We start from the raw sequence: 287,006 nt of genomic DNA on the forward strand, positions 1-287,006 counted from the left end.
GCAGTTGCAAACTACAGTGTGATGCAGTCTAGTCATCTCATCTCTTGCTTAGCTGCACAGTCATTGCCCACTTCCTGTTCCCAGCACTTTATAGAAGAGAACTGGTACATCTGAATGTTTTGCAGTAGCAGGAATTGTCTTGGGGGATGAGCAGCTGGTTTTGAAACTTGAAAAACTCTGCACACAAGCGATTGGCCTGGCTGGAAAAGCAGTGCAGTTTGGAACCTTGGATATTTTACAAGAGCAAGTGTAGAGTCCTACACCTGGAGAGCAATGACTACAGGTACCAGTGCGGGTTAGGGGCTGAGCTGCTGGTGAGGAGCTCTGCAGAGAACCTCAGTGTCCTGGTGGGCAACAGGTTGGCCATGAGCCAGCAGCACACCTTTGTGGCCCAGAAAGCCAAAGGTATCCTGGGGTGCATTAAGAAATGTGCGGCCAGCAGGTTGAGGGAGGCGATCCTCTGCTCTGGTGAAGCCGCATCTGGAGTGCTGTGTCCATTTCTGGGCTCCTCAGTTCGAGAAAGTCAGAGAGTTACTGGGGAGAGAGTCCAGCAGAAGGCCACAAAGATGACTGGGGTCCTGGATCATCTCCCTTATGAGACAAGATTGAGAAACCTTGGACTGTTCAGTCTGGAGAAGAGAAGCTGAAAGGAGATCATATCAGTGATTACAAATACTTAAAGGGCAGAAGTCAAGTGAATGGGGCCATGAGCAAAAGTCCTATACCAACAAGAGGAAGTACTTCTCTACCTTGAGTGTGACAGAGCACTTGAACAGGCTGCCTGAAGAGGTTGTGGAGTCTCCTTCTCTGGAAATACTCAAAACTCGCCTGGATGCTTTCCTGTGCAACCTGCTCAAGGGAGCTTCTGTAGCAGTGAGTTGGACTCAGTGAACTCCAGAGGTCTCTTCCAACCTTTACTATTCCTAATGGCCTAGAAAGGTCAGAATTTGCACATATGGTACAATGTTCTGAGGCAAAGTAGTGAAGCAGATTGCAAACAAGTTCTAAGGGGATATACAGAGCAAATCAGAGAAATGAGTGGAGGAATGATGTCAGTATAAGAGGCAGGGAGAAAGCACAGTTTGGAAGAAGTAAAGTAGTGAAAGGTATTAAAAAAAGGCATTGAAAAATGGCTAGGACTCATAAAAGCAGCAGAAGAAAAGATGAAGAATGAAATGGGAAAGGCAATATACAGAAAGAAAGAAAAAGATAGAGGCATAAACAAATGACTGAAAGTCTTTAGAAATACATGGAAAGGAAAAGCAAACAACAAAGTGAGTGCAAAGGGAACAGAAAAGAAGTGAAAAGGAGGAGTATATTACTGAGGAGATCTGATACTGTGTGCAGCTTTGTGCTTTCCATCTCTTTCTTTGCATCTCACTGCATGCTGGGGACATAACACCACGTGATAAGCCTCTCTTGGACTCTTATTCTTAGCTCCAGTGATTTAAAGGAATACCCCCTGGGTGGGGATTCCTGTTACAAATCAAGGAAATCTTCTTACTCTAATTAAAACTCTTCCTCACGCAGAAAGCTGGCTCTGTACCTGAACAAATACTCACTACCTGTAGGCAACATAAAACTCATTCATTTCTTATTCATTTGCTGTATCTCTGCAAGCTAGCTCAGCTCTGAATAAGGGATCTCTAAATCCTAGCAAGAAGCCTGCACACTCCAGTGTCCAAGTCCTGACACCACCAAATTCAAAAGGAACTACACACAGCACTACAGCCATGGATCTCCAGTGTTAATGCTGTTTTACAGCTAAGGATGACTTGGCTTTGCAGTCAGGAGATGTTTTTAGGAGCCTCCCGCCAAACTAGTTGGGCAGCTTTGAGAGAAGTGCTGTTAGCACATTGCTAGATATAGGTTTCCTGGTCTTCAGCAGGAAACTGCAGGATGACATTTGCATGAAATTACAACGTGCTGCCTTTATCAACAATTGGCTAGAGACCGAATTTTCCCACAAGAGAGTGGAAGAAATTTGTAATAGAGTATACACAGGAAGGTGCTCCAGAGCTCAGCTGTTGTGTTCCTCATTTAACCTCTTTGGGCAAGAAGGTAAACATTATTTTTTTACTCAAAAATAACTTGTCTTTTTTTTTTTTTTTTTGGCAGATCCAGGTCAGCCTAAAAGTTGATAAAGTAAACTTCATGTTTACAGATGGCGCAAAGGGGGAGGTACTTTCACAGGCTGGACAATGCAAAACACACTGCTAAAATTTGGGTGGTCTTCAGGGAGGTGGTCTTCTCTAGGGTGAAGCTGGGAATTTAGGAACACAGGCCCAAAGCTATGGATCCAAAGATGCCTGCCTAAATTCCTCAGACTTTTGACTGAAATTTCCCTAGGTCTTCTCTGCCTGCTTGGAGAGCTACAACTGCCACAGAGTGAGCAGCTTATATCACATGCAGATGCTTTTCTTCCTACATCTCCAGAAGGGTCAAAGGGCTGTTTTAGAACAGCCCAACTCTAAAAAAATGGGCTTTATGAAAAGCAATGATGCAGATCATCTGGGTAATTAGTATTAACCAAGAACTAATAGAAACAGGTTAATTTTACTTCTTCACTCGGGTTTCCATGGCACAAGGAAAAGCCTTGAAATGTTCACTAGACAAGAGAGGGCATGCACCTCTTTGGTTGCGTGCTTGGGTGTTTCCTCTGCACCCTGGTTTCTGCTGCCAGGATTGTTTATGTTCTTAACAATAGGAAGGGTGGAGTATTCTTCAAATTTTGTTTTGGTAATGAGGATGCTTCACTATCAACATATTTGCTCCTGGCTTTGGCAGTGGTGTTCAAAAATTTGCTGAGAAGTTTATGTAACTACACATTGGCATAACAAATAGCTTGCTACTGTATGGCCAGTATACATCCCTGCCTGTTCAAGTAGGAGTAATCAGCCTAGAAAGAAGCAGAAAAGATACATCCTGGAGGTACTGATGCAAAATAATAGAACCAGTCAGGAAAAGCCCTTTCCTGTATAAAACCAGCAGCATGAGGGGCTAAGTTGCTTGGGAGATGGACTTAGCAACATTTCTCTTGTAAAGATATTTTGCACTGAAATGTATTGGGTTTTAACTTAAAGCACATTGCTTTAGAAATGCCTTGTGTTGCACGGGGAAAATCATAATTTCTGTGTTAAAGGAAATTTCATTTTTCTTATGTGTTGTGTCCCTTTAACTCCAAAATGCCACAGAAACACTTCAAGAAGTTTTCGTATGAGTGGTCATGAAAAATAAGAAATTAACTTCTACCACCTATAGATTTTTCATGTCAGGGCCCTGTATTATCTGTCACATTCTCCTTTTCAAGGACAGACACATATCATTTCTGCCAATTCTCTCTTTCTTTGCTTACGAGAAATAAATGTACATTAAGGCACTTAAATGAGAAGAGTAAGTATGCAATCGGAATTAGCATGCAGTATCAGGGAAAACAGGTTCCTTCTTGCTTTCCCTTTCTACATATAGAATTGCCTTACAAACCAGGCTACCACTCTTCCAGCATCCACATCTTATTGACTGCCTCCTCCCTCTGACTGTATAATGTAACATACTACATCTATTAATTAAAGTGGCTTTAAGTGCAGCTTCTCATTCTTCGAGAAATTTTGCCTTGATTTCACCTTTAGCCTAAAACAAGCTCTACAGAGAGAGCAAAGCATGAATAGCTATAGAAAAGGAGCATTTTTCACTTCACAGAGCCATGGAAACAATTTGTTATCTTTACAAGGCTTCTGGTATAGAGTGGTTTCTCCAGAAAGAGGCTCTTTTCCTGGGTAGCTCCTTGCTCACATATAACAACACTCCAGACTGTGTTAACAGATACTGAGCCATCATGCAAAATATTCCCTTCATCAGCCATAAAACCACAGCCCTGCCTGCTGCCTCTGCACAATTGCTAATGTTCTGTGCAAACAGTATGTCTGGGGCAGAACAACAGCTGTGATCTTCCTGGAACACTTCTTTTGATCTTATATTTTCTCTCCTTCCCACTCCAAGATCTTTTAAAAGTACCATTTCCATTTGTTGTTCAACATCTAGATGTTCTCCAAGCTACTCTGTCCATGTGGTGGCTCCTAAACTTTCACCAACAAATGATTACAGAGATCATAAGCATGGCTTAACGATGTGGAATCATACCTACACATACTCCCTCCCCAAATATCCATTAAGAAAGTTCACTAAATCCTTTGGTTCCCTAGTAAAAACGTTCCTTCTCCAGCCCACGCCCCTTCTCTCTCCACTGTTGCTTTGCATTTCTGGGGCAGCCCTGTAAATAGCTCACATGAAGCCATGGAATTGGGAGTAGTGGCTGTACCTGGATATCACTCTGAAGACAGTCTGATGCTTTTTCTAAAGGCATGGACACCTCTGTATGCCAGATGTTTGCATTTAAAACCTGCTTCCAGCTCTTATGCTCTCTCTTTTTTGTGCTTGGTGGTTGGTTCTTTCCCTGTGGGTTGGGGTGGAGGTGCCTCCCTTCTGATGAGGAAGTTCATTAGCTCCTGTTGTCTCCCCGATGCTTTCTGAGGTCTGGACACACCTACAACATGCATACTGACCTACATTCATAGTAAACAACTTCTCAGATCCATTTTAGATCTTTCAACAGCTAAAGGTGGAGCAAAACAAACTTTAACACGAAATAAGTGCTGAGTTTTGTTTTCAGAAGGTTGTGAATAATAGCTAACAAGGGTGGAAGAAAAGAGAAATGATTACTGCAACGTGTCTTTCTTGTGGTAAGATGACTGCCCATTTATGTCAGCCCTTCATATGAAGTACTACTGGACTTCAAGGTGAAACAAGTGTCTTAGAATGAAACACATGAACTTTTTATTTCAAGATAGGTAAAAGGAAAGAAATGCCTGCACTCACCACATATCAGCCCCTTCATATATTCAGCAACTTGACTTTCCTGTCAATCTATCTTAGGCTAAGCCTTTTTTCTTGGGGGCTGAGTTAATTCCCATTGTCTGGCACTTGCTGCAAGCTAAGCTGCTTACACAGACAACTTGCTGCACTTCAGTCATAGCAACTTTTTACATCCTGGTAACTTTTTGTGCCTGAGCCCCTGCTTCTCATGAAAGTTCCTGCCTGTCTCATACCTGAATGAGATGCACAGTGTGCTCTTCATCTTTGCAGTCCATGCAGGACACTGAGTAGTTCTTGTCCTAAAATAGGCTGAAAGCTAGAGCCACCATGATCTGAGCACTTTCTTTCCACACTGTGCTATGTATTTTCCCCTAAATAAAATATCTTTCTGGAACACAGGCCATAGTTACTTATGTCTGCAAACAGCCAAGAGCATATGCTTTGTTTTTCTTACATTTGTTCTGGTGTGCTGTCCAGAACATCCCTTGTTTGATGCTAAAATTGACATGGTTTTTTTTAATGGTATCATATTTTGAAAAAAGCTTGAGTACTTCACTGCTAACCACACAAGAGCTTTACAGTTATTTCCCTAAAGAACTGATAAGGGCTTCTTAAAAGCCCATTTTTTTTTCAGATTACATTCTTCATGAAAAGACCAAGCTAAAACTTCATCCCAAATTCTTCTTACTGGAGTGGATTTAATGATCCACAGGAAAGGCATCAGACTGTTGTATTTCCAGTACAAGAGAAAAGAATGAGACAGATCTTGTCCTACCATTGAACAGGAAGCTTGCAGGCTTTCTGGGGCTGCTGAGCTATTGCTCTGTTGGGAAATTACGATTGCTTATACATTCTGACTCAGGGGTTCCTATCAAATCAATGAGGAGACATGAAGTATACTGCAAACTGTTCATGTTTCCACAGGCACCATAGCTGTTTACATTCCTTCTTCATACATGAAAATAATTACTAGCAATTTTATTTTAATAAACCTCTTGTTTGAATCCTTCGCACCACAGCTCAGATTTCCAGATGTAGTTAGATGCCTGGGTAGTTTCTGTCACCCTGGTCTATCACTAATCATGTTACAAGAGGAAAGAGTTGATATGATGACATACGTTAAACTAGTTTGTAGAAGGAAATCCACAGCTGACAGTAAGAACAAGTAAGTTGGACCACAGGAAACTCTCTTTTGGAAGAAATCAGATACATTGTGTGATAAGATGGAAAAACAATTCTAAGGAATTCCCATATGGTATGAGTATTGGGGCCCCTTTCCAGATCCTGCAGTATCCACGTGAACTGACAGATGTGTGCAAAACTGGCTATTTCAAACTCAGAATTCAGCACATTTCTATTATTTAGCAACCAACTGTGGGATAATTTAGGGCAGAGAGATATTTCGCAGTGTGACACAGCTAAGCAATCAACCGATTCATATTTTTTCCTTTCCCTTTTTGCTCCCAGTAAGCTGCAGGCTTCACAATGGACTCCATTTCTAGAATGATTACTGAGTTTAGCCTTGATCTCTACAATAAAGTCAACAGAACCACAGAATGCCAAAACATTGTCTTCTCTCCAATGAGCATCTCTACCTCCCTGGGCCTAATCCTTTTAGGGGCACGAAACAACACAGCCACTCAGATAGAAAATGTAAGTACTGCTGAAACGTTCTGAGATGCTTCCACACAGCTTGCTGTTTCCCCAGTGGCGACGCTGGGCTTTGCAGCACAACATGTGCACTTAGGAAACAAGGATAAACACAAGCTCAGCTGCTGCCTTGAGAACAGTGTTTGGTGTGCTGTGATATCCCTGCTCCTTTATCACTTGTGACATCCAAATGATACAAAACATCTCACCTACAGAGCACACAGGGCCTGGGGGTACAGGGAGGGCATGCAGAAGTCTGTTCCTCTGGTCACTACACCTTTTACTCCCTGCAGCATAAGCTGCATGTTCTGAGATCTTTATTTCTTTTCTTATTTGTTTCTGAGAGCAATAACCGACCAATACTCCTAAGGTACATGTAGCATAAGACAGTAGCCAGCTCCAGCTGTATCCTGGTAGATCTTCATCCATCATGTTACAATACTGCCATAGGTCAGCTGCTGCCAAGGGAGATGCATTCTCCTTATGCAGTTCTGAGGGACTCTTGCTTAGTTTAGGAAAGCAAAGGAGATCAAGCACTCTCAAAAAAAGAGCTTAATTGTTTGTATGCTTCAACAATATCACTATGGAGAAGCATTCCAAAATTTTTCAGTGAGATATCTGCACGTTGGAAACAAGGTTCAATTTCCATCAAGAGCACTATGACTTTGATACGTTTCCTGAGCTGATACAATTATTAAGAATGATTGCATAAAGCTAGTTTTGATGCTTGCAAGCAAAATATTTTTGCCTCTTTGCCTGAAGCAACTTTTCATTTTGAAATTTAAGGCAACTATAGCAATAAAAATACAAATCAAATACAAAAAATATTGAGGTACTGGAAAGTAGCATTTTGGGGGACTAAAAGTTTTTCTTGGTTCACTAATATAGGAATGTGAATTTGAATATGGATATTGGACAAATTCAATTCTGACCTTCCAGTCTGAGTGCAGCTGAGAAAGTATGAAGGGAAAATACACAAAGAGAGCTTATAGGCAGGAGGAGAACCTTTTTACCAACTTTTTACAGTCTGATAGTGGTGGAACAAGGGGGAATGGCTTCAAGCTAAAAGAGAGGAAACTTAGGTGAGATGTTAGGCATATATTCTTCACACAGAGGGTGGTGAGGCACTGGCACAGGCTTCCAGAGAAGCTGTGGTGCTCCATCCCTAGATGCTCCAGGCCAGGTTGGATGGGGCCCTGGGCAGCCCGAGCTGGTGGTGGCAGCCCTGCCTACAGCACTGGGTTGGGACTGGGTGGGCTTTGAGGTCCCTTCCAACCCAAACCTTTCTATGACATCTTTAATAAATCTACATCATTTATCCAGTAAATCCAGTAAATCTTTCAAACAAGGAGAACGCCTTTATCCCAGTTAAAGAGTTTGACCTCTTCAACTGCAGGTTCTCCATGTCACCAATGCTGCAGGAACTACAAGCCTTGAATCTGAACTTGAAGGTGCAGTCCCAGAAAACAAGTCTGAACTAAGCCAGGAAAGAGAATCTTCCTCCTCTCTGGTATGTCTTCCGTAGTACAAGAGCCTTTCTTTCACTCCACCATAGCCTTCTAGTTGTAAAACACCACAGTCTGCCACTGGAGGGAGTCAAGATCCCATGCACAACGTCTGCCTGGTCCACTGTGCCTCATAGAAGGTGTTATCTTGTTATCGGCCAAGTCTTCCATACAGTCAAGTCCGAAGCCCACACCAGAAGGAAGATCAGGCAACAAAGGCTACAAAGCTTAGATTAACTGAATTTAAATATAATTACAATGGGAGCTAGCCCTACATTGCAATCTAACGAGGATGCAAATTAACAACCAAAGCTGTACTGAGGAACCTTTGTAACTGGTGTATTTGAAATATTCCTAGTGTAACACAGATGGGAATCTTAACCACGAAGCATTCCATGCACTGCTTTTACAACTACAAAACCTTGGTAAAGACTACGTTTTAAGCCTGGCTAACAACCTCTTTATCCAACAAGGATTTGAACCGAATCAGGTAAGAGAACTGTACCTTGTAACCTCTGTGGCACTGACCCCCAGCTTTCCAGTAAGCATATGCACCGCTCTTGTCCCTTCATGTGTATTTTTGAGTTTTGGAGGTGCTTCTTGGAGTCGTATCTCTTGCGGTTGCTGGGAAAGAGACACAAGTATCAGCTTTAATTATTTATGTTTTTTTTTTTTTAAAAAAAACAAAACAAAAAAAAAAACCTTTCACTTTTGACATGTCTACATTCAGCCAGAAGTGTGGTTATAGCAAAAAATGGCCTATTCAAGCTGTCTGCAAGCTGCCTCTGGGATCTCTCTCTATTAACAGCTTTGTATTGCTGTTTTTTTCCTCTTTTGTTTTATTCAGTCAAGACCACCCTCATAATTTCTGAAACATTTCTGAATTATTGACTTCACTGTAAAGAGAATAAGCTCTGAACAAGTTTGGCTAATCCACAATCTTTATTCTGCTTTACAGAAGTATCTAACGTGCAGTAAGGAACTATACAGAGCAGCCCTTGAAACACTGGACTTTCAAAGGGCTCTTGAAGCAAGCAGGCTAAAAATTAATGATTGGGTTGAAAGCGAGACACAAGGTAAAACAAAGCAGAACTGTAGCTGTGCTATCTTCTCCCTCTTCCAGTGCTCCTTCAAAAAGAATTCAGCATACGATAAGCCTTGTTCATGTTTCTCGGATTCTTATGCCTTTCAAAGATTGCTTTTCCCATTCATTCCTTACAGTCATCTATCAGCTAAACTATTTTGTTGTTGCACACGGCCATACTCCTACCCACACACCTAGCAAGATGGCTGCAACAGTACCTTTAAGGGTTAATTAGATTAATTGCTTTTGTAAATAGCCAACGCTGCAGGTACGGGAAAGTGGGGGATGGAAGTTATGAGCTTCACAGTGGGTCTGGGAACAGCATAGCAGAGAGAGCAGACACCTCAGGACCTGGTCATACACAGAGCAATGTTAACTAAGACGAGTGATGTGCCCTCTAGCGAAATTCACTATTACAAGTAACAACCAACCAGCTCTTGCCCTTTACAGGCACATAGGGGTCATTGGCTTTTTCCCTGATTAAACTGAACATGAAATATGCCACTTCAATTTTGTCAGAGCTGCAACATCAGCAGGGTGAAAATCTTATAAATTTTCCATGTGAACTTAAGCCAGAACTTAGTGAGGGATGGATGAATAGATTTGAAGGCTCCTGATTTCTTAGTGGTCATATCCTGACCAAACCTATCCTTGGCTGACAGAGCAGCTTGTGACTAACTTGGGAAAGAGCTGAAACCACCATTGCTGTGTGCCTGTTTAAAGCCTCTGCACTTGGGAAATCCTACCTCAACCTCTGTACAGGAAAAAAACTGTAAAGGGACAGACGCCCTCATGTAAACTGAAACAGAGGATTAATGGTGCTGCCCTTTTCACTGTGGACAGGTGCCACCTGGCACATTCATTTTGCCGCTGTTGGCTAATTTGATGACCCTGTGCCCCTTCCTCTCCCAAACAGGCCAGTACTAGGTAACGTGCTGAGAAATTTGCCATTTCTTTACTTGTATTGTCCCTGTTCTGTGAAGAAACAAAGAGTTGAATTTCTATTGTACTTCAAAGCTAAGTTCACAAACAAGTAACTGAGTCTCAATCCAGAGTCTTAATAACAACTAATAAATACCTCTGTTTTCCAAAATTTCCTCCAGGTAAAATCAAGGAACTTTTTGCTCCAGGAGTGATTGACTCACACGCCATTCTGGTGCTGGTGAATGTGATCTACTTCAAAGCATCCTGGGAACACAAGTTTGAGGAGAAAAATACAGTACAGAGAGATTTTAAACTGAATCAGGTATATATGCATTCTTTAAGTCTTAGCATGATTTACCCTAGAATAAACATAATACAGAAATGCAAAACTGGGGGCTTTCAGCTGTGCTGTGAGAAAGGCATGGGTGTGCTGGGAACTAAACCTTTTCCTCCTGTTGGGTAGAGATAGCAGGAAAGCTTTCCCAAGAAAACCATAATCCTTACTGGAAAGGAAATGTGCAAGTCTCAGAAGCTGCAACAACTCAGCATTTTGTTTCAGTAGCTGGCAAACCCAAAGCATTAGCCCTGATCAGCACTTTTGAACCTAACAGTCACTAAGGGCAGTTGTCATGGATAGAAGCCAACTGCAAAGATCTAATTTCACACAGGCCCTATGGGGCCATCCTGGATTTTGTGCATCCCATACATTTTAGCATGAGCTTTGCAACAGATGGGTTAAGCCAAACCAACCAAAAAATGAAGCCAGATATTAACAAGCCACATGCATGAAAATGGAATTTCAAACAGGAAAAATCCTCACAGAGTATTTTGGTTTATTTCTATTATCTGCAATGCTTAAAATATATATTTTTTAATGTTTTAATTTTGATTGCTTTTTCCCACCATACTTATAAAATTGAAGTTCTCACTGCTTAACCAAGATACAGTCAACATAGCTGCAAAAAGTTCTTTAACCACCACATTAATCCAAGCTCTGTACAGCTTAAGTCTAACAAATATCCTCAAAAAAGATGATCTAAACCATTTTATTTCATTTAATACAGTTTTGTCTTCATTCCATATGCTTTGCCTACGTTACATTAAAGAATGAAACCACCAAATAAAATGAACCCACAAAGAATACAGATTTAGCTCTGATCTGAAGTTGAAGAGCTCTGTATAGGAAAAACTGACTTCTAAGTGTTTCTTATCTATCAAAAGAAAAGGTCAGAATGACATATGTTGCTAGTTATAGGGTTGTATGACAATTATTTAAGAAACAGGTAAGAAAGTGTAATTTTGGTCTCTTCAGTTTTTGACTTGAAATATGTCTTTGAATATGAACACTGAAAATGGACTATATGTAGGAACATTCGGAGCACTGCTGCAGTCGCAGAAACCAGATTGGAAGAAGCTGCATATACTTTTTTTCATGCACTTATTAATGCTGTTCTCTACTAAAATTCTTGGGCTGATTTAGCAAGTAAGAAGTTAGCTAACAGTGAAATGAATCTTGAGCACCTACACAAGATTTGAACAAAATTACCACAAAGCAAAGCGAGGATTAGATGACCTAGAAGAACATGCCTGAGATAGAGTGGTTATCATTTTGCTCTTACTCTCTCTATTGCTTCCTGCCTGAAACATCTACCTGATAAATGACAACCTGATTACTGCAGTCCTACTATTACTTTATTCCATTCCAAACCAGAGAATGCAAATTTCATCAGCACCAGTTTGTTTGGCTGCAGAGTAATGCCATTAAACCATTTCACTATCTGATTAGTTGCAGGGAAATTCGTTTTATTTTGTCCCCCAGAGAATTATCCTCTTTACACGTGAATGGCAAAACTTATGTGCTATGTCTCACTGTATGAGCAACAAAATAAAGAAAAATATTTAGCTTCATAACAATTACTGCTGACACTGCACCTGAAGTTTAAACATTAAGGACTGTATTGCTTATGTGATCATTCCAATTTCTTTTAAATAGAATGAGAGAAAGCCAGTGCAGATGATGTATCAGAAAGGCACGTTTAAATTAGGCTATATTGAGGAGCTGGGAACTCAAGTGCTTGAACTCCCTTATGCTCAGAAGTCGCTGAGCATGATCATCCTGCTGCCAGGAGACACAGCAGATGGATCTACCACTGGGCTGGAACAGGTAAGGCTCAGGACTGTGGCTACGACAGACTGAAAGCTGGTTGTCTGAGTTGAAGCTGGGCAAAAAATCTAAACTTGTTAATTCCCCCATCTTCTAGACTGAAAGCACAATGACCTATGAGAATTTAATGCTGTGGTTCTCTTCTGAACACATGTTTGAGACAACGGTAGAGGTGTACCTGCCCCGATTCAAGCTTGAAGACACCTTTAACCTCAATGAGGTACTAAAAGCAATGGGAATGACCGACATCTTCACTGAATCCAAAGCTGATCTTTCTGCACTGTCATCTGGGGAATCCCTGGTGTTGTCAAACATTGTCCATAAGGCTTATGTGGAAGTCAATGAGGAGGGCACTACAGCAGCAGCTGCTACAGGAGCTACCATTGTGAGGAGATCCCTCCCCCTCATAGAGGTGTTTATGGCTGACCATCCTTTCTTATTCTTTATTAGGCACAACCCCACTAATGCCATTCTTTTCTTTGGTAAATTCTGCTCACCTTAAAAATCAGGGCCATCTTCTAGCATTGAGATAAAAACCTGGATGAGAAGCACAAATACTATTTTTCCCCCTACGCCTTCATAATCCTATGAATGATTGTAGACCAAAGTAATCATTGCAACCAATTTAGCATAGAACCATCAATTGAACACCCTCCTGTTATGAGGCCTCCTTGAAAGGCAAATATTGATCTGAATCCAAAACAGGAGTACACTTTCCTTTAACCTGACCGGATATCAGGAACATTTTGTTTCCTCAAGGCGTACATACACTCCTGTATAGCCTACAGTTCTCTAGCATAGCCATGTAATGTAGTACACTATTTGCCTGGCAAAGGTGGAATTTGTGTGCTGCTACTTGAGGAGAACTGTTTGTAACAATTTTCAGTAACTGTCAGTAAAACTGGAGTATTTTTATTTTCTATGGAGTTTCTGACTTCCTGCCAGGTGGGTCTAGCAGAAAGGGGCTTTGGAGATGCTTTATACTTACACATACTCTATTTGTGGCAAATCCTTTGCACAGTGGAGATCTCACTTTAATAACTCTCTTTCCAGTAGCAGCAGTCATCAAGCAAGCAGAAAATAATTATTTACAGCAAACTCATGTATTCACTGACAACTGTACAACTTCCCCCACTCCCCCCCATGACGTATGCTGGATCTATCCTTGTGCTATATAAAAAGTTTGTGCTAGAAGCAGCTTTGGTTTCATTTGTTTATTTAGATATAAGCCTGCATCTGCAGTACCATCTCATTCATCAACTGGAAGATGGATAGAATATGACATGTACCCCTTTCACAAACTCTTGATTTTTTTCCACAAGTTTTGTTCTCAGTGCTCAGTTTTGAGTGCTGTTTTTTTTTTTGTTTTTTTTTTTTTTTTGTTTGTTTGTTTTTTCATGGTAGCAACAGTAGGAACACTCAATATTATGCCTCATGAACACGCCTAGTAAGAGAGTTGATTACAACAGCAATGGAGTATGTGGGAAGGCAAGATTTTGACCCTCTTTTTACAGGACTTCTTGGCATTCATTTTTGAAAAATAAACCCACCCTTAAAGAATCACAGCATGGTTGATGTTGCAAGGGACCTCAGGAGGACATCTTGCCTAACTCACCTGCTCAGGTAGAGTTACCTACAGCACATTGCCCAGGACCACATCCAGAGGACTTCTGAAAATCTCCAAGCACAGAGACTTCACAACCTCTCTGGACAGCCTTTTCTATGTTCCCATAATTTTGAACACCACCAAAGAGAACTTTGTATTCATAATGTCTGCAGGAATGGGATGTGAAAGCATTTCTTTCTAAAGATTAATTACTTACATAGTGGAGAAATCGGTTTTCTTCCTTGAGTTCTGCTTTCTGGTGAAGCTTAATGATCTGAGATGTATTTATACAGGTACACATGTCTCTCCAGTCCTGAGGAATGAAAAAAAAAGTTTTGAGAAGGGCAATGTAAGCAATAGAAATCAGTCAAACATTACATGGAAAAATGCTTTTGTCTGTGAAACAATCAGAGAAAAACAGAATTAGCAGCTGACTGATAGACATAACTGCTAAGCTGCTGGTTTAACATGAGCAATATCTCCTTCATGGAGTTCTATGTGAGGTTTAACTAACATTTGCAACTTGTGCTTTGTGACCTACAGAAAGACAAGTATACATTAGCCATTACTCATATAATTGAGTGTAAAGCACCATAAAGTAATTAGCAATTAGCACAGTTTATGTACCAAAAGTTACCTGGGGCTCTTTGGATAAGAAAGTCTAGGCATGAAGTTCAAGCAAGAACAGGCAGGAGTAGGATAACAATATTCAAAGAACTTGCTCTTATTGTCTGATCTGAAGGCACTGTACAGCATAAGCAGTACTTCTCCAAATTGTGACCATGTTTCCATTCTGAAGGCTGACAGCACAGACTGCCTACTAAGCTACTTTTTATTACCTCCAGGTGTCATTAGTTGGTATTTACATATCCTGGGGAAGTTCTGAGTACCACAACTTCAAACATCAATCCTACTTCTGCAACAACAGGAATAGAGATTTCTGTGATGGAGAGTTGAATAATGCAATGTATTGCTCCAGTTATTGGAGGAGATGGCTCTAGATGATATATCTAGAGTGAAATTAAGACACAAAGACAAATGTTGTTCAGCTAGTTTATTACAAATTCTAAGCAGTTAAGGAATGTGGGAAAGATGGCAAAGTTAGCAACAATAAAGGTAGGAATTCTAACAGACTGGCTATAGAGGAGGAATAGTCACCACTATGGACCTAGCAGTGTACCTCAATTGGCCTGCAGGCCAGTCAGAGACATCTCACTGATCTGCACAGCTGCAGTTCAATGGAGAACTTTCTGTGTTCTACCACTGAACTCCTCAGGTTTTATCCTCTTCATTCTGCTCTCATGCACCTCCAGTTGCTCAGAACCAATGGCACATTCACCTCCTCCGGGTGAGCAGCTGTTGATTGTGTAGTAATCACACAGCTGCCACCTGGCAGGCTGTTGGGCATGTGTACTGACTTAATGGAAGGGAACTTTCAAGGACATCTAGTCCACCTCCCTTCCACTGAACAGGTACCTACAGTTAGATCAAGTTATTCAGAGCCCCATTCAGCCTCCTCAGTGTCTAGGGGAAAGGGCTTCTACTACATCTCAGAGCAGCATGTTCCAGTGCCTCACAATCCTAACTGTAAAGGAGTTTTTCTTTATATCCAAGCCAAATATCCATTCTTTTAGTTTGAAGTTATTTCCTCTTGCCCTCTTACAACAGACCTTACTAAAGAATCCATCTCCTTCCTTCTGGGAGCTCCCTTTAGATACTGAAAGGCTCTTCTCTGGTCACCAAACTAAGTAGCACCAGCTCTCAGCCCATCCTCATAAAATAAGCATTTGTACAATCAACAAATACACAATTAGCAGAGTACCATGGCTAGGTGAATATTTTACAGATCATATAACTTGAAGGATCATCACAGTGGAAAGAGAAAGTAAATGAAAACGCTCACCTGTCTCCTAGGATTGCAGAAACACTCCAAAGGGAGAAATTTCCAGAAAGAACCATTCCTCACTGGCAGTCAGCCTTAAATGGGGTCTAGGAGAGGTGCAGCCAGGCTCTACCCCTTCTGGTCACACAGCTGAATTGCCTTCACCTGTGCTCCTGCAGCTGACTCAGTGCTCGCTTCAGGTGCTCAATCAGTGGTTCAAGCTGTGATTCAACAGTTCCCATACTGCATTCCATCCCTTGAATTATTTTTGTGGCCCTCTGCTGGACTCGCTCCAACAGGTCCACAACTCCTCAGTATTGAGGAGTCCGCATCTAGATGCAGTACTGCAGGTGAGGCCTCACCAGCACAGAGCAAAGGGCAGGATTACCTGCCTTGCCGTGCTGCTTTTGAGGCAGCCCAGGATATGGATGGCTTTCTGGGCTGCTGGAGCACGCTACTGACTCATGTCTGGATGCCATCTGACAGTACCCCTAAATCCTTTCTCTTGATCAAGTACACTCATTTTCAAATAGCATTATAATCACTTCTAGAGGGCACTACATTACTGTATTCATAGGGTTTCTGAAAAACAGATTCAGAAATCAGATATTCTAACTGTATTTTTCCACGTATACGTATCGGAGAACTTGTGAAAAACATGTTTAATATATAGAACTACAGATAAATTCAGAAAGGAGAAGCAACACTCAAAGTAAGGATGTGGCAATCCTAAATAGGATGTAAGCTGGCTTGAAGCATATACCTCCAAAAAGCCATCTGAAAGAAAATTTCTCATTTACCATGCATGTGCAAGTTTCCAAATTCTGCAGGTATTTTATTTTCTCCTTTTCAAATTCCCTTGCAGATGGCATTTTGCTTTGCTTGCTCTGAACTGTGTTGATGTGAGCAGTGAGGTGCTTTTCCCAATCTAAAATGCAAGAATAAGACTGAAGCACAGGCCTCTGCAGAACATGTAGTGAATGCATTCAAAGCACACCAAGCACAAGCTCTTCAAATACTGCTCCCTGAAAATGCCATCAGAGCAGACTTCGTGCTTTTGAGTGGGAGTGGTACATAACTTCTGTAGTGGAGAAATCACGTGGCTCGGGGGGTGAAAGGCCTATCTTCAGTGAATTCCATATTCTTACTGCAACAAGAATATGATGAGCCTGCATCTTGCAGTACTGTCAGACTCTAGGTTTTAGCATAAGATCAGTGGAAAAATATATATACAAATATAACCCTTGCTTCTGAAGCTCTGCCCTAATTGGGATAATTGCAAATTAATGAAAAAAATGGGAAATTCAAAGACTGATGATAACTCAGCAGTTAAACAACTAGGACATCTAGTAGGTGAGTTCTGGCTTCCAGTCTCTGCTGCTAGGATTATTCTTGTTTTAATGTTTAAGAGAAAACAAGTGTTCAGATATGGGTGAATATCCTGGCAATAATGACAGAGAACTATTCTGCTCTATAGCTTTCTGATAGCATGAATCTTGCCTTAATTCCCTAGTCTTCTCTTAGTACCATGTCCCCTAACTCCTGTTGTCTAAATTAAGCAATCACTGTGTGACATCTACATCAGAACTTAGCTCCATTACACTCAATGTAATCAGTTGCTGGTCTTCTGTGGAAAATGTACTACTGTGCCCTGAGCAGTGCTGAGCACAGCACCTGTTTGCCTAAAACTAACACAGAACTCAGAACACAACCAGCCTCAAGACACTCAACAGAAGGAATGTTATAAAAAAAGCAGGTTCTGCTCCTGAAGGAAGCATAATAGCCTCCAGAGCTGGAAGACAAGAAGATGTGCACTGGTAGTGTGTGGTGCTCATTTCTTTGTTCATGAATGATGATGAATGGGCATGATTCTGGAAGACACACCCAGAGGCCTCTGTTGTATTCCCCATGCCTCCAGCCTGGGCAACTCCTCCTTGCTGTCTTTTTGACTTGTTTTATGCAAGCCATCCATCCAGAGGTGCAGAGGGAAAACGACCATGGAGTTCAAGAACAGCCTCATCAGCCCCGTACACATTTCAAACCCAGGGCAAAACATCACAGCCTCAGGCTCACTGCACAGCTCTTCTGAAAACTGCGATGAAGGGCTAGGGGTTCGAGGAAAAATGTGCTGTAATTATCAGTGCAGCTCCATCATCTGTTCTAGGAGCATCAAGGCTTCCTGAAGAAAACATTATCAGAACAGACACAAATTATTCAGTGGAAGGCAGAAGTGCCCCTCTGAATGCTCTGAGTCAGATGCTTATTTTGTGAATTTTTCTGTTTCCCTCTTCCTGTTATGCTTCCTGCAGATACTTGGCACATCCTAGACATGATTCAGCAGTGTATGCTCATGAGATGCAGCCACATCTACAGAGTGCCTCCTCCTTGAGAGGAAAAAATATTTGTTTTAGAGGGTAAAACCAGAATAGCTAGGATAGTACCTCCTCCTCTGTTGTGGGACAAGAGAAGCTAGGCTCCTGGTAACCTATCTGTCAGCCCTTCATTTCTCTATGCATGCCCTCTCCTCAGAAAAACCTGTGAAGGGAACTTGACTCTGCAGCAGTGGTTTCCACTTAAGTCAGAGCAGAACATGACCCTCCATCAGCAAAGAAGCAGTCAGAGCCAGCTCAGCCCAGCAGAAGACAGCTTATTCAGCCCTCATTCTCCCTGGGGTAGCATCAGGACTAATAGCAGATCTGGAATAGGAGCAGAACACATTGTAGTGATGCACAAAGGCTGTGAGACCTCATGGGAATGGTCTCCACATTTCATGCTTGCAGAAATACCAGGATGGAGGAAGCCGAATTTTCTGCTCCAGTGAATGACCTTACCCAACAGCAGGAAGGGGTTTGGTAATTCCTTTCTCTTAGAAGGCAAAATGAGATAAATGGCCAGGCAGATATCTTAGAACTGCGGACAGGATATGAAATTGCCACCTCCACCTCAGGAGGCAGTGGGAGGCCTTCCCACATTATAGTTTGGCTAAGACTTCAAAATGCAATTTGCTGGTCTCTCTGTTGCTTGTTTTTATACATTGTACTTCATATTTTATGCAATATGCAAAGGGAAAAAGTTTTTACACAATCTACTTCAAGTACGTTGGAAAGTCATATTCTTCATAAAGAATGAAACAAAAGAGGCAGGCAGCAGCTACAAGGCTCAAAGTTTACCTTTCCAAACATACTCGTGGGACACTTGCAGCATCCATGAAGCTCCTGTGCAACCTTGATGCCTTCTCTATGTGTTCTTTCCTATGATCACATAGATTTACACTGCATTTACACTGCAGGTGCTTCATCTTCATGAGGCACTTGGCACAGGCAGTCCAGGAACCGAGAGCTCCACTGGGAAGATGAGATGAAACCTAAAGAATAAAACAGTTGGGAGGGACGTTCAGAGATCACTTTGTCCAACTGCCTGACAGCTTCAAGGCTAACCAAAACTTAAAACGTATTAATGGGGGCACTGACAGACACGGGACATCAATCACCTCTGTAGGAAGCCCGTTCCAGTGTTTGACCACTCTCACAGTAAAGAAATTTTCTCTAATGTCTAGTCTAAAAGTGTGTGATAACATGGAACTGCAGCATGAAGCAAAGCTAAATGGCAGCCCTTGCCATGGCTCATATGGTCCAATGCCTCTGAGAGGGGCGATCATTCTTCCCTTGTCTCCTTCCCTTTGTGTTGCTCTGTTCTTTTTTTCCCTTACATTGACACTATTACTTGGTAATGAGAAATTAACTGGGACATAAAGAGAAAAAAATCTGGTAAACATACTGATGACCTCGTCCCATAAACTACCTTCCAGCTGTGGATAAGTGGTTTAAAGACACAGCAAAGAAGTTGCAGAAAAGAAAGGACCACATCTAATTTAGTTGCAACCAACATCCAGCATTCAGAGACTCATGAGAAATACCTTTTAATTTATTGATTTATATTGTTTTAAGAAAAAAAATCCTTTGATGACTCACCCTGCTTTTTCTATTACTCTCAGTTGGGAAGAAAGTAACCGCTGGATACATACATACATACTGCTATTTCAGAACTGCAGACTTGAAGAGCTTTCCCAAGTGCTGAGATATGCAGGAAAAAAACTGTAAATTACAGTGCGAGGCATTTAATTTTGATTGCTAAATAAAGAAGACTCATGACAGTCTATGACTATGACTTGCAGGGCTGCAATTTCAGATGAAATACAGCCTGAATTAGGAGAGTTACTGCCAGAGGCAAAGTTAGCACATCAATTAGTTGGTAGAAGAAGGCAACACCAAACACAGGCTGTGAATTGTTCTGACAAACAGAGTATGTAAAAAATAGCCATGTGTGTTTTTCAGTGAATACCACTGTATATGTCTGGTTTGAGTCAAATATGTATTAGAACAAAACAAACAGTGAAATAAATAGTGCTAGCATATATTAGCTTGTATAATATGACATCCATTTTTCAGACAAATCTTCAAAGAAAGCAAAATTTATAGTATGTATGATAAGGACAAGAACTGTAAAATATCATCTTGAAGAGTGCCAGTTTGATAACAGGAAAAGGAATTCAGCATGTGAATGAAGGAGCAAGTGTGACTGAAACAAATGTCACTCAGCTTACTACAGCAGAAGCAATCATTTATGATCCTAGATTTTTTAAACTTGCTTCAGGGATATCTAGGTAATCTCAAAAACAGGAACAAAATACAAACACAAGGAAAAATCCTACTTTCTCTTCACATAATCTTTTTTTTTCTAGCTGCATTCTTAGTTAAAAACAACAACCAAGAGTTTAAACAATGTTTAAATGTTTACTGCTGGCTTTATAACATCAAACTGAGTTGTTGCTGGAGATGACCAGCCATCAAGGTGCGTAACGGACTGCTAGATGTGCTTGGCCTCCTCTTACCCCAGGTTGCTGTGCAAACACAATACACATTGCCATACAAGCTACTATGAGCTCTGAAGGGCAGCTTAGACATTAATTCTACTCTGCGCCAGACACAATGACTATCTGAGTGGTTTATAACAAGGTGCTGGTTGACTTCAAAGTGGTTCCAAGTCAACCACTGCCAACTGCCTAAGACTGTATGTGCAACAGAGCTGATCATCTCCAGCACAACAAATAACATGGGAGCAAAAAGCATCCGAAATTCTGTAAATTAGGCTGTTCTGGCCACACCTTGGTTCATTAAAGGACTTTGAGAGATGCCAGAATAGCCTCTGCTCAATGTGATGCAGATGGACAAGCTATGGCATGAACGGGTCCAAGGCATAAGAAAACATCACCCTCAAGCACTACACAGGAGCTGCTGATGAACCACAGGAAATGAAAGGTGAAAGTCTGAACAGATAAATGTTGGAAAGAGCTGCATTTCTACTGCTTACTGTGTCCTTGATTATGCCAACAGTAAGGAGGAATGGCAAACCCCATGAATTGGTTTAGGAACAGCTTCACAATGGACTTCCTGACAGAGGAAAAGGGCAGCAGAGTCCTTGCTGACCTCTTTCTGGGACAAACACAGATCTGGAACAGAGTTCAACCAATTTGTCTTGCTTGCATTCATGACTCTTGAATTTCAAGAGGTGCCTCTGATTTCCCCTGGCCTAACACCCTATCTAAAATTACAAAACCACGTTGTGTGTGCTGAGGACTGTGCAAAACTGTTGTGGTGATTGTGCTATTGCAGAGGTAGAGTACATAAAGAAGGCAAACATACTGAATGAGAGAACATATCAAAAACACCTTCATGTCCTCTTCTAGAGGAGACAGTAAAGCAAAATGTTTATTGAGAAAATCTTGGATGTTAGTCCAAGAGATGAAAACACTATTCATATGTGCAGGGCTAGCTGTGTTTTACAGGTGCATGCTCCATAGATGCCCACAGAGGACAAGGACATTGAAACCAAGCATAAAAAGGACTGTGGGTACCCAGGAAAGTTCTTCAAGGAAGCCTTGAAGGCATGTTTGAGTACCCACCTGACTTGTAGCTGAGACCCTGATGTAAACATGTGAAAATGGGAGCATAAGAAAAGACACTACACACTGTAACAAAACTTAAGCTCTCGGGCAGGAAAAATTTGACAAGATAAAGTAAAAGCTATTGAAAAAGAAACATTAAACAAGATAGGAGGAAAGCTGCTTATTATCTGTAGATTTTCCTACCCCTCATGTAACTCCTGTAACATCGACAGATAAAAAAATACTCATTCTGAGTGTAGAAACTGAAAGCCACTCCAGTTATCATGGTCTGCACATGCATACGTGGCTAAATTTCAGCAACACAAAACACACTTCTTGGGATAAAGGAGCACCCTTTCACCTTTACCAGTGGGTACCACAACCACTGCGTATTGTCTGCCTCAATGTACAAAAATTGGGGATTTTATTATTCATTCCCTTGGCCTTTACAGAAGCCGGATTTTCTTCTTTAGTGCTCATCAAGGGTATTATTCAATAAAGAGTAATAGCTTTTTAGAATTGTGTTATATTTGATATTGTGCATTATGATTGTCTAACAGACCATGAATGTTCCTTCAGACAGATTTGGTAGTTTATTTACCTGCCATAGTAAAATAGGAGGTACAGAAGATCTATGGGAATAGCTTGTGCATGTACAATGGGCCTTGTTGTCACGACCTATGAAGAATGAAAATCAAAACCTGACCACCAACCATCCCTTGAATTCCACTAGGCTGTTCAGCATTCACTTCTGAATATCTGAATACTCTGGGCTCTGCCTTCACAAGGCAACAAACACTTTCAGACTGTTCCCCAAATCTCTTCCTCTTCCCCATCCACACTGAGTTCTCTAATTCATCCCAACACCTCTGCTCTGAAGTCTCAACAAAATGTGCATTCTCCTCTCACATGTATGCAGCACAGCCTTTGGCTTACATCAGATATAGTCAAACTTTCATTGAAAAGCTTCCATCTTGCCTAGGTGCAGAAACAGATGGAGCTGAGCTTTTAACAAGTACTAACTATAAGCTTCTCCAGTCCTCAAACTCTTTTGGCAGACCAAAACATTTTTCAGAATGATTTTATTCTTTAAAAAAACCCATAAAGCTTTGTTTTTATTACATGGAAAGCAATGTATTACAAAATCCTCTGAATAGAATGACCATCCTGCAGCTGGCTCTGCTTGGAACTGCATTATTTTCTCTACATTCACGAGAAGCATCCTTATGTTTCTCTGCATACTGTAGTGAGAGATCACATATATATCACACTTTTCCCCCATCCATCTTGGGAGCAGTGCTACAGTAAATTCTGTAATTACAGTGCCCCAGAGATGAGAAGAAACTAAACAGCTGGAAAGGAGATACAGTCTTAAAAAGAAGAATGGTTTCCAGGGATTGATGGACTTTCTTGCACTCCTTGGTAATATGGGATTACTCTTGACTCAGCTTTAGCAGTGGGTGCTCATTAAATGGCGAATGGTGATGGGTCTTCTTGTTCTCCAATCACGCCTAATTTTCTCGTAATATTTTGGGATCCTTAGATTCATCTGACTGGGAGAATCCCTTGATCTGATTTTTTTTTTTTTTTTTTTAAATCTGATTTTAGAGCTAAGTTTATTTGAAGCATATTATGTTTATTCTTTTTTTTTTAGAGTATTTTTTTTAATTTATTTTTATGTGTGTGTATTCATTATTTGTTTGGCTCTAACTATCGATATGGCTCAATCAAATTAAAGTTTAAATTCTGAAGAGCACATGTAGAGACATGTTAGACTTAAACTTGGTACATTGATACAAGAAAAGCCTGAATAATTACATTCTTCTATGAGGTTTTACTTCACAAAATAAAATTTGGCTTTCTCCAAAGAGAGTACCAGTCTAATGTTGGCCTACTCAGTGGTTTCAAGCACAATGAATCAAAAGGCAATGACAAGGGTAGTAACTCAAAGGATGACTCTTAGAAAGCTAACAGGGGGAGTGTCCGAAAGGGTACTGTATATATCACCAAGGACTCAGAGAATCTGTTTAGGTTCAACTGGCAAGCTGGATTATTACACGCCTCTTTGATGTTTTTCTGTAAGTACTTCTCCAAATAAAATATAACTTCTAAGTTGTATTCTTGAATAGGGAAAAAAAAAAAAGCCACCAAGAAAACCCCACAGAAATATTATGTGAACTTAAAGGAAAAAAAGGGCTGCTTTCTATTTTATGATGTCGGCCCATGACATCAGAGGCAGATGGTGGTGGTATGGCAGTAGAGGCTGAACCTTCCCACCAGCATCCCATTACATGTTGTTGCTGTGTGACAGATGGGAACAGAGGGGCAAGTCTGACAGAATGGTGTCTGACATGGAAGTGCAACTGAAGCAAAGTGTGTCACTGAATTCCTCCTTGTGGAAAAAATGGCATCCATTGACATTCATCAATGCTTGTTGAATGTTTATGGAGACCAAAAAGTGGATTTGAGTACAGTGAGGCAATGGGTGGTGTATTTCAGCAGTGGCAACAGCCACAGTGGTTCGTCTCCACTGGTACAGACTTTTACCAGCAGGAAATGCAGATTCTTGTGCGCTGTTGGCAAAAATGCATAGCTAATTGTGGTGGCTGTATTGAAAAATAATGTTTTGTGGCTGAGAATCTGCTCAAGGAAATTAAGTTATTGTACTTATAATAATAATATTGAATACGCTCTATGTATCTATTGTAGTTTCCATGAAAATAAATAGGAGGCATTACTTTCCATATATAAGACAGATATGTAAAAAATATTTTTGGAAGAAAAAATTTCTGATTTGTCAGTCTCACTCCCTGGAGAACACAGGTGAGGTACAGTAGGATGATTCACAGAGCCTGTGGTTCTACAGTTGTTAGCACCAGGAACCTCTCAGGTCATGTAGTAAGTCTGCTCCAAACTCTGGATATGCTATTACTCCAACTTAAACTGTTTTAGAAAGGGGAGGGCAGTATTCAGCTTTCTTGGTCACAGATTCAAGAAAGAGAAGGACTACAGATTTCAACAAATTCCCCTAAGTCATGACATTAAATTGCATGTACAAGATCTTCACCTGGCTGATCTAATCACAGTGCTTTACAGTGCATCAAGCAATTTAGCCAAACTCTATATTTATGGTATATATATGCTTGTTTTTTGTTTTTGTTTTTGTTTTTGTTTTTGTTTTTGTCAACAAAGAAATGGAATCAGCTGAGATTAAATGTCAAAAAATGAGAATACAGAGAAGAAGCCCACTAAAGCTATACTTTGGCATCTAAGCAACTGGGTAGATTTACAAAGAAATTCACTCTCATTTTTCCTATAAATTACAGAAAAGCAATTGTACAAAGAAGCAGTTTGAAACAAACTAAGACTATTGTGAGGTGATTACATTTGATTTAAATATCCAGAGTATGGACCAGAGTAGACATAGAAGAAATGAAATGTATTTATATTGTCTCAGAAATCACCCACAGTTCTCTGGATGGCTATAGGGAAACTCATCCAGTCCACACTGTATTTGTCATACTGAAGCACAGGTGAAACTGTCTATTTCCTAAAGGGCAAATACAACATAGTGTTTTTATAAAGAGCCAGTACCTTTCTGAAGGAAAGTAAACATGCATTTGGGTAACAATGGGTCAGTCTTTAGAATATTTCTAGTGATCACAGAATTTTTAGGCTTTACATTATTGTTTCAGCATCACAGAAACAGCAATGAACAAGCAGCTTCTGGGCTACAGAAAGTGCTTTTCATTACAAGTGCATTACATATCAACACTGCACAGTTCTATTTCTGTTTGTTTCAGACAACACTGATTTCAGGATGGGCTCCATCAGTGCAGCAAATGCTGAATTTTGTTTCGATGTATTCAATGAGCTGAAAGTCCAGCACACAAATGAGAACATCTTGTATTCCCCCCTGAGCATCATTGCAGCCTTGGCCATGGTCTATATGGGAGCAAGAGGCAACACTGAGTATCAGATGGAGAAAGTAAGTTATGCAAATGAATACAAGCTCATTTTGATCCTTGTCACTAGTACAAGTTATCCATGAATATCTTTGAGACTTTCTCCACTTGAGTGGTCAGCCACTGTACATTTGCCACTGGATTTGAACTTGGCTAGAAGAAGGACTTTGAACCATGAAGTTTAGATCAGAAGCTAACTTTTCAGTTATCACTGCTTTTCACTATGAAGGGTAACAGTAGTTTCTACTAAGGAGATCTCTGCTTCAGCTTATATTATCTCACAAACCTGACTCCTTCCAGATAAAATGAACAAACTGTCACGTATAAAAGATGAAACACTCAGAAATCATGTGAACTAATTGGAAGATCCTATCAAAAAATGTTCAGAGTAGAACATGCAGTAAAAAAATGAATTTCAAGCTCACATGAAACTTCTCAGTTCAGCCATTGATTATTTCAAACCCAGAATTTGAACACAAAATCTAGTGACTCTCAGTGGACTTCACACACTTCATCTCTTCTTCTGCTACTTCCATTTGCAGGCTCTTCACTTTGACAGCATTGCAGGACTTGGAGGAAGCAGCCAGACAAAGGTACAGAAACCTAAGGTACATTTATTTTTCTCTCACACACATTTTTTTCCCTGAGAACAGAACTTAAAACTCTTCTGACTGTGCTTCAAATAGGTCCAGCTCCTTCCCAAACCCTAGATAATGTTCTCAACCCAGGATATCCAAGTGGAAAACTCAAATTTGTTAAATCAAAAAACAACAACAACAAACAAACACAAAAAGAAGGCAGGTTACACATGTTGCACCAGAAAAATTGGTAGGATATTTGAAGGACATTTTGAGCACCAGGACACCTTCCTAGATTGATAAGAGCTTGCATTCTTGTAGGGCTTGCTGGAGGATCACACACGAACCATCTGTGTGCTTTTCTCAATGGTCACTTGATACATTTGGAAAGATAACACTATTCTGGGAGCCATGCTCCCAGACCTGTCCTCATCCACTTGGGTTCTCCAAGCACAATGTGGGGCTTGTAAAAGACAAGGAGATTTTTCCTTTTCCCTTTCCCTTTCCCTTTCCCTTTCCCTTTCCCTTTCCCTTTCCCTTTCCCTTTCCCTTTCCCTTTCCCTTTCCCTTTCCCTTTCCCTTTCCCCCTTTCCCTTTCCCTTTCCCCCTTTCCCTCTCGCTTTCTATCTCCCTTTCCCACTTCCCTCTTTCCTTTCCATTTTCTCCTCTCCTCTCCTCTCCTCTCCTCTCCTCTCCTCTCCTCTCCTCTCCTCTCCTCTCCTCTCCTCTCCTCTCCTCTCCTCTCCTCTCCTCTCCTCTCCTCTCCTCTCCTCTCCTCTCCTCTCCTCTCCTCTCCTCTCCTCTCCTCTCCTCTCCTCTCCTCTCCTCTCCTCTCCTCTCTTTTCCATTCCATTCTTTTTACTAGAGCATTTAGTGGATTATGTAGAACAATTCACAAAATGCAGTCAGACAAATCACTCACATTTTCTGTTTCTTATCATCAAGACTGAGTGTCAGCAAATGCTATCATTTGTACGTAATTAATTGTGTATAGAACATCTCTCCCATGGAGCTTTTAGACTCTAATGTATTTTGTTTGCTAATGTCTGAATAGTGTGTGTTTTCCTATGTGATTTGTACCTTATAAATAGTTGTCTTTCTAGTAAAATAAGCTAACATTGATACCCTTTTTCCTTCTCTTCACCAACCTAGTGTGGCAAATCTGTGAACATGCACATATTGTTTAAAGAACTCCTCTCTGATATCACCACATCAAAAGCCAATTATTCACTCCGCATTGCCAATAGACTCTATGCCGAAAAGTCACGTCCTGTCCTACCGGTGAGTTGTACATCAGAGTGATTTCTTGCTAAATCTTGTATAAACACATAATCCAGGAATACTGCCCAGAGATTCTGTTAATCCAACTCTCCTCAGTGTGGACTTCCACAGCTTTTTGCAGCAGCTGTGACAATAGCCTTCAGAGAAAGCATTTCAAGGGAAAAGACGGTACTATTCAAAAATCAATGGAGTAATGAACAAAATTAGATTTCAGTACGTTTCTTCACTTGAAAACCTCAAAAACAATCTTTGAAAGTGTCTAAATCTTTCATTTGACATTCTCAAAATAAAACATACAAATATTCTAAATCAAATACACGTTATCTTTGAAAAAAAAGAAAACTGCTTCAAAAGAAAGAATTTTACTATAACAAAACACTCGCTAATGGATCTGAAGCCGTTTTTGGATTTGTCTTCAAGAAAATATTTCAGCATTTCTGCTAGATAATCTTACCTGGTAAAGTAATAAAAATCTTAAAAATCTTAAAATGTCGTGCATAGGAATAATTTTGCTGGCCCAGTTTTAACCCTATTGTCCAGGAAATAAGCAATGAAAACAGCATGACCATAGCATAGTTATAAAAATCATGGAACAATTTAACTGTATTTTGTTTCACCTTCACAGTCTTTTTAAAAACTGATTTGGTGGCTACAACTGCTGTCTTTACAGACTTACCTGAAATGTGTGAAGAAACTGTACAGAGCAGGTCTGGAAACAGTGAACTTCAAAACAGCATCAGACCAAGCCAGACAGCTCATTAACTCCTGGGTGGAAAAGCAGACAGAAGGTAAGCTCTGAGGAGAGTTTACAATATATTTCCTCGTTGCTACTTTACTTGAACAACTTCTGAAAAGACTATTCCTCTCATCTCCATTAATGGATATTTCCTGTGGAAACGCTTTCTTCTTACAGGACAGATCAAAGATCTGCTTGTACCGAGCTCTGTCGATCTTGATACAACGCTGGTCCTTGTTAATGCCGTTTACTTCAAAGGGATGTGGAAGACAGCATTTAATGCAGAAGATACTCGAGAAATGCCCTTCAGTGTAACAAAGGTAGAGGATGCAGTCACTGCTTCTGGACAGGACAGAAAGCCATCAGGGCTATTACATACACCATTCTACAGTCATTGGCCCATGGTTCTATTGGGGCCCTTGCTGGCAGGGCATGGGGCTGAGCCCAGGGCGGGCTAGCAAAAGCTGTGTCAGACCAAGCATCCAAGCACATCTGAAGACAAGAGATTAAAATGGAGACACAGCTTGAGGATCCAGTCCAGTTCCTCTTGAAGGGCTTGCACATTTGCCTGCTTCAAGAGAAACTGCCCCCTGCTCACACTGTCTTGTGCTTATTTTGCAGCAAGAAAGCAAACCTGTGCAAATGATGTGTCTGAACAATACCTTTAATGTGGCCACGCTGCCTGCAGAGAAAATGAAGATCCTGGAGCTCCCTTACGCCAGCGGAGAGCTGAGCATGTTGGTGCTGTTGCCTGATGAGGTTTCTGGCCTGGAGCGGGTACGGCCCTGGCGGGGGAAGGCCACTAGTTCTGAGCTGAATGGGAGCTGGCTGCCTTCAGACCTTAGGCTGTCCTCTCACCCCCTGGCTGTGCTGTGCTGCCCAGGCAGGAGAGCACAACAGTGGCTCAGGTGCTTTCAGGTGCTCAGGCAGAAGTTGGCCTCTAAGGAGAGCCTTGACCTTGATGTTATTAAATAACAGTAATAAGTGTAGCTAACAAAAAGAAAGGTAAAGGAGTCTAGGGCTGCTGTAATGTTATAAAAAGGCATGTATAGACAACTTTTTTCATTGAGAGGCAGTTACATCTGGCCTCTTACAAAAACTCTTCAGCAAGTGTTACTAGAAATGATGAGGTTCAATAATCCCTAATGATATTATTGACAATATTCTCATCAAGTATTTTAAATAAGCTGCTCTCAGAATATTGAAGTAGATGCAGAAATGTTTGTGTTTGTTTGGTACTATCCACTGTATATAAATTTCCATGGCATGTTTTTTGCAATCTCTCACCAGCTGGCCAATCCGCTACGTAGTGAAGTTGCCATACCGTTTGGTATGACACATGAAGTTATTTGTACTGATGGGGATGTGTCAGGTGGAACTGAATAAAGGGGCATTGACAGAGGAAATACTAGAGAAACAAATGGTAAAATAAAGAGATGTTGATAGGATGTACTTTGGGAAACTTTCTGATTTTTTTTGAATAATAATCTTGATTAAAATGAGCGATGAAAAGAAGTTGCATTCTCATTACAGGCAATTTATTCTGTGCCTCTCTTTTCAGATTGAGAAGACAATTAGCTTTGAAAAACTCACAGAATGGACCAATCCCAATATGATGGAGAAGAGGAGAATGAAAGTGTACCTGCCCCGTATGAAGATTGAGGAAAAATATAACCTCACATCTGTCTTAATGGCTTTGGGAATGACTGACCTGTTCAGCCGTTCAGCCAATCTGACTGGCATTTCTTCAGCAGAGAGCTTGAAAATATCCCAGGCTGTGCATGGGGCCTTCATGGAACTCAGTGAAGAGGGCACTGAGATGGCAGGCTCCACAGGGGTGATAGAACACATCAAGCATTTCTCTGAATTAGAAGAGCTTAGGGCTGACCACCCATTCCTCTTCTTGATCAAACACAACCCAACCAACACCATTGTCTACTTTGGCAGATACTGGTCCCCTTAAGAGAGAAAGAGCTAGCAATAATACACGCCTTCCCCTCTGAAACAAAATTCCTTTACCATAGTGTTATAGCATAATCTTATCTCTTCCATAGAAAAGACATACCCACAGGAGAGGAGACAGCACCAAGAACACTTACTCCTTCCCTTCTTGTACTGGTTTCAGAATGGTTTGATATGAGAAAAGACTGAGCCAACAAGATGCTGAGAATGAAGATATCTATCAGCCATGAAGGTGATGAGTGATTTTCACCCAAGGAATAAATAGTAGGAATGACCTTAAGTCCTTGAGAGCCCATTACATAGAAAGCAACGATCCTTCCTTATTCCATTCCCTGGTAATATACTGCTGACAAACCCATGTTACCATTCTTGAAACACGGGCTTTGAGATCTCCAGTCTAGAGGGGATGTTTGTGGAAGAGTTTCTGGTGTGTAGGTTATTGATTCGTGATGATATCGATTTTATTTTTTTTATTGGGTAACTGCACAATGGTATACATGTTCACTATCACTGGAGTTGTCCTATCACCATAAATTCCTCACCTAATTCTGAATTTCTTGTAGAGGTTCTTCAAAGTACTGAAGAGTCTGCCATCCACTTTAGGGAAGGGAAATTGATCTAGTTTTGCATAGGTACAGTTATGCCTTTTCTCAGAGTGGAGATTCAAAGCCTGAACCCAGGAGATCCAGACAGTTCTTATGATCCAGAACTCAGTGAGATCCACTGGGCAAAAGAACTGTCTAAATTTTTGTTTAAATCTTTGGAAGACACTTCAAATTTGAGGACATTCTGATACACCTTTTTGGTGAAAAATTCTGAAAATGTTGGAAAATACTTCTTCTAAGAAATAAATTAGAATCCTAATTTTTTCTGTCTTCTCTTCCTATGTATAGATTGTCAAATGCAAATATGGATCCACTGGCTCAATATTATATTCTGTTTCCATTCTAATCACCCATTACTGATTTAGATGCATACAATTGATTTTGTTTTGGTTAACACAATAAAGGAAAACCACAAACGCTTTTCATGTGAATTATATTAGCTTTCTGAACCACACTCTGAAAAATATCCTTATGTTTTAACAACTGTGAGTAAAATGTGATTTAGCACAAAAATGTATTCTTAGAATGAATAAAGCATGCAGATATGAAGTTTTTCAGGCATTTATGACATTTTTAGGAGTATCTGTTTTCAAGAACTTCACCAAAGACCTACAACCAGCTTGATTCTTCTCTGTATTCAGATGACAAGTATCACAATAGAATACAAGGTTATTCCCATGCATTTTTCTGTGTCGTTCCAACAGGTATTAAAGATGACCTGGCCATTTTTCTGGTAAATTTTTCAAGGAACAACTATTCTAACACTTTTACCCTTTTATAAAGAATCACAGATTCATAGGGGCTGGAAGAGGCCTCAGGGGACCATTTAGTCCAACTCCAGATGATGTCATCATTTTAAATGATGAAATAATCTGAAAATCATATAACTTGAAAGGCATAAAAAAGGTTAAATAGATCAACAGCTACAAGGCAAAGCATTTCCCTATCCAGAGTCTTGAGAGGAGGAACTCTGATGTTAACATTGCCTATTTCCACATTAGTGTTACCACTTCAGTGTCAATGATAAAAGGTGATCTGAAGAGTAGAAACAGCTGGTGCTACTGATCTGACATCCACATTTTTTTGTATATTATGAGGATACTCATGATACAGACACAGCTGTTTTTCAATGGTAAAAACAAATATTTTACCAAGTGTGCTATTTTACCGAGTGTGCTTTATTTTTTGCCTTTAGAAATGAAGTAGTGATAAAAACAGTTCCAAGATAAGAGAAATATCAGCATCTCAAAGTTTACCATCAGTAGCATATATACCTTTTGCATTTCTTATGTCCATAGAATCACAGAATCATAGAATCATAGAGTTGCTCAGATTGGAAAAGATCAAGTCCAAACTAACCATACTACCCCAACTCTAACAACCCTCTGCTAACTCAGAAGCAGTCTGCTAAATTTAAAAACCAGTACATTTAAACAATATAAAGACTTCAGAAAGATTACATTTGCATTTACCTTTCTATGATTATCAGACTGGAAAGTGCTTGAAATACAAAGATATGCCTCAATGATCTTAAAAACAGCAGAGGTCAAAATGGAGAAATGGGAAAAAAAGTGAAGGCTTCTTGCTTACAAGCAAATATAAAGCTTTCCCATTCTCGAAAGGGAAAACAAGACAGGAAAGAGTGGAAATTCAGCAATACTGAACAAAAATTGTAACAAAATACTGATGGCCGAGCCCCAGCCACTGCTTAACAGGCAGGGGGCAGAACATACAAAGGACAGGATAAAAGTGTTCTCCATGAAGGGGGTGGCAGGCCTGGTGGGAAGATGAACAAAATAAATACATTTTTAAAACCTTCCTGTGTCTCCAGGCATTTTTGCTCTAGCCTACCAAAGACTATTGGCATTTTTATTTTCTGGAGTATTAAGATCCTGTTTCTTTGACAGATGACTGTGCAGCAACTGACAGAAGATTTAGTGGGTAAGTCATGGGGGATAAAAGGTCCAGCATAGACCAAAGCAAAAACATAATGTTGTGATGGGTGATCAATTGGCTGATAGGTTGGGCACAAAGGATTATAGTTACTGGGGTTACATCAGGCTGGCAGGCAGTCATTAGTGGGGTTCTGCAGGCTCAATTTCAGGGCCAGTTCTCTTCAATGCTTTCATCAATGACTTGGATATGGGACTTGAGGCATACTAAGCAAGTTCATGGATGACACAAATTGGGAAGTGCCATTGACTCCCTTGTGAGTAAAGAGGCCTTACAGAGAGATGACAAATCAGAGAGCTCAGAAATCTCCAGCCACATGAAATTTAACAAAAGTAGGTCCATATTCTGCACCTGGGATGGGGCAGCCTTGGCTGTGTGTATAGACTGGAGGACAAGACACTGAGAGCAGTCCTACCCAAAAGGATCTGGAGATTGTGACTGACAGCAAGCTGCATCTGAGCCAGCGGTGTGCCCTGGCAGCCCCAAGGACCAACCGTACCCAGGGGTGCACCAGGCCCAGAACTGCCACCAGGCAAGGGGAGGTGTTGTCCCACTGTGCTCTGTGCTGTGCAGCTGCTCCTCTGGCACTGGGTGCAGGTTGGGTACCACAATGTAAGAAAGACATAAAACTACTAGAGAGCATCCAAAGAAGGCTTCAAAGATGGTGAAGAGTCTGGAGGGCAAGACGTGTTGAGGTCCCTGGGTTTGCTCAGCCCAGAGCAGAGGAGCTGAGGGGAGTAGAGGAACAGTGCTGAGCTCTGCTTTCTGGTGACACTGACAGGACCTGAGGGAACGGCATGGAGCTGTGTCATGGGAGGGTCAGGTTGGGGGTCACGAAGAGAGTGATCAGGCTCTGGAACAGACTTCCCAGGGCACTGGGCATGGTCCCAAGCTGCCTGAGTTGAAGGAACATTTGGAAAATGCTCTCAGATGTAGGGTTTGAATTTTGGGTGCTGCTGTGTGGAGCCAGGAGTTGGATTTGATGATCCTTATGGGACCCTTCCAACTAAGGATGTTCTGTGTACTTTTCTATGTGTTAGCCACTCAGACGTCTTTCTGAATGTGCCTCTAGTGAATGAACACTGGAGTAATCATCTCTGTCAACACTGAGATACACATCTCTGTCACCACCTGTGTCACCACCTGAGACAGGCTAAGGCAGCAGTGCAGGAACGATGTCAATCTCTTCAGAATGGCACAGCACTGCTGCAGAAAGGTGTCTGATACACTGTGAGCCTCTGTCTGAAAAAGCTTGACCAGACACTGATTTTCTTTGGACTAAGGAAGCAACAGAACCCCACAGAACAACTGAGTGGGAAATCACCACTGATAGTTATTGCATCAAGTTCTGCAACAGCAACTAAGAAATCACTGGTGTGGGCAGGACAAACGCTAAATGATCAATAAGCTTGTTGCTACCAGAGAAACAGTGGAAACATAAATAAGAACAAAATCTCTAGTTGTGCAAATGTTTTTGTGATAGAATGAGCTGACCTGGACTACATATTCTTTTGGAAAGGATCAGATGTCAAAGAGCCTGTTAGTTTAGGGCCAGGACCACAGTGAAATACCTGGAAAAGCAAATAGCAGTTAAGTCTTAGCTGACCTCTTTCTTGGGACAAGCATTGTCAAAAAAAGGACATGTCACAACAACACATCCTTTTGTGTTTGTGCAGCATTGCACAGCTATGCTGGACAGCATAACAGCATAATCCATCAGCTATCCCAGAAAGCATTTCACCTACAGGAAGGGTTGCCTAATCTTGCTTGACTTCACAACAGATCTAAACTTGATAAGTAGACTACCCAAGAACGCTAATACTCTGATGATTAGCACTGATGACTGACCACGATCCAAATTTTCATTTATTGTGGACTGATTTTTAAATTCTGCAACTCACTTTAGATTAACCATTCATTTGACAGAAAGAATAAGTCCAACAGCAATAGCAGGGATGTGTATTAACTTCTTCTGGAGGAATCTGCTGCCCCTTTTCTATCTCAAAACAAAAATATTCCTCTCAGCGCTGAGTATATTTAACTCAGAGATATTTTGAAAGCCATATAATTACTAACAGCATTAGTGCTCTAAATTCGCTGTTATGACAAAATTGTAGTATCTTTGTAGATCCTGAGCTGTAGGCTGTCTGTGATGACCCAAGCACATGATTCAGGAAAATGGTACACAAATGCCCATGGGGCTCTTCTACAGCAAGCTGTAACATGCTGCTAGAGAGTTTGATAGTAAAAAGATTTAAGGCATGCTTACAAGGTAGAAGTGACACAGTACTACTTGTTGGATAATCCTTTGACTTTTGAGCTGTCAAGTACACAACAATGGACCGCTGCACTGTGTTAAAGACTGAACAGAAAACAGCCTTAAGCAAGAAAGGGAGAAGGGGCAGCAGCCACAGAAACATCTTGCAGTGTGGGGAGTGCTCTAAATTGTGTGATTAAAGATATTCACCATGAACAGACACATTCAGTCAGTTGATATGTCTTTCCACCAGCACAGATATCATCTTCAGCAAAATGGAACTCACAGCAGTCATAATTTAAGTACTGTTCAAGCAAGAGAATAGCTCACTCCCTTCATAACAGATTTGATGTAATTGGCTACCAATATGAGTTAAGGCCAAACGATCCTTACTCAAAAGTATTGCTGTTGCATAGCAATGTCTGTACCAGACTGGACTGGCTTATAGATGGTACCATGTAACATATTAGTTGTACCTAAATGTATCAGACAGACAGAGGTCTTCATTATTAGTATTGCTCTAGGATGTTCAGCTGAACAAGACTAACTATTAGGCAGAAAGGTATTGGCTATTCAGAGGCTTTCCACTTGCACAGAAAACTAGAAGGATTTTCTCCAGAAAGCATAATTTGTTCTAGACAATTTCAGAGGCATTTTGTCTATTGACTTTGGAGTTCTATTTTAAAATCACAGCATACTCAGAGGTCAAAGTAGTTTGTTTGCTGCCCATTCTTTTATTTCAAAGGATTTATGAGATTGCTTTATGCTTGCTATTGTATATTATGACTGTCCTGCAGACCATGAATGTTTCACCTGATGTGACATGAAGTTACTTGTGGGCAATCTGTAAAAATGTTCTTTGAATGTACAAAAGACACATTTTGAAACTCACATGTGACGCTGTGACTTGTTTGAAAAGAGCAACTTGAAACAACATTCTAAATTGTAGCAGTGAGTTTGAATGCTTTCCTTGTAGCTTCTGACTCCAGTCTGAATATCCTAATATCTGAATTTAAAAAGCAACAGAAGTCTCTTCTTTGCTCAATCTCTTTTGCCACAATACATCTTTCTTCAGTTCCATTTTTTTTTTAAATACAAACGCTCTGAATATTGCTTTCAAAATTAATTTGTATTTATACAATATGCTTATTGATAGTTTTCTACTGACAATCTGCACAGACCATGTTGGCACACAAGTTCCCCGAGTCAGACTGCTCTAGTAATGCTAGACTGCTCTACAAAATGCTTTATGTTTTGCAATTCAGGTTTAAGTGGCACCAGGCACAAGAACTAGACAATTACATACAAGTTTTCACTATAGGTGTTCCTATTCATTGCAGTGGAGTTGGACTCAACGGTCTTCAAGAGCCCCTTAACTAAAATGATTCTTCAATTCTGTGAATTTATGAAAAGTTGCAGTAAGTACAGGGTGGGCACAGAGCAGCAAGCAGTCCTGCATGTACTGCATTTTTATATTCTCAGAATGGTGACTGCTAGAGGGATCTGGAGTGTCAGTACTCGTTATGTCAGTACTCGTTATAGAGAAAAGAAAAAAAAAAAGAAAATTAACTTAGAATTCCTTAGAGACATTGTGCATAACTTAATATCACACTTTTTTTTTGCTTTGTTTTCACTATCTATGCCACAGCATTTGCTTCTGTACTCGAATCATACTTAGTACTCAAATTTCAATGAACAGCTTTTATATTTTTGTTTCAGTCTTTTCAGTATGCTCCATCCTTTTCTCCAAGGTGCCACATGATATCCTTCATTTCATTTAGGGATTTCTTTCTTTCTTTCTTTCCCTCTTTCATTCTCTCTTTCTTTACCTTTTCCTTTCTCTCTTACTTCTTTTTGCCTTGCCTTGCCTTGCCTTGCCTTGCCTTGCCTTGCCTTCCCTCTCCTCTCCTCTCCTCTCCTCTCCTCTCCTCTCCTCTCCTCTCCTCTCCTCTCCTCTCCTCTCTCCTCTCCTCTCCTCTCCTCTCCTCTCCTCTCCTCTCCTCTCCTCTCCTCTCCTCTCCTCTCCTCTCCTCTCCTCTCCTCTCCTCTCCTCTCCTCTCCTCTCCCTTCCTCTCTTTCTTTCTTTCTTTCTTTCTTTCTTTCTTTCTTTCTTTCTTTCTTTCTTTCTTTCTTTCTTTCTTTCTTTCTTTCTTTCTTTCTTTCTTTCTTTCTTTCTTCCTTTCTTTCTTCCTTTCTTTCTTTCTTTCTCTTTCTTTCTTTCTTTCTTTCTTTCTTTCTTTCTTTCTTTCTTTCTTTCTTTCTTTCTTTCTTTCTTTCTTTCTTTCTTTCTTTCTTTCTTTCCTTCTTTCTTTCTTTCTTTCTTTCTTTCTTTCTTTCTTTCTTTCTTTCTTTCTTTCTTTCTTTCTTTCTTTCTTTTTCTTCCTTCCTTCTTTCTTTCCTTCTTTCTTTCTTTCTTTCTTTCTTTCTTTCTTTCTTTCTTTCTTTCTTTCTTTCTTTCTTTCTTTCTTTCTTTCTTTCTTTCTTTCTTTCTTTCTTTCTTTCTTTCTTTCTTTCTTTCTTTCTTTCTTTCTTTCTTTCTTTCTTTCTTTCTTTCTTTCTTTCTCTCCCTCTTTCCCTCTTTCCCTCTTTCCCTCTTTCCTTCTTTCTTTCCCTCTTTCTTTCTTTCCCTCTTTCTTTCTTTCCCTCTTTCTTTCTTTCCCTCTTTTTTTTTCTTTTTTCTTTTTTGGTACCTAATGAACCTCAACCAAGTAAAAGTTTGTTTCTGACATTGAGTTCCATCCATCATTTGGTTTGGTAAACACAGAACAGGCAGCCTGGGGCGTGTCATGACATTACACAGGATATATTTCAAGGAGTTCTACAAGGCTGTACCACGTACAGCTGAGAAGCTGTACTCTTATCATCACACGTGAAGCTGATAAGGTAAGCATTTCTTTTGGTTATGATTGATGTTCTAAACCTTTTTTTTTTTTTTTTAATCATCATAAAACTTACAAAAATGTTGATGGAATTTCATGTTTGTGGTTTGTGATCAAAAACAGTTTCAAAACAAACAATTAAAGGATGACTTGTTAAAAAATCTATTCTCACCTTCACATGTGTGTTCTGCATTACTGTACTGTTTCACAGCTTGCCAGGTATGAAGTCAAAGTATTTGTATGAAGTAAAGCTTAGTAAATCACAGATGTGATTCAATTAAGAGAGAGATGGAACACATGAATGTACTGGTTCCACACAATGAAACATTTGGCAGAATATCTTGGATTTACCCTGCACTTGGAAAATTCTGCCCTAGGAAGATTCTCTCTGCTTGTGACAAAATGGGAAGATACGAACAGTATAAACACCTTACTGCTGCACTTGGCTTTACAACACTGTTGTCTATTCTATGTTGTCTTCTTTACTAAAGAGGTTTTTTTTCCTTCACTGTTAGATAAAATGCTATGTGCTGAAACTTCAGGGAAAATTTCACAAGAATGTCAGAAAAAAAGGCAGAAAAAAATGTTTAAATACTGAAGATGTGAAGTATCTGCAAATGAAACAAGACTAAACAATTGCTGTTTTATTAAAAGGTGGATTTTATGAAAAAGGTGCCAATAAAATTAAAGAACAATTTTTGAAAAGTGAGGTATAATTAAGTCAACCCAGAATGGAACACGTACTAGTTAATAGACATTTGTCATAAAGCAGATGAGTTTGGTAAATCATTATCTCTTTCTACCACTGTGCTTCCATTCCCCTAATCTATTTTTAAGAAGAAAGTAATGATGAGGTTTGAGACCTCTGATAAAGTGGTTGGTATAAGAATCCAGCTTCCATTTACATGCAGGTAGAGTAAATCCAGTAAAAACTCGTGGCATTTTTCCACACCTACCGACTTTAAATTGTCAGTAACTGCTGTTTGGATCACAGAGGGCTGATCTATTAACAGGCCTTAAAAGTGATGTTAAAAACTATAGTAAAGAGTCTGGTCTGCAGCCTCAGATGAATGAAGGCTTAGAACAAACCTGTGTATGTTTTCTTTTCTGTACAAGATGAGAAATGATTGTCAATAAGCTTCTTTCAAGGCAAGTCTTCAACACAGTACACATGTACAGAGGATAACTCAAATTTCAAATAAAACAGTCACCAGCCTACACACAACTGGTAGCTATACAGGATTTTGATTGCTCACAAATCCAAGAACATATCTGCCATTTAAATCCACACTTATCTGCCTTTTAAATCCACACTACTGAATTCTACTTACTGAAAATAAGCTGTGCACTGTGTACAAAAGTTCAAGTGCACTGACTTCCTTGCAATACAACTAATATATTTTAATGTTTGCTTTAGACAACACCGATTTCAGAATGGATTCCATCAGTGTAACAAATACAAAATTTTGTTTCGATGTTTTCAACGAGATGAAAGTCCATCATGTCAATGAGAACATCTTGTATTCCCCTCTGAGCATCCTTACAGCCCTGGCCATGGTCTATTTGGGGGCAAGAGGTAACACTGAATCTCAGATGAAGAAGGTGAGTTACTTACACTGGTGTAACGTGGACAGTGGACTCTAGTTCTGCTTGTTATTCCTTCTAAGTAATAACACATTGTCTACTCATGAGGCTCTCACATGTTTTAATTCACCGGATGGATCATAGTCAGGGGATTGTATTATTTTTTTCTAAATTCTGACATCTTCTACATAATCTATTTTTTCTATATTTTTTATTTTTTGTATTAAAAAGATAAAACCCTGGGAAAAAAGGAAGAGAGAGAACATTATTCGCACTGCATAATACACAAATAAGTTAACTTACAGATGCTCACTGAAAAAAATATAATCTAAGAAATAGGGCTATTTCCAATTTCTTTGACATGAAGTATGCACCGGCTGCAAGCTCACTTGCGGCCTTTTAGTTCATCTAATCTAGCATTTGTTGTGGGCTTTTTTTTTTGTTTCTGTTTTTGAGCTAACAGCTCTACTCCAAACATCACATGTAAATTTTAAATGTACAACATTTTTGGTCATGCTTGTGTTTTTTTCTCACTGGCATTTTCTCTTGCAGGCTCTTCATTTTGATAGCATTACAGGAGCTGGAAGCACCACTGACTCTCAGGTAAAGACATAACTTCTCTCCTTTTGTTCCTATGTTCTCCTCAGGACAAAACTAGAACTATTCTGCCTCTGTTCCAAGCAGTTTCAGACTGTCAAAAGTGATGGTAATGCTCTAAAACCAAGCAGATCTGTGGAGGGAGGAAAAGTGGGTCTAACTCATGCTTGTTGAAAGCCAGGGAAACTGACTCAGAGATAGGTTTTTTTATCTGCTTAATGCATCATCATCAACCCAGGTCTGTGGGTAAATTCCACTATGGCCTGTTATTGATGGGGACAGTCCTTTGGGTCTGATTTGGTAGATAAGGAGAAGCTAATCTGATATATCATCTTGTTTCCCTGTCATCACCTCAGTGTGGCTCTTCTGAATACATCCACAATTTGTTCAAGGACTTTCTCTCAGAAATTACCAGGCCAAATGCTACATACTCACTCGAGATTGCTGACAAACTCTACGTTGACAAAACATTTGCAGTTCTTCCGGTGAGTTGAAGTGTGTCTTAACCTTACTGAGATTGCCCACTGGGCTCGCCAGGGACTCAGCACTTCTGTGAGCCACAGTGGGAATTGGTTTGGGCCACAGAATGAGTCCAAACCTTTCTGTGGCTCTCAGGAGGAGGCCAGGCAATAGCATAAGAGCTCTGGAGATACTCAAGACCCATCTGGATGCTTTCCTGTGCAACCTATTGTAGGGAACCCCTGCAGGGGGTTTGAATTGATGATCTACAGAGATCCCTTCCAGCCCCTAAGATTCTGTGACTCTGCAATACATGCCCATGCAGCAATTGCTACAGGGAGCAATCAGAATTGCTGTTCATTCATTAAAAAAAGGTCTTCTAATGAAAAAGGTGATTTGTAAGGGAAGAAAATGACTTGAAAGCGTGAGACTGAAACTGACTAAAATATTTTGTTCATCTTTTTTAAAGCTACACATAAAATATCTCACTTCAAGAAAGTTTTAGTTTTGAAATAAAAAAATAGGAATGTAAGAATACAGAATTCAAAAGAAAAGGTGGGCATGAAGATGAGGAAATGAGTATTGTCTGTCTTCAATAATGTTTGCCCAACAGAAGGTTTTATGGTAAAATGAAGAAACTATTTCAAAATTTTAACTTGGAATCCTGTTTGAAGACAAAAGTGACAAATCTAAATATGTGAAGTGTCCTTGTCCAGCTTTAAGATTCAGTTACAGCAAGAGAACTGTTGGACTTGTTCAAGAGTAGGGATAGAAGTTTCTTTTAACCATCATTCTCCATTTCATTAATTTTGCATTTCACATTCTTCTATTTTAAAGTTCTTAACAGTCAAACAATTCGTCTGCTTACAGGAATACTTAAATTGTGCAAGGAAGTTCTATACAGGAGGAGTGGAAGAAGTTAACTTCAGAACAGCTGCTGAAGAAGCAAGGCAGCTCATAAACTCCTGGGTGGAAAAAGAGACAAATGGTAAGAACTAAAAAATAACTGACATTTATTCCTATCGACCATAATCTATACCCTTGTCTTCCTCTCTTCAAAATGTCTAGAAAAGGCAGACCAAGGAACAGCACTTGATTATTGCCGTGAAAGCAATCTCCCACAGAACTCACCATGCCCTCCATTGCAGACATTCATGCAAACCAGACAGGCTATGCCTAGTCACTCACTGCTTTGCTTCCTTTTCACAGGACAGATCAAAGATTTGCTTGTATCAAGCTCCATTGATTTTGGTACAATGATGGTCTTTATTAACACCGTTTACTTCAAAGGGATATGGAAGACAGCATTTAATACAGAAGACACTCAGGAAATGCCCTTCAGAATGACAAAGGTAGGGACATGGGCACTGCAAGTGGGAAATTTCAAGAAAAATTGCTCCCTGCTCACATTGCCTCATGCTTCTGTTTCGCAGCAAGAAAGCAAACCTGTGCAAATGATGTGTCTGAACAATACCTTTAATGTGGCCACGCTGCCTGCAGAGAAAATGAAGATCCTGGAGCTCCCTTACGCCAGCGGAGAGCTGAGCATGTTGGTGCTGTTGCCTGATGAGGTTTCTGGCCTGGAGCGGGTACGGCCCTGGCGGGGGAAGGCCACTAGTTCTGAGCTGAATGGGAGCTGGCTGCCTTCAGACCTTAGGCTGTCCTCTCACCCCCTGGCTGTGCTGTGCTGCCCAGGCAGGAGAGCACAACAGTGGCCCAGGTGCTTCCAGGTGCTCAGGCAGAGGTTGGCCTCTAAGGAGAGCCTTGGCCTCGATGTTATTAAATAAAGAGCACAGCTAACAAAAAACAAAGGGCTGCTGCAGTCCTGCAGGAGGGGATGTTGGTATATGCAGTTATCTCCATCAGGTACTAGAGACACATATGTTAGCAGGATTTTTTTTTTCCTTTGAAGACATTTCAATTTCCATAGATCAAGTAATGTTCACACACTATTATCAAGTCACAGGGACCAATTATTCTGTTGATGACCATTAATAGATTTTTTTCACAAGAGTCACCCCTACAAATAATTAAATTCAATTTTTTTTTTTTTTTTTTTTTGTAAATACGAGGGATATTTTAAAAGATCTTTTCTCATTGAATTAGAAAAAATAGGAAAAATATAAGAAGTACAGAAAACAAACAGCATTGCTGAAAAGTTAGCTGCAAACATCTGCAAATATCTGCAAATGAGCACAAATTTGATTTGACATCATCAAAACCTGATTTTTCAGAAGGGCATCTGATCTGTTGGAAAAATTTTCAGATGACAAAGTTTTGGAGAACTTCATCAAGACAGATGATATGTAGGCTATAGTCAGGAGGAAGCATAAAGGATAAACAACTAGATTTACGCTTGTGTCACTTCTGTTGTGCACACAAATAAATGAAAAAAATAGTAACAAGTGGTATTAATACACTTGTTATGGCCACTGTGTTCTTGCCTTCTGTATTTCATTCTTTCCCTCTCTTTGCAGATTGAGAAAACAATTAACTTTGAAAAACTCAGAGAGTGGACTAGTACCAATGCAATGGAAAAGAAGAGCATGAAAGTGTACCTGCCCCGCATGAAGATTGAGGAAAAATATAACCTCACATCTATATTAATGGCCTTGGGAATGACTGACCTGTTCAGCCGTTCAGCCAACCTGACTGGCATCTCTTCAGTAGATAACCTGATGATCTCTGATGCTGTCCATGGGGCGTTCATGGAAGTCAATGAAGAGGGCACTGAGGCGGCAGGTGCAACAGGGGCAATTGGAAACATCAAGCATTCCCTTGAGTTAGAAGAGTTCAGGGCTGACCACCCATTCCTCTTCTTGATCAGATTCAACCCAACCAATGTTATTCTATTCTTTGGTAGATATTGGTCTCCCTAAAGAGAGAAAGAGCTTGAAATAATGCTTACCTTCCCCTCAGAAATCAAACCTCTTTACTGTAGTATTGTAACATAATTTCAATGCAATATTTCATCCAAGTGGAAAGCCTTCAATATCTAGGGAGATATTCTTAAAGAAGCATGTGAAATTTCAGATCTTTATGTGCAGGAATTTATTCTCAGCTTACATTCAGGATTCATATCTAAGGTGTATATGTTTCCAATATGCTTGAATAACTTGGGAAACAAGGCCAGTGCTTTGTTTTTTTGTGAAGTCCTGTCATTGTTATTGAGAATGTGGTTTCTCTATAAGAGTTCTCTGAAATGAACACAGCTTTCAGGAAAATCCTGGTCCTTTCCATTGAATTGGCTGGGCAATCATTCTTGGCAATCATCCTTATCATGCCTGGACAATTTGCAGATGAAATTTTTAACTTCAGCAGACCATTTGTCTTATTTGGACTTATTTGTGCTGCAAATACTTTAAGGCTGTGTAACTTTTTTTCTGAGGGAGCATACAGAAAGTCTACCATTTCTCCTTAAATCATCTCCAAACAAAACATCTTCCTGATTGATATTATTTCCCATTTTCATCCCAGTGATATATCACTGATTTTGTGAATGCTAATTAATGGTCTTTCTATTTATTCTAATAAAAGCTTCGCAAACAAAACATGTCATTATCTATTCTGGGTTACTGTACTACACAACCTGAAAAATATGATATAGTGGGTAATAATTATTGACAGAAGTGATTAAGCTGGAAAATGGATTCTATTTTCACAACCAGAATGTACCCATAGATGAGTCACTAAATATTTTAAGACTTTTTTTGTAACTGGGTTTAATCAAGGTTAAACCCTATAGCTCCTATTCTTAAATTGAGCTTCTCACAATACAGCATATCAAATAACAAAATTATTTGAATTTACAACATTTGCAGAGAACTTTTACAGAAATCCTCTAAGGGTCCTCAGTAAATACATCAATGTGATGCACACAAGATAGAACTTTAAAAATATGAGAGAAGTATTAAAAGGCAGACTGCTTCAGCTTTCCCATGCTGACAAGAATCACATGAAGAAATCTTTCCATTGCCTAATGTGACATTCCTCTAGAGACGTTATCTGCTATTTCACAGTCTTTAGAGGAAAAGCTCTTTAGGTTATATTTTATCCAATTATAATGGTTACCGGTGTTAATAACAGAGTTTTTTGCTGGGATACACATGCAGAATTGCAAATTACAGTATTAATACTGAAAAAATACTGATACTTCAGTACTTCAGAGCTGCCTCAAACATGTGCCATGTCAGCACTAACTATAACTTGAAATGATGACGTTAGCAGCAGTGAAACACATTTCATACCCATTACAAATGGAAGAAATGCAATTACTGGTCTTCCCAAGAGGGTCACAAAGGATTAGCTACAGTTTGCACAAGGATTCAAGCGAAAAAGAAGTATTTCAAGAACTATGAAATTTCAAGTTTTTGACAAGCAGTCAATAAAGTTTTGCTACAAACTAAAACCAAACAAGCTAACAAATGGCAAAGGAAAAAAGGCAGGACTGGTAAAATATTGTCCTGAGCAGCAGAGTGTGTAAGGTTACTAAGCAGTTACATGGAACTGAAATACACAGGTATGTCACTCCGCACTTTCTAGGTACAATAACAGTAAAAGTATCCACATTGGAAGTATTTAATACATAGCGTGAACTAAAAAAAGCAACTATCCAATTGTTTGATCTTTTCAAAGCAAAAGATGAAGAGAATCAAGGCAGAAATGATGAATTCCCAAAACTATACACAAGAGGGTATCCAAGGCACAGAGTCCACCTAATGTCTTAACTGGGAAATGGAAGCATTTGACTTGTTTTAAAAAGGCCATTAAGTGTCACTAAGGATAAAAAATGATTTTTATCGACTTTCAGAAAGAGCAGGGCACTACAAAAGTGCCTCTGAGCTCTGAAGCCCAGCATGGGATAAGAGAAATGAATCCCAAGTCCAGGTATTGTCCAGTAGTCTTTTTTGTTCCCTGATACCATGACTGAAGTTGTTATGTGAAGACATTGCCTTCTGTCTCTTCACTTCACCTCATATCGTCTCAGTACTGTGTGCTTAGAGATGCAGCGCTTCTACTGGTCCATGGAATGAAAACAGCCAGGTGCAATCACACTCTTTTGAATGCCTCATGAGAAATGCTCTCTGAACTAAGTGTACCTTTCCTTCTCACATCATCTGTAGAAGGAACCATCACAGAATCATTTGGAGACCATCTGAGTCTATTCTGCACTTCTCTGCACGTTTGGCTATCTTCTTCTAAGCAAACCATATCTATGGCTGAAGTTACAAGACTCCACATGTGGTGTCATAGTCATCAGAGGAAGAGCAGTCAAGAGAATATCCTGGTTCAGAGCTACTCTGGGCTCTCAAAAGTTACCTGGAAAAGCACAGCATGTTGAACTAGACTTTGGTGGTTTTTTTCCAACCTTTATGATTCTATGAAATATTGATTGGATGTGGAGCAGTTTATTTGCTGTTTCCTGTGGCTCATGATCTAAGATTCTTCAGTCTGGAAAATAAACTGCAAAGATGACTGTTGAGGAGCAGCAAGTGTCAGTCTGCTCAGCAAGGGAAGGACACCGAGGGCCACAAGTGACAGTAGGGCTAGAAGGGCCCGATAAGGGATTAAGTGCTACATTTCCCAATACTATAGCCATAGATCAGTGGTTCCCAACCAAATATGTAGCGGTGAGGTAGGCCAAAGATCAAACCAGAAGGTTAAACCCATGTATACAGCCCCAGAATGGCAACAGCTGATGATGCCTCTGGCACATTCTTTATCTTGAAGAAAAACAGCATGGATCCATATAAACATTAATATATATAATATATATCTATATATATAATAATATATAATATATATCTCCAGGCCCACTCACATATAAATTCTTGCTCAACAGTAGAGATAATCAACAGTGTTGCTTACTTCTATGAATGTCCTGGCAAAACATGTAGACCACAATGCCAGTGAACCTCTGTATGGATGGGATCTATGCAATCTGCCATGACTAAAGCTCTGTCCAAAATTACACAACTTAGGGTGTTCAGCTTCTGATGGGATGTGAAATTATCTGTGCTATATCCTTTTCCCTTCTTGTGTCAGCTCCAGTAAACTGTATTTTAACCAATACCTTACAGTTTCTGAGTGTCTTCTTTACTGTATCCAAAGGTTATCTTATGCATTAAAGGGTCCTCCAGTACAATGAGATTCTTGGCCTGATGCAGGCAAGGAAAGTACCTTGGGCAAGGGTCACAATCAAGATACTTAGTTTAATGCTTCTCCCAACTGATGGGATGCTAAAATCTTACATGATTTTAAAAGGAAACTGGACAAAACTGTGGAAGAGATATCCACTGACAAATAATAAATACATAGAAAATAAAATCAGCTATAGAAGTCATGAAAAAGGAAATAGTGTTAGAACTCTGAGGGCAAGAGTAAGCCCTAATAGGGGCTTAATAGCCTTAATAGCAATGACAAGCCTCACTGGAGGAGCTCTCCCATATATGTTGTTCTCATGGGCCCAGGAATCTGTACTGGAAATTGGCACAGTTTGGGTATCAGGGGTGATCTTTATAGACAAAGCCCTCAACTGTCCTGGGTCAGCTGCAGGTGTCTCTATAATGGATGAAAACAACTCACTGTGCACCAGATTTAATTAGAAAATGTAGCAGCACTGCAGTGTCGCAAATGTAATTAAGAAAAGGTGGTATCTGCTAGGGACAGAGGACATGCAAGTAGACCCAAAAAACAAAAAATTTAGAAACACAAAAAGGGGACATATGAGAGGTATATTTGGAGAAACAAAATAGAAGAGATATTTGGAAGTAGATGTTGGGAGCACAGACAAAGACACACTCCTGGGAGGAGGTGCTCCATGCCAGAGGACATATGTCTAAGGCACTGCAGCCATGGGCAACCAACACAGGCCAGAGTCACCCTGGTAGGACTGCATTCTGCAGGAAGCTAACACTGGAGTAGGGACAGCCCTGAAGAACTGCAGCCCAGAGAGCACACTAGAGCAGAGGAATCTAGTAAGCAGCAACCACTGGCAGACAGAAACATTTATATAGATTATATATATAGGCAGGCTATTACATATAATATTACATATTATATATATAGGCAGGCTATTATATATATAGGCAGGCTATTACACTGCCTACTGCATCACTGAAAGGACTGGGAAGAAGAGAGTGCAACAAGGAATCTGAAACTAGGAGGAAGGGAATGAGAAGCGATGAACTGAAGCTGGGGAAAAGGGGGATTAAAGATTTAAGTGTCTATTCCACAGTTTGCTGCATTGTTTTTTGTCAATTCCTGAATCAGCAGTTTTTACGTTAATCAGCAACAAATTACGTAACACTCCCCAAGTCAAGACTGTTACCTACAACAGAAGTTCAGTTCAGCTGAACCTTAGTCTTTTGGTCCCTCCTTAAGGAATGCTGTATGTGTGTCTCTCTCCAGGCCCACTCACAATTGACCTCAGACCCAAAGTTCTACTGAATCTCCAGTACCACCTCTTTTGCCCCTAAGTAGATAACAAAGCCCTGAGTGCTTTGCTTTAAGTGCCATTACCAACCACACCTGGAGCCTTTACCCACCCCTATGGACCCACATCCTCTATTGAAGCTCTGCCCTGAACCTTCACTTCTTTCCTGTGCTATGTTAGATGTACTAGCATGATGTGTACTATCATGGTGTGTACTAGTCTCCAGTTCAAACACAGCTGTGTCCATACCTGGCCAAGGACTCCTACTGTGACCTGAGTTGTGCCCTGCTGCTAAGGACCTGCTGGGTGATTGCTGGACCAGAACCTAATCTTGACCTAAGAAATGATTTCTTGGCTTGACTATGGAAGTGCCCTGTGATATGATACTGCCTTGTGATTTGGACTCCTGTTTGCAGCTGTGCAAATCCCTAAGGACCCCAGTCTCTGGCCACCCAGAACCTTGTCACTACCGAACTTCCTGAGGGACTGGCCTTGCTCTGGGTTCTGATCTCTGGACAGTACTCACCCTTTATTCAGCCAGGCTCCTGATTAAGCCCCTTTCTACCCTGCCAGGCTCTCCTCTGCATCCCTAGCAGGGCTCCTCACAACAGTGCGACCCCCCCTTACTCAGGTCAGGGCCACTTGTGCCATGTTCCTTTCCTTTCTTCTGTTCATGCCTTGGCTTTAGAGCAGCGCTCTAAAGTAAGCCTCTCCCGAGCCCAGGTCTCTGTAAGGGGGAAGGATGCACTTTGCTCAGAAGGATGGGAGGATGATTCTGAGCTCTGAAGGCACTCACCTCCCATGAGGTATCCCATACGCAGGATCACAATTCAGCCTGCTAGAATATCATCAACTCCTGCTGGAGTGAGGCCATAGCAAGACCAGCATCCACCTCCCCACAGCCCTGTCCTGCCCAGATATTGGGCCTGCTGATCTCAGCTCGCTTCCCAGCTTGACCTCAGCCCTGCCCTGTCTCTACGGTCCCACCTGGTCAGCAAGTTTTTGGTAGTGCGCAAGCTGCAAGGGTGGTCTTTATGAAAAGAAACTTCCATATGTCAGATCAAAGCCAGTTTCACACAGCTCCCAAAAGGACCTGCCGCTGGACAGAGTTAAGCCATGAGTGACACTGGTTGCACCTCCGTAAGAGCAGATTGAAGAAGGAGGAAAACTGCAGCAGCCACTGGGAGAGGGAGTGAGAAAATGGAGAGAGAAACAATCCTGCAGACCATAAGGTCAGTGCAGAAGGAGGGCTATTGGCATCTAGCTAATTTTCCACCCACACGTCTACTGCCTCAGTCTACGTCTCTCCTGTCTTGTTACAAGAATAATTTGGGAGATCATATTGAAGGCCTTAATAAAATCAAGGCATATGATATCCTCTGCTTTGCCTTTGTTTCTAGAATAAGCCATTCATTATAGAAGATGAAAATGCTGGTCAGCAGAGATTTGTCCTTCATAAATCCTTTTCTTATCACCTTAATTCCTTCATATGCCTTGAGACACCCAAGGAAGGCTTTCTGTAGCAGTCCTCACTGGAATACAATTAATTGTACATCAATTAGTGATCTACATAATAGTTGGCATGAGAAAATGTGCCTGTGCTAAGCCAAGCATAGAGATAGGGTTCCAGTCCTGTTCTGCATGGCACATATGCCTGAGCAGCAGGATAATCTCTGCATTCCTATTGGAAGGCAGAGGCCTGTAGGCAGCTCCCACTTGGCATGGTGATTGTACCACCTGTATCCTCATCTGTACTCTGAAGTGAAGCATCATGTTTTCATTCAAATATCCCTTTGTTTGACAGCAGAAATGAACAGAAATGTTTTTTTTTTCCTAAGAAAATCCTGCAAGATCTCTGAAGAACAAAATGTCAGTGAATTTCTAGCTCTATGGATGAGACTTGCATCACATGTCATGCCTTGACTGGAGGTCTGCCCAATACTGAACAGCTTGGGGTTCCCCAAGGGAATGTAAGATTACTGATACTACTCTCTCTTTATGTTAGCTACAATAAGCGGTACATTAAGCAATAGATCTAAGTGCCTTTCTTACAAGCATCATAGTGAACAAATGCACTTTTCAATAACTACAGAGAACTGTAATCTCTTGGGTTCTCCTCCTTCCCCTTTCTGAAAATGTGTCCTTTTTTTTCAGATTAGAAACCTTCCTCAACCACTCCGACTATTCTTTGGACGTTGTTGTGTTCTTCCTCCTAAATAGGCTTTATTATTTTCCTAAGTGAAAGGCTTTGCATGTAGGTGAGGCTACAACTCATTCAGTAACAATGAGAAAGACTGTCAGATTTTGGGGAAAATTCTCCCACCCAACCTTTTGCTAGCCAGTAGGATGTAATCATTGAATGTCATGCCATGAAGACAACACCAATGTCAGATCAAATATCTACAGAAGTTTTAAGAAATCATCGTCTGCACAATGAAGGCTAAATCAAATCAAAATGAATGCGAGGTCTGGTAAGAGACCTAATGAGAATTAAGAACAAAGACAAATAGTTTTTCACAGTCTTGTCATAGTCTGTCAAAAACCAAGGCAGCACAGCAGGCAACAATATTATTCTCTTCAGAATGGCACAGCACTGCTGCAGAAAGATACCAGGTGGACTATGAACTCACATCCAAAGGAGCTTGACCAGTCACCTGATTTTCTTCAGACAGGGGAAACAACACAATCCCACAAAACAGGTGAGAGGGGAACCACCACTAATGGCTACAGCACCAAGGTATGCAATGGCAAACCATTAGACATTCACCTGAGCAAAATGGTTTCTCTCTCCATGAATGGTTGCTTCTTCCCCTCACAAAAAGGTAATTTCCACGCTCACAATGTGCAACAAAGACAAACAGAGAACAGTTAATGTTCTCCTTCCTAATGTCAAAATTGTAGTAGCAAAGAGGAGAACAAAATCTAAAGTTCTGAGTAGGTTTTAGTGATTGGATAAGAGGCTTTGACCTGTGAGCTCACCTGGACTTCATATCCTTTTGTATAAAAGTGCTTTTATTATTTTCAGGTCTCTGAGACTGTTGGTTTAGGGATAGGCCCACAATGAAATACCTGGCAGAAGAAAGAGCAGGAGAGCCCTAGCTGACCTTCTCTTTGGACAAGCATTGTCAAACAATCTGTGACAAAACTATTTGTACTGCTTTGCACAGCTGTGCTGGGCAGGGCAATCCATTACCATCTATCTCAGGTAGTCTTCCAACTGCAAGAAGATTGCAGCTTACTCTCTCTAGACCCCAGGTCCAACCATACCAATGCAGGTATGCTGACAGTGCTATGCTGACAGCCTGTTCTATTCAAGATATCATTTGTTCATGGACAATTCCTGTTGCTTATGCCTGGACTTCCATTGAAAAAGAGAGTAGTATATTTTTTGTATCTGACAGAGAAGCAGAAATTCTCATCCTCCACACCTCATGTTGTTTTAAACCACAGACTACTTCTTGGAGAGAAAAAATGGCTTTTATAAGACTCCCAGAACAAAGCTCTGCAAGTCAAATGCATACAAAACTGTTCTGTAGGTCTGGAATCAGGATACTGTGGAAGTCAAAAAGAGCAGCTTTAAAAAAACATTTGGAATCATTCTCATTCTATATTTGCAGCACAATAGTATGACAGTGATAACTGACATAACTGCATTGATTTCCTTGATATTTTTTAGCTCTTAAAGTACACAATGTTAGTGAAAAGCTGGACACATGACTCAGGTCTTACAGGTATGTAGTCCAGAAGTTCACTACCACAATTTGAAGTGTAAATCCACTACAACTTCCTTGAGCTACAGAAATGAAATGGAGACCCAGAAATGAAACGGGGACCCAGAAATGAAATGGGATACAAAAGAGGGAATGTGGCATTCAGTGCTCTGGCTCCCCGGTACACCCAACCACTTGGTGAGAAACAGCCTGTTGTTACTCACTACTCTTAGGACAGATTAAGGTGAATTGTTAATAAAAGCATTTCTTCATAACATCCAAAGGAGGACATACACTAAATTATATTTTTATTCATTAATTATACATGCTTAATTGTATATGGCATGGTTGCTTTGGAAAAACTTTGTCCTTACTGACCATATCTGCTCTTTGCTAAGACAATTTCAGCCATGGTAGATACCTTCCCCCTTTTCCGTAGCATTAAGACAGAAGTTACTGTGGATCCTGTCTGACAAGTCAGACTTGATACCTTCAAGTATCTGGAAGTGTAATTTTCATGCTGGATGTCATTTCCAGAACCTCCCTATCTGGTAAGCAGTTCCCTGCCTTAGTAAGAGCCAAAACGGTCTCTCTTTTCCTTGTTATTTCACCAGGATATTGCAGTGTGACAGGACTAGCTGAACACTGTCACTCTGCAAATTCCAATTATATATCTGGAATATCTATACACAAACTATTAGTGTTTGATTGACACCAGGTGATGGAAAAGTGCATCTGAGAAGACTCATTCCCAATCTCCTTTCTCCTTCAGCAGACTAATATATGTCTCATAGATAGAAATAACATTTACTGAGTAGCACATCAATCATCATAAAAAGTAGGCAAAACAGCAGAAGTGATTAAAAACAAAATGAAACAAAAAAATCAGCCGTGTTGTAGATATAGAGCAAAAAATATCATTTGCACTACCATCTCGTCTTGCTCAAGTCCTCAAACTCAGCAAGGAGAATGTAGATTTCTAGTATATTTATTTTCACAAAAGAAAGGAGAGAAACAAAAAGAAAATGGCACTGACCAAACTTCAACTAGTGGGATAGGAAAGTAATTCTTCTGCTTAACAGAGATTGCAGCAATCTCTTTGTATGTCCTGAAGAATTATGTTGTACTTTTTTCCCCTATTTTTAAATCAAACAGAGGTCAGAATGCTTTCTTTACTTTTTGTCAATTCTATTATTTCAATACAGAACAATAGCTTCTATAACTGAAATATATTTGCTATTGTATATTATGATTGTCCCTCGAACCATGAACACTCCTCCAGCTGAATTTCACAATTCCTCTGTCATCTGCCAGGCCATTAAGTTATTCATGGAAGATCTTTGAGGAACATTGCAAGTTTGTACCATAAACACATTTGGAATTATTATTTTGCTTTGTATGGAGCTGTTTTGCAGTTTCCTTAGAATAAAAGTTTGTTATAAAGCATTTATATCCCTCAAAAGATGTATTTAAATATTCCAACTATAGAAAGTTTGTATCTGCTCTTCACTCTCATCTCAACTGGTTTCTTCATGTGCATGTTTCTTTGTTTCCTCTATTTTGTAAAGAAAATAATAGGTCAAGTCTTGTTCTCACCTATCTCCTGTCTAGCATGGCTCAGATCCACGTTGTACAAACAACAAGAGTCAACTGAAACAGACTTCAAGTCTGTTTCAACAACCATAGTAATGAACAGACTAACTAATAATCGCTAATTATGTTTTCCATCTCTAAGGTTCCCACATTTTTCTGTTTAAGATCCTGTTACCTGGTTGTGACTGAAGCTCAGCGGAACATGAGCAGTATTTCCCAGTCTTCTCTCTCATCCAACAGTCCTGATGGATTAGCAGAACTGCCAGAAAACACTTTGTTACCCAGAATTAAAAACTAATATTTACTCTCCCTTCAATCCAAAATGGATGTTTGGAAAATAAAATCTGGCCCAATCCCATTAAATGATTTCTATGCATCAAAGGTCAAACTTCTGGAAGGAACCTGTGGGTGGGTCCCAATTCAGGCTATATATTCCCCAGGGCTCAGCCAGTCTCTGTACATACAGCTGGAAAGCTGTATTGCCTTTAGTGCTCAAGCTCAAAAGGTAAGCAACTCTCTAGAATTACCTTCTCTCTATACTAGTTCTTGCTTGTGCCTAAACTTAAAAAAAATGAACAAGTATTGTGTTATGTATTCTATCTTTAGGGGTGAAATACCTGCATGATACCGGCTATGAAAACTTCTCACCTGTGTATGCATCCTGCACTATTTTATTATGTATAAAAGCTGTGTGTTTGTTTTCAGGAGGCTTATTCTTTATGCTTAAAATGTTTTGAATTTCAGAACATCTTATCCTGTCATTCACTACCTGATATTCTTTGCGGTTTGCTTGATTAACCTCCAGTCCTACAGAGTGCACCAAGAGCAGAGAGGTTCTGAAAAACTTCTGGCTTTCACAGGTTATATAACACAAGAAAGCAACTAGATTCATGCTGATCCCAAAAAGCTGTGCTTTATATAAGCACACTGTTCAGTTCAGATCTTTATAACAGAAACAGACAGAACAAGTATAAAGCTTCTATTGGTCTATGTCATGAACAAGAATTCATTCAACAGCTCTGTTTTATAGTAGACATTGCTGTTTTATCATATCTCCATTTCTCTTCTGTCTGAATGTCATCCATAAAATTTAAATCCTCAGAAAGTTTATACTACAGTACACATACACATCTTTGAGAAAAGCAAGCCATACCTGAAAGTGCAATAGGGCAAAATATGAATTACACGCATGTCTTTTTCCTAGACTTCATGATCTCATACAAATTACATTCCTTATCTATTCTTCCATCATTAAAACAAAGGTAAAAATACTTTTGAAGATCTACTTTTGATAGTAAGTAGTATGCAATGAAGAAATATTTTTCTGTGCTTACTTATTTTTAGGAAATAAAATGAGAAATTCGACAAGGTTCTGCTTTCTTATATATCTGTCCAAACCCAGAGTAAGTCTACTGGAATTTGCTCTTTGAATTTCCAGCTTTGCAAGCCTACTGGATTGTATTTTCTTGTTTTGATCAGAGGTACTGAAATGTACCAATGAATTCTAGCTTTCACTGATTGAAAATATGCAGAGGAAACTGTTGTTTGGCTGCTTTTAAATGGTAAAGAGAAATCACACATAGACCTAAGGCTTCTGAGACAGTTTGCTACCCAAAAGGAACTGAATGCAAATGCATAAAGAAATAAATTCATGAATATGGTTTTGAGCACGGATGAGAGGTGGGTATAGCAACAGACACAATACCACAGAATACTTTAAAACTACTTGCTTACATTTAATTGCCTAAAACCTGCTCATATTTTACAGTTGTAATCTACTATAGAGTACCCTGCATGGCACTATGTACAGCATTCCATCCTTACATTTTCATTATTCTGCTCTTTGCTCTAGACAACTCAGAGTTCACCATGGGCTCCATCGGTGCAGTAAGCATGGAATTCTGTTTTGATGTATTCAAGGAACTCAAAGTCCACCATGCCAATGAGAACATCTTCTACTCCCCCTTCACCATCATTTCAGCTCTGGCCATGGTCTACCTAGGTGCAAAAGACAGCACCAGGACCCAGATAAATAAGGTGAGCCTATAGTTCAACGTTAAAACCTTTGTTCTCCTCAATGGAGCCATAGCACTTAATTATGCAATGATGTCCCTTGGAAACTGCATAGCTCAGAGGCTGACAAATCTGGAACCAGAGTTATCTAAAACTGTGGCCACCTCCAGCTCCCAGAGTGTTACACAAATGCACTAGCCAGAAATCTTGAAACTGGATTGCCTAACTTCTTTTTGTCATAACTGTTATTTCAGCTACTATTATTTTCAATTGCAGGTTGTTCGCTTTGATAAACTTCCAGGATTTGGAGACAGTATTGAAGCTCAGGTACAGAAATAATTTCACCTCCTTCCCCATGTCCCTTTCCTCTGGAAGCAAAATCCAGCAGATGAAGCAATCTTTTAGCAGTTCCAAGCCCTTTCTGATGAGCAGCTAGTGCTCTGCATTCAGCAGTTGGGAGAACACTTTGTACATAAGAACAGAGAAAGAAAGGAGGTAGCAGGGGATTCAGAACAAAAAGATGAAACTCAGGACAAAAATACTAGGTGAATGAGGAAACTTGTGGATATTTGTATGCTTAAGCAAGACAGGTAGATGATTCTGGATAAATGGTTCTGCTTGGAAAAGAAGGAAAGCCTGCCTGATCTGCTGGAGCTAGGTCATATCAGCAGGCAGTCAGGAGTTCCCTAGAGAAAAGTATGAGGGAATTACAGAAGAAAAATAGCACAAAATTGTATACATTAGAAAAGGACCACATGAGTATAGTTATTAGCAGTAAGACAGAAAGGACAAACAATATCTAACTACTTTACTCTATTCATACACTACGAAAAGCCTACTAAGTAATAAAACTAGAATAACATCATCTTTCTTTCTCTTTGTATTCAGTGTGGAACATCTGTAAATGTCCACTCTTCACTCAGAGACATACTCAACCAAATCACCAAACCAAATGATGTTTATTCATTCAGCCTTGCCAGTAGACTTTATGCTGAAGAGACATACCCAATCCTGCCGGTAAGTTGCTCTAAAATCTGATCTATTTCCACACCAAAGCTCTACCATTCTGTAATGCAAAAACAGGCAGAGGTTTATGTTCCACTAACAAAATTTCTTTTTTTGCTGTTTTTGCATATGGAAGAGAGGACAAAACTTTTCTCGAACACAGTCCTGAACCTCTACAGTTTTCAGATAATACATGGCTTGCTAAAAGAATGTCAGATCTTACAATAACGCAATACAGCTAAAGCATATTACACTACTTAATGCACTATGCGACATAGCGTATAGTAATGCAGTGTAAAATAGCATTTTACACTACTATATTATTTATATCTGTTAATTTCAGTCTTGCAATTCACATTTGCAAAATGCTTTGAAATTCATATCTGAAAGCTGAATACTCTTGCTTTACAGGAATACTTGCAATGTGTGAAGGAACTGTATAGCGGAGGCTTGGAATCTATCAACTTTCAAACAGCTGCAGATCAAGCCAGAGGGCTCATCAATTCCTGGGTAGAAAGTCAGACAAATGGTAAGGGCAAGCCACCATATTTTCCCTTCTGTCACCATATTTGGCCAGCCTAGAAGAGCACTTAATTCACAGGAGGAAAATATAAAATCTCTCCTTTTCTTGCTGCTCTTGGATAACAGATCACTTCCCAGATATAGAACTATCAATCAACTTCTTTTTTTTTTTCCTTCAGACAATCTCCCTTTAAGATGACTATTTGCAAGAGATTTGCAGGAATGTAATACTTCCAGTCCTGCTGAAAAGGATAGCATTAGAACATGCTTTGTACATAGTGACAATTGGTTAATTCTAATACTGAGAACCTGGATATACAGCTCAGACAGTGTGCTTTGTGTTCAGGCTTCACAGAGTTGTTGTGTGTCTGTTAAGCAGGGCATACAGTTATTAGGCACTTGAAAAATCTTAATGGATAAAGGGCAGTGGAAAGCCAGAGTTAAGGAATTGTAAAACTACAGTTTTGATTTTTGCCCTAATGCCTCTCTGAGTGGTTCCTCCATTTTTCTACTTCCTTCCTCATCTCCTCACAACATTCCTTTCCTTCATGCTTGAAACACAGATGAAAGACTAAATTCTAACTGAGATGAAAACATCCACAACCACACAACCTCTCGTGTGGAGTCACGTTCTGAAGGCAAAAACAAGGCCATGTAACTTATGTATGTAAGCTACGTGCAAGCTATGTGTTTGACAGGACTATGTGAGGAGCATACTACATGCATGAGGACTGCAGAATGAACAGGAGCAAAGTTTTGGAAGAAAACAGAGTAAAATTCTGTTTCTCTCTTTTGTTACATTTTTTACATAGACCTCAAATTTCCACTTTGGTTAGAAGTAAGTCATATTTATGTTTCTTGGTACTGTTTTGGTTGGAGACCACTCTGGGATAAGAGAGATTCTGGTGGTTCTTCCCCTTATCACAAAATATACAGGTTTAGTCTTTCTGTAACACATAATCTCTTTGTCCTTTATCTTTTGTTGTGATTCCTTATAGAGAGAGAAACAAGAGTTATTGACAATAGAAGCAAGAAAATCAGTATTAGAAGAACAAGATTATAGTTGCAAAAACAAACCAGTGTCCTTGCCCCTACATCCTCTTCTCCATAACTTGTACACTCTCTATCTACCTTTTGCTTGCCAATGTGATATACAACTCTCTTTTTCTATTCATTTTTAAAGGAATGATCAAAAATGTCCTTCAGCCAAGCTCTGTGGATTCTCAAACTGCAATGGTCCTGGTTAATGCCATTGTCTTCAAAGGACTGTGGGAGAAAGCATTTAAGGATGAAGACACGCAAGCAGTACCTTTCAGAGTGACTGAGGTATATGGGCATACCTTAAAGATGTAATCTAGAATTCATGAAGAGTGTAGACCTGTTGTTACATAAACACTACATTAGCGTATCTGCTCATTTGTCTGCATCTCTTTCAGACACTATGTTAAAACCAGGGAGTTTTCTTTATTTCTCTCTTCACGCTATTGCTGACATTGCAAAGCTCCTGAGAAATAACTTGAGATTCCCACTTTTCCTAAGAAAGCCTTCCTGAATGAGAGCCATCAGTCATCTTAACCATAACTAGACATTTCTGCAATCTAAGAACAATCTTTGTTAAAACTATATTCTCTCTTTTTTCTTTTTTTTTTGTTCTACAGCAAGAAAGCAAACCTGTGCAGATGATGCACCAGATTGGTTTATTTAAAGTGGCATCAATGGCTTCTGAGAAAATGAAGATCCTGGAGCTTCCTTTTGCCAGTGGAACAATGAGCATGTGGGTGCTGTTGCCTGATGAAGTCTCAGGCCTTGAGCAGGTATGGCCCTAGAAGTTGGCTTCAGAAAATTAAAAACACACTGAAATTTAGTTGTTGCAAAGCTCTTTTCAACACAGTTATTATAAAACATTTAACCAGCACAAATTTCATTGTGATTCAATATGTGATTGTTGCATAGAAGTGTAGAGTTGTCCCAGTGGGTCCTGCAATAGCCTATGCTGAGCATGGCTTGCTTAAGGAACTGCTTTGAGGGTGAAATGTTTGACACAGTAGACAAGATGATTCTCACCTAAGCAGCTGTTACTGCAGAGGCTTGAACTCTAAAGGTCTTATGTCTCCATTCCTGTGCTCTGAGGAGCATCTTGGAGAGTTCATATTAGGTTTACTGGTTCTAATAATTGTCTCATTTGGTGGTGCTCAATGTGCTTCCTTCATGCCTTCATAAATTAACTAAAAACTGGATGTGGTTAAAGCCATTTCAGAAATAACATGTACATAATGTACAGCTGTTGATATGAACAGAACACAGGCATAGCATATTGTAATTAGGACTGTAGTTATTCTGAATAGGAAATGCAATGTAATAAATGAGAATTCACTGAAATGTTTGATCTAAATTATAAAGATGAAGAAGCATTTCATCACAGCTAAATTTCCATCACATCCTGACAGACAGGCATTTGAAAGATTATGTACGGCTCTAGGAAAAAAAGTATTTAGGAAAACTAGTACATTTTGATTAGAAAGTCTGAAAAGGAGGAGCTTGATCAAGGAGAATCAGTATGTTTGAGGAAAAAAAAGTTTGGATAAAGGTGGTAAGAGAGAATATATTGAGATGGTGTTTCTACAAACTGCCATGGCCAGATTTGTGTAAGAGACATTCAGTAAATTAGCAAGGAAAGAAATATTAGCACGTACAAAGAAACATTAGTAATACCAAAAGAAACCAATTATTCCAGATGCCAATGCCGTGATAGGGTTAAGAGATTCCCACCCCTCTAGTGGTCACCAGTGCAACCAGTCACTTTGCTAATTTACATCTTCTTTGTTTTAAGTGGCAGATATAGCTTTGAACTGGTACAGTGTAAGTAAGATGGAAGCATACTTGCCAGCTAAAAATCTAATTTTTAAAAACTCAAATTCTCTTAAAATATCAGTTCCCAGTATAGTAACAGCTGATAGTTAAAGTATCAGTAATTAGCTACCATTAACAACTGGCTCCTGAGAGATCTTAAATGTAGAGACAGCTTTAAACTCACAGCACAGAGTGATTTTTAGAATATATTTCCCCAAGCAAAGAATATAAACAGGAAGGAGCTTTAAGGGATTAGCCATCTCATTATTATTATTATTTAAAGAAATGGCAGTAAGCCTATAAAAGGAAAAGAAAATAAGACTGAGCAGAGAAGAAAGAGTTATGGTATGCTTTTCTCTTCTAGCAAAATTGATCTGTATACGCCTAGGAAAAAGCAATGACAAGAGTAATCAGTTTAAAAGATGTACACAAGAAAACATACGATAGTAACTAGTACTGCATTGCCATGAAGGAAGTTGTCGCCATCCCATAGATCTCATTCTCATTTCCTTGCAGCTCGAGACTACAATCAGCTTTGAAAAAATGACTGAATGGTTCAGTTCTAATGTTATGGAAGAGAGGAAGATCAAAGTGTACTTGCCTCGCATGAAGATTGAGGAAAAATATAACCTCACATCTGTCTTAATGGCTATGGGAATGACCGACCTGTTCAGCTCTTCAGCCAATCTGTCCGGCATCTCCTCAGCAGGGAGCCTGAAGATATCTCAAGCTGTCCATGCAGCATACGCAGAAATCTATGAAGCAGGCAGAGAGGTGGTAGGCTCAGCAGAGGCTGGAGTGGATGCTGCAAGCGTCTCTGAAGAATTTAGGGTTGACCATCCATTCCTCTACTGTATCAAGTACAACCCAACCAACACCATCCTCTTCTTTGGCAGATGTATTTCCCCTTAAAAGGAAGAAAGTTGAAAGAGCCTGTTCCTTTCAGCAAGACCCAGAGCACTGTAGTATCAGGGGTCAAAACAGAAGCATGTTCTTTGTTACATCCAGACTTTATAAAAGTTAGGGCTTTTTCTAGAAAAAAAAAAAAAATCAGAAAGAAGTTACACTATAAGAACAGGTGCACTTCACCTTTTCTTTACGCAAAGAGTAATACTGTTAACTCATGGATGAAGGGCTAAGGGAATGAAAATTAGACTTACAGTACTGAGTCATCACACTGAAAAATGCAACCTGATACATCAGCAGAAGGCTTATGGGGAAAAAATGCAGCCTTCCAATTAAGCCAGGTATCTGTATGACCAAGCTCCTCCACAATTAGTCACTCAAAATCTCTCAGACTAAACTGTCAACTGTCACCAACCATTCCTATGCTGACAAGGCAATTGCTTTTTCTCTGTGTTCCTGATACTACAAGGCTCTTCCTCACTTCCTAAAGATGCATTATAAAAATCTTATAATTCACATTTCTCCCTAAACTTTGGCTCAATCATTATGACCAAATATGGTATGTTACTATTCAAATTGTTTTCCTTGTATTCATATGTAATGGGTCTTGCGAATGTTCTCTTTTGTTCCTTTAATCATAATAAAAACATGTTTAAGCAAACACATTTCACTTGTAGTATTTTAAGTACAGCAAGGTTGTGCAGCGGGGAAAGAATGTCATGCAGAGGAATAAGCATGGACACACAGGCTAGCAGCAACTGCAGAACAAGTACTAATGGGTGAGAAGTTCAACAAGAGTCCCCCACAGCAACTTAATCTAATAATCTAGTGGTCTATGTCAGCTGAAAGAGCATAGCGAGGGAAGAAATTGGTTCTCCTTTCTAAGCACCACCTGGTACATCTGAACCAGTGCATCCAATTTGCTGCTTCCCTGGTCCCGGCTGGGGTGATGGGACAGATTTTGGCTTCGACTGAGATACCCAGAGGTCTGTCTCAGCTCACACTTCCTCAAGAACAGCTCACTGCCGACAGAAGAAAATTTAAAACTTATGGCTAGTGGTGACAGCAGTCAGTTGTCCCATCTGTGATCCACCAGGGCTGGCATGCTGGAATGAAGAGGCTTTGGTGGCACGTAACTGCTAGTCAGCACCACTGACATGGGCAGGGGAAGAAATGAGTGTAGTGTAAATCGCTGTCTCAAAGCCGCTTCTCCTCTGTGCCTGTACCATGTTAAGGCTCTTCTACAGAAGCTGGGTTTGTTCAAGAAAGCTTCTGTTTCTCCCACCTGCTGCTTGTACCTTCACAGGGACAGAGTGAGAAGGGTCCAGCCATGGCTGGAAGGGGCTGACTTTCAAATTTTCCTGGTTTCCTTTTTGCTGCTGCAGCTGCAGAAGAAAGGGTTCGGAAGCCAAGATTAAGATGAGATGAGGATGCCTAACCCATATTGGAACACTTGCACTGACACCTCAGGCTAATGGGATGGGACAACAGCTGGACTGTGGCTCACCCACAAGCTACAGAGCCTGATCTGTATTACCAGATTAGGAAGAGCAGAAGAACACGTATTAATAACAAGAGGTTTTCTGTGCTTCTCTACCAAAAGGTGCAGCCCATGAAGAGCCCACAGTGCAGCAGTGGATGAGGCCTGAAGGAGGCTGCAGCACATGCAGAGTCCTTGCAGGAGCAGCACACAGTGAAGCAGGAGGGCTGGGGGAACTGCCACCCCTGGGAACCTTTGTGAAACAGTGCATCCTGAATGGTGGACTCTGTGGAAAAGGAAAAGAAAGAAAACAGACCCGTGATGAACTGTCACACAAACTGCAGAGTGACAGAGGAGGGCTTGGGGCAGTGCGCTTACTGCAAGGAGTGGTGCTCCTTCCTCACAGCAGCGCAAACAGCTTGGCACCACTGCTGGGTGGTCTGTGGTGATGTTTTTTTCCAGTTTCACCACATTGCATTTTGCTTGTTCTACTTGTTTTAGCTCTCCCCCTCCACAAGATAACACATACCTTGGCAGTAGCTAGGGTCATAACTTACAGTTAGCAAACAGGATCTTGCAAAAGAAGGAAGATAACATGACACCACCTTCTCTGGTGTATAAATAGTTCAAATACTTTCCTTCACTTTCTTGTAAATTAGTCAATAGCTGGTCAGGAGATAACAAACAGGGAAACTTATTACAAGAGAGATAATGATGTTTAATATTGTCTCAGACCTTCTGTTGGTCTGAGCATGGAAATGGAGTACTCAAAATCCTCAGGACATTTACTTTTCACCTGATTTATTCCCAAACTGAACTATTTCTAGGCCATTGGAGTTCTTATCAATTAAATTATACTTATCCCCACAGAAAAGATGCCAAAAAAAGTGTATCTGTTTGTGTATGTGTAGATGGATTCAGTTCTGACACCTGATTTCTGCTGCACTCTGCCTCTACAGCAACACGCAAATATTCTAGTCTCCAGGAACCACTTCCTTAAGCAACTGTACTGTGTGTCCATTCCTCATACATAAATGAGAAAAGAGCATGAATTCTCAGCCCCATATTTTCAAAGTCTCAAAACTTTGGAACTGTTTTGGGATGTGGCAAACCACACATCCACCAAGGAATGGAAACCAGAGTCCTCTGATCTCAAACACATAAATATTCATCTAGCAGTCAAAACAGTCAATAGCCTTCCATATCTGAGGAGCTGCAGAGCTTCTCTAATAACCAGCACAGGGACAGCAGGCCTGGAGGTAGCCCCAGGGCCAGTGACACATATCTGACCTCCATCACCCAGCAATGTTGCCATCCCCACAGAAGTGAAGTAATCAGCACTGCACCTATGGCTCTCTGCTATCTCATGCCTTTTTATCTTCAGCATCACTTTCAGCACAATTAAAAGAGAAGGCTCAGACTCACAGCTTTAGAACTCATCGTAAGAGGCTTTGATTGCTCTGCCACCACACCCCATATAGACCCGTAGTATATCACGTATGCAAAGAAGCACAGTGGATTAGTGAATTGCACAGAGACAAAACCACACCTATTTGTCTGCCTACTGTCTTACACCAGCAGGAAGGTAATTCATGTAATGAATTTCTATAAAGATGAGAGAATACGGCCCTTGGGTCCTACAGCTTGTTCTAGTCCTAGTTCTTCAAATAGATAAGAATGTAAGTAAAACTACTCACTTGAGCAAACGCAGCGATTTGCAGGAATTGATATTCTGAAGTTCAGGTCATTAGAGTGATTTGGCTGGAAAGGGCATCTGAAAATCACCTGGTCCAGCACCTTGTTCAAAGCAGAGCTACCTTCACAGCCATATCAAATAGCTCAGGACCTTGCCTAGTCAAGTGCTGCCTATTTGTATGGTTGGAGAACCCACAGCCTGCTGATTAATTTGATTTTAAACATAAATTCAAATGTCACTGGTGTAGCAGTAGTGAAAGCCATTCAACTGGCTTTACTTTCTCTTACCAAATGAGAATTAGCTGCAGGTGAGAATAAGCCCTGCCAGTTCTTTGTTTTGTCTCCCACAACCCACAAAGCTCTCATTGTCTGTCCTCACTTTTAATACTTTTGAACCAACATCTACAGATTATCTCTGTAAATCCCAAGCAGTGCCTAGTCACTGTGTGAACAACAAATTCCTACATTTAACAATATTTTAGAGCAACGGCCAGATAATATGTAGCTGCACACTGCACATTTTTATACCCAATAGCATAATTTATACTTCGGCTCCATGTTGCTGCCATGTGGATAACAGTGTGCAATCATTTGTACCTGGCCTCCTTTCCTAACTAGTATATTCTTAAATGTCGCAAGATAAAGACTCTAATTTCATATAGTCTAACCGCCTTGTGACATGAGCAAACACAATTTCATGGCACTCCTAAGGAAAAAAGGATCCCAAACCAATTTTGAGCTTTTACATATTTTTTCAACCCACAGAGCTACTTTTGTTAAATGTTAGCAATAGCAACCCACGGTCTGAAATCAATGCAATGAACTTCTACCGTGGGTACCATACTGACAACAGGAATGGTGCAAGTCCTCACACTGGAAGGCTGACTCCTTAGTCACATAGGTAAAATTTAGAAATTGTGCTCTGATAAGAGGTCAGTATAGGAGAGGGAAAATAATGAGGTGCCAGATGAACGCACCTTCCTGTAAGGAAGGCAGAGAGATGGGAATTAAAGATGGACAAGGGATGCTGTGGAGGTACCATTAACTTTCACAGGGCTGTAAGAGCAGCTCTCTTCCTTACTGATTCTCTGCTGCCTCATTTCTTGTGGGCACAGTTTGTTACTCTCCAGTAACGCCCCTTCTCCAAGCTGTTACCTATTCCCATCCTCATCATGTCCTCCTTTTTGCTCCCTGTCCTTCAGCAGTCTACCTGCTTCTTAAGGCAGTGAAGTTAGAAGAGCAGAGCTGGGGTCAAGCTCTGTCTCTACGAGGGTAAATGCCAGGGAGATAAAGGTTTAGAGTGGGAGGACAGCCTTTTTCCTGTGTTGCTCAACTACTTAGTCCAAGCTGCATTTCAGCTTCGTCTGCAGAAGATGGGGGATAGAGGGTGATCAATGTCATTGCTCCAGCCACAAAGCAAGGGCTCTGTCTCTCCTTACATGCAATCTGCTAGCTTTCCTTAGTCAAATGTTTCCCTCTGTGCTGCAGAGTCCACGTTAAAGAGGCCTTGTCTACAGCTAGGTCTATGTTCCCAGAGAAACAATTAGCAACTGCAAAATCAGGAGGTACTAAGAAAGCCTCTGAAGGCTTTCCAGATCCAGGGGTCTGGAAAATGAAGGGGGATTGACAAGAAGAAAGAAGAGTCTAGAGCAGTTTAAGGGAGCAATGCCACTAGTTTTAAGCAACACATCTGGTGTTTAGCTTTAATCTTTGAAAGAGAAAGAAGTCTGAAGGTGCACCAGCCTAAAATAAAGCCTTAAAAGTCTGCACATAGCTGAATCCCAACTGGAAAGAACAGCTTCAAAGAGCTTGGAAGTGCTGAGATGAAGAAGAGCATGTGATCATTAGAAGATTTCAAAAGAAGGTCCTCAGCACAAAATCCAGAAAGTTCACCTTTCTGTGGGACAAAAGATGCATCCCTCACAAAGGCTGGAGGAACAAAATCTTTGTATCTCATTTTGCCTGAGAGCAGAAGGGAATACAAGATCATCTTGTTTCACTTGGTGTACACCACATCATTAATTTCTATTTGGTCACTGCTATGCAGAACTTGCTAACTTGAATTGTGTAAAAAGCACACCTGGTCTCAAGAGACTGAGATGCTTAATGCAACAGGTAGAGTGTAAGACACGGAAGGATGAAAAAAATCTTGCAATGATGAAGGCATGATAAGAGATGTTCAAATGATACTAACAAATGACACTCTATCTTGTCCAAGATTTTTGTCAATATGAAGGGAAAATTCTATTCCAAGCTCCCTTTAAAGGGTTACTGTGTTCCAGGACAAAGACTTGCTGCATGCACAGGTGCCCTTACATAGCTCAGATCAGTCCCATCCTACAATGTGTGAAAATAGAGATACGAATAAGGGGCCAAGCAGATGTGTAAATAGCAAAGATTGCCAGTATGTGTTCACAAATGAGTTTTTGAACATTTCACTGCTGAAACTTCTGAAAATATCAACTGCCTTATGAAACTCTGGTTATTCCACCACACAGGAGTATTTGTGGTCAAGCTGCATGAAGAAATAGCAAGTGTTTAAACTAATTTCCCAAAAGAGAGCCTTTCCTCTACATGCTGCTCTTGCACATCCATGCGTGACTCCTGCTCAGGAGCAGGAATTGGTTTTCTGATTCAGCAGTTGTGTAGCTGATGTAGTTACACCCTTTGAGAGATTTCTTCAGAAAAATGACATGCTTAGGCTAAAGTGCATGCAATCCACACATACACCATTACTCGCAACGGAGTACTGCGCAGCATGAAATTCAAGCTATTCTTCATATTTTTGGTTTTAACTGCTACCTTGGTTACTTAAAAAATGCCCAACATCTGATTCATTCAAAGGAAAACTGCACACCGGTAGATGTGAGAACAGCATGCATGTTAATTTCCATATAAACTTATCTCTTTTCAGATATCGAGATCATTGCTTCCCCAGAAGTGTTGCACTGGTCATCAGAACAGAATATCTCAGGAGAAACACTGCCTTTACTAATTACAGCATCTAAGCTAAAGCACACAGTGGTTATAGTACAGTATGACAAATTATGCCAGTGCTCAATTCATGTGCCAAATCTCACCACGCCTTTGCTTTCGGCAGGTGTGGAGCAAAATGCCTCAGTAATATTTAGACAGGAACACCACCACACCTCTTAACAGCTCACAAAGTCTAAATGCTATTGGAGTATGTCAGCAAAGATTGCTTGGCAAGGGAAGGCTTGCGAATGTACATGTAATACGTACACATTAGATATCTATCTACACTGTTTCAAAATAAAGACGCATGTGTTCTCACTCAAAGCTTTGAAGGGAAATAAGCTACTCAAAGAAGTAAATTCTTTTGAACTTTAAAAGCTATTTGAAACTTCACGATGATACAAATTTATCCCAGATAAAAATCTCTTGGGACATAAATCAAAATCTGTTACAATTGTTCCAGCAGAGACCCATACACCATCGTACACTTTAATTTACAAGGTCAGGACAAGCTCTTGCTGCATTCTGTGACAAAAGGGTTCCTTCTCACACCAAAGTCCATGTACTCACTCCAAGCACATGATCACTGATCACCATTACCACCACCTCAGTCTCTGTGCTCCTATTCCCTGTACTGTTCTGGCCCTTGAGAATTACAGGACTGTTATGAAACTAAATGTTAAGCTGCCCTCCCACAGGATTCCAGTATTCTCAGGTTTCAAAACCCTTGTCTTCCCCACCCCTCTTATCTCCTGAAGTCCTTATAATGGTTTGGGACATTTAAAATCCTTTCATGTTTAAAACTTACTGCCCTGTTCTGGCTGAGCCAAAAACATGCGTAGAAAGCTGTTTGCTGAATACCTACAGCACAGGTTGGCAGCATTCCTACACAAAAACCATACATGGCATGTTGTATTCTAAAATACTATGTGAGAGCAGAAGCTATGAAATCTTTCTCTCAAAACCCCTAAGTACTTTTAGATCACTTCACAAACGATCTATGTGGACGTCAAGTATTTAGCCTATTCCTGATCCCAGGTACCAACAAACAGCAACATACTGTGTAAGAAAGTTGTATTGGCTTGTGCTAAGTTGCAAGGAAACTGAAGGAAAACAAAATGTGCTTATATAGCTGAGATCTGGCCGGGGTGCCTGATGTGCTGCCAATATTTGTCCTGCCGAAATGGAAATATGAATGACCACAGTGAATGAGCCACAGGCTTACTTCCCACAGGAAGGATACTACCAATACAAACGTAAGTCTTTGAGCATGTTGGAGTGTTGACTTAGTATAGAGTGGGAGTGAGGGAACCACCGCTCCTGAGTCAGCCTCAGCACCGCCCATTGAACTCTGTATCTTCTAGTGCTGGTAACTTCACAGGATGCTGGAAAATGTTATCATCATCACACTGATTTACTGTATATATCTCCCTTTTAGGCGAGAACAATTTTAGCTACTCTGTATGTTTTTTTTTTTCCCCACTAGTAACCAGCCATGCTATTCAAAAGGCATTTTTAAAAGGCAACTTTAAGACCTTGTACAAACACCATCCTCTCATTCATTCAAATCCCACATTTGTGCATATATGGAACAGCTCAGTCACTTCTTGTAACAGAGTAAGCACTATGACTAGTTAGCAAATTAAATTCATCCCTGCTTTAAAAACAGAAAATCCAAGTCGCTGCTCCAAGGGATGAAGTTTATTTAGTGAATCTATCATTTGTTCTACAACACAGTTAAATTTGCAAAGATGACTCAAATCATTTAAAGCTTTGGAAATCATTTAAGGCCAATGTAAACAGATTACAACTTTCCCAGGCGCAATGGAAGCAATTAATTCTGCAATGAACACCTCTCCTACACTACTGTGCTCTCTGGAAAACTTAACAGATGCATCTAATTATAACCCACACTGAAACATGGTGTTTCTGTGTAGCTACAATTTCAAAACAGCCGGAAGGCAGGGAAGAGCCATCCTGTTAAAGCTATGAGGCTGTTTCCCTATAGGAAAGCATCTTTAGCAAAGCTCTGAGTTCCCAAGTCACATTGATGCAGAAAGTTCACCACTGGCAAGGTGCCCTTTGCGTGAGCAACCTCTTCTGCCATATAAAACATTTGGCAGATAATCCCATAGCTCAGTCCTTAACACAAGAGACTGTGCCAGCCACTCCTCTACAGAATAAGCCCACGTGCAGATTCATAGACCTCAGGGCAGAGGAAAGGTTTCAGAAAGCAGTTTGCACTGAGAAGATAGACCTTGGGGTGAGTCTTTCTCAATATTGAGGAGGAATCCCTCAAAGACAAGCAGCTCTTATCCAGGTGTTCAAGGTGATATTTTCAACAGAGCAAGGAGGTAAAGAATGAAATAAGGGGCAGAGTTACATAGGATTTTTCAGTCAGAGGTGAGAGCTGAGATGGACAGGACAATGGAGGTAAGGACAGTGTGACTGTGAGGAGAATTAGCAACGGAAATGCTTCAGTAGCCAAGGCAAGAAGAAAAAGAGTATTCAATAGAATATCAGTTTCTGGAGAAAGTAAAGAACACATCTCTGAAATGCTACAAAGGGCAAACAGTTGCTTTCAACTTAGAATAGGGAAACTGAGGCAGCAGAAAAAAAAACAAACAAGTCTAATCTGAAACCCACATCAGGTTCTAGTGTTGCTGCAGCGATAAGAAAAGTGTCTGATAAGTGTTTCTCAACCTTTGTTATCTCACAATGAAAATGCTTCCCTGCTTATACAGTTTTAGAATCCTCCAAGATTAACAAAATCCACTTTACTAAAATAGAAGCCCACCAGAAATGACCAACTTTTTATCAGCAGGAAACAGACAATACAAAAACTCACAAATATGATGTCACTGTCCTTTCTCTGTTCTTCGGAAACTGTTTCTATTAGAGGAATCATAAGTAGGTCAGCTACTGCATTTTTTTGGCCTCCAAATTGCAAAAGAAATGTTGTTTCAAGCAGTGATAGTTCAAGTTGTTACTAGCCTGTTGCCACAAAAACATTTATAGAAATATTTCTGCAGTCAGTTTTGTAAGGTTCTTGTATGGTATTACCCTCACCGTCACTTCACATCCTACTCTGAGATGATTCAGTTCTTCCATAGGGATGTGGCCTTTAGGGCAAAATAAATTGCAAAGTCATGAGTCATAAGAACCTTTGAAGAACAGGTCAGGCAGACTATAAATTCAGCCTACCCACCATCTGAACTGCAGAAACCTTGGACAGACCCAGAGCAGCAGTCTTCCTCCCTGCACAAAATAAGGTACTGTAATTATTTCTAGAGATTGTTTATTTCATGTACTCTTGGGTGATGTTAACAAATGCATAGAAAAAAAGGCAGAAGAAATCTGAATAGAAAAGAACAAATACTTGAGGAAGAATTTTACTAAGATGGCACAGGTAAGGTCTAGAAGAAGCAAGTCTGAGAAATATGCAGCAAGAGCAACTTATTCTATGTAATTCTCACTGGCAGACATGTATATCATAGCAGAATAAGAACCACTGTGTTTGCTTAACTTAGATCATTTGTTCCTGTGCTCTTCAGTTCTCATGTACATCAAGACACAGTCAGTACATCTTTATGGCCATTCTGTATAAACCAGAATAGCTCTTATTACATACCTAAGGCTCTCAGCTTCAACTGCAATGCAAAGAACAAAGAACAGCATTTGTGTTCTACTGAGTAAGGAAATTTTGTTTTGCAGAACTGGGAAGCTAGCACCCTAAGACAGAGTTTCAGGAAATTTTTGAAAGTTAAAAATGGAATTCAGGATATTTCTTACCACACAGTAGTTAGAGACTGCTTGCCTAGTGCTTCAATATTTTCTTGTATCCTAAAGGAATAGAGTATTTGTTCACTACATGAGCACCAAAAGGCTCTTGCACCAGTAGTCATAAGAAACAATCTCTCAGCGTCTTCTAGCCCATGTACCAGTGAGTAACATTATCATATGTCACTCGAAGATACTGTAAAGAACAGTGCAATAAATGTCCTGATGAACAAATACAAAATGGAATAGGAGGCTGCTTTTTCTGCATCATTTGAGTTTGATTAGTGTCGTTGGTGAAATGGGCTATGCTACACTTAATATGACCTTTTAGTAGCTAATACTCCTCATTTTTCATAGAGACACCTCTCTTCTTTTTTTTCTTTCTCTCTTTCTTTCTGTAAGATCCTTACCATATCATGATATTGCTTACATAGAATTCACCATATAGTTAAAAATTGCATGCTTTTTCTTTTAGTACAACACTGTAATCACGTTATGTTGATGAATTTTCATTTGTTCCTCTTGGCTGTCCCTTGCACGGATACCTGTCTTTCCAAGTGAACTTCTGCTGATCCAAGGAGAGTTCACTCATACACTACAAACAACACACATAGTTGGCAGAAATGAATACCGTACCAGTGCTGACAGGTCAGAATGCTTTCATTCAGTTTCCTGAAGTCAGAGGAGAGCTGAGGAAAATACTGGCACAGTCTAGATTTTGCCTTTGGACATACACTGCCATGTGACTCTCAGTCATTCAAAGGATCACTGTGCTGCACTGTCAATCTTCCACAGTCAGTAAGTGTTGAAAATACTTCTAGAAAGCCTACAAATCATAAAAGAAACTTCAAATACTGAAAGGAAGCCTGCAGACATATGGTAAACACAACTAATTCTTAGCTAATAACATCTTTCGTCCCTTTCTGTGCAGGTTCAGAACAATGGAAGCTTTAAATAAAGCAAACACAAGCTTTGCTCTTGACTTATTCAAACATGAGTGTCAGGAAGATGACAATGAGAACATCTTGTTCTCCCCTTTCAGTATTTCATCTGCCCTCGCTACTGTCTATTTGGGAGCCAGAGGCAACACTGCAGATCAGATGGCAAAGGTGAGTCTGAGAAGAGTTGATCTCTTAGGGTAACATTCTCTCTGAAAGAAATTGACCATGATGCATCAACGGAAAACCATATACAGGTCAAAAGACATAGCCTCCACTAGCTTCTGCAAACACCAAATGGGAGCAGTGGCACTAGTCACTGCAGACACTCTCTCCTTTTAAATCTCACTGGAAGAAAGAAGGGTTCTTTATCCCAAAGCTCAATAATTGAGCACTCACCAGTGAGAGAGAAACTTGGATTCTCCACCTGCCTTGCCCCAGAAAATTCTCATTTTCTGTCTCATCTCTTTGGAAATGGCCCTATGCAGAAAGACCCTTTGCTATATCTCTAGTCAGTTTCGGGCTTTGCTAACATAAATCTACAAACTCACGAGGTCAGAGAAGAAAAAGGGCGATAATACAACCCCTTCTTTTGAGTATGTATTTTACAGGAAAAATGACCTACTGAAGTTCCTAAACTCTATTAGTGCAAAGTTCACAGCTTCAACAGGCAACACTGAGAACAGTCCCAATGCAAACATGGTTACCTAGCCTGTACTGCAGGAGAACTGGTGAACTGGCATCTGCTAAGGCAGGAAGCTGCACCGCCTGCTAAAGCAGCAATCCAACTATTGAGCTACAGGACAAATGAGGACCAGCAGGGTCACAAAGAAAGGAGAGATCTTCTGTCAGGAAGAAGGGAAAACAAAACAAAACAAAAGGCTTCTGAAAAAATGTTCCAAGGTTAGATGTACAGTTTTGTAGCCTGGGTAAGGTGCACATGCCCAGAGGAAGGCATGTAGGGTATGAATCTGCTCCCAGTGTTTTCTGACACGTAGTGGGCTCTCCGTTCACACCTATGCTTCGGTAGTTTCCACCTGGAAATAACTGGCCCTTCCCAGGTATAATCCTGTGAGTACAAGGGCCAACTTGAAGCAGGCAAATTCCTCTAGAAATACCAGATAAATGAGAGTTCTGCTTGCAACCCTCATCTAAGTATGCTCAAGACATCTTGTACACAGGGGTTCAAAAGTAAAATCTGGTGTTGTCTTTTCATCACCAGACCTATGACATCACTGAAAGTTTTCACTGAAACAGCAAATTTTCTGTTACTGCATTGATTACTGCAATTTCCACTATAGGTACTCTACTTCAATGAAGCTGAAGGAGCCAGAAACGTCACCACAACTATAAGAATGCAAGTCTATTCCAGAACAGACGAGCGCCTATCAAATCGCCGTGCCTGTTTCCAGAAGGTAGATCACCAAGTCCAATGATCACGTAATGGTCATGGTAACACATTCCCTCGCTTTTATTTTGTCTCTCTGCTTGCCTTCCTTAAATGCAGTATACACAACTATTTGGTATAGCATCCTGTGATACCTTCATCTTATGCAATATTTGAGACATGTTTCCCATTTTTAGGTAGAATTGCAAAATTTAACCTCAAATTTGTGAAATTTGAAATGTAATGATGGGGCTATTCTCTATCAATGATCTTTATCTTTTCCCTTCAGCTTTGAGGAGAGGTTTCTTTCTCTCTTTTTTTTCTCTTTCTTCTTTCTTTTTTTTCCTCTTTCCTTCATTCTTCCTTCTCTTTTTCTCTTTCAATCTTTCCTTCATTCTTTTCTTCTTTCTTTCTTTCCTTTTAACTATCACTGTTCAATAGCTAGTTATTTAGCAACATGTTCTTTGAACAGGCATGGTCCCTATCTCAGAACAAATCAAAACAATACTACTCTCCCACACATTTGATTGCAGCATCAACACAACAGCAACAAATAAAACAACTACAGAAGTATCTTTTACAGGCTACCTGTGCTTGATATATTTCAGAAATTAGTTTCTATTTCATTCGTAAGTTTAGTAAATAACCTGGCATGTTGGAACTTCCTAAGGCAGACTTTGCAATAAATCTTAAAGAAATGGAAACTATCGTATTCCTGAGATATTTCTTTGACAGACTGGCAGGCATCTTTTTTCAAAATAGACTTCATTTAAGTGAGCAGAAAATTTGGAAATCACACTCTGAGTGAGTAAAGCCATTTTTGCTCACTGACAATGCAGCCACTGTGGTAAAAAGTTCCTCTCCCTACTCTTTCCCATCAGTCTTTTTTCTTTCTGTGGGTAAATCATTTCCCTGAAGTCCATCCACAAAACCCCTGTGGCAGCAAGTTCTGATAAATGGGAACTTGGGTCTACAGCCACGGTGGGAAGAGTAATTTTGGGGACTACATCAACAACCCATTTACACTGCATGAACAGGAGATGGATTGTTTCTCATGAGTAATGCTTGTCTGAACTGTAAGAACTATGGAGCACGTTAGGCAGTGAAAAGAAACTGTTCTAACAGCTTAGAAATTTAGATGGCTGTTCATGCCTCTGATTCTCTTGTAGTAACAAGGTGAATACAACACAGGTCCAGTTTTTTAGTTCAATAATTCACAGCTTCATTTCCTCAAGCTGGTTTGACAGTTTGAGTCTGCATTCGTTTAATCCTGTTACTTAAATATGAAGAATTTATTGCAATTACTGCAACAAAAAGCATCTGCAAAATATGACTATTTAGAGGAAGGTTAAAAAAGTTAGGGGAAAACTTACCACATAATTAACTTTTATAAATCTTACCAGGAGTCACACAGCCAAGTCTTCATATATAGTTTAGCAATTACATTCTGTCTCTCTCTTTGATGTACTTGCTTTTGCAACCTCCATTTAGAATCCCTCAAACATTCTACACAGTTTAAGCTCTTACTACTTGCACTCCAGGGCTCTTACAGAGTCTATAGCATTGTGAAACTTTTAGTAAACTCACGTCAATCTTTTTATATCTGAGTTATTACACATCTTGCACTGCAGTACAGTCAACACCACCTGAATAGCAATAGTTTACATAGAGCTGCACGAGGAACGAATTTAGAAATTTTGAAATGCATAACCCTTATTTCCTTGTCTCCAAGACAGAAATAGGCAAATCAGGTAATATCCATGCTGGGTTTAAAGCACTCAACTTGGAAATCAACCAACCCACTAAAAATTACCTGCTCAGAAGTGTCAACCAGTTATATGGAGAAAAGTCGCTGCCTTTCAGTAAGGTACGTAGGCCATTTATTCATGTTATACTGCGTCAAAGTATAAAGTCAAACTTTATGATCTACCTATGACAACAAACAATAATAATTTATACACCTTCAAATATTTTCATTACATCTGCAAATTGTGTTATTATCTCTCACACGCATACTTCCTGTGAGGTTCTTCTTCAGAATTTAGATATCATGATTTTACTTTTCTAGGAGGTGTATTTAATTTGTGTGATTCACAGTTGTGGCTAGGCAAAAACATTTAAATTATGCATTTCCAAATTAAAAAAGTACTGTGTTCTTCTGACAAAATGCTGTAGCCTATATAATTTTTATTCGTTCTCTCCACTTGGCTATAGTTATTTATTGGCATTTACGTGGCAGGCAACAAACATAAGACAGATGTCTCTCTTCCACTGCAGGAATACTTACAGTTAGCCAAGAAATACTACAGTGCAGAACCACAATCAGTTGACTTTGTGGGAGCAGCAAATGAAATCAGAAGAGAGATCAATTCCAGGGTTGAACACCAGACTGAAGGTAAGCTCAACCATCTCCTCTCCCAGTTCTGAAGGAAGCAATTTTAGTCATGAAAAAATTCTCTGTGCCCAAAGGGCCTAAGGCAGGTAAACAATTTAACTCAGAAAGGGAAATCAGAACAATTTTGCTGAAGTAATCATCTGCTGGAAAGCCCTTAGTAAAATTATCTTTCTCCATTTGAATGGGAAAGGAATGTGGTTTTCTCTATAAAAACAATGTTGTCGTGTATTTGTGAATAATCTCAAGCTAGAAGCATGCCAATTCAACACTTCCAATTTCCTTATTTCTTCATTAACTATGCCAACATTTACTCTGAAACAGTAAAGGTGCACAAATATGTAAATGTTCTTTGGTTTTCTGTAGGTAAAATAAAAAGTCTGCTGCCTCCTGGATCCATAGATTCACTCACCAGGCTAGTCCTGGTAAATGCACTGTACTTCAAAGGAAACTGGGCAACAAAGTTTGACGCTGAAGAAACCAGGCAAAGGCCTTTCAGAATAAATACGGTATGGTAACATACTGCCTTATATACCAGACTGCAGGTTGAAAAAACAGTGAAAAAGATGGAGGAGATAAATTCCTGCCATTCTTTAAATCCACACTGCACTAAAATTAGAATATTTAAAACATATGTTATATCCATAACACATCCATAGCACATCTTCAGTACAAAGATTGCACACACATGCTAGCACCCAAGGCACAAATAAAATTAACATAAGCCAGCTTGAAACAAACTTCCACACACCTCTTAAAGCAGGAAAACATAGATGTATATAAAACTGTATGAACGAGTTCTATATATTTTCATTTTTAACCATACAATGAATCAGAGTGGAACAGAGCTTCCAGTAAATATGTGTCATCCTAGCTGGCTAAGATAGCCTTTTTAGCCTCCAAGTGCATTCCCAGAAGAGAGGGGCCCTCTGTAGATCCTACAGCTTCTCTAAGAGCCACAGGGATGTACCTCCCCCACGCTATTCAATGTAGTCTTTTACTTTTCTGGGTATAAATAGCAAGCTTTTCATTTGATTTGTTGCAGCATACAACTAAACCAGTGCCAATGATGCACCTGGCTGATAAATTTAATTGGACCTACGTAGAATCAGTCCAGACTGATGTTCTTGAACTTCCATATGTCAATAACGACCTCAGTATGTTCATCCTGCTGCCACGGGATATCACTGGCCTACAAAAGGTAAAGGGTAACTGTAAGCTCAAATTGTGTGAGAAACAAGAATGTTTTCATGCATATCCATGGTAAAACATTAGGTTACAGCCTTATTTCTAGGAAGGAAGGTTTCCTTGAAGAAGGCTCAAGGAAAAACAAACCTCAAACTTGCTCAAATGTTATGAAATTGAACCTCTTGAATGTTTTGTTTAGTTTTCTTTTTAGCTCCTGGCAGGTGGCACTTCTGTGCTTTCTAATGTTGATCAGTGCTGGAAATAAGTAGCCCAAACCCAACAAGACTGGCTCTAACTCTAGCTGAAGAACAATGAGGACAGAAAGACAGTTCTGCTGACTGTCTGTACTGACTCAGATGGATATTATTACAATTAAAAAGAAAAGCACAACCTAGACACCCTGCATTACTTTCTATGATGTTCAGAGCTAATATACATGCACACTGCCACCTTCTGTAAACACACTGAACCTGACTTCAGATAGTAAACTATTGTGAAATTCTCATTTATATTAGTGGGTGCTTTGTAGAAAAAAAAGTTATTTTCACTAAATTCTAAGACATACAGAAAACAGAAATGTGAGCACCAAGTCAAATAGACTGCTGTTACTTGACGGTGATGTTGTTTTACAAATATTTAACCCCTCTACATTTCCTGATGATTACTGAGAACAGTTCAAATGCTGCACTGGCATACAGTAGAGCAAAATATTCCTTCCTAGTAGGAAATATTTCAGAGTTGGCAATTCACTAATGGTTTTTGTACTTGAAAAGTACCATTTTTCTCTACAAAAAAAGGTACAAAATTTTCGTAGCTTGAAAAGTTCTTAAATAAAAATACAGAAGAAATAACCCTTAGGGATCAGTTTTTTGAACACTGTGTAACTTTTCTGGTTCTCTTTTCAATTAACTGCAGCTAATAAATGAATTGACTTTTGAAAAATTGTCTGCATGGACCAGCCCAGAATTAATGGAGAAAATGAAAATGGAAGTGTATCTGCCCAAGTTCACAATAGAAGAGAAATATGACCTGAAATCTACTTTGAGAAAGATGGGGATAGAAGACGCTTTCACAGAAGGTCAAGCTGATTTCAGGGGAATGTCAGAGAATGCTGACCTGTTTCTGTCACAAGTTTTTCACAAATGTTATGTGGAAGTCAATGAAGAAGGCACAGAGGCAGCAGCTGCCAGTTCAGCATCTCTAGCATCACGAAGCCTTGGTGCTGCAGTTTTTTTTGTAGCAGATCACCCTTTTCTCTTCATTATTAGACACAACAAGACCAAGTGCATCCTTTTCTTTGGAAGGTTCTGCTCCCCCTAGAAAATCAACTGTTAATAAACAAGCCCTTACAACAACGATGTACACATGTATGCCACGAAGAGCACCTCAACAGACTGTGAACTTTACCATAATTTTCCTGTACTATTGACAATCTCTGCTAGAAGAGAGCTCATATTAAAAATAACAAGAATTCAAGCCTCTGATTCATTTTCCTTTATAAACATATTATACAGCACTACAAAACACCAAACTGCACACTGAACAACATGGATGTGTCTTTTCAGTGCTTTCCAAACCAGAACTGCTACAATGCAGAACAGACAAGGCTGATCTAAAACAGTACTTCCCGATACAATTCCTTTTGCACATAAGAAGAAAAGAAGCAGGAGAAACTCATTCCTGTATAAAGTTGTCACATCTCTTCAAAACTAACTGTCCCAGGCCACCTCTACCACAGCCTTTTCAGTTTTAAATCAGCTTCACAACATAGCATGGCTGGTAATGAAACAAAGCTGCAAAATCCTCTGTGTTGCTGGTACTGTCGGTTTGCTCTTGCACACAAAGGAGCTAACACATGTACTTTCTAATCTCTGACCCTCATAAATTGGCAAATACCAAACAATGCAGAACCAGAGTTAAATAAAACACATACCTTGAAATGCTCTCTTTTGTCCTAACCTTTAATTCATTCAACACTGTTGCAGCCCAGCACTGCTTTACACTCCTTTGCCACTTATTTTGATGCTTGAAGGCAAGACCAACTGGGAGAATCAAATCTGTAATGTTAACTCCCCAAGTGCTGTCTGAAAGACTGCATGCAAATTCTTCCCTACATATTCACTGCTTTCACAGCTCTTACTCCTAAGGAGGGGGAATTCCCAATCAGTCATGCACATCTAAGAACACAAGTGTTGATTCTACTTCTCTGAATTCAGAATGGTGAGAAAAGGACCTGGCCTCTTCACAGCACTTGCACACATTGACAGCATCTCACTATAAACATCCCTTCCCAAGAAGGTAGGATACCTTTTTTCTGGCAGAGAGAGGAGTGTTGACTGATGGTGGGTCTTTTCTGTATTATTCCATGTGGCCAGGCTCCTTTTGGCTCTGCTTTCCCAAATGAGAAGGAACATAGGGAGAGTGTTGCGAAGCAAATGCTCTATTGTATCCTCACAAAGCTTCACAAGCACTGCCTTCTGCCTCAGCTGTGAAACATATCACAGGATCTCTATGCTCAGAGGCGTTTCTGACATGTCCTGCTTCACCTAACAGAATGGCTTCATGTCCCAAAGGAAAAGTCACTCAAGGACTACCTGATATTTCTCAGGAATAAAGACACAAAAGTCATGTCTGGGAGGCCAACGAGAAACAAAACCCCAACAGTGCGCAACCAAACTCAGAAACAAATGTCATCCACCTTTTCTATTTTAAGCGTAGTTGCAAAGATGAAAGAATGAATGTCCTGTTGGCAATGCTGGATCATTACCAAAGGCCAATGGCAACCAAATTAGAGGGTGAATCTTGCATTGAGGAAAAACATTTTCTCATGGTAAGTAGCACACACTGGGGCAGACTGCCTAGAAAAATTGAGGATTTCCCATTCAGGAAAGGGCTGTAGCTGACCTAATTTACCTGTGGGCCTGCTCCAGGCATGCACTGGACTATAAACCAGCTTCTGTCTTTTTTCTGTCAACATCCATTCTACCTTAGCACCTCAGTTTCTCATCCTCTCTGGCACCTGTGCAGCTTGACTTACAGGGGCACTTAGCTTGCTTGCTTGCTCTCAGCTTATTTCTTTAGGATTTGGAATCTCTCTAGCTTGGCCTTTCCCTCCGATCAATCATTCAGTGGACTTTTCTTCTACCCTGAATTTTTTTAATAACCTTTCTCATTGTACTAACGTCACCACTTGTTTAATTTCTGACATTTCTTCACTGCCTTGCATAACACTGATTTCTATGACTTTTCAGAAGACTTGACCCACACTGTTCCTGTAATCAGACTTACAGCAAAATGCTTGGCAAACCATAGTTTCCTTCCCTCCCTCTTCTTTCCTTCCCTATCCCTTAGACTCTTACAGATGTTGCCACTACCTTCCCCTTCTCCTACCCACCCAAGAGCAGCCCTGCTGTTTTCTGGGACAGCAGAGTGACAACTATCGTATTTATCCCTGCTGTATTTTTTTCACTCCTTCCTTGCTCAAGTTCTGCCAGTGGGGCTGCTTCAGTTCTTGCCTTCCTCCATGGCATACAAGTACTGTGCACTCAGTATTTTGCAGTTTTTCTCTGAAGTGTTTCCCAGCTATTCCCAGCAATTAGATTCTTTCACCAACACAAGAAGCAAGGTGTTCAGCCTTACATCTTCAATGGCTTTGCCTCTGCCTGTGCTCCCAATGATCTTCACTCTGAAGCTTGACTCTCAGAGCCTAATTCAGTCTGTAAGCTCTTGACATTTTACGCCGATGCATCTTATTCATAGAATCATAGAATGGCTTGGGTTAGAAGGAACCTCAAAGATCATCTATTTCCAAGCCTCCTGCCAACGACTAAATCAGGCATTAGATCAGGCTACCCAGGGTCCCATCCAACCTGGCCCTGAACATCTCCAGGGATGGGGCATCATAGCTTCTCTGGGCAGCCTGTTCCAGCATCTCACCACCTTCTCAGTGAAAACTTTCCCCAACATCTAATCTAAGTCTACCTTCTTTTAGTTTAAAACCATTCCCCCTCGTACTATCACTATCTACCCATGCAAAAAGTTGATTTCCCTCCTTATTTATAAGCTTCTTTTAGGTACTTGAAGGCTGCTATCAGGTCTCCCCTGATCCTTCACTTCTTCAGACTGAGGAATCCCAGCTTCTGCAGCCAATCTTCATAGAAGAGGTCTTCCAGTTCTCTAATCTTCACGACCCTGCTCTGGACTCGTTCCAAAAGGTCCACATATTTCCAGTGCTAGGGCCTCATGCCTGGACACAGCACTTCAGATGGGGCCTCATGAGGGCAGAATATAGGGGGACAATCACCTCCGTCTCCCTCCTGGCCACCCTTCTTTTGATGCAGCCCAGGATACTGTTGGCTTTTCAGGCTGCAAGAGCACACTGCTGGCTCCTGTTAAGTTCTTCATCTGCCAGGATCCTTAAGTCCTTCTCAGTAGGGCTACTCTCAATGAGTTCTTATCCTAGTACGAATACACATCTGGGATTGCTTCAGTACAAGTGCAACACCTAACACTTGGCCTTTGTGAACCTCCTTATGTTCACATGGACCCAATCCTCAAGACTGTCCAGGTCTCTATTAAAAAACAAAGAGTCATGGCTTCACAAGGCTGGAAAGTTGGACCAGTCCTACAATACCTGCTTAAATTCAGAAACCAAAACCATGCATTCTGGTTCATCTAGTAATCATTTTACTATATTTATTTACTTTAAACAACAGGCCAGTTGTCTTCACAACACCAGAAGATCATTGAAATGAACGAGTGAATTGTTTTGCTGTCCTCCTAGTGACAATTGTGGTGTAACAGTTAAAATGAGATTATGATCCACTTTGTTCCTTTGAAATGCCTAAAACAAAAATGTAACAAGATGAACAAGGAACTACAACGTAACAAGATCAATAAGGAAGACAAAACTGTATGAGATGGTTTTGGGATTCATTAGAGAGAAGCTTTGAGTAGGCGGGAACAGAGTTGACATCGGAGAGAAGGAAAGGGAAGTGCAAACTACTATATTTCTAAATTTATTCACTGCTTAACACGCAGACACAAAACCTGACAGGACAAGACTCAGGTCTTCTCTCTCACGGGATCACAGGTAAGCATTTAAACCAATTTAAATAACTTTTCTGATGTTTTTAAATGGTTATCTATAGCCTGCATGACAGTGGAAGTAAAACGTACCAGGGTTATACTGCAGTCATTTCTTATATATGCTTTTCTAGATGTCATGCCTTACAGAAAATGAATGTGTGAACTAAGGAAAACAGTTGGGAGCATAACTGATCACAAGAAGGAAAATCTTGTCAGGACAGTAGTTGTCTTACTAACTAAAATATTCAGTTTGATAAAGGAGTCTCATACTTCAGGTGTATGAATACATGATCAGGACAGGGACTCAGAGGAGTAGAGTAAGATAGATTTCTATCCTGATGCTCATTTGGTCAGGTTCTCCAAGGAGAGAATGTCACTCTATGGTACAGATTTGGTATAGACTCGATAACGACTGCCTGAAAAACTAAAGTGGTTTGATAGCCAAAAACTTGATGAATATCTGTAGACTTCAGAGACAGACCTGCAATTTCTGCAGTGCCATTCAATAAATATGAATCTTTCTTTACATAATAATAACAACAATAACAACAATATTTTCCAGTCTCTCTATCAGAAAACACCATAAGAAGGTACTACTGAACAGGTAAGTTAAAGTTTGGAATGCTCATAGCTTACACACATAGATATTTGCCATTTTCTGAGGAAAATAAAATTGCCAGAATGTAAAGAAGAGACTGTAGTTAGACTCTGTGAATAAAATGGTAACACTCCAAAAGCAAATAACAACTTTGTCATACATTATATTGTCTGAAATAGGTTGCTAGCCAGAAAAATTCCATAAGCCCAAGAGTTACACCTAAATACATTCTCAGTATTAGCTCCTAATTCTATCTAGATCCAAAATGAGGTAGTAAAAATCTCAGATGTCCCATGTATGAAAATTATCTAAACTTCCCTGGGAACATTACTTTGATAATGAGTTAGGAATGAAAATGAACAAAATATGCAGCTTACAAATCTACACAATTTTGAAAACCAAAGGCAGAAAGAAACATGAATAAAAGGGCAGATCTATAAAAGAGGACACATCTATAATGATCGGAAATTATGAGATGGATAACAAAAACCTAAAAGGAATTGCTGCTCCCAGCAGGTGGCACATGTATGTACATGTAAGTGTATGTGCAGAACATACAGCTAGGCTATTAGTTTCAAAAGGTACCTATGCACTGCATTGCAAATGTAACATCTCTCACTAATATGCACTGCACACATCATTTTAGACACTCAAATACTACAGTTCTGTCTGTTGCCTCTTTCCAGGCTGTAGCAATGGAACAGGTTTCAGCATCAATTGGCAACTTTACAGTTGATCTTTTCAACAAGCTGAATGAGACCAGTAGGGACAAAAACATTTTCTTTTCCCCTTGGAGTATATCATCTGCTCTCGCCCTGACATACCTGGCTGCAAAAGGCAATACAGCAAGAGAGATGGCAAAGGTAAGTAGCTCCCTGAAGCTATGATGCTCAACACTACCCAGTAATTGCTATTGGGATGCCCTGTGCCATTGTCATAGGGAAAAACTACATTTGGGTTTGCACAAATGCATTGCCATTGCTGATTGCAATGGCTGTGGAAGGGAGTTCAGCCTTGTAATGCGCAGACAAAAGTACTGTGATGATGCTTACAGAGGGAAGCAACACTATTCCTTGTTACTGTATGGGATTTACATGTACTACAGCTCCAGTGTCCCCCCAGTTAGATCAGAAGATAGCACAGTGAGTTACCATATGGAGACAAACAAGACAACCATTTTATCTCTATTAGGTTTTAGGTCGTGCAAATTCTTTCATGCCAACTTCTTACCTCTGGAAACTCTATTTGCAGGTTCTTCATTTCGCTAAAGGTGTGGAAGCTGAAAGCTCTTCTGTGGCCAGACCTTCTCGGGGGAGACCAAAAAGAAGAAGAATGGTATCTGTTAGACCTGAAATCACAAGATAAGAATTAAAATGTCTGGAAACAGTTTTAAGAGTCCACTATTTCTTGTTCACAGCTCTCTTTATATTTAAAGTATAAAACCCACTATTACTTTGCAACACATCCAATTTCAGTTCCTTTCACTCATTCAGACTCAAAAGTATAGAAGCACAAGTCACTGAGATAGTCTGGAAGGTCTGCAATATGGTGAATCAGTTAATCAGGTCATAAATGGAGCCCTGCAAACTGCAGCAGTGGCAAATTTGGAAAGATAAAAAGTAAGAGAGAGGAACAGAAATTCCACCCCAACATCTATCCCTTAGCGTGTTTCAAAAACTTCATGCAAAAAAATGCAACTGGTAAATGTACAGTTTCTCTTTCCAAGGACCCTGAGCATGAGCAAGCTGAAAACATCCACTCTGGATTCAAAGAGCTCCTGACAGCCTTCAACAAACCCAGAAACACCTACTCACTGAGAAGTGCCAACCGTATCTATGTGGAAAAAACCTATCCATTGCTGCCTGTAAGTTGAATGGTTTTATTTCAAAGAGGATTAAGAAAAATTGCCAAAAAAAAAAAAAGTTTTGCACTGTATTCATTGTATTCACTTGTTATTAATAGAACAGTTTTGAAGCTGTCCATAAATGCCACAGATGACGAGTCTTGGTTTCCAGATAAACTTCACTAGAAAATACCATTTGGGCTTCTCCCAGTTTATAAGAACGCATTTGGCTGTAATGCAGGACCCCTTTTCATGCAGTACAGCTTTATCACTAGGAATCTCAATACATACAATTGAAAATGAGATATTGAAATAAGCACATCCAGGGGATGTGCACAGTCTTCTTTCCTTCGCCAAATAAAAGTGGGAATGACAGAATAAGAGAAGGGAAATGTTTGTCCTTTGGTTATTTCTTAAACGTTAACTCACTGCTCAGTAGAGAGCAAAAGACTACATTCTGCAGTTGCCTATGTGCAAAAAGTTAACAAGAAGTCCAAGAGCTAACAAATTACTTTCTGGACTACAAAAATATTGTACAGTACAGAATATTTCCTTCTTTCTTTGTTTCTTTCTTTTTATATGCCATTTTCCAGACATATATGCAGCTCAGTAAGAAATACTATAAAGCAGAGCCACACAAGGTTAACTTTAAGACAGCACCAGAACAAACCAGAAAGGAAATCAACACCTGGGTGGAAAAACAAACAGACAGTAAGTTGAGCTCAACCCCAACATCCTTCCTCTTCCTAATGCCCTCTTTGGGACCCTGTTCTCACACTTGTGACTGTAGCATCCAGGTCATGCCTTCTAGTATGGGCAGTAGATGGCTGTCTGCTTCCAGTTGCTTGCCATGAGACTGTGGCATTTTTTGAGGCAGAAGCCAATTGCAGTCAGCTAGCCAGGAGAACAGGGCAGCAAACATCAAACAGACTAACTGGTTTATGTCAGGGAAGTAATTCAGGGAGTAGGGCACTGAGGCTTGCACTTTTTCAGTAAGGAGTTGAACAGAGCGGATAAAGAATCAAAACATTCCCTCACTTTGTTACACTGGAGTACAGCCTGACTTTTCTGATTTTAAAAGGTAAAATCAAGAATTTGCTGAGTTCGGATGATGTGAAAAGCATGACCAGGTTGATTTTGGTCAATGCCATTTACTTCAAGGCAGAATGGGAAGTGAAATTTCAGGCAGGACACACATCTATGCAACCCTTCCGCCTGAGCAAGGTAAGCTCCTCTGGTGTCCTTACAGCAAGCAGACTGGACACTGCACCTACTGTTACCATCTTTTGTTTCATCCATCCTTTAGCCATTCTTTGGTAAACAGACTCTCTGAAAAGTTGTTTACAGCAAAATGTGTCAGTGGTCAGCTCACCAACATTTATGGAAATTAAGATGCTGCTCAGGCAAAGGATAACTAGATCCAGATGGAACACAGTTTCCAAAAATGCTAGAGTCACTTAAAGCCTTTCTGCAAAACTGAGGTATAAGAGTTAGATTGTAAAAATCAGATATTGAGAGTCCGTGCTTCCTGGACAGGAACTGCATGCCATGCTATGGATGAGCACAGTACCCACACCTCTGTGCTGCACAGTCCAACTGTGAATATGGCTGCAGCAGCACAGCTCCACTGGATGGGTGCATGGCTGAGTGAGATTAGAAGTAATGTTGCCATAGAGAGGAGATCACAAAAAGGCTGCATAACATTTATCCTCTTACACCAGAGCTGTTTCACTGCTGTGGTGTTGGGTGGCTGTATGCCATGAATGCTTCCTCCCCCTAATTCTTGCTGATGTTTCTGGCTCCCTTCCTCTCCCCTCTGTGGGCTGATGTGCATGCTCTGGGGAAAAGAGAAAATCAGTTAGCTCAGTCCCCAGCAAAATACTCTGGGACAAGAGACAAGATCAGCAATACTGTCCAGTCAAGAAAAGCCCTGGAAAAAGAATGTCAAATCTCTGTTACAGAAATTGCTTCTGAAAGTTTCCTCTATACAAGGACTTCCTTTTTTCAAGGAATAATTTCTAACTGATAAATAAATACCTTACAGAATAAGTCCAAGCTCGTGAAGATGATGTACATGAAAAATACATTTCCAGTTCTTATCGTGGAAAAAATGAACTTCAAAATGATCGAACTTCCATATGTGAAACGTGAACTCAGTATGTTCATCCTACTTCCTGACGACATCAAAGATGGCACTACTGGTCTTGAGCAGGTAAGTTATGCTACATCCATTCTGTATCACCACTCAGTCATCAGAACAAAAAGGACAGACTGATGACCATATGGCCCTTTCTTTCTTCTGCAATTAATTTGGCAGAAGTAGCACTCAAAAAGTTGCAGCATTATGCATCACATTTGCTTTGCAGCCTGTTCTCTGGTCATCAGTGAAAGCAATTTATATTTTGTGTTTTTCAGCTGAATGTTAAATATGCCATTTAAAAAACTGTTTTAAAAATTGATTTAGAAAAAGACAGTCATCATTAATGATTGGTTTATTAATTATTGGTTTATCCTTGCCACTATCAAATTCCTCTTAAACACTAGCTGGAAAGAGAACTCACCTTTGAGAAGCTGTTGGAATGGGCTGATTCAAAGAAGATGACAGAAACTCTTGTGGATCTGCACCTGCCTAAGTTCTCTCTGGAGGACAGATATGACCTCCGTGATACTCTGAAGAACATGGGCATGACAAGTGCCTTCAGCCTCAACGCTGATTTCAGCGGGATGACTGATAAGAGGGATTTGTCTATTTCCAAAGTCATTCATCAGTCTTTTGTTGCAGTTGATGAGAAAGGCACTGAGGCAGCTGCTGCTACAGCTGTAATTACAACACTCACAAGTACAGCTATCAACTATGCTCTGACATTTAAGGCTGATCACCCTTTCCACTTCTTCATCAGACATAACAAATCCAAAACAATCCTGTTTTTTGGCAGACTCTGCTGCCCAGTAGAATGAATTATTCCTCACTCCCAAAGTTCATTTTTCAAAGGAAAAACATGAACTGTAGTGTTAAAAGCTCAGCCTTCAACCATATAGCCATAAGTACTAGAAGTATATGTCTTTTTTCTTAAGTAAGGCAGCACCCAGACACCACCATGTGCCTCAAAGACTGTCTCTCTATTGCTTCTTTCCATTACGTTAATGAAATTGCCTTTCATGGAAAGCAAATGCTTGATGTATAATTGCTAACCTCTGTTCACCTTGCATTTTGTCCTTATTTCTCTGAATGCTCAAGGCTGAGGTTGATAAGCATCCCAACCAGCAATAAGACCAAGAAAACTACAGCAACATCCCTTATTGCTACCTCTTATTGAAATGCGATCTAAACAATTCAAATCTGCTTTCCATTTTCAATTTAATGTAATTGTATCTGTTTCCTGGCCAACATCTGCACAGTCTCCTTGCTACCTGGATCACTGATAAATGTATGATTTGTAACTTACGAGTGCCTTTCAGCTAAGATAGTCCTGGTATTGACAGAAACACCAATAAGATTTTTATGCATGCTTCACTTCATTATTTTGCCATGATCTACATTTACAATAATAAATGAATTTGGAACTGTGTTTGTGCTATGCAAGATTCTAACTCACCTAGCTCCTTTAGAGCATCCTATACAATGAATGGCTGACACACATTTCTGCTCTTGCTGTTTCAAACCAACCATCACATCACCACTAATGACAAGGTGCTGAAACACTCTAATAATTAACCAGTGTCTTACTCCCACTACATTTCATACAACACTGAAAACACTGTTGTTCAACATGTTATCCTATTCATTTACTAGACACACCAAAATAAATCAAAACCTGTGATGAGATAACAGAGTTAAGGTATTTGCCCGTTCTTGTTGAGCATCTTCACCAATAATCTAGATAAAGGAATAGAGTGCATCCTCAGCAAGTCTGCTGACAGTATGAAGCTGGGAGGAGTGCCTGACAGGCCAGGAGACTGAAATGACATTCAGTGAGACCTGGACAGGCTGGAGAGCTGGGTGGAGAGGAACCTGATGAGCTTCAACAAGAAAAAGCATAGAGTGCTGCACACGGGGAGGAATAACTGCATGCATCAGTACACATCAGGGGCTAGCCTGCTGGAATACACCTCTGAGGAGAAAAAGCTGGGTGTCTTGGTAGACAACAGATTGGCCATGAGCCAACAGTGTGCACTTGTGGCCCAGGTGGCCAACGGTATTCTGGCGTGAACTGAAAAGAGTGAGGCCAGCAAGTCGAGCGAGATGATCCTCCCCATCTACTCCGCCCTGGTAAGGCCACATCTGGAGTACTGTGCCCAGTTCCAGGCTCCTCAGTTCAAGAAAGACAGGGAACTGCTGAAAAGAGTCCAGCGGAGGGCTGCAAAGTTGATTGGGGGCCTGGAGCATCTCCCATAGGAAGAAAGGTTGAGACACCACAGACTGTTCAGCCTGGAGAGGAAAAGACTGAGGGGTGGATCTCATCATTATTTATAAATATCTAAAGTGCAGGAGTCAAGTGAACGGGCCCAGACTCTTTCCAGTGGTGCGCAGCAAAAGGGGCAGCGGCCAAACACTGTGATGCAGAAAATTCTACAAAAACACTAGGAAGTACTTCTTTATTTTTAGGGTGACAGAGCACTGGAACAGGCAGCCCAGAGAGCTTATGGAGTATCCTTCTCTAGAGATATTCAAGACCTGCCTGTGCTTTTCTGTGCAGCCTGCTGCAGGAAACTTTAGCAGGGGGTTGGACTGGATCTCCAAGAGGTTCCTTCCAACTCTTGCGATTCTGTGATTCTGTGATCTGAACTTTCTTTCACTGTAAGCAATCAGTTTTCCACTTTTAACCACTGCTTATTGCACTATCAGCCTCCCTTGGAAGGGGCTGAAATAAAAGTTTGACCAGAGCAAATAGCCCAAAAGAGTGGCTTCCAAACATCCACTGCTGTATTAATAACATCAGTTTCTTCCATTAGCTTAGGAGGGCAGCAGCTGTGCTTTCCTTTGCCTATAGGAATCGCATAAAGTTTCGTAGCCATTATGATATCCAGCTACCACACGTGACAGAACATTATTTCAAGCAACAAGATCTGAATGCTGGAGGGAAGTACTGTACAAACATATACTCTTAGCAAAATTCCACCTGTAATTACAGCTTACCCTACACCTCAACAAAAGGTAGTCTATTTGGAAACACACCTCCACCCAACGAAGTATATCTACACCTTCTCTGTACACCATGCTGCTTCTAAATTCAGTGCCCTCCATCACCTGTAACCCCCAGCTCAGGGTTCAGCTGTCTGTCACTGAGGACCCACTTTGGTTCAGCCCTGCTGCATGCTACTGACTCAGCTTTACAAAGAAATGTACTAAGGTGTGGAAAAGCACACAAGTGAAAACTACACAATAAAAGTAAAAACACAAAGAAGTTATTGTCAGGATGGAATAGTCAGCATAGCAAGGACTCGAGGATAAATGCTTGCATATGGGGTGTAAAAATTTAATTAAAAAAAAAAAGTTAAGAATTGGAATTCTCCAGTTTGTTCAGGTCCTTCTGAATGGCAGCAAAATCCTTCTGGTTGGATGGTGTATCAGCCAAGTTTTGTACTGTCTGCAAACTTGGTGAGGGTGATGCTCTGTGTCAGCATCCTGGTCATTAATGAATGTATAAATAGTACTGGTGTTAACCAGACTTGCCTTCAGCTGGGCTTCGTGCCACTGATCACAACTCTCTGGGCCTGGCTGGGCTCACTTATCCATCCCATCATTTGTCAGCCTGGCAGGCTTTCAGGCAGCCTCACAGGAAAGAGTATTAAACGTAGTTTCTAAAGTCAAGGTAAACAACATTGAGTATTCTCCCCTCATCAAAGAGGCTAGCTGGCTAGCTGCCTCATCCTAGAAGGCAATCAGGATGGCTAAGCATGACTTCCCCTTCATATATAAATCCTGACTACTCTTAACCTCCTTGTTCTTCATGAGTTTCACAGTAGTGTCCACCTCTGTGGTAGACTGACCTCACGACAAGCAGAAATGGCAGAGAGTGTGCAATAATAAAGATAAGGAATGTTACAGTGCTGGTGTATTTTTAGCACTCGAGGCTTGGATGCAGAAAAAATCCAGCAACAATACAACCTATTTTAGAACTAAATGCAAATGTATCAATACTTTGTAAGGTTTTTATTTTACCATCAGTAACTGGAACAAGAAAAACCCTTTTTAAATATTATTTATACTCCAGTCACTCACAGGTCTATTGAAATCACTTGATACTTATTCTCCTTTCCTCTCTTGTAGGACAAGGCTGAATGGAACTTCCCACAGAGTAAATAACTGGACTTAGTCGAGCACTGATTTTAAACTGTACTGTTTTTTTAACCAGCATAAGTGTGAATGCCTAGATGTACCAAACTACAGAGTAAACTGATCACAGGTATACAACAGAATAGACAGAAAGACACAACCTCACATCCACACTGAGAAAGCTGGGGATGAAAGGTGACTTCATTAGAATGCCCAAGAAAAGCGACTTGTTTTATCAGAAAACTTTTAATGACCATTTGTCAGAGACCAACCTATTTGTAGCCAGCAAGTCAGGCAGGGGTTTTGATGCTGCAACACATTGTTTCTACCATTCTGTTTACAGTAAGCCATTATTTCCTCTCCTCCACGTGGCACAGCAAAACCAAGAGCACTTTTTTCTTTCCCATATTTTCTCCCCTTTGAAACTCTACTCCCTCTTACTAAACAGGATCTTGCAGCAGATACCACAGAGTGTCCACACAGTTTGGGCACCCTTTTGTAATTTTCCTGTATTTTTGGCCAATCTTTGTAGTTTGTAGCACAGTAATTATCACTATTAACTGCTTTCTTATTTCTCCTAAATACTCAGCCAAACAGGTAACAACAGTTTCAGATATGTGGCAAGAACATTTCTTAACCATACAACAAAACATAATAGTGTTCAATAGATTTCTGAAGAAAGAAAATGAGATGGATATTCCAGGTATGAAAAACGTGCACACTTAGAGAACATGTAAAAGAAGATAGGCATATGTCACTCCTGAAACCTTGCACTGCGTATGTATCAGTCAGATTCAAAGTGAATAGCAACATAAACATTTAGTTCTAGTTCTAAATATGGTTTTGTACTCTTTATCCTAACTTTCTTCTACACAGGATGACTGCATGCTGGCAACTGGTTTACTCTGCATGTGTCATAGTTGTGGGCATTCCTAAAGCACTCCTAAGTAACCATACCTGCAGTCGAAAATATAGATAAGGATTGCAAAGGGAATGGATCGATGCATTTAATCCAAGTCATGTAGATAAAAACTGGAATTGCTAATGACAGTTTTAGTAACCAATTACATTGGTTAAAATAAAATGCATATATACAGATAACTGTCTTGCATTATGTCTTTACTGATCTCTGATCTCACACAATCTGCTACTTCTACTCTTTACTACAAAACAACAGTTTCAGTAAATAAAATAATTACAAGCAGAGCTTCCAAGCAGCTTTGCAGTGGCCCAAACTTCCTCCGTTCCTAGAACATAATAAGCTTGGTACAGCGCAGGGCCTGCAGGTTATTAGGCTGAATGACAGGATGGCTGACACCAACAGCCTACCTCAGTTCTCCTTTTCAGCCAAATCTTTGAGATTAGCTTCTCTTAATTCCCTAGTTCATAGAGTAAAAAGATGAGGAAACTGTAAAATTATTTCAATGTGGCCCTCGTCAATGCACTGTGACTCTATTCTTTCCTACAATTCCTACATACTTGCAGAAATGTTGTGAAGGGGACCACTGGAAAAAAGCACACTGGGCTTCATGTTTTAGGACATGCACCAACTAACCGTGGTTTTGAATTGGCCTCTCTCCCTTCATCTCTCTCTATAATTCTGAAAGGCAGCGATGGAGAAAAGAAATGGGAATAAATGAGGGAACAGGCACATTAATACAAGAAGAGGATGTTGGGAAGAGAAGGGAGGTGCAACCATTTCTACACTTCCAAAAGTATTCATTGCCTCACAGACCGCCACAGATCCTGACTGAAGCAACATCTTAACTCTTCCCTCTCTCGCAGGATTTCAGGTAGAGTAAATATTTATATCTAAATAGCCAGCTTTATTTTGGCAGTCTTAAAAATTCTTATAAATTCTCCAGAATGGAGTGGCTAAATGGTAACTAAAATGTCATGCAGGGAAATGGAGCATTCAACTCTTCATGCAAACTGCAGCCTTTAGGAAAATACTGCACAAAGGGCACAGTGTTCAGGATGCACATCCAGATTGGGCAAAACCTACACAGCTTGAGTGCAAAAAAGTGTCCTCACTTGCAGGCAGGGTGCCCTGATCACCAGGCTACCAGTTGATTTAGGATCAGAGGACTGAACACAGAATGCAGATGATAATGCACTCCTACTGATCCCAGAGTTGAACACACGTGACTGCGTGACTCCACACTGCAGTGTTTTAGACAATCAGCACTATTCAAGCCTCTGCTTTATTCATGTTAAATAATCACTGGATCAGCATCCAGCCTTTTCCTTTCCAGGGTGAGCTAAGCAGCTATTAGACAAGCAGTGTTCATACAAACACACATACTCGAGCCCCAGAAATGCTTGATTGCTGTGTGCAGATTCAGTTCTGACATGCTCTGGCAATAGTGGAGATACTGGCCTGAAATTCTTTAAGCAAAAACATTCAACTCAGCCCAGTTCCCTCAATATGCTCTGGGAATATCTAGCTGATGAGCTCCTCCAGGCACAGCGGTAAGAAATACCAGGCTTAAGGTAAAATGCTTAAGCTAGGCTGCAGGGCAATCACCTCAGAAGCACACCTGAGAATGATTCAAAGCTGTTTTGGAGCTCTGGGAAGCTTTGAAATACAAATTTAAGAATCCCAAAAGCTCCAGCTATCTCTAAGACTGAACAGCAGTTGGTTTTGGGGACTGCTGCTTGCTGCTTGTGATTTAAGCATGCAAATTGTGAGTGAAGCAGGAATGAAAATTCCAGTCATTTACACTGACCTAATGCTTAGCCTTTCACTTGGTGCAATCCTGCACTGACAGTGGAAATTTCTGAATTTATCCTAATATTTGTCAACAGTACTAAATCCATCAAAAATATGTTAGTTAGAACCATGGGTCTGTTCTGGATCCAGGTATGAAAAACTACATCAACCGTGGGGTTTCTATGTTCTTGTTACTATCTTTGATTTTGTTCCATAAAGACAGAAGCAGAAAGAGAAGCGGAAATCTGCAGGTTCTCATAAACCAGCATATGAAACCAGAGCAGAGCTGCTGCTTAAAATGGGAACTGTTTGGAGTTGTATGTAAGACACAAGAGTTGACTTGAAGAACAGTCATTAACAAATCCAGCTACAGTTGACAAATGTAGGCCTATGTTCACAAAGATCAAATAACAATCTACAGATCTCCACCAGCCTTCTAAAGCATGTGACAAATGGCATCAATTCACAATACTTCTTTCAGCAGAAAAGAATGAAGTTTAAGGAAACAGGAATAAAAGCTCAGAGCAGCACAGTGGGAAATGTTTCTGTTTCACTCCCACAGAATGCAAGAATAATCCTGTGAAACTCCAGTAAATGCTTTTTAAAAACAGTTCTGGTTTGTGAAAACATTCCTAACTAAAATAGTGTTTATCTGATGATGAGTAAGTGAAAAGAGCTGAAATAAGAATATAAACATTTGAGAGTGATTGGAAAGGGAGAAATAGCGCAGGTCTTAAAGAGACTTGCTATCTGACTGTACTTGGCATTTTGGCCATGATAGGGCCATCCCAACAGTGTGTTTACAAGGGTGCAGGCAATTTCCCACCAGCAATTTCCCATTTTTTTAAATATGAAGAAGCAGTCATCACCCTTCTCTGCTCATCATCTGACTCAGGCTGTACCGATGGAGCCCTTCTCAGCATCAACCAACAGCTTCACCGTGGACCTTTACAGAAAGCTGGATGAAACATCCAAAGGACAAAACATTTTCTTTGCTCCTTGGACTATTGCAACTGCTCTCGCTATGGTCCATCTAGGTGCAAAAGGTGACACAGCAATGCAGATAGCAAAGGTAAGCTCTGAAATCAGCAGTGTATCACCTTAAAGCTGGCTCCCACATGACATGCATTATTCACCTGCCTACACGGAACAAAAAGGAGCAACATGAAAGAACAGTGATTTGTTATCATGTTGGGTGCAAGAAACTGCGTGCAGACCTGCAGGGCACTGTCCTTCCAATTTACTTCCAAGAGCTCCCTTCTCTGCTACTACTTCAACATTAGGCTTACACTTACAGTTGGCACAGCAATACAATTGGTCTGGCAGAGTGAAGTTACTGACATGAGAGACATTCTCATTCTCCACACCCAGTTAGTAAGCTCTCTGAACCCAAGCTTGGCCGCACAGCAGCAACATCTTTCTTTGCTTGTGACATGGTTAGTCCATAAAATAAGACAATACACCCATGAAGAAGGAATGGTTTAGACTGGATATCAGGGGGAAGTTCTTCATAGAGAGTGGTGAGGTGCTGGAACAGGCTGCCCAGTGAGGCTGTGCCCCTTCCCTGGAGGTGTTCAAGGCCAGGTTGGATGGAGCCCTGGGCAGCCTGGTCTAGTATTACATGTGGAGGTTGGTGGCCCTGCCTATGGTAGGGGGGTTGGAGCTTGATGATCCTTGGGGTCCCTTTCGACCCAAGCCATTCTGTTATTCTGTGAATAATGGGGGTATACTAGAAATGAAAATATGATACCACTTATGACTTTTGCAAAAATTTCAGTGTTGTACTCCTAGATTATATGCATTCACATATGCATTTCTCTGTGCAATGTACTTGAGTTGTACATTGGTGCCCCAGTAGTAAGACTCTGAATCACAGTGTTGTTTGTTCTGACTGACAATGATCTGAAAACAAATTTCACATTGCTAAGCATGACTTGACCATTTTTCCAAACAAATTCATGTCTGAGCAATCATATTGATGTTGTTAAGTAGTGAATATGACTAAAATTTATATTATTATGGTATGGTTGTAGAATCTAAATCTGGAGTAAGGTCTTGTTTTCTGTAACTTTAAAAGACTTACAGGGTACAATCGCTAAATTATCCTAAGTAGAAAACTAACCTCATTACATAACACTAGAGCACTTTTATCTTCACAGAACAAACTGTTCTAAGGAAAATCTATCACTGCCACAGGTTCTTCATTTTAACCAGACTGCAAGAGAAGAAAGCCCTTCTGAGAGGACAGCACCTTCTCTGGAGAGACCAAAGAAAAGAGACATGGTATTTATTTCAACAAGACTCAGAGAAACAAGTCTCTGAGAATGGGATAGCTCAGCACCACTGCTTTAACTTTCTAAAATTTGTCTATACCCACTGTTCTATTTCAGTAAGAACTATACATAAAAAATGTGAACAAGCAGGTAATATTACTGCAAAACTCACGAACTCAGAACTTCAAAGCAGAACAGAGACACTGATTGACTTTCACATTTGTTACTTGCTTTTAGTTGGTCTATGGCAATAGGAATAACTAATATTCCTACTAACTTCAGGATTATTTTTTTTTCCGGACTGTAAAACTGCCATTGCCTTCACATCTGACTCCACTCCTGCCCTCTTAAACTCTGTTCCACCTTTGCCACGCATCACACATCAGACAACCAAAATGCCCCTCTCAGCTAACACACTGATTCACCCTTGCTCATCAGCTCCACAAAGACTTGACAGCAAGATGAACTGCACAGAACTTTTTTTTTTCTTCAAACAGACTCCTTAAGCTTCAAAAGTCTGTAAACTCAAACAAGCTGCATTTCTTTAGCACAGAAATTAAAGGAGAGCTCAAACAAACCAAGTTAGAAAAACTGGAAATAAAAAGGAGCGGTTACACCATTCTCCATCTGGATTAATATTCAAGATAAAGCGTTATGTCCACGTTCATTTTAGCTATTCAATGCCTTTGTAAGTTGTAGCAAGGTCTGCCTGGTGAAGTCCTCCAGACATTTCTCTCCATGACCTCTTCACTGTGTTCCCATTGCCTTGCAAAACCTATCTACTATTCTGTTCTCTGACTACCAATTTCTTCCCCACATGTTCTTTCTGGAAGCCTGTATCTCAGCTAGCGTGAAAAAATACCAGAGCAAGGAATGCCTCCTCACCAATCCTACGACAAGTCCCCATGCACCAGCAGCAAAGAATCTCAGTGTCTCACATGTAGTGCATGGTATTTGCCAACAGAGCAGGCAATTATACTGAATTGGCTCATAGGGAGCAGGGGACAAGCAGCTTACCCCCACAGTACCAAAGCCACAGCTGACAAGAAAGATCCTGCTCTCTAAAACCATCAGCACACACATTCTGGACAGGTTCCTTCCAAATTCCAAACAGCAATAGCAAAATTCACATCAAACAGAAAATCCGAATCAACTCCATTTCCTGACATTAGTGCCCGTCTGAACAGAGTAGCTCCTCAAAAGCTGCAATGCTGCCTTAATGATTTTTGTAATAATCAAAATTAGGCTTGAGTGTGACTGAAACGAGGTGACCCAATGATGATCCTGGGTGCACCATCTGAGGACAGCTGATGTCCTCAAAGGTATGAGCAGCTCCACAGAATGAAATCATAACCCCAGAGGCATAAAACATTTTATCCAGTTACGCACAGTGCTGCAAAAGTGACAGATAGCCTACGACGAGCTCCATCCTGCACACGCTTTCTAAATTGAAATGATCTGGGGATTTTAAATAACCACAGAAGGCGTAACGCTTCAGACATAAATATTTCCGTACTAATTGGTGCCTCTCTCCAAGGGTGCTGAGTATGAGGAAACTGAAAACATCCACTCTGGCTTCAAAGAATTGCTTTCTGCCATCAACAGACCTAGAAACACTTACTTACTGAAAAGCGCTAACCAACTGTTTGAGGACAAGACCTACCCATTACTGCCTGTGAGTTGAACATTTCTGCTTATTTTTACAGAAAGAGCATTTGACATACATATCTGACAATCACAATTTTCCAAATGTTCTGCCTTTTAAATCTACTGCAGCCTTTAGAACTGTAAGAGTTCTACAGCTGAACTACAGGAATCTCTTTCCTCCTTCTCTTAGTTTCCAGCCTTTTCAACAAGACCTTTCTCTGCAGTCCCATGGATACTCAGCTTCCTCAAAAGCCTTTGGTGAGAAGTCTTCCAAAATGCCTTTTGGTAATCCAGATTGGCTGTAGTGGTTTGACCTTGTCATTTGTAGGCTTCTTGTCACCTTCAAAAACCTCCAAAAGGTTTGTGATGTAGGACTTCCTATTACAGAATGCTGTTTCAATACAAATGCTCATCTACATGCCCAGTAGGCCCGCTTATTCATTTGCCCTGAGCAGACTCATGAGTTTGTAATTCCCTGTATCTTTGAAATCTTTTTAAGAAATGACATTGTATTAATCACCTTCCAGCTCCTTGGAAGGTACTGTTATATGAGGTTACCGTTCTTTCATCTTGGAGGTAGTTTTAGTCTCCTGAGTAATTATTCAGTCATGAAATTAAATCAGTCCTACTGAATGCTCATTGCTCACATTCTACACAATTTTGTGTAACTATGGTTTAAGACTAATCAAGGAATTTCCTGCTGGGAATTTCCATGAACAACTTCGCAGAAGACAGCAGTGTAAAAGTCAGTTCTAGTTTATTCTACCATCACATTCCCTTTATGTCTGACCCTTTATTGACCTCACAAACTCTTGGCAGCTTCCTTGACTCTGAAGCAAATCTTAAAACATACAGCTTCAGCAGTATGTGAGGCTATTCTTCCTCTTGTACTGAATATCATAAGACATAATACACACATACACTTCAAGTTCTTCTGAGAAATCAAAAATAATTTTTTTAAAAAAAGTGTAGAATGTTTATTTCATGGGATCTCAAAACTGCAAATTTGTACATTGGATTTAAAACACAAAAATCTGAAGTACTGTTTTCTGTGAAACACAAATACTGAACTTTGAGCAGTCCTTGCTTATTATTTAATATAGAATCATAATCATAGAATGGCCTGGGTTGAAAAGGCTCACAAAGATCATCCAGTTTCAACCCTCTGCTACATGCAGGATTGCCAACCACCAGACCAGGTTGCCCAGAGTCACAACCAGCCTGGCCTTGAATGCCTCCAGGGATGGGGCATCCACAGCCTCCTTGGGCAACCTGTTCCAGTGCCTCACCACCCTCTGTTTGAAAAACTTTCCCCTAAAATCTAACCTAAACCTCCCATCTCAGTTTAAAACCATTCCCCTTCGTCCTATCACAGTCCAACCTAGTAAACAGCCATTCCCCCTCCTGCTTATACGCTCCCTTCAAGTACCGGAAGGCCACAATGAGGTCTCCCCAGAGCCTTCTCTTCTCCAAGCTAAACAAGCCCAGTTCCCTCAGCCTTTCTTCATAGGAGAGGTGCTCCAGACCTCTGATCATCTCAGTGGCCATCATCACAGAATGTATCAGAATTTATTTTAAGAGTTATCTAGTTTCAGATGAATTACATTTTCTTCAAGTCTCTATTAGTAGATTGCATAATCTGTTGAAATTATCTTTTTTGCTATTTTTGTGCTTAAATTTAACTATATACGCACACATTTTCCATTTCTATCGTTCAGAAATTTTTAGAACTCATCACAAAATACTACCAAGCAAAGCCACAAGCTGTGAACTTTAAGACAGATGTGGAACGAGCCAGAGCATAGATCAATTCCTGGGTTGAAAACGAAACTGAGAGTAAGTATTGCTTTTACAGCTTTTTCTTCTCTGACTTCAAAATCATTTGCGTTTCCACGTGAATTGCTCTTGCAGTAAAGGATCCATAAAGGGTAGAAACTGGGGGGAAAGGATGAATTAATTACAGTTAAATGTCTTGAAGGATGCCTACCTCCAAAACTAACTGTTGCCCCTTGCAAAGCCTTTCCCTTGACTCTTCACATCATATCCTCTTCTGAATTATTTCTGTTCACAAGGAAGCAAAAGTAGATACTGGATGAGTCCACTCTGATTAATGAAGTTTTATTTCTGCAAGCTTCAACTGGTTGCAGCTAACTTCACAGAAGCTCTTCTTCACAAAAGCTTTACACACTTAACATGTTTTACTACTAAAACTGAAATAAATGTTTTTAAAAATAGTGATGCTTCAAAAGCCTTTTATATACGTACACCATGAAAAATGTACAGGGGAAAAATCTCAGTGCAAACACTTTTGCTAGATAGCTAGGCACAGAGAAAGCACACCTGAAATTGGTGAGTCATGCAGTCATACTGAATTAACAGTTCTATTTGATTGATTTTTAAGGGAAGATCCAGAATCTGCTACCTGCAGGATCTCTTGATTCTCATACTATATTGGTCTTAGTAAATGCTATTTACTTCAAAGGAAACTGGGAAAAGAGATTTCTGAAAAAAGATACATCTGAGATGCCCTTCAGATTAAGCAAGGTAAATTCCTTCAAAATGTCTATTATTGCAGAACAAGAATTCTCTAAATATTTCATGTGCATTTCATATGCCACTGCAACAGCACTCATAGTAGAAGCAGATGGTATAAACTCTGAGAACAGCAACACCGAAAATAAATCAACAGTCTCACTTACACAGATGCACAAGAATGGATTTTCAGGTAAGTTAGTAACTTCTTGGAACCAAAATAATTGAAAACACCATGGTTAAGCAGCTTAAGGACAAGACGAGATTTCTCTAAGTACTGAGATACCATTTTCAGAAGAAATTCAGTTACTTCTGAGAGCAGTACTTGGGCACCTAGGTCTCTTTTCATGCCTTTCAGACAGAGGCTGTATAATCTGAGCTCAACTAATCTAAACTCTATGTTCTTTCCAAATACCCTGCCCACTGCGTAGAACCTCATGGGGAATTTCCAAGAGGGTTTGTCATTCTAGCCAGGTGCACACGGATGATGTGTTCATCACGCACTGTGGGCACAACCAAGCTTACAGTATTTCAGTGATTGTGCTCAGACAATTCCCAGTAGCTGACAGCATGCATATTTTTGGCTTGTGTCAAAGGTGAGCAAAAAGAATTTTCAATCGAAACACTTACCTTGTTTGACATAGATTATGAGTGCAAACACCTTCTGTATGCCTGGTGATGTCAAGCAACTGTGTCGATACTGTGGTTGTGTTATCTGAAACCTACTACGCTACATGTGCAGTTTTAGGACCTGTAATCGAACGTGGTGCACAGAAAGGGTTTCATTCGCTGGGTGGCTGATAGCAAAGCCTGCTAACAGATAAGCTTTTGCACTTGTGTAACAATGGAAAAGAGAGAGTGGATACATCACTGGTCTCTGAACATAATACAGCATAACAGTTCAGAAGATTATTGTGTAATATAATTTCTTCTAGTAATCCAAACTTCTACAGTTTGGGAAAGAGAAAAAGCTAGCAGAGGTCACAGCAAATATGGTTCATAAGTAAATTCAATCAATCAGCACTGTCTGGAAGTATGCAAAAGAGCTGATGACATCCAGAGAATGAAAGTCTGGATTTTTTTCCTCCCAGTCAACACATTCACTCGAGAAATGTAAAGTTCTGGGAAAAACTTGAAACATACAAAGTAGTTACTTGCCTATCAAAACTAACTCTTTCAAAAGAGTGAAAATACATTGCATGTAATTACGTTATCAGGTAGTGTCCATGCCTTTTTTTTTTTTGGAAGATCTCTGTGACTTTAAAACAGGAGAAATGGCACTGGAGAAGTATTCAAACAATGCTGAGTCTTATACTTGTTTACAATTTTTTTGCCTTCAGTTCAGCAAAGCAAGTATTCTTTACCATTCACCTTATGGAAAAAAGTACAACTTTTTCTTTTTTCTTTTTTTCTTTTTTCTTTTTTTCTTTTTTTTTTAAACATCTGAATCATTTCACAGACCAAGACTAAACCAGTACAGATGATGTTTCTGAGAGATACATTTTTGATACTCCATGAACAAACAATGAAATTCAAAATTATTGAGCTGCCGTATGTGGAAAATGAAGTCAGCATGTTCATACTCCTACCAGATGACATCAGTGATAACACTACTGGGCTGGAGCAGGTAAAACTGACATACTGCATCACATGCACTACAAAGCACCAACAGAAATCAATGAAAACAGTGAGGAAGAATGAACTTCAAATGACACAATGACTTCTCAGTCTAGGTTTCGGGTCATGTTAATGATGCAAACATATTAATCTACCTGACGACACATCTAAAAAAGTATACTCCCTCAGCCTATTTGGCGCCTCCTTTTCTACCTCCAGAACAGCAGAATAATGAAAGCAAGAACCAAGTCTAAACCACCATGTCCTAGAATTAATCTTCTGAGAACTCTACTCAACAATTTTATGTCATCTGCAGTCCGGATTTCCACCTTATATTTTGTAATGCTGCTTCTCGAATTCAGTGCTGACTACCTTGACCCATGAGGTACGAACAGCCACTCATGATCAAGCTGAGATTAGCTTCTGAATCTAAATACATCAGGCAAACATCTTTTTATTTGTTCTTGAGGTTCCACGCATTCCACTTAGTGCTACTAAGAGAAATACCTTATATATTCACATATACCACGCACTTATTAATATGGTTAAGCTGGACACTGCATAAAAGCAATACTTCTTATATCTGCTTCCAAAATAATGAATTATTCGGAAGGTTCACTCTACACCTCACTGCATTTAAGGAAATAGATAGGAGTACAGGTCACTCAGCACTATGCTGAGACCATATCCTAGTGGATATTCAGCTGCACCCACAGCTGGTAGTTGGACCTTTTAAATATAGAGCATTAGACACCAGTGTGTGCATGCCTTATTTTTTCCTGTTGTATCTTAACTGTATTCTTCTAAAATTCATTGCAGTTAGAAAGAGAGCTGACCCACGAAAAATTAGCTGAATGGTCAAACTCAGCCATGATGATGAAAGTCGAAGTTGAACTCTACCTGCCCAAGTTCAAGATGGAAGAAAATTATGATCTTACATCCACTTTGAGCAACATGGGGATCCAAAATGCTTTTGACCCTGTTCTGGCTGATTTCACAAGGATGTCAGCAAAGAAGGATCTCTTCATATCAAAAGTTATTCACAAAGCTTTTGTGGAGGTCAGTGAAGAAGGTACTGAGGCAGCAGCTGCCACAGGTGTCCTGGTGATGAGGTCAAGAACACCTAGAGTAACTTTTAAAGCCAACCGCCCTTTTCTCTTCTTCATCAGACACAACAAATCCAAAACCATCCTCTTCTTTGGCAGACTCTGCTCACCTTAGAGTTACTCCCTGCTCTACAGAGCAAGAGATGCTGGCTTGCCAGCTCAGGGGCAGAGCTCCATCCTCCTGCTGCAGCTGAGGGGACTGAGACTTGCATTCTTTCTGTGCATATTCCACAGCCTGAGGCAAAGCTTCAGCTACTCCAGATAGCTACAGCCGTGCCTGTGAGTGCAGCGCATACGAACACGAGGCACTCTCTTCACTCGCACAAGCAGAGCACCTGATTCAGATGCATCTTCACACTCCTGCCCTGCCACAATTAGCCCCTGCTCCTCTTTAGCTTTTCACTGGCTCTTTGCGTTACAGAGGCAAACACAGCCCAAGCTGAAGCCTTCACCAGTTCACCTCCATTCCACTGACTGCCCCGAAGAAATAACAAGCACACGCTCCACGCGGCTGCTTCCTCTCACAGTCACAGGTGTGGCAGAAGAGCCTGACCCACGCTGCTGACTTTACACAAAGCAGCGCCTGCTTCAAACGTAGCAGTACTACTAATAAACGACCCCTCGCAGCTTAGTAGTGCTTTCTGTCGGCTCTACCAGGAGGGGGAGGCAGAAGGGGAAATCAGGCAAAGAGGCGAGCACTGCGAAGGCACGAAGGGCTCCGAGCCAAGATGGCCGCCTCCCACCGCCTCGGGGAAGGGCTCAAGGCCGCCGTCCGCAGCTCAACTCCAACCCGCTCCCCCACGATGGGCGGCCCGTGGCTGGGCAAAAACTTCCGGGAGAAGGGCGGGGCAGAGGTCGGGGCAACGTTTGTGCTCGGTTGGGTGAGTGCGGAGCGTCTGCGCTGTCGTTTTCTGCGGGAAGCACGCATTGCTTTTTTGAGGGGAGGCGACGGCGTTCCCCTCGCGGCGGCGCTCCGAGCGGTTTCAGCGTGCCAGGCTGCCGGGCGTTGGCCGAGTGCTGGCGGCGGGAGGGGTCTCGCAGCGCTCCGCAGCCCTGTCATCCAGCCGTGTCATCCAGCCCTGTCTCTGGGTTTTGTGGCAAAACAGGCGTAAATCGATGGAGAGGTGCGAGCTTCAGCCTGCTCCTGAGCCGCAGGGAGAGCGCGGGCAGTTGAGCTGCGCCCAGCCTTATTAGCGCTGTAAGGTGCTCGGCGTTAAATCGCTCCTGCTTCAGGCAGAACGGGAGGACTGTTTCAGTCCGAGTTTTCTTTTTGTCGGTGTTTTTATGGTTACGGGCAGAGGGAAAAACGAGTACTGCTGCAGCTGTTGAACGTAGCGAAGCTCCTGCTGAGAATTTGTCTTAGGGGAAACATGCCTGCGGAAACTTGCTGCTACCTCTTGTTTGAGGTGATGAATCATTAATACAAAGTAGGTGTTGGCTCTGTTTTATAGCAACGTACCAACACCAGGCACTGCCTTAGGGGAAAAAAAATAACAACCATCTTTATTGCTAGCTGATATTCTGCAATGTCAGCTGGCACTTATCTGTAATTTACTCTGCTTTCTGGCACTCCTTGCACCTTCCTGCAGGTGTGTAGCATAACTTCGGGCTAGTTAGCTACCTGCTCGGCTGACGTATGTGAAGTCTGACAAGCACTGAGCTACGTATGTGCCATGAAGTTCCAAGTAAATAGTTTACTAATCTGTTTCCATGATGTAGACAATAAAAGGCAAACTGCAGAGGACTTTGATTTTGTACCACAGCAGGAAACTGCAGTAATCTGTCACGCTGACCAGATAAATTTCATTTGAATCCTATAGATCGACTCATTCAGTTGGTTTCTGGCAGACTGGCTGCTAGGTCTAGAACACTAGTGAAGAAGCAAGCTTGAAGGGAATACTGAAGATACGCAGACTTTGAGAAGGTGAGTTTGTAATTCTACCATTCAGATGCTTTTCTGCTTCGGTTTTCCTGTAAGGCAAGTAATTGTCTTTGCAGAGTCAAAGGAGACTTGTTCTGTCATATCATGGTATGCTCATCTCAAAAGATGTAGTATTATTTATTCCTTGAAGAAGACCAATGACTTTTCTCACTGCCAGAAAGACATTGAGGCCCCGGAGTGTGTCCAGAGGACGACGATGAAGCTGTGGAGGGTGTGGAGCACAAGTGATACGATGAGTGGCTAAGAGAGCTGGAATGGTACAGCCTGGAGAAGAGGTGGCTCAGGGGAGATCTTACCACTCTTACAGTGATCTGAAAGGAGGTTGTAGTAAGATGGGGCTTGGCCTCTTCTCCAGGTAGCAGCAATAGGATGAGACAGAGTGGTTTCAAGTTGTGCCAAAGGAGGTTCAGGTGGGATGTTATGGAAAACTGCTCAGAGTGGTGAGGCACTGAAAACAGGCTGCCCAGGAAAGTGGTGGAGTCATGTCTCTGGACGTGTTTATGAAATGTCTAGATAGGGCACTGAAGCATGTGGGTTAGCAGACGTGGTGGGGATAGGTTGACATTTGGATTGGATGATGTTAGTGGTCTTTTCTTACCTTGATAATTATCTGTTTCTGTGCCAATGGGAATTGCTCTTGCTACATACATATTTTTAAAACATAAAAACATTAACTGCCTCAAGTATATTGTATGGAATTTAAAATATTTATTCCACCAAACCAGTTTTTCATAACTTTCTACCCAAATCAAGATATTTGCTATATGGTTTATATTGTGAAATGTAAAAGAAGTAGTTTGTCAGTTTATGATCAAATAAATTTAAGCCAATCTTGTTTTTTTTTCTCTTGTAGGCTTTGAATGATGGATAGCCTCAGTACAGCTGTTTCCACTTTTGCTCTCGACCTCTTAAGAGAGCTGCGTGAGAAAAACAACAGAAAGAATCTGTTCTTTTCTCCTTTTAGTATTTCTTCTGCTTTGTCTATGATTTTGTTGGGTTCGAAAGGTAACACTGAATCCCAAATAGCAAAGGTATGTATCCAAACTTAATGTATTGGATTTGATGCATATATCATCTATTTGATAATATATAAACTACAGATCTGAGATTTGTGTTGCAATCTGTGACCTCTAATTGCTAAATTGTTACAGTCACTCTGGCCTCAGAGGTCAGAAGTCTTCCTGAAGTATGTACATAAGCAGAACCTGTTTCTACAGAATTTGTGTACAGGAGGACTTCCTGCAGTGTGGAATTAAGCGATTCCTGGTTTTTGGGATGTTTGGGTTTTTGTTTGTGATATGGAGATCTTCCTTTTATATGTCATTAAGAGGCAGCTGGGATTTATTATTTTTTTTTTTTTACTTAAATATTTGTATTTGTAGAGCCAGAGATGAATCTCCAATAAGAGGAAATAATCTATTATCTTTTTGGGCTTAATATCAGACTATGCATACTTCAAAAATGTAGCCAGATAATCAAGAGAAAGAATATCCAACATATAAGCATGTCACATCAAACAGTCCCAGATTTTGAGAAACAAACAAACAAACAAACAAAAACCAACCAGTTGCTTGTTCAGTGTACTAGCTTATGTTTTCACAACCTGTAGTCTTAATCCTGGAACTTCCAGAAGAAAGAAGTGATACAGAGCTAAGAACATTGCTCTGAAGTTCAGTGAGTACCCCAGCAAAGATTCAGAACAAGGCAAAGCTGCATGGCCAATGAAAAGTAAAATTTGTAATGTAAATTTGTAATCCAGTGACCTGGAGAGCAGTTTGGGAGTGCAGTGATGGGCCTGTTGTAAAAGGGTAGGGTCAAATCTATCAGTAAGTGTAGTGCACTTTATTCTGTGTTCACTAAGGTGCTGCCTGCCTCTCTCTTTCTGGTGTTGTAATTTGGAGTAGATCATCAATACTTTTTCATTTGTACCTATGGTAGTAGTCAAGAGGAAGAATGAGGATGAAGCTGAAATGTTGTTTTAATGGGAATTTAAATGTTTGCCTGTGTTAACATCAGCTCCAGCAGTGTATTTCCTGTTATCACTTGAAGGATCAGATTTGCATCTAAGGTATTAAATAAGATCCTTTGATGCTATTATAATCAATGTGAAAAATTATGTGGAGCTTTTTTTTGTTTTTTGTTTGTTTTTTTTTTTTTTAACTTCAGGCTCCTTTGTTTCTGGATTTTAACTGAGTTTTCCTAGGCTTTGTAGGGCGGAGATTATAAAGCCTAAGTTCTCTAAGAACGACCATGTGCAGCGTTAAGAAAAGGGCAAAATGTGTCTGCACTCAGACTTCTTTGGAAGCTAGATGGATTCCTTAGAAAGCAGGGGGGTAAACCAGGTAACCTTCATAGCTCCCTTCCAATCTCCACCATTCTGTGATCCTCTAACACTTGGACAGAATGAAGATAAATACACTCACTTTCTGGCAGCATAACTTCTTACTCATACAACATCAGTCTGGGTGCACTGTATGTGACTTGTGCAGTGAAAAATCTGCTGGCTTCAAGTCTCAGATTTTAAGCCCAAAACTCATGTAAAAACAAAATAATTGTGCTGAAGCGAGTGTGTCAGAGATGACATAGACTCCACAGAAGGTATTTGTCTCTCTGCAGGTGCTTTCTTTGAACAAAGCTGAGGATGCTCACAATGGGTACCAATCGCTTCTCTCTGAAATTAACAACCCTGAGACCAAATACATCCTCAGAACTGCTAATCGACTTTATGGAGAAAAGACATTCGAGTTTCTCTCAGTAAGTAAACATTAAATTTGAGTGTTGTGAGGTATAATGTACTTGCTAGCTATTTCCCCTGAAGTTTAGATAAAGGCTTTGGGTTTACTTTCCAAATTTTTCTAGGCTGAGACTTACCAACCTGACAGTCTATGCAAAAGGCAGGATGTTAACTGAATGGAGAAGCTACTTTCAGATTATATGAATGCACAACTGGTGCAAAAACGTGAAATTCATCAGACTCTGAATCCCCAGGTTTCATAATCCATTTTTGGTGGCTTCTAGGATCAAATGATTGACAAATCTCCTTGCCTTTGATAATCTGTAACTATGATGAAAAATAACTGCTACTGCTATCCAGCATGGGTAGAACTTTGTAGTTTCTTTTCTGTTAATCAAGTAATCCAGAGAACGTGCTGAGAGGAGTATGTGACTCTTTATATTTTCCATATACGTGTGTTTACACTTATAAGGGTCATAAGTACTGTTATTCATGTTTCTTCAGATGCTTTCCTAGTTGTAGAGGTATGGGTCTGATTTGTTTTTGAGAGTGTTACAGAGTTGTATGTCTAAGAAGTCCTGCAGGAAAACAGATGCTGTTACGCTGTCACTCTCTTGTTATTCGTACTGATTTATAGTCTGTTTTTAATAAAAATGCTGGTTTCATTCCACTGCTAGATTAAAATTATGTGGATTATACTCTAAATGTTTCATCTGTGAATAAGATGTCCCTATATTAAACTCACTATATATTCTCACTGTAATAAAACAAATTGTTTTTCCTCCAATCTAAAAATTTTCTGTTAGCCTGGGAGTTTTAGCAATGAAGTTTATATAGGGACAAGCTTATAATATTGTATGTTCTCTCATTCAAGCAAAAAGAAAACAACCCAGACAATCATTTCTCAGTTGAGTACTGTAGAACATTCTGGTATATTAAAGAAGCCATTTGACTTATAACATAAAGCTCAAAATAAGTGATAAAACAACTGATAAAAACATGTCAGACAAAACCTGAATGGCTTTATATGAAGCTGAAGGAAGACAGCAAATAGCTTTTTCTCAGCGTACTTAACATCTGTGGCTGAATGTCAATAAAATATATTGCTAAAAAGCTGTTTTAAACATTTCTGGCAGTCATTTATAGAATCGAGTCAGAAATTCTACCATGCTGGGCTAGAACAGGCTGACTTCAAAAATGCTGCAGAGGATTCCAGAAGGCAAATAAATGGCTGGGTGGAAAAGAAGACTGAAGGTGAGTGTTCTGCAGAACTCCCTGCTGTCTTTAATGTCAGCCAGGGCTTGCATAAACAGCTCTATCAAGGTGCAGTACTGTCATTTTTAAAACAAACAAAAGCCTCACCCATTGAGCTCCATCTCTGATTGGGACATAATTCCCTTATCTAGTCTATCATTAATACATATTAGATACTTGGTATTACAACAGCTGCTTATGTACCACTGTTCAATTTGTGTTTCCTAAAGGTAAAATTCAAAAACTGTTGTCAGAGGGAATTATTAATTCAATGACCAGACTTGTGTTGGTGAATGCCATCTATTTCAAAGGCAACTGGGAACAGAAGTTTGACAAAGAGAGCACAACTGAAATGCCATTTAAAATTAACAAGGTATGATATGTTAATGTGCTGACAATGAAGCTCTTTGTAACATAGAAGAAAAAAAACTGTTCAAGTAGAGTTACCTAAGGTAGTCTGCATGGAGCTCCCTATACTCCATCCCCTCAATATGAACACTCCATTTAGCTTCCCTTAAGTTTCACATAATTACTAAAAGCTTTAATATCACACACTTATTTTACACTCTCTCCTTTTTTCCTTTACTCCTCTTTGTGTTTGAGAAACGTGGTGTGATACATGAACTTAGAACTGCAGAAGATGCTCGTATGAAGCTGCTAGGCTGTTTGAGAGTCATGACCAGTTTCACAGAAGTTGGTGAAATCAACTTTCAGTGTAAAACAGAACTTCCATGTGTGCAGAAATGTCTGAGCACAGCAGTCATCTTCAGTCAGAATGCTTTTCTTTTTGCTGTGTTTCTACCAGTACATTGATAGAAATGAAATGAGAGGAAGAAAAAAAATCTCTCTCCTCTGTAGGCCTCCATGCTTGACTTTCTTTTGCTTTGAAAAGTACAGCATGGCAACTGAGGACTTGTTTATTATCATTAATAGGCTACAGCTGGCCCTTAGAGGTCACTTTCCATCTCTGGATGTCCATCCAGGTGTCATGAGGGTGAACTGGTAATGTGAACTGCTTAAGAACTCACCTGCTTAAAATAACCACTATACAAAATTGAAGCCCTTGTGCCTAATTTCAAACTTCAGTGTATATATCCAAGAGTGCTTGAAACTGCTAATACCACTTTTCAAGCAGGGAATAGTAATATTGCTCTCACACTTCAGAAGCCACTGGACTGACTTGTTCCTGTTAGAAAGGGAGGTTTATTATCAATTTCCCACAGAGGTGTCACACAAAGCCCAAGCTTATGTTCTTGCCTAGAGCTTTTTCCTCTTCCTCCTCAGGAGGCAAATCCAGTGCTGTTTCTCTAGGTATGAGTCTCAGCCTAGACCTTTTCCTTTGCAGACACACAGTTTTTGGGATGCAGATAGCTATTGGGAAAAGTTCCAAGATGTGAGACTGGGGGATGCTGCCTTGGCTTATCGAGTAACACACTGTTAGATGTGCAAAGAACCACAAACTTCTTTCCTTACAAAACTAAGTGGCTTACACGTCTGTTTTCATCATGTTAACGACTAATCACCAGTGAGCTACAGAACTCAAATAAGCAATTAAAAATCCAAGGTACAAACCTGAAGTTATTTTACAGTCTGTCCAGGAGTAGTTACTTTAGCACACTAATAGCCTTCTGAGCATTCTGTGACATCTATTTTATCTGTGACTTTTGCACTTTGTTGTGACTCACTGGATGATGCTAGCATGCTGTGTGGCCTTTGCTTATCCATCATTTTTATGTGTCACTGATTGCTGTTGCAAAATAATTTCTGACATTGTTTTCACAGTCAATGGCAGTCATGTATAGAATTGAGTCAGAAATTCAGTCTCAATAGTCTTTCCTCTAAAAACAAAAAATGAAGGTAAGGGGAAGAGTGATTAGGCTCCACTGAAAATGAGGAAAGTAATGTAGACAAAAGTAACTGATGCTCCATGCAAAAATGGAGAGAGATGGGGGAGAAACAGATAGTAAGAAGGTGGAAGATTTATCCCTCTGTGTGCCTTTTAACAATTGAAAGTGAGGCTAGAACTTTCCTAGCGTTTGTATTACTTTATGTCATAGTACTTAGAACCACATGGAGTGAAATGAAGATATCAAAGTTGAAATTATTTTGTATTCATTTAAAGCAAGGAACATAAGCTCTGCTTATTACCAACTCTGTTTAGAGCTAGTCACTACTTCTAAAGTGAGCAAACATGTATTTCTTGCTTCTTTACCCTAAAGTTTCACAGATATTTCCACACTAGCAATTACCAATTAAATCTCAGGGATTCTTACTTCTTATCTCTTGCTTTACAGAAGAGTGACTGTGCTATACTATGTAATGCAGTGTACTTAGTTCTCTGTGCAGTCAAATAGTAAAAAGCCCTAAGTAGTATATGAAGCAGGCATCCAGTTACGACTGCCATGCCAGCCCAGTAGTAACTCTTGGCGTCTCCTTGTTTTCAGAATGAGACCAAACCTGTGCAGATGATGTTCAGAAAAGGTAAATATAACATGACCTATATTGGAGACTTGGAGACCCAAGTCCTTGAGATCCCTTACGTTGGTAATGAACTCAGTATGATCGTTCTACTCCCCGATGCAATTAAGGATGAATCTACTGGCTTGGAAAAGGTAAGTTGTTGAGCTTAGTGCAAAGGCAGTTTGTGTCCTGCCTTGAAAGAGAGTTTGCTATCGCGCATGTGGTTATAGTTCAGTTCCAGAGCTGTTGTATCACTGATGCTCAAGACAGACTGAAATGCTCCTTGTGCTTCTGCCCCTAAAGTGGCACGCCATTTATCACTACTGGCCAAGCTGTGTGCTGCTTCATTACGAAGAGGCTCTGAAAGAGGCCTCTTACTCATCAGAAGCAGGGGTTAGCTGTAGTTATGGTGAAGCCATAGTATGATGAGCACCAAATGAGAGGGAATTTGGGGCAGCTCTTAGGAAGTCCTTATTAGAAGTTCTACAGTTTGACCCATAGATCTTCTTACTGAAGATGTGGCAGGTTGTCACTGCCCTTCTACTTGGAAACTGCTCACAGAATAATTCAAGTTCCCTTGTGTTATGTTGATAAGATACAGATCATGCTCTGGCCAATGGGTTAATAAATTTTGCATTTTTTTCCTAATGCTGCCTTTAAAGGGTGTTGTAAGCAGGCTTTGTCACCAGCCCATCAGCTGAAAGATCCTGAAAGGCTGAAGAACTGGGTTCAATTTGTTTGGGACCTTGTCATCAGTTCTCCTGTGCCTTTACTTTCTATATGTAAAATAAGGTTTTTTACAATCTGATAGTATTTTAGAAACTGAACTTTACTGTATCTACCATCCCCCCAAAAACATACAGAATTGATCTCAGCTGAAGCAGTAGCCTCTACTAAGAAATGAAACTTGTACTTCTGGCTTGAGACCCTGTCAGCTCCTGAAAAGATGCATATTACATGTAATGTAAACACATACACAGGCAAAAGTAGAGATTAGTGTAAAACTTTGACTATTCTTATTGTAATTATCTAACATTGGGTTATGTATTTTGCTTTTAAGCTGGAAAGAGAACTTACATATGAGAAGCTGATGGAGTGGATTAATCCTGAAATGATGGACAGTACAGAAGTGAGGCTGTCTTTACCCAGGTTTAAACTAGAAGAAAATTATGATCTGAAACCCATCCTGAGCAACATGGGAATGCGTGATGCATTTAACTTACAGGCAGCGAACTTCTCAGGAATCTCCTCTGGTAACGAGCTTGTGCTCTCTGAAGTGGTTCACAAGTCCTTTGTGGAGGTCAATGAAGAAGGCACTGAAGCAGCAGCTGCCACAGCAGGGGCGATGTTGCTGCGCTGCGCTATGATCGTTCCCAACTTCACTGCCGATCATCCCTTCCTCTTCTTCATCCGGCACAACAAAACTTCCAGTATTTTGTTCTGTGGCAGATTTTGCTCTCCCTAAAGAGACAGAAGAGCTGCCATTAGCACAGTGATGTGATTTGCTTTAGGGTAGAACTGCTCTTTTGCACTTATTACTTCTTTCCACTGTGCCTGAATCCCCTGATCTGGTTGTCGTTTTGGACTTGCGTAGAGTAACAAAGCTGCTTACACATACACAGCAGCTACCACTTAAAACGGCTGCCTTACAATTTGCACCTGAGTAGAGTTGTGTTCTTGCTGGCACAAGAAACATGAACATCCCACTAGCTCAGTGAACTTCCACCTGCCATGCATCTTGCTTTTTCTGGCCACCAGATAACAAGGCAACATTAAAAAAAGAAGCTGATTTTGTCTCTGGCTATAGCAGAAGATATCTTAGGCTCTGCTCCCCATTTTTCTTCCTATCCCCACTTATTTTTAACTTTCACTTTCTTTACTGTTTTGGTAATCAAGGGAGGCTTTGGCAAGCTGTTTCTAAGAGTTACTAAGCACCTGCACTAGACAGAGGTTTTATTGTAAGTGGATAGCTCTTAAGCAAGAATAGGAATAAAAGTTTTGTTTGTAACAAGTGATCTTACAGGTTTTCATGGAATATTCTTATCTTAACACCACATGTGCCACCTGGTAATATTAGCTATCACTGGTTCATTAGTCTTTAAAAAAAAATGTTTAAAAAAAAAAAAAAACAACAAATGCCTATGAAGTACTTAAGTGACAGAGCTTTATTTTTTTTCCCAATCTTTGTATGTTTTTACCTATTCTGTGTTTGCTAAGCATGTTCATTAAACTGGATACCAAAGGTTTCTTAACACAGTGATTTATTTGTTTTGCTGTTCTTGAAAGAATAAACAAACTTGTTGTGAGTGCTGTGGGAGTCTGTTTCTTTTTTGACCATAAATATTGCAATTTTTGTTTTCATATCTAGTGTGAAGAAAACAAGCACGTAATGGTGGAGGGCAGTCATCTTTTCATGTAGCTTACTCAGAATTCATTGCTTAACATAGGCTTTTCTGAATGCTGCAAAACCAAGGTGCTTACCTGGAGTATGATTGAATCATAGAATCATAGAATCACCAAGGTTGGAAAAGACTTAAAAGATCATCCAATCCAACCGTTCACCTATTCCCAATTGCTCCCACTAAACCATGTCCCTCAACACAACATCCAGCCTTTCCTTGAACACCCCCAGGCTCGGTGACTCCACCACCTCCCTGGGCATCCATTCCGGTGCCTGACTACCCTTTCTGAAAAGTAATACTTCCTCATGTCCAGCCTGAATCTCCCCTGCCGTAGCTTGAAACCATTCCCCCTGGTCCTATCACTAATGACACAAGAGAAGAGGCCGACCCCCAGCTCACTGCAACCTCCCTTCAGGAAGTTATAGAGAGCAATGAGGTCTCCCCTGAGCCTCCTCTTCTCCAGGCTGAACATTCCCAGCTCCTTCAGCCTCTCCTCATATGGCCTGAGTTGAGTTCAGGTGTTTACCTTCGAAGGATTCATAACAAGGAGTTTTTAAGGCAAAGGCTCAGAATGAATTGGGGTGGAAGGGATTTTAAAGATCATCTAGTTCCAATCCCTTGCTGTGGGCAGGGCTCTCCAGGGCTCCCCCTACCCTGGCCTTCAACACCTCCAAGGATGGGACACTCACAGCTCCTGTGGGCAGTCTGTACCAGAACATCACCACTCTCCAAGTGAAAAACATCCCCCTGCCATCTAATCAAAATCTCCTCTTTTAGCTTAAAGCCATTCCCTCTTATAAAAGTCACTCTCCTTCCTTATTTATATGCTCCCTTTAGATACTGGAAGACCACAGTGAGGTCTCCCTGGAGCATTCTCCAGTCTGAACAAACTAAGGGTTTGTTTCTAGATGGGATATTGCAGCTCATTGGCCCTGTGCCCAGTAGTCACCATTTGGGGCAGGGAAGCAGCCAATGTGCTGCCTGTCAGACTAATGCTCAGCGCTGAGAGAGCAGCAGTGGGTGGAAGGGAAGCAGGCAGCCTCTGCTCCCAGTGCTTTGTCTGGGAATAGGGTGGCAGCAGGGTGAAAAACAGAAATTTTTCTGCCCCTTTCCACCTCTAGAGGCTGCTGCTGGAGTGAATTCATGGTACCACACTATAAGTGAAAGCAAAAGCATGCTGCTCATTCCTTTTCTAAATAGGAAAAGTGATCACGTTAACATCTGCCGTAAAGCAAAGCCGTGAGAAGAGAGAAGCAGCCATATCTGCAAATCTCAGTGCAAACAAAAAGGAGGGATCCCAGCTGTACAAGCAGGAAGGTTTTACAGCATTGCCTGCCACCAGCCTTTGCGTAACCATCTGCCCGCCCCAGCGTTGCACCTTTCACCCCACTGCCAGATACCTCACAGCTCCCAGTGGCCCTACCTCCAGCTCCCTGCTGGGTTCTCTCCTGCTGGTTTGGTCCTCCCTAGCAGCTGCAAAGCATCACAGGAGGTAAGTGCATGCTTGTTGTTTTTGCAGCCTGAAATGAATCCAGCCCTTAGAACGTACACTAGGGCATTGAGGAGTGCTTTCTGAAGCCTTCACTGAAACCTTTATTTTCCAGCTGCAGCCATGGAGAGCCTGAGCAATGCCAATGGCAGGTTTGCACTCGATCTCTTCAGAAGGCTTAACGAGACCAATCCATCAGGAAATGTTTTCTTCTCCCCTCTCAGTATTTCTGCTGCTCTGGCCATGGTTCTTCTCGGGTCCAGAGGTAATACAGAGGCACAGGTGGTGAAGGTCAGCAGTAATTTCTCATTTTATTAAAATTAAAAACTGTTAAGTTTTAGAGATCAGACAATGAGAGGAGGGCATTAATTGTGTGGGCAAGGTTTTTGTCACTCTCACTCACTCTTCCCCACTGCTGTTACCTGCCTGCTGCACTCCAAAGCCCTCCTATTGTAGCCCATTCTTCCTCACTTCATTTGGGTTGATTGATGAATTTGGAAACTAACTTCACTGATTTATCTGTCTTAATTTAAATTGATTAGCATTTCCAGCAGCAAATCTTTGCTAGAATTTGTGAAGATTTAGGCTAAATATTTGTAAGGGGAGAATTTTTCACTGAGAAAGTGGTGAGGTGGTGGCCAGGTTGCCCAAAGAAGCTGTGGGTGCCCCATCCCTAGATGTGTTCCAGACCAGGTTGGCAGCCTGAGCCAGTGGGTGGCTGCCCTGCCCACAGCAGGGCGATGGAAATGGGTGGGCTTTAAGTCTCATTCCAGCCCAACCCATTCTATGAGCCTTTTCCACAAAGAACTATTGTTTTGCAACATGTATTTAGTAATTGTATGCATGATAACACTAAGCATATCTTACAAGTAAAAAAATAAGATATAGAGCTGTATTATTCTAAGCATGACAATTGTTATAATACATGATGACATTACCCAAGACCCAGTGTTTCTGAGGAGCCGAACTCACGTGTCCATTTTCACAGTATCCCTAGGCTGAGCAGCAGAGGTTAAAAGAAAACAGTGTGGCTCCTTTACTGGGTGCTTTGTTGTGGACCCAGCTCAAGCCTTTCACACTCCCCAGCCTGGTTGAAAGCTGGGGTAAGTAGTTTCCGTATTTAAAGTTAGTCTTCTAGAGCGGGTGGTTTCACAACAACAGTTGCAAATTCTAGTGCAGGTAGCAGTGTGCCAATTTCCTCTCAGATTCCTGTTCAGAAGAGACTCTGCCTCTTTTTGCTCAGCAAGGCAAACACCTGCTAGTGCAAAGGGAAGTAAGCAAGAATTGTCGCTTTAGTTCCTATTAACTCTTTTGCCCTATGAATAAGCTCACCTTTGTACTCCGAACTTGAGGAAGAACTTGTTTAGACCATTAATTGCTGTCATTCTTAGTGAAAAGGCAATAAAACTGAATCACTGCTTGTAGAAACAGACTTTGAATGTATATTCCTTATAACTCAACTGTCAGCCCCACCCAGGAAGAATCTACTGGGAGCAGAAATAACGCAAGAGAAGCATAGGGGAGTTGGAGACAGAAGGCGTTTCAGCACAGTAACCTTCTATAGTGCACATTCCCATAGCATAACGTTTAGTTGATGAGAACATCAGTTAATTAAGGAGATAGTGACTGATGAGTGTGAAGCGTGTAGGCATGGAGAAATTCATTTCTGGGATCATAATCCTACCTTAAGTTGGAATCACAGAATATCCCATGGTGGAGGGGACCCATGAGGATCCAGCTCTCAGCTCCACAACGCACCACCCACTATTGTGGATCCTGCTGCCCTTTTCTGCACACCTTGGCTAGTCGCTTTCCCCACAGGTACTTGTATGCACACTTCCATATTATAACAGCTTTGAATTTTAAGGCAATAGTTGTCTATGAAAGCACTTATGTTTTCATAAAACCACCAAAGATCATAGCTCTTAAATTTTCTTAGTACCTCATCTTCCCTGAATGCTCAGACAAGCTCAGTAGTCCATGGAGGAGACATATGCAAATAGCACTCCAATAGGACTCTGGGTCACAATCCATTGCTACAGCTGCAGCTAAATGTAAAGCAGTAGCTTAATACAAGTGACATGGATGGCACAGCACTAAGGGACAGTTTCACTTGTTCTTTGAGGTTTACAGCTTCCGGCTTCCTTCTGCTTTCTTTCTTCAACATAACTACCAGAGGCACCATACAGATACGCTTCATGTTCTTTAAAAATAGCAGTAGCAGCAGTTAGCTTACCTCTTTCATTTCAGACATTTCATTTTGATGAAGTTGAAAATATACACTCAAGATTCCGGGCTCTGACTGCAGACATAAACAGAAGGGATTCTTCCTGTCTCCTACGGATTGCTAATCGACTTTTTGGAGAGAAGTCCTACAGCTTTCTGCCGGTATGGGTACACAGAATATAGCTGTGTGGTGGAACCTGGGGGGAGGCTTTGAAATGTCATTACCTATTGCTCTCCTGTCTCTAGAGTGTGCCCCATAGAAAAAATATCACACTAGCAAGTCCAGATGTCAAAACTACCTTTCTGCATCAATAAGCAGCGTAGCTCAGGTGTTGCTGTTATAGGAATGCAGCCATTTGAGTATTTGAGATAAAAACATGTCTAGACCTTTCATGTCTAGATCTTTCTAAAAGTTACCAGGCAGTCTGCACAAGTGTCGCACACATGCATATGCACTTCTGTGTCTTTAGAATGTGCAGATGCCTATAGGACGCACCTAAAGGATGTTATACAACAAATCCCTTTGCTTGTTCAGTTCCGTTGCTTTTTCCTCAAGAGAAAAAGCAAGCCACATAGATTCTTAGCTTAGAGTATATATAACATCCCATTTCTCTGTCTGCTGTTTTTTTAGACTTTTCATTGGTCTAGCACTACATAACTGTTCTCAAAAATATGTTAAGTAATCTGGGAGGAGATTCCCAGCATGCCTAAACAGCACACCTCTTAACAAGGGAGCCGTACCTCTGTGTGTATTTAGGTATTGCTATTTTTATTCCTCTCCAGCTCTTGCTGGGAGGAATTTTTTTCTTAGTCATGCTTAAGCCTGTTTCAGGAGAATGACAGAAGTGCTGGAGCACCTGCAGTAAGCACTCCCTCAGAAGTATACATGGCAGATGTACAGTGAGGCTTACTCACTGGTGTTTCAAAGAGAAACAGCAAAAAAAAAAACCCCACGCCCAAACAGACAATGCACTACTAGAGCCCCACCTCAGAGCAGGTGATAACCTTTGCGTGTTATCTACAGCGTAAAGATATGTTCTCTTATCTATGTGCAATGACAGCTGTTCTTCATGTTCCAAAAATCTAGGACTTCCTGACTAATACTCAGAAGTTATATGGAGCTGATTTGGCTGCAGTTGATTTTCTTCAGGCTCACGGTGAAGTCCGGAAGGAAATTAACCAGTGGGTAGAGGAGAAAACTGAAGGTGAACTATTTTTCATTAATGAAGGAACTGGCAGTTTTGCATACTTCAGGAGCCAGAACAGCCTTTGTTTCCTGCCACCTGGAAATGGAGAAAACTCATTTTCTCCAGGGATATTAAGATGATTGGTTGACAGAATCAAAGAATACCTAAGCAAGAGATTTCAAGAGCTACATAAATCATAGAATGGCCTGGGTTGAAAAGGATCACAATGCTCATCTAGTTTCAACCCCCTGCTATGTGCAGGGTAGCCAACCACCAGACCAGGCTGCCCAGAGCCACAACCAGCCTGGCCTTGAATGCCTCCAGGGATGGAGCATCCACAACCTCCTTGGGCAACCTGTTCCAGTGCATCACCACCCTCTGTGTGGAAAAACTTCCTCCTAATATCTAACCTAAACCTCCCCTGTCTCAGTTTGAAACCATTCCCCCTTGTCCTATCACTATCCATCCTCATAAATAGTTGCTTCTCCCCCCCATTTAAATCCATAGTTTGTGTTCAGGCCAACCCATGCAGGCTAGGTATACAGACATAGATTTGTACTTATGAAATGGAGATCATTGACTACCTAAAATGACAGCCTAGTTTTATATCTTTCTTAATCTGATAATCCTAAACCTGGGTATCTTCTAGTTTTCGCTTAGCTAGTTGCAGGTGCGGCAGGGGGATGCCACCCTGAAGTGATGTGCTGCAGCTCTCTGCAGCTTAGGCTGCCCTGTGTCCTTTTTATCTGGGTAGTTAGATTCAAACCACCGGAGATGACAAATCATACATGACAGTCATAGCTACAAATATTACATTTCCACCAAGTTACTGTATATCAAAAATTATAGCATGTACTAAGTATAGTGAAGTAAAGTGACAAGTACTGAAAAAAGACCATTTTTATCAGAGGAATGGACTAGGATTGTCTATTTCTATGGCATCAGTATCTCTGTGGATAATTCATACGCAATCAACATGTTACACGGTTTTGTTGTGACCTCCCTTTTTTGTGCCCTCTGAAGGTAAAATCCCTGATCTGCTGTCTGAAGGCTCAGTTAATAGCATGACCAAGTTGGTACTGGTAAATGCTATTTATTTCAAAGGGAACTGGGCAGAGAAATTTGAAGAAGCCAACACTGCTGACATGCCATTTCGGTTGAACAAGGTACAACAGATATATTTTGGTAGTATATACCTAACAAAACAAGTTTAAAAAAAAAATGTGTTAACCTGAATCTTCACTTATAATAATAGAAGAATGCAAGCATGGACATTTTTGTGAATGCTTTCAGTTTACAAAAGAGATTCTTTATGAATTTCAGTATTTCAGCAATTTCTTCTATCACTTACTAGAACAGTGTCAGAGGTGATCCTCATTTACAGCCTAGGACGCTGACTGTGCCTAGCTGAGTTTCTGTCCTTAGGCTGGTATGAACCATATCAAGATGGCTGCACATTCCATTTGAGCCCCATTTTCTTGTTCTATATTTTGGAACATATAGCTGTAGGGGGTATGTATTCAGTCATCTGATTTACACTGAACAGGGTTAACCTTTGGTTATTTCTGCTGTTAGAGAAATATAAGGGTACAGCAACTCAAATCCTGTTTTTCAATCTCTGCAGTGACTGTGCCATAGAAGATGAAGAAGAATGAAACATTGCAATTCAACTATAATTCTATCTTCAGAAAAATCAGTTGTTAAACTGCCAGTCAGGAATCTGATGGAGGTGGTTTTTACAGTCACCTGATACAGTGCAGTAGGGGTTTCTGCAAGAACACAATTCTTACGTTTACAACTGGTCTTTGAAATTGGTATTTTAACATTTTCTATACCTTTTAACTACTCAGAATGAAAGAAAGACAGTGAAAATGATGTATCAGAAAAAGAAGTTCCGTTTTGGGTACATCTCCGACATGAAAACCCGTGTTTTGGAGCTGCCCTATGATGAAAGAGAATTTAGCATGATCATCCTGTTGCCTGATGATATTGAAGATGACTCCACTGGACTGCAGAAGGTGACCCATCTAAGCTAATGCAGTTATTTAAGTGATACATTCAGACGCTGAACATTAAAGCCTTTAATGAACCGATGTTTTTAGAACTCCATGTTTTGATGTGTTTAGAACTCATGCATATATTTTAGATAACGCTCTGCTAACACCACGAGAATACACGCACACTGTGCATCGTGGAGAGGAGTTGTGTTCTATTTTTCTTGTGGCCTTTAGCTTGCTGAACAGAACTCTGAAGATGAAAACTGCTGTTTTTGTTTTGTTCTCACGGTGGAACTTCCATTACCTTTGAAAGTCTATTTTCTTAGACTTACATTAGGCAAGTTTTTCTACTAAATAAACAGTAATCAGGAACATATCAGCATCTTCAATCTCTCTGGTGATTATTTTTGTTAATGACTTTTAATTACCTAATTCCCTTTAGTTGGAGTTGGTTTTAGCTACCAGTGCGTGTTTTTGTAGTCTCTATCTAGCAACAAGAAGCAAGCATCTGTTTTACTCCATTGACTGAAAACTGCAGCAACTTCACTTAATTTCAGTAGCAGTCATTAAATCTGCACCGAGCTATCAAAAACAGGGTAATCATTTTTGTACACTTGCTTTGTAGTTGTATGGTACTCTATACAACCCTCTAAATGTTACTGGTACACTCCCCTACTGATGAAGTGTAATTCTTTGTGTCTTTAATTCTAGCTGGAAAAGCAGCTCACCTTTGAGAAGCTCCAGGAGTGGACGTGTCCAGAGCATCTATACTCCAGTGATGTCCATGTGCATTTGCCAAAATTTGAGCTAGAAGAGAGCTATGACCTTAAATCAGATTTAGCAGCTATGGGCTTGTTGGACATATTTGACAGTGCCAAGGCTGACTTGTCAGGAATGTCAGGGGCACATGACCTTTTCCTCTCTGAAATTGTACACAAGGCTTTTGTAGAAGTGAATGAGGAGGGCACAGAAGCTGCAGCTGCTACTGCTGGCATTGCGATGCTTTGCATGATTATAGAAGAGGATTTCAATGCTGACCATCCTTTCCTTTTCTTTATTCGCCACAACCCAACACAAAGCATACTTTTCTTTGGCAGATATGCTTCTCCATGAAAAATAACCCATCATTTGCAAAACAGTTTCTGCTGCAATCAGCAAATGCTTTGCTTATGAGCAAGTTGAATTTTGATACAGAACATCATGGTTCCTGTCTTGAGTTCTCAGTAACTGTCACTATGATTCTGCATTTCACATTTAAATAATCAGATAGAAAATGGATTAGTAACTCTTAGCCTCCCCAGAGATTCAAAGTTCCTGTACTCACTAGGAAGTAACCTAAAGAGTCTTAACTTCTTCAGCAGAAGTAGTCTTCTTTTGAAATTGGGCTAGCAGTGAAAATATTCTTGGAAGAAACTTGAACTTTTAGGATGCCAGATCACTATCTCTCTTTGTACAGATTTCTCTGTATTTACAGAGAAGGCTGACAACACCCAATGCAGTACAGTCATTCCTCATACATGTGAGTTAGGACGTAGTTGGAAAGCTATCGCTTCCATAAAGTCTTCTTCTTCAAATATACATTAACATCAAAATAATTAATTTAATATAATTAAAACTTCCAGGTACCAAAAGACTTCCTCCAAAACAGCTGAGTTTACTCAGCTCTGTCACGGAATAGAAGGTCAGATAACATTTGTTTGGAGACATCTATTAATAGACAAAGGATTAAGCTATTTAAACAAAAGTAACCCCTTCCAGACATTAGCCAGAAAACTTACAATACAACTTTTACATGATGAAAAAGAGAAAATAATGTATTTAGGTGATATGTCTAAAGAGAATTTTTCAAATGCGGAATTAGGTGCCATTTTAGTTATTGAAAAAAGTGTGAATGTTTCTTCAAGTTCAGGTATTTTCAACTGAGGATAGCTTCTGGCTAGATTGCTAGGTGAACCTCAAAAAAAACTTTTCAGCGTCCCAGAAGATGACTGCCTATAGCCTGCAACAAATGCTTCATGTTTATGTACAAAATTCAACATTTGTTGAGCTCTGACATCCACTACCTGTTTATACATAACTCCTTACATTGTACAGCCACCTTGTACTTGGGAGCCAATACATGCTGTTGACATTCCATTTAGTTCTGAATGTTACTTTCCTGTGTTGTGTATATTCTGGATACTGTTTCCTTGTGTTTACCTGTACAGTCTCAGTTCTAAGCAGGGCACAAACATTTATGCAATTGTAAACTGCACTGCAGTTTTTTCAATTAAGCGCCAAATAAAGAGTTTATCTTCAACTCATGTTCCAAACAGAGATGTCTGCACATCATTTTGTATTTCAGAGTACAAAAGTAACTGTCACTGTGACTAGAAGGCTAGCTCCAAAGCAAGGTGCTGGCCCAGTACACATTATCAGATGCATGAAGCCCTTGGCCTGATCAGAGTAGATAAAAACAACAAAAAACAACCTCATCTCTACAGAATATTACATGAATGTAACGCAATGGAAAGCTCAACAACACAGCAAAACAGCAAGATACCAGGCTGCAATGACCAAGGATTCACTCAGATCCAAAAACGGCAGGTGCAGAAATAAGGAAAACCAAACCCTCCTTACCTTCAGAAGGCCTAAATCATCCTCAGATAAACAGGGATCTCCAAATAAGATACCTTTACCTCCACTGCCAGCTCTTAAATAAGGTCTGGGAAGGGGTGCATCCTGGCTTCACCCCTTCTGGTCACTCAGCTTCATTGCTTGCACCTGAGCTCCCCTGGGCTGGCACTGCCTTCCTACCAGGTGCTTAATCACTGTTTCAAGCAATGGCAACTTTTCCACTGCGGTGAATCATTAGCTTCCCCTGCAAGTGTAATGGCTCCATCTGCTAGGACAGGGAATGAGGACTGAGTAACACCTTATATTAAATGGCAGTCACTGAGTTGGCATATTGGTTACATGTTTGTGTTACTGGTGCCCTGGTTTCAAAGGCTGTGTTTAGTTTATACACTTAATACAAAATTCAGAGAAATGTATGCTCATTGTGATTGTAAGGCAGAAATATTAGTGCTTACATAAACTCTTTATGATAGCCCATTAATTTCAGCAATTTAAAAAGATTTTAAAAAAACACCCATACTCTGCCACTTGGCTGATATCTATCTGAATCATACAGTTTGAGTTGCTCTTCCTACAAAGTAAATGTCATAGCCTGGATAAGTAGGACAGCTATGGTTGGGTTTTACCTCCCCTTACCTTAGAGATAAATTTATATAATGAGTTAATTCAGAGCACGTTGAGTAAGGTTTGCACTGTTGAATCTTTTTGCATAATTACATGGGACCACAAATCTAGTGAAGTACATAAACCAGATGAAAAATCTCAAAAGTCATGGAGGCAGATACACGTCTTCATTTTTCGATATGTTTTGACTAGACAGGAATATCAGTGACCTGGATGAGGGGACAGAATGCACCCTTGCCCAATTTGCTGATGATACAAAGCTGTGAAGTGTGGCTTATACACTAGAAGGCCATTCAACAAGACCTGGGCAGATTGGATTGCTGGGTGGAGATGAACCTGATGAGGTTCAGCAAGGAGAGGGGCAGAGTCCTGCAGATGAGGAGGAATAACTGCATGCACCTATACAGGATGGGGGATGACCTGCTGGAGAGGGGCTTTGCAGGGAAGGACCTGGGTGTCCTGATGGGCATCAGGCTGGCCATGAGCCAGCAGTGTGTCCTTATGGCCCTGAAGGCCAATGGGATCCTAGGGAGCATTAAAAGAGTGTGCCTAGCAGATCAAGGAAAGTGATCCTTCCCTCCTACTCTGCCCTGGTGAGGTCACATTTAGAATACTGTATCCAATTATGGTTTTCCCTGTTCAAAATAGACTAGGAGTTACTGGAGAGAGAGTCCAGGAGAAGGCCACAAAGATTATCAGAGACATGCAGCATCTTACTTACGAGGAAAGACTGAGAAACCTGGGACTCTTTGGCCTGGATGGGATTCTTATCACTATAAAAATTGAAAGGACGGATATCAAGTATATAAGGCCAGCCTCATTTCAATGGCGCCCAGGGACAGAACAAGGGCACATAGTCACAAATCGGAGCATAGGAATTTCCATCTGATCATGAGGAAAATCTTTGAGGATGACAGACCAGCGGAACAGACTGCCCAGAGCAGCTGTGGATTTTCCTTCTCTGGAGACATTCAAAATGCACCTGGATGTTTTCCTATGCAACTTGCTGTAGGGAACTGCTTTAGCAGGGGGTTGGATTGGATGATCCCCAGAGGCTACATCCAACCCCCATAATTCTTTGATTCTGTTAACATGACCACTGCAATTAATTTAAGACTGTGGAAATAGAAAGGTGCAAATGAAATCAGAAATTAGTTTTTCGTAACTCTTTATCATATTGAACCTGTCGGACCTTTTCATGTCATCTTGTGACACCAAGTAAAGACAAGTTCCTATACATGTGCATTAAATGTCCATGCAAATTCTTACTTCTTAACAATGCATAGTTCGCTCTGAAAGTAATGCTTCCTATTTATTTTCATGGAAATTGCAATAGATACAAAGAGTAAAATAATACTCATAGAGCAAATTCTCATCTACAAAACACTATTTTTCACCATACTCCAGCCCTCTGCTGAAGGAGGTTGAATAGTGTAGGCTGCACAGGAAAGGGTGAGTGAACACTTTTATGTCAGCAATTGGTACAAAAAGCAATGCTACTATTTTGTACTGCATCCAGACCAGAACAAGCCAAAAACTGTCTATCCACATTTCAGAAAGTGTAAACAGTTCATGGAAGATAGATTACTGTAAAGAGAAAAAACACGTGCAGTATAAACGTGCAAATTTACTTCCCCCGAAGTACCGCAATTACAAACAAAAATCATGGAATGATGGAGGGTGATGGAGGCCCAGGCTGGGGCCTCTGTGTTTTTGTCTCTGCTCACCTCCATCTACATGTCTAGAAAGTACAGAGACAAATCACCAAAGCAGATCCCCTCCCAAACCATCCACTGTGACAAAAGCAAAAACTTATCAGAGGAAAGAGAGACACAGAAGTGTAAAGAATCAAAATCAAACCCAGTAACAGCAAACAGCGATTTAATCTACTTTGTCTTGAATTGCATGAATTTTTAAAACGGAGAACAGCTTTATATGACTACTGATTGTAATTGTAGTCATATAAAGCTGTTCTCCGTTTTAAAAACTGGGAGCCTCGGAACAATGTTTCCATCAGAAAATTAATAGAACAATAAACCATCTTGTTGTACGTGCCTGGGTCTGTGTATCATGGCCTGAGCCACCCAATGGGCCTGTGACAAGGTGTGAAACAGTGATGTGCAAAACAGAGAAGTGTGAAACACTGACACTGAGCACACGAGATGTGGGGGGGAATGGAGCAGGCAGCGGCACTGCGGAAAGCCCAGGAACGTGTGCTGGGGCTGCAGTGCTGCTGGCACGCGTGCGGCAGGTGAGGCCGGCGCACGGTGATGAGCATCAATGGACGGCGACATCGCTGTGGGACGGGTGGTGATGTCAGCCAGTGAAGGTGAGCACTGGCGACACGGCCGAGCCGTGGTTTGTGACGTCTCCGTGCGACGCATTGTGACTGCTTGGCCCACGCTGCTTGAACGCGGGCGCGGCAGCCCGGCCCGGCAGTTCGTGCCTGGCCTCTGACCGAGCGAGTGTGCGAGGACTGGAGTGTGGACAGGGCGAGCTTGGGAGCTGAAACGTGCTTCAGACGCCGTCTCAGAGCCACTTTGCTGTACCCCGACCCTGCTGGCAGCAGGCAGCCGGGACATCGCGGAGAGGCGCGTGCAGCAGCGCAGGTAGGCAGCGTGGCAATGCCTCACGCCGGCAGCTGGAGGGGGATTCCTGAGGGACCCTCCTCAGGCCGGCCCATGCCCTCCTGTCCTCTTCCAGCGTGACATCTGCTGTCACAGCATCTCCTGCTGGTGGAAGCATGGAGGTGACATTACATACCTACAGCCCCACAGACCTGGAGAAGTGGGACTGCATGGCTGCACCATGGCACACTGCCACCGTTTTTGTTTCCACTGCACCCAGCCGTGCAATAGCAGCAGGCCCCAGGGTCCACAGTGCAAACAGGGCATGCGGTCCATCATCCATGCAGGGCGGGCAGACAACACCTGTGAGGAGATGGTCCTCAGGACAGCCAAAGCAGCATCTATTGCACCATATTGGACCTATCTAGGTTTGCCATGCTATCTTATGGCACCATCTAACAAAAAATTGGTTACAAGTTACACACGCAGTAGAAATACGTAAAACTTTTACTTCCCCAAGTCTATCTATCACCATTACAAAACAAAATCACGGAATGATGGAGGGCGATGGAGGCCCAGGCTGGGGCCCAGTAGATGCAGCGATGGACGGTGAGGTCACCAACCAATTTGTTGTCATGTCAGCAATGGAGATGACTGTGACCTCGCTAGCTCTCCCTGTATAGATTTGGGCTCTGGCAGAGGCCAGTGTGCACTCGTGCCTGGACTCCAGTTGAGCACAACTGCGAGACTTGGAGCACTGAGCGAGTTGGTTGTGTTGAGCTGTGGGGTTGCTGGCACCAGTTCTTGGTGCCCGTCCCACAGTATCAGCAGCGTTTCCCTCAGCCCTGCCTGCCTCGGGCAGCTGGGGCCGCACAGGGTGCGCTTGTAGCGGCAGAGGTGAGTGGTGCAGGACATCACGGCCCCTGCAGCAGCTGGTGGGGAACAGGGACCGGAGGGTTTGCTGCTGAGGGACCGGGGCAGCCAGTGACCGTGGGCTCTCTCTCTCTTTTGCAGTTCGTAACACCTTCTGCTTGCTGCAGCACCAGCGAGGGGAGCAGCTTCCCGACCTCAGCTCTCCCCAGCCCACCGCACAGCCCGGGGCCATGGACGTGGCATCCGACTGGGTCTGCCCCATCTGCGGGCAAATTCGGGAGGATGTCACCTACGTGACCCCCTGCCAACACCAGTTGTGCTACGGCTGTGCCATCTGGTGGGCCTACAAGAAGCCGAGTTGTGCCGTATGCGGGCACGAAATTACAACCATCCGGTACTCGGTGAGGTCGGATGATGACTTCCTCGAGTGTGCTGTCCCGCAGCCCGCAGCGCACTCAGACCAAGATCAAGGCCTGCAGGAGGAGCAGGGGCCTGCAGAGCCGGTGCTCATCCCACCTGAGCACAGCTTCCCAGCCGAGGTCTGGGCTGCATTTTTCAGGGAACACCAGGGAGACCTCGAACCCCTGCTCCAATGGCTGCAGGAGGAGATCCAGCAGCAGTCCAGCGATGACTGGTGGGAAGTCCATGCGGGACAGTGGACCACCATGAACTTCCTCTGTGAGCATGGACTGGACGAGGAGGCCTTGCTGCAGGCGCTGCAGCCGATCACCGATGGCGATGTGGTGCCCTTCGTGAGAAGGCTCATCGGCACCGCAGCAGCCCTGTACGGCCCCACGATCCGCCACGAGCTGGACCACCAGGACAGCCACGCTGCTGGAGGACGGGAGGACGGACCTGCAGCCAGCACCATCAGCAGCACCTCCCATCTGGAGCCTCCCGCCTCGGGCCCAGGCCGCTCCACCAGCCCCGCAGGGCCCAGCGCCGAGGAGCTGCCCGGCAGCTCTCCTGGGGGACCCGGGCGCCCCAGCACCGCCACCGCGCCCTCAGCGGAGGAGCCCCAGGAGGAGCCAGGGCAGGCGGCGGCAGCGGGCCCCTCCGCCCAGGGCAGGGACCGCTCGCGTGGGGGGCCCCGGCGCCCCCCGAAGAGGAAGGCCAGCAGCAGCCGCCAGGACTCGTCCCCACCCCGCAAGAGGCGGCCCCGGCGGCGGCGCTAGGCCGGCACCACACTGCCGTCAGAGCACGGCTCCGGCGGGCTGGGAGGACGACATCTGCCTCTCGGCCTGCTGCTTGCAGACTAAATAAATAAAATGAACATCTGTTACAACAAAGAAGAAAAAGTCTCTGTGTTATTGACCAGGCCGTTGGTGTTGCTGTCCCTACCCATGACGCTTCCTCCATATTCCGCTCCTTGGGGAGGGCGTAGAAACACAACCTTATTTCCACCACCAGGAATCGGCACTCATGGCAGTGCTAACAAAACACGTGAGGGCTTCAACAAGTCGGAGATGGAGCACAAGTTACTCCAATGATCCCGCCATTTAAACTAGCGGGGGGAAGGGCAAATTTCTGCCTCTGGGGTGGAACACCTCCTGGCCACACTGCAGCCGGGGCCACCCAGCTGGACAGGACCCAGGAGTCCTGCTGGACTCTCGGCTGAACCGGCAAGGAGCGCTGCCCGCAAAGGTGAGTGCTGAGCTGGGCTGCACCAGGTGCCAGTGTGCTGCCAGCGTGCAAAGGGCGCTGATCCTGCCCCTCTGCTCAGCTCTAAGGAGCTGGGCCCAGCGATAGGCTCCCCAGTGCAGGAGAGAGCTGCCCTTGATCATCTTGCACGTCCTCAGCCCTGGGATGTGCTAACTGTCCCTGTCCCAATTGCCCAGGGCTTGCTCGGCTTGGTGCTGAGTTTGGAGGATAGTGGGGCTTGCTGTGAGGAGCAGGGCTTGTCCTCAGCCTCAGAGGAGCCAGTCTACCACGCAGGTGTGACACTTCCTTGTATGTAGGAGGGCAAAGCCGAATTATTTAAGTGCAGGCATTCAATTTGCATGGCTCAGCTGTTCAATCCAAAGTTCATGCTAAAACACAGCTCAGAATACAAGACGGTGCTTTACTACAAGGAATATCCTTTCCAAAAGCATTTACCAAAATGTTACGCTAACCATCGGAAGTGATGCAACTTCAAAATCATACAACCGTGGAATGGCCTGGGTTGAAAAGGACCACAAAGATCATCTAGTAGGCAGGGCTGCCAGCCACCAGACCAGGCTGCCCAGAGTCACATCCAGCCTGGACTTGAATGCCGCCATGGATGGGGTGTCCACAACCTCCTTACGCAACCTGTCCCAGTGCTTCACCACCCTCTGAGTGAAAAACTTCCTCCTAAGATCTAACCTAAATCTCCCATCTGTTTAAAATCATTCCCTCTTGTCCTATCACACTTTCCACCCATGTTAACAGCCATCCCCCTCCTGCTTATACGTTCCCTTTAAATACCGGAAGGCCACAATGAGGTCTCCCCGGAGCCTTCTCTTCTCCAAGCTAAACAAGTCCAGTTCCCTCAACCTTTCTTCACAGGAGAGGTGCTCCAGCCCTCTGATCATCTTAGCAGCCCTCCCCTGGACCCATTCCAAGAGCTCTTCCTTGTACTGGGAGTCCCAGGCCTGGGTGCAGTACTCCAGATGGGGCCTCACAAGAGCCAAGTAGAGGGGAACAATCACCTCCCTCTCCCTGCTGGCCTTCCCTTTTCTAATGCAGCTCAGAATGCAACAGTGTAATTACAACAGTGGAACAAACAAAAAGCTTCCAGGCTGCAAGAACACACCGCTGGCTCGTGTCCAGCCTCTCATTCACTAGGACCCCCAAGTCCTTCACTGTAGGGCTGCTATCGATGAGTTCTTCCCCCCAGTTATAAATAGCGGAGATTGCCTCAGCCCAAGAGCAGCACCTTCTCTTGGCCTTGTTGAACCTCATTAGGTTGACATGGGCCCACTTCTGACGGTCTAGCTCCTTCTGGATGGCTTCCTCTCCCCTGCACCGCTGCACAGCTTGGTGTCATCTGCAAACTTGCTGAGGTTGCACTCGATGCCATCGTCTATGTCACTGATGAAGATGCTGAAGATCACCAGTCCCAAGACTGACTCCTGACGGACACTGCTTGTGACCAGCCTCCACCCTGACACCATTGATCACCACTCTTTGGCTGTGACCAGCCAAACAATTCTTAATCCACTGAACATTCCGTCTTTCAAATCCATGCCTCTCCAGTTTTGAGAGAAACAATCAATTCAGAGACTTTCATGACTACCCTGGTTCCAAAAATAATTTACATTTGCCATAGAAGAAGACATGATAAATGAAAGGATCTTCAGACTTACAAAACCACACTGCTGACATAAGTATTCAAACAAATGCAAAAGCATTGTTTTCTACAAGTTTATTAGTTGAATAAATGTTGTTGGAGAAAATTTGAAAAATCATTAAAAGGAAGAACTACATTGTAATTATATTTTGTTTCCTGCACTTCCTCCCACAGCGTGGGAGAGGAGAACACAGTCTCTTTATTCTTCTGGAAAATAAACATTCTAAAAGTTTGAATTGGATACACATTTTGAAAAGCAGCATGATCATATTCCTTATTTCTCTACAAGAGCCAAAAATGGAAGATACTTTTTTCTCCAATTCCCTTGAACCAGTGGGTGACAGAAGTGACAGAACTCTATTGCTAAGGTTACTTTTGTATTTCCATACTGCCTGACTGCAGTGGTTTACAAAACTCCTTTGGAATGACAGCAGAAATAACAAGAATACTTCAAGGGCGGAGTGACTTCGTCCTCTCAGCTCCAGAAATATTGGGCTGCAATCAGCAGGGAAATCTTCATCCCAATACAAATGTATGCATCATAATAACAAGAAGTATTCAGAGCAGGGCTGTCACGTTCTTCGTTCCTTAAAGAAGTCTGTTCCTTTCAGCTCTTCTGGCAGATAGTCCTGCTCCACAGGTTCCTTGTACATGGGGTTATACTTGTAGCCTTTACCATAGCCCAAGTCCTTCATGAGCCTCGTCGGGGCATTTCTCAGGTGCAATGGAACTGGTGGTAAAGGTCCTGTGTGCATCCTCAGACATTCTTTGACATTGCCATATGCCCTGTACACCTCTATAGACTTTGGTGCTCTTGCAAAATACACTACACATTGTGCTAGAATGACCTGGAAACAAGGAAGGGAAAATGTTAAATGATTTGTTTTAAGCTCTAGTGTCTGTTATCCAGATGTTCTGTGTAGCATGACAAGGCCTTCATGTATATACTGACCTCCTGGTGCTGCTACTGTTATGAATATTATTTCACAACAACACAGTCCTTCATGACTTTGGCTACTAGTAAAGAAGAGCTACTTTACAACAGCTGGATATATGACTATTTATAATTGAAAGAAAACAAGAATAGGAGCAAAACAAAATTATTTGAAATACCACCACATGTGCTCAGTGACATTTCAAGGACAGCTTCTATTTCTGGAGCAACAATGTTTTCTCACTCCAAGCCTTGCCTAGAAGGGACCAATAGATTTGCCTTGCTCTCGCAATCTCAGTTTCTTTCTGATAATTACAACAAGATCTTACAATTTAAGTTACTCTTAGATCAGTGAACCAATGAAGCCTTTACCTCGCATTCTGGCATTCCAATGAAGTGACAACCTTGATAAGCAGCAACTGCTTGTGTTAAAGCCAAAGGATCTGCCAGCCCTGTAACAAGGGATTACATGAAAGCAGGTTAAAGTCAGTTTACTAGAATCACAATGTTTCTTCTCCTCTGCCATGGAAGGCTACCCATGCACACTTCAAAGCTGCAGTCTCAGGAGGTGCTCGAACACCCACTAAAATACTTGGCAGCACATGAGATAGATGCTTTCCATCCATAACCTTCTCACTTTTCCTTTTGAAAGCCTGAATCTGTTGCCACAGAGTGGCGGCCTGAGCAGTAGCAGGTAGCGTAGGATTCACTTCCTTTTTGTGAAAAAGAAATGGGGAACTACTGCTATACAGACATAGCTTCCCCAGATCTACTAAGTCTTCACTCATCATTTACATACTAAACATGTTGCTGCTTCTGTTGCTCAGGATAAACAAAATGCCTTAAAACTACTGACCCACCTACCATGAGGTTTGCACGTCACAGTAGGCTTTTGGCTTCCACAGTAATTACAACAGTGGAACAAACACAAAAACCCAGACATCCCTGCCACACACCTTCTCTGTGACACAAGGTGTCCTACAGTCATGGCTAGATTGGAAACTATCGGTATTTATACACTGTCAAAACCTAACCTCAAAAATCTTTGTTCCTCCAGCAACAGTCACCACAAGGACATCAAATGTAGGCTTCTGTTTGCATACACTTTTTGCTGGCCACGATCCATTTCACTACTTCATACCTGTTGTGCATCCAGTATTTGTTTTGGTATTTATTTCACCCCTACCCCACAAGTACTAAATGCTGAAGGTCAGAAGACTGGCAGATCTTAGTCCAACACAGTAACCCAACCAAGAAATACTTAAAGTATGTACCTATGTCTTCGCTTGCAAACCTCACCAGCCTCCTTGCCACGTAGAGTGGATCTTCACCACCTTCAAGCATTCGAGCAAGCCAGTAGAGGGAGGCATTTTCATCTGAGCCTCTCATAGACTTATGCAGGGCAGAGATGCAATTGTAATGTTCTTCTCCTATTCACAATGGGGGAGCAGAGATAAAGAGAGCTATTTGGAGGAAAAGGAGCAAAATACATTTAAGAGAACAGAACATATTTCCTTAGATCACAGTAGGTAAACATAATCTGCTTCATCCAGTTCTCTTCAAACACAGATCATGCTGTTCATCAGTGTTTTCAGCACCTTCATGCTCTCACATGTTGATCACCACACCAGCAGCTAACAGCACAGTAGATAAAGATAAGAGTGGTCTGTTCTGTTGCTTAAACATTATAGGGCCAACAATTTGCTTCTGACACCCTACGGCCTTTCCTTCAGAAAAAGGAAAAGAAGTTGGGAAGAAGACCATGTATCTGTATCTCCTAATGCACACAAACTAAGGTATGAGAATATATCAGCCACGAAACATGGCTTTGGGATCTATACATAGAGTGCTGAGAAGGCAGCAGAAGAATAAAAGAAAAACAATTATATATGCAGGAGATATCTTAGAAAAAGAAATTTCACATCAAATAAAGCTTGAAATAAAACTTGAAAACAAAGCATGTGGCAAAGACAGACACGAGTTATACACAGACATGAATTATACACAGGAAAAAAGGAAAACCTTGCAGTAATGCCAGGATTTATGATTTGTTGTTATTTGTATTCCACATCATGACATCCTGTAGTGCACTGGGAGTTGAAGTGTTACTGCTATGTTCCATGGGCTGTTGATATTCCAGGTACCTGGTTCTCAGAAGAGAAGAACTACATCTCCCAGAAGATGGGACTGTTCCATTTCCATGTAGAGGGAAAGATAAAGCTGCCCACAAGTCATGAAACAACCTCCTACTCTTACTGTTCATCTCTGCAGTGTGTGCTCTCCAGGCATCTTACCTAGGCATTAGGGTTTTCTCCATCTCATTGTATGTAATTTATTAGTTTCAATTCCAATCATATAGTATAATACTGTGTTATTTCACACTTTGCTATTGTATCTGGTAAATTAGTTTTCTCCCCTAGCTTGTTGCCACTGTTCTGTTTTTCGGCCCATCTCCTTTCCCCCTCTCCCAGCATTGGTCTGTGAGTCTCTCCATCCCCATTAGTCACGGAAACGGGCCAAACTGGCCCACAAACCATTGACATTTAGGTATACCATGATGGCACACCACAAAGTTTGGAGGAACTAAGATCACAGCACGCAGTCCTGACAAATCCCCTAAGAGATGTTGCGTTCATCCTTGAAAACAGTGAGCAGCTCAAACGTGAAACACACAACATGAAATAAAGAATCCTTAGAGTTAGAAGGGACTTCTGAAAGTCATCTAATCCAACTTCACTGCAGTGAACAGGGACATGCACGGCTAGATCAGGGTGCCCAGGGTGTGATCTAGTCTAGCCTTGAAAGTATCTAGGGATGGGCCATCAACCATATCACCGGGTAACCTGTGCCAGTGCTTCACAGTCCTCATTGTAGAAGATTTTTTCCTCCTGCCTAACCATTGCTTTACCAATTTCCATTTGTTCATGCCTGACCAATCTGGTGGCCTTCTATGATGGAGTAACAGCATCGGTGGACAAGGGAGGGGCAACAGATGTCATCTTTCTGGACTTCTGCAAAGCCTTTGACGTGGTGCCTTATCACATCCTTCTCTCTAAATTGGAGAGGTATTGATTTGAAGGATGGACTGTTCAATGGATTACAAACTGGTTGGCTGGACGCAGCCAAAGGATTGTGATCAATGGTTTCATGTCAAGGTGGAGGGCAATAGCAAGCAGTGTCCCCAGAGGGTCAGCCTTGGGACTGGAGCTCTTCAAAATCTTCATCAATGACGTAGATGATGGCATCAAGTGCATCCTCAGCAAGTTTGAGTACAACACCATGCTGAGCAGTGCAGTCAATACATTGGAGGGAAGGGAAATCATCCAGAGGGACCTGGACAGGCTGCAGAAGTGGGCCCATGTGAACCTAATGAGGCTCAACTAGGACAAGTGCAAGGTGCTGCTCTTGGGCCGGGGCAATCTCAGTTATTTATACAAACTGACGGGAAGAACTCATTGAGAGCAGCCCTACAGTGAACGACTTGGGGGTCCTAGTGGGTGAGAAGCTGGACATGAACACATGAGCCTTCATGTGATCATTAGGCAGAAATAAACTCTGAGCCACCTCTACGAAATCAAGTACACAGAGGATGGCTGGGAACAAAGGTTCTATGTGACAGCAGCCACAAGCCAACAGCTAACACACAAAGGTACATACTCAGTACATGAGAATTGTACCAGTAAACTGGTCAGATTTTCCTCTTTCTCCTCCTCCCTAATCATGACTTCTTTCCCACACATACTCCATAATATTTTTCTTCTCCCTCCCCACTGCCTATCTGCCACTTGCCAGCTGCTAATATACTGATATCTGCACAGCTGGCGCTTCCTGACAATGAGCCATCACTTCCTCTCTGTAACAAGGCTAAGAGCAGACACATACACTACAACAACCTTTTGAAATCTCTCATCACAGCTTTTCAATAGGAACAGTTAATTGAGCTGCATCAGGCACAGCATAAAAATGCTACATGGCATGAATGTATGATACTACAGCAGAGGAATTTAAGTACTGCTGAAAAATTTGCACGGGCATTCAAGGTGTGATTTCTAATATCAGTCACTGTCTTTCCACCCTCTCACATAAAAATGCATGGTGGCCAACCTTTGCAATATCAAGTGACAAGATTAGCAAGAGTGGTTAGCATAACAGGAAGCCTTGAATGTGTTAGATTTAAGTGACCTGTCCTAAGCAAGTTCCAAAATTTGTTACCTTAAAAAGCTAGTCTCAAAGCAAAGCAAGCCACTCAGGTTTTTGAATAACACTGCTGTGAACATGACCACTACCAAGACTTTCAATGAAATAAAGACATCAATGGAAGTTTGCCAGCCACCGCAAGAACAAGCCTCCTAACCAAAATACTACTTTTTGTCCTAGACTTGCCTCTTAGACCTCAATATCCCAATAACCTTAAAAAAACCCAAAACATTTTACTACACAACTTTTGGCAGGGTTGAAACTATGTCTCTCAATCCACCTATGCTTCTGAAGCAGAGAGAACAAACGAGGAAATTCTGACTGAGCCTCCTCTAGTGCAAAGAAAAAGCAGTTTTTAGGCCAGATTTAACTTTATCTGCTGCTTCATCAGAGCAACTGCTACGCAAGGGGGAGAAGTAGTGGGAATTATGGAGGCTCTTCCAAATGCTACTTTGCAGAAACTGTGTCAGGTACTCACCTGCTCGGTCATAGAGGATGTGCGATCGCTGCAGACCCTCCTTCACATGTTCTTCCGTTATCAGAACTCCATCCACAGAACAACCTTTGGTAAAGCTCAGCACAGTGGTCTTCCCTGCTGCCAGTCGGGCCTGTACTGCTAACTGAAGTCCATTCAATCCAGTCCTCGCATCACCATCACAAAGGTAGGCGAGAGTACTTAGAGCTTTTTCCTCTACATACACAGGTAATCTGCAACAAGAATATTTCGTGGCATTATCCCTCCTCATGCTCCTCTCTCGCTGCGCATCATGCTAGGTAAGGCATTTCTTTATGGAGTCTGTCAAGAGGCAACGGGGTTTAAGCCAGCACTCCAGAATAACTGTACCTTCTTCAAGGAGTTTCAAAAACCCTCTTGGTGTTTGAATGAGGAAACAGAAAAATGAAGCAAGATGGTCAAGTATCACATGTATCAAATTACCTGGAAATCAAGGGACACACACAAGCAAGCTGTTGGCACAGTGTGCTGATGAGAGCCAATGATTTGAAGTAACGCAATGCTTCCCTATTCCGTGATCTCTAACCCAACACACTCAGAACTTAAGAAACACAAACATTTAGCACTCGGAATAACTGAATCACAGTAATTTTTCTGAGGAATTAAAACCTCAAATTTTAACAGTCTGTGCAGATTTTTACAAGTGTGGCACGCAGGCTCTCATACATTGCTGGCAAAAACACATAGGTAATAGTGGTGACTGTTGAAAAATGGTGTTTGTAGATGAGAATTTGCTCTATTAAATAATGTTATTGTGCTTTTTTGTATCTGTGGTAGTTTTTACAGAAATAAATAGGAGGCATTATTTTCGGAGCAACCTACACGCTACCATACGCATGGTTCTCTGCCTTACACTGTTCTCTCTGAAGAAGGGTGCTATCCCAGCAACTCTCTTTTCAGCAAGGAAATCAGATGGATGTTCCAAAAAGGGAACAATTTTCCAGCATTGTTCAACACAGAAGACCAAAAGGAAGCCCATGTTAAACACTGATTTGCAAACCAGCCAATTCAAAACCTCTCAGTACTTCTAATATAGACACTCACAAGCTGAACTGCATGGAGTCTTGGTTTGCCAACAGGAACCCAGGAATCCTTCATTTCACAGAGCTGCACGCCTACTGCATTACCTAACACCCAATACATCACGTACCATCTAGTTTATCATCTGACTTAAACTTGAGATATCACACTCAGGGCAGCACCGAAATGATAAAAGTAAAAAGCCATGAATGAAAAGACGAATGTGAAGACGAATGCATGTTTTTTCCTTTCATGTTCCCCAACCCCCACTGGTTCACTGAATGCTTTACAAGGCACAATGCGATGGCAGTGAAGATGACAACAATGTAACAACGCACATCTGACCGCAGAGAAACCCGCTAACTGATGTAAAACTGGTAAGGAAACATTACACGTGTGATGACACAAGACAGAAAAGGATTCCAGTTTCTGTAGTGACGCTCTGTGTTTCTTAAGAATTAAATTCTACGTTGGCTGAAAAGACATTAACATAAACCGCGGTCTTGTGTCTGCTCACCTCCTTCAACGTGCCTAGAAAGTGCACAGACAAACTCTCAAAAGCAGAGCCCGTCCCAAACATCCAACTGTGACAAAAGCAGGAACTTATCAGAGGAAGGAGAACACACAGAAGAGTAAAGAGTCAAACTCAAACCCAGTAACAGCGCACAGCTAGGAGTGATCTCCTTAATTTTTGAAACGTTTCAGTTGTATCATGATCTTTGGCTTGAATTCCATGCATTTTTAAAATGGAGAACAGCTTAAGATGAGGAATCTGAATTTCACTATGTAAAAACCGCCCAGTGAAAAACTCCAAATTGAATACGAGGCACCAGTGACGCAGGAGAAATAAACAATCCCACATTATTCAATGCAGTGAAAAGCTGTAGCAAGTGCACCTCTAATAAACCTTCTGGCACCTCAGTCGGGAGGTCAGCAGAGCCACCTCGTCCACTCAGTTCGGACGTGGTAACATCAGCTGAACACCAACGGACCAGAAGTTACATGTGAAGCATGTCAGGCTTTTATTTCATCACATTTCACAAACTAAGTAGGATCAGGATAGCAATCCCTGACATGCATCAAATAACCACTATAGGCCTGATAATGGAAGTGTATGGGGTACGTAGCAAGCAAATCCTGTGCAGTTACTGAACAAAACTGTTCAGTAGGCTGTTACCAGCTGGGACTGCCTGGGGTTCTTCCATAGGTGGCCATATTCAGGCTCAGTACGCACACACATCCTATTCACTGGTGGTCAGTTAATTTCACAGCACTTTGACAAACGCAGACAGTTGCCCTTAAGGCAATTCAACATCGCTGTAATGAAAACCTATTAGTAATTCTAGTTCTCTTTTTTAGTCAAATGCAGTCCCCTTTTGCTATCCTGCCCAAGCTAATCAGCAGCCTTAAGCTGCTTCTGCAGTAGCTGGCTTTTCAGCAGCCCAGACCACTGCACACTTAAGATTGAATAGAAAACATTAAATGCATCAATGAAGGAATGCTGCCAGCATCCGGGATAGCAGCATGACCATATGTCCCAATTTTCTGAAAGGTTCACTCAACAGCAATTATGCACGTGGGAAGCAAAACTCATAGAATCACTAAGGCTAGAAAAGACCTCAAAGATCATCTAGTCCAAGAAACAGATGAAAGTAGAAATTTTATTGAATAGTAAATGTTCCTGCTGCACGTGCCTGGCTCTGTGTGTCATGGCCAGGGCCACCCAATGGGCCTGTGGGAAGACACAGCCCAGGTGCCACTGACTGGTGGGAAACACTGACACTGAGCACACGAGATGTGGGGGGGAATGGAGCGGGCAGCGGCGCTGCGGAAAGCCCAGGAACGTGTGCTGGGGCTGCAGTGCTGCTGGCACGCGTGCGGCAGGTGAGGCCGGCGCACGGTGATGAGCATCAATGGACGGCGACATCGCTGTGGGACGGGTGGTGATGTCAGCCAGTGAAGGTGAGCACTGGCGACACGGCCGAGCCGTGGTTTGTGACGTCTCCGTGCGACGCATTGTGACTGCTTGGCCCACGCTGCTTGAACGCGGGCGCGGCAGCCCGGCCCGGCAGTTCGTGCCTGGCCTCCGACCGAGCGAGTGTGCGAGGACTGGAGTGTGGACAGGGCGAGCTTGGGAGCTGAAACGTGCTTCAGACGCCGTCTCAGAGCCACTTTGCTGTACCCCGACCCTGCTGGCAGCAGGCAGCCGGGACATCGCGGAGAGGCGCGTGCAGCAGCGCAGGTAGGCAGCGTGGCAATGCCTCACGCCGGCAGCTGGAGGGGGATTCCTGAGGGACCCTCCCCAGGCCGGCCCATGCTCGTGGGGTCTCCTGTCCTCTTCCAGCGTGACACCTGCTGTCACCTGCTGACACCTGCTGACACCTTCCTCCTGCTGGTGGAAGCATGGAGGTGACATTACATACCTACAGCCCCACAGACCTGGAGAAGTGGGACAGCATGGTTGCACCATGGCACGCTGCCACCATTTTTGTTTCCACTGCACCCAGCCGTGCAATAGCAGCAGGCCCCAGGGCCCATACTGCAAACAGGGCATGCGGTCCATCATCCATGCAGGGCGGGCAGACAACACCTGTGAGGAGATGGTCCTCAGGACAGCCAAAGGAGCATCCATTGCACCATATTGGACCTATCTACCTTTGCCATGCTATCTTATGGCACCATCTAACAAAAAATTGGTTACAAGTTACACGCGCAGTAGAAATACGTAAAACTTTTACTTCCCCAAGTCTATCTATCACCATTACAAAACAAAATCACGGAATGATGGAGGGCGATGGAGGCCCAGGCTGGGGCCCCAGTAGATGCAGCGATGGACGGTGAGGTCACCGACCAATTTGTTGTCATGTCAACAATGGAGATGACTGCGACCTCGCTAGCTCTCCCTGTATAGATTTGGGCTCTGGCAGAGGCCAGTGTGGACTCGTGCCTGGACTCCAGTTGAGCATAGCTGCGAGACTTGGAGCACTGAGCGAGTTGGTTGCGTTGAGCTGTGGGGCTGCTGGCACCAGTTCTTGGTGCCCGTCCCACAGTATCAGCAGCGTTTCCCTCAGCCCTGCCTGCCTCGGGCAGCTGGGGCCGCACAGGGTGCGCTTGTAGCGGCAGAGGTGAGTGGTGCAGGACATCACGGCCCCTGCAGCAGCTGGTGGGGAACAGGGACCGGGAGGGTTTGCTGCTGAGGGACCGGGGCAGCCAGTGACCGCGGGCTCTCTCTCTCTTTTGCAGTTCGTAACACCTTCTGCTTGCTGCAGCACCAGCGAGGGGAGCAGCTTCCCGACCTCAGCTCTCCCCAGCCCACCGCACAGCCCGGGGCCATGGACGTGGCATCCGACTGGGTCTGCCCCATCTGCGGGCAAATTCGGGAGGATGTCACCTACGTGACCCCCTGCCAACACCAGTTGTGCTACGGCTGTGCCATCTGGTGGGCCTACAAGAAGCCGAGTTGTGCCGTATGCGGGCACGAAATAACAACTATCCGGTACTCGGTGAGGTCGGATGATGACTTCCTCGAGTGTGCTGTCCCGCAGCCCGCAGCGCACTCAGATCAAGATCAAGGCCTGCAGGAGGAGCAGGGGCCTGCAGAGCCGGTGCTCATCCCACCTGAGCACAGCTTCCCAGCCGAGGTCTGGGCTGCATTTTTCAGGGAACACCAGGGAGACCTCGAACCCCTGCTCCAATGGCTGCAGGAGGAGATCCAGCAGCAGTCCAGCGATGACTGGTGGGAAGTCCATGCGGGACAGTGGACCACCATGAACTTCCTCTGTGAGCATGGACTGGACGAGGAGGCCTTGCTGCAGGCGCTGCAGCCGATCACCAATGGCGATGTGGTGCCCTTCGTGAGAAGGCTCATCGGCACCGCAGCAGCCCTGTACGGCCCCACGATCCGCCACGAGCTGGACCACCAGGACAGCCACGCTGCTGGAGGACGGGAGGACGGACCTGCAGCCAGCGCCATCAGCAGCACCTCCCATCTGGAGCCTCCCGCCTCGGGCCCAGGCCGCTCCACCAGCCCCGCAGGGCCCAGCGCCGAGGAGCTGCCCGGCAGCTCTCCTGGGGGACCCGGGCGCCCCAGCACCGCCACCGCGCCCTCAGCGGAGGAGCCCCAGGAGGAGCCAGGGCAGGCGGCGGCAGCGGGCCCCTCCGCCCAGGGCAGGGACCGCTCGCGTGGGGGGCCCCGGCGCCCCCCGAAGAGGAAGGCCAGCAGCAGCCGCCAGGACTCGTCCCCACCCCGCAAGAGGCGGCCCCGGCGGCGGCGCTAGGCCGGCACCCCACTGCCGTCAGAGCACGGCTCCGGCGGGCTGGGAGGACGACATCTGCCTCTCGGCCTGCTGCTTGCAGACTAAATAAATAAAATGAACATCTGTTACAACAAAGAAGAAAAAGTCTCTGTGTTATTGACCAGGCCGTTGGTGTTGCTGTCCCTACCCATGATGCTTCCTCCATATTCCGCTCCTTGGGGAGGGCGTAGAAACACAACCTTATTTCCACCACCAGGAATCGGCACTCATGGCAGTGCTAACAAAACATGTGAGAGCTTCAACAAGTCGGAGATGGAGCACAAGTTACTCCAATGATCCCGCCATTTAAACTAGCGGGGGGAAGGGCAAATTTCTGCCCTTGGGGTGGAACACCTCCTGGCCACACCGCAGCCGGGGCCACCCAGCTGGACAGGACCCAGGAGTCCTGCTGGACTCTCGGCTGAACCGGCAAGGAGCGCTGCCCGCAAAGGTGAGTGCTGAGCTGGGCTGCACGAGGTGCCAGCGTGCTGCCAGCGTGCAAAGGGCGCTGATCCTGCCCCTCTGCTCAGCTCTAAGGAGGCCGCAGCTGGAGCGCTGGGTCCAGCGATAGGCTCCCCAGTGCAGGAGAGAGCTGCCCTTGATCATCTTGCACATCCTCAGCCCTGGGATGTGCTAACTGTCCCTGTCCCAACTGCCTAGGGCTTGCTCGGCTTGGTGCTGAGTTTGGAGTATAGTGGGGCTTGCTGTGAGGAGCAGGGCTTGTCCTCAGCCTCAGAGGAGCCAGTCTACCACGCAGGTGTGACACTCCCTTGTATGTAGGAGGACAAAGCCGAATTATTTAAGTGCTGGACAGGACCCAGGAGTCCTGCCGGACTCTCAGCTAAACCGGCAAGGAGCGCTGCCCGCAAAGATGAGTGCTGAGCTGGGTGGCACGTGGTGCCAGCTTGCTGCCAGCGTGCAAAGGGCGCTGATCCTGCCCCTCTGCTCAGCTCTAAGGGGGCCGCAGCGATAGGCTCCCCAGCGCAGGGGAGAGCTGCCCTTGATCATCTTGCACATCCTCAGCCCTGGGATGTGCTAACTGTCCCTGTCCCAACTGCCCAGGGATTTAATGATGCAGAACAGCTTAGTATGTAGTATCTGAATTTCAGTTTTTAACATCTGTCCCATGAAAAATTCCAAATAACACGAGGTGCTAGTGATCATCCAGTTAATATAGGAGAAATGAGAAAACAATTCCATATTCTTCAATGCAATGTAAAGCTGTAGCAAGAACACTTGTAATAAACCTTCCGCCTCCTTCAGCAGCCCTATCAGCTCCAAGAGGGATGAGGTGCCAATCATGCTCCCATTCCACCTCCACACTGGATCTGGCAGTGCCTGGTAAGGAGCTGGCAGAACCTCTTCTCAGCTCCCAAATGCTGGACCCAGAACTAGGCAGCCCAGCACAAGTGTGATGACATAAAGAAAAAGATGCCAAATTTTGCCTCTCTGTGGTTCAACTCTACAGAAAGAAAAGGCCACAAGTGTAAAAAAGAAGCAAGGTAGTCTAACCTTATTATGAACTTGCAGCAACAGTGGGAACGAGACAAGAAAAAGCCACCAAGAAAACTTAAGGAAATAGATCCTGGTCAAGTACACTTTTCCTTTTGATAACTGCTATATATGCACATAGTGCAGAGCCAATGAAACCCATGAAATTCAGCAATGGCTTCACTCTCACTGCGCACACAAGGTACCTGCAGAAACTAATGAAGATTCACCACCAAGGTAGAGACCATAAAGAATCATCTTCCTTTCCAAAATCTAAACAAGGTCACACAAGTGACATGATACAAAGACCATCTCAGAAACAGATTCCTAGTAGCATATGCAGAATTTCACACTGCACATGGTTAGAAACAAACTTACTCCTTAAGGAGACTAAAACCTTAATTTAACGTTCATGCCCCTTTTCTGCCTTTTGGCTGGAGCTCTGCCTCCCTTCTGAAGTGGGCATTCCTCACATCTGGGGACATGCAGTGCTACAGCACCTTTTTCAACTCTGAAAAAGGTGACCAAAGTGAACAACCAACTCAGCTGTAATTCTTAACATCCCTTTCATTTGTTCCCCAGGATAGACTGAACACTCATCTACCTGTGTCTAATGCTAGCCCTGCTGTCTAGATGTGGTGAGGTAAAAAAGGTGAAAGAAGATACAGCTGCTCCTGGAGAGTGGTAGGTGGAGAGAAAATGAGGGAGCAAAAATAGCATGGGGTGTGAAGCAAGGAGGAGTTAACGAGACCAAAACTGAATCAGAAAAAGGGACAGAATGGCTTTAAAAAAAAAAAAAAAAAAAAAAAAAAAGCCAAATTCCACAGCAAGATTATGTATCAGCTACTGATCAAAACCAGATAGCAGTAGAAAATACAAATAAAAAAGGTTAAACAAGATTGCAACAAAACCTCTTAAATTCTGACTTCAAAGCATCTGGCTCCCACTTGGTAATTGGTGTGGGGCACTTTCTCTTCATGGATATATTTTTGAAACTGTGTTAGTCTGACAGTCTGCTTGCCAGACTTCTTCGAGTTTGATTAAACACCACATTGTGCTGTTTAAATCATCTACTGCTAACAGGAGGTTACAGATACAGGGAATCCAGTGAAACCCAAACCCAAACAACTGCAACTGAAACTATGCCTCATACTTTAATCCTATACAGAAAGGAAAGTCTCTGAACCTCAGTCAGGGTGTGGCCACAAGCACAGCTGTGCCTTTATGTTAAAGATGACATGTTCTATTGCCCTCTCTTCCAAGATTCCTATCACCACATAGATGTTACAAAGGAGTAAAAACAAGCCACGATACCTTAAAAAAATGAAAAGGATAATAAAAAAAGAAAAAAAAAAAAAAAAAGGCAGAAGTGAGAATGACATCTTTCAGTCCCTTTCCGGACCACAGCATCCCAGCTAGCAATCTTTACTGCTTGCATTCTGTGATAATACTGAAAGGACACAATATATTCTCTTTCATCTAATTCACGGAGTGCCTACACACTTCCATCACATCAATACACTTCAACTGACTAGCAGTACACACGAGCACCATCACGAAACAATTGTAATGATGACTTTCATGAAAGCAGCATAGGACCAAATTATTCTTATTTGCTAGCTAGCCATTTCAAAAGTCAAATATACATCCCATAGAGATGAATCTTGATCTCACTTATTTCAAACTCTCCCCAGAGTTAATATGACTATCTGGTTTGGACAAAAAGGGGCGGAAAAAATAAATAATCTATTAACATCTCACAGCAAACACTCCCAGCACATCACAGAACATAACGTAGCATTTATGCTGAAGCTACAGACCAGCAACATCCTCTCTGAATCCATTGAAAAAACCCTTAGAAAACAACAAACTTTTGTCACGCGCTTCCAAGTTAATTTAATAGGGGATGCCCCATCTGCTACTAAGTGGAAACGTGATGCGTTCACAACCCATAACAAGAAGTAATGCACATTACGATATGAAAAAGACTCAGTTACAGGCTTCCACAGCAAATCCTCAGCAGAGGAGTGGATTTAAATATCCTGGGGGGTGAGCCAGGAGCTACAGATCCAAGTATAAAACTCTGTCCTAATCCAGACGGTAAGATTATGTTTTGGATGGAGAGAGCCAGTGCTCTGAACTCTCTCCCTCCTGTCACCCTGCTGCCCCTGCCATATGCTGCCACTTCTTTTCTTTACTATCAGAAGTGGCTAGGGTTTCTCTTCCCACCCCCTAAGCGCTTCATCCTCTCCCTGGCAGGCAGTCAATTCCTCAGGCTGTGCGCGTTAACACCCTGCAGCCCATAAAGTACTCACTCCGAGCTCTCGTCGCTGCTGCCAGTCGCAGAGCTGCTGTGCTGGTTGCCTTGGCCCAAAACTTGGACCCCTAAGGACTTGACGGCCCGCAGCAAAATTGCCTCCATCGCCTCAACTGAGAGCTTCTCCAGAACGATCACCCGGCAGCGGCTGAGAAGAGCGGCGTTGACCTGGAAGGACGGGTTTTCTGTTGTTGCTCCTATCAGAGTCACCGTCCCGCATTCGACGTGAGGAAGGAAAGTGTCCTGAGTATGGGAGGGAAGCAGAAACAACTGATTTCAATCAATGACAACCTGAAACATCCCATGTGAGTAGGCTACCTAGCATTTTCAAATACTTTTTTTTGCATTGTGAGTCTTTGGGTTCCCTGCTGATGTGACAAATAACCTCACTGACAAGGCAGCTCATCTGCTCAGCTAATTAAATGATTTAATTTCATGCACATGGTGAGCTGTTCACCTTGGTGATCCATTCTTGCAATCAGAATGACTCTACCAGCTAAAAAGGAAGCATCGGAAGTCTGTAAACTTTTAGTTTACTTAGGCAACTTCATTTTGTTGTGTGGCAAAAGAGGTAACATGAAAATGCCTTATCAAACATAACAAATAATGAGGCTACTTCTAACTCTTTGAACCAACGTGTAGGGCTACAGTTCTCCATCTAATTCAATAGAACACCTCAGAAAACTACAGGAAGATCACAACACAGTTCCATATCCATGTCTTAGTTCCATAACCATGGATGTATCCTTAACTGTCAGGACAGAATTTAAGCTTTCCATGGCATGACTAAAAAATATTATATGTAGGAAAAGAAATAGGAAACAAACAGCCAAGTAATGGCTGCAGCAACATACTGTCCCAAAGAACCATGCTATGCCTTTATTTTCTCTGTTACTGCAGAGAGGAGAGCACAGCATTAAAACAAACACTCTGTGCAAATCTGCATTCCACACTTTTTAAAAAGCAACCTGGAATGTTATCACCACGGTGCAGGCTGAAATGAAGGTATGTACAGCAAATGTCACTAATATGAAGTAATAAAATTCCAGGAAAACATCATCTAAAGCCCACTACACAAATCAACTGCAGGTACAGCTCAGTCTTTTCTTTCAATCTTTGAATCACAGGAACAGCACATCGACGTCCAGCAGTTAGTTAGAGACATAAATACTGCATTATATAATTCATTTAGCACAAGCATTAAAATTAAAATCAAAAGCCCAAAGTAAGTTATCATCTTAAGTAGGGAATTTCACAGATGTTCTGACAAAGGCTTTTTCCAAACAAGCAGTGCAACACAATACCTGCTGAGATTTATTGAACCGATGGATCTCGTCGATAAAGAGAATGGTTCTTCTCTTGAAGAGTCTTTTTTCATTCTGGGCTTGGTTGATGACATCTCGAACATCATTTGTCTTGGCACTTGTGGCTGACAGCGTCACAAACCTCATGCCTTTCTTTTTGCTGCTGTTGGCAATTATATGTGCGAGGGTAGTCTGAAAAAGCAGTAGGGGATAACTTTGTAATAAAAATCACTTTGGGCACAAAATACTAATTTGAAGACAGTACATAAATAAGAAAGACATATATTTTGGACACAGGGACAGTGCTGGCAGTTCAGAGAATAGGGTATTTTAGTTCATGCAACTGTAGCCCACAGAAGACTCAAAAACTTTCCGCTAGGAGTAGCTGCCAATTCCACACTGCATTTCTAAGGCTTGCACTTTTAAGTACCAGACCTACTCAGTCTTAACACTGAAAATGCCAGCAACGACAGCTGTCTCTTTCACCATTGAAGAAAAACTCTTCTCCAAAGACACAGTTGTCACGAGAGATGGGTTGACTGCAATTCACTGTACAATTATTCTGTGAAGTATTTTACAGGATGAATAGCTGGTCTGAGATACCTGCAGAAGAGCTTACAGTGCTATTGCATTTAAGAAAGAAAAAGCTACATAAATGTTGTTACAGCTTTTTCTATTTCCACCACACATAAAAACTAAATTTGTCAAAAAGCAGCCCTCCACAAAAGAACGAGAGCACTGAAAAACTACATGCTTACTTCAGAAAATATAACTCAATCTAAACAGTCAAGAGTCATCAAGCCTGGGGTAGAAAAAGGTAGCTGCCTAAACAAACCATTGGCTGGTTTCAGTAAGCAGCTCTGTTGTTCTTCTCTCCTTGTAGACAGCTCTGTCACACTGTCATTTATTTATAGCACATTTCATTGCCCCCAGTAAAGCACAGAGACAGCCTCCAGCACTACCCTGCAAGCAGATTCTCTACACCTGAACACAGGCATGGTCTTCAGACCTTCCATCACTCCTCTCAGGTGTATCTGCATGCCTTGAGCTGTATTACCTCCGTCTTAAAAGTACTGCTAGAGAAAAACAGGCGTTTTCTCCATCACCTCACTTCTGCTAAAGGGGGAGGCGAGGACACTGGAGAGCCTCAGCAGCTGAGGAGCAGGACAGGTGCTGATAAAACTGCTTCAGAAGACATTCTAAGCACTGAGGTTAAAGCGGCAGGTGCTTCAAACCTGATCCTCTTGCAGAGAGACTGCAGAAGCCACCATCTATCAGACCACTGCCACTGGCAGTGTCCTAACAGTGCTGCTCTGTCTCTTTAAAGGATCTCCACATCTCTGAAATGGCAACCAGCCTAAGATGGGACGGGGGTAACAAAGGGGAAAGATGTGTTATTATTTATCCTTGCTTTCTGTTTTGTAAGAGGTTCCTGTCTTCAGAAGACGTATCATTTCACGTCTTGATGTAAGACTTGAGCCAGATCTCCTCTTGTCCCTGGGAGCTCAAAGCAGCAGCCCTTCTCCTCCTGGGAATGCTGCAGAAAACAAGACTGACATAAGCATTTTCCAGAGTGTTGTTCAAGCCTATAGACATCAGGGAGGGCTGGGAGACCAAAAAACAGAAAGAACAAAAAAAACTCCAAAAAATGACACTTGAAACTGTCCTAAGAAAACAAAACTCTAAGTCTGAAGTTGGTGTTTCCTTACAAAAGGGACTTGATTCAGCATGTATTCATGCCTCACCAGCACTGAGAGCAAGAAAACCCCCAATATATCAAATCTGAATATGGAAAGTGCACCACTTCTTTCTCTAACAGTAACAGTGGAGAGAGGAAAAAGTAGAATTTAATTTGCTATTCTTCTTATAGCACCACTTAAACTGATAACTCACACTTCATCGATATCAGGTGACATAGATGAAGAGATTTGTTAAGGTCAACACAAATCTAAATCAAGGCATTCAAGACTGCAGAGATCACTTTTTTTTTCCTGCACACAGGGTGAATGGCTTTTTCCACTGTATCATTCAGCACAACCTCCAGCAAGGGTCAAAAGTCAAAATTTTTGCACGGTATCTCAGTACAAGCAAAGAAATTGATACTTGTAAGCCAAAAAGAAACTGAACCCTTGAGCTTTTCAGTCAGTCAAATCAGACATACAATCTTCAGATAAAATGTTTTACCATTTAAAAAAGTTAGAGGATACACAGGGATCTGTATTTCTACCCTTACTTTAGGAAAAAAAAATATACAAAGAAATTTGTAGGGAAAGGACAAAGAAATCTGTTTGAAAGTTACCATCAAAACAAGGATCTACTTGACAACTGCTATGCGGTCCTCAGCCAGCATATAACCTCTCCCACTCTGCCAACTGCTGGGTCAGCAAAAGCTGCATTAATAATAACAGACACTGTATTTCAAAAGCACTGCTTGATGCAGACAGACGCATTCTTGGCTTCTTCCCTCTATTCTCTACAGTCAATCATTTAGCCCATCAAACTGCTCACCAAATAGAGGTCAAGCCTACCCCATTCTTCTGTAACCCTATTATTTCCTATTATTCCATTTTTTCCCCCGCTTTTTCCTCAAGCAGAAGTCAGTATCACGCTACACCACGAAACTCCAGATCTGCTACACACAGAACGCTTAGCTACTGAAACTCTTCTCTACTGTCCTGGAATTTTTTTCATGCATTTCTTTTCCCACTAGCTGCAACAAACACAGATTTAAAAAAAATAAAATACAAAAACAACTCAAGGAACAACAAAAAAGACACCAAAATTAAAAAAACCCAAAACCAAAACAAACAAGCCACCCACCAATGAAACAAACTCACTCCCACAAACAGCGCTTCCAGGCTTTGGATTCAATGATTCTGATGGGCTCCTTTCAACTAGGGATATTCTATGATTCTGTGAACGAAACAGAAACCTTGAGCCAAGCACATCTCTCACTGCCAGAGCACACAGCTCAGATTTGATGGTCAGGTTAGTAGCATGTTAGCAGGACAAGAACTCCCTCTGCAAGTATCCTTGATCGAGCAACTCTCTTTGAATTCAACCTAATTTCCCATTCTGTGTGCTTCCATAATGTCACATTCAGGGCCAGAAGAACACAGGAAAATGCAAGTACAAATAATACCTGTCCTATTGATGCTGACATAAACTGACTTACCACTTAAACACAAGGAGTTGTTTACATTTCAGTAGTTCTTACTAGGTCATTAAACAACAAGCACTGCATTAGAAGCCCCATCTAGGTATTAGGGGTCACACTGCCCAGCTCTTTTCAGAAAGAGAAGCTGAAAAACTTGGAAGAGCAACATATATAGTCAGACCACAGCAAAGAAAAATTCTGTCAAGAAGATGTCTGTGAAACCTAATATAGTTATGTTACTGGAAGATCAGGTAGACTTTGTTTAAGGACCTGCCTATGGCTTCCTGTTCATGGTGTCTTTCCTTATTCATTCTTGAGTTGCATGAATTTGGCAAAACAACTGTTGCAGATGTCAGTCATAGAAAACACACGGTCTTTCAGCTGTCACAACCTCACAGCCCTTTCATGTCTCTCAACCTCTTCTGGTTCTGATGAGCTGACATTCATACTACGTTATATGCAAACAAGCTGTGGTGAAGAACTCTCCCTTGCAGCTGGATAGACCCCACCCTATAACAAGCTTATCCCAACCAGTCTGAAAGGGCATCCAGTCTGCTAAGGTATCTTCAAGTGACCAAAGCAGATGTGGAACCAGTGTACAGACTGCAGCACAAATTATTCCTGAGCATGGATAATCTAGCTGGCATCTAGGCTTCTCCACCAAGGGATTTTTCTGTTTTTTAATCCACAGTGGAAATTACGCATGCAGTACTGATGACAAAAGAAGGAGAAAGCCCAGTACAAAAACAGCACAACAGGCTAGATACATCTACCTACTTACAGAGTCTTCAATTAAGTTACCAGAGTTATGCTCTGGCATCCTGCTGCTCTCTGATTATAACTCGCCCTGTATTTTTGCCTCTTCCTTTATTCTGGACAGGATTTCCAAACCTTTCTTTACTTGCTGTTACCATCAACAGTTTTTTTCTCACCTTCAGCCCTCCCCGTGAGGGCAGTGGGAGCCAAGGCCATACTGTGCTTGATGACCAGTCACAGTAGGCCACGTGCAGTTTCACAGGCCTGAGATGGACACCATCACCAGCATCAGCCCCTGCAGGTGCCTGATGGGGAAGCAGCTCCCTGAGATAGAGCTTAAAACTGTCCTATCCAGCACCCCTGAGCTGAACCCACACTGTGCCACAAGAGACACAGGCAACACATCAGGTTATGCCTAAAGGAAATTGTCAGGACGGCTGATGAACGTGGCTCTGACACGCCTACTGAGATAAATGCAATCAGAAGTGGCAGCAGCTGGCACTTACATAAGGGCAGATGCTATTCTTACTCAACTTGTTTGGTTCCTCACACCCCAAATAGCCTACTGTGAGACTACTGGAGGAGTAAAGTGTCACCAAACAACAGCAACAGCATGTGGCTTAGAGCACTTCCAGAATCCAAGTCAGACCAAGCATAAACAGAGGCAAGGTCACCGCACATCATTTCCTGAAATGGAGCAGTGTCTCCATTTGCTGCATCCAGGCTTGTTTCATTATATTCCAACTGCTTTGGAATTCCTGATCTGAATGTGTACATTTGGTGGCCCTGCCAGGCAGGGGGGTTGGAACTACATGATCCTTGAGGTCCCTTCCAACCCGGGTGATTCTGTGATTCTGTGCTTTACAAATATGCTGAGCTAATTCCAGTTTTGTCTTCCCATAGCACTACCCTACCTAAGTTATGCCAGATTTAAATTAGCATAAGCAAAATTAGGCATCTGAAGACTTCACCTAGGCAACTGCAAAGATAAGCTTATTGTTCAGAGTTGTTCTGGACTCTGTGCTTCTGTAAAAAATACACATTTCCAGATAAAAACCTCATTTTCCATTTGTGCTGCATCCGATGCATCCTGAAAATGCCTTGAATAAAAAGAAATATAAGGGTCTCCTTGAAATATAAATTCAGAGGTCATTTGATGGAAACTTCCAGGATAACTTGTGGGTGATTTTTTATGTTTTGCACTTGTATCAACATGGCATATTAACTTGGTACCAACTTGCATATGCAGACCCCAGAAAATCATGCATAAATGCTCTGTGTCCTATTAATTACAGGGAGCAAGTTCCAAACACGTTGCCTACATTTTTCCCTGTTAAACGGCATACACAAGAGGGAATGTTTATCGTATTTAAAACAGAATGTCCAGGTTTATAAGGCTCAAACCCTATCTGTGGCAGCAAAATTATTCTGTGCTCAAGTTACTCGTGTCCCCTCGCTAACTCTTTACTAAAATTGGTGCCCCATGGCAGACAAGCAAAAATCTAAATCCCTGCATTAAGGTGTCATAAATCATAGTGCAGCATACTCAGATTACACCAGGATTCATGCAGGCTTTTAAAAATTTGCATAGTCAGGATGAACAAGCTAACTGTTCAGAAGTTAAAAACCACAGCATCTCTTTGAGGCGGCTTTTCTTCTTCTATTCTCTGTCTGGTCAGCTTACAGCAGAATTCACATTCACGTGTTCAACACTAATAGTGCCAAAAGTAAAAACAGAAACAAAGACACATAGCAAGCTCACCTAAAGCATTCTGACTTCATAAAAAATTAAGGTGATAGATCAGAAGTACAAAGATCATGCTGGCCTGAAATAAGAAGGCTCATTACAGATGAAAAGTCAAAAGATAGTCAACTCACAAGAGAAGTATCCTGGTTTTCATTGTGTTTCCTTGACTAGCCAAGTGCTCCAACAGCAAGTAAGATCAGAACACAATGTATTTTTAACTAGGTACCCAACTTTGATGTATTTCATAATAAAAATTCTCAGAAAGCATTCTTGATCTTCAGTGTCAAAAACTGCATTTGATTCTCTTCTAGCTCAGATAAGAGCAGTCTGTCATGGCTCAGGTTGGAAAAGACCTTGAAGACCATCCAGTTCCAACTCTCCTGCTGTGGGCAGAGTTGCCAGCACAGAAGTCCAGACTGATAAATAATGCATACATGCATTTGACATCTGTCCCCAAGTATTAACTCCATGTCCACTTATTTTTTTACTTAGTCCTGCTTTACTCTTTCTAAAAGAAGTGCTGTTTAACATGTTATTTGGCTACAGAAATGGAGGAAAGTAGAGATGGGCAGCAATAAGCCAATTCCATGGGTAGCAGGAGAATGAAGAAGTTTAAGAAGTCCAAATGATCACCTTACAAAGCATGTCCAAATTTAGATCAACATATTTAATCACATCCCGCTTTTAGCACCAAGCCTCTACTGTAAGGTTAATTTCTTTGATGGACAGAGCTTAGCACGTGAGCTTGCTGCATTTGAAGCTAGACAATATGCAATTCTTTTTCAGTATTCTTCCTAGTGAAAAGGACTATGCTTAGTAGAAAAAGGTTTAGATATCAGTCCACGAGATCCTTAGACAGTGCTAATACTTATTTTTTTCCTTCACAAGACCATTTAAATTTCAAATATTCATTTATGTGATTCTTTGTGTAAAAAGAAAATAGATCTGCTGTCAGTCGGTTCTCCAAGCGTTTCAGGTTACTTCTCCATGAAACATCTTCTTAGACATTTTATGTATATTCATCCAAAATGGTACATGAAAAGAGGAAGGCAGGCAACCATGTACTCCTTTTTCCATCTTCAAGGGGATTAGTTTACTTTGCATGGACAGGAATTAATACCCAAGTAAAATACAGAACCCTCATATGACTTCAATTCAACCACAACTCTAAAAGGACAGTCGTTATGCAAGTCATAAGGCAAGTCTGATCAGTAGCAGAATTTAAGCTCAGCAAGTAGCAAGCTTACTAAACACAACTGTACCCAAGGTGTATGAATAAGGAAGGTACACCACGGGTGAGTGAAAGTGACATGACAGGAAACAGATCACCCATTATTCAAAAACAATCTTAGCAACACAGGGGGCTGTACAGATCTGTAGCATCTGTAGCACAACAGTGAGCCGTCACCACCTCAAGAACAAGCTTTTCCATAGCCTTTCAAAATATCTGTAGACTCAGCAGAATACAACTCAAAGTCCACTGAGCTCAGTTGTTGTCCAGACACTGAGTGACAATCATCTCAAAAGCCCACAAAAACCTTTAGGAGCACCATTTTTATGAGCTCCCTTCATCTTTCTTCACGAGAGGCGCTCCAGCCCTCTGATCACGGCTCTCCTCTAGACCCACTCCAACAGCTCCTTTACCTCATCTACTGTTTTCTTTCTGGTATTATCTTGTTGTTTTAAAGGAAGTAGCAATGGTGTACATTCACCAGCTGATTCTTTTCTAGCCTGAACAACCTAGTACATCACTGCCAACAGTATTAATCCATGTATCAACAACTCTCATACCTTCTTCTTATTAATTGTGATTAACTGGTATTATACAAACATCACACATATAAAGTTGCTTTTTATCTTCAAAAGAAGTATACTGACAATGACAGGGTAGCAACTTGCTCTTAACTGCTTTGCTAGCATTAATTCATTAGTCATTATTTCACATATCCCACATTTGCTTTTACACACAGCCAAGACACCCACGTGCATATAATATGTAAAACTTAAAACTGAGCACACATTAGACTGACAGAGCATGTATTTTGCTTGCTTAGCTTCTCCCCCCTCAAATCCCAATATGAAATACAGGGAGAATGAGTCAAGCTGAGATCTTTGAGTGAACACACTCAAGGCATTTATTTGGTCCTTCACTCACTCCAGTTGTGGATCCTTTCACTGCTATGCTGCACTACAGTGCCTTTGGGATTTTATCAGCCTCTGTTCTTGGTATCTTAAAAGATGTAGGATACGAGAGTGCAGCAGTCAGAGCCTGCAACTGGAAGATCAACTGATGGCTTGCATGCATGAAGGTGGATGTGAGCCTAACAGAGCACACCTAGCCAGTGTTGGCTGCCTTCCACACTGAAGTCTTATTCTGTCAGGAGACAGAACTTCTGTGCTAAAGCAAACCTGCGTTTGCAAGCTGTTATTGTAAGCTTACTTCATTTCCTATACATTTAGATATAAGGAAAAAGTTTTTATTATGTGGGGGTGAAGCATTGGCATAGATTGCCCAGAGAGGTGGTGGATGCCCTGCGTCTGGAGTCACTCAAGGTCAGCCTGGACAGGGCTGTGAGCAACCAGATCTCACTGTAGGTGCCTCTGTTCATTGCAGGGGAGTTGGACTAAACAGCCTTTAAGGGCCTTTCCAAATCAAATCCTATGATTCTATTCTGTTGCTGCTTTCAAGCTTCCCAGCTTCTACATTTATTTAATGGATTAGGAGTTTACTAGAAGAAGCCCATTGGCTGCAATGAACCTAATCTGGCCTGTGTAATCAAAGTCCAAGCTGCAGCGAATAGGGATGATGGGCGTGGGTTATGTTTTATTCTAGAAGTAAGCTACATTTTTCGTAATCTAAGTGCAAACTAGCGGACAGTCACCACAGAAGCCAAGGTAATAGACAGGGAAAAAAAGTGAGCACAGACGGAGTCCCTCCCTTGGAGTCCACCGGCCTCGAAAATGAAGCCGGGCAGAGTGCAGGGCCCTGAGAGTGAGCCCAGCTCCAGCCGGCGCAGGGCCAGGCACTCACCTTGCCGCAGCCCGGCGGTCCCCAGAGGATGATGGAGGGGATCTCGTGGGACTCCAGCAGGGACCGCAGCAGGGTGTGGGCGCCCAGCACTCGCTCCTGCCCCACGTAGTCCCGCAGCGTGTCCGGCCGCAGCCTGTCGGCCAGGGGCTGCCCCTCCAGCCGCTGCGCCACGCTCGCCCCGCGCAGCGCAGGCCCGCCGCCCTCCTGCGGCAGCTCGGCGGCATCTCCCCGCCCGGCCCCGCTCCTCCCGCCGGGGGCTCCCGGGCTCCGACCCCCGCGAAACAGGGAGAAAACGGGGGCGGCCGCCGGGCGGGCCTCCTCGGGCCGCTCCTCCGCTTCGCCGCCCGACTGGGCGGAAGCGAGGCGCGGCCTCTTGGAAGGAGGCGAGCAGTCCCGCTGCGCCTCGCCCTCCGCGGCCTGCAAGCAGCGGTCCAAGTGCGCGTTGATGAGCGCGCCCGGCAGCTCCCGAAGGCACACGGGGCACGACACCCGCGCCTCGGCTCCCTCCATCGGTTCCCGCGGCGTCGTCGGGGCAGCGCCGGAGCGGGAAGCGAGGCGGCCCGCCCTCTGCGCCCGCAGCCCTTCGGGAGCCGTAGTACCGCCCCTAGCGGCGGGAGGACGCGCTCACTGCCGCCTCGTTCGGAGGGCTGTCGGCTCTCGGCGCTTCCTCGCCCTGCGCCGCGGCGATGGCGGCCCGGGCTGCGCGGCCGTCGGAGGAAGGGCCTCGCCCGGGCGGCTGTTGAGTGCCCTAGGTTGAGGTGGTCCTGCAGGGGGCCCGTTCATAGAACCATGGAATCTTTAATGTTGGGATAACCTGCAAGATTATTGAATCTTGAGCTGAAAAGGACCACAACACTCATCTAGTTTCAACCCCCTTGCTATGTGCAGGGTCGCCAACCAGCAGACCAGGCTGCCCAGAGCCACATCCAGCCTGGCCTTGAATGCCTCCAGGGATGGGACATCCACAACCTCCTTGGGCAACCTGTTCCAGTGCATCACCACCCTCTGTGTGAAAAACTTCCTCCTCATATCTAACCTAAACCTCCTGTCTCAGTTTGAAACCATTCCCCCTTGTCCTGTCACACTTTCCACCCATGTAAACAGCCATTCCCCCTCCTGTTCATACGCTCCCTTCAAATACTGGAAGGTCTCCCCAGAGCCTTCTCCAAGATCATCTAGTCCAAACATCAGCCCATCCCCCCATGTCCCTCAGTGCCACATCTCTGTTTTGTATTTCAAATAAAAGCATAGGAAGCTATGCCATCAGTGTCCTGATCTACCACCTGAATTTGACCCCGTGCTAATTCTTTCCACCTTACGTCTTATTTTCTTTCCTAAATTATATATTTAGATTTAATTATATTCTATTACGTAACCATTCTCAGCTTGTAAATTTCAGGTCAATCTAATGTCAAGACGTGTTATGCTGGGATCTATGAGGTAAACAAGTCTGGCTACTATGTAAAAGTAACTGTCTCTCAGCTTAAACATTGAAAATGTCTGGTTTGCAAGCAACCAACCAGTAGGAAATAGTTTTCATTGGAACTCAATATGGAGGGCGAAGGACAGAGTTTTGAGTAAAGTGCTGTATGACCCATCATGTAAACCTAGTTCTAACTGGATTCCAATCTAAAAACTGACTGAGAAAGAAGAAGGTTATTGGTGGGCTCTTCTTTTTGGCTGACATGTATTTGTGCTCATTTCTATTTCTGAGCCATTTTAATTTCATCGTGGAATAATAGAATCATAGAATGGCTTGGGTTGGAAGGAACCTCAAGGATCATCAAGCTCCCCTGCCAAGGCAGTGCCACCAAATTCCAGGTTCTTGGTACTAGACCAGGCTGCCCAGGGCCCCAGCCAACCTGGCCTTGAACACCTCCAGGGACGGGGCATCCACAGCCTCTCTGGGCAGCCTGTTCCAGGACCTCACCACTCTCTCTATGAAGAACTTCCCCCTTTATCTTCCTTTTATCAGTTATACTTTCATTGTACATGTGCTATTATTTTGTAGGGCTGTATGTGCCCCCTCTACATACAGCTGGGCAAGTTTCCATGGTTCTGTGTCAGGCTTGTGGTTTCTGTGCATGTTACTGAGGATATGACACAGGAAGCAAGCTGTTTTGCTTAAACTGAGAGACTGGTGTGGTGAGAAGACCCAGAAGAAAGTATCTCCAAGGTCAAAGTTAGGGAATGTAAATGATGGAAAAAAGCTTATGCTCCTTTGAAAGAAAGAGAGCTCAACACCTAACCAAACACATTTTTTCACTTTCCTTTCAATAAGATGGAGGGCCACAATCTCACACTGCTCTGTGGCACACGATGAGGATGGGATTGAATCCTTGGGACTGTGAAGGGGAAAACTGCAAATGAATTTCACTCTGTACACCTCAAAATTTTTCTATTGCTTTGCTTATCGTTTCAGGAATATATTAAGATAGTAATGAGGGAGAAGGCAGTAACATTTGAATCTGATCCTAGTCTCTCATTGGTAATACAGCACAGTAATGCCTTCAGGCTTGCCATCCCACTAATATTTTTCCAGATAACTGACCCATCGGTCAGGTTGAGGAAAAACATGCCCTTTCAGCAGGACATGTCATTCTCGTTAGATGGATGGCCACATTTGTTTGTCACAACCTGCAAGATGATGTGTGCTTTGAGGAACTATGGAGAGTCTGAATCAACTTTCCCAGTTTGCAGTCTGGGAAAGTCATGCCAAAAATGGTCTTGACAGCCAAGTAGCTCTAAAACACGTGGACTTTGAGTAGCTGGAGATATGATGGTGGGGAGAGGAGATCTGTAAAGCTCACTTGCTTTTTCCGACAACTTTGGGATATGTTTTATCACCCATTGGTGCTGAATAGACTGAATGAGGATGACAGCTTAAGGGTTAGACTGAGCCCTTGTGGTATGGCACCTGAAACTGTTAGTACATGTAGCAAAACTCATAAGCCTTGCTCAGATAACCTGGGGAAGAAATAGCTCTCAAAGAGTCATTTCACTTGAAGAAGATGGAAAGGGATGGTAGAACCTGAAGAGCCAGCGATGATAGCTAGAGGCAACAGACCCAGCATTTTTACATACTGGGTGCAAAACTCATTCAGATGATGAATGTCTCACCATCCCATGCTGATGTTTGTGCATGTCACTTATTAACAGCATGCTCAGGGATGTTTCTCCCACTCTGGGCACTCACCTGCTGACAGATTTGTGAGCATCTCAGTCACATATTACCACCATCTTACAATAACTGAGTAGCAGAAATCTTTCTAGAAGACTCATTTGCAAGCTGCAAGCTTGCAGTGTAAGTCTTTTACTGGTTTTAGTCTATAATTGTCACCACAATCTATAATTGTCAACACCTCCTGTGTTACTTGTGATAGCATAAGTTATCTCTCACATTTGGGAAGAGTTTGGAGGGATAAATAAGGGCAGTGCAAAGTGAGTTGGTGTGGGTATACATCTAATCAGCTGCACCTGTACAGATGTGGGATTGAAATACAGTGAAGGATATTTTATGTTGAAAGGTGTTTGGGTAAAAATAGCTAATTTAATTGGGTGTCTGCTTCCCTGTGCTGCTAATGACTGTATACATTCTTAATTACACCATATAGTTTATGGTATTTATGCAAGTTAAAATAAAAAACATGAGCTGTGTAATGAGGTTGACCAGATCCAGCTTTCTAGAGCTAAAGCATTACCACAGTGCTTTTGTAGCAGGGCTTCCAGTACAGTGAATGAGAATGTTTTTGTCCTAGGTTTCTTGGGCCAATTCTGAGTTGCTAAATAGTGTTTCAGAGTAGTTTCCTGTAGTCTTTTAAAATTAGTTGTGCAGAAGGGAGTTGGATTCAATGATCCTTGTGGATCCTTCCCAACAGATATTCTATGATTTTCCAAGTGTAAATAAGTAATTACTTGGGGAAGGAAACCCAACCTTGCTGTGGAATAAAAGCTTTTCTATAGGAAATTGAGACTTGAGACAAGGTTTTATGTTTCTATATTATGTCATACAAAACACATAGTGAGGATCTGCAGTGGGAAAGAACCCAGCTGAAGAATGTAGTCTTCTGCAGCACTAAATAGAAGACCTGAGATCACAGTCGTTTTGACAGTTATGTATTTCCACAGTATAGGGCAGTGGAAAGAAAAAGGTATTTGTTTAATATATAACAATGTAATGGACTTAATCTTATGGCCTTCACTTGTCACTTTGTGGAATTGGAGTGGAGAGAAAGAGAACACATCTCAGCAACAGGGAGCCACTGAATTGGTAGAAAAATGGGTGATGATCCATAAGCAAGGTCTACAAGAAACAGTAATGTATGATGATTTGGTGGAGCTAAATTGTCACTGTGAATAAATTAAATTACGTCCATCCTATAGCCTGCTTAAATTGTTTAGTTCAGTGCTGATGAAGAGGTGGAGAACCATGTATTAACAGCTGGTTTTGCTAACTGTATTTCTGTATTGGGTCAGAAAATATACAAACAGATAACTGACATATAAAAATTTCCAACAATAGCAGTTTTCTACACTTAAATTCATGAATAATGTTGAAACTTCCAATTTGTCTTTCTTTTGTACAGACAAGAAAGAGGAGAAATCAGAAGTTATGAGTGTTCACTGGTTTATGAATCTAAGGTGGAGACGAAAACAGAAACTAAATTAACTGGACACAGTATGAAGCTACTTAAGATTAACAGGCTGGAGGAAATCAATACACGATACAACAGTAGCAGACTGGAGAAAACCTCTTTTTTTCAGACCATGAAAAAAGTGGAGAGGACTGGAGGTTTTTGTGAGGAAAATTTCAGTGGATCAGATCGTGGAACAGAAGATGCAAAGGTAACTAACTGCATAATTAATTTTGTCTTTCCCAAGTACTTTCCTTTTCTTCTTCCAGTTTAGAGTTCATTAAGTTTATTCTGTTTATTTCCCGGCAGTGTCAATTTTTGCATTTCTGTTTGTGGAAGTATATTTCGACTGTGAGAGACTATTCAGAATCTTCTAATCTTCTGAATTTGTAGAAGAATTTGTTGTTGTTGTTTTTAAGGGGGCAACGGGGTTATTCACAGTTGGACTTATATTCAGGAGTTCCAAAGAGGTTGTGCAGTTGTGTGGCTCTTAAAAAACAGGTGGTAGACATAGATTTTGTTGGATTCGTAATTTAAAAGCATTGGTCACATCTAACAGCAGTAGAATTTGTGGAGACTGAATGAATCGCAAGGGAAGAGCAGATTTCCTGAAGGAAATAAGGTAGCTTCAACCTTTGCTTCCCTTTAACACTTAGGGAGCAGGGAATGGTTCCTGCTGTGTGCCACAATTACACAGTCAAGCACTGTCCACTGTTGCTCTGGGCAGCATCTGTCTCTGTTAATAACAGAACTGGTTGCCATTGTATGTTATCTCTGGCAGAAAGATTACTGTAATCAGCCAAAATGTGTTTCCTTTTATCATTATGCTTTTTCTGTGGGAGAGTCTAGACATTAACATTGACATTGACGTGTCATTTAGACAAGAACTAAGAGTTATGTTTGCAGTAGTGCAATGAGTTGATTGGGACTTGAAGAAATATACGTGCTATAACTTCCTGTGCTCTGATTGTTTGTGCTGACATGCAATTTTTCAAATATTCTGAATATTTTCATCTTCAGGGGATACCCTGGAGCATCAGTGTAAATACAGCGATGTTTCAGTTTGTGTCAGAGCTAAAAAAAATCCATTTTTCTTTTTCTTTTTTTTCTTAATCTGCTGGGGCTCTTTTGTACAAAATTCTTCCAATCTTCAGTGAGCTACTACAGTTGTTACTTTTTAGAAAATGGTCTGCATATGAAAATGAAATACGTGAAATAGAGATAAAGTGTTTCTTTTAGAAAGTTTTTAGAGTTACAGTGAAAATGAGAATTTAAAAAAAAAATCTGGAGGGTTAAAGTTTGGAGGTTGTTATTGCCTCTTTTAAGTTAGATTTCTTCCAGTGAAAATAACAACTTGCATAAGTGAGAAAGTAGAAGTTGGTCCTGCTGCTACGTAGCTCTTCCTTTATCTCTTTATGGTCAAGCAGAAGGTGTTGAATGTGAACCTTCATCCATAGCTATGAGACCCCCTTTACGTACATTTACGTATTTTAGTTTGATGAAAAATTGTAGGCAGTAGCTGAGATGATGGGATTTTTCCTCACTTTTTGCTGCAAAAACTCTTACCTATTGTCTTGGTTCTTGCTTCTTCAGTCTGACTGGCTCTTTGTTAGGAGCGAGATAAGGCAGGAAGAGTTTGGAGGTGCTGGAAGGAAAAAGTGAATAGGCTTAGGAGATGAACAGCTGGTTGCTAGTAGTAAGCTGGAGAAATACTCTGTATTCCCATTTTAGATCCTCAGTTTCCTGGGGACAAGACTTCAAAGGTGAAAGGCAGTCCGACTGAACTTTGGTGAATTACCACATCACTGGAGTGAGGTTTCCAGATATATAAACATTAGTTATATTTCTCCTAAGCTTTTACAAGTTTGGAATTTAATTGCAAAGCTTAACTTTCACACAAAATTTTTAGGAATTTCTCAGTGGGATACAGGATTGGGCCATAGCTGCAATATGAGCGTTGATGAAACAAAAACAAAGACGTTACTTAGAAGGATCTTAACTTGGTCTGCTTTCCTGACAAACAGTTTTATTATACTGATCAGGAAAAGAAAGAAAGAAGATTTTGCTGGCAGGAAGCGCAGTAAACTTTGCTCAGATGTATGTATTCACAGATGTGTGCTTGTGGACACACGTACATAATTTCTGTGGACGTAGTCCTGCTCACTTTGAAAGCAGTAACAAAACAACCCACTCAGTGGGAGTGGATTACAGCTCAAGGGAGCATCTGGCAGAGAGTGGTCAAAGTGTGTTCTTGCTGGAAGAAATAAATGCTGTGCATGACTAATTGAGTATAATTACAGAGGACAATGATTGCCCTCCACAAAACACCTATTTTTCCAGAAATACTTTTTTTCTAATGTAAGCAGACATAATTTTCATATTTTGGTATATTCTCATAAAAACAAAAATGTATTCTAAAAAGACTCTCTAGAGTCATTAAAATACAAGTAGGGAAAGCAAACCCACCAAACTGCCGACCATCAGTTGTGAATAATGACTTCACAGCATTAAGTATGGCTTGGACTGTCGAGAAGCTGCAGTATTACAGGCCTCTAGATGTCACTCTTTGCCACATCAGTTCACCAGACCCATGTCTGCTGGAGGTGACTCCGATGACCCACAACAAAAGTGCTCTTTTATTTAGAATGTCCTCTTTCCCCCCCTTTGTATGGCTAACAGAACATGTATCTATATCTTGGCTAAATTCTGTCTTCAGGAATCAACATGAAGTTTTGCTTCAGGCGATACATTAACAAGTGCAAAACTTCATTAATAAAAGTTTCTCTCAGCCTCTAAATCAGAGCGCCATGTCTAATGGTTGGGTTATTATAGTCAGAAAAATGTAAGTGGACTTCAGCCAAGATTGGGCCAAGTTTTATTCCCAATCTCCTTTTCAGTTTGCTAAATTTCTGTCATCAGGCATAGTGTTGCTGTGCTCAGTCTGGCAGATCTTTACAAAATCTGCTTTTTGAAGTGTTCTCCTCAGTTCCCAAGTTCATGACAATCCATTGCTGTGACTCAAGGTGTATGATTCCATGATTTCAGGTAATCATATTTTACCTAACACTGTCAGTTCCCATTCTTGGAATATCTGTCTTTCCCAGAAGGAAGAAGAATATTAAGATTACCTGACTGAAAAAACACTAACTCAAAAGCACTCTCCACAGCGTAATTCCATAACAACTCAAAACGTTATTTGAGAATGCTCTGAAGCCTTGAAAGCCAAATGATGAGTAAGGAAAGAGCCTCACGTATAGTTTTTAAATGTCTTGTTGTTTAGAAATGATGCTTTGATTTTTATACTTTCATTTGGAGCTTTTTGTATTTCAGATTTCCAGTGTTCATATTTCTCCACTGGCAGAGCAAGTGTGTTAAATCCTTCGCTCTGATAAGATAAATCACATGCAGAAAAGAAATTCTTACTGTTTTATCTTCCACAATGAGTGTTTGAACTCTGTAATTATGGGCACCTGTTATTTATATTATTATATTTAAGAATTATATATGCTGTGTATCCTTATATATGACAATAAACTATGATACTCTTTGTTAGTCAGACTTTTCATTTTCTGACTCTCTAAGTAAAACAGCTTCCCTGGACTTATAATCCTGGTGGTAGTAGGATTATTATTTTTTCTTTTTTTAATTGAAACTGCTTTCTCTAATTTTAAGACACCATTTTCAGTTTTTTTGTTTTTTTTTTTAAATTTTGCCAAGTTTTGGCTGCTTAGGCCAAAATTCTTTTTGCAAAGTTTGCATCAAATTGAATTGCTGGGCAAAATTCAGCAGCAGAAGTCATACTTGTTTCTCGAATTTTTTGGGGAAAGAACTTATGCTGGTGATATTGAAAGTCTCACATCCATTTGGCTGAAACAACCCAGCACCTCCATCCATTAGATCGAGGGCTTGGTACTTGGTAGGTGAGCAGTACTGAACATCAGATGGAGAGATGGCTTGTAACTGATCTGTATGTAAGAGTGGTTTGGATATGAGAGCAACGTGGATAGACTGTAAGTGCAGTAAGAAAAGGAACTGTGATCAGTAAAGCATTTCAAAGTGACCTTCCTATGCACATGCAGTTTGATACATTCTAAGTGAATGTCATACATTTTGTTGTTTGGGTTTTTTTAAAATAGATGCTTCTTGCCTATTAAAAAAGAAGAAGTGCGCAATAAATGGTCAGTGGTCTGCACTGCTAACTGCAAAAAGATTGCACTGTTTGCTTTCATTTGAGAAGTTCTGGAATGTCAGAGCAAACCTTTCAAGTCCATGCAATATGTATCTCGTGTAGATCCCTGCACCTGTTTCGTGCTTGTCAGTCAGCCATCACTGCTTTTCCTTATAGGTTCAGGGAATGTGCTGAAGTATGAGATGGGATCCTGCTGCGTCTCCAAGCCTTGTCTAGCTAGGTGGTTCTTATGGAGCTGGGGAGGGTTCTGAGGGTGCCTGCCAAATGGCATTTGCTAAATCAGGAGACCCAAGTTAATCAGTTGATTAAAAGTAAAAGTATGGATCTACTCCTGCAAAGAAATGTTGCCTGGATTGCAAGTAGTTTCTGCCTTTTGGCTTCTTATTTCTGGCACGCACTGTGGGCTGTATTAAGCTGTAGAAGAAAGAGAAAGATTCCTGCACCTGGAAATACACAGGTAGTAGATATACTTTTAATAATTAAGATGTATTCCACTGATCAGTATTGATATTGTCAACTGAGAGAATGCTGCTTGTGTTTAAGTGTAGCCAGTTAAACCTGTGTATTCTTTCTTGGAGTGGGAAAAAGAAAAAAGAAAAAAAAAAGACTTTTTTTCCTTGGAACATGTTCCTTTCTTTTATGAGAGCATATGTTGCCATAGACCTAGACAGCTGTTAATGTGCTTTTCAGGAAAGTGCATCTCTCCCTTTGCTGTCGAAGTGCTTTGTCTGCCCATTAAAACATGATGTATCCTCTAGTGACCTCTGCTGGGTGTTGGATAAGAGATTGCCTAAAATTTACCCTCTTCAGCCACAGTGGGAGTCAGGTTGCCAAACCTTCTTGGTCCCACAGATCTCAAAGATTCCCAGTGAGGCTGCTGCCCTTTATTTTCCTCTTAGTAAAGTTATCTTCCTTCAGAACCAGCAGCTAAGCCTTTGGAGGGATTTGTTATTACATCATTAGAAGTTGCAATCATATTTGTTGTGATTTTCCATGAAGTAATACAGTGCAATCGTGTTTTAGAAGAAGAATTCTTGATAAGAAACGTTGCTTGAACAAAGGAAATGTATGAGCTCAGAAAGGCAAAAAGCAATTAATCTAGAGTAGCTTCAAGAATGTAGTTTGACAGAATTTTTAGGATTTTAATTCGTTTACTGCAAATTTTTTTTTTCTTAGAATCTCAAAACTGATTTAATGTGAAGGTTTTCCATTCTTAAACATCTGCAGCCCTACACTGCATATTTGTCTGGCAACGTTAGCCAGGGAACCATGGCCTTGTGGGAATTTAATGGAATTTTCCACATGCTTTGTTGGACAGTGATAAAGATAATAATTGAAATATTACTATGCATGTCATAACTCAGTACAACATACTTAAAGAAAGAGAAGAAAGCCTTCTGTAGCAAGGGGATTGAAACTAGATGATCTTTAAGGTCCCTTCCACACGAGCCATTCTATGGTTCCATTCAATTCTACCAAAGCCAAGAAATTGTGTAGAATTCTTTCTATAATCTTCTATGATAAGAAATTTGTTACGTGAATGTTCTCTAATCTCTCAGAAACAAATGTTCTTTCAGAAATCTGGACTGATGTTTTTCTAAGTAAAAGACAAAAAAAGCAACTAAAGACTTTATTTAAGGTTTTTGATGCTGTTTCCATTTATATGAATTCTGCCCTATGGCATATAGATGCATGGGAAATAGGAAGAAAGGAAAAAAACTGAGGGGACACTCAGAAAATAATAACTTGTTATTAATTGCTTTGTTAAAGTCTCAGTTACTCAATGATGATTTGTTTTTCAAACATTTTTTCCCTTCCAACTCTGAAGATTCTGATTCGATGATCTTTCAGCCCTCTAACAGAAGATGGAGAACTAGCTTTTCAGTACCAGTCAAGGAAATGCTGCTTTGGCAAATTTAAAAATCAGTCACATTCAGTTACTAAGCCATTCATAACATACAGTTATGATTTTATGTAAGACATTCAGACTGGAGTGGTGAAGGGAAGAGAAAACGTTAAGAGTACATGTCAAAACCATACCAGCACCTTGTTCTTTATAGAAACTGGCTTTTGGATTAACTGGCAAAGAAAATAATAAAGTCTGTGGTTGGTGACATACATTTTTATCTCTGGTGCAGTCTTGAGTTATCATTTCACTTGCAGATGAGCTTGAAAAAAGATTTGCTTTCCCTTTAGACGTAATTCAGTGAAATTTTTCATATTTTCTTGTGTGAAGTGTGGAATGTAAGAAAAAAGCAGCTTAATTCATCCCACAGTTAATGCTCAGTGTGCTTCTACTGCCTTGTTACTACTGCATAGGTTCTCTGAAAGTAAAGTCTCCTTTTTATTTCTGTGGTAACTACAACAGATACGAAGAACACAATAGCATTATTTGATAGAGCAAACTCTCAGTTACAAAATACTATTTTTCAACACAGTCACCACCATTAACTCTGTATTTTTGCCAGCGATGAGTAAGAGCCTGCATGTGACACTTGTAAAAATCTGCACCAATGGGGATGACCCACTGTTTTACAGCAGCTATACCAGCATCGTTTCTAGGAAAATATTGCCCATGCAGTCCGTTTATCATTGACCTTGATAGATGGAAGTCAGAAGGCACCAAATCTGAACTGTACAGTGGGTGTGATAAGACCTCCTTCAGCAAAGTCTTTGACACCATCTCCCAAAGTATTCCAGAGAGGCTGGCAGCCCTTGGATTGGACAGGTGCATCTTTGCTGAGTAAAGAACTAGCTGGAGGGTTGGGGCCAGAGAGTGGTAGTGAATGGAGCTAAATCCAGCTGGTGAGTGGTGTTCTTTAGAGGCCAGTACTGGGGCATGTCCTGTTCAATATCTTTACTGATGACCTGGATGAGCGTCTTGAATGCACTCTCACTGTTAGTTACATGGGAGAAGAGGTCAACCCTCACCTTGTCATAATCTCCCTTCAGGTAGCTACAACTACAATAACTAACAATAGAGCTAGAGAGAATGGCCTCAAGTTGCACCACGGGAAATTCAGGTTGAATGTTAGGAAAAATTTCTTCTCTGAAAGAGAAGTTAGGCACTGGAATGGGCTGCCTGTAGAAGTGGTTGAGTCACTGTCCCTGGAGGTGCTCAAGAAACATTTAGATGTTGTACTAAGGAACATGGCTTAGTGTGGAAATGTGGGTGGTAGGTTGGACTGGATAATCTCAGAGGTCTTTTCCTCCTGGTGATTCTATGATTGTGTGACAGTCCAGCCAGGATTGGTGATGTGCTCCAACATTGCCACTATTGTTTCCAATGCGTTGAAGCTGATATTCAACTCCATAGTCAGTTCCCTGGTCGTAATCTGTTGATTTGTCACTGAGTTGATGGAGATGCTCTTCATTTCATGGTGTGACACTTGTGTGTCACTGTCTGAAATATGACATCTTTCACATTACCAGTGCTGAAATACACCATGCATCCATCACCTCACTCTGCTCACATCCACTGTTTGGTTTCCATAAATGTTCAGCAAGCATTGATGAATGTCAATGTGTGCAATTTTTTCTGTGTGGAGGAATTCCATTACACACCTTTGCTTTGTATGCACTTCCATGTCAGATGTAATTTTGCCCCTGCTGCCCTCTGTTACATGGCGACAAAACATAATGGAATATTGGTGGAAAAGTTCAACCTCTACTGCCATACCATCATCATCTGCCTCTGATGTTGTAGGCCAACATAATAAAATAGGAGGCACTGTTTTCAGAGCAGTATTTTCCAGTTTTTAAGACCTAGTGTATTAATTGGTATTTCTTAGCAGGAGGACTATATCCATTGCATTTCGAATGAAAAAGAATTTTAAACACTATATGTTAAGACTATGAATTTTAAATACTATATGTTAAGACTATTGAAGATTGCTTTCTAGTCCTTATTTGTCATATGTGACTTGTCAAAGTCATTCTTTTCCCACATTTTTCCATAATTTGGTGATTGTCAGTGCTCCATCAATTTCGTTGCAGACATCATGAATCCACTTTTGAAATTCAGAGTGGTAGCACCTGTTGAACATCTGTCTTTTGATTGCTTCACATCTTATCTTACATTTGTTCTTTTGAGTTATAGGTCCATACAAGGTGCAAAGTTCCCAAGATATCTCCTAAGCCCTTGTGCATAGAAAGGTGACATGGGCTCAGAAGTATTCCAAAAGCAGGGCAAGCTTCCTTGCCTGAGACTGTCAGTAGGGCTGTACTCATGCAGGGACTCCTGGATAATTCTTGGCTTTGGAAGGAAATGAGCCAACAGCATGCTGAGATCAAGACTGCTGCGTCATCTCAGGACCCCATGGCATGTCCATTCCAGACTTACCCTTTCCCTTCTCTTTCTAGAGAAGAACTGTTGTCGTCTGCAAGTTAACCACCCCCAGTGCTCCCTTGTCCCTCTGCATTTTGATATGTTTCTTGTGGCTCTCAGACCTGTGAAGACTTGGACATGTTGATAGTGATCTCTAGTAGAAGTTGTGTTTAAGAATGTTACTTTATGAACTCCCAAACTGGGGAGAGAAAGTGATGGGATCTAAGAACATCTAGGAGGATCTTGCTCATTTTTCTGTGCTTCTGGAGAAAATGTGAGTTTGGCTTCCTAAGGGATTCTGATGGAAAGGTACGACCATTTGGTCATGATGCTTCTTCCTCGAAGCAAAGCTAATTGAGAAAGGAAAATTAGAGCTACAACAAATAATTTTTAGCGGATGCATTTTCTTTCTACATGTCACACTCCTTCAGAAGCAGTTAACTATACTTTTGTTAAGCCTTCAACCAGCAAAGAAATGAGATTTGCATTAAAGTCATTTATCCTATCCTATGAATATTATTGACCTCTTGAAGGCTATGGATCTTACTGGTCTTGTGCCTGTTGGTAGCTGTACTCTTGGACTTTTTTTTCAAGTGCCAGATTACACACAGCTTAAAGGAGTCTGGAAGACAGATGTCTGAACAAGTTATACCTTTGTCACGATGCTGTCACATCCCTGACACATCATTTTGCCAGGTAGATAGCAGCTGTGACTGAAAGTAGACGTCCACCTTGGGTCCAGTTCTTTGTCTTGTCTCTGACAGGCCCATTATTCAGTTACTAAGCACTCAGTTTCCACGAAGATTATAAAGCAGTGCTGGAAGATTTGATGTGCAGAAGAATAAAAAAATAAACTTTAAAATAGATGTTGTTTCCCTTCTTAGTTTTGCTTTTTGTAGCTGCTTAGTGGTCTGTAAAGAGCCTTTTATACTTATTGCATGTGTTATGAGCAAACAGAGGCCCTAACTGAAATTATGTGAGGCACTGTACGGATAGGACCTACTTTGAAGAATTCATTGTCTGCACAGCTGGATCAGGGATTAGTAAAATGAAAAACAGACACGGAGTTGCTGGTCAGGTCATGCCCTCAGTCAGTGTCAGAGACATCTGTAACATGGAAATGAAATTGCTGACTGTCTAGTATCCTCTTTACATAACTATATGCTGAGATCTGCAGGGAGGCATGCCTCAGAACCCTCAGCATGCTGGATCCCAGCCATTTCATGAATGCTTATTACTTTGCAAAGTTCCTTCGTGCTATTTGATCCAGAATCTCCAATTCCAGAAATATGCAGCAGCTTCCTAGATGTTTTCATTATTTTTGGATGTTCATTTACATGCAACTTACTCCTTCCTCCCCGAGATCGTTCTCCTTGTTTTTTATTTAGATGGTGAGTACTGTGGTGAGAGGTTTATTTGTGGATGTTAAAACACGACAAACAGATCAGTTTTGATACATCAAAGGCATAGATGCTTATTTTAGTGTAAAAAATGATTAATCTTGGCTGGTTAGAAAAATACCTCCTTCCCTTTAAAACTTATCTTTACTCTTGGATGCATGGCTTAGCATAGACTTCTTTCAATCATGACCATTCAAAGGTGTCTTATCACGGGTTACCTACCCAGCCAATTTGTAATACACACTGAGATGGAGGGAGATAAATCCAGACCGTCCCTGTGACCTTTATCTTCTGGCACTCTTGTGCAATGCCTAGTGGACACGTTTAGAAGTCACAGTGCAATAAAAATGACTTGCCAGTGCTGAGTACAGCGTGATCATTCCAAACAAGGGCCTTTGCATAAGAGAGGTCGCATTTCTGTCATCTCAAACAGAAACCTCATTTGTAATGAACATTTTGATGAGCTGAGGATCTTCATTTTTCCCCTTACATGGACAATCCAACATAGATCCTCATGTTTTTTTCTTACACGTGTACTGAAAATATTTGTTTTTCACACAGTTCCCTTAGTGCTTGTATAGAAAATGTAACTGTTAGGTACACGTTGAACAGAATATCAAGAAGGGTATTTTAGTCAAATGCGTTTAAGTGCTTGATTGGCATTTACAAGTGAAATTCCTGGGAGGAGTGAAAACGGTGTTCTGCAATATGTCCTTGTGCTAAAGAAAGCATGCACAATATTGATGTAATACACATAAAGGAATTTGTGATACTACTAGAGAGGAGAGAGTTTAGTTCGCTATCTTTGGGGCTAACTAAGACATACTGGTACACATGCCTACTTCATGCCTGGACTAATCAGTGATTGAGCAGATACATGGACAGACAGGTTTAATTTCAGCTACGGCTGTATCTAGTTTTAAGCCTGTTTATTTGACCTCATATCTGAAATAGTGACTATAGTTGAAGATGGTAGAAGAAAATTACAGCCTTTTATCTTAACTATTGGCATTGAGACAACAAGGTGCAGGATAATTTTCTGTTGACCTTTGATGATATTAGAGCTCTTAATATCATCATTACATATTAAAGCAGATGCTCACCAAGTGAAGTGTTGCTTTTGCCAAGCCAAATATTTTCCTGCTTTTTTCTGAAATTCATGATGTTTCATGTTTGGCAGTTCTGAATGTGGAAAAACTGCCAAAACCATCTTGCTCTTACCTATTTTAGACCATCCTACAGATACCAAGGTTTCTTATGTATGCCTACACTATACATTTTTTTTTCCAGTTCCACATTAACAGGGAATTATTACAGTTTTGTAACAATGGAAATAAACAGAATGGAAATACAGCTTGCTGGTGAGGGCATCTTACAAGCTGGAGGGTCTGAAGTCCATATAACACCACTAATATAGAAGAGTGACCAAAATCCAGGCAATTAAGGCAAATGAATCAGACAAAATTATTAGAACTGTTAGCTTAAGTTTCTATAGAGAGGTACTTTTACCCTAGTAATGTATAATCTTCTAAGCTGTTCTTCTTTCAAGGCAATATTCTAGCCACTAAAAGGCAGAAGATCTGTTTGCTTCTAGCACTACATCCACAATCAGTGGATTGAAACTCTGCTAAGAACTTCATTTTTAGTTATAGAAAAACCCACTGTTAAAATTGAGACATACAGAAAAGTGTGGATATATGCAAACACTTTTACTGTTCAAAGTTACCTTTGAAGGTAACTCATCACTTTTCTCATCACTGTCCTGCTTCCACATACAACTACTGCCTCTCCCATCACGTTACTGTGTTTGTTAAGCACAGGACTTACAGCCATCTCCTTACTGTAGGGAGAACACCTTGTACACGGTACATAACAAAATACTTTATAATAAAGTTCTACAACAAATGTAAATCATACATTCAACTGTAAGTCACTCAAATTTAAAACTTGTTTGCTTCTGTCAGGCAGAACAACCCTCGATGACTTGGTTAGGAATTCATGGTTAGAATTGCTGACAAGTCCAGTGGATTTTATTTAATGATCTTCTTAAAGAATCCAGATGAAATATTTTCTGCCTAACAGTAATTGCCTGCAGAGTGATTCAAGATATTTTTGAGGGCCAGTGTGGGATTTGTAAAAAGGTTTGTATGATGCCTGCTTGCACTATTCCTGGCCTACGTGGTCCCCCTGCTTCATTAGTGGTTATTTCATACATGGTTAGGTAGTTCAGGAGGCCAGCTTAGAATGCACATTTGTTCCTTAATTTCCTCCTTGGGAAACACGAAGCATTATTGCATTCGAGTTTACTTATGCACCGTGTGAATGAGTGATGAATGAGTGACAGTCGTCACGTCAGAGACCTTACAGTGTAAACAGGCAGCCACTGTGGAGCTACATAGAGAAGCAGGGGCAAAGGGAAAGCAACATCCAAGGTCACCTAGCAGACAACTGACACAAGCAGGGCTATCAGCCTGCCTTTCTGACTTACAGGCCAAGACTTGAAGCATGCTGCTACTGCTGTGTGACCCTCTTGTAATGAAAGAAGTGTCTTCCTCATCACACCTGTTTCTTATATCTGGGAACATATTCTCTCATGGATGTTGTATGAAACCTTTGTGGTTTTATCTAGCGTTTGCCAAGTATGTGGGAGATTTTTTTTTTCTCCCCCGAAATTCTTCAGTCATCTCCATTTCAGCATCATGTGACTGTGGTAGAGAAAACTGGCTTCTTACCTACCTCTAGGTTCCAAAATCAGAGGAATGCTTAATTGGAAGAATATGAGTTGGCAATAATGATTTGAGCTGCATTTCCAGATTTGCCAAGTCTCCCTGAGTTCCCAGGATCTCCTGCATCTGGAATCATATGCTTAACGTAAGTGGAGTCTGGCACTGTGAATGGTTTCCCAAAGTCTTCAGCAGACACCAAAGAAAAAAAATAGACTCTTTAAAGTTAAAAATGTGTATATATTATTTACATTTGACTTTAGAAAGTTAATTATGCAGTTCAGCTTAGAAATCATGATAATTTATAGTAATTAAGAAATGTATGGAAGGTGAAGAAGAAGTGCATATCTTTAGTGTTATATAGTTTTATCAGCATGGACTTGGAATGAGATTTTACATTTGAGTTTCAGATGAAACACTGAAGTTTATGCCAACAAAACATTTCACAGGGAAAAGAGTTAATGTAGATTTGGAGTACCTGTCGACTCATTGTTCAATATGTGTTCTGATTTTGTTCTTGTCAGCTTATAAAGGCATGCTTTCTTCAGTCTTTGTGGTACTTCACTGCAGACCCAAAGAGTCATTAGTTATTTAAGAATGAGATGAAGATAAAAGGTGGGCTTTTGAACTACATCAGGTATTTAAAGGACCGCTATCTGTCAATGAATTATAATTGCAAATAAGCAAGTACTGTTTGTTCCAGTGGAAAGCTGAGATGTTTTACCTTCCTGTGGGCTAAAACCACATGCTAGAGGATATGGCCAGAGATGTTTCAGCGTGTGGGTGGTCCTGGACTAAACATTATTGACAGTGATGAAATAATCACAGTGATCACATGCTTAAATTTAAGCATGTGCTGAAATGCTTTGTTAAATTGGGGCTTTTAGAATTATTAATAACATATGTATTAATTTGCAATGATGTTGTAAGATCCTCAGTCCCACATACAGCTAATGAAAACACAATTATTCTTTCAAGGACATCATATTCCACGTGTAAATAAAAATGAAAGGAGAACAACACAATGAAGCAATAAAGTAACATGCAGTGAACTTGTCATTGTTGATATCCTTTGCTTAACCATGTAGTACTTTAATCATTAGAGATTTTTTTTAAGCTTCATGCTGTAGAGTTTAGTTTTTGATGGGATTTAGCTGTGTCATGGGTTGTATGAACAACCTTCCATTGGTGATTCCTTGGAATAAGTTAAAATGCAAAAGAGTAAAGGAAAAGCTGAAAGGTAAATAGGAAGAAAGAAGAAAAGCTGACTCTTTAAAATTTCTTTTTAAATTTCTTTTTAAATTCTGGAGGACCCGGATTGCCTCTCTTTTGCAGACGTTCTCCATTTAGATCAAACCAGGCCAGATTCCTTTGAAGCTATTCTTGTTGACAGAAGCCAAGAATTGGTCTGGTGTGTTTCCATTAGCAGGAAATATAGAAACCTGTGTGTGGACAATTCCCTTTCCTCACCAAACAGTTGAGCTCATTTCCCTTCTTTCATTTCCAGTATTTTTGTTTTTATTTTCCCTGAATGTTACGCAGGATGTCTGCTTTGTGAACACCGGGTCTGTGTGTGGATGTGCGTATCAGCGGGATTCCTTACAGTATGGGGGACAGGAACTTGGACATTTGTCTCCACTACCTGAGTATCAGTTCAAAGTCCGTGATGTATATAGTATATATATGCTCTACTATGTGTTTGAATGGCTGTGCTAGGAACTATCTGAAAGGTTGCTCCCATCTGAATGCAATGAAAAGAGGAAAAAGCTTGACAAACAGAATGCAAACCTTCAAACCTGACATGCTTATATTTTCATTAGGAATATTGCCAATTCATTTTCTGAAAGAACTTTGATTTTTAGGAGCTATTAGTTCTCACGCTGTGTCCCCATCATATTACTATACTTAAGTTAGTAAGTATTGGCTTCGTAGTGCTCATAGAAAGTGTCTGCAACACTGGTAAAAGAGGCAAACTGACAAAAAAAAAAAGTAAAGCTGGTCACTGTGTTTGTGCAGACATCCATTGAATATCTTAACAGACTGCCAAGTGCTTTGCATGTAGTTGGAGCAGGAATAAGATTTCCTCCAGCAGTGAGAAGTCCTCCACAGTTAGCTACAGGTATTTTTTGAATTCTCTGCAAGTTGTATTTCAGTTCTATCTCAGCTCAACACGTGGATCCCACATACCTTGTGTACAGTTCATTTATTTGAGCGTCTGATAAAGACCTGAATTTACTAAAGTTTACAGTGACCTCCAGTGGTGAAAAACCTTCTGGTAAAATGACAGCTAATATCTCAATTCTGCCTGGAAATCATTCATCAGGGGTTTCAGGAGAGGCAAGTTTCAGTCTCATAGAATGTTTTATATCTGTATTTGGTTATTTATCATGTTTTGTGCTCTGTTTCTGATGTTACCTTTTTATCTTGGATTTTTCTTATTTCAGCTCTTCTTGCTTTCAGGATTCTTTTGCTTTTTGAATTGATAATAGTTGATAATGGAGCCATGTTGTATGGGAGCTGCATGAGGCTTTGCTGATTATGTATTTCCTAGGATTATAGCACGAGATCAGTTCTGGTCTTTCTCCCCTCATAAATCTTAAATTTCATTCTTATTTTCTGTAAGCTTCCCAGCACACAGTTTCTTTCAGCTCCTTCCTCATTTGTCTTTCTAGATTTCCCCTGTATTTACTAAGTCTCCCATTTGTTGCTCGTTGAGAGGACTTCTTCCATTTCACTTAAACTGACTTCTTCAGTTTTCTTGGTGAAGGGTTGACTCTACACTGCTTTAGCCATCTGGCTAGCCCAGAACCCACAAAAAATATGAAAGTTTGGATTTCTGGAATTGGTGGTGCTGGAAGATGGCATTGGGGATGGAAGAGGATATTTCTGTGTTTTGCAAGACAATATATACCTTAGTGCTTTAATGTCACTTATACCAATTTTTTAAATAATACTTTTCTTTGCCCACTGTGACTTCTGCACTGTGGGTGGCACAGATTAGTCTGGCTGCCATCAAATGCGTGATGTTCCTTACTTACATTTGTTAGCGTTGCTGACCTTACCCTATAGGAAGTATGGAGCTATGGGATGAAAACAGAGCTGGATTCTACAAAGTGTTTTTAAGATGTCAGGTCATTTGTGGTTTTATAGGAAAGAGGAGGGATTTTTTTTTTTTACTAATGTGATTCTGGAATCATTTGCCTTTCCTGGATGATTTTCATTCTTTTACACTTCATATACCATGTAGATATGCTCTGTGATAGGCATGCAAAGGATCAGAAATCATCAGACCTTGACCAGCTGTTCTGGATGTAAACTCATGTGTGCATGACTTGGCTGGATGTCATTTCCTAGGAAAATGGTATTTGAGAGATTATCAGAATGAAGTAACTTATTTTGCTTGAGACCGGCTAAAGTTTGGCAAACAATCAAAGTAATTAAACAGCACAGCAGAGAAGCCCACTGAAATAAAAGTATAGAATTATTCTTCTGTAAAGTTTGCACTGACTCTGTCACATATCCTTCCTAAAGGGGTCAGCTGGGTTCTGCTGCATTTCCTTTAATGGGGCTTTCCACATCTGTGTTGTGACCATATTGCATGGAAGTTTCCCTCTAAAAGAAAAGGAGATATTGCTCTTCTTCATCAAGTTTCTGCCTGGCTTGCTCTGAGTTTCAAAGGGGCAGCTATGCTTGTAAAGGAGAATATTCAAGTCCTAACTGATATGAAGTCCCCTGATAGGGAACATTTGTGCCATACTGGTGAGAAGCCAATGCAATCTGCAGAATAATCAAGCCAAGAATTGTTCAGCTTAATTTTGTCTGGGAATTAGTCTGTAGCTTGCTCCTTGTGAACCTTGCAAAGTCCTGGAAATGGAATGACTTCCTAATGTGCTGTGGGGCAAACGTAACTAAGAATAGGCTGTTCATTTGATTTTCAAGTAATAGGCATAACCATGGCTGATTCTGCAGGGACAGACATGTTGCTTACTCTGGAAGGATTCGGCAGTGATCTCCAGGCACTGGGACACAGACATCAGGTTTCACACCCCTGGGAGAGGTTGTGGACCTCCACAGAGATGGCGATGGTATCAGGGCTGTTTGAAAAGTTAACATACTCTAGTTGTCAGCAGCACAGCAGGTGTTGGTGTGACAAAGGGTCAGATCTGTGACATGAAATGTGATGATGCAGTGGCTGCCGTTGAATCCTCTGTCCTGACTTCTAAACCGTGAATACCAAAACTAGCTGGGAACTGAAGGAACTAAGCCCCAAAGTCTCCTAAGTTCACTAATCATGATGTCCAGTGAAATGAATGTTAACTATAACAAGGCCACCTCTTTCCAATTGTTGCAGTTCCTTAAATGGCTCCAGGCATGTTCTTTTATCCCTGCTAATAATAGATAGGATTTACAGATGGCTCATATGCCAAGGATTTAATTCCAAGCTCTATAAAAATGAGACATAGCCTCAAACCGTAGTCTTAAATGTTCTCTGAGAATCTACTTGTGTCAGTACTTTCCAGGAGTTCTTATTGAGGATAGCATTGCTTCCTTTTTTGGTTCAGCAATGACAGTTGGCTGTTTTCCGAGGGATCCTTGACAATCACAAGACAATCTTAATGAATTAATGCAAGCCAATTAGAATGTGTGGTTATAAACATCTAGCTGTATCCTAAGACCTTCAGATCTCTCTGTATTAACGTTAAAAAAATAAAGCTGTTTGCATCTAGCAGCGTTATTTCCCTGCTCAAGAGGAATCACAGTCACAATATTTGTTCATTCAGGCAATCAGCATCTTTATAAGGAAGGCACCTCTGATACTTTCCATGGAATTTATCATGAAGGAAGACCAGAGTGCAATCCACTGAAACAATTTCCAGTTTAGAGGCTCGTGTTTCAAATGATCATTGTTTCTGCCTCCAGATTGGCGAGGTGGGATGGGAAGGGGAAGGGTGGAAGATCTGGATTTATTTTTACTTATTTTCCTTTCAGTTTAGAAGTCTCTCCGTATTTCGTGGGCTCTGTAATGAGTTTTCAAGATTTTAAAATAATTCTGCTCAAATAGTCTCTCCTGAACTTGGGCAGACCATTCTGTTAGTGTGAGGAGGACTGCAGCATGAAAGAGACTGATTGAAACCTTCTAATTTGCAATCAGTTTTACCTCTGTGCAGATTTTTATGAGCCTGAAAACCTGAGAGACCTCAAAAAAGCGAATTGCATTGATATTAAACTGCACCTCTGTGTTTCTGTTTGGGACACATAAATCACTGTCCCCCCCAGTGGATTAGGATCTCCAAGGTTCATACAAATCACTGTGTGTAGGTCTCCTGTTAAAGGTTTAGTATGTTCAGGCAGGTGAAAGTGTAATTGTGCACTGAAACAGTGTGAAATTAGAGCCCACCAGCAACCTCCTACTTACCCTCCACGCACAAAGGGTTTGTGTATGAGGTAAGTCAACAATTCTTCTTTTACAGTTTCCTCATTCTTCCAAAGTCTAAGCAGTGCTGTGTGTGGAGTTAGTGTGGAGAGCGTGCTGGCAACAGGTGCTCTGTAGTGTCTAAATGCCCAGGTTGCAAAGATCCATAGCTTTGCACAAAATGTTTCTGAACACTGTCCTGAGCACAGTGATATTGTATTTAGGAAGGGTGGTGGGCTGACAGGTACTTCTTGCCTCTATGAATGCAAGACAAAACCAGTGTTTGGCAGAGAGACTTCCTGCTCACCTAAGAGAACCATTCAACCAGCTTTGCCTTTGCTGCTTTAATTCTTGATGTCTGATTGTGAAGCTGTGGAGACACAGCCCATCACTGAGGTTCAGGGCTTTATCTGCTCCTCCTTCTGTGACACGTGACACTTAATGCCTTGCAGCTACAGTCCTGAGCCACGACACTTGATTCTGGGCTGTGGCAAGCCAGACATCTGATGCTTCGTGCTTGATCTCTGACACTGGATCTCCATTAGGAAAATTACTGGTACCTGATCTGCCTGATCACAGCTACTTGATATATGGTGATGATCCCCATTGTGGCATGTTTACCACTGAAAGTAAATTTGAAACTAGCTAGCTAGCTAGCTAGTACAGCAAAACTGAAGAATTGAAGGATATGGCTTTACTCTGTGCATACTGTGGCTGAAACACGACATTAGCAAACCATATCTTGTTAAGAGGAAGTGCAGTGATAAAAGATAAAAAATAAAGAAGAATTATGGAAAAAAAATACATCTACACAAATCCCAATGGTGTATCTGTTTTCAGAGCTTCATGCTCTACATTAACTCTGTATGTTGCACTTAACATGGATCAGCCTTTGAAACAAAACCTAAAACACCTCCCCCCAACTTCACATAAGATCACATTTTAATGTCAAGTTTAGTAGATTCTGCTTTGTAGTTACAACTCAGATCCAGCCAGGGGCTTTACAGAAGCTATCAAATACTTTCACTAAGCAAGATGGTTGAAATTTGTTTGAAAAGAAATTGATAATCTGGTTCATTTTGTAAGGTTTTCAGTTTCACTACAAAAAAAATCATTTTGTGATCTTGGAGGAGGGGAATGCAATAAACAGAACTGCACTGAAATAAAAAGTGATATGAGGCATTCCAGCAGTGTTACAAGCACTGCTTTGATTGCCTTCTTCACCAATTAAGCTGGACGTAGCCTTTTCTCATCTGTCCACCAAAGTCTTCTGTTTTTGTGAGCTGTCATTTTCCAACACATTCTAGTGTTTTGTTTCAAAACCCTTTGACTGGCTCCAGTGACAACTATTTCTAATTCTCGCATTGGATCATATGAATCACAGAGGGTGTGAGACTTGTGCTCCTGATAATCTCAATTCATTTTACGTGATGTCAGATGAAAAAATTAGGTAAAAAAGTGCAGTGGTCATGAAATTGAATCCCACAGGCAGAAGGGTGAATGAGGTGATATAAAGACTTCAAAATCATTCCAGGCAGGACTGAAGAACTTGAAATTGTTTATGCTATAAGGTAGCACAGACCTGCAAGCAAGCAATATTTCAGCTGCATTCCAATGAGAGAAAGGAAGGATTACAAGCAATTATGTAGGGACTTTCATCTGAATAGTCTGAATTTAGATCTAGGCCAGCATTCCAGCTCCAGATCCAGTAGGAGCATCTTAAACTGGGGAATATGAAACTCCTTTAGCTTCAGACAGTCAGACAGCAGCCCACTGCCAGAAGTTACATCTTTGCTGTTATCATGAATGAAAATATTCCTTGTTATTTTGTCCAGTACTTTTGAGTGTGTGTCTGTTTACTCCCATTGCCCCCAGAACAGCAAGTAATTAGTGCGAGCATCTCATTTTAAATGAGATTATAATTTTTTCATTTTAAAATGAAATTTTAAATTTTAAATTAGTGTGAGTTTCTCATTTTAAAGCTGTTGTGCAGTAACTGTGTTGAGCATCTTTGTCTTGCACTGGGAGAAATAGCAGTCAGTCATTTCCCATCCATCTTCTCACAGTGACCATGACTTTTTAGAGCCACAAGAGTACTTGGAGGCATATGCATAACTTACTGAGATTAAGGCAAAAGAACTAGTTAAAAATGGGAAATCTCTTTTAAAAATCAAAAGAGGAAAGGAAAAAAGAGGAAATGAAAGAAAGAGGAATGTTTCAAGAGACTATAAAGCTAACTAAGCAAGCTAACAAGAAAGCAAAGAGCAGTGCATAATTGCAAAGTGAGACTGTTGTGTAAAATTGGCTTGCCTTTCCAAAAATTATGGACTTGTTCCAACTAGTGAATATTGCCTTTCCAATGGCAATTTCCAATGGATGTTTTGCAAAGAATAATTCCTTTCGGAGTGCTAAGCTGTATTATTTATGTGTTGTGAGGAAATAATTGGTGGTTTCTGATCTAAGCCTAATCCATCACTCCTGCAGATGCCATTCCTCCAAGCAACATACACGACCAATGTATGAAAAGGAGTAATGACAAAAACAGTCTACCACTGTCCATCACCCTTGGAAAATCAGATGGTCAAAGCTGGGATCCCTCAAGTCAGAAGGGAAGGCACTACCACCAGGGACTTTTCCTCCTGTCTGCTCCCCTGTAGTAGCTCTCCTGTAGTGATCTCTTTCTCTCTCTTGACTATAGGGGGTGCTAATCTTAGGCGAAGCATCTTAACTGGTAACTGAAGTTATGATTTATGAGTCTCTGGAGGTTCTGTAACTTCATTCTTGTTATTCTTATGCCCAGCATTAAGCAGTATAATGGTATCAAATGCTGGAGAAGTAAAAGGAGGAAAAAATTGTAACTTGTGTCTGTGATCTCAAAGATATTACTCAAAGATAGGACTTTAAAAGAAAAAAAAAGCTTATAATTTAAGCTTCCACCTGCTGCATAGTGAGGTAGGACCATTTTGATCCTCTGCTATGCCCTTCCATGGGACAGAGGCCGTGGAAATTGGCCAGATGGTTTCTTTCTGGAGCCTAAAAACCGATGATCAAATTAGAGCAAGTAATCTTGATGGAGTTCTGTAAATAGAAGAAGTAAGCAGATGAGGATAGGTCAGGGGAAGAGAGGAGAGGGCCTCTGAGGTAAGAGGACAGTTTGTTTCATAACAAAACTGTTCTTCTCATGTTTCCCTGTCCCAGAAGTGGAGTCACTAGACACTCAGGAATCCAGAACTAATCTTTCATTAACATAAATACTACAGACTTATTCTGAGCAATGTTATGCTTTGCTTTTTTTCTTTTTTTTTAATTTACTATGGAAAAAGACAACAATGTTGTCTGAAAGCATCATAAAATGCAAAAGATCTGGTTCCTCAAAAATCACTGTTGCATATGCATATTGCATATGATATTTCTTAATACCTCTGGTTTCTCAAGTCAGTTTCCTGTTTGTGTTTATTAAATGTTATACTGCTACACAGATAGTTTTCCATGATCAGTTGTACAATGTAGCAAGAATCATTTCTATCTCATTTTTCTTTTTGTTTCAACAAACTTTTTGGTCCCCTTCATGCAGAAGCACAGGCAAGTTCAAGGCATGATCAGACCATGCTGGCTAAACATCAACACCCTTTGTGTTCTCAGATAAGATAAGGAAACCCACTGGTGATTGAGCCAACTCCATGGGGCAGGGGGAAGGTGAGAGTATGAGCTTCTCTCTTGCCTTCCTTCCAAGAGACTGGCAGGCAGTACTTGCTCCAGCCGCCTGCTTCCCTGAGGAGCTAGGCCTGCTTGCCAGTCCATGCAGCTGGAGTCCTGCATGAGCTGGTCAAGGGATGGACATTTTTCAGCTTCTGTGAAGAGTTCTTCCTCCTGTAACATCGCAGCTCAGATATTTTCACCTGAACATTCAAGCAGTTCACAAGTAAGAAGAAACAGCAGGCAAAACTTCTCCTCTGAGACTTTTCAAAGAGCAGTCAGAAATGCTTCTGGATGCACACAGTGATACAGGAGGGTGAAACGCAGAAGCACGACCACCTGTAGCAAAGGCTGCCTTGCACCTGTTCTGGCTGCTCAGGTGGAAGTTCCTTCCAAAATGGATCATACTTCAGTTCAGGTGTCTTTAGCTTAAAGTCCTCCTCATAAAACTAAGTCTGAACCCCACAGCGTGGACTTAGCAAAGGCTTAGAGCTTCCCGGTTGGTAGCCTGCAGGTGTGCAGTGGAACTGAATTTTAATTTGAAACGGGTGACAACAGGAAGCACAACGAGTGCGTTTTGGCAGAGGGGTGACACAACTGAGGCAGGCTGAGTGAACTGATTCTCCTGCGCTTGCTGGGAGAATGTATCTTGCTTCAGATACTTGCGTGCTGCACTCAGTAATGCTGAAGCCATTTTATTAGCACCAGGTTTTCATTTCCAAATCCAGGTTTGTTGATGCTGACAGCTGGAGTCCTTTGAGGTCTGATAAAACACTGCTTCATGTTTTCTGGAAAAGTAAAAAGCTGGTAGTCACGTGGAATCAGATGTTGAAGAGATAGGACGGCAGTTTGCTAAGTGATAATATGTGGTAGTGAGGTGAGGCTTCACTGCAAGCAGTGTAGCACTAACAAAATACTTTTTTCTAAAAGGAAAAAAAAAAGTAAACCCTCAGCATTTCCAGCCTGAAACACATTTTTTCAGCAGTGGAATATTAATGAATTGGTAATACTAGACTGTTTTATTTAGCCAGCTTCTGTAACACTGTTGTACTTCATTGTTTATTCAAACCACAGACTTATCCAGCAGTTAATGTTGATAAAAATTCTATGAAAAGAAACTTCTGTCTGGGAAAAGCTGCAGCTGGCCAAAGGGAGCGTGCTTTTTGCTCAGCCAGCTGGGCTTCTCCCAGAGGCCAAGCACCTTAAATCTTACATGATTTTACATCCCCTGCACATTAAAGCAGGGAAACAGCTTTCCAGCTATAGGTACTGTAATCCAGCTGTGTGTCTTTTGGGTCACTGTGCTCATTAGATGCCCAAACTGACCTCAGACAGCAGTTTCCTTTCAGCATTTCTATAACATAAAACCTTAGCTCATCTTCTTTACTAAATGATCGAGATGTCTTTTGACTGCTGATCTGCCTTAAGGAACGTTGCTTCCCAAGAAAAGCACTGAGAAGCTGAAAAAATGGCTGAAGTGCCATATAAGAGTTTCTCCCCTAATTCTTATAGACTGTCATAACGTCTGGCCACTTAGAACTTTTTAGTGATCTTTCTAGATAATAAACTGGAGACTGTTACAGCGCCTTTATTCGTAGGATCTTTTTTTCCTTCCCATTGAATGCTTCCTTCTTTGCTTACCCACTTTATTCCATTTAAGCAGGTTCTTTGCTAATTCTTGGCTGCCTAAAGAGGGAGAAGCAAAAGGCATAGAGGAAGAAATGTAATTGTGCAGGAGTGCATCTGCCAATGCCATTACAGGCTCTTGAAGGCAAGAGAGGTACCTGCAAGGAAAGTCCTGCCCTGTCTCAGTGCCCTCCAGGATAGCAAGTTCTGTGCAGATATAATATTCAGAGAATGTATGAATGAACTGCCTTGTGAAATCTCTTTTGTGAGAGCCTTAGAAGTCAGTGATGTCTAAGTGTTTTTTTTTATAAGTTACCAAGGGGAGGTAACTGTCAGCAGGACTCCTCTCCCCACTGTTTGCATAAGTGGCAATAGCAATATATTTAGCAGATATGTAATGTCTTTATTAAGTTTCTTTTTCTCTTGGAAGTCTGAATTTGAAGTTTTTTACAATATTAAGTCCAAAAGTTATGTTCAATTTTTGGATTTTTCTTACATTGAACTTTTGAAGTTTGACAACTTTATTCTCTTAAGGAAAAAAAAAAAATTGTCATGGAAGATATTGATGATTCTCAGTTTAGATAACATACCCTCATTCTGCCAGCTACCATCTCATCTTTTGGATCTCATCAGGTAATTGAAATCTGAAGTACCACGCAGGATCTTTTTAATGCCTTGATACTGATGCTGGTATTCATTTCTCTGAACATCTTCAGCTGGACAGTGATGGAGGCTAATCTTTACAGCCAGGTGGCTGGGCATATGGAACGATCATTTACTTGGAACATGAGGGAGTTCAGGGATGCAAAAATAGGTGATGATTGTGATGGCTTTCAAAGTTCAGCTGTAAGGTTAAGAGCTGGCCATGTTTCATTTTGTTGGGATGATTGCTCCACGTGGAAGAAAATAGCTGCAAAAGAAGGCACATAGCTGAAAGTATCTGAGAATATCCACCATTGCAAAATGGTGTTTGTTAGCACGTACCCAGAGCGGGACAGAAAGACAGGAAGACAGATTTCAGGGACCTTTACCTCACATCCATTCATTCTGTCATATGAAGTTGAGCAGCATGGGTTACTTGTTTGGGAATGAAATTAACGGATCAAAATGGAGAAAAACTATAATTTTTAACTTCCTGGATTTTAGGGCTTTTTAACACAGCTCAGAAGTTAAATTTTATGTAACACTTTTTCTTTGAATTCTCCTCTTCTAAAGCATAAAAGTATGCTATGGAAACTCGCCAGGCACAATTTACAATCTATTAAAATATCGAAAAATATACACCCAAATGAGCAAACCTTACGAAAATCAACTCAAATTACCCTTTCTCTAAAAACACAGTTCTCTGGTGTGTGTGTCTCAGGATGCTTGTCCTTCTACACAGCCTTGGATTCTGACACTTATGCTACGTATGAATGTGCTGTTTATTTCACACTTTTCTCACTAGACTTCTAGAAGAAGAAATCGATCAAGGTGTTTTCAGCACACTGCTTTTCGTGTTGATTTGCTTAGTTAAAATCTGTTTAATTCCAACTCTGGTTGCAGTCATGGTAGTAAAAAAAAGTGTTTGCTTCAGCAGAGCCTGCCTGGGTAAACAAGCACTGCTCTGGCTCACCTGCAGAAGGAGCTGGTTCCTGGTTTCGTACAGTACTTCAGCAGCACAGGAGAATAAAATAATTTCTTCACGAGTATATGATGCAAGAATAGGCAAATAGTGTTGTGGAGAGAGCTTACTGATATTTTACAAAACAAACAAGCGAAAAAACCCCAAACTCTTCTTCCCACTTCTGCACTTCCATAAGCAGTCTCACAGCAGAGGCAGCGGGGAACCACCAACACAGGTGAAAATGAGTTTCCCTGGTTGTCACTCTGAGGCCCTCACTCACCTCACTGGATAGGGGATTGGAATCTCTGCATTATTTCACAATAAGGAAAACAGTAGGTTAAGGTATGATAAATCTGAAGGTAATTGCCTTCGCTTGTTGAAGATTTGTTTTATAAAGCTATCCAACCACAGAGTGGCAGCCTGAGACCCATGAGGAGGATCTCAACTGCTCCTTCTGTTAGTATTGCCTGTTGGGTGGGCAGCCACCACAGACAGTGCTCACTGTTCCTGTTACCACGGGCTCTGATACTGCAGACTGGACAATAGGTGTTAGGTTTTACAGCTCTATCTGAGCTGTCAGTGTGCTCCTTCTGGAGGAGATAATGCGTCATTTATATCTCTTCTACCTCCCAACAGGCCAGGCAGCTCTGGGACTCTTCTCCACTGCTCTTTTAAAGATTTTTTAATCAATATAGTTTCCCTTTCTCACTGAAATTACTTTTGCTATATTTTTAGTATGTTCTGATGGAGCGAAAGGTGTTACTTACATCCAATTTTCCATATAACCACTTCTGATGACTGTCTCTTTCAAGTCTTTTCAGCCTATCCATCCTGAATTAACTTTTTTGTTAGAAAAAGGCCATTCGTGGTTTATAAATTTTAATACAGGATGCTAGCTGCCAGAAAGTTTTGGAATGCTACCAAAGACTTTAACCAGTCTACCCAGCAGATGAAATGAGGTACAGCTCCTGCTGCACCTGGAGACAGTGCTCCTTTCATTGCTCTGTTTCAGAGTTATGACACCTCGGCTTTAGCCTCAGAAAGTCAGGAATTTTCCTTTAAACAGGCTTCCTGGAAATAGAGTTTTATGCTATTAATGGGTAATTTATCACACAGTATTTTTCAGCCTTAAAAAACTCCAGGTTTTGAGGTTTGTTTTGTTTTTAGTGTAGTAAAATGGAGACAGCTAAGCAGAGGTGAGACTTTTGAGGTGGTATCTTGACAGCGGGAGATGATAGTGGTGACTAGCCCTTGGTGGAAGACTGTCATGCTTTTTCATGGTGCTTCCATCTTCAGCTGCTAAGCATACAGATGATGATTATAGTGCCTTCTGTATGCCCTGCATGGTTCTTACCCAGAGAAACCCATTAGCTGTGCGATGCCACTTGTGACTGAATTGCGCATGACCTGCATGAATACTGCACCTCACAACTCACAGTGGATGAACCCTCCTAAGCAAATTCTTTGCCATACAAAAAAGATCTTCAGAGTTCTGCAGTGTGGGGAATATCACCCCCAGAGTATGGGTAGTGTCTTCCATCATCGTTTTCATCTTCAAAAAGCTAGACATTTCCTAAAGCGATATACATAGAATCATGGAGTTGGACTGGATCATTAGAGGTCATCTAGTCCAACATAGATCAGTTCACTTTTTTTTTAATTTCTTTTTCTGCAAAAGGTGGTCCTATGAACACTTTCAGAGAGGTTCCTAATTTGGAGGTGATAGCATTTCTGAAAGGCCAGCACATGGCATATACAGATTGATCACTGATCTGTAACCAGACTCACTGCAGTTTGTTTCGGAACTTGCTTTGGGGGATTTATCGCTGCAGTATCTCCAGGATACTTAGTTACCAAAGTCATTATAGTAAAGGAAGTCAGAATTCGTAATTAATTAACAGGTCGCAGAATAGCTGCGCGCAGAGAGCCCTGTGGAGCAGTAAATTCCCTAGTCGTACCTCATGAAGTTCAGTGCCAGACTTCCTCGCTGTACTCTCCTGCCCTGTATAAAGCTGTTTCCTGTTCTGACCTTGAGCAGAGTTCCAAACTAATGTTTTGGGCAGACCCCGGGGGAGCCATAAACGTATATCACTCATGACACAGTATGTCGCTTAATCTTAGCCATACAGTTATTTCAGCCCCCACAGTGAAAGAGTCCAACACGACTGCTGATTGTAGAAATGCTTCATTTTGGTTCAATTCCCTGATCCATGCTATGTGTCTTTGGGGCGGAGAGGGAGAGGAAGGAGGGGAAGGAGAAGAGCATGGTTTTCCTCGTCAGCTTACCATCACTGACATCTATGAACTTTCGGTACATAGCGTGGCTTTCTGAATCTGTTTCAGAGGTTTCATGCTTGCTCTTTAGTCTGTGTCAGAGCTGAGCAGTTGTAAGCTTATATTGTTTCTCAGGGAGCTGTTGTGTACTAGAGACAGAGCAGACATGCTTTAATTCTCACTCGTGCACTCCTATATACAGTGCTTTCTCTACTTTGTGACTAGAACATGCAATCCCCGGGTGTTTTAGATAGCAGCTCTACTGTTTCCTGATAGCCCAAAGCTGTTTCTTATTTGAGGCTGCAGAGATTTCTACTTAAATATTCTGTAAATGATGAAGTAACCTTCTCCAAAACATCTTATTTGCAAATGATTTAAGGAGACTTCTTTGCTAAGGATGTCTGCAGTTTATGATCATTTCACAGTAGGTAAGAAAACCTATGATTTCCTTGTGAAACACAACCGATGATTCAGAGATAAACAGCACTATTGGAACTGCTCTGCTAAATCCTATGGCTTAGTCCAGCCATAAAATGTACATCCCTATGGCCAGTCTGGGAATAGAACTTGCATCTCCCCTGATCAGAGTTCCGTAAAAAGATTTGCCTTTGCTTATTTGCAAAATGTCTCTACTGGTAGCCAGCTCTTAAATAGGTCCAGGAGGGCTGGAGCCTGGCTCCACCTGTTCTGGCAGCACAGGAGAATTGCCTTCACCTGTGCTCCTCTGGCTGACTCATGGCTCGCCTCAGGTGATCAATCAGAGGTTCAGCCGTTCCTCAGCCATGATTCAGCCGTTCCCATACAACAGGTCATGATGGCATGGTCTAAATTAGCACTTGTAAGCCAGGGCTAGTTGTTCACGCTTCTTTTTCCTTAACATATACCCCATGCAAGCCTGATTCTTGCTCAGACATAGATGTGGGAATGTCAGAAAAATACATTTTGCTTACACTTAGGAGCGAGCAATGGTTGGAATGGGGAGCATGCATCACACAGGTGCTGCAAACTCCTGAATGGCAGGGATCTACATTTTATTTATGAAGAGCAGAGGAGAGACATCCCAAGCTTCTGCAGTAGTAAAATATCAACCCAGATATGGGAGTTCAGGAGGTACGTTGTCTAGAACAGCTTAGATTTGATGAGCATGGTACTGTGCTCTCCAGATAAAGTTCAGTATAGCATATCCTGGCACACAGCTTGGAGCCCAAAAAGTTGGAATTTGACTCAAACACTTCTGCCTGTGCTCTTGTTTATTATAATGGTTGATGCCAGCAACCATAAATTTACGAGGTGCTCTGTCTGGGCCTTTAACAGTTATGAAGAACTGAGCTGAACTGAGCTAAACTCATGTTAAAAAAGGGACTGGGGAGGAAAACTCTTTATGATGTGAGTCTGATAGAAGAAAAGGTAAGGCAGAGCAGTTAGCATCTCAGCAGAATGGTCTGAGGACCAAGAGCTGGTGAAAATCAAGAGTACAAGTCTTTTAAGCAGAAAGCAGTTATCAGGCTTTATTTGCACAGATAAATTATCACATATGAAATATATGTTAAAAAGCAAGTATTAGCTCTTCTTGCTGATTAGATTGGGTGTTCTGGACTAGCAGGATATTTTTCTGAAGCTGTGTTGCTCTTACGCCTGTGAGACTGATATCAATCAAAAAGATCATAGCCTGCTAAGAGCTTGGTCTGGGCACCTCTGAGCCTGAGGCTTGTGATTCAGAAGCACAAAGCTAACAGAGCTGGGGAAGCAAACTGGCTTGTCTGTGATAATTTCCTAATGCTAGCCAGATTTTTCATGTTCATGTGTACAGAGAAAATAACACTGACCACGGTGTGAGTTCAAGAGAGAAAGCAGAAGGGAGACTTTTTATTTCTCTAGCCTGCCCGGTCTTCACCTTTAACCCCTTTATGAGTCAAATGGCTGAAATGGAACCTACCTATTTCTCTTGTTGACAAATGTAAAGCTGATGCTACACATGAAGTTTTATTTCATGTCCTGCAGACTTGTTGTGTCTTGTCTGTAGAGATGTTAAAAATATGAAAGTCACTGGAACTGTCTCTTATCCACTGCTACTCCTTTTGCTTTTTCTTTTGAATTTCAGATGTATACTTTTTTGTTTTCCATTCAAGAAGGGTTACAGTTACTGCAGTTTGTGCCTTTAATCTCCTACAGCCATTTTTGCCATTTTGGTGCTGTGCAAATTCAAATGATTGACTGTTATCACAGTGATACTGAGAGCTGAGGAAGAATGGCGTGGATGAGGAAATACCACCCAGTCAAGCTGGTATCACTTTTCTTGCCTCAGAAGAGAGAACTGAGGAACTTCAGAACTCAGAATCATTCAACAGGCTTTCCAACCATCAAACCAATGATTGTGAAATCTGGCACCAGAGGTAGCAGGGATAAAACCATCCTCCTCTGTAGGCACCACGGGAACTGCTGTTGCAATTCTACATCCAGTGTTCTGGCTTGGAGGGTAGATTTATGTTGGTTTACATGGACTGTTTAGAATAACAAGAATAGAAATGTGACAGAAGTATTTTTCTGGGGCTAAGTGAGAACTGAATGTAGTCAATGAGCTCAAAGCTCATTAATGAAGCAGGCCATGGGTAGTTGAACATAAGGAAAACAGGAAGAAACCACTATAGTAAGCTCAGTCATCGCTAAAACTTGTAAGAGGAGAAAAAAATAGCTGTTTTACAGGTTTATTTCATAACCATATATATGTAGTCAATAAGAGATTATTTAAATTATTGGGAAAAACATTCAGGTATTCAGCTGTTAAAATATCTCAGATTATTCATGTATACTGTTATTACATGTTATTAAATTTTATCACGTAAATTTACCACGTAATTGTGGTAATGATGCACACTGCAAAGAAAGAAATGTGCAAATCCTGTAAATAATGCTAGTTTTTATACCAGTCATTCCCTGAAATAACTGACTCTCACTGAAAGATATCTGACCATGAAAGAGTATTTCCAGTTTGCAGGGCAAGAGGCAGCAATCAGATTCCTAGTTCTGAAGAACTTAACTGGCAACACCTCCCTGGACCCAGGAAGAAAACTGCTGTTAAATTTCATTTTGTTGCTCTTCTAACCTCCACACAGCAGTACTCTCTCCTAACTCATGTCAGCTTCAGACAGAGCTAACACATACAGATAGGCTTGTAGTGAAGCATTTTCATAGCTGGTTTTCTACATTTGAAAAGTGCCTGGCATTTTTTCATGTTGTGGCATAATATAAAATCAATAGGACTTCACTGAAGATATCTGATAATAGGATTTTGCCTCACAGACCTTAACATTTTTATTAGTATTTATAGTATTGGTTTGAGGTATTTCACATAACATTTCCCTGGGCAACTGTTAGAAGAGATTTAAATGTTTAACATATGTGGCTGTGCGCAGTAATATAACACATTATTTTGCCATTACTATCCACGTGTCCTTTTTTTTTTATCATTTCCTTGCTGTTACAACATAATGTTCCTTTTGGAGAGGATCCCTGCAGCTGATAGGCTTTCCCTATGAAACCCCCTAAGCAGGAGCCCTTACTGGGTGGCAAGGCACAACAAACCTTTAACCTCGTGCTTGTGCAGGGCAGTGGGGGTCGGAGGAAGCTCCCAGTGAGCTTCTGAGCTGGCACTTCACACAAGATAAATGGCTCTGCAAACCTGGCCATTTTACAGGCATGCAAACACCTCTCCTGGAATTCTGTGTCCAACAGGCTTCTGCAGATGTGAAACTGTCAGGAGGGTTTAGTTTATCTTTCTAACAGGGATGAACGGAAAAAGGCTAAGGGATTTAAACATAACTGCTCTCTGCAGGAGCCTCCATGATTTTCTTTGCTTCAATCTTCTTTTTTTAACTGCTGCTCTGTATATTATTCTTCCCATGAAATAGGGATCCCTAAATTCCCTGTCATTTTCTTCCCTCCTGTCCTGCTTCCTATTTTAAAATCATTTAACCTTCTCGGTCCGCTCAGAGAACGTGCTACGCACAATGACACGTGGTGGTCACCTCTTGGTAATGTCTGTTATGTAAAGAAGGGATTTTGTTCCACGCTTCAGCGTCATGCATGGACACAGTTCACCTTTCAGTCACAGTAACACGCTGCTCCCAGTAGGTGACAAATGTGCCTAGGAACTTCTTTCCTTTATTAACCTGTGGTAACCTGAGAACAAGCTGCTGAATTAGCTTATCAACACTGGCTGTATACTGATTCATAAATGACTGTGAGAAAATACTTTTTGAAACGTCAGCTGTGTTTGACTGTAAAAGGCACCCAGAAATAAGGAGATCTTTCACATCCTTCAGTTTGTGAACAGAACCAATCTTTACAGAATATTCAGTGCTCTAGATATTCAGAACTCACTGCATGCTTTAGCAAGTTATCCCTCACGCTCGCCTTTAAAAGGATGGATAAACTGAGGCTGGTTTCTCCTGGTTCGCAGGAGCACACAAAAGAAGCTCTTGTTCCTTTGAGCAGGGCTACAGTCCGCCTGTTTTCCAACAGCTGACTTTACCTGTTGCATTCTGTGAGATTCTGCACAAGTGCAGACTGTGCTATGTGTGGTCAGTCTATGACAGCCACCTGTCTTAGGCACTCTTTTCCTTGTATCTCAAAAGCACCCTTTTTCCATCAGAATGATCCATACCAATGTGCTTTTAGCTCACGTGGAATATGATTGACTTGAAATGAAAAGCTCTGGTTCTAATATTTACTTCTTAAAATCTGCTTTTATTTTTCTAACTAACATGAGAAATGTCCAGCAATTCAGACTCATCCTATTCCTATTCAGGCTGATTCTTCTTTGTCCAATCTTGTCTTTCTGAAAAGAATGAAAGCCTTTTGCAAAAATTAAGCAGACTGTCTGAGTTATTAATATTAATCACTGTTTTTATGACATGTTCTGACAGGCAAAGTAAAGAAAGTCTATCAATTTTTGGAATTTTGGATGACAGATCACAATAAATGTAAGAGCCCCTTAATTTGTAGCAAGTTAGTATAGCCTCAGTAAATACAGATATGAATTGAGATTTTGGATGTGAAGGGAATTGCTTTTGTGTAGAGAGCTAGACATGTTGTAGCTGAAATATTAAGCAGAGAATAGGACTCTCATTTTTATTTTAATTTTTTTTCCACAAATCTCCATTCAGCATCTCCTTCTTTTACTTTCCTCAGTGTATTTGTTTTTAACAACTCCATCAACTTCCTGCTGGCATAAGATGCTTCTCAAGCAATAGAGGCTTTCATCTGAAAATCTCACCTTAAGACGTAGCAATTTCAAGCAGCCATGCTTAAGGGCCCTTACAGGGCCCTTATTCTCTTCAGAGCAAGGATCACATTACATATTAGGCTTCTGGAAAGCAGCAGCACTACTGCCAAAGTGTCTCTACTTCTCATGTATCATGTAGCGTTTTTGCTGACAAATTCCCTTGGAGTGCAAATAGTTCTGTCCCTGCTAGGGCTGATGTCACTGAACCGAGTGCATTTAGGATGCTCATCTCTCTATTTGCTTCATTTGGAAACAGATATATGCATATATATTATAAATGGATTCAAGGCGCTTTTCTTCCTAAGTAATTTGGGTGTCTCTTTCCTCTGTTTTAGTTAAATGTGGAAGAGTAGTTACTTAATTAGTTGAGTTGGAGTCAATAAAGTAGGCTGTATACCAGTGCAGTCTGGATGGGAAGCCTTTGCAACTGATACCGTCCTCAGCAGCTGAGCATCAGAGCGTTTCCTCCCCCAGCCTAAACTTGCAAAATGACCACATCCAGCAGGCAAAGCTCTTCTACATCTATGGTCAACAACGTGGCAAAAATGTTTGATCCAAATGCTTTGCAAAGCCAGAGGTCTGATAATACAATGGAGCCCCCGCAGATTCGTCGTGTTGTAAGCAGTGATGTCAGCACTGAAAGTTTTAACGTCATGGATATGAAGTTTGCCTTCCTTGAACAGAAAATAGATAAGCTGTTGATGCTGCAAGACAATGTGCTTAAGAAACTGAACAGCGTTTCCCAAGAAATCTATTGCATTGAAAAAGATATCGGGATTGTAAAAGCGGAGACATCTGAGCCTGGACTGAAAATGGAAAGAAGCAAAAATCTGAGAAATAATCAAATGAAGAGGCTTTGCCTTAAGATGAACAAATCTCTTTCTGATATAAACAGGAATGCAGAGCAGCAAGTTAAAAGACTGGATGGACTGGAACAAAGCGTTTCTGCAATACAGAAGCTTGTAGGGCCTCTGGCTGAGAAGGTTAAAGCATTAATAATTCATCATTCATGTGGAAAACATCATATTCTGAAACGTAAGCTTTGCAAGGCAGGTGATTATACAAAAGCAGCTGGACATGGTTTTGGGATGCAGATTTTCTCAGCGACAACAGCTGATGCTCTGCTCAAGAAGAGGAGTGAAAAGGTGAGCCTAGGTTTCTTTCTCATCTTGTCAAGAATCATTGCAAGCCACAGATATGTTGTCTTACATGCTTAGCTTTTCCATTTCATTAACATTTAAGAGAGAACAACCCATACTCTTTAGAAAAATGGAATGTATTAGAACAAACCGAGCAAGTTTTGGTAAAAAAAATACAAAAATCTACTCACCTCTGACTACTACCTCTGTTTTTTTCTAATGATCTCTTCATTGTTATAAAACATAATTAGGGGTCACTGACATCAGTGACGAAGATTGTAACAGAGATCAGTAGGTTTGGGTCTTGAACATTTTACTGGATTTGTAATTGTTGAGTTAAATCAAGTTGCAGCAGTCGTGTTACATGTTGTGTGGTCCAGAGCTCAGTGAAACTGTTGAAAAACCTTCCAATGACTACAATAGACTTTGGAAAAGGAATGTGCATGTGTGTGATGTCCTTTATTCCAAAGAGGAACTTAACTGTTCTGATGTTCTGATCTTGTATTTTTGCTGACATCAGTGGGGAGGGAGGTGTTCTAAATTGGGATCCTAGGTAAGGTTACTGTAACTGGAGATGCAGCTTTTGTAAACTTCCTTGGAGGAAAAATGCCTGTGTCACCATAACGGGAGTTTTGTTATGTTCTTTACAGGCCAGATTCAGAGAACACACACAAAAAAGGCTCCTTTGATTATCATAGACTCTTGTAAGGTAGCTTAAATATTATTCATAGCTTAAAGAAGCCCAGTAGCACTAGAAAAATAAGAAGTTTCTTCTAACAAATATGTTGAAACCAGAATGAGCTAAAAATGTTGCCTTTGTTATTCTTTTTCGCATTCATTTTATGTCTTCTCCCCAGAAAATCACAGTCAGACTTCACTGTTTGATCATTGAAGAGTAATTTAAGGAATTTATCTCAAATTTTTGAGCAGAAGAAGAACCATGTGTAGTTATTAATGGAAATGACCTTCCTTGAAAATAGGTGCCCAGTGTTACTTGGAAAGCTGTCCTCAGCATACCAGGTGCTTTTTAGCTTGCTTGCTCTTAGGCAGTTTCATTTCTTAGTTAGACACGATGTGTTTGAGCCATAACAGGAACTTTAAGAGTAGCCACTGCTGAGTAGCAGCAATAGAGCATCCTGTAATCAGTCCATTTAACTGGATGATTCACCACTATGTAATGGTATAATCTGTGCAGCCTTGTTTCAGTAGCTAAAGGGAAAAACAGCTGCCCTGCTAAACAGCACAAACAGTAAAAGTGGTTTTTACAGGCCTTCTTTGAACATCAAGTTGGACTAATTTCAATGAATGAATTTGAACAAAGGAGAATTTTTCACCTTTTGTACCATTACCTTGATGAGAAAAGATTATTTATTTTGATCTCATGGCTTCTTTTGCTTTTTAAAACATCAGTGAAAACATCTGTTATGAAAGTCCTATTCATAGGGAGGCCCACAAGTCATCTAAGTAATGGCAGGATTGCTGAGACAGAAGCTGTCTGTGGTACAACTGTGGATTAAGAGAGAGAAGGTGACCATGGTTGCTTCACTGGTGAATGTGTGGGTGCTGGTTTGTGCAGCAGATGAGGCAGGTCATGGCTGGTGCTGTGCGGGGGAAGTGATGTTCCTGACAAGGGAGATGGGATGGGAGGGTTTCCAGATGTGTAGTAGAACGTGGCAGGCTGGGATTTGATAGAAAGACCCAAAGAGAGGAGGGGTGATTTGAATCTCTGCCTTTATTCCAGCAGCATCTCCATTTGTAATCTCCTCACTATTCCACTGTTGTTCAGAGTGACTTTTGGGGAGGTAAGGAGTCTTTAGTCCTTTAAGCCCTGTCTAGCACCAGGGCTTATGAAAGGCAGCAGGAACATGTCTGGAGTCATGCTGGTGATAGTATTACTTTGCTAATATTTTGTTTGTTTTATTAGATAGCATACATATGTTAGCCTGTCATTACCTTCCTGTCTGTGTGTTTGATTTATTAGCATAGGACCATCATAAAATTATCTGCCTTTCTTTTGAACAGCAGATGGCTTTAGTAAACACTTAGTCAACTCAGTTCTAAGTAAAAACATGAATTCAGCACTACATTAAGAACAGTGGGAGGGTACAGTATCCCTCAGCAGAGACTCAGCATGCCTGTTGGTTTAGTAGCAGCCAGTATTTATCTGCATTCAGGACAAACTCTTCTGCCTAATAGTGAAAAACATTTCTGAGCAAGATAGTAAGAAGCATGGTCCATAAGACTCTGTGAAACTGGTGCCTTGTGCCTCTGCCTACCACATATTCAAAACAGATTTACAAGTGAGGTTTTAAATTATTGTGACAAAAGGAAAAAGAAAGACTAAGAAACTGAAAAATAGGGGGTTAGATATCTTCTCACCCTTGCAGAATTTTGCACCTGAGATGTACCAGTGATACCTGGTGGCACAGCAATGAATAGACCTACCCAGTTATGTGACACCCTTGCTTCTGTTAGCAAAATCTTTATTACTCTCCCTGGTCTCCACCTGAAAGCAATTTCCAACAGTGCAGAATTGCCAGCCCCCAGTCAGTAAGACCAACATCTTTGTTATCCCGATTGGCCTCCATATGGCATTACTGAGCAATCCTGCCATCAGTTTATACATGCTCAGCTCTGTTCTGTTTCCTTATGGCCATTCGCCTGTTTGGAAAGACAGTACCTGTTTTTGTGCACTGCTGGATGTGATCTGATGTTTGGGATGATGTGCCTTGCCCACCTTTCCCAGTGGCCATGCCATGTGCTGCTGAGCTGAGGTTGGCTGAGCTGCCTGACAGATAGCTGGCTGTCCTCAGCCTGGATCTGCAAAATAATCCAGTCAGCCCTAATTACAAGCAGGTTGTGCAAGAGGTGGCCATGATGCATCCATATAAAGCAGTGTGTTGTGTTCACATACTGCTTAGTCACCTGTCTTCCTATCCTTCCCTCTTTAGAGAGGTGCTCTTTGCTTTATTAATTGTAGAATTGGTTTTGACCCTTTCCTAACTGGTTAGTCTTATAGAATTGGACAGAGAGCAGTTGAAGAGGTGGAACAAACAAAAAGGGGACTGCTTCTGTTGGATGGGAAGAAGGGCAATGGGAAAGATGTAAAGAAGTGCTGATAAGTAGCTGATGATAAGCAATTTCTTTTCTGGCTTCAGCAGCATCTGGAACAGTTTCCAGATCACAGGCCCCACTGGGACTTCTTGTGCTCTGCAAAATACAGGGATCACTTTCTTCTGAAGCAAAATTTCTGTTTTCCTGCCTTTTACTGCCATCCTGAAATACCACTGCTGCCTTGTACAGGAGCTTAGTTTATTTCTGTTTTGGGCTGAAGTTATAATATTGTGTAGACTGCAGACACTTCACGCTTTGTCAGCACTGCCAAATGTCTCCCAGCCATTTTCCACCACATACGGCATGACCCCATCACCAGTGGCTGAGAGGAGAAGCATGCATTTCTTGTTTTTCTGAGTTGTTTTTCTTACTACTACTACTCAGGGAAATCAGCAGTTCTACACCAGTGCCTTTAAAATCTTGAGGTTTTCCTCAATTTCACCTAAGTAGTCCGTGATAATCCTGTTGCAAAATGACACTGTGACTCCACTTTCAGTCTTGTTCCTTCCACCTATCAGAAAGGAGGGTAAAATAATATTTCACTTATTTTCTCCAAATTAAACAGTTTAGCAATTCTATACTATTAACCTGGAAATGCTCACCTGGAGGGTCATGAAGTCCATTTTGTTGCCATCATAAAGTGATGAGGAACTTTCTGCATTTGCTTGCAACTTGCTGTAATTTTGGTCACTTGCCATTTCAACAGGCTTTTCCACAGGACTAAAAACTATGAGCAGTTTGAGGCTGTTTCCCACATTAAAACTCGCCAGCACTGGGAGTTGTGCTTTCTGTTTGAACCCTCTGTCCCTCCTGCACAGGTATCACAGTGCAATTGCAAGTCACTCATTGCTTTAATTGAAGTCGGCAATTAAACTTCTGTTTGCAATCTGTGTTTTAAGATCCATTCAGCCTCAGCTTGTAACCATTATTCTGATTCCTTCATTTTGCCTACAAGTACTAACTGGTCCCTCATGCATTATTTTCCTTCTTTCCACATTGGCCGTGTTCTGTAAATATTTCATATTCCAGCCAAACAGGCAGGAGTTGTTTCATTTTCTTCTTTAATTCTGTCTGCAAGAGTTTCTGCAATCCTCACTAGTTTAGAGGGTAGAGTCTTTGTGCAGGATCTCAGTAGATGTGTATGCTGCTTGGGCAAGACAATGTCAGTGGCTTTAGTTGCCTTTATAACTGGGAGTGCTTCTCTGCTCCTCAGAACCAATGCCTTTCTCCAAATCTGTCCTCAGTAGAGATAATCCAGTTTTTGAGTGAGCCATACATTATTAGAGTTATAATTATCTCCCTCGCTTTTGCTGTTTATAAAGCCTTTAAGTTTTCTCCAGACAAGACATCTTCATCTCGTTTTGCCCTGTTTTCTCCCTTACTGACACCAATAGGAGGTTTTTCATGCACTTCCAATTCAGAACATTGTATACTTTTGCTTTCTTTTAGCACCTGAACTTGCCCTCTGCTGTCAATATTCCTTGGATAGGATCCAGCCCTGGGCACTGCAGTTGTGGTTTTGCTCCTTCTTTTACCTGAGGAATGTGTGGAATCAAAGCAGGCACTACCAAATTCTAAATACCTGCACATAGCCTCGCATGGCTTTTTGGTATGACATTAATGCCTGTGTGTTACTGCCACCATTTTAAGAATCCACTGCAATTCGTTTGCAAATCTAAAGAGACCTCATGAGATACAGATGTAACTAGAGAGTGCAGGAGAGCAAGACAAAGGTCATCAGGGAGCAGTCCTGTAAAAGAAGGCTAGTTTGAAGAGGGGAGACAGCAGTAGGAGGGATTTGCCCAGGGAAGAAGTCTTTGCTCACTCCAGTTATCTACAGTCCACCTTTTGACATCAGGAGTTCTACCTATTCAATCAATTTTCAGGTGTCCCCTAGCAGGGGTCAGATATATCTGCTGGTAGGTAGGATACCATGCTTGAATGCCTCCTCCTGTAGGAGAGAGTGCCATTGCAATTAAATGCAGAGCTTCATCATGCTGGCTTTTGATGACAAGGGAAACTACTCAGGAATGTATTTGATTTGGTGTTGCATTGGCAGCATCCTGGGCTTTGCATACATGTGCACCAGTGACAAGGAGCAGTGATGCTTGGCTGGGCAGCAGCCCCAGCAGAGCCTGGGATGAGTCCAAGCACATTCTTTTTGCTGCCTTTGTGGTGAGGTCCCACAGGAAAATATGTCTGTAAAGGGAAAATGAAGAGAACTTCCCCTCCCCACACACCCAGAGCCCCTTCATGTTAAATGAAGTTCATTTTCAGGAAACCTGTGTTTCTGGAGTTCAATTAAAAGTGAGTCATCAAAGCTGCAGGGAATGGTTTTTGAAGTTTGTAACTCTTTGGAAGTCTCCCAGCAGTGTGATTTCCCAAAAGTGGCTTGTGAAGGATAGTTCAAGAAGTCTGAACGTATTTGCTGTGGATTTCATTACATGCTTAGCACAGATAGGTTAGTAAAGGTGTGAAATATGAATGAGTCTTCTTAACTGATGCTGTAGCACAAAATTGCTCTAGTAATGGTTAGGTGGAGATTTTTGAGTTTTGAGCTGGACTTTTCCCCTGCTTTCTCACAGTGGAGTCAGTGGAGCTCACTACAGAGAATGAGACATTTAACAGTAATGTGGAAAATGTGGAGAATGGCACCTAGAAAGCTCTTGGGATGTGGTGCAGGTATATATGATGCACATGAGCGACCTGTGAAGCACATGGGACCCTGTCAGTGATCACACATGAAGACATCCAGAAATGTGGAGAAGGAGAGATGTGAGGCAGTCTCACCTATGATGATGTTATCCTAAGGGAGTTTTCTGCTTTTAGTATGTGTCTTCATGCAGAGATTACTACCAATGGCTTTTTGAGACAGCATGTCACACACAAACTCTCTTATATTTCCTAGAGAGGGAATTATGATTCTCATGGCTAAACTCATTTTGACGTGTGATTGAAAGATCCTTGTGATTTGTGTTTGAATTATATAGAAGAGTGATTTCTTATCTACTTCAAAGAGCACTGTAAGTGTTGTGGAAGATATTCTTTCTGCCAGAAGGTGCCAGTGGATTGTGTAGCATAGCAAAAAGTGAAGTCACGTGGCAGATGTACCACCTGCCATGAAATTGGAGTTCCCAGGGGTGCATTTTCTACCATTTATAAGTTTGCATCAGAATTGTTCAGCATTGCTGAGTTCTTGGAAGGAAGACAAGGAAGGAATGAATATTGAAGGGGAAGATAAAAGTGAAGGAGAGGCTGAGCACTGGGTTCTGGGGATAGTGCAGGAGTCATCACAATGCATTCTGATACCCCAGGACCTCCACTGTACACAATGCATTCTCCCACGTGTGAAGTACTGAGAGCATTCATCTCACAGTGGTCAGGTGGAAAAAAACATGGCTAATTTCTGGATGTGAATGAAATGAAATCTTCACAAAGCTTGAGTAACTACAATCATATTGATGAATGGATGGTGATCAGAGCTGATACTAAGCCAGGATATCTTGTAGTAACAATGAGCTACAATGTATTTTAAGAACTTGAGAAATAGAAACTAAGCCAGAAAAGTGTTCTAGATGTGTGCAATATTGCATGTCTTGATCTCAGATGAATGAAATTGAGAATAACGTCTTGTCATCAAATGAAATGTGATGGAGTGATAAAGGACCTCTGGCTAAAAACTTGGGGCTGCTTCATGAGGCCATTCATTACAATCTTTTTTATTTTTTTTTTTAAATAGGAAAAAAAAATCAAAGAGTTTTATTAGCTGTACAAAAAAATTGAAAGTTAGCTAGGAAAACATTCCAAGGTTAAGACTGCTTCGGTATAAAGAAGGAATTTAACTAAGTGCAGCTCATTAAAAAAGGGTCAGATGACTATAAAAAAAACATTAATCTCTCACTGCATTTTAAATCTCTGTTAAAATATATTATATTTATACATATGATTTCTTATTGCTTAATTTCTGCAAGGTTCATGATGTACTTTTAAAAGTCAATTTAAAGAATTTTCAAAAGTTTTAGCCTCCAGAATATCTTGCATTATTCTGTTATCACCATATGGGTTTTTATTCTCTCTCTGTTACTTAGACTCTAGCAAAGTTCTTTATGAAAGAGTCTGTTTAGTTTACAAAATGTGTTTTTGAATGCACAACAACTTTTGTAGGTGAAGGCACCTTTTTACTTTGGTATATTTTGTGGTGTCACAGTGTAACCTTTAGTACTTAACATTTTCTGGTATTAAAATGAAAACTTCATTGAAAACTTTGGGCTGGTATGGATAGGGAAAATGTCTGTAGTGCCATAATCCTAGTTGTATATATTCAGATCATTAAATAGAGGCAAAGCAATAGGGTGGAAGTCTAATTGGCACTAAGAAATATTGATTGATATAATTTAGAAATTATAGACAGAAAAGAATCACACGTCACCAAATTTCAGGATGAATAATACATGAATAAATGAAACCTCACCGGAATTGAATTAAAAGATCTCTTGAAAGAGCACAGTTATCAGACTGAAGGAAGAAACATGAACAGTAGGCGGGCAGGATGGATGCCACTGAGACACTTCTATGCTTTTCAGGCGAAGTTTTCAGAAAAGCATGATGGCCTTGGGTGCTCACAGGCTGCAGATTCTTGGGGGGACTGGCCTGGCTGCCTGCACGTAGACATCTTGGCAATGGGTGTCTCTACCCAGGTGGACATCTTGGGGACACGTGCCCTGGGTGAACTCAGGGCAGGTTGCCACGTCTCCTGCAGCAGGCGTCTGGCCAGGAGGAAGGAGCCCATTGACTTCAGCCAGCTCCAGTAGACTTGGAACAATCTGACCCTTTGAGGGGAAGAAATAATGAGAGCAAGCTCGTGCTTTTACTGCTGGATTAAGTTTTGACAAATTGAAGTCACGTGTTGCTACTAAATGCAAAGCCCTTCACGTGGAGAGAACTGGAATGCACATGCATGTATCACTGATATGTCTACAGACTGTACTAGTCAAATATCTAGTCCTTGCATTTGTTTTTTTATTCTGCTGCACTACTGCTGTATACTTACTGCAAATAGTTACATTTATTTATTCTGAAGATTGCCAGTAAATGTTTTATTTGTATTCTTTTTTTTCCCTCTCGTTTGAATTAGTATGAGCTCCTCATCTGCTATTAAAATGTAAGAGATCAGAAGTGATGCTTGAATAAACAGTGTAGTATTTTATGTAACACTCTGGCAGCTTCAGATTTTCGGCATCATCCAATATTCCACTAGGTGTGGATTTTCAAAAGCTGACTTCTGTATTTCACACCTGCAAACTAGAGCAGTATTTAGTAGGAAGCACTGTGTGCCTGCAATTAGTTCTGAACGCAGAAGTGAAATCTGGCCCCATGCATCAAAGAGCTCAGAGGCAGTTTCTCTGGTTATTTGCTCAGCTGACTGTATTTGATCAGAGCTGATGTCCTCAGTGGTGTGGTGAGGTTGACATACTTACAGGAATCTGAGTGCATTACTAATTGCAGTCACATTGCAGAATGAGTAAGTCCAAGGGTTTTCCATGCTTCTTTCAGCACTTTCCACCATGAAAAACAGACTAAGCATTGGTTGATTCTTTGTGAAGACATTTATATTTAAGTTCCATATGAACAAGGCTCTGATTTATTTTTCAAGGGTACTTGGCTAGTTCTATTTAGGCCTTTTTGCAGCTTGCAACTTCCTGGGAACAACTGCATCCCAAATAATTTTCAGCCTCAATTCTCATGTTCACATCACAGTTTCTTTGTCCCTTGCAGATCAACATTTTCTGAAGAAGTCCTGCCGAAATCCTTTCATGCAATTTTATCTTGTTTTTCTTAACTGTTTTTGTTTCTCATTGATTTTCTTTCATGCATGTTTTCTATATAGCTTTATGAAATTAAAGCAACACCACCAACTTACATGGTTGAAACAGTCAAAATTTAGTGCCTGACCCTGTACATTTTGTTGAAACGCATTACAATACTCAAAGAGAGAATGTAGTCTCTCTGGAAAATATTTGGAAGTTTCTGCATTTTTCACACCCTTCACATACATTACTAAATGACAGCATTGGTTTCATAGTACTGTACGTAGAAGGCAGGTGGAAAAGAAACACCAGTCACCATCCTACCACAAGTCTAGGAGTGACTGATGAAAAAACACACTGAGCAAACGGCATAAAAATATTTGTAAATAGCCATAAATGTAGAGGTAATAGCTGCTTTTGAGGAGCTGGCAAGGCATAAAGCACCTCTAGATGTCACTGTAACATTGTAAAATACAGATGAGAGCACACTAGAAAGCTGTCAGGATGGTTTATACTCTCTTGATTCCTGGTAACTGTCTCAGTCAGCCTGTAATAAATTGTTGGATGGTTAAAAATGTTGTTACCAGATGTGGATTAACAGCAAACATCTTTTTGAATTGTTTTCAGTAAGACTGCTACTAAATTTTTTGGTAGAATATTAAATATTTCTAGTTTTCCTTTAACGAAACTAGTTTTAACAGCAAAAGCTAGTACAGGGTAACAACCCATCTCTGGAAGGCTTTTAAGTCCCTGTGGCTCAATCTTGATATTTTCTGGGCAGATCACAGATTACTTGGACTCACCAGATAAATCAGGCTGCAGATTCATGAGGAACAATGCAATGTGAACACTCTGTTTGCTGACTGATATATCTATTGCCTTTTCCACAGGTTGTCAAAGAAAAGTTGCATTTGAGTGAGACGGGAACAAATTCTATACAAGAGGAGGAACCACCAGATTCAGCAGGTTAGAATGTTTTTTCTTCTGATCAGTTTCAAGTTCCTAAGAGTAAAGGTGCAAAGTCCTTACTACTTCAGTAATAACCCTCACAGAAGTCACCTGTGCTCTCCTGAGCAGCTCTTGCTTGGGTTCTGTATGTGCTCACCAGCATACATGAGAATAGTACAAGAAACATGTTGCCATCATATCCTAGCAACTTGTCATGTGTCTATGTGTAAAGAATTATGGAATCATAGAATCATTAAGGTTGGAAAAGACCTCAAAGATCATGTCTAACCACTGACCCATCACCACCATGCCCACTAACCATATCACTGCCACATCTGCATATTTCTTGAACACCTTCAGGGACAGCAATTCCACTGCCTCCCTGGCAGCCTGTTCCAATGCATTACTACTCCTTTAGAGAAGAAATTGTTCCTAATATCTAACCTGAACCTCCCCTGATACAACTTGATGCTGTTACCACTGGTCCTATTGCACCTGAGAGAAGAGAGCAATCATCTCACCTCACTGCAACCTCTCTTCAGGTAGTTGTAATGAGTGGTTAGGTCTCCCCTGGGCTTCCTCTTTTCCAGACTAAACAAGCCCAGTTTCTTCAGTCACACCTTGTAAGACTTCTGCTTAAGACTCCTCACCAGCTTTGTTGGTGGTAAACTGCTCAAAGAAAAGCTTTGCACGAGGGTCTCATTAACCTGACAATAAATTTGAATGAGAAAAGCTTTTTCCACTGCTGTTTCTGAAAGGCCCGTGATGTCCCAGTCCTGAAGAAAAAGAACTCTGCTGAAGCTTAGGGCTTTTCATTCACTTAGGAGATATTTACACTGAACTTGAAAGTAGGAGAAGAAAGCAAGTGCTTTGATCAAAATACAGTGGAGGTGATTTTGAGCATGCAAGTTCTACTTCAATATGGTTACTGGCTCTAAGAGAACTACTGACATATTTCTTGCTGATCTATTTACTTTCAGAGGGGGTCATCCAGAACAGCCAGTCCTGTTGTCACGAAGAAGTCGATAAGCTCAACAAGGAAAATGCTGAGAGGGAAAGTACTGTTCTGCTACAGATGGATTCTCCTGAATCTCATTCTGAAGAAACAGAGGAGAAAGAAGAAATAGCTTTTGAAAGCTGCTACAGGAGAAGCTCAGTACAGGAAGAAAATGATGCTGTTGATGATGCTTGTCAAAGGATAACTGGGCAGGAGATAGAGAGGGAGTCAGCTGATGAGGAGACGAAGGAGGTGCAACAGGTGCCTGGAGTTGAAGAACAAGAAGAGAGGATGAATGAAGGGGAGGGAGTTGATAGTAATAATGAAAAAGAGGATGAGGAGCCATCAGCATCTTCCCAAAATGAAGATGAGGCAGGACAAAGCCATGATCAAGAGGCACCGGAGGGAATGTAAGGCCTGAAACTCAGACTGTGCATTCTTAAGAGACCCTTGCTTTAGAAAAACATGTAGGTCAGGTTTTAAGTCAAAGTAACGAATTAGTATAAATACTAGTGAAAATCCAGTCCGATACAAAAATATAAAATGAGTTCATCTGTCTCTAATCTCTAAGCCTGAAAACAGACAGTCAATCTACCATACCTAGTACTTGGCAGTGTATTTTGGTTGTTTGCTTAGAAGAAAGAATATGAGAATTGTGATATGCTATTCTTAATCACTGATGAGCATTCTCCCACTCTGTAATGTTTATTTATTGCAGCATCATACAACATATGAACAAATTAAGGTTAGGTTAGGCCACGTACCATTTGCAAATTAAGTTACTACAAAATTTAGTAACTTAATAATATAAGATTGTAAAACTTTGCCCAGAAAATTATACTGATAAACTTGTTTACTGTAGTTCTTTCTGTGCTGCATTTATATTTAGCCTTTCAGGGATAAACCAGTTTAAGCTCTCAGGAACCTATAAGAACAGAGTGAAATCCCAGTCCTCTCCCATTGCTTTAAAGGTGAGATTGATAGTCAAATGTTAAAATCAGTAGAACTCAAGTAGGCATTTCAGTAATGAAGAGTCATTCTGCTGTCACGATTACTTAGAGGTCATTTTATTCCTCTGAGTATTAAATCAGTTTATTTAACCGTATTATTTTACACCATTAAGCAAAATAGCCTAATGTTTGAATGCAGTATGTGTGTAGGTGTTTTTCACTTATATTTGTAAATTTTCTCTGCTTTAAGTGTACCTTGCTCTAATGCCATGTTTTGTCTTTGCAGGTGTAAAGGCTGTGGAAAAGGTACAGGAAATCATAGTTCAGTCATTGAGCAGATCTGCCAATTTCAGTATATGGTAGCAGTAAGCTTTGAGTGAATGTTGAAGGCCTAATCAAAGATGACAGCAGAGCAAGCTACATGCAGAAAGCTCTGATGGAACATGTAAAACTAAAATAAAATCCAGGGCTTGTGCAGGAAGTATTTCTAAAGGCAAAACCAAACCATTTTATTTCACCAGTATTGAGGGTGATGGCCAGACAAAGACATCCATAGAGAATAATGACATAAAGAACATAATTAGTAAGAGGAAAAAGAAGTGGATGGTAGCCCTAATGGGAAGCAGTTGTTCACGGACCACATCGTAAAGTGATGGGAAATACGATAGTTCTGTTTGCTGCCATCAAATTCTACCAACATTTATTACCTGAGGAGTTGGCTTATCTTTTCATAAAGGCTTCTGTTCTTACAGAAATTAGTCACAACTGATTTGCTTTTGCCACAACTACTCCACTGATACTATCCTCTTTCCCTCTTCTTTTGACAACAGAGAGCTAGAACTTTCAGACATGGAGTAGTGGGAGGAATTACATAATGTGTGACAAAACTGGTTGACTTGTGGAGGTGCTAAGAACATATATTAACCACAGTGTTCTGGATGTAGTCTGAAAAACCAGGTTCCTCACATCAGTGCTATAGCAATCTGAAGTGAGAACTGTAGTCTATAAAATAAAGAAGTACAAACTGCTGAGTGGAGGCCTGACTGATGCTGCTGAAAAGTTGTATAAATGGTGTTCAGGCACTGAATTCTGAAGCAGAGTGAAGCAGAGATTTCTAACACCTAACAATTCTGCTTGAGAATTTCAGTGCCTATCCTTGCACATAAATGATGAAACATGAGGTGATGGCCTGATGGATTTGAAGATGTTTACAAATGCATGCACACACATAGGAAACAATGGTTTTCTTTGCTTTGGGAATGCAGGGTGGAGTGGGAAAAGGAAACAATGAATTAAGTATCTGTGTGAGGTTCTTAGATTCTCTAACAAAAACAGGAGATAGTAAGCTAAAAATCTCAACTCATAAGCTGTCCTGAGCTCTGGCAGATTGTTAGGGATGGCATTAAAGTTAGTGTCTCTTGGAGTGTCTTTCATCTGTAACAGCAAGACATTCTTGAATAGTGAGAAATCCCCTTTGGTATGCAGTAAAAGAAAAATGGAGGATTTGTCATTGAAAAAATCTTGAAGGCTAAAACTCAGACACATGATCTGACTTCTTTAAATGAGCACTTTCTTGCTCAAAGTTTGGTAACATTTGAGAGTTGAACATTCAAAACCCCATATTCTTCCACCAGTTACATGCTGGGGCCCTTGGAGTTTGTGTCATTAGGCTCAAATTCTGCCTGTAGGGTAGATGCTCGTTTTGGTAACATACAAAGGCTCATACTTAAGGACATGCAATTCAAGCTCTGCAGAATCACAAGTAGGTGGCAAACCTCCGGAGCCCCAGCTTTTCACAATTCCTTGACCATGAACTAACTTCCTGTCCATGTAAGTTATTAACAGTCAAAAAAATCTAGGTACATAGCTGGTATCCTGGTTATTTGCTTTGAATAAGGACACTCCACTGTTACATTAATGAGTGTTCCTGCCAGCTACATGCTGTCATGTTTTTCTTTTGTTTTGTTTGTGGTTTTAATCATTTTCACTGGAGGAATGAATGGTTTTCAAATTGCTCAACAAGCCCCTCACAAAAAAGACCTGGCATTCCAGACCAGAGAGCTCATGTTAAAGCACTGTGGCTCTAACCCTCCCAACCAGCTGAAGTATTTGTCACCTTGGTCAGCCAAAGGTCACTCCTGGCAATATCAATCAAGTGAAAAACAACATGAGTATGAATTTGGAATCGCAATGTCCTGCAAAATATTCAAAGAGAAATCACGCATGCAGGGCTGGTATCCAGCAGAGATTTTGACATGAGGATGGCAGAACATCCTGCGTGCGAAGGTCTTGACAATAATAATGGAGATCTACATTTGTGCCAAAACTCTGTGTCTGTCTCCAAGGAAGCCATCTCTTTACTGTGTCCCTCTTTTCCATTTACCTGCCTTCTTTTTTAAGCATAGCAGCTCTTCAAAGCAGCGTGTGTCTACCACATTGGACCCTGAGCCATATTGGAAACCCCAAGTGTTACATGACAGGATGAAACTCCATTGTGTGCACAAGCAGTTAATGCAATCTCTAAAGGCAGACACAATGCTGGGGAGCATGACAAATTGTATCAATCAGATGGCCAGTAGAGAAGGGATTCTTTGCTATGAACACCATAAGAAGGGAGATGACATCATCTAGCTGGGCTTACAGAAAAGCTCTGTATCTCTTTCTATACCAGGAGAGAATTACAGTATATACTCATCTATTAACAGTTCCTGGGAAATTAAAAATTGGATAGGAAAAAAATCCTTCCAGATCTTCTAAACAAACTGTCTTGTGGGCATGAAGCTGCACTGGCTTAGTCTAGCAGTCTAGCCTCATGCTGCTCCTGACACTCACAGTGCAGAAGGTGCTAACTAAGTAGAGGAGTACTTGTCTTAGTGTAGCTCCCCTGTGACACTGTGCTTTCTGAACCAGAGCTCTGGAGTAAAACCCTTTCTGAATAACGGAGAGACATATCTATTTAACTTACAGTAAGATTATTCAGTTCTTAAATTAATTTATCTCGGGGAAAGAAGGACTGAAATATATGAGGCAGACAAGCAGTGCATGTGACCACTCATACGCTGTTTTTTCTTCTGTAGATGATACTTCTACTCCACCAGCACCATTTGATCACCGGATTGTTTCAGCCAAAACGGTGGGCATCAGCAGTTATTATAATGTCAACAGGAATGAAATCTTGGGAGGGTAAGTCAAGTGAACCCAATCAACGTGTAAAGCAAGGCAAGAGTTTACAGCCAGGAACCCCAGGAGGTAAATGGAAGAATTGTGCCTCCCTAGAAAGGCTAAGCTTTAACAGTGCTTAGAGAGGAATTAAAACAAGAGGTTGGTTTTACTGTGTGAGTGAATTTTGGCTGAAGGTTTGGCACCACCAGACTTTGCTTGTATTTGGTTTTGTTCTAGGTCAGCCATCTGCCCTTAGGTTTTGTCATGATGCTTCTAGGATGTGACAGTACTTCACATCGAAGCCAGTGGGACATAGAAACATGTAGCCTTCTTTCCCTCAGCATAGCCCATCCCTGAAAATACCTGAATGTTTTCAAGTAGATCAACAAGCTAGTCTGACAGACCAAGTAATCGCTAGATCTTTCATGCTGCCATAGTTTATGATAGAGTGATATTGTCATTTCTGGTAGCAACATGATCTTGAGTAGGCTTTGTTTCACCATGAAATCGCAGCCTTCCCTTGGGGTAGAATGATGAGGTGGGGAGAGGCAGATTGTGCTCATAAGTGAGTTATTATGAGTTATTATTATTACAGTATGTATTTCTGTTAGCTTGCCTTGGATACCTCATCACACATTAAAAGATGTTAGAAGTAATGAATGTTAATGAATCATAAAAGTGGAATAATATCAGCTGCAACAGTGTAATTTTGGTGTGCCTAAATGAGCGGTAGCAAGTCTGATTTATACAATAACATAGTAGCAATAGAGCAATTGAAATGGAACTCAGTAGGGAGAGGATTTTTTCCATTCTGTATAACTTAGTTTGCACACAAGGGCAATGCAACTGTATGGTTTTGATTAATATTTTTTCCCTTTTTTCCCTAGAGGACGATTTGGTATGGTACACAAATGTGAAGAGAAAGCAACAGGTCTCAAGCTAGCAGCCAAAATTATAAAAGCCAGAGGAGATAAAGAGAAGGTTGGTAGTCTTTGTTCATTCATGGACCCCACACTGTTCTTCACTTACTCAACAGACCATGTCCAAGTGGCCCACAAGCCATCATAGTCATAAAACCTGCTGACTTACCATTGGCTCTGCAGCTCTGTTTCTCTGCTCATCAAAGCCTTCTTTCTGGGTTTTCTCATATTTTTTGTTTTACTTTTTTAATCACAACTTTTCCTACTTTCTTTTCAGATCTTTGTGTTTCTTTGGCTTTCCTTTTTTTTTTTTCTTTTTTTTTTTTTTTTCTTTTTTTTTCCCCCTTACTTTTAATTCTATTAGTGTTTATTCTGATGGTCTGGCCTGTGAAATAGCCTACTTCCCCCTCCACCCCACTCTATCCTTACTGCAATGAATTCATGTCACTGTGAGGTATGCTGATTACAGGCTTGATCTGGGCTCCTGACATCAACACAAATATAAATGAGAAGAATTAGTCTGACCTGTTTTGCAAAACTCATGGCCATCTGGGGCTTGCTTTCATAAGAAAGACATTCCTAGCATCTTTTCTGTGACAGCTGTGTCATTAATGGTAGTCAAGGGTGCGATTTGTCTCAGCTATCTGTGGTTCTCTAAGGCATAGCAGTCTGTGGGTAAGCTGATCATCAAGAATCCCATTATAGTCAGAAGAGAGATTGGCACCATTGGATAATGACTCAGCCACCCTAAACTGCACATTTAAAATAGCTGGACTGAACAGAGGCATCTGTCTTTCCCCCCTGATTGAAGAGGGAGGTTTTGAGGACTGTCCTGGACTTTTCTTAGACAGATTACTGCTTGCCCATGTGTGCTTTTGCTCCTTTTTTCCCCTCCCTTTTTCTCCTAGCGTATTACTGAAGCAGCCCCCTACTCAAGCTATGAGTTCAGTCTAGTGCTTATTGCCTTGATGTCTACCATTGCAGAAACAATCAAAGGCAAACCTTGGATTTGCTTAACACAAGTGAAAACAGGAAGATAACGTAGATATCTGATTCAAACTGAATTTGTCTTTGTCCATGTACCTGTCTTAGAAAATAAAAAACAAAAAAAAAAAAAAACAATCTCTGAAACAATATTCATGATTCTTTACAGAATGAAGTAAAGAATGAAATCAGTGTCATGAACCAGTTGAATCATGTGAATCTTATCCAGCTCTATGACGCCTTTGAGTCAAAAAATGACATTGTCCTAGTCATGGAATAGTAAGTGTGTTCTTCCAATTTCTGTCTTTACCACTGTTGCTAGAACTGTTTGTTTCCTTCTTATTTTGCCCAAAATTAGAAATAAAGCTTTTAGCAGGTAGAAAGGGCATATGAAATATGTTCTGAGGAATAATAATTGGGAAAAAAATAAGAAAAAGTGCCACAGAGCTATTTATGTATTTTTTTCAAGTGATGCTCCACACTCCAGGTGATGTAAAGCCACTATGCCATTTGAGGATAGAGCTGTTATTTAGCTTCTCTTTAATTTCAGATGGTATTTTGTGTCAACTAAGAGATAGGCATCTCAGAATATCTCCACTTCTGTGAGGCAAATGAAAAGACTTACAATGAATATCTTACAATGAATAGATCCCTACTGTAGATGCTGTGGATGATCTTTTACTGGATGCCTGAATGGATTCACCTGTCTTTTATGCTGGTCTATCAGGCTAATTAGTTTCAAAATAGCTGCCTTAAAAACAAATAGATGTTGCTTCTTTTTCTGGAAGCCAAAAAGAATGCAACTAAAACACTGAAATGCATGGCAGAAGAGCTTGACTTTTCTGGATATTCGTAGGCAGTCGCATGAACTTGATTTACACAATTAGTACAACACAAAAGCTAGAAGTCAGCTTAGATATCAGTTGGTAAGATGGAGGTATTCTGAAATGTAATAAGAAATTAAGAAGTCATTTTCATTGATTTTATGTTGCTTCAAATTGAAATTTTGTATCATGTTCCTCTTAAGCTCTGATGGAGAAGACCAAGGATTTAATGCAGATTGTGTAGCATGTTGTCGTGGTTTTCCATGTGATGTCATTAATTCCACTGGTGCAAAATTATGTCCCAAGACAGCATCTCTCAATGAATGGGAGACTAGGTTCTCAAACTTTGAAGAAATTATGGCTAGTATGTATCAGTACCGAGTATGTGAGAAACTCAGATCAGAATACAAGCTCATGTTGTAGACCCCTCTCACTGAACCTGATTGTGAATCCTTAAAATAGTCAACAGTTTAAAGTCTATACAATTGTAATTGCATGGGTTTGGATTTGGACTTGTACTTGATGATCACTTCATTGTCTTTTTCTCATCAGTGTGGAAGGAGGTGAATTATTTGACCGAATAATTGATGAGAACAGCAATTTGACAGAAATGGATACAATCTCATTCATAAAACAGATCTGCGAGGGAATTCAGTACATGCACCAAATGTACATCCTTCACTTGGATCTAAAGGTAGAGAACTCACATGTTTGTTCTGCGCAATGACAGCTGTGGAAATTTTGTTCTTTAATGTTAGGCCATGCTGCTTAGCAGATTCCCATGGCAGAAAAAACAAATAACTTTATTCTGCTTTTCTTGAACTGATGTGTATTTACTTCAGCCACACTGAGATCAGTTAAATCACTACAGAAGTAACTTTGATGAGAATCATGGTCATATGTCATCAAGCTACATAGCTCTTGAGTTTTCTGCAGAATGATTTTACAGAAAGCCAGAAAGATATTGGCAACAATATCTTGCTATTTTCATTTTTTCCTTTTCCATCTATAAATATTGTGCAAATATTATGTAATTCAGCTGCGCAAGATCTCTGTCTTATGCATCAGCCACAGGATAGAAATTAACTCCATTTACACCATGCTGAGGCCAAATACATAAGAAAGTATTTGCTAAATGAAAGTAATAAAAAAGTAGTTGATGCAGATAATACAGCATCTGTTAGGTTAGACAAAAACTGCCAGTACAGCTGAAAGTCCAGAAAAGAGTGATGGATTCTCCATTGATTATTTGCTTAGCAATCTGAACTATTCAAGTGTATACACAGAAAGTCCCTTCTATCTAAAACCAAATTTACCAACTGCATATTCTTACACTGGCTGACTGCTAATTGCTGTCACACTTAGAAAACAATTTGTAAAGGTATGTTTCAATAGTCTGGACATTTGAGCTGGATCTTCTTCCCTTGAACCAAGTTTTTATTAAATAATAAAATGGAGAAATATGGATTTGAAAGCTAGACTATTAGGTGGATAAAGGATTGGTTGGATACTTGTAGCCAAATGGCTGTTGTGAATGTCTCTATATTCAGATGGAGGGCAGTCATGAGTGGTGTCTCCCAGTGGTCCATTTTGGGGCTGGTGCTCTTTAAGATCTTTATCAATGACAGACAGTGGGATTGAGTGCACCCTCAGCAGGTTTGCTGATGGTACCAAGCTGAGTGGTGCAGTTGACATGATAGAAAGCATGGATGCTATCCAGGAGGAACTAGACAAGCTCAAAAAGTGGGCACATGAGAATGAGAACTTAATGAGGTTTAACAAACTCAAGTGAAAGGTGTTGCACTTGAATTGCAGCGATTCTTATATCTGGAGTACAGGCTGGGAGAAGAACTCATTGCGAGCAGCCATATAGAGAAGGACTTGGAGGTCCTGATGGATGAAAAGCTGGATATGAGCCAGCAGTGTGCTCTTACAGTCTAGAAAGCCAACAGTATCCTAGGCTGCATCAAAAGACGGGTGGCCAGCAAGGGCAGGGGAAGTGATTGTACCCCTCTGCTCTGCCCTCTTGTGGCCACATCTGGAGTACTGTGTCCAAACCCGCTGCCCCAGCACAATAAGGATGTAGAGTTGTTTGAGCAGGTTCAGAGGAGGGCCACAAAGATGACAGAAGGGCTGGAGCACCTCTCTTATGAAGAAAAGTTGAGGGAGTTGGGCTTGTTTAGCTTGGAGAAGAGAAGGAACCAGGGAGACCTCATTACAGCTTTCCAGTACTTGTTGGAGCTTCCAAGCAGGAGGGGAACAGCTGTTTACATGGTCTGATAGCAAAAGGACAAGGGGCAATGGCCTTAAACTAAAAGAGGGGAGATTCAGGTTAGACATGAGGAAGAATTTTTTTACTTATAGGGTGGTAAGGCGCTGGCATAGGCTGCCCAAAGAGCTGGTGGATTCCCCATTCTTGGAGGCATTCAAAGCCAGGTTGGAGGGGGCCATGGGCAGCTCCATCTAGTGGCTTGGAAACCTTGCCCGTGGAAGGGGGCATTGGAACTAGTTTTAAAGTCCTTTAAAGTCCTCTGCAACCTGAACCTTTCTATGATTATATATTTCTTACATTTATTTAGTCCAGAAATAAAAGGGGATGATGTCTTTAGTTTTACAAGTGTCTATGAAGTCCCCATAACATATTCCTCAGCTTTATAATAAAGCAAAAAGAACTAAAAAGTGCAAAGAGAGTTTTGCCTTTGTTGAGATTTTTATTACAGCTGCTGTTTTTGGCTTGTAATAACTGAGTTGTTAGCATTTAAATTATTGCACATGTTAAGCAAGTGAACAGATGATTATTGGGATCTGTTGCTTTATCAACTCACTTGCTTTATCAGACTTACTTTTCTCTTTCTTTATAAACATCTAGATACCAAAAACCTATCAAGAATTTCACATCAGTCTTTGAGACATATTAATTATGTTCTTGGAGTTGGCACAGTTTTTATATGTCATACTGCTGACAAAGAGGCCCATATACAATCTAATGAATTCTTCTCAGTGACCTTTCTTTTCACGTGCTGGACAGTTACAGATTCTCCATTCTATTTTGCTTACTCACAGGTTGTTGTCAGTAACAAATGAGTTTGAGGAAGAATGTTTGAAATTGAAAGAAATTCATCTTGACCATAATCATCCATGACCACAGAAACTATGGACCTATGATGTTTACAAGTCCTGAGTTTAAAATGAATTAGTAATGGTGACGAAGGTTAACTAATGTTTTAAGTGTTGTGGGCTGTTTTATTTCAAAGAGGACTAAAAGAGCAACGAGACAAAGTACATAAAACTATAAAACTGCTGGCAGTGAATTTATATTAGATATTTACATTTTGAAGACAACTGGCCAGATTCTATCCTCGCTCCCTTCTGTTTGATTTGTGAGTAATTTAGTAAGCAATGGATTCCTTCCAGGGGAATGAAGAACAATTGGCCCTGTGAAAATCCAGAGGGATTTAACCTGTGAATCCCACCTTCTGGTAAAATATGTGATGAAAACATAAAGCTGCTGTAACTAGCATAAAATGTCAGTGCTCAATCAGACAGTTACTGCCAGAACATCTATGAATACAGAAACTTAAAGACATAAATTTCAAAGCCCAGTAAATTTGTTTAAAAAAACTTTTAAAAAATTCCAGTGGCAGCTTACTAAGATCTGCAAAATCACCATGCCAGCATCCTGAAACCTCACTATTGAAGTCTACGTTCTCTGTCTCATTCCCCCAACAAGTTCTTTATCTGAACTGCTGCCTTATGTCAAATTGAAAAGCAGAAAAAGAAGCAGTTATCAAGACACAGAACACCCAACCTCAACTGCTGTGCGATAGAAGAGGTTATACCCATACTGAGAAATCTGATCAGGGTGGAAAGAAAAAGGTGCTTATGGCATGTTTACCTTTTTCTCAGTGGTTTTCACCCGATGGTTTTCTAAAAGCTCTGTTTGTCATGCTTGTTTCTTACTGAAGTCTTTTCTGGTTTTTCTTGGTAGCCTGAGAATATCCTGTGTGTGAACCGATCTGCAAATCAAATAAAAATTATTGATTTTGGATTGGCAAGAAGGTATGTGCCTATGTTACTAATAATTGTAAATGAATGAGGAAAGAATCAAAGAAATATTACTTCTTTGCAGTTACATCTTTGACCCATAATGGTCTCCTACTGCTCTTGTGACAAGTTGTTTCCAAAGACATCTTTTAATAAGGAATGTTTGAAGTTGGGTAAAAAAAAGTTTTGTTCTGAAGCCTTTTTTCAGATTGAAGGTTCAAAGAGTCTGATTCTAACAAATAAGTATACTGGTACAGCTGAAGTCGACAAAATTTGTGGAACCCCTTGTCTGTTCTATTCTCAAAAGAGAGCATAAGAGAACGTCAGGGCCTTTTACAGTACAATTCATGCTTTATCACTTTCTTGTTTAAGCAGATACCATAACTTATGACATAAGGAAGATTCCAAAGCACGGTAACAGCTGCCCTACGTCATCTTTGAAATCTGAATTTCTTACTTTGTTTAGTTGTTGAGTTTTATCCTGAAGTATGATATAAGCTTACAAATGTTTTTCATTCCTATGTATGGGTAGTATTTATTTTTAATTTGTACTTCTATCTGTCCTTGATCTCCTCCTGAATGTCAAATATGCTTCTGACATCCCACTAAGTGCTGGGCAACTTACGATATAACTTTAGAGCTATAATGTTCTTTTATTAATGTTTCCTTTGACTAGATATAAACCCAGGGAAAAACTTCGAGTAAACTTTGGAACTCCTGAATTTCTTGCTCCTGAAGTTGTGAATTATGAATTTGTCTCCTTTCCTACAGACATGTGGAGTGTAGGAGTCATTGCTTACATGCTGTAAGTAGGATTCGATCTGCTTTGTAAGCTGTTTTCAGGTTATCTGTGTCAGTCATCCAAATTTGTTGTTATCTGGAAGACTGAAAAAATCTGTACACAAAATAGAAATAGAAATAGGCCTCTTTCCAAATTCCATATTCAGGAATCTGACTCTTTTTCCAATCACCATTAACTTTCCTTCTTTGTTTCACTACACTATCTATCTTATCTTGAGCAATTAGGTATTACACTAGAATACTGTGGACCTCTTGATAAACTCTCAGTATATGTCTGCAAAAGCAGTCAGAGATCTGAAAAATAAGACCCTCAATGAAAGACTGTAATGTTTATTTTGTTAGGGAGAAAAAGTGATTATTTAAAAATGTAAATAGAGAAAATGGGAATGGTCTGGAAATTTTCTTAGATAATAAAAATTCTAAGGTGGGCCAGAAGTAACAGAACAATCATAGATGTCACGTCAGAGATCATGTACAGGAAGGGAAAGAGACAGAAAGACTTAGCATATTCCTCTTCACTTAGCCTCAGTGGATTGTCTCCTTTTTTGGGTGATGATGACAACGAGACTCTCAACAATATCCTGGCCTGCAGCTGGGATTTTGAAGATGAGGAGTTTCAAGATGTTTCTGAGCAAGCCAAAGATTTCATCTCTAAGCTTCTCATCAAGGAAAAATGGTACGTGATTCCTGGATCTTTGAAACATGCGCTCGCTACCACTGTGTCCTACTTGTATCACTTGTACTGTTCCACTGCAGAATTATCATTTCAGATCAAAGTTTTTAATGTCCGTATAAAATATTTTTATATGCCATTTTATTGATGTTCACTGAGTCCATAACATTCTCTGAAGTTACCTGAATGAGTTTTTGCTAGTGGTTTCCTGGACTAGCTGCCATCTGGCATAAAATATCCTAAAATGACAGCGCTGCATGACAGCAGAACACAAGATCTGTAGGAGATAATTGTTGAATTATGAAATTCTAGGAAAAATACTTAATAGGATTCTGTTTTTCTTTTAGCTGGAGAATAAGTGCAACTGCTGCCTTAAAACACCCATGGTTATCAGACCACAAGCTCCACTGCAGGCTCCAGGTTCCTAAATTTAAATATATTTGTGCATTGTAGATTTGCTGTTGCCTGTCTCTGTTGGCATATCATTATTTGCTTTGAAATTTCCCTCATCTGTTTTTGAGTCCACCTAGCTGCTGAATTTCTTGCCAGTGTAAGCCATGTGTGTTCCCTTGCTTTTACTTAGCTGCTGTAATTAATTTAACTGATAAGTGTGGAGATTCAGACTGTTGATGAGCTTCTCGTTGGACGAATCTGAGTCCACGCTGTAGTTCAGTGGTTCAAGGGAGGGATCACTTTAATCACCTTCCTGATTTTTTACAGCATTGAGTGCAATATTCACTACCTCCTTTGCAGATAAAGCAAATCTAGGTTAAGTAAAATGACTTCTGTAATGCCTAGGATCATAGAATCATAGAAGCATAGAATGGCCTGGGTTGAAAAGATCACAATGACCACCTGTTTTCAACCCCCTTGCTAACTGCAGGTTCACCAATCACCAGACAAGGCTGCCCAGAGCCACATCCAGCCTGGCTTTGAATGCCTCCAGGGATGGGGCATCCACAACCTCTCTGGGCAATCTATTTCTGTGCCTCACCATCCTCTGAGTGAAAAACTTCCTCTTCGTGTCTAACCTAAACCTCCCGTCTCAGTTTCAAAGCATTCTCCCTCGTCCTATCACTAAGACTATTATTAATTATTAAAATGATTTTCATAAAATAAGATGAAAGACTGTGATGATAGTAAAATAGTAGTAGATCTGCTGATGAGAGGTGTGGGTTTGGGGCAGGTATGGACTGAGTAGTGTCCTGACAAGGCTGTCTTTGAGAGACATTCCTGTTACACAAAGTAAGGGTAACCAGAAGTAGTGTAAAATGGGAAATAATAATAATCAAATAAATTGTTATAACTTTAATTGAAATTTAATTTTCTTGGTCATTTCCCTGAACAGCAATGCCCTTGAGCTTATTAGATTTTTATATTGTGAACACAGACAGTAAAAATAAGAGAGCTTGTTTCATAAAACAGCATTCAGTCCCTTTAGTCTGGCTCCAGAGAGGCTCTGACTGTTGCAACCTGGGGAACAGGCTGTCTTTTCCAAATGCTGCAAGAGCACAGGCTGCTCACCTGGCATGCTGCTTCCCATCACCAATTTTCTTTTAAGAAGAGCCTGCCCCTAACAGGAACCTTACAATTCATGCACCCTTTGTGGCTCCTCCCCTAGAAACTTTTTGTTCATGCCACTTGCACTTTCCAAACCAGCTTCACTAAAGATGCTGATGTTGCAGTGTTTTAGCATTACTTTAACTAGAGCTGAGATGTGGCTGATCTTCAATTAATGCTTCAGTAATGGCAGCTGTCTTTCTTTTTTTGTTTTTCTCTAGAAGAAAGTTAAAGGAGACTGTGATTCCCGGGCACCTTCAGATCCGTAATCTCTGAAAGAGCTGCAAAACAGAAGGTTTGTTTGGGGTCCTAAGTGTTGTTTTTTTTTTTTAATAAATAAATACCACTGCACAGGGGAAGTGATCAGTGGGAAGCTGAAAACCAAGCATAGTTCTAACTACACATTCCAACATGTATTCACCACTATCCTCACTGTTGTTTGGAAAGCATTCAAAATGTAAGCTGGCTCTATCACTTGTACCAACTCACAGCAATGTACAAAAACCCTTGTATATGTGAAGCCATATGTGCTGCAAACCTCATGGGGCAATATTTCACCCAATAACTTTTCAGTGTTGAAAGCTTTCAGATTTTCATGCTGTGGTTAGAGTATGGTTTTTAAAGGGTAGGAATATGAAAAGTAATTACTTTTTAGTAAAGGCATGGGCCAGACCCTCAGGGCAGTTCCAGTAACTGTACTGAAAGGAAAGTGAGGTGTTCCCTAAAAGAATTTGCTCCACACTTCTAAGGACCTAATTCTGACAGGACACTCCTCTGCCCTTTCAGTCCATAGCATCCAAAACAGTGTTGACAGAGCATCTCTTTCAGTCTCCCCATCTTTGCCTTTTCATTAACAAAAATTTCATTAGTGGTTCTCAGTCTGGCTTGGCTGCCTCCTCCATAGTGGCCAGGGACATTCAAGCCCACTCTCATGTTCCGTCTCTACTCTTTGACCAAAGCATACTTGCTCAGCCACTTTGAAATCCAACTATCTATGTCAGGAGCTGCTGTATCTCCATAAACCAGTATAGCAATTCCCAGTCCTTTTACAAACTACCACAGATGTTAGTGACTCTGCTGAAGGACCATAGGAACCGCTCAGATGTTCTGAGGACATCTCTGGGCAAAACTCAGTGGGGTCAAGATGTGGACAAGGCTGAGAACACACACACTGTATAACCACTTCCTCTTAGTCATGCATCACGAGTAGCAACCAGGGTACCAAAATAAAAGTAGTGCATTTTTCACTGCTTGCAAGTTTTTAGTGCTGCCATCATCCACTGTCTGCTTGATAAGGCAAGGGATGCGATGGATTTTATTCGCAGTGGATTTTGTCCAGAAACACATGAAAAAGATTGATTGTTGTGAGAGGTTGAATTTTCCATCCTGTTTTGACTAACCAGAGGATTTAAACAGGTACTATACAGTGTGGTCTAATCCCACACAAATTAATGAACTTTAAATGAGCAATACTGGGTACATGAAGTTGTCTTTCCATGGTGCACTGGAGGTCAGTGAGGACTAAGGTACCATTATTATCTCCTGCTTGCCATATGAAGCCACATAACTGTCTGATACGTAACATCTCAGCTTCACCTCCTGCAATGGGAATCCATTGGGAATAAATTTTCTTTGTGGCCCTCACCATTCATCCCCACTTCACTGGTGCTGGAAGAGGTTACATGAAATTTTGGCCCAATCACTTGTGTACTTCTATGCAGTACATTTCAAAAGAGGTTTTCTTGACCTGCTGCAAGACAGGTTTTATCTGTATCTACCATTTCAAATTACTGTCTGCACAGCAACCAAATACTAAAAACGCACCAATCCAGGAAGCGCTGTATTACACACATTTCCATTGGAACCAACATCAACTCTGAGATAAATTGACTGCTCAACAGCAGTCAAAACTGTTTGCTAATAAACCTTTTATTGCTTTGTAGCATAGTAACTCACCCATGACATAACATGGAGGGAAACCTCGTTTTGGCTTTTGTAGTGTTGTTTCCTCTGTGTGTTTATTTCTATTTGGAGCTTATTTGAGCTTGCTTTGAGTGGATCTAGTCCTGCTTTGTTTTTGAAGCTATTTTTATCAAGCAAGTAGTGTGGTTACCACATTTACCCCAAAATAATACACCCAAGTGCCAGCTGACTTAGACCTGGCATCATAAGTGCTTGCAGTGGTAACAAATAAACGGAGAGGTATGCACTGTCCCTTTCCATGCTGGGATGTGTACAGCAAGAGGAACAAAAGCAGAGTAAATGTGTTTCATGGGAGACATCCAGGAGCTGTTCTCCACCTAACAGAGAAAGCCTTGTCTTTTTAGTGTTTTATAAAACATCCCACAAATAAGATGTTTGCAAGAGCCCATTGTAAACAAGAATCTTCAGCACTGCTTCAGCACTTCTTTTCCTTAAGCACAAAGAAACCACCGAGTGGTTGTCTTAGAATGCTTAACCAAATAAAAAATGTATACTGCTGAAATAACTGGATTCTTCTTTTGTTTGTTTTGCAGAAAAGCTGCTGTGTGGTTACTGCTGCTAAGAGATTGGAAAATATCAGCAGTCTTGGTGCTTTACCTCCCTGCCATGACTGAGTCTTTTACTAAATGGACCAACAGCACTTTCGCTGCAGGATAAATCCCAGAATCTCTGAGCTGCTGCTTCTCGATTCAGCTTTCAAAAGAAGGAGAGTATTTTTCTATTAAGAAGTTGTTTCTTCTGGAGCTCCATGTTCTCCATGTCCAGGAGTGCCACATTTGCTCAGTTTCATAACAACGTTTTTTCTATTTTGTCCTCCACTCTCATTTAATTATCAAATGCTCCTTAAGGTTCAAATTACCAGGTTAAGTTGTCTGTTTCTTGTCAGCCAAGAAGACAGCTTGGCACTTTGTTATCTGTGTAGGCAAGGCTGTTTGACGCTGGAATCAAATCATAAACACACACACACACACAAAAACCAACCAAACAAACAAAAAACAAAAAAAGTCAATTTAAAGCTGCATAATGTAGAAGATTTGAAGTTTATGAGCTAACGAATTGCTCAACTTAAAGCCATGATAATTTAATACCAATAAAAGTGAGAATTGAGGCTTTCCTTGCAGATAGGCAAATTTGCTACAACCATAATACATTTTATGATTTTTTTAGCCTGGTGAATTACTGTTCATTTTAAATACACTTGGATTAGTTCCATGAGAAAGAAAAGAAGGCACTATTCAGTCTTGCCCAAGCAGACTCTCTTCTCTGCTTTGCAAGTTATTTTAACAGAAGCTGACTTCACACCAGTGACTTTCCTTATTGCAAAGAACTGATTAAGAGTATTGGCAAAGAGGAGAGTCAGTCTTCTGCTCGTTATAACCCCTGTTTTTTCTAAAGATTTCTTTTCTCTCTTTTTTATCTTACTCCCAAGCCTTTCTAAGTAAGGAAAAAACTGGGAGTCAGAACAGCTGAATTCTGATACCATTTGAATATGGTTCTTTATTAAGTGAACCTCAGTCTTACTTGCTTAGGCTGTGAGGTTGGAATGAGACTTATACCCTGCTGTATATGACTGCCTGGTTTCAGATCTACACACATAGCAAGTATTTTATTCCATGATGCTGACATATTGCAGTGCCTTTAGTTTTTCTTTGATTAATCCAGTTCTGTTCAAACTACAGATTAACATAGTTATCTCTATATATTTAATTATATATTTCATACATGTTTATATTTATGTCTTTTATTAAAGGGGATCAACATGAAGACAAAACCGAACAGCATTATTCATTACCACCCAATGAATTATTTTCACACCTTTGTCCTTTCTGAATAGCACTCACAAATGAAATAAAAGGGCCCACTAATGGGACATCGTGGCCATGACATTATCTACAGCCAGTTCAATCCAATGTTTTAAAGCCATTGTGGTAGATCTATTAAGACTGCTTCTGTAAGCCAATAGGGCTTCTTACAGCTCTGAAATCTGAGAAATATTGATGTGTTGTAATAGCTGTGAATAGATGAGAACCATTACTACAATCACACAGTGATTTGCCATGTAACTGTGATACCACGTAGAGCACTGCCACCTTAAAATCCTTATCTGTAGTCTTAACTGAAGTAAGATTTGACTAGCAGAAATGGAAGTTTTTCTGGGAAAGCAGCTCTTGAGCAGCCTCAAAGCAAGAAAACCAAAATTTAACCTTTAGGTAGAAGCTAGGCTGCTTTATCTTTAGTCACCATTCATGTTTCCCTGTGCAAAATAAATAGAAAACCTACCTTTCTGTTAGGGCTGGAGTTCCCATTCCTATCTGACTACCTTCAAAATACTGTTAGCTTTTTGTACAGTAAAAAAGTTAATGATCAGTCTCAAATACAGCTGGCTAACTCTGGAATGACAAGATCTCATTGCACACTTTACTGCCAGTATTAAAGACTTGGGGTTTTGTTTTTCCTGTGGTGGACATTTACACGAGTACGAATAAATTGCATGGCATTTTGAATCTCATCAAGTGTACTAAAAACAACAGTGTGACTATAGTCTTATCTGCTTTGTTGTTCAGTTTAATTAAGAGAATTTATCACTTGTGGATCTGTTCAAGTGAGTTGTGTTTCAGAGCTTCATGCCATAAGGATCAGCCCATGTAGAGTCCAATGAGCTGAGTTGGCCACTGATACTCTGGAAGATTATTGAGGAACATGGCCTCTGTTACACACATCCACCAAAGTCAGCTGTACAGCTCTCAGTCAGAAATACACATGTGAACTATTAGGAAGGATGGAAGAGTTCGACACATTTCAACTGTTTTGAGAAGGAAGACCCTTTCAAAAGGCAAGAGCTTAGGGCAGGGTACTTCTCTACTTCCCTGCTTGTGCAACTGGGCAGGGTGCTAAAATATTCAAGGGATTTATCTTTCAGTCTTACTAACATGGATAATGATGGTTGCATTCTTGAGTCTTACCTATAAGCTGCCCAACATTTCATCCTTGGAATGGCTACTGTAGTAAAGGATGAATGAGACAGCTGACATACAGCAGAGAGACTCAGCCAGATAAAATCTCAGTTTTACGCAGGATACACTAGAGTAGTCTAACATTAGCATCAGAGTTACTAACAAGTCTATTTGATTCAAGGTGGATGCCACTGGCTTTCCAACTCTTTTTACACAGTGAACAACCTGTAGGCTATGAAACTGATGAAAACATATACAACAGAAATATTTCCCTACTATCATAACCATATTTGTGAGAACCTGAAGCCAGTCACTCCTGAGTACCCTCAAAGAGTATGCAGTTGGCAACCTGTGAAATCTGGTCTGGAGATAACAACAGAAGCTACTTCTTATTTTCTTTTTTTCTGTTCCTTCCAATGTCAGAATCTGAATGAAGTTAAAGCCTAAGCTAAGCTCTTCCATAATTTGATTCCTACCAGGAATAACAGTGCATCTCTACAGAATTAAATAAGGAAAATTTTTGGTCCACATTTTGAGATGCAAGTAGCATGGGAGCTCAGTTTAATCTTCCATCCTCACAGAAAAAAAAAAAACCAAAACCCAGAACACCTAATTTGCCCTAGTCTTGACCAGTTAAAATGAAGAGAAACTTAATTTCTTAGCAGTTAAAGAAGTTCAGTGAAAATACATTTTTCTGGTGTGATTAAATTGCTGCAGTAAGTGTTGAGATATTTTAGCATCTTTGGTTTTATGCTGACATTATGAATTACAGGCAGCCTCTTTCAGTAAAACTTCTCCCACCAGGAGGTGTTCTGCTCTGCTCCACCAATAGGGATCTGAAAAAATCCCATTCCCTTCACATGGCCCCACCAGTGAGCACGGCACTTTCCTGCTGGTGAACTCTTAACATGGGATAAGAATTGTAGTTCTGCTTAGTGCCAAAGACACAGCAGTGATGACTGAGCACCGATGCTCCAAACTCCTTCCTGCTTTCCAGGAGCATGCTGCATCTTCACATACTACTTTTATCATCACCAATATATACTTGTCCTCATGTCTTGCGTGAATAAAACTAAATACTGCATGAATCCATTTAGGGACATTAGATTCTTTCACCTTCCATGAAGGCTTAATAGCTGAACAACTAACTACCTGTCTAAAGTGTAAGTTGAAGACCTGTAGAGGTAATGCTTTGTAAATACATTTTTAGCCACGTCAGTAGAGTTAACAAGCACATTCTGGTGTGGCAGAACGAATATTTGTGTACCCCACAGCAACTTCCCTTCGAAGACAGGCATATGACAACTAAATCTCAAAGCACAGGGATTTTCATGCCATCTTCCATATCTGGTTTTGTAGATTAACTCATGTTTCTCTGGTACATGTTCACTTTGAAAAACCTAAAGCAATCTTGTAAACAGACAATAAGAATAAATGCTGATTTTGTTTACTATAGAGTTTTTGTTTGTGGTATTTAATGTGCTTGTCATTTGCACTAGAAAGTAATGGAAACAGTGCCTTTATCCTATGTGCTGGCTATGAAAGTGTATAGATACACAAAGGAAGAGGCAATTCCATTAAAATAAATTTAAGTATCTAAATCAAAGATCTGCTCAGGCTCACATCTTGTACTCACACCTTGCAGCAAAGCCTCTGCTCTCCCTGCAAACAACTAGGGCTTGACATACTTCTGGCTGAAGCTGAAATCTTGCTGCAAGTCCTTAGATGAGATCTCTAGAGAGAAAAGAAGAGATTGCTGAAATAGCTAAAAGAGCTCCTTTCTCTCTGAATTCTCATGCATTTCACTGTCGGCTTGTTATTTGGTGTTGCTGTCTGAAGAACACACACCCCACCGATGTAAGCTCCATGCAGCCCAGAGATCACTCATCATTTCAGCACAGCTGTACTGGGTAGCCTCTTCCTTTGGCATGTGGGCTACATAAGGAGGTAAGAGATTACTCTTCCAAGTTATTTGACTGTGTAGTTTTTGCATAAAGGCTTTGCTTTCCCTTTCTCCCCAAAAAGTCTTCTAGCAGTCCTTAATTTTATCAGTGACAGCTGCAATATTGTTCTGCTGTTGAGATGCTACACCTGCATTTGACCTTTGTGTTTTTTTCTGAAGCCAGTCACTGTGGTTCAGATTTTAATGCCTTTGAGCCTCATCAAGGAGGTGTTGTTATTTATTTTTTTTAATATTAGCAATTTGTGCATTATGGCTGATGAGGAAGACTTTGTCATAGCATTTCAGTCATCTCAACAGCTCCTGCTAAATGCACGCCACTGGAAAAAATAAAATAAATGTGGATAAAAAAACACTCAGCTCCCACTGTGTGTCTGTAAAGCAACTCCACACTTCTAAAATGTGTTCACTAAGTGCATGTGGTTAAAAATATGTTGACTACAGGAAAAAAAGTCCAACAAGGGACATTCATAATTCTTCATTAATTAATAGTCAACCCTTTTTCTCCCCCAATTATTTCAAACACCTGCTCACAGTAAATTTCCTTTGCAGCTTTTTAATGCTACTTTAATATTACTCAGGACTTGGAAACATACACTAAGCTTCTCCTATTTTTAATTATTTTCAAATTAATTTTAGTTTTCTGAATATTTTCAGTCGTGCCCATTTGTTCAATAAAACTGAATTTTAATTTTAATTTTTTTTTCCTTCTTAAAGGCCTCCTAAAGTTTCCAGAGACTACTTTTATGGGCTGTTTTAATGAAAGGTTTTGGAAAGGGACTGGAGATTTCCAAATTCCTCTCTTCAAGTCTCCTCATACAAAAAAAAAGAAAAAAAAAAAAAAAGAAAAAAAAAAAAGAAAAAAAGAAAAGACTTCACTCAGGTTGACGCACATCTTGCACACAGCAGGTATCCATTCACCTTTGAGCTAAGCCATTTAGCCCTAAGGACACAGCCCAACTGGTGCCATCTCTGGGCTACTGTAAAGTGTGCTGAAAGTGCAGTGAATCAGAATATCCCAGGTTGGAAGGATCTTCAAATCCAGCTCCAGGCTCTACACAGCACCACCAAAAACCAAACCCTATGTCTGAGGGCATTGTCCAAACTCTTACTGAACTTCAGCAGCGACCTTTCCCTGACCCCAGCTGCCCTCCCCTGACGCAGCTCCATGCCGTTCCCTCAGCCCTGTCGCTGTCACACAGAGCAGAGCTCAGCGCTGCCCCTCCGCTTCCTGTGAGGAGCTGCAGCCGCCATCAGGCCTCCCCTCAGCTCTTCTGCTCTGGGCTGAACAACCCAGGGACCTCAGCTGCTCCTTGCACACCTTGCCCTCCAGACCCTTCTGCATCTTTGTAGCCCTCCTTTCATTGCTCTCTAAATGGCACCCAACCCTGCACCCAGTGCTGGCGGGGCAGCTGCACAGCACAGAGCACAGTGGGACAACACCTCCCGTTGCCTGGTGGCAGTGCTAGGCCTGGTGCACCCCAGGGTACGGTTGGCCTTCCTGTCTGCTAGGCCACACTGCTGCCTCAGATACAACTTGCTGCCAGCCAGAACCCCCAGATCCCTTTCTATAGGGCTACTCTCAGCCTCTTGTCCCCCAGTCTGCATGGATATCCAGGGTTGCCTTGTCCCTGATGCAGAATCTGGCACTTACTCGTTTTGAGCTTCATGTGCTTGGTGATTGCTCAGCCTTCCAGTTTGTCGAGAACTATCTACAAGGCCTCTCCACCTTCCAGATTCAGCAGCTCCTCCCAGTTTGGTATAACCTACAAACTTCCTTAGTATGCATTCAGGTCCTGAGTTCAGATCATTTATAAAAACACTGAAGAGAGCTGACAGTAAAATGGAGCCCTGCAGAGCCCCACGAGTGCCTTCTGCTCTCTTTTAATTGGACCCTAACTGGAGCACATGGCAGAGCTGCGCCCTGTGGGCCACAGGCATTTCTGGATGCAGCAGTGCTGCTGTCACCCTCTGCAGTGCCTCTCAGTGCTGAGCTAGCAATATCTCCCCTTTGGCTGAGCATGGGCAAAGCTGTGGTCATGAAAAAGCATGCTCAGAAAAAACCTTTAAAAGGAAATAAGCGCAAGCCAACAAACACTAGCATAAGATATGCTAGAAGGAGAGCAAATTCCTTGAATTTATCAATCCAAATGTGGACTGTATGAGCTCAGGGGATGGAGATGGCTTAGAAATACAGGGCAGGGTCTTGTTTCATTAAAATGTGGTGGTCTCAGTGTGGCAATGGAGCACTGGTGCTGCAGCACACTGCTGCCTGCCGCTTGGTCCCCTCTGTTCTGTTAGGACCCAACAGGTTCATAATCACTTATCAGCAAAGCTTGCTTCACCAGTTGCATTTGAATAAGACAAACCACCAGACTGCTGAAAGGAGCCATTTAATTGGCACCTATATCTGCTAGGATTCTTAGTTTTGCTTTTAACTTCTTTTTTTTTTTTTTTTTTCTTGTTATGATTCACTTGTGCAAACTTAAGAAAAATTCATTGAAAGGAGCTTTTATCATCTGGTTTTAATGCCTGCCAGTGCCCACCTTTCAGAGTCTGGTTGAAGCTGTCTAATGGTATAATTTATTATTTTTCTTCTTCCTGTGACAATGCTATCTCAGTGCAATTCAGAAGGCCTGAATTGTTAGACTTAGTCCTGTGACATTGGCAGGCAGAGAACATATCAAAGCTATAGAATCATAGAATCATAGAAAGGCCTGGGTTGAAAAGGACCTTAACAATCATCTAGTTTCAATACCCGTGCTGTGTCCAGATGCAAATTAAAATTGTCACATGAAGCTGCACTTTGTTATTTGGGTGGCAGTGCCACATATTAATGACCCAGAAATTTTTCTGCAATGCATTTAACATCAGATCAAGGTTGAATTTCATCTTCTGATAATCTGTTGCCCAAATGCTTCTCTATGGTTGTTGTTTTTACATTGAATTGCAATTGTACGCTGAGCTTCAGCACCACTTGGCTGTACTCAGCGCTTCATGATTGCTGTCCTCCAGCAATCTGCACAGCACATCAACCAATCCAGACAGCCAGCTCCATCCCTCAGCCCTTATACCCCAAGGCCAGGCAGCCGTGTTACCCTGCCGATGAGCAAGGACTTCGGTTGAGACACCGTGCTGCAAAGGGCTCGCGCGGCCACGAGAGGTCAGCATTGCTGTTTCTTATTTAATAAAACTGTCTTCGATTGCACTTACTGGGAGGGCGTTTTCGGAAGACAAAGCAGACTTTCCAGCACGGGCTGGGGTAGGCAGCGTTGTGGCACCCCAAGCCTCAGCTAGGGAACATCTTGACATCCATGTGGAGATGGGTGGCCTTTAATATCACTCTGACCACCGTATTTTCAGGCTCTGCACTAAATAAGGGTTTTAGCCTCTTCTCAGCCCAGGCCTGTTCTCAGATTGTGCAAAAGGGCTCAAGGAAGAACCTGAGGTATGATACCAGAAATGGATCAGAGTTTGTGCAACATGAATACTGGCTAAGGCAAATGTGAGGAATGAATGGAGGAACAAGGACTGCTTCTTACATACTATCATTTCATACCATTCTCACTTTAGCAACCTTAAGCTCCTCTGCAGAACCTGAACAGAAAACAGATCTGATTTCAGATTTGCATGTAAATCTGCTGACATAAGTAGAAAAACATGAAGAAACTTGCACACTCCTGGTATAAATAGAAAACTTCACACCATATGGTTTGTGCATCAAGAGAGAAGTTCTATAAGATGTTAAATACATCAAGTGAGATGATGACTACTCTTATTCTAGCTTAAATGGGATGTGAGGGCATTAGGCAGGTACAGGGTTGGTACCTGAGCTAGTAAAACACGTATTCTGTCTTTATCCATGCACAGGAATGCTGTGGTAGTCCTAAGGGAAAGGGTGAGAACAGATGTGAAGATCCATGCATTATCTTGGTTTGTTTAAAAACTAAATGATCGTTATTGAAATAGAAATAGAAATTATACGGTCAGAGAAATCCTCTGTTATGCCATATCTGATGTTCAGTACATAAAATGACATAAGACCTCATACATTTAATTTATTTTTGTCTTACTTTCTAGTATATTTTAAAAATACATATCTTATGTCACCTGCTTTTGTTCAGCAAGCGTTTGATTCTTGCACTACATTTGCCAGGTTGTATAAATTCTTGCTAGCAAGTGTCTTCTCCTCACCTAAGTACTTCTAGACTGACTGACCAAGCCCATTCTTTACCTTTTCTATAAAATAAGCAGAGTAACTGTTTACCTTTTTCATCACACGTTTGAATCATTTTAATGGATCTCTTTCATATACATATGGGTTTTTTACAATGACATACTGTAGGCACTGTAATACAACCCAGCATTCCATTAGCTCCTCAGTGTCAGGCATAACATAAGCATCCTTCCTATTCATTCCCCAGTTGCCAATTTCCATGCTCTTGATTGCCCTTAGCCTCAGTAATCATCAGATCACTGGCTTTCAACAGTGACCTGCAAGTTTCCAGTTTCCAGCCTCCACTGCTACTTGCAAATTCCCAGTACTCAGCTTTCACCACATTTTGTTCTTCCAACTGATGTTGGACTAAGCCCCTCACCTGCACAGTCTGTGGTCCAAGCAGACAAACAAGCCAAAGGCAGCAACAAGAACAGAAGTGCAAAGTGCTTTGACCAGAGTCTTTACCATTCCAGCACTGATCACACATCTGTGTGCCCACTGAGAGCAGCCCTGAGGAAAAGGACTTAGAGGTTCTGGCAGATGAAAAGCTCAACACAAACCAGTAATGTGCTCATGCATCCTGGAAAGCCAACAGTACCCTAGGCTGCATCAAAATAGGGGTAGCCAACAGGGAGAGGGAGGTGATTTGTCCCCCTCTGTTCTGCCCTCATGAGGACCCATCTGGAGTACTGCGGCCAGCTCTGGGGCCTCCAGCACAGAAGAGATGTGGAACTGTTGGAGTGGGCCCAGAGGAGAGCCATGAAATGATCAGAGGACTGGAGCAGTTTTCCTGTGAAGAAAGATTAAGGTAGAGTAGCTTTTTCAGTCTGGAGAAGAGAAAGCTCCGGGAAGATCTCTTGGTGTTTCATAAAGTGAGCTTAGAAACAAGAGGGGGATCAACTTTTTGCAGTCTGACAACGATAGGACAAGAGGAAGCAGTTTTAAACTAAAAGAGGGAGATTTAGATTAGGTTATATGTTTCTTAGAGGGTGGTGAGGCAGTGGTACAGACTGCCCAGAGAAGCTGTGGGTGCCCCACCCCTGGAGGTGCTTAAGACCAGGTTGGATAGAGCCCTGGGCAGCCTAAGCCAGTGGGTTTCATCCTGTCCATGGCAGGGGGTTGGAACTGGGTGGGCTTCAAGGTTCCTTCCAGCTCAAATCATTCTGTGATCCTCTGATTTTGTGATTCTGTGATTCTATGATTCTGTGATCTGCTCTGGAGTGTTGTCTAAATCAGCGACATCCCTGCCTGCTGGCCACCACCCAGCCATAGTGCCACAACATACTTGCCACTCGCGTGTGCTGCATTACTGGTTGTGTGAGTGCTCCCCTGCCTTTCCCAAGCAAAAGCAAAGCTCAGGCAGTAGATCATCTATAACCCAGCTCATGCTGACAGAGTTCAGTTAATAAACACTTACACAGCTCTGGCAGCAGGTCTGGCAGACGGAAGATGATGAACAGCCAGGAGAGAGATGAAGCTCCTCTTGTCCACAGCCAGTTCAGCTGCAGCCTGGTGGACCAGTGAGGACATTCTGTGGGTCTCTGGTTCTTATCTCAGCTGCAGCTTCTGCTGCCTGCACAAGCCCTGGGCATAGACAGGGAATGGGGCTAGGTCATTTCAAAAGGGTGACCGGTTCACTGAGGATCTGAATGTGGGCCCCAGCAGCTCAATCAGAACTGCTTGATTTTTCAATTAGTCATCTGGAGGATATAAAGGGAGGGAGAAGGCTGCAGAAATTGGTTTATTACAAATGCACTGCTTCCTGCCATGATGAACACCCAAGTTATGGCGATGTTATTGGTGATTTGACTGGACAGGATGGGGCCCTTGGTGGCACTGGTTTGTGGGGAAGTGTCTTAACCACTTGTGAAGTCAAATGCTGGCTTGATTCTCTTCTTAACCCCAATCCTGTGTTCATGAATTCACTTTTAAATAACAACAAAATCCACATATGTACTGTATTCTGATGCCAGCTTTCACTTAAGCAGTGAGTTATCACTGGGTGTCTCATGAGCAAACGCATGAAGGCTTGGCAATCTCAGAAGACAGCTAAGATGAAGTGGGCAGCATCTTCTCTCCATGCTACTACTTGAAGCAAAGAAATAAGAAACAGACTGAAAGGTCTGGCAAAGCAAAAGCAGATAGTCTCTGCTCTTAATTTCTTGAGCAAATCCCTGTGTACTGGCACATTCTGCATAAAGGCAGTATTGGCAATTTTGAGTATCAAAGCTCCAATGCCTTCCAAAATCCTTAGAGTGGCTTAAAGATTCTGAGACTTCTTAAAAAAAAAAAAGGTCGATTTCCTTTTATTTTCCTTTGGGTTTTGGGGTCTTTTGAGGAGTGTTTTTTTCCTCTTTGTTGCAAAAATAAAGGTTTACCTTTTGCTGCGAATGAATGCAGAGGGCCTTATGGACTCCCCTGGTTCCAGCTTCTGAGTCTTTAAGGGAAACACGAAAAGTCATTAAGATATGCAATTAAATCATGACCGTGGCTAGCACAGCAAATATAAATGCAAACCCTGCCCTAGAGAACAAAGACCCATTCATTCTACCTAAATTGGTTTTGTAACTTGCTTGCTGCTTCTTTTTTTTTCCCCCATCCTTATTTCTTCAGAACAAGGGGGAACTTTCTTGGCTAATGCCACATCCTGGATAGTAAGAAAAGCCTGTGCTCAGCTGCCTGAGTCTGCCGTTGCTCCTGTCTGCCACCCCTCTAGAAAAGTGAGGTTACAAGCAAATATCAGCAGAGACAGAACAAAAATAAAAAGCCTTGATAACTCTGGTAAAGTCACCATTATGCAACTACAAATGATAGGAGTGGAAATATAGATGCTGAAAATGTTTAAAGGCAGCTGAGGTTGCATTTCTTATTGGAAGTAAGAGGTGAAGGAAGATCAGTCGATGGCAAGCGCTCTTACTCCATATATTGAGAAGGATTTGCCAGCAAAGGATATTAATGACCTGAGAGTGAATTGCAAGACCACAGGGGAAATCTGAACTGAAAATGGAAAAGACAGAAAGCTAGGCAGGGGGATTTGTATCGAGTTAAAGTGTCAACATTTAGAGATGGATGGATCACTGTAGCTCAGACCAGGAGGAACAAAAAAAAAAGCTCAACAAAGAAACCAAAGTATACATCAAACCATACCACCAGTGTTTCCCTTTACTCCAAAATTAAAGCTCTGCCAGCCTGACCTTTAAATGTGCAACCAGATTGGTTCAGAGTTAAAAGTAGCAGTTTAAAGAGTGGGGCAGATTGCCTCTGACACCTCTCAAAAACTTTTTGTTCCTCCTCAATATCCCTCAGGCCTTCTTTTTTGTATCCCTGGAGTGTCACTGAATACCATCTCTTTGGTACTTCATTAAATTTAAATAACCCAACACACATAAATGTATGAAGGGCTTTCAGAAGGCAATGCATCCAGAAAGGTTGCTGGCCAAGTATATTGAAGGACCAGTGGTGCAATACTTAGGGTTACAGTTTTTTGAAGACAACGATTTGTATTGGAGTATTCTGTTTTATAATCCCCTCTCTGTTCCTATCATGAATACATACTACAAGATGTAATCTATGAAAAGTGTCTTCCATGTTTTTCATTCAGATCTTCTCTCATTTAAACATGAGGACCACACATTTGAGACATCATGCTCATGCTGCAATTTACAGAATGGGCTGGGGTGTTGGGTTGGTGTTGTTTTCTTACCGCTTCTTAGGAATCATTTAAGTTCTAGGCATTTCCATGGCTGTTTTTGCCCTTTAATCCCCACAGACTGGCTGAGTGCTTTGGCTTAGTCTTCCTCTTTCTGAAATGAGGCATGGTCCTGTTGATCCCCTAATGTGAGCCAGAAGAGGGGGTTAGGGGAGGACAGGGAGGTCTGTTCTGCCAGTATGGGGTAGGTCAAGGGAGGACCCTGCCCAGGGGTTCACAAGCCTCAGCAAACATCAACAAATGTCAGTGGGGGTAATTTTTTCTGCATGGAGGAATATGATTCTACACCTTTGCTTCATACACACTCCCACCATTTCATCAGACACCATTTTGTCAGACTGCCTCTCTGCTGCCATCTATCCCAGAGCAACAAAATGTAAGGGAATATTGGCAGGAAGGTTCAATCGTACCCCCATCTGCCTCTGACATTGTGGGTCAATATAATAAAATAGGAGGCCTTACCTTCAGAGCAGCCCTCATCGTTAATGTCAGGAAATCAACAATTATGTGATTTTGGGGATGTCCAGCAAGACTCATTTGTGGAGCATTTCTTCCAACAGAACAAGAGAAGGAACAGGATATTTATGAAGGATGGGATTCAAGATAAGATGAGTATATTTATTAGCTGGCACCATAGCAGAAAGCAGCAGGAGCAAGCATGCACAAAGGTTTTTTAGGCACTTCATTTGGATGTAGAGTTTGTGTATGCTCTACAATTGGCTTCCAATTACTGCAAACCACTGATGGGAACTGAGAAGGGGCTGCAGCTTCTTACGTGCCTTCCAGAGTGAAGAAAGCTGTTTTCAAAAAGAGGAACCATACTGCCCAACTTCACAAGCACCTACACCTGGAGCAGGTGTTATGAAGGCAGGAGCTCTCCCAAGGCGCTTAATGTGTTGGGCTGTCACATCCAGCTGGGGCTAGGGCTCAGCTGGATAGTGTTGGCTGAGTCTCTATTGGCAATTTTTGTCCCAAAGAAGTCACCAAGGCTGTTTCATGTGGTTAATTGCTGGCTGACAGAGATCTCTCAGCACATCTCTCCCATGTTTTTGGCAGTGGTGCTTAGAGTGAAAACAAATAAATTAAACAAGAGAAAAGAAAAGCCCTCCCTCAACCCCCAGCCAGTGTGTTCCAATGTGCTCAAAGCCTTTGACTGGCAAATATTTGGAATCTATTCTCAGAAAGAGTTCCAAAGGTTTCCCAAAACCCAGATTTGACTAGACTCTCACATTCTCAGTGAAAGGAAACAGAGTGAATAGATAGGGTGTGATACAGACTTTTCTGAAAGTTTGTTTGGATTTCAGGAAGTGAACATGATAAGCCATACAGCCCCTTCCTGCTTTTAATTTTTTTTTCCAATACATCCTGACAAATTCTTGAAAGAGAGAAATCTTAGATGAGTTTGTCAAGTTCCTTCCACCTCACTTGTCCTTTTAAAAGCCATCCATACATTAAACTGGGAGCTAGCATGAAATCAGTCTTTACCAGCTGAATCCTTGGGCACATATGAAAGCTGTTTCCTTCATCATTTCTGCAGCACAGAACACTATTTTCTTTCTTTTTCCATCTCTTTCAAAACTTGAAGAGTTTGGGAAATAGTTCACTGTGTACTGTAGAATGCACCGTAGGTATGGAAAAGGGGAGAAAAGAAATAATCCTTATCATGTTGAGCACTGCAGATGTTGAAGTGCGAATGAGGCCTCTGACATCACATTGGACTTGCTGCCATAAGCCTGAACAAAGACCAAGCAAGACCATTCTCCAGCCTAGCTGCCCCAGGTTCAAAAAGGACGACTGCATAACACCCAGTTACAAAAAACTGCCCTTCTCTAGGCAGATTTGTTCCTATGCATGCTCATTTACTTGGCATAAGGTCTGGTCTTCATGGTCATTCCAATGTGCTCATAGATGTCTGGATTGCCAATATGTGTCTGACTCTTTGTCTTAATTCAGACAGACCTCTGAATTTTCAGATATCTGATTTTCATGCCGGGGTACCTATATAGATAAGCTGTTTTCTGAGTGTGTCCCCATCTAGGATAGAGTATTTCTAAGTGAGAGAAAAAATCAGGTACCTCAATAAAAAATAATTTTATTTCCCCCCCCTCTTTTTCCCAGCTCTCAGTTCTCTGATACTGTACAAAAAGCAAACATTTGTTAGTGGCGCTTTTCAGAAAGCAGGCTTTTAATACTTGATCAGACAAATCTCTGGAATGCTGTATGTTACTGTAAATATGAGGCCGGGCAAACAAATTCTATTTCACTGCTGGAACGTGCTGACCTTCCTTTCCTCTTGTTTGTATGATCTGGACTAATTTCTTATTTGAAATCAACAGCACCTAAAAGTATTCCCTAGAATTAATTTTTAAAAGCAACTTGCTGCACTGATTCTACATGTTGCATGGATATTCAAGGGTCATTTAGTGCAGTAGAGATTTTTCCCCCAGTAGATGTTACCAGAGCCTAACAGGAAGATGGAGAAGGGCTACAACAGCAAGGGTATTAATGGCACTAAAGAATGTAATGGGTTAATGCATCAGATAATCTTTGAAATATACATGGTGAAAGCTTAAAACAATTTTATATTTGTAGCAGTCAGGTGAGTGGCAAAGAAAATCTATACCGTTCCTGTAATAGTTTCTGAGAATGGGTTTTTTTTCTATTCTTTTTATAGAGGCCATTAAGTCATATGCTGATAGTTGGTGCTGCTTTTTTTGAAGATACATTCCTGTTGTGAAACATACAAGTACTGAGAAACTCTTACTGAAGCATATGTAGAAGTATGAACATCTGCCTTCTCCTACCAATGAAGCTTCTTCTCAGCTTTGGAGATCTTTTAAATGGGGGGAGATCAGTAAATTTTCCATACTGATGAAGAATTTAGCCATTTTGATGAGGCTATCAATAGGGACTATAATAATTAGACATTACATAGGGCCAAAAAATACCCAGCTTTTCTGTTTCTTCCTGAATTACTTTCTATATTTGCCCCAATCAACCTAATCCTTTTCTTGTAACCTATCCCTAGTTCAACAGGCTTATTGACTCTGAATCTCTTCATCTGCAAAACAGAACTACTTTTGTGCCATAACAGTGCAATACATTCAAACAAACATTCATGTGGTATCATTTCAAAACTTCCAGATAAAATACATGCTAGCCATAATATCTCTGTAGTGCCAAGGAACCAGCTGTGTTCTGGCTGTATGTGTGCATGCATGGTGCTATTACCACTTCACTAGGAGGTATCCCATGACAGAACTGATGCCAGATCATAAATCTGTGGCCTCCTCAGCAGTGCAGTCCTCTGCAGGCTCAACCTAGAAAGCATTTCCAACAAAGTGTTTTTAAAAAACAGTATATGTGTTTCATTACTTACTCTGCTGCAGCTGGTCTTTTGTTTTTTTCTCTTATTTTTATCTCTTTCAACTCTTCATTTGTCTCCCTGTTGGGAAAAAAGATGAGACAGTAATACATGGAAACCATAAATGACCTCACTTTTAGGATATCTGAAACAAAGATGGAGATGTGATTTGGATAGAGCGGGGTGGTCTAAAGAAAGAGGATCGCAAAGAAAACTAAGAGTTGAAGGAAATGTGGGCCACTCCAGCTAGCCAATTATCCAGTATTTTGGGCTGCCTAATTGCAAGTAACATACACTTGGGTCAAAATTTCAGAAGAGAAGTGCATAAAACAAGTGTTAAAATCACTGCAAAAGTATTCCTTCCACGTTTACATATCCAACTGCAAGTGCCCAGATTTGACCAGTACCTGTTGCAAATAGACATATTGAGTAAAGCTGTGACAGCTCCAGCTGTGCCTAAAATGGCTGAGGGTCCAAGGACACTCTTTTCAGTGTGGGTGGCTACACGAAACTCCAACCCGTGTGGGAGGCAGTTAGACTGCAAGTCTCAATTTGTCATGCCTAATTTCACCATTTATGGCTGCAATACATTATGTTTGGAGAGGGAGTATCAGCAGCATACCATGCATCAATCCAAAGGCTGAATTCCTTAGTAGATTAAATAGCCTTCATCTCCGATAAGTGATTGCATTTCTGTTGCACATACGGTGCTGTGAAGCACATAATGCTGTTAATAGCTGGGAAAGAGTACAGCATGAGAAAGTCCCTTTCCAGACTCACTTCCTCAGGATGTCGTTTGGATTTAGAAATATCTGTGGGCTGCAAAGCTTCCACCCACGTTTCTAACTTCAATATTTCCTGGATGCTTGAGTTCCCTTAGGACCAACATATCATGGTATACCAAAAAATATTATACATAGCTTTGCCCTCTAGATCAGCAGTGCCCTCTGGAAGAACCCTTTGTTTTACTGGCAGCAGCAAGTACACACGTTATCCAAAGCTGCAAGATCAGCAGAAATGAAGAGCTTTTCTCTTTGACAGCAGCTGTAGTTGTCTCGGCTGAAATACCTCAGATTAGTATGACAGTTTACCACAAAATATCCCCATCCTGCCCAAAGAGCCTGCCCAAAACATGCCCTTTCTCTCCTTACCTTCCAGTCTTGGCAACGTGTGAATGCTTATTTTCCCAGCGTGTCACATAAGAAGCTTTTAAGAAATATTCCCTCCTCAGTCATTTCTGCTAACTCCATAAAAATTAAAAAAAAGTTTAAAATGCAAGGGGACCAAACTACAGAAATCCATTTATCAAGGGAAAAGAGCAAATTGTTTCTATGCACAGAAGCAATGGAGAGCAGTCTATTACCAAAGTTCTGAGCCAGTGCTGCTTTTAGATCTGAGATAATCGCCAAAGTATTTAGCAGAACAGAATGTTGTATTTTATGGCACTCTCTCTACCTGAAAACTGCTACTTAATGGACTGAGGTGACAGTAAAAGGCGCATTTCTAAAAATTTGGACTTATGCTCTGAAAAGTAAGACATGTCTCTGTACTCTGAAAACAGAAATGAATGTGGAATTAAATTTATTGGCCTAAAAAAACCCCAAAACTTTGCTCTAGCTTCACTTTTGGATTTTTAAAAACCCACGCTAACCTCTTGATGGCTTCCAAGATATTATAATAATAAATAATGTTCTGCAGTTTGTTTTCTGTCACATCCTCCAGTTTCAGATGTAACTGAATGTGCAGTTTGGTCTTTTGCATGAATGTTGAAATTCTGTTGGCGATCTTTGCGGTTCTGTTCTGTTGCAGACAACACCAAGCTGAGTGGTGCGGTTGGCACACTGGAGGGAAGGAATGCCACCCGGAGGACTTTGGCAGCCTTGAGAGATGGGCACATGCAAACCTCATAAAGTTCAACAAAGCCAAATGCAAGGTTCTGCACATGACTCAGTGCCATCTCAAGCACAAATGCAAGGATGATCAGAGGGCTGAAATACTTTTCCTATGAGGACAGTCTGAGAGAGTTGGAGCTGTTCAGCCTGGAGAAGAGAGTACTCCAGGTAGACGTTTTGGCAGCCTTGAAGTGGCCTATAGGAAAGTTGGAGAGAGACTCTATCAGGGTGTATAGTGATAGGATAAGAAATAATGGTTTTGAAATGAACGACGGTAGATTTATATTAGATACTAAGGAATTCTTTACTATGAGGGTGGTGAGGCACTAGGAAAGCTTGCCCAGAGAAGCTGTGTAAGTGTCCAAGTCAAGATTGAATGAGCTTTGAACAATGTGGCCTAGTGGAAAGCATCTCTGTCTATGGCAGGGGGTTAGAACTCGATGATCTTTAAGATCCCTTCCAAGCCAAACCATTCTACGATTCTATGTAAGAACTGGAAGAGGCCACAGGGCGTTCTTCTCAAGCTTCATGATGTCTTAGAAGTAACAGCAGGAGTAAAAAGTAGTTACAAATCATTGGCGAGACTGGATTAACTCTCCATGGTCTAGGAATTTAACATAGTCTTACTGCTCATGCAGAATCTAACTTACAGTATATCTGTGTTGCCTTGGCAACAGTGTATACTGTGCTGCTGTTTTACACATGCATTGATACAAGAACCCTCTTCAATTATCAGGCAAAAAGCTTTTGTATTGTTCTGTCCATTTTCTTCCAACAGTAAATTTCCTAGCATGGATAAGTTCCCATACCAAAATATACAGTGCTTTTACTGGTTATAGGCCAGGGAGTGGAATTCTTCACTGATTCTCCCAGACATCAGCCTTCTTCAGAATCCAGGAGTAGAAGGAGGTGACCAGGATACACGTATGAGGGCTATTTTACCTGCTGTTTCTGATGGCCTCTGATTGCCATCAGCAAGGGACAAGATGCAGGATATAATAAAGATGTCCCTTAGCCTCACCTCCTTTATGTAGGGGATATGAATGAAGGAGTGGACAAAAACTTGGCTCCTTTGCTTCCCCCTGCATCTTGCTACCAAGGAAAATATTTCCATCTGGAAAGCGCAAGTGTAGTCACTGATACAACTGCATCTTGTCACTTAGTAAATAAATGAAGGCCATTGCCTGAAAATGAACATGAGGTGGTCCTCTACTACTTCAGTATCACTTGAGCACAACGTACACACATAAATATTCTTCACTTATGGCCCCCCAAATGTCCTCAACCACAAAAGAGGAAAATGTGAAGAGAAGAAAAGAAGTAGAAATGTGCCAGGTCCCACTTCCTGACTCTCCCAACCGTGGCCTAAAAACACAGCTGAGATCACTGAGAATTACTCTGAATTCTCTCTCAGCTTAATTCTTGCCTCTGTTTGAGATGATCTGAATTCACACCTCTGCCTCCTGTGTAGGTGTAAGTAAGCCACGACCAGGCTATATGCAGCATTCCAGGTCATGCCTTTCCCATCACTAAGCTGTTTTACTTTGCTAGCAATAACTCTTCACTGGACTGGAGAAGGTGAGGCCTAGAGGTCAGGGCATTTATGTGGAAAGAAGGAAGTCTGTGTCATTCGTCCCAGGGGAAGGCTTTCTGTGTGGCCTCAGACACTATTACTCACTTTCTCTCTGGCACACTGGCTATTTTTGCAGGTTCAAATTACTGCAGAGGGAGGAAAGATCTGAAGCAGGGCCTACCAGGTCCTCGGTGAGTCCTGTAACTTACCAGACACTGGAGGAGACAGCAAGAGGGGACCATCTTCTTTGGCTGTGCTCTGTAGGCACCAAGCCAGTTGGCACGTCTAACACTGACTGCCACTGAAGCAGGCATGGAACAAGTTTCTGTGAATCATAGCAAAGTCCAGATTTCAAGCCCTCTCTTTACAAGATAACATGATAAATCTGAGACAATGCTGAGACTAAAGCCCCGAGCTTTAGGTGGCTAGAAGATGGCAGTGGTGGAAACGCAAGTGACAAGGGATTTGACACACTTCTAGAATTAGGTGATAGCTGAGCAAGGGCTTTAGGTACTCTTAGGTGCAGCTTTTTGAAATTGAGACCAATGTGTTTTTCTCAGGCCAGACTATCAGAATCAGTGCCCCCAGACTTCACCAGGAGCTTTACCACTCAGAACTAAACCCTTAGTGCCAGCTCCAATTCCAGTAGCATTCAAAATGAATGCTCCCATCCTCGTCTTCAGTCCCACACCTGCTCCACTGATGCTTGCTTTGCATTTGGAACAATGATGTTATTGGCTATAGTGCCCACCTTTACAAAAATGGGGGAGTTTTCCAGTCATTTCTACTGCAAATGGAAGGAGAGGCTTCAGGGAACCTCATACCTTAATGAACCAAAATATCTGGATTAGCTTCCTCCAGGCTTGTCTTCAGCAGTCATTATGTAAGCATGATAGCTACATAATGCATATGTGAGACAAAGATCTCATAAGACAGCACAGCAGGGAGCAGAACTAGAAATAGTAAAGTATGCTTTTTAATCCTGCTGTAAAAAAAGAGGGGCACATTGACTGAGGGTCTGTCAAAAACAAATGCTGACGTCAAGACCTGTGCCTCCTGCAGAGATTGGTGCTGGCTAAGTTGTCTCTGCTGGAGTTTGGCAAGGAGTGGTACAAGTGAAGAGGCTGAAAGGATATGCTTATTTAGCACCAGCAGGTTTGTGAGTCCCTGCAGCAGAGGGTTGGCATGTAATACTCGAGTAAATCATGGCATAACATTGATGCTGCCACTTTGGCTTCAGTGGATCTCAGCAGCAGGAGTTATGCAAATACAGTTATTAGCAGAGACCTACTGTTACTATCTATAGAAAACCAAATGTGACAGAAGCCCTGAGTATCCCAGCCATGGACTTGTTCCTTTTTAGTTGAAGTTCTTCTTAGATTTTACTCACTCTGTGCACACCAACAGGAGGACGGGTGAGTTGCTCTCCAGAGAACACATCCTGATGTGACTAAGCATCTGAGTAAGCACACAGAAGTGTACAAAGGTTATGAAAACTGTCTTATAGCATTTACTCCATTCTCACGTATGGAAAAGCAGCAAGAGATTTTGCCAAAGTAAAGACTGAATTAATACCCAAACATTTGGTCATTACAGCCTGTTTCTTATTCATGTTAATGTTCTTTTTGACAGCTGTGATATCTAAAAAGAGCCTGGCACCCAATTTACCCAGCATACAATCCATCAAAATTGTCATAAAGTAAAAAGGGCACAGCAGAAATGAAGATTTGTCCCTTTGTTGTTTCTGCTATCCTGCCTGGAAATTTGTGGTGGTGCAGAAGCAGAAAAACCCCTCTCAGCCACCACAGTATTCAGGTTAAAATCTCTCTGGGGAAAAACTAGGAGAGGATGTAGGCGCAGGATTCAGACAGAGCTAGTGAATTTCCAACCTCATGGCTACCAGGGGACAAGAACAGCAACTGCGGGTCCCTGCAGAACCAGCCCACCCATTTGGCTGCCTCTACCCCTGTGCACTCCTTGAAGAAATCTGAGACACAGCAGGCACCTGCTCTGGCAGGGGCAGAGGAGAGCCACCTCTGGAGGGCAAGGACTCAGCCCAACAAGGTAGCTGGATGGGAAAAGCAAAGGAGAAGAGCAGGCAGTGAGGGGAGGAGGTCACAGGGGCACCAGGCAGATGGCTATGCAAGAGCCAGGGGCTGCAAAAGGCAAAGGCTGAAAACTAGGGACGAGGAGGCCATAAAGTGCATAAGGAACAGCAGACAAAAAGGGCCAGCTCTGCAGAGCCTACCTCCAGCCCATGCTCTGGGCCCATCTGGATATTGTTAGGCCCCCTGCCCACCCACCTACCATGCCTGGAACGTGCAAGTACCTTATCTTGCATTTCTTGTAATGCAGAACACCAACTTCTTTTTATGCTTCTTGGCACAGTTTATGACCTTTTTACAACTCCTTCCCTGTCAGGATATAGGCCATAAAGATATTTTAAATGGCTTCTCTTGGTGGTGATCTATTAGTTGGAATAATGGCTCCATATGCAAAATATGAACCCATAACTACTGCAAGCTAGCCCCATACCTTCACATCGTTCGAATCCTGCCTCAGGAGCCACTCATCCTTTGAAGCTACAAGAAAATAACCAACAAAAAATTAAGTAGAAGGACTGTTGAGCATAATTTATGTAACTTTTCCCATTTTCAAGCTGCAATTACCTGTGTAAAGACTGGATGAATAGTGGGTTTTCAGTTCAGTTGCTGAGCAGAAGTATCAAACAAAAAAAACATTTGGTTTAAACCAAAGCAGAATTTTTCAGATTTTCTTGAAATGTGAAAAGGTCGGAATTATTTATTTTCTGTTTCAAATTACTTAATCCTCTTAAAATGCTTTAGAAGCTGTAGATTGCCTGTGAAGTGAAAAATGTTTCAGAGTGAAAGTCTCAATGTTCCATCAATTTTCAAAGAGGTTTGGCTACCCTAAACTTAGTACTTTAGGAGACCATTAGTACAAGCTGCTTCAACAATTCAAAATTCTCTCATAAATTCACTGTATTTTGTCAAAAGTTGGGATTCTGAATTTATAAAAAGCCTCACCCAACATAAAAAAAAAAAAAATTAAAAAAAAAAAATCATTTTTCATCTATTTTGTTGTTCAAAACAACAAAAGATCAAAAATACAGAGCTGTGTTTTCTCTTGACTGTATTTGCCCTGACTTCTCTGCTTCCTTTTTTTGACTACCCTACAGTGTCACTTATTTGCATACTTTGGATGCCAGAACTTTGGGATTACGCTGGCCATGTTAGCTTGGAGTACGGCTATCCCTCTGGCTATTGCCACCACGAGTGACTGAGTAGAAAGTTGAGTTTTCCCCATGTAGAAGCATATAAGGCTGCACCCTTGTTGCAGGGAGGAATTAATAGCAGTAAAATTCCTGTGAGCAGTGGTTCTTCCCTGAATTCCTCCAGATCTTCCTCTGGCAGAAGAAGGGTGCATATGCTTGAAGCCTCAACACAGCATGCCTCAGGCATCCCTAATCTCTCCGGTTCTTCACACTTCTTTGGTGCTGCTCACATACATATGATGCACAACACACTGTCTATCCAGAAAAATAAAATACGAATCCAGACACTGGAAGGACAAAATCTATCACATGCCTGTGGAACAGTTGAGGCAGAAAATGGCTGTTTCTGAAATCTTTTGCAGGCCTTCTTTGTCAGCATAGTGCTGGTAGTAGTTTTTGGGGTGGAGAAACTGTCCAGTGGAGGGACACAAAGATGTTAAAAGGCCTGAAGCATCTCCTGTATGAGGAAAAGCTGGGTAAACCAAGTCTGTCCAGCCTGGGGAAAAGAAGACTGAGAGGGGATCTGATCAATGTTTATAAGGATCTAAAGGAAGGTGGGAGACAAAAGGATGAGGCCAGGCTTTTCTCAGTAGTGTGCAGCAATAAGACAAGGAGTAACGGCCTAAAACTTTAACATAGGAAGTTCCATGCTAACATGCAGAATAGTTTCTTTACAGTAAGGGTGATGGAGCACTGGAACAGGTTGCCCAGAGAGATGGTGGAGATATTCAGGACCTGCCTGGATACTTACCTGTGTGACGTATTGTAAGTTACCTGCTTTTGCAGGCGGGTTGGACTCCATGATGTCTTGAGGACCCTTCCAAACCCTGCAGTTCTGTGAATCTGTGATTTCTTCTCCTAACTTATTCATTCAGTAACCACATAAAATATGTTGCTGTATTTTCAGGAACAGACAATTGCATACTGGTATATTCATTTACATATATAGCAATGTATATATGTTTAAAAATCAGTACAGGAGTATTGCTGTGGGTTACCTACCTCAAAGTTCAATAAGAAATGCCAATTGCAAAGGATCAGACTTAGTAACATAGGAAACAATTGGTACTAATAGGAGAAAAAATCGTCAAAGCTCTCACACAGCTCAGTGGCGCTAGTGAGAAAAGTGCCACAGAGGGACAAGCTCTGGTCCCATGTTGTTACTGATGTGAGAAGATATTTGAGTGAATCAGACCATGGGCGAGGTTCACAACAGGTACAGACAAATCCATACATGCATTTAAGAAAATTTGTGCCAGCATTCACCCAGTTATATCTAAAGTGTATGTGTCTGTGGGCTTAGCTCCGGTTGGATACGAGGAAAAATTTATTCTCAAAGAGACATTGGAACAGGCTGCCCGGGGATGTGGTGGAGTCACCATCCCTGGAGGTATTCAAGAAACATGTAGATATGGCACTGAGGGATGCAGGTTAATGGGCATGGCGGAGATGGGTAGACGGTTGGACTTCATGATCTTTAGTGGCCTTTTCCAACTTTAATGATTCTATGACATTATGAAAACTGTTCTTAGAATTATTTATTTGAGTATTTAGAAATGCAGAGATGATAAGAAAACTTGTTAAGGATGGCTGTCTGTAAGGTTTGATACAGCAGCAGAGGAGTCCTCAGGATATCCTGCAGAGATGCACGTTTGCATGGGTTGTAGAGGAGAACCAGCAATGCGCACAGCAGCACACACTGTTACAGAGAGCAATGTAAAATAACCTACACAGCAATGAAGAAAAACTTGCACAGCAATATGCAGTAACCTCAGAGGGCAGATGTCTCATTTCATGACATGGAAGTGTGGTTGTGCAGTGCAGTGGATTTGAACGGGATATAGCAATTTACGTCCCAGCCAAATGGAGCAAAGTTACTGCAGCAGAAAATTTGGATGGTGATTGTAATTGTGAGAGCTGGTGAAATGCCTCTTATCACTTTATTTTCCAACCCACAAAGATAATTCCCATGCAGGGAACATTAATGACAGTCACGCACTTGAAGAGTCCCTGCACCATGCTGTAGTTGGACTTTCTTGGTGGACTTCCCTCAGCTTCTTCACCTGCTTACCTGGGAGATGAAGGGAAGCTGACTGAATAGGCAGCATCTTAAAAAACAAAGATATCCCATTATATCCCACCAGGTCTCCATCACCTGCTTGACTTTTCCAGTACCGAGAGTGGGGTCCTATCACGTCTCATGTTGCTGCAGCCTCTTTCTCCCATGGGCCCCTCACAAGGGAAGTGGTTGTGTGGTTAAAATTTAGAAAGTGGTTCTCTGCAGCTAAAAAATGTGCGGTTTCACCCGAACCGTAAAATATCTCAAATCATTGGGATTAGCCATTTTCTGCTTTCCCGTGTGCCTTCAATTAGCCTCATGAAAGTGAACCCGCGGCTTTAGGACTGAAAATAGCTAGAGCGAAGTGACGCAGGCTTCGCCTGAGATGAAAGAGCGGCTTCCAGAAGCCTAATTAAAAGCAACTGAGAAATCAGCACTTGATACAGCCTTTACTCACCTGAAAAAATAAACGGAGAGCTTCAGCGTGGCTTCGGTGAGCCGTTGTGGGAAAGGGCTGGAGGGTTTCACCCGGGTCACGGGAAGGCGCAGCTCCGCCAGAGCACAAAATCTTTCTGTTTCTCTCTGCCCCGAGTCAGGGGGAGGTCAGCCAGGCAGAGAGGCCACCAGCAGTCCTTCACACCATGGTGGGTGACAAGACAGCAGGACCCGGCCACCCTGCTCTGTTTGCCCTCTCCTCTCTCAGCATCCCATGCGCACTTTTGCAGAGAAAACTGGCTTGAGGATGAGTTTTTCTCATTCTCCTGTTGGTTTATGTCTGTAAGCAGCCATATGCTTGTCATAAAACAGTGTACTGATATATCTTGGGCAAGCCAACAAACCACAGAAAAGCCCTTTTTCTTTTTTTAACTTCAACATCCTTGGTCATCCCTGTGAAGCTTTGTGTGAAACTCCACTAGTTTCACAGTTCTTATCGATACATTTTACATTTATTTTTTTCTATCAAATATCTTTCTCTTAATCCACCTGCATTCAATATTATTAGAGTGGAGGACAGTCAAAAAAGTCCTGCAGACGATTTTAGCAACACTTGAGCAGTACTCTTGACCACTCTGCAGACTGTTGCTGCTTGGTCTGCTTTCTGCTTTTGGTAAATAATTCTGACTGGGAAAAAAGGGTCCTGACAGATTAAACATTCTCAAAGTAAAACAGCTCATCTTTGGTCCTGCAAATAGAACTATTTAGAGTTTACAGAAGCTAGATGTTAATTGGCAGAAACATTGCAGGAAAGGAACTGCCCTTCTTAAAATACTTGTTTCACAATGACATTTTTATCTTGTTTGGGAAGAAAAACAGTAATTGCAGGACAAGATGAAAACAGTTAAAAAAATAGAGTGTTTTTACCAATAACCTGGAGAATAAAACAGATAGTCAGTATTGCGACTGCAAACTAACAAGGACTGCAGTGCCTGCACTAACATATTTAGAAGTGAAGAATTTGTGTCTTAATGTCAAGAAGTGAGCAGCAGTTTGCAATATGCAGTTACCACCCTATGCTGCAGGCACAGGAATGGGACAACAAGGTGTGAATAGATTTTCAATTTGGGAAGCTAAAACTGGAAGCAGCAGAAGAGAAGGAACTAAATGTTGTGCCTTTTGTTTGCTGAACATTTTCATCAATAGACGTAAAATATTTGCTTTGTTAATTCTCTCCTCTGGGGAGAAGGGCAGCATGTTGGTCTATACAGTACACTTCTGTTCCTTATGCAATTATCTGAATTAGGAGCTGAGAAGCTGTTGGGAAACCCCCCTAGAAGTAACAGCATGTGGCAAAGAAAAGCACAGTGCTGATAACCCAAGCCTCATAGAGCATCTGATAAAGTCGACAGCAGTAACTCTGAAGCTGTCACTCAGAGCCCTGTGGAGCAGAGATCCATAGTGTTCCAAAATGGATCATCACATGCAGCACAGAGGTTTCTTAAATTATATATCGTCACGGAGGCACAAACCCTTTTTCTGTTGTAACAACACAGACCAAACAGCTCAGACAAAATTAAAACTGAAGCAGTATATTGGTGGTCTTTCTGCAGCAGACACTTTCTGCAGCACTCCCTGTAAATGCTGCTCAAGCTACTAGCTAAGGAGGATGGACATTTTTGGTCAATATGTTCTTGTTCCTGTGGGAACAGATGTGCGTGTGATGTCTGACTAATGGGTATATTCTGCTGTACTGATGGAGCTGTGAATTCAAAATGGAAAGAAATAGGAAACATTTTAAAAAACGTAACTCAGAAAGAGAACCAAAGCCCAGATGAATTACAAATGAAAACAACACCACAGAAAAGCAGTGGTGAGGGTTCTGAGAAACAGTTGTGGGGTTTGCGGAGTCAGTGAAAACTCAGCAATAAAATCAGAGCTGACCAGGAGACAGGAGAATACCGGTGATTAATGCACACTGGAGAAAAGGCAGCCGTGTGGCAGTGAAGCTGACAGAAAGCACTGCTGTGTTTTACGAGGCTCTGTGAGGAACTCTTATCCCTAGAAATCTTTGGAGTAACATACTGTCTGTTCTTGAGCTAGCTGAAGTGTGAAACATTATCCTGAAAGCTGTTTATTTATGAGCCCTCTGCAAGGCACAGTGAATTCTCGAGGCCGAATCTCTCAATTTCTTGTAAAAATATTTGAAAAGCGTTTCAGAGGCCTTTGAGTCAGCTACTGCCGGCTCTCCTGCCGCACTGACAGAGTGGAGTCATCTCTGGGGCTGCTTTGAGGAGTTACTGCAGACGAGGACTGCTGCCGGCGTTATTCTGCGCGGCACCCCACAGAAGTGGGGCTCAGCCTGCACAGTGAAGGCTGAAATGGGCATCAAGCTTTCAGTCCCACTTTCGTGAGTGTGGGGGTCACTTCTAGAAGCATGCCTAGCAACAGGGCACAGCTGGCCCTCCGGAGAGCCTGGAAAACAGAATTATAAAAAGGAATACACTTACAGACTTCTTGAGGCAATCAGCTTTTTCTTAGTCAAAGAAACTGTTTATTTACTGAGAGGTTTAATTGCTAATTATTTCCCTTTTTGGGAAAAGTGATCAAGAAATCACCCATAATTTAATTAATACTCAAATGTGAAATGAAGTTTGTGTTTAGAAGTAGAAAACAAAAAACAAAAACAAACACATTTCTTTCTAAACTGCTAGGATATTTAACAGATGAAGTTAGTTAAGAGTGCATTTTTGTCCTTAGTGGGGATTTTCAAAATGCTTTTTGCTCTCGACATTAGGAAAAAGCCTCTTTTGCTGTGTATATTATTTCTCCTCATTGATGTGTGAGGCATGAGTGAGGGATTGGAATGAGGTGTGAAAGCAAAATTTTGTGTATGTAGGAGAGAAAGAAATAAGTGGGTGAGTGCTGAGGGACGTGTTTAAAAGGCAAATTTTGTGAGGAAGACAAAATTGCTAGTGGGTCTGTAAGGCAGAAAAGATTAGTCGTCTTTGTGCTTTAAAAGTATGTGTAAAGAAAGTTCATCACCTACGCGTTGGAGTTACAAAAGAAATCACCATATCCCAACATGCATACATTTTCAAGACGACAAATCTGGAGAGCAGTGCACGTGTGCATGCTTTACAATATAGCAGCCACGTGGGTGCTTCCCCTTCCTTTGATAGCAGCACTAATAGAAACTTATCACTGTATTTCAACTCCCATTGTAATTCTTAAAGTAATTGACATTCTCCAGCAGATTCTTTACTACATCAATCCTTTGCTGTCTTTTTACAAAGCTGTGTTGTCATGTGTGTCATTGTATGTTTTCAAAACATATGTATGTTTTGAAGAGTAAAACTGAATCTAGGAAAAAAAAGGCCCTATTCAGCCCTCCTTACATCCTCGTGAGACAAAGTTCGCATTGACCTCAGCTGAAGGGACTGATCTGAGGAAAGCAGAAAGATAGGGGACCTGAAGAGGATCCAGAAAAGTGACTTGTAACAGTATACATCCCCTTCAGAATCCCATTCCTTAATGAGGAAGCAGTGGTTGTAGTGCTCTGCTCTCTTCCCTCATTCCTCCAGATGCCTGGCCCCTGCACACTCACCCTGTTCTTCAGTAATATTAAAAACCATCCATCACAGCAGTAATCAGAACAAGATTTGGGTGCTTAGGAGCATTTGCAGACTGGACACTTCCAGCTGTGCAGATCCCAGTGGAATTACTAACTTGCAACATCTAAAGGCCAGGCCTGTCTGGACGAGCAGAAGTGATACAATGATAACCAGTTACCCATGAAATGTCTACACTGGTAGGGACTTTAAGGATGGAGAAATGGTTCAAATGCAGGGAAAACAGGAGAGAGGATCTCCCTGGTAGTCAGATTCAGCTAACCAATGTTCTGCAATAGGAGGCCACCAGGTCTGACTCTCTGTCTAACCCATTGTAGGTGCTGTCAGGAAAGAGGGGAATGAGCTGCCTGTGCCCATGTCTACCCAACATAAATGGGGTCATGTGGTGCTGCATTTACAAAACTGTAAAAAGATACCTTCACTGTTTTATTCCTCACAACTTGTTCCATTCAAAATCTTACTTATGATTACATGTCAGGGTGTTAGGATTAACCTGTGGGGTTTTTTTAGCCTAGTCTTAATTCTCTGAATTAGGGTCCAAATGTGAAAGGATTAATTTTTTTTCAGCTCACCTCTTCCTTCCTTCCTCCTCAGTGTCTTCTCCAGTTAGGAAAAACAAGAGAGAAATTTACTCCTCCCAAGAGGCAACTTATTCATTACACGCCTCAGCACAGGGAGAAAAAATGAAGGTAAAATTTAATTTTAATGTCACTAAATTAAGCCACTAAATTACCTTCTTAAAATGAGCTTGGTAATCCAAGAGGGAAAATCTCTCTCTATAGGCTTAATTGAGAAAACAATTAGATCTAGATAGAGCCAGCTCTTGCCAGATGATACAGTCCAGAGCATAGTGGAAGAAACCAAACCCTTGAAAACAGAATGGAGAAAAGATCATTAGAAGGGGTGTCTTTCTGAGATAGCCCTGACATTTGTCTAGGTGGTCTTGCAACTGCTGTGTGGAGACTAATGGAAGAAGGCATAAATAGTTGGCATCTGCTTGGTGGTGGCTGGGGGCACTGGGGATTTGCTCAGGGCGATGCCCCAGGACTGTGGTCACCACAGGGACAGACACATATACCTGGTGGGCATTGCAGCTCCCAAATGTGCTCCCAAATAAATCATCTTTACTACCTGGGCAGAGCAGGCTGAAATTTCTCTGTGGTGGAGGACTGCTGAAAATAAATTATCATCAATTATCAAATTTGAATCATCAAATGATTTGAGTTGGAAGGGACCCTTGAAATTCAGCTAGTCCAGCACTTATTAGAGGTCCCCTCTCTTCTGCTGGAGGCAGGCTCAGGCTTTGGTTTGAAGGTGCGGATTTCTTTCAGGGCTGCACAAGAGATGATAGAAACATCCAGCAAGCACCAGAGTGGAAAATTAGTTGTGAAGGTGGGTTTTTGGTTTTTTTTTGAATGCTAAAACCTTCAATTATTCACGCTTCCTGTACGTTTGCCCAGAGTTGCCCGGCAGAGGAGCTCCCCAGGCCAGTCTGGGAGCAGGCAGTGTTGTTCCAGCTGGGCGGTCGGTCTCTGCAACAAGCGAGCAATTGTTCGGTGCTGGGGGCCCTGGGCAGCCCCCAGGCACCCAGACAGAGGTCGCAGGAGCAGGGCAGGGAGCTCCTGCAGCCTGGTCCAATGTTTCAGTCACACCATATATGCATCCTGCCTGCTCTCCCTTATGCTTGTCCTTTGTTTTTTCCCATCTGAGTAACCTCACCTTTTTATTCCCCTTTTCTTTTCTTTCTTTCAGTTTTTTTTTTTTTTTTTTTTTTTGAAAATTGATTGGCTTTTATTTTTAATAAAAGGAAACGTAATAGAGTAAAAGCACCACTTTCACCTTTTCACACTGCTTTTGTCTGACAGGCTAGAAGTACAAAATAATTTGGTCTTTGTTCTTACTTTCCATACGTTTAAATGTCATTTCGTGTTTTGGTATGATATCATTTTCCAGGAAACTGTGGCTTTCCAAAGTGAGTGTCCCCTTCCTAACTCCCCTCCCAAATTAGTCTTTATGAACCATAGCTGAGAAACTGTATGTGTCAGTGGATGTGTGGATGCACATGTTTGTTTGAAAGGCAGAATTTGGAGGCAATGGGAAGATAATTAAATAACCATACATACCTACAGTGACAAAATATGTCCATCTTAACATGCAGTCAAAATCTCTGGAGAGCGTGTGTCACTTAAATTACAACAAAACAGCAAATGCTTGTTTACTTGCAGAGACCATAGAAGACTCCTTACATTTATTCTGTGTGTTCACCAATTAGGAAATTCTTTTTTTCTTCTTGAGCTGAAGGAAGTGGTCTGCAGGGAATAAAAGGCATCTCTTTCAAGCTACGCACAGTCTCATACGTTCTGCAAAGAAAGGTAGTTCTTCCAAAAAACACTTCATACTTTCTCATTGCCGTCTGCTGGAATGACTATTGCATAGGCCAACTGGCAACTATTCATGTGCATTCTTAATTCAGCGGGGAGTGAAACAAGGAAAACATTTTTATAAGGCTGTTTAAAAATTATATGTGAGGGAAACAATTAAAAAAATGTGCAGCCATTTTCTTGATGGTGCAGAAATGCCATATCCAATGTCCAAGTCAAATGGGCCAATTTTCTCCAACTAGATTTATGTAGCAAAACCTGCCAGGCAGACAGAAAGCTAAATAGTGAAGTGTTTCATTTTAATATAATTTTAATTTAACAATAACGCCAAAAAATACCCAGACAAGTTTATAACGCGCAAGTTATGCTGTTCCACCACTTCTCTTCCGGCTGCCTCAAACTGATAATCAGGTCCTTGTACACCTCTTGAAAATAACTTGGTTTGTGGGTATCTGGTTGAAACTGGTTTGGAGTTAAAATCTTCCAAACCTTCTTAATATCCATATTCACAACCTTAGCTCTGCAAATGCCATGTCTGTAAGCATACTCGGGCCACAACTGCCACGAAGAGTAAGGGCTTTTTAGTGCTTCAAATTAGGTACCTTGATTATAGGTCTACCTATGCATAATTTTTGCAGTGTTTTGACCAGAAATTGCAGCAGTACAGTGGCTTGCTCACATGAACATCAGCTATCTCTGCATATGAGATAGGGAACACACGGGGACTGTTTTCTCCTTAGCTGCAACAGTTCTGCCAGCCCTTCACAAACCAGAGATACAAAGCTAACTAATGAAACTTCCAGGTGTGGCTTAAAGCATGAATATCTACATCTTGCTTGACGGCTTTTCTGATGGGTTCATATCTCTGGGAGTTCATATCTCTTGCCAAACATCCAGGTAGGTAAGCTGGGAACGGTCAAAGAGAAAGTCTATAACTTTGGTTCCCTTCATGGAAAACTTCAGCACAGGTAGAAGATAGGGCATGCAAAGAAATGGGTAATAAAATAACTCAAAGCACCCAGAAGAAATACGACTGAAGTGTAGGTAGAAATTATCAACTGAGCACATTTCATCAACCCGTTGCCCATTTTTCCACATCTTTCTCAAAGACTGTAGGTGTTTGGGATTATTTAATTTCACTCCCATCTGCACGTCTTAATTAGTTGTAATGAGGCTCTCTGCTTTCCTGTAAAATAGAAATAGCTCAGTACCGCAACTTAACCTGGTGCAGTTTAATTTATTCATAGTCAACCAACTCTTGGCTAGTCTGCAGAACTGTTTCACACAGCTCTACAGAGCTCTATTGTTTCTGCATATATACTCACATAACTAACTAGGGAGAGTTCAGTTATGTCTCTGGCACAACTCATTCAAGCCAGTGGAGAAGATCAAACATTCATGAAGATCAACTGTTTTTGAGGCAAAGGCAAAATAACAAAGGTCTCCAGAACTGATAGGATGATATTTTCAATGTAATCAGCAAACAAAATCCACACTGAATCATAATCTGTGTATGGGTTATTCGTGGGCTGAGAAAAGGAACATGGAAAATGAAATAATCTAAAAGATGGATCCTGAAATTCCTGACCACAAGGTTGTACCTAAATATATCCATATTTAAAGAAATAAACTACTTTTTGAAATCCAATTATTTTACATTTTACAGAACATAAAATCTGTAGTAATTAAGTACTCAGTAGATTACATTCTGTCACAAAATTTTGGAATTTGCCTGTGTTCTAACTTACAAATATTAAATTAGCCATTGCCCTTTTGCTACAGAAAGAGATGCAGGGCAAACAGAGATTAATTTCATTATAAATTGCTGGATATCTAGTATTTTACAAATGGATGGCTTCCCAAAAGTATTCATGATTTACTTTGCATCCTTATAACTCACTGGAAATCTTACTTCCAGATGTAATTATGCTTGTATTTAACTTTATAGTTCCCTTTCAAAGATGAGGAAAAAAACCTGCTGTATATTTTTGGGGGGGAAAAAAATGAAATAAAATTTCCAAGGACTTCCTGGAATTAAAACTATTAGTAGCCAACAGTATAATGCTACTCACTACATGTACCTCTCAATGGAATATGTAACTATATTTGCCTTTTTTCTACTCTTGTCCCGTATCCTGCCATTTCCAACATCTTTGTGACATATGAAATTCAAAGAGATTTTTCTCTTTACCTGTTTTCAATGTCATTAAACTAAAAATATTGCATTCATAGTTACTAATGAACTGAATTTCAGATAAGAATCCTGCAATATATAAAGAGCCAAAGTCAAACAGCACAAGATTTTGCAGAGAGAAAACCTAGAAGCAATATCTCTTGGAAAAAATTCCTTCCAACCTGTTTTGCTTAACTCCTACAGTTGTTAAATATGCTTCTTCTGAAGTTTTGGCATTCTTGCTGCTTCTGTGCATTTTCTGTGGCTGTGATCTATTACAACCAGTTTAAATCCAATCTTTCTTTCTTGGCACTTTAAATATTTTGCTTTTATTGTTAGACTGTGGCTGTTGGAAAATGTTTGGTGGAAAGAAAGATGAGAAAGTTAAAAGGGAAAGCATACATCATTGTAAAGTAGGCTACTGAAAAAACAAAGAAGTACTGAGATTTGGGGTTTTAAGTGAATTCTATCATTTTATGCTACTGCACAGAGAATGGAAAGAAGTTACGAGAAATTGTTTTGAACTGTGTGTGAGTATTGGGGTGGGTTCAGAGAGAGGCCAGACAACCAACCATGCCTGATGGAGTTGTGTCAGCTGCAGCACAAAGACTAAGAGAGTCACTCCATACTGCTCTGCTGCTGTGGGGGAAAGGGCCATTGTCTTGTTTCCAGGGCTTTGCTCTTTGCTCGTCTTCTCTACCTGCCCAAAGTGAATGATGCTTTGATAATTCCCCTTTTGCTCTTCAACTGAGCAGGTTTTGTGCTGTGACTTAGAAGACAAAAGTCTATGAAGCTCTATGGTCTTCCCTTTGATACTTTTTTTTATTAAAAGTCACGTGGAGCCATGAAACACTGCAGATATTAATCTGAAAGTGAACTTTAATTACTTTCGCTTTGCAGCTCATGTGTTAACTGTATCCATTTAGAAAGGGCCACACGATGTGCACGGGACAGAGAGGGCCCTGTACTCTGACAGCCTCCTTAATAAGGCCAGTGCAGGTGGAGGAAAGCATCTCACTAGTAGAAATAAAGCGTGTTTTCTTTTTTGATTGTTCCCATTCTTTGCTGTGATTTGGAGCCTCAAGAAACAATGCAAGAATGAGAAGAATTTCTGCAGTTCAGGTGCAAGAGAGGACATCAGAATTGGATGGAAGATAAGTTACGTTTGTTTAGAGTTTGGGAAAGTAGGTCCAGCAGCCTGAGGAACAATGGGGCAGAGATATTCAGGACAGCGAGTGCAAAAATCAGTGATTAATTATATATCACCCAGTCACAAAGGTTGCTGTTATGTCTCTTGTCATTATTGTGAATGGTGCCTTACTCTGAGGAAGCGGTCCCTCAGATGTTCAAGCACTGGTTCCAGAACCAAGGACATGGAACCAGCTGAAAAGGCTATCCAGATACTCTCTGTTTTTTTGCCTCCATCCACCTGCCTCAGAATGTGGCACTCCCATTAACTGTCTCCAGACAGGATTGGTTTTGATGGGCAGAAACAGTCCAGTTCTGGCTCCTGGATTTACAGCTGGTGGTTCTCTCAGCATCCTTTAAATCTCTTATTGCTCAGAGCTCACTTATGTCATTACGGTCACTAGGCCGTTTTACATGCTGTGCAGAAACACTCACTCCATGGAACTCCACCTGCAAGAGCAAGGTGTGACATCTTCACTAAACAGCACTGTAAACAGAGATGACTAAAAAGCCAAATTCTTCTCTAACACTGGATATGCAGACAGACAGAGCACGGAATCAGGGTACCTTCCTTGCAAACCCCAAAGAGTACACGAACTGCGTGTGTTAAATATTGACCATTAAATATTGGTGCAAGTGAGTGTCACACGGCTCATTGCACTTTCTCCACCTCTCATATATAAGAAAGCAGCATTTTCCTTCTCTATAGCTTTGGGAGAGGGAAGTGGTATGGCTGGTCAATTTTTTTTTTAATATGTTAACATCTAAAACATATCCTAATGGAAACTTGGTAACTTTTTTCCTCCAGGGTGACACCCTTCTTTGCAAGTAGCTATACAGATGGTTCATATTTTTATAGCAATTTAGTTTTGGAAAATATGTAGAAATACTCACAAAAAATGCCAACAGTATCATTCTTCTTATTCCTTCAGTTGGATCTAGGTTACAGAGTTGCTTTGACATTATTTTGCAGAGTCTTTGTGAGGATTATTATTATTTGAAGAGATTTGTTTTATTCACTCTGTTAAGGTGAGCATATCTACATTCAGACGGCATGACAAATACATATCACAAATATAATTTCTTAATCTCCATGGCAGATGAATCTTCTTTCAAAAGGGAACATAAGAAGCCACTGCAAGGAAAAATGCATGACAAAGTGAAGCATAATGAAATGGGAAAATGGGATGTGAAAAAAACATGCTATATCAAACAAAAATGTTCAGTGTTTCATCCTGAAGACTCCTCAAGAAGAGCATGAAAGAATGACAGGATGAAAATCTGCAGAGAACACTGCTATGGAATCTCCCATCCAGCAGATTTCCATAGTTTTTGACAGAGGATCTTGCATGAGCAGAAACCACTCACTGCTGCAATGCCACCGATTTATGAGTAGTAATATGTATTGCTAGAGTGGATTTAATGGGAGATGTCACTGGCTGTCATTTGGGGCCAGAAACCTCTCAAATTCTTTCATCTCTAAGCTTCCCCGTGATTCTTTCTCCTAAGCAATGAAACTTGGGGCTGTGAGGACATAATAATACACTGTTTCAGGAAATAGTGTCAGAAAACTGTGTTTCAAACTTCACAGCACTGCAGGAGCAAGTCACCCTGTCCAGCCTGGCTGTAGATGGAGTCAGGAGAGCTTAGGAATCCACAACAGCTCTCTGCAAAAGGCCAGGTGGGGCTTTCCTTTCTAAATATAGTTTGAGTCTGGTGTTGTTTCAAAGACAACCTGTAAGAACGAGATGGTGATTGACAAAAGTCACAGAATCACAGAATTGCGCTAGTTTGAAGGGACCTCTGGAGCTCATCGAGTCCAACCCCCTGCTACAGCAGGTTCCCTACAGCACGTCACACAGGAAGGTGTTCAGATCCTTCTTCTCTTCACCTCAGGCAGGAACTTACATTGCCTTTCTGAGGAGGGGGACACATTCTGGCAGCTCGCTGCAGCCAAATCTTCTTGCCAGCCCAATGCCCAGCATAAAGACATTGAAGAACCAGTTGCAGCCTCTCTGCAACTGATTTACAGGGACAAGGAAAGATATGTGACAGGCAGGGTTGAGAAGAGTTCACCTCCCCTCTTACTTTTTTTCCTTTTTTTTTTTTTTTTTTTTTTTTAAATTTTTACATCAGAACACATGTGGAGAAATATCTGATTGCACTAATAGCTTTATTACTTTTAGCATGTACTCACTTAGCCAAACAGGTGAAACTGATTTGTGCCAGGTTTTTATGAGCCCAAGGGCCGAGCAAGCAAAACGGGAGTTTTGTGTGACAGGGCCCAGCTTCTTCTGGTTCTCATCCCGGTTTGAAATTTGTGAGAAAATTCAATTTGAGCAAAGCACCCTTTTCAACTCTGAGACAAGCTCGCGGCCACCTGAATCAAAACCAGATGTACTTATCAAGCCTAAAGATAACAAATAGCGGCTTGAGATCCTGTCAGCAGAGGACCACCAGAGCAAGGGCTACGAAACTCGCTTGCCTCATGAAATTCTAGCACGATGCATATTAATGCTCACCAGATCTGGAGTCGAGACTCCTCGGTTTCTTTTTTTTCCCCCCTTTAATAAATTCTGAAGAACATCGCTGCATTGTAAACTGGTTATTTGAGACTGTTTAAGTAAAACCAAAAGCCCCCGCATCCCTCTAATTCTTTCCCCCTTCCCCCTCCCCACTCCTTCTTCCCCCGGGCTGACAAAAGCAGGTCTTTTCAAGTATGCCCATAGTGGGAGATGGTTTGTTTTGGCAAGGGAGCAGGTGCCTTCCCCAGTGCGGAGATCTGGAGTGTCAGCAGTGACCTCGAGGTCTTGGGTGGCCAGCTTCACGCTTACACTTCCCTGTGTCAGCCGATACACCTACCACCCACACGCTGAAAGCTTCCAGCAAGCTCAGAGCTGCTTAAAAAGCGAGCTGACCTTTCTCTCCTCGCCTCCCTCCTCCTCCTGCCTCCCTCCCCTGCTCTCTCCTCCTGTCCCCTTGAAGCAACCCGGGAACATTATGAATATCAGGCCCATTTCTTATAAACAGCAAGGTAGGGGATCGCTTGAACGCTGGGGTTGTGTAACCTTAGCTTCTTGGAAATGATTAAAATATGAGCACGTAAACAAATGATGCCTTAAATCCCTGGAATATTCTGCCCTGCTCTTATCTAAAGAGAAAAAGAAGATGGGAGGATTACGTGGATATTTTTCAGGCTAATTTTATTTGGTGCTCCTAAGCCAAGGGTGTCTGTTTCAGCACTAAACAGACCAATCTTCTGTTACCTTTTAATTATTCTTTTCTATCTGCATCTTCCAAACAAAATCACTTTCCCACATGGTCTTCTAATACGCATCAGTAGTCTTTACTATGCAAGACAGGGCTTGAAAATTACACTAAGATTTCCTTGTTTTTTAAAGCTGCCAAACTGCTGCCTTTTTCTTCTTGTGTTGGCTTTCAGAGCAACAGGGAAAAGGAAATCTTTGCATTCTTGCAGGACAGCAGCAATGGTTTACTGCAAAGGGGAAATCCAGGGAAATTTGGTCATTCTGTTGGTTTTCGTTTTGGTTTCAGATCAGGGGGGCCTGATTTCCAGAAAATATCTGAACCTAATTTCCAATTAATAATTTGAAAACCAGAAAGATCTCAGAATATGTGGTAATGCCCTTACTGGATGTCCCCTGTGTCCCAGAAGAGACATAGAGTCAGGGCACTACAGAGAGCATACGTCAGCCCAGGGATGTGGCACATGATTGAGGAGGTAGGCAGCACAGCCAAAATGCATCAACATAATGAAATATAAAGTATGAGCTCCTTCTTTGGCTGCTCTGTACTGGCATGTAAGCCTGGCCTGGAAAAGCTCTAGCTGCCCGTGTTGAAGGATATCCATCCCATGCTGAGATGAGTACCTATTAATTGAGAAGTAAATTGACTTAAGCTGTTAATTAAACAGAACTAAAGAAAATCTCACTTTGGCTTTCCAGCATTTAATAATAAAATCACATCAATTATGAAAATAACATTTCATTATTGCTTATGGTCTGTGTGACCCTGAACGGAAATTAATGTCTAAGATACTGTAAATTTTTGTTTCAAACACACACACAAAAGCCTTTGCCTGGAAAAGATTCTCAAGACATAATTCACTAGTTCAGCTAACTATAATGGCATTAGGCTGACAGCCACTGGACACCAATGGCCCAGCCTGAGCTCTCAAGCACTCTTGCGCAAACCTGTGCAACCTCCTGACAGTCCTCCATAGGAAAAAGAGGCAGATTGTGACCCAATAAGATGATGACAAATGGTTTTTGTGGGGGGAAGGAGGGAGCCTAATGTAGGAAAGTGAAGGTTCCTTGTATGTCCATTCAAGGAAAATTATGCAAGCAGTATGAGATTACATTTGATTCAGTGGTTTCTTTACCAGTTACTTAGCTTTCCAGTTAATGCTACCAATGTGGTTACTGAAGCAGAGGGAACAAAGTTCCCATGATTGTAATCAGGCAAAATAAGCCACTTCCTCTTCTAAGTGCTAATCAACATTTTCCTTTTGCCCTCCTAAGCACTTGCAGAGGGAATATTGCCCCTTCTGTGAGGCCAAAAGAGGTAGGCAGCCAAAACACAGCCTTGCTAGAGTTGCACAGCCCTCTCTGCGGCCATGGAGGGCTGGATGTAACACCCAGGGCAACTTTCTGAAACGTGCCAGCAGCCCTCAGGCTCCTGCCCAGCTTCTGCTTTCTTTCTCCTATCACTCACCCTCATCGTGCCATGCCCTCCTCCCCACTGCCTCCTGGTACGGGGGTCACGTTTTCCAGATGGCTTTGGCTCATCTATCGTGTCGAGGCTTTTCCTTTGTGCTCACACTTCCCGGCTCGATTGCTGCTCCTTGATGCCCTGTGTAGGGCTCAAATCAGTGGCGGCCATTTGTGTTTTTCCCGAAGATTTCAAAGCCTGATGTTCCCTTCCCCTCCTCCTCACGTTTCTTTTTTCCTTACCTGCATCTCAGTACTATACAAATATTTTTCAGCAGTCGGCAGGATCACTGATCTAACAGCTCGTGAGCTGCAAAGCTTCAAAAACACGGTTGGATTTGCATTCTCCAGCTCGAGCCCACGGCCATTACAAAGCCCTGTTTTGTCTGCGTCATGAAAAAGCAGCGCTCCGTTCGCCGGCCCTCGTTCCGCAGCCTTCTCGCAACCACTTGTGCTGGCAGAATCCGGCCACAGGATGGCAATGTGTGTATGGAGCCGTGCAGACGTGCCCCGCTGCCCGGCCCAGAGCCGCGGGACGAGGGCTGAAGTGGAAAGGTAAGAGCGGGAAGAGGCCGCAACTTTTCCGTGTTCTGTAGTTGTTGTTCAGGTCAAATGCTGCTGCTGGAAAGTACCCCGCTCTAAGAAGAGACCAGTATTTAGCTAGTTATCCCAAACCAAAGGTTTCTGTAATTACAGCTTCTGTTTTCAAAGGCGTTTGCCAGTTTGGGCTGATTGCCATTTTGTGAATAATTCTTTGTCGCAAGCTTGCTGGCAGGCTAATGTCAGTGTTTGCTTTGTGTTCAGTTTGGGCTATAAGACTGGTTCTGTCTTTTACAATGGGACGTGACCCTCTGTCTTTTGGTGACTGTAATTGTTAAAGAGAACCTGCTGGAGTGGAAGAATCACGACATTGCAGTTAACACTTTAATATAGACTACAGGAGACCAGAAGTTCAAGATCTTGGACTATTGCAGCCTTCCTATGCAATCTTTGGCAAAACTTGTAAAGATAGATCCAAAAACTACCTAAGTGTCTGAAAGTGAGATGCTGAAAAGCTTAACTTTTGGCGGAAGTCCAGAAGGGTATATTAAAATCCATTGCTCCCAATCCAGCATGTGGGAAGAGCCTGGCCCTTCCAAAAGGAGTTAATTCCCTCTTCCTCCTGCCCCCTGAGCCCAGGGGAAGACCTGCACCTGGTGGTAGGGTGTGGGACGGAGCAGGGCCAGCCTTCTGCCCCATTCCTTCCTTTTTGGATGCTGGGAGGTGCTGTGATGTGCTTCTACTCCACCATCAGGAGCTTCCTCCGAAGGTAGGCATCATCACTTGTTCCTTCGAAGCAAGGTTGTTATGTTATGTGGTGAAATTTCCTCTCCACCCTGACTTTGGCTTTTGCCACTCAGTGATGGCATGTGGGAGCATTACATGAATGTTTCCCTTGTTAAGGATAACAAGGTACTGAGTTACTTTAATTAGCAGGGGTGGTACAGGACATTTGTGTGTTGATTTGTATTTGTAGGTGCAGCTCATACATGTGTGATACTACAGACCTCTCATATTGTCTGTTGTGCCTTTAAAACATATGCTTGAGTTTCACACTGGCTACAGATTCAAAGTTTGAGAGTCTTCAAGTGTGAGGACTTTCACAGGAAGCCCGGCTGCAGGAGCCAAATAAAAGTACACCCAAATGCTGTTTCTCAGCAGCCCTTTAGTTAAAAACACCCGTTTAACAAGGAACAATTTCTGTCCTCCCTGCCATAAGCCTTTGTAATCACCAGAATCTGTTGTATCTTGGATGGTGCCCTTCAAGCAGCCAGCAGGACTAGGGACAGCAGGTTGGAGGCAACTCCTACTTTGTCTGCTGGCCACTTTGGAGAGAGATACGAGTGGTCTTTTTGCAAACTCTGGAATGGAGCATTAGGCAGAATCAGATGCTGTTGGGCTCCTGCGCCTCTGCTCCATATGGATGAAGGTTAATTCAGATGTACGTATTTGATACTGCAGCTTCAAGTGGCTGGTGTGGGCATGTACTTGGTGCTTGCAATGATGACTGCTTCAGCAGAAAGGCTCAGTGTTTGGGGTTTTCCCAACTGGGCAATACTTTAAGACTTTCTACTTTCAAGAGTCTTCTCTGCTCCTACTGCTGAAACAATTCTTTTTTTTTTTTTTTTTTTTTTTTTTTGGGTTGTGAAGTAACATTTCTATTCTTACATCACTACACTCAACACTATTTAATTTTCTTCTCTTGCTACGTGATAAAGATGTGAGCATCTGGTGAATACAAGGATCCCTGATGGACCTATGGAGGACAGCATATAACCTTCTATCGGGCTGGGAACCCCAGGGGAAAGAACAGAGAGGTTGTTGGTATGGGCTCAAAGACTCCACTGGCTTCAGTTGGCTTTGGAAATGAAGGGTTAATGTAATTAATTTTACTGCTCATATGTCCTGTAAATAAAACATACATTTGAATTCATTCAGGATCTAGAATTGTTCCTGGGAGAGAAGGTTTGTGTGATGTAGGTGTTCTAAAAATTATTTCTCAGCTAACCAGGAAACATGGCAAATTCACTAAAATATCAGTACAGTAAATACAAAATGATGACTTTCCCGTTACTGTGTTTTCATCCATAAGGAAATGGGAGCTCTCCCCTCTGTTCCATAGAGAATCAGATTCCTAGACTTTCTGGGCATTGGACTCAGTTGTTTGTAAGCTTTATTTGTGTTAATTTTATGAATATTATCTGCTGTGCTGTTTGGTATGTGCTTTATAGATGGTAACATAACAGTACATCCAGAACTTAAAATATGTATTTCTTGCCCTAATGAACTAGTCAGAGTTTTGGGAGTGGTAAAAATTCTTGCTAGAAGTTAATAGTCAAGTAATTGGTGCATTGTGGCAGCTTTGCATTACCAAACCACTGAAAATGACTCATGGGGAACCAAATTTGGATATTTGACCGTTTGTAAGCTGTAATGTTAAAGCTATGTGCTTTCTCCGTGACATTTGTGTGTCTCATCTTGAATATAATTTCCACTTTTTCCCCTTCGACAACTCTGCTCTCTGACTTTCTTGTCTCGGAGAAAATTTTGTTATGGTGAAAAGTTCTTAAATCCTGCATGTACTGGAAGACCGAGTCCTCAAGGAAGAAAGTCCAATTCAGAAAGGAAAGACTCGTTTTCTCTCTGTGTTTGCTCTTTCAGCTTTCCTTGGTGTCCTTTCCTTGCAGGAAGGGCTGAGTTGGCAGTGAATCTGCCCATCCTGTCCTGTCCAATGCACTCTCCGTATGCTGTACGAGGAAGGCAGTTTAAAAAAGCTGTTGTGTAGCTCCTTCGGCAGCACATGCAGTGCTTGTAGGAGTTACGTGACACACTATGTGTGGGCTAAGGTAAAACTCCTGATGTTGATTAATTCAGGACAGGAAAGGGCTGAGACTTTGAAGTAGGTATCTCTGCCCCCAGCTGCTCTATGGAGGTGGCTAGGCTTTGCCACCAACACTGAACAGTAACTAAAGCTGTCAGGCTGACTCATCATAAGGAAAAAATTAGAAGTGCTGTCCCTTAGCTTGAAAATCAGAGAAAAGAAGGATTGCAGTGATTTTTTGCTTTGCTTAAGTTGAGAAGAGGAATGAAATAAGAAGACCTTGTATGTTATAGAGAACAGGCTTCTATTTTGATTTTGTTTTGTTTTGCTTTATTTTATTTTTCCCCCACACCCACTATAACTATTATGATGTAACCACAGCAATAGATAAAACAAAATCTTTGTACCCGTTGTTTAAGCGTTGTGGTGCCAAATTCTGGTTTTATGCTCTGAGGAAAGAGAGAACTGGTTGGAACAAAATCTGAACCATCTCAAAACTGACCTCTGCTCACATGTTACAAGGTTCAGTGTTGTAAGGCCTCTTCCTAATAGCCAGATTGTCTGTCTCGAGGTTGAATAATGTTGATGATAAAAGGTCTGATAGGTCTGTTCTTCCAAATGGGACCTGTGTAGTCAAGGAGACAACAGTTCATTCAGAGTGTATAATACAGTGACATAAAGACAAATAAGTTGGTGAAAGAGCCCTCGGAGCGACTGTGGAATTAACTAATTGTGGGTGAATAAGAGTAGAGGTCATCCCAGCCTCTCCTAAATTTAGATTGACAGCTGAAGAAAGGCAATAGCTTTCAAGAAAATGTAGAATGCTCTCTAACACGTTAGGTGGTGGAAAAAGCAAGGATCGTAAGGGGACCTTACATTCTGCTACGTAGAACTGAACGATAATTGGAAGCTTGTAATCGGAGTATAGCAGGTTTAGAGTCCAAACAGAGACACTTCTGGAAAATCTGAGTATGGTGCATGCAAATTTACTCTTATGTGTACGTACCACATAAATTGCTAAAATATGACTGGCCGCAATTAATTTAAATTTAGTTTGCTTGATTACGTTATGCAGACTTATTAAAACATTTGAAAGAATATTTTATAGACAATAAATGTAATTATTTAGAATTACATTTAAAAGTTCCTATTACTTTCTTCTTTTTCTGCCAGAATCCCTTCTTCCTCATATCAACCTTCCGTGGACATTCTCTTCTTTCTTCTTATGCAGTCATTCAGTCAATTGGCTTAGTGTTTGCTGCAACTGTGAGATGGGAACTTCGTGAAACTGGGAGAAGGAGTAAGATGAAAAGGGAGAAAAGAAGCTGAAATAAATGGCTTGAGTAAAGAAAGTCTAAAATTTGTTACCAACTGTATGGGAACTGCTGAATCACGGCCTAAACCTCTGATTGACCACCTGAGGCAAGCACTGAGTCAGCCCTGGGAGCACAGGTGAGGGCAATTCTCTTGTGCTGCTGGAAGGGGTGGAGCCTGGCTGCACCTCTCCTAGACCCATTTAAGAGCTGAGTACAGGTGTGGAAGGATCTTTTTTGGAGATCCCTCCTCTGGAGTCTTGCAGCGAGCCCAGGATGTGGGTAAGCATTCTATCTATTCTCTTTTTGTTATCATAACCTGCTTAGCCAAAGTCTCCTGTTTATTTCATAATTATAACATCTTTATATTCATTGATTATACACCAATTGACTGAAAGCATTCTCTGTCAGTAACTCTGCTTTGGGAGACTCTCCACTCTTCCAGAAATCCCAGTTTCCTTGGGATCTTCTCGTGTGCAATACATTAAAAGAGATTGGATTGATGAATATACAAAAGATGTCTTCTTCCTAGTGTAAAACAAATAATGATCCATTCTTCTACTCTGATGCTGTTGTACAACATGAGCAAAACTTACTAGCTCAGCAGAAAGGTAAATTAAAAGCAAAGCAAAAGTAAATACTGTCATGCAGAGTAAATCCCTTTGTCGTGTTGGTTGGGTGCTATGCCCAGATTATTTTGCTTAAGTTGCTAATCACTTTTATGACTGGCGCTGACCTCTGTGTTGATGAAGTTGGTTAGCATCAGCCAGTCTCCTGCATCATATTCCAAGGACAGACATTGCCATGCCAGAAGGCTTCTTAGACCAACAACCATCCTTGGATATCACTTCTTGCTTGTTGCAGAGACTTTTAATGTGGGTGCAGTATGAAAAGTGTGTGGTGAGTGGTATGAAGAGATCTCCTTATCCTCTTTGCCTCTGGAAGAGGCACGGGGAGCAAAATAAAGCCTGCAGCAAATGGGCAGTTTAGTGATGTTTCATTCACAAAAAATTACAAGCACAGGTCAGGATTTCATGACGTGAGGTAGGAGCCAGGCTGCCCCATGACATCTTCAGAGTACAGGAGTGTGAACTAATCTGCCCAGGCTTGGGCTCAACGTTTGTGAGATTTGTGCACAACTGGTTTGAGAAGCACAGCTTTGAGCCAGAGCCAGTAAGAGTGGCAGTGGGAGTGAACCCATGGATATTAAAGAGCTTTGGATTAGGCTTCAGGCATGTACTGTAAATAAAGTTAGTCCTGTTTAGTCCTAATGAGAGAATAACATGCCCAGACAACAAGCATGCTTCACTAGGAATTGAAAGAGTTCTGACTTTTCCTGGGGACAGGGGAAAGGGGTTGGGTTTTTTCTTCTTCTGCGTGCGTGCTTTTCTTCTCAAACTTTACTACACAAGGAAAAACAAGATGATGGCAAAAAAGAAAGATCTGTAAGATCTGTCCCTTGCTGCTGTCAAGATACAGAGCTGAAGTTCTGATCTTAGGTGTTTAGTATCCTTATGTGAGCTAATGAGAATGTGTGTATGTGTGTCAGGGGGGATATGAGCTGGAAAAGAGAAAGTAGAGGAAGCGCTAAGAAAGAAAAGGAAAAATGCCTGTCAGATGCAAGTTACTTTTAGCTACAAGCTTGTTGTTGATCTATTAAACAATGGTTTAAATAGCAATGTGTAACTATTCTACAGTCTGGCTTTGAACTTTTTTTTTTTTTAAATACAAAACAAAAAAAATAGTGAGACAGTGCTGTGTCTCAGATGTGATTATGGCAATGAATTGTTATGGGCTAAAAAAAAAGAGGAGGAAAATTACATTGCATTTTGGATGCTGTAAAACTTACAGTAAGCCTGTGGTTTCAATACCAGTAAATAACTCTTATTACATTACTGAAAAACTATTCTTTGTTTGGAGACTGAAGGCAGAAATTAAGAAAAATGGTTCACATATGAAAACTTTTTTTAGATATCTCATAAGGTCATATTACTGCAGTGAAACAGCTGAATCCAAGAAAGTTCAACAAGGACCCTATTTGAGGGTATGATGAGTGGTGTGATGGAGCAAGCTGGATGACTATATACTGCACCAAAAGCAATGAAATGTGAACCAGGTGATTTCAGATTCATAGCTCCATGTAGGCTACATCATGACCATGACAGCAGCCCTTTGCTCATTATAAAGTTTGGGGTATGAAAAATGATCAATTTCTTAAGCTGTTACACATTGGTGCTTAGGTCCATTAAAACTTACTATAGTCACCTTTTCTTTCCCCCAGTAACATGAGGCTATTTGTCATGCAGACCTAGGTCTGGTCTCCTAGCAGTTCTGACCAGTTTCCCAGTTGAATAGTCCTTTTCTTTCCAATGGTAGTGCAAGTGCCCAAAGGGATTATCATCTCAAAAGGTGTCCTGAAATATCTTCTGCTTGGGTACAGTGATGATAGGTGACTCTGGAAAGATGTAGCGTGAGTGTTCAGGAGAAAACTGGCTTCTCACAATGCTCAGGTGTTGAGGTCATTGTGAAGAAGGTGGCAACACGTTTACTGAGCATTAGATCATTTTGAGGGCCTACCGAATTACCACTCGGTGACAGAGATTGCTCAAGTCTTTTCAGGAGGGACCAGATTTGGGTCACAACCAGATTGCCTGTGTGTAATCATCCTTACCCTTGTGTAATGCTACTGCAACAGGAGTAACTGCCGCTGTACTCCCAAAGTCCCCAAGGCTTGGATGTTACACTTGCTTAGCAGGAGCTTGGATTTGATGTACCCCCGGGTGCTGTGCCAGCTATTTCCTGAAAAGGTATAGGAGGGATGTGCTGAGGATCTGATGTATGTGAGGGTGCCAGAGAGTGATTCAGTTTCTGCAGGGCACAACTGAAATTATGCTCAACTGTTGCACTATGGAAACAGGGTGTGGGATTCAGCTGCAGGTTAAGAGACAGTTTCTGTGTGTAGACATGTGAATGTGAGTTAGTGTCTAAGCTCCTGTCATAAGTAATAGAAAGCTCGTCAATACAGTTAGTAGAACATAGCAAAAGAATTGGCTTACCCTAAGGCAGACACCTGCTGTTCTTCTGAAGAGATCCTGTGGTTCTGTTGGTTATCTTTTTCATGCTGAAACACTTTACTGAAGGTGTTAACCCTCTCTGTGCATCAGTTCTTCTTTAGTTTACCTGGAGCGCCTTGAATTTAAAATATATCACATTAAAGTAAAAATCAAATGGAGAAATAATCTTTTCCTTAGCTGTAACTGGCATAGTGTATAATCAATGAATATACAAGAGATTTTGACTAAGCAGGTTATTACACCAAAAAAGAATAGATAGAAGGCTTACCCTTGCCCTGGGCTTGATGGAAAACTCCAACTCCAAAGGAGGCGTCTTCAGAAAGAGATCTTTCCCCACCTGTAGTCAGCTCTTAAATGGGTCTAGGAGAGGTGCAGCCAGGCTCCATCCCTTTTGGCAGCACAGGTGAATTGCCTTCACCTGTGCTCCCAGGGCTGACTCATTGCTTGCTCAGGTGATCAATCAGAGGTTCAGGCTGTGATTCAGCAGTTCCTATACACACAGTAAGACTGAAGGTGTGTACAGTTACACTGATGAGTTACTGAGATATTTGCTATTGGAAAGAGACCTGTGCAAAACTGCATCTGTGGTGGATGCCCAGTCATACTCTGGCAGTGCCTGAGGAAACATCTTGGTTGTGATGAATTGCATGACTTGTGCTTGTCTGGAGTTCTGTGAGGAGTGGATTTATGTCCTTAGAAATTAATATCATTTGGGCTTGATAAAATGATATGGAAGGTAGGGTTGTGTATCCCTAGTATTTTTTATCATAGGCATGGAAAATAAATAGGGACTGATGCATTCTCTTCTAGATTTCCGATTGTTCCTTTTATAATTTTTCTTTAGTGGATTTATTTATCCTCTGGAGTTATGAAAGCGTTCCTATCTGTGATATAAGCAATCAGTTGCCTTCACCTTGAAGAGTCCTCTGAAAATGTTAAATACAGATGGAGAAAGTTTGGTATCTGCAAAGAATCAGTCATTGAAGGATAAGAGACTGGTTAGTCATTTTAATTGCTATTAAGTACAGCAGAGTGTAAAAACCAACACAATCTTTTGAAGCTCTTAAAAAAAGCATTGTAAGAGATTTCTCTTCTAGATTGAATAAGTGGAGGTATTTTTCTGTCAGTTGGGGTTTTCAGGATTGAGTCTATAGCACTTTACTAATTCTGCGAGGAAAATGTTAATTAGGCTGTTCATTATGCTTGTTTCTGAACTATTTTAGGAACACTATGAGAACTTACTTCAGATTCTTACAAATACAGGTACAAATATCTGTACCTGTAGCAAGCAATGGTGCTCTTCTGTAGACTCCAGGGGGCTTCACAGAGAGGAAAAATGATGATACCTTTTCTTTTATGTTCATGTTCAAATGCATGGTGAGGAAAAACACAAAAACACAGTATAGATTGAGAATCAACTAGAGAGTTGAATAAAATATTAAAAATTAAAGAAATAACCTTGATAAGGTCACTATTAACTGTTTCTGTCTGCTGTATCATTTGCAATTGTAAAGAAGAGCTTTCTATTAAGAAAAACAGATGCCAAGGAAAAGCCCAGGCTAAAATAAGAACATATTAAGTCTTTTCCTTGGTGAGTAATGCAGAATGATTCAATTGAATGTAATGTTCTTTATTATTATTTCTTAATCTTTTTTCATGCCTGCAAGTATTTCCCTGGGATTGTCCATCGTTAACATGTAAAGTGCTGTGCGTGGAGTCATCTCTTCCTTTGCTTAGTTTGTTATCTTGGTACATTGCAAGCCGAGACTCTGTTAGTCAATTTTCCTGTCTTTTATTCTGAGAATTATGAAGTTAATGCTTCTCTAGTTTCCTTATAGATGGGTGAAGTCCAATGTCAATGCAGTGTTGACTAAAGTAGGACTTGAATCTTTCTTAGAGGAGGAGATGGGGTAAGGGAGAGATGGAAAGATAAATATTTTCAATCAGACACTTCCAGGAAAAGTTTTTTCTGAACATAAGAGTAATTGTAGAGTAGGCAAGATGTATAAAACAAAATTTTTACTCAAACTGGTCTAAATAGTTTTGAATGAGAAGAATAATGGCTGATGGTCTGACAGTGAGTGACTGAGATAGCCAGCCACTTAAAAAAAAATCATTACATTTTTTTGCTGTATCAAAACAACAGTGTCTTATGCCCTACCTATTTTGCTTTATCCAAATTCACTCTTGGCAAATACTTAAAATTTTGTGTTGACAAGCTTTCATTTGTATTTTTAAAACAATGTATACAGTTTGGTCTTCATTTCTAGTATACACCCTTGAGAGATGAACACTGGCAGGTAGGAGAAGGAAAGTGTGTTCCATGGAAAAAGAGCTGAGATATCAACAATCTAAAAGGCATGCAGAAGAGTAATGCTGTTTTCTCATGGGGGCCTGCATCTGTTACAGTATTTTATTTCATAGTATTGCACTGAAGAGAAGCATAGAGAAAGTTTCACTTGAACAGGGAAGCTGGGAGAAGTGTATGTGAAGAATTATTATTACTTGCACATTTCTAACAACAGAGTATCTAGATTATTCTGTCACTTTTATTTTTAAATGACTTTTCCCAATGTAAGGAATACAAACTTGGCAATTCCCAACAATAATCAACTGATTAGTTTGACAGGTCTAGAAAAAGAACAAATCTCTTGACAGCTATTACTCATTTAGTACTATTAGACTGAACAAGAAGGTGTAAGACTGGGCATTTTATTTTGAAAGATGTAATGTAAAATAAGAGAAGTAACAGCAGCGGTCACCCATACTGTACAGCAGATTGGCACTGCTGCACCACTGAGCAAAATTGTCCCTACAGAAGGGTCACATTGAGGTGGAAGCTGTGTTACTGTCATTAAAACAACATGTGTGGAATAGCGAGGGGAAAATCAAAATCCCTGCCTGGAAGAATATGGTGTTAGTTTAGAGAGTTAGATTTTAAAAAGTGGTTTGTATAGCACATCTAAATTGAAATTAGTAGAGTTTTAATAAGTTTGAGTGCTGTCCTTATTTTAACTTGCCTTAAAATATTACTGTTGAGTATCATTTATTTAAAATCACTCCAGTTCTTGAGGTGCTACAGATTCGGCAGACGCTGTGATAATGTTTTTCTCATTTAAAACAACAAAAAGGAACTTACGGGAAGGAAGAGACAGTAATCGCATTGATAAACACAGAAAGATGATGAAACTGCCCACTAGTGTGAAACCAGCTCAGCTGTTGAACGAGAATTTTCCAAAAAGCAGAAGTATTGTGAAGGTTGTTGTTTGATGCTTATCTCTTTTAGCGAGTCTTCAAACCCATCTCCCTGTTTCTTTAAAAGAATAGATTCTTCTTGCCTTCAGTGTGTGCGTTTTTCCTTGTCCTCTCCAGTGCTTTGAATCCTTGTCTTACTCGGTGTCCAAAACATTTGTGTCTCCAAGGTTTAGCACATCATCGCGTTTTATGCCAGGAGTCCACTTCAATTGACTTGAAAGGAGCCAGGACTTTGTCTTTTTTTTTCTTCTCGTAACAGCTGAAATCCTTCTTAATGGAGCCCAAAGGACATCTTATGTTTATGTAGAGCTTTCATCAACCTATGTGATTATTTCCCACGCTAATCGATGTTATCTCTTCAAAGTCTGCTTCTGAGAAAAAGGAGTAGTGGTTTTTGTTTTTTTTTCCTTCCTTGGTTTTGAAGATATGCAGATAGGTCTTTGTTAATATTCTTGGGGCTAGTGACTGTCCTGCTCTTTTGGGCTGAATGGATCTTACTTTACTTCACTATTTTGCTATCCACATCTCACAAAGAAGAAATCTTGCCAATCTTGTCTGTTAATGCTTCATCTGAAGGGGGGAAAAAAAAAGAGCTTAATAAATGCACACATAATGCAGTCCAAAAGTATGAGTTACATTCAATTTTAATATTTCCATGGCAAAACCACCGCTGTATGTTTGTCTAAACAGTGTTTTTGTTTGACCTAGGAGTATTCCAAACGAGAGTACATATTAACAATGTTGAGTGCAAAGCAAGAAAGTAGCTCTGCAAAGCAATAATATACTATTCACTATTCTTACATAAATGCAAAATGTCTTGTAGAATAAAATGAAATGTCTTATAGATGAGATTTGAGAATTTCTATTAAATGAATAAATTTAATAAAGTCCGTAGGTGTTAACTCTGATTTGGCTGAGACAAGATAAGCATCACATGATTTCATTAAAACAGATGAAGAACAGATGTTTCAGTTTCCAACCTGTTTGATGTACTGTTATCACAGTGCGTCTGTCTCTCATTGGAGAATTCTTGTGCTAGAGGTGCATACTGTAGTGAAAATGATAATGATAGGTAAATTTAATCTTGTATTAGTGTCAAATGCTTGTATTCACTGCTCACAGAGGTAAACATGTAGTGACTTGATGGATCAGTATGTGAGTGAAGGATATGTGTGATTTCTATTCTTGTACTAAGCTATGGATTTATAAGATATCAAAACATACCTGGTTGTCTGTGTTTTATGTTATGACAGTTCTAGTACAGTGGATCACGTTGGAGTTTGTTCTTCCTCAGCTCCTTACAGTTCTAACTCAGACTGTGAAACATTGCTTTTCTTAACTGATCAGCTTTGAAGATTCACGTATTTTCCAAGGCTTGGTTTTGGGATCTTCTTGTTTGCAAGTGTTTGCACTGAAGGACTGGGGAACTAAGATGGTTCTTTGTGCAGCATCTGCACATGCAGTCAGTGTAACCACTGCACAGACAGGTGTACCTCCAACATTCACCTAGCTAACTTGAGCTTCTCTAATCATCAAAAAGAGGACATAAGTTCACACCTTGACAAAATATTCTTTTGTATGCTTATAATCTCAGTTGTTCTGTTGGTTGGAAGTGCTCGTGTGTAAAGATGTAGAAGACTAAACTCCTACTTTCCCTCCATACCACCTGCTTCTTTAAATCATGTTTATGGAGTCCTTCATACAGTGCACTGCACTTTTAAATGCTGTAAGCTAGTATCATGCAATTCCTACCTAATAACTTTGAGTTTCTGTCTCATGATTAGACACGTAGACTAAAACACGGTGGGGCGATGTCACGGTCCTTTTGCATTTTTCTCCTATTGTAGAGAAAGTCATTTTAAGGTATAAGGAAGCCTTGGTAAAGTCAAGATCAGTGTTCTAGACTAGGAAGGACTCAAACTTTCTTGTATTTCCAGTAGTACCTACTTCTATCCCATTTAATTAACAGTTCAGCTCTCACTAGAGCGAGAGAAATGTACTATGAGTAAAGCTTTTATTTTTTTCAATGTTCCAGTCCAACATTTTCCATGCATTTAAGAAATGCCAGAGGATAAAATGATGGGCATTTGATGTTAAAATCTATGTTCTATTAAAATGTTTGCTATGAATCAGTCATGTAGAGTCCACAACATTTTTGTTCTATTATAAACTGCTGTTCAGACAGCCAGTCTGTGCACTTTTAATCCTGCTGTCATTAGTGATTGGATTTCACTCTGGCAGCTTTTTGGATGGGAACTGAAAACTTCTGACAATCTCCCAAAAGACATGAATTTGGCAAAGGGACTTTTCTGGCAATTAAAACATTTCATTCTGCAGTTTCCATCAGGGGCCAACTAGGACAGACCTAGTTCATTTTTCAGTCTGATTTTTTTTTTTTTTTCTTTTTTTCTTTTTTTTTTCCCCCAAACATTCAATGAAAAAGATCAACTATTCTGGTAATTGTACCTTATATGCTTAGAAATGAAATGCTCACATATTAATTGAAAGAAGAGCCCTTTGTAAGAAATAAAAACGGACCTGGAGGCAGAAAGAGTTACAACTGGTGTAAACTCTGCTACTCCAGTGGATGCCTTATGGTGACTTAGCCACCTGCTTTGTAACAGTGATTCCAAAATAGGAGGTGCATTGCCAGCGGTTAAGAGTAAGATGATGAGTTTGACTGAGAAAATCAACTTAATCAGCTGTTCACGTATTTGGATAAAATAAATAATGTGTCAGTCTACGATATGGTTACAAGGCCCAAGCCATTTGTTCTCAAAGCATAGATGCCCTTCCTAGAGGACAGGTATTTTAGACTTGACACCTTCCCTCTACCCTCTTTCTCTAGTGTTCTGAGAGCCAGAGGAGCCTCTAATGTATTTTCTGCAGCGCCTTGCTGCTGTGAGATCAAGGTCTCTGACAGGCTTGTTTGGGTGATTCAGGGACTAGGTCATTCTAATAAGAAATGTAGAACGTGGGGCAGTGTTTCCTCAGCTGTGCTGCAGACTCAGTTTGCTCTGTTCTGTGCAAGTCCCTCTTGGCCAACATTTAACACTGTGGCTGGCACAGCAGAAATTGCTCCAAAGCCTGGTTCACACACATTTGCTGTGTAGGAACAGCTGGACTCCTCTTTTGTGCTACTAATAAAAATTCTGCATGCTTAAATTGATCTTGCTCTCAGAAATGATTTAAATGCTCTGTAATAAAGTGCCATTTGAAACTCATGGGGTTTTTAAATCTGCATTTATAGAGAGAGCGTGTGTAATAATACACAGAATACCCAAAGGGAAATTTAGAGTGACATAGTTACAAGTGCTTCTAGGGTCTTTCATGATTTATGATGTCAGTGAGACTCAGCAGTAATTCTCTACATCTTCATAGCTTTCCTTTTTTTTTTTTTTTAATTTGTCATATATGAGTTCTGTTACAAATAAAAATTAAAAAGAGTTGGCTATGGTATGGAGGTTTGAACTTTAAAATAATAATAAAAAATAAGAAATGCTTCATGTAAAGGTTAACGTTCTGTCTTGATACTTAAGGTTGTTTCTCACCCGTTGGAAGGGAAGGAGGAAGAAGTGGGATTTTGAAGTGGAACCATCCCTTTCACTTGCAGTACTACTTCCTTCTGTCTTCATCCCTAGTTATTTTTGTCATGTTCATACATGAGGTCCATACTCTGTTGCAGGCTCCTTAATGTGCCATTCAGTGGCTCTACTTGAGGGCAACCATCTGGCTGAAAAATTGCTGCAGACACTGTAAATGAGTGCAATTATGGGGCGATGCCCCAAAGAGTGAAACTCCTCTGTTATGTGTTGGCAGTGTTGGTCTTCTCATGTAGGACAGCAATGGAAAGCATTTTTCAAGGTAGGTGCTGAGGGTCACTTTAGAATGGAATCTCCTCTGCAGGGGAGATGTGCACCTACTGACAGAGAGCTTCAGAAAGACACCACCAGTCTGCAAGGTTGTCTTCTGACATACCATTGTAAATGTAGCCTACTGCACTGAAGTACATTTACTTGGATTAAGCTCAGCTTCTTTTTCTCTTTTTCAATCAAATTTCTAAACCACAGGCTACATTTCAAAACAAAACCGAGAACTTCAGTCTAGGGTTAATGAAGTAGAAGAGCTCAAAGGATACACAACTGTTTTTTCAGCCACAACTAGGTTACTGCTAATACAAGAGCATATTACCTCCTGGAGCACGAGAGCCATCTTTACTCATGTGAGAGTCTGTGGCCAAGAATGAGAAGAACAAAATGTCAGAAGTATTTTTCTACCCACAGCTGATCCTGTCATGTTTCTCTTCATTTCCCTACACATCTCCCTTCTGTTTAAAAGCCTTCTTTGCAGGCAGTTCAAGCACAGATATTATCATTATGTTTCCTTATCGCTTATAGTACTGACTTTGTTGTTTATTCCTTTTGCTCCCCTTTTATGACTCATAAAGAATGCAGTAGGTGAAATAGCCATATTTCAAATGGTACGGGTTATTTTGGAGCTTATCTTACAGTTTTGAATATAAATATTTTTGTGTTGAAGTTTTCTTCTAAAATAATTTTGTAGGGCCTTAAATTCACCAATTCTTCTCCTGAACTGTATGAAATAAAGCATGGATGAAAATCAGATGAATGCAGCAGTGTAATCCCAACAGATGCATTTCTCACTCAGGTGGGATACTGGTTGGATACAGCATTGGAGACAATGAGAGTACAAATAATTTGAGGTTTGGATGGTTTGGTGCTCTGACCAACTGGAGAAAAAGAAACAAATGATTTTGGACCAACCTAAAAATGAATTTACATTTTTTGAATTGTTGGCAAAACAGACAGTAAAAATTTGAGTTATTATCTACGTTCAAAGCAGTGTGCTGTAATTACTCATCAGGGAAGCAGGAGGAACAAAGTTCATATCACCTCTTTGACTTCTGCAAAGGAGAGATTGTGCCTTGAGAAATGTTACAGTGAATTCTTGAGTGGCTTCTCTGTCTTGGCCTGCTGAAGCTATGCTAGATTATATGACTGAAAGGAAAAAAGAGAGAAGTATACTGTGCTGACGACTCCCACATTGGACCAAGGGATAGATACTGTTTTTATTCAAATTCCCGTGTTTACTGTAGTAGGATCTATTTAACTGGATCTACCCAGAAATTGTGCGTAGCCTGCCCTGGTTTTGTGGCCTGAGCTAGGGTGCTCTTGGAATCCAGTTATGTTAGTTAAAATATTTGAAAACTAGTAAAATAACATGCTAGCATTTCCAAAACCAGTTATTTTCTAACTTATTTTTATTCATCTTCCAAAACCAACCAAGATTAAGTGGCTTTTAGTAAGTAGATTTTAAATGTAAACTTCTTTATTATTCTTCTGTTTCCTCATCCCTCCCGCTGTCCCGTACAAGAAGGCCACTCCAGCCTGGGAACATTAAATATTTGCTATCTTCACTATGTATTTTCTGTGCTAAACACAATTTAAGCAGTGCAAAGTGAAGAAAGCTCCTCCTTGCTTCCTACTGGCTTCCTAGTGGTAGAGCTGCGAAGTGGTGGAAGTAATGCCATGACTTCATTCATGTGATGATTTCTACCCTCATTCTCAACCTTTTTTAACTTGCTGGAGTTGAATGTTACAGAACTTGGCAGCTTAAACCTGCCTACTCCCCCCAGCCTTTCCTTTTCCCTCTTTTTTTCCTCTACTCACCATGCCAGCTATTGGCCAGTTAAGATGCAGTGCTTCTAAACATGCTGTTTTTCATTTGAAATGCTGCAAAGGTTTCTACAGGAGTGTTCACTATATTTCTGCTACCACATCTCAGTCAGTAACTTGGCTAGGATTAATGCGAGTTGTTACTGAGAGGGCAGTAGTGGGGGAATTGTTCCTATCTTTGTTGAAGTAGCTGGTGTAGACAAGAACAAGATGGTAAAAGACAGACTTCCTCAGGTGCTTTGAATATTGTACGTCATTCAGGCGAACAACTCTCTCCTGAGAATGTTTAAAGTTATTGTTTGCCGCCCAAAAATCCTCTAGAAACCATTACCTTATATGAAATGCAAAGCCAATGAATTCTTTCCTAATGACAGTCATTCAAAATGGATGGGTTAGAAGAGTTATAGCTAGCTTCATGCCAGGGAGTTTTTGTGGTGAAACAAGACTTTAGCAGTACCTCTCTTAAGTATACCTTTCAATCAGCATAGCAAAAACTGCCTCACACTAGTGGGAGGGAGAATTACACTGGAGAAAGACTATGATTTTCTTCTCTCCCTTTGCCTAAAGGTATCCATATTAACCATCCTTTGCTGAAGTAGAAGAAATTGGAAAATGGGGCACGTTGACTTTACAAAGAGAGGCTTTTATAGCCAAATTCTTCGTGTTATGGCTAGCTTCACCAAATGTGAATTTAACAGATGATAAAGACGTGAATGATTGCACACAGACTTTGTGTTAAATGTTTGGGCCATGACTGCTTTAAATTAGTGCTAGCATGTTTGAAATGTGTTTTTTGTCTATTCACTATTTTCGCACTTGTTTCTTCCTTGCAATCCTGTTTAAATGTGTGCACACATGACTAGAAGTGTTTAGTTACTCAGCCAGGAATCAGAAACAATATTATGGGACCTAAGTGATGAATTACACAGCAGAAATGGGGCGTAGAGAAAGTTCCCTTGTGAACAACTTGCAGGCAAAAAATGGTTGACTCGCACTACTTGAACACTTATAAGTAATTAATCCAGTCACAAACATCTGGATTTTTTTTTTATTTTTTTTTTTATGTTGATGTGAATTTTACGACTATTTAAGGCTCTGTACCTTTATAGATTGCTTCAGATTTAAGGCCTTCCTCGATATCCCACAGCTAGTGGGAAATGTAGATGTTAAACTTGCATTAGGCTGGCACTGAGGCGGCTTCTCTTCTACATGAAATGTTCTTAACCTGGAACCAGAGCAGGTGTCAGCATGTTTCCTTTCTAAGACCACATGGAAGATCAGTCCATTCCCTTGGAGCTCATGTCATCATAGGAACTAACCTGATGAATTTAGTTTGCCACATATACATGCTCCCTCTCTCCAAAGTGTGACAGGGTCCAGAAAGCCTTTCTGCCAGGCCATCCAAGATTTTGTCAGAATGCATCTGATTGGCTCATTTGCATAAAGTGAAAGCTGAGGTGCTTTCAAAGCCAAACATAACACACACTGGCTAAAAAGAGTACCTATAACACATGGTTTTAACAGTTCAAAGTTTATTAGTGAACTCTTACTGAACAGCCTCTGGTGCTTAGGTTTGTTTTCCAATGGCGAGGGAGTGTAAAAGTAGCTGCCAGGCACAACTTTCACAAACCTGCATATTTTCAGGTTGTTTAGCAAATAATCTCTGCATCTGGCCAGGTCTTTCTTGGGCAGCTTTGAAGCCTGAGCCTGAACAAGGCACATGATTGGGGAGATGAAGGATACAAAAGTAGAGTACATCCCTGCCTGTCTCAGAAGACATAGAAATCAGGTATTTCATGCTAAAATGAGTATAAGGTGATTCCTGTGCATAAAGTTTGACACAGTCTTCCTTACTGCATTTCAAGTACTTTCTCTTATTACTTCAAACACAATGAAATGGTTTATGACAGAGTTAAATTGTTTATTCTCTCTCACCGACAAGCAGAAGCAGTGGTAAGCTATCGGCCAGCCCAGTCTCACATGTGGCCTCTGATGGTCTCCTGTATTTTCATGAAATTTAGTCAGAACACCTCTACAGTTTTCAGAAGGTCCTGAAATGCCTATCAATTCCTATAAAACAAGGGCACGAGCAGAAAGGTTATCTGGTCAGCATCTTGTCAGTGTTTATCTCTGTCTGGAATTGGAGGACCGTGCTTAGCAAGACTTCTAAATCCACATTAGACAAAGGAATGAAAGACCTTATTCTCAAAAGCTGTGCTTACATATTTAGTTTTCAGAGTGGGCTGCTGAAATTCCAACTTCTTTAAGTATGTTAAGTACTGATTTAAGTACTGAAATGTGCATGTAAGGGTTCACCCTGCCTCTCCTAAGAACATCCACTTAGGCACAGTACTGCTTACCACAATTCTGTAAGATCCCCATGGGAGCCACAGGGGAAAGACGGACACAGGGCAGCAAGGCCATTAACTTTTGGTATCCTCAATTGCTCCCAGGGTTGACATCGTGCCTTTTTTATCTGTATTATGATCTGTTGAGTTGCAAGGAATAGCTTGGCAGGACAACCATAACCAGGCTTAGTCGGCAGTGTCTTGGTGGGATTAGCTCCTGTGAGAATAAATGGCCTCAGAACTCTGCTGTTTGTGAGAAGCTCTTGTAGCATTATCAGCTTGAGAAGCCTCACCTGCTTCATCCTGTACTTGTGGAAACAATTCCAGGGTCATACCCGAGTGAGGGAGCACCACTGTCCTCCCCATACATGCCCTTCAGAAGAGTGCAGATAACCCAGTCATTTGTTCTCTGGAAGGGAAAAAAAAACCCACTGTGTCTTGTGGTCATAATAATTAATTATTCTGTTCTTTCCTTCCCATATTTTTCTTATATCTAATGCCTCAAAGAAAAAACTTATCTAAAGATAATTTTTTAAAATTGTCATTCCTACTTTTTCTCATGAAGAACATTTCCTAAATCTCCACCACTTAGAAGTCTGGAGTAAGACACATGACTTCCTTGATTGTTATCTCCCATTCACAGCACACTGATTCACTTTAGTGTTTCAGACATCTGACGTGGGAGTGCTTAGTTGTTGCTGTTAAGGGCTGAAGGGAACAGTAAGCTGTTTATTTCCATCTCTGAGTGCTGCAAGTGGCAGTGTTCTGAAGAACCAGTGTGCATGATTGCAACAGCAGTTACTGAGGGCAGTATACCAGCCAGTCTAAGGGCAGAGGTAGTATCTTTTATTAGGCCACATTTTTTATTTTATGAGCTTAAAATAAGGCGTTACCTGTCTCTAGTAGCCTTGTCTCAACCTCACCCTTAATCCTTAGACTTCAAAGAAAAGTTACTAAAACTTCATTTCTTTCTTCCTCCCATCACAGTCTTCAAAAGCATGAAGAGTGATAAGGAACAGGAGGAATTACTGCCAGATCGACAAACTGGCAGTATGTGCAAGCTTTTCCAAGCCAGCTGCATCATTTATCCTCTTCTGCAGCAGCCTTTCCTTTTCCATTGAGAAGTCAATTTAAAATACATTGCAGATGATAAAATGTGAAGGGGTTGTGTGATATGGGCCGTTACTCACTGGACAATAGAAATTAGAGGCCACCGAGTTCACTTGAAGGTCTAAAGAATCATCAAGACGTATTATCTCCACTAGATTATGTACTGGTCTTCCAACAAATGCAGCAGCCCAGTGATTGCTGGTAAGGTAATTGCACACAGCAAAGAATACATCAGCACAGAGGACAGATTCTGCTTGTCATTGCAATATAATTTATTGGCCCATGAGATTCAGCACTGCTGTATTTCTCTTCCCCAAGACATAGCTATGGAAAGGAGGATGGCCTTGTGGTTAAGGATTTGGATGCTGAAGATATGGTCTGAGTTTCCAACCCTCTCTCAAACTTCCTGTGTGGCCTCAGACAAACCACTAATGCTTTTGTGCTTTTCTTCCCTGTCAGTAAGATGATGATTTTACTAGCAGGAAAGACATGAAGTGGACTGAACCCAATTCTTTTTTTTTTCTTCTTTTTTCTTCTCAAATCTGTAGTGCCCTTACAGCTTTGATATTCCTTGGTTTTATACTGATAGTTCTCTGACAAAGATGCCTAATCGAATTACAGAAGAATAATGGCGCTTCATTTAGAGTATCTTTTTTATTGAGTTCCTAAGGAAAGCAGACAATCCAAACATCCTCTGTACTATAGTTAATGCCATGTGCTGAGCATCTTGCTTGCTTTGTGGAGGTCTGCACCTCTCTCTCCAGTGGCTGCACTGATTAGAATGACAGCTCTGCAGACTCAATGGAAGGAGGAAGGCAAGCAATTGGCTTCTTGTTGTGCAGATCTGCCAGGGATGGAGGAAGGCCCTCTCTCCCAGCACTGCTGTAGACTTTAAGATGTTTCATGGGAGCTTGTTGTGCTCGGTAAAGTTTTCTGTGATGCTTTGCAACCAGTTCTCTGCATAGAAGCACTCTGCACGAAAAGAAAAACAGCCTGTTAAATAATGAGCTGGATGACTCTGTCCACTCTGTTTTTTCTACTCACTGGAGAAGGCTGCGGGAGTTTTAGGGTTTTGGATAGAACAACGACCCTGCTTCCTATTAATAATTATCTTCCTTTTCCATTGTGACACAAACAATAGTTTATTCTCTTTGCATTACATGAACTCACTCCAAACCTCTAATTATTCATGCTCGACGTGAGGAAAATTGCAAACCAGATCTACATCTAAGCTTTTCCTAGCTCCTATTTGAAGCAGTTGAACCAAGCTCCCCATCTGAAGACCCATGAACTCTGACAGACTCAACAAATTCTGGGTCTGAGTCCAAGCTTAGTATCTTGGTCTTATCTCTCTGGTATCAGTCAAATCAACCATAGGAAGAGCTTCAAACATAATCCCTCTTTTCTCATGCCCCTTCTTCATTCCTGCAACATCATCCAGTGCTGAGGATATCTTGACAAGCTGCCAGTTGTAAGACTGTAATGAATGGTGAACTCAGCCCACGCTTGTGACCTCCTAGCAGCATATAGTGTGAGTGGCAGAAGAGATGTGCAAGTGATGGAGACTGTATTGTATGCCCTCTGTCTCTTGCAAATCTTTGCAGTCATTCCTCAGAGGGCAGCTTCTTTTACAGGTTTGGTATAAGGTGGAGAATGTCATGAAGAGGGCTCCTTGCTCCTCCCATGCGCACACCAATGCCTATATGCCTGTTAACAGCACTAAGATGCTGAAATTACAAGTTATTCCCTGAAATGAGTTGAAAGACTTTTGTTGAGATCATAGCAAAGATGGTTTTGTTTTGTCTTTGAAGTCCTTTTGTGTTTCTATATCTTTGTCTTTTATTTCCCCTCTTACTTCCACATAGCAGGGTGCCATCATCTGGGTCTCCCTGCTGGCAACGGCATGATAGATGGCGACACATCTTATGTTTGCAGCAAAGGCTGCTTTGGCTTACGTCTGTCCGGCTAGCAAAACAGAGCAAGCTGCCAAAAACAACAGTCCAAGGTATGAAAGTTAACAGTTAGCAATAACTGCGGTGTGAAACATTCCCATGAAATCCAGACATCAAGGATGCTGCTTGGAATAACTTGAATGTCCTGCATTCTTTTGCAGTGAAAACAGAGTAATAACACCAGCAGCGTGGGAGACAGCAGCCAAGGAGGAACACACGAGCCCCAGAGAACAGGCCATCAATTTTCTTGCTGTGGCTGGCTGGAGGAAACTGAAATGTATATTGCAGTGGCTTCTGACGCCAGCCACTGCTTTAAGCTCCATGCTTCAGACTCAAAATACGTTACCCTAAAAACGAAGCAAAAAATTCCCCAACCTATTAATAGATTTGTATAAAGAAATCCCTTGTAGTTTTTAATCATTTACATCTGGGACTGAGAAACCAACCATAAAATGTCAGTATGGCTATTACATGGGTCACTGGAACAGGTTTATGTTAGCTAATATGCTGAAACAGTAGATTAGGAAGAGGATAGTTTATGGTCTTTAGTTCATTTGTTGACAGGAAGAATCAGGAGCAGATTTGTTTTATGCCTGAACCCATCATGAAACAACTAGGAACAGAGCAGTGATTAAAATCCAGGCAACAGAAATAGGATAACGACTAGGCTACGTATATATTTCTGTGGGTGAGCTAGATGTTTGTGAAGGGAAGGAGCTAATGAGATCACAGAAATCAGCAGAGCAGAGCAGAGTGCTCCTGTGCAGCCCTCTGAAGTGACTCAGCAAAGAACAACTGCTTGGCATCCCATTGCAGAGCTGGTAAATACCACAGCCCTTCATGAGATACAGCACTCACAAAGGAAAGAACTTCCACAGACCTACAGAAATCAAATGTGTTCTTAGAAGAAATGTATTAACCTATATGCAGTGTTCTAGCAGGTCCCTAGAAGTAGCTAGAGCTTGCCAAAGTGCAGGCACTCTAACACATTTGAAAGCCTTGTTAAATCATCCCATGCTGTCTTTGATTATTAATTTTGTAATTCAGATATGACTTTTCCTCTTGCCTGCTGTTCCTTTTGTGCTTATTGTAGATTTATGGGTAATTCTTCTGTGAGAAACTGAGCATCTTTGAAAACTGAAACCATATATATCCATCAGGTCTTCTAACATTTAATTGGAACATCATGAAAGTTAAGAACATTATGATCAGTTAAGAAGACTTTGGTGACTTGTCATATAAATATGTGTCTGAATCTTGTAAGTATTGCAAAAATGTTCCAATAATTGTGGTCTAATTCATCTTGCCTGGAACCAGGCCAAAACTGAAGCTGGAATTTTCTGTGTACTCTTAATGCAGCTCTTACAGTTTGGCTTCTCCAAAGCAGAATGGGAGGGCAATGCTGTGACTCTTACCTGAGATCCAGCACTGTAGCAGCTTCCCTCATCCTCCATATACCTGTATTTTCTGATATATTCTGCATGCTATTTTGGCTGAAGTCCTATAAGCTGTGTGGAAACTACTTCAAAGACAGTGCCTTCAATAGGCTTTCCTAGTCCACGTCAAGGAGGTAGCAGGGAGCAACCTCCTCCTGTGGCTTGCAAAGAGCAGCAGATGTGTCCTCTTGTTTGTGAAGATCTGGCCAGGACAGAAGGTTTCAGTGGTCGGTTTTCTCCCAGCATGTACTTAAAGTCTTCCAGTCAAAATGTCAGTACTCAAAAGAGAAGAGAAATCCTGTAGAGCATGAATGGTGCTGAGAAACAAACCCTGCATTGGGACAGGCGTGGAGACATATCTCCTACCTTGGAGATATGTGTAGCCACAAGCAGATTTTCTTTTTTTCCACCACGAGTTTTACTCTTCTGATTTCTTTTCAAGCAGTAGAAAGCTTTCCAGCTCCATCTGTTGAGATGGGGCAGTACGTCTCTTATCACACAATCTGCCACTATCAAAAAAAGGAGAACATATGACTGAGAAAAAATGCACCAATGTTTGTAAGTACTTTTATAGATGGTTGTTAAGATGGAGCATCCTGATCTCCATCTCTCATGGAGAATGATTTCTACTGTTATTTTTCCTTACACATTCCTCTTGGAATCCAAGCTTTCACAGAACTCTCAGGAGTGGAAAGTTTATGTCTAGTTTTCATTGATTCATTTGAAAAAGTAAGCAAATGAATTAGTTACAAGTTTTATTTCTTGTAGGATGTGGTAACTTTCAGCTCCATCCCCAAGAAAACTTTAATCTCTCTTCAACCACAGCTCAGTTTCACTTATTACCTTCAGACCGAAGAAGTTCTTTTCCCATGTGGCATCCTAATGGAGCATCCCATACCAATAGCTTGGTATCCCATTTCTTCAGAAGCGTTAGACTCCCAGATCAGCTTACACAGCATTTCAACCTCAATGGGCAGATGAGAAGTCTGCCCTTGCACCCTCATTTCTTTTATTATGAGATTGTGGCACTTTTCCTTTCATTTTCTTTTGTATATCCTTACCCCTCACGCCGTTCATATTTTTGGTAACTTTTCTGAGATGGAAAAAATTATTTTTGACATCTTCTCATTTCAGAAATAAAGTTTTCTTCTCTGGAAGAGATTAAGCTGCTTCTCCAAATGATTACTTTCATGATTCCTGTCATTCTGCAACAAATTTTCAGTGTTCACCTTGAAAACTGACCCTTTGTCTTATCCCACAATGCTATGTAGGTTGAACAAATAACCAGAAAGTAATTCAACTGTTGTACTTGTTTTTTTTATAAAGGGGAAGATTAAATATACAAGTATTTAGATCACTTTATCCTCAAATTCTGACAGATGTCCAACTATGCCAAAGCTGTCTTTTCTTGAACAGTGTTGAACTTCGTTGGGGAGCTGTTTTCAGTAATTCAGGATTTGTGATCTCCCCCAAATTGTTTTGACCTCACTGAGTAGATTAGAGAATTTATGCAACAACACAGCTCCAGTGTGTGCCTGAGCCCTCCAGCAGCAAGAAGCCAAGTGGATGCTCAGTGGCATCTCAGACTGCAGACTTCTGGGCAGCTAAGCTGAGACCAGGGTAATTTCACTTCACCAAAATCAGTCAAAAGGGGAAACTATGTACAGGGCTTGAATAAAGAAAGGTAACTTTTCCAGTCAGAAAAGGCTTATTCAGATCAACTGATTAAAAAAAAAATCTGCAGAGGAAAAAAAGAATTAGGAAGTGTCAATGAAAAGTGGATTACCTATGTGACTGTTTCAAGAAACTGGTAGCATTGATTAAAAAGTGATTTATTCTCAGCATTTCACTGCTTCTTCCAAGGAAGGCTAATACAAGGATAGCAGTCATGACCACGCACGTTTATTGATTCTCTTACTGAGGTTGTACTAGCTTTTAATACCTTGCTGCAAACATTTTTACAGAAATTTCTCACAAGATGGATTGTTTTATACTGTCTCTTTCATACAGGTTTCTTTTCTTTAAAACCCACCTAATTAAACTGACAGTTTTAATTCAGGATCTCAGTTAGTTAGAAACAATACTTTTGTCCTTCCTGAAGGAGTTAAGAAGGCTTTTCTTTTTAATTTTGTTATAGAGAGACAGAAAATCACAGGTAGTAGCAGAGGTGTTCTTGAAGATTGAGGTTCATTCCTCTACATGAAACTTTCCATAGACACTGTTTGTCAAATGAGATATTTCTAATATGTAAGTGACATATATTGTTTAGCAGCCTCACTCTGAATGTTGGAAAGAGTAAAGTTTCTTCCATGGAGCAAGGAAAAGCTCTCCATTATAGTGTTTTTGTCGCTTGGAAAAGTAAGTTCAAATTCTTTCTGGACACTGTATTTCAATCCTGAAGAATGACAACCATGCCCCAGTCTAAGAGAAGACAGGGACATTTCTAAAAGAGGTGTATTTGCACCACAGGAAGAAATAGGGAGAACTGTGGGGGGAAAAAAAAAGGAAAACAGATTTTATATCTCTAACAATCTTTTCTCAAGATATCTTTGTGCATCTGCAATATATTTGGACTGTTTTACTAGCAGCTTTCTGTTTAACCAGGTGAGTGACTTCACCTATGGAAAACACAACAAAAGCCTGTCAGGGGCATTTCTTATGATGACAAAACTTAGAGTAAAAATATAATTAGATTAAGAAACACTGTGGATATTGTTGAAGCTGTCTTTCTTTGTTCCCCTTTTTATTGAACAGCCCTGTGGTTTGGAGGCGCTTGGCATTCTCTTAGCTGGTTCTACTTCACTCTACATCTTTCCTCCTACGAATTTCCCTCTAGGATTAGACAGCAGTACAAATATTATTACACTCTGCAGGCTTTGCCTTCTGACCTACTCCACAGAGACTTATGTGATGGAGTCAGCGCTGCTGAATAGAAAATGTCTTTCTTAACACTGTGATGCTGGAGCATTGCCAAGGTCCAGTAGTTCATAAAGAGACCGAGCTGACTGTGCTCATGAAGGACTCAGAAAGAGCCCTGAATATTTAAAGAAAAGAGTCAGTGAAAAAAAGAACTATAATATGGAGGAGCAGGGAGAGGAAGGGGTGGGAAAGAAGGAGGTGAGGGTTTGCTAAGAGTATGAGCTGAGGGTGGAGTCCCTCAGTGGTGGGACAAGTGCTTCTGCAGGAGCTGCTCCTGTTGGCTTTGCGGACCAGCCAAGTTTCTTTTGCTGTTAGCAGGCAGGATTTGTGAAGCCCTTGTGTGCGTATGTATGAGTGTGTTAAGCGTGTTTTCCCAGGAGAGACTTCTTGGGAACGAGTTGGACCAGCCAGAAGTGTGGGTGGATGGGAGGGCTTTTGCTGCCCACTGCTCAGTGGAAGCAGATTTCCCGCTGTGCTTTGCTGTTCAGCTCTGGCTGGGCAAGAACCTCATATACGTGGTTTCCCTGTCATCGCTAAAACCCTGACCTCCGACTGCACCAGACACTGTGGTGTATTCAGGCTGCGCGTGTCCAAATGACGTGGACAAAGCTTCTCTGGAGAGTGGGTCTAGACCACCACTGCCATTCTTCCCTTTGACCTTGGCCAGAGTTTGGGGTTCAGCTGCCAGCGGGTGGAAATCTGTGCCAAGGTGTTGGCTGTGCTGGTGCGCTGCCATGCTGTACTGTGGGCTGGAAGTGCTGGGAAGGGATCGGCCCAGACAAAAGTCAACAAGAATCTTCCCACCCGAGTGTAACCCAATCCAAATTCAGATGTTCCTGAGCCCTGCAAGTCTTGTTGGTGCTTCTTGATTTTTGTTTAGCTTTTCTCAGTAACTCCCCATTCCCTGTTTCCATCAAGGGGCTGATGTAAAAATACTAATGGACCGTGGAGCGACTCAACTTCTATTTACCCAAAGTCAAAAGCATATTAAAGTAAGCCTCTCCAGGGACTAGGCTGGTCCTTAGCATTTCGTTAAAATTACAAATTATGTTTTCAGGAATGGCCAGAAAAATTCTACTTCACATGCCACTGAGAAAGTGACAAGACATTTTCTCAAGGGCTTGTTTGATGTGTAGGCTAATTTGTACATCAAAAGGACTTAGTTCACAGGGTAAACTCTTTTTGTCTTTCCATGATTTATTTTTTTCTGGTACTGCATTAATGAGTTTTTGAAGCTCCACTTCAGTGGGTGTTACAATTTCTGGATAGAAGTGATGTGCTTTTATAGAAGCTTCTTTTGGTTTTGCTCTAAGGTACGTGGTCTTGGCTGTCATTCTAAGAGGCAAGTCAGGCATTGGGTCATGGAAAGGAGGGAGATTTTCTTGAATTTAAGCCAAAACAT

The 287,006-nt window shown here is 41.2% G+C and overlaps 11 protein-coding genes and 2 long non-coding RNA genes across 20 annotated transcripts; 11 read left to right on the forward strand and 2 right to left on the reverse strand.

Annotated features, from left to right (window-relative positions):
* The first annotated feature begins 1,780 nt into the window (after window positions 1-1,780).
* On the forward strand, window positions 1,781-13,114 carry LOC128087744 (serpin B12-like). Of its 3 annotated transcripts, XM_052697614.1 has the most exons (8): window positions 1,781-2,061; window positions 6,340-6,525; window positions 7,919-8,032; window positions 8,386-8,517; window positions 8,986-9,103; window positions 10,215-10,357; window positions 12,029-12,199; window positions 12,297-13,114. In XM_052697614.1, exons 2-8 carry the CDS (start codon window positions 6,358-6,360, stop codon window positions 12,699-12,701), a joined length of 1,251 nt encoding a protein of 416 aa, XP_052553574.1. In that variant the 5' UTR covers window positions 1,781-2,061; window positions 6,340-6,357; the 3' UTR covers window positions 12,702-13,114. The 3 variants fall into 3 exon arrangements, with proteins under 3 accessions (XP_052553574.1, XP_052553576.1, XP_052553575.1); XM_052697616.1 differs by lacking the exon at window positions 12,029-12,199; XM_052697615.1 differs by lacking the exon at window positions 1,781-2,061 and having other exon boundaries at window positions 6,299-6,525.
* A 12,337-nt stretch (window positions 13,115-25,451) lies between these two features.
* On the forward strand, window positions 25,452-31,592 carry LOC128087757 (ovalbumin-related protein X). The gene is made up of 7 exons (XM_052697635.1): window positions 25,452-25,619; window positions 26,139-26,189; window positions 27,327-27,455; window positions 28,126-28,243; window positions 28,369-28,511; window positions 28,813-28,968; window positions 29,753-31,592. Exons 1-7 carry the CDS (start codon window positions 25,452-25,454, stop codon window positions 30,152-30,154), a joined length of 1,167 nt encoding a protein of 388 aa, XP_052553595.1. The 3' UTR covers window positions 30,155-31,592.
* Window positions 31,593-39,231: 7,639 nt separating this feature from the next.
* Window positions 39,232-44,208, forward strand: LOC128087758 (ovalbumin-related protein Y). The gene is made up of 7 exons (XM_052697636.1): window positions 39,232-39,449; window positions 39,984-40,034; window positions 40,385-40,513; window positions 41,358-41,475; window positions 41,697-41,839; window positions 41,921-42,076; window positions 42,965-44,208. The coding sequence occupies exons 1-7, from the start codon at window positions 39,252-39,254 to the stop codon at window positions 43,364-43,366; spliced, it is 1,197 nt and encodes a 398-aa protein (XP_052553596.1). The 5' UTR covers window positions 39,232-39,251; the 3' UTR covers window positions 43,367-44,208.
* A 10,848-nt stretch (window positions 44,209-55,056) lies between these two features.
* LOC128087753 (ovalbumin) lies at window positions 55,057-60,582 on the forward strand. Its single transcript, XM_052697630.1, has 7 exons — window positions 55,057-55,262; window positions 55,515-55,565; window positions 56,127-56,255; window positions 56,655-56,772; window positions 57,949-58,091; window positions 58,424-58,579; window positions 60,132-60,582. Exons 1-7 carry the CDS (start codon window positions 55,095-55,097, stop codon window positions 60,525-60,527), a joined length of 1,161 nt encoding a protein of 386 aa, XP_052553590.1. The 5' UTR covers window positions 55,057-55,094; the 3' UTR covers window positions 60,528-60,582.
* A 9,051-nt stretch (window positions 60,583-69,633) lies between these two features.
* Window positions 69,634-77,833, forward strand: LOC128087746 (serpin B10-like). Its single transcript, XM_052697617.1, has 8 exons — window positions 69,634-69,944; window positions 71,384-71,561; window positions 72,692-72,805; window positions 74,510-74,644; window positions 75,055-75,172; window positions 75,536-75,678; window positions 76,215-76,370; window positions 77,273-77,833. The coding sequence occupies exons 2-8, from the start codon at window positions 71,394-71,396 to the stop codon at window positions 77,675-77,677; spliced, it is 1,239 nt and encodes a 412-aa protein (XP_052553577.1). The 5' UTR covers window positions 69,634-69,944; window positions 71,384-71,393; the 3' UTR covers window positions 77,678-77,833.
* A 107-nt stretch (window positions 77,834-77,940) lies between these two features.
* LOC128087747 (heterochromatin-associated protein MENT) lies at window positions 77,941-87,349 on the forward strand. 2 transcript variants are annotated; one of them, XM_052697618.1, is made up of 9 exons: window positions 77,941-81,449; window positions 82,008-82,049; window positions 82,730-82,906; window positions 83,295-83,378; window positions 83,770-83,907; window positions 84,480-84,597; window positions 84,968-85,110; window positions 85,931-86,098; window positions 86,431-87,349. In XM_052697618.1, exons 3-9 carry the CDS (start codon window positions 82,739-82,741, stop codon window positions 86,842-86,844), a joined length of 1,233 nt encoding a protein of 410 aa, XP_052553578.1. In that variant the 5' UTR covers window positions 77,941-81,449; window positions 82,008-82,049; window positions 82,730-82,738; the 3' UTR covers window positions 86,845-87,349. The 2 variants fall into 2 exon arrangements, with proteins under 2 accessions (XP_052553578.1, XP_052553579.1); XM_052697619.1 differs by lacking the exon at window positions 82,008-82,049.
* A 5,927-nt stretch (window positions 87,350-93,276) lies between these two features.
* On the forward strand, window positions 93,277-102,166 carry LOC128087756 (heterochromatin-associated protein MENT-like). The gene is given in 7 exon segments (XM_052697634.1): window positions 93,277-93,948; window positions 95,073-95,159; window positions 96,687-96,824; window positions 98,515-98,632; window positions 99,198-99,340; window positions 100,788-100,955; window positions 101,765-102,166. Coding segments are annotated over 7 exon segments (1,278 nt in total). The 5' UTR covers window positions 93,277-93,726.
* A 643-nt stretch (window positions 102,167-102,809) lies between these two features.
* Window positions 102,810-112,747, forward strand: LOC128087749 (serpin B6-like). 2 transcript variants are annotated; one of them, XM_052697622.1, is made up of 8 exons: window positions 102,810-102,932; window positions 103,872-103,975; window positions 104,847-105,024; window positions 106,610-106,747; window positions 107,864-107,981; window positions 108,212-108,354; window positions 110,426-110,593; window positions 111,502-112,747. In XM_052697622.1, exons 3-8 carry the CDS (start codon window positions 104,854-104,856, stop codon window positions 111,904-111,906), a joined length of 1,143 nt encoding a protein of 380 aa, XP_052553582.1. In that variant the 5' UTR covers window positions 102,810-102,932; window positions 103,872-103,975; window positions 104,847-104,853; the 3' UTR covers window positions 111,907-112,747. The 2 variants fall into 2 exon arrangements, with proteins under 2 accessions (XP_052553582.1, XP_052553583.1); XM_052697623.1 differs by lacking the exon at window positions 102,810-102,932 and adding an exon at window positions 103,050-103,175.
* A 1,467-nt stretch (window positions 112,748-114,214) lies between these two features.
* On the forward strand, window positions 114,215-122,041 carry LOC128087750 (leukocyte elastase inhibitor-like). Of its 2 annotated transcripts, XM_052697624.1 has the most exons (7): window positions 114,215-114,335; window positions 114,448-114,623; window positions 116,583-116,720; window positions 117,646-117,763; window positions 118,769-118,911; window positions 119,596-119,763; window positions 120,454-122,041. In XM_052697624.1, exons 2-7 carry the CDS (start codon window positions 114,456-114,458, stop codon window positions 120,853-120,855), a joined length of 1,137 nt encoding a protein of 378 aa, XP_052553584.1. In that variant the 5' UTR covers window positions 114,215-114,335; window positions 114,448-114,455; the 3' UTR covers window positions 120,856-122,041. The 2 variants fall into 2 exon arrangements, with proteins under 2 accessions (XP_052553584.1, XP_052553585.1); XM_052697625.1 differs by lacking the exon at window positions 114,215-114,335 and having other exon boundaries at window positions 114,478-114,597.
* Window positions 122,042-129,795: 7,754 nt separating this feature from the next.
* On the reverse strand, window positions 129,796-155,076 carry WRNIP1 (WRN helicase interacting protein 1). The gene is made up of 7 exons (XM_052697612.1): window positions 154,499-155,076; window positions 145,808-145,999; window positions 144,502-144,746; window positions 135,345-135,574; window positions 131,944-132,099; window positions 131,042-131,121; window positions 129,796-130,583 (listed from the first exon to the last, which is right to left on the reverse strand). Exons 1-7 carry the CDS (start codon window positions 155,006-155,008, stop codon window positions 130,308-130,310), a joined length of 1,689 nt encoding a protein of 562 aa, XP_052553572.1. The 5' UTR covers window positions 155,009-155,076; the 3' UTR covers window positions 129,796-130,307.
* Window positions 155,077-163,592: 8,516 nt separating this feature from the next.
* MYLK4 (myosin light chain kinase family member 4) lies at window positions 163,593-222,117 on the forward strand. 3 transcript variants are annotated; one of them, XM_052697611.1, is made up of 14 exons: window positions 163,593-163,778; window positions 202,621-202,696; window positions 203,659-204,085; window positions 204,912-204,931; window positions 207,703-207,808; window positions 208,675-208,768; window positions 209,861-209,970; window positions 211,068-211,209; window positions 214,504-214,574; window positions 215,236-215,364; window positions 215,884-216,036; window positions 216,381-216,453; window positions 217,815-217,888; window positions 220,110-222,117. In XM_052697611.1, exons 1-13 carry the CDS (start codon window positions 163,641-163,643, stop codon window positions 217,860-217,862), a joined length of 1,587 nt encoding a protein of 528 aa, XP_052553571.1. In that variant the 5' UTR covers window positions 163,593-163,640; the 3' UTR covers window positions 217,863-217,888; window positions 220,110-222,117. The 3 variants fall into 3 exon arrangements, with proteins under 3 accessions (XP_052553571.1, XP_052553570.1, XP_052553569.1); XM_052697610.1 differs by lacking the exon at window positions 163,593-163,778 and adding an exon at window positions 191,847-192,815 and having other exon boundaries at window positions 217,818-217,888; XM_052697609.1 differs by lacking the exon at window positions 163,593-163,778 and adding an exon at window positions 191,848-192,815.
* A 41,437-nt stretch (window positions 222,118-263,554) lies between these two features.
* Window positions 263,555-267,231, reverse strand: LOC128087883 (uncharacterized). Its single transcript, XR_008210059.1, has 3 exons — window positions 267,157-267,231; window positions 266,871-267,003; window positions 263,555-263,789 (listed from the first exon to the last, which is right to left on the reverse strand). It is a non-coding gene; the product is annotated as an uncharacterized LOC128087883 (long non-coding RNA).
* Window positions 264,062-282,326, forward strand: LOC128087884 (uncharacterized). Its single transcript, XR_008210060.1, has 3 exons — window positions 264,062-264,096; window positions 281,163-281,302; window positions 281,411-282,326. It is a non-coding gene; the product is annotated as an uncharacterized LOC128087884 (long non-coding RNA).
* The last annotated feature ends 4,680 nt before the right edge of the window (window positions 282,327-287,006 follow it).

This window comes from Tympanuchus pallidicinctus, unplaced genomic scaffold (assembly GCF_026119805.1).
Source record: "Tympanuchus pallidicinctus isolate F22 unplaced genomic scaffold, pur_lepc_1.0 scaffold31, whole genome shotgun sequence".
In the NCBI taxonomy this organism is placed as follows: domain Eukaryota; kingdom Metazoa; phylum Chordata; class Aves; order Galliformes; family Phasianidae; genus Tympanuchus; species Tympanuchus pallidicinctus.

Excerpts from the sequence above, each read along its gene's own strand:
- LOC128087753 (XM_052697630.1), top strand. The coding sequence starts at position 55,095 with ATGGGCTCCATCGGTGCAGTAAGCATGGAATTCTGTTTTGATGTATTC. Across the intron at positions 56,256-56,654 it reads AGACATACCCAATCCTGCCG|GAATACTTGCAATGTGTGAA; the intron begins GTAAGTTGCTCT and ends CTTGCTTTACAG. Across the intron at positions 58,580-60,131 it reads AAGTCTCAGGCCTTGAGCAG|CTCGAGACTACAATCAGCTT; the intron begins GTATGGCCCTAG and ends ATTTCCTTGCAG.
- WRNIP1 (XM_052697612.1), bottom strand. The coding sequence starts at position 155,008 with ATGGAGGGAGCCGAGGCGCGGGTGTCGTGCCCCGTGTGCCTTCGGGAG. Across the intron at positions 144,747-145,807 it reads GGTTCAATAAATCTCAGCAG|GACACTTTCCTTCCTCACGT; the intron begins GTATTGTGTTGC and ends TCCCATACTCAG. Across the intron at positions 135,575-144,501 it reads AGCAGCGACGAGAGCTCGGA|ATTACCTGTGTATGTAGAGG; the intron begins GTGAGTACTTTA and ends TTCTTGTTGCAG.
- LOC128087750 (XM_052697624.1), top strand. The coding sequence starts at position 114,456 with ATGGAGAGCCTGAGCAATGCCAATGGCAGGTTTGCACTCGATCTCTTC. Across the intron at positions 114,624-116,582 it reads CAGAGGCACAGGTGGTGAAG|ACATTTCATTTTGATGAAGT; the intron begins GTCAGCAGTAAT and ends CTTTCATTTCAG. Across the intron at positions 117,764-118,768 it reads GGTAGAGGAGAAAACTGAAG|GTAAAATCCCTGATCTGCTG; the intron begins GTGAACTATTTT and ends TGCCCTCTGAAG.
- LOC128087749 (XM_052697622.1), top strand. The coding sequence starts at position 104,854 with ATGATGGATAGCCTCAGTACAGCTGTTTCCACTTTTGCTCTCGACCTC. Across the intron at positions 105,025-106,609 it reads CTGAATCCCAAATAGCAAAG|GTGCTTTCTTTGAACAAAGC; the intron begins GTATGTATCCAA and ends GTCTCTCTGCAG. Across the intron at positions 110,594-111,501 it reads AATCTACTGGCTTGGAAAAG|CTGGAAAGAGAACTTACATA; the intron begins GTAAGTTGTTGA and ends TTTGCTTTTAAG.
- LOC128087747 (XM_052697618.1), top strand. The coding sequence starts at position 82,739 with ATGGAACAGGTTTCAGCATCAATTGGCAACTTTACAGTTGATCTTTTC. Across the intron at positions 84,598-84,967 it reads GGTGGAAAAACAAACAGACA|GTAAAATCAAGAATTTGCTG; the intron begins GTAAGTTGAGCT and ends TGATTTTAAAAG. Across the intron at positions 86,099-86,430 it reads GCACTACTGGTCTTGAGCAG|CTGGAAAGAGAACTCACCTT; the intron begins GTAAGTTATGCT and ends CTTAAACACTAG.
- MYLK4 (XM_052697609.1), top strand. The coding sequence starts at position 192,159 with ATGACCACATCCAGCAGGCAAAGCTCTTCTACATCTATGGTCAACAAC. Across the intron at positions 208,769-209,860 it reads CCAGAGGAGATAAAGAGAAG|AATGAAGTAAAGAATGAAAT; the intron begins GTTGGTAGTCTT and ends GATTCTTTACAG. Across the intron at positions 214,575-215,235 it reads GATTTTGGATTGGCAAGAAG|ATATAAACCCAGGGAAAAAC; the intron begins GTATGTGCCTAT and ends TCCTTTGACTAG.
- LOC128087744 (XM_052697614.1), top strand. The coding sequence starts at position 6,358 with ATGGACTCCATTTCTAGAATGATTACTGAGTTTAGCCTTGATCTCTAC. Across the intron at positions 8,033-8,385 it reads GAGAATCTTCCTCCTCTCTG|TGTAACACAGATGGGAATCT; the intron begins GTATGTCTTCCG and ends AAATATTCCTAG. Across the intron at positions 8,518-8,985 it reads AAGGATTTGAACCGAATCAG|AAGTATCTAACGTGCAGTAA; the intron begins GTAAGAGAACTG and ends TCTGCTTTACAG.
- LOC128087746 (XM_052697617.1), top strand. The coding sequence starts at position 71,394 with ATGGAAGCTTTAAATAAAGCAAACACAAGCTTTGCTCTTGACTTATTC. Across the intron at positions 72,806-74,509 it reads GCCGTGCCTGTTTCCAGAAG|ACAGAAATAGGCAAATCAGG; the intron begins GTAGATCACCAA and ends CTTGTCTCCAAG. Across the intron at positions 75,173-75,535 it reads GGTTGAACACCAGACTGAAG|GTAAAATAAAAAGTCTGCTG; the intron begins GTAAGCTCAACC and ends GGTTTTCTGTAG.
- LOC128087758 (XM_052697636.1), top strand. The coding sequence starts at position 39,252 with ATGTTTGCTTTAGACAACACCGATTTCAGAATGGATTCCATCAGTGTA. Across the intron at positions 41,476-41,696 it reads GGTGGAAAAAGAGACAAATG|GACAGATCAAAGATTTGCTT; the intron begins GTAAGAACTAAA and ends TCCTTTTCACAG. Across the intron at positions 41,840-41,920 it reads TGCCCTTCAGAATGACAAAG|CAAGAAAGCAAACCTGTGCA; the intron begins GTAGGGACATGG and ends TCTGTTTCGCAG.
- LOC128087757 (XM_052697635.1), top strand. The coding sequence starts at position 25,452 with ATGGGCTCCATCAGTGCAGCAAATGCTGAATTTTGTTTCGATGTATTC. Across the intron at positions 27,456-28,125 it reads AGTCACGTCCTGTCCTACCG|ACTTACCTGAAATGTGTGAA; the intron begins GTGAGTTGTACA and ends CTGTCTTTACAG. Across the intron at positions 28,512-28,812 it reads TGCCCTTCAGTGTAACAAAG|CAAGAAAGCAAACCTGTGCA; the intron begins GTAGAGGATGCA and ends CTTATTTTGCAG.